This window comes from Monodelphis domestica, chromosome 1 (assembly GCF_027887165.1).
Source record: "Monodelphis domestica isolate mMonDom1 chromosome 1, mMonDom1.pri, whole genome shotgun sequence".
Taxonomy (NCBI): Eukaryota; Metazoa; Chordata; class Mammalia; order Didelphimorphia; family Didelphidae; genus Monodelphis; species Monodelphis domestica.
The window spans coordinates 75,411,727-75,695,899 of NC_077227.1; the positions used below are offsets into that span (position 1 = coordinate 75,411,727).

Below are 284,173 nucleotides of genomic sequence, written 5' to 3' on the forward strand. Positions count from 1 at the left end.
AATTTATTAGGAGATGGAATATACATACAGATAGTGATGGTACAAGGCAGAATGTGAGAAAGGCCTCCAAGATAAAATGCTTTAAAAATCTGAGAAGGGAGTCTTAAAGGAAAAGAGTGTAAGAGCCAGACATGTGGAGAGGATTGCTGTGTTCTTGTTCTTGGCATGTGAAATAGCCAGTGAGGATCCACAGAGACAGAAGAAAACAGTGAGTAGCAGAATTTGGCTAGAATATAGATTCCCAAAAGGGGAGTCCTGTGAAGTTAGGAGGGTTGGTGCTACACCAAAAAAAAGGACTTCATTGCAAGACTAAGGAGTTTATATTTTATCTTAAAAGGAGATAGAGAACTAGGGAAGTTTCTCCTAAAAAAAAAAAGTTTCTTCTGTGCTAGGAAGAAGATTTTGGTTTTGGGCAATGCAAATGGAATCCAAGGTGGACAGGAGTAAAAGTATTGACAAAACAGAATAGATAGTATTCAGACTAATTCAAGATAAAGGATAAGGGGCAGAGAAGAGTAAAAAATGATAGGTTTGAGACTAGGATACTAGAATCAGTGGTGCTATCAAAGAGAAGAGTCAGATTTTGGAGAAGGTTTAAAATTCAGTTTTAGGTATGCTGAGTTTGGCTATTCAAGGAGAGCTAGCAGGTAGTTAGAAATGGGAAATTAGGAGTTCAGGGAATAGATTAATTTGGATATATAAATTTTGGAAATGGACGAGATTGTTACAGGAAAGAGTGTAGAGAGAATAAAATCAAGGGAACACCTTTGGGGGAAGCCATACTTGGTAGACAGGAGGAGAAAAATGAATCAAAAGTAGGTGATAGAAGAAAGTGTAGTGGATAAAGCTTCTAGATGCATAGTCAGAAAAGCTTGAGTTCCAATCCTGCCTCAGATACTTGTTAGCTGTGTGTTCCTAGGGAAGTTATTTAACTTCTTTCAGACTCAGTTTCCTCATTTATAAAATGGAGATAATATCACCTACCTCTCAAGGTTGTGATGAGGATAAAAAAAAAGAGCAAACTTGAAAGTGCTACATAAATGCTAGCTACTGAGGTGTGGCAAGCTGGAAGGGGATTTTAGGAGATTGTAAAATCATGGAAGCCAAGATAAGATGAAGAATTTGTAGTGGATAAATCAGTATAATTTTCAGAACTACAAAACCACAGAATCTGAGTTGGAAGAGAATTCAAAAAGGAGGAAATCTATTAGCCCAGTTCTTTCATTTGGTCCTCATGTAACTTTAGCTGATGATCCACCATCTTGGTCATGGTCCTCAGGATACCTTCCAGCGTATTAATGTTCTTCCTCAACTGTGGTATTTCAAACTGACCACAATTGGCCAGATTTCATCTGACTGGTACAGTGTCATCATTTCCCTGATCTTAGATACCATGTCTCTCTTAATGGACACTAAAATGACTTGAGTTTTCTTGGCTGTTATATCACCCCATTAATTCATACTCAGCTCTATTTCCAACTAACTGCTATTCAGGCACACCTTCCCGATTTTGTATTTCTAAAGTTAATTTTTAAAAACATCAAATGTTGAGCTTTTATATTAATCTCCAATGGACTTTCCACACAGCTGTCAAAACAATAATACTAATGTAAGGGTCTGACCAAGTCACTATCCTGCCCATGAAAAGCTCTAGTGGCTACCTATTGCCTCTGGGATCAGATATATTGACTCTGGTTTGGTATTTTTTTTTAAACTCTTACTTTCAATCTTATTAACAACTCTAAGACAGAAGGGCAAGGACTAGGCAAACAGGGTTAAGTGATTTGCCCAGAGTCACACAGCTAGGAAGTATTGAGGCTAGACTTGAACCCAAGTTCTCCTAATTCCAGGTCTGGCACTCTATCTGCAGAGCCACGTTGATACCTCTCTGTTCTGGTAGTTAAAGCATTTCTGAGATTTGAGGCTTTTACCATCTGAGTCCAACCTTCATTTCTCAACTTATTATATACTATTCCTTTTGAGCTTTCTAGAGTTTAGAAAAACTGGCTGACTTACCACTTGTAATTCCCCCAGGCTGTCCTCATTCACATCCCTGGAATCCATTGCTTCTGTCTTAGTGGAACGTTTCTAGACCACCTAAAATGGTAGCACCCATGTAGAAGGCACTAAGGGACTACTTCTGAAGGAATGGAGGGCTGAAGCAAGAATGGGCATTATTTGCTAAGGGAGGTTATGGTTGGGAGCAGTCTTTTTCCATTGGCTGTGTAAATGAGTGCTTTAAAAACAACCTGAGTGTACCTGGAGGGTTTGGGGGGCATTTACGTGTAAGGGAGAAGGACTCTCACTCAAACTGGGTGATATCAGTTCTGGGGCCAAATTGTACTATTGGCTTCCTTCTTCCTTTGACCACCTCTCACCCCCCACTTTAGGGCACGTGGTTCGAAGAAATAAGCCTACAGATTTGGCATTTTTGTTCATTTCTTTCCATTCTAGTTTCAGGGATTAGAATGTCAGATCTGACCCAGAAGCATGAGCCCAGGGTATCCGGGAGTCCAATATTCCAGTCCAGGTGTTGCATACAGCCCGGCAGAAGCAAGCCCTGAGGAGCCAGGATCTGGGGATGCTGGCCAACCCAGCTGGGTCTGGGACTTGAATGTATTGGTGGGAAGAATACTATGTAGGAAATGATTTAAACTGTGAGCCATTATGCTCAAAATATTAGGGGAAATGTTTGTTCTTGTTAAATTTTTGATGTAAGTCTCTTTGTAAAAGCTAATCTGATATTAAAACAGTTAAAAGCTCCCAGAGTTGCTAGCCATTGCACCTCTAAAATTGAGGGGGGACAAAGCTAATGAAAGCTTGAGCCAATAGCTCAGACTCCCCAAACCCCAATGGGGTACTGGAGAAGTCTGTGGGGGGGAGGTGAGATGTAACAAGCCAACTGAGAGCAGACCCAGTCATCCATGCTACATTAGAATTCTTTTGTTGTTGTTCAGTCATGTCTGACTCTTGGTGATCCCTTTTGGGGTTTTCTGGGCAAAGATATTGGAGTGGTTTGCTATTTCCTTCTCCAGCTCATTGTTGCAGATGAGGAAACTGAGGTAAAGAAAGTTAAGTGATTTGCCCAGGGCCACACAGCTAACACGTGTCTGAGGTCACATTTGAACTCAGATCTTCCTGACTCCAGACCTGTCACTCTATCCACTGTGCCACCTAGCTGCCCTTAGAATTGTTTCCTTCAAAACTTCTCCAAGTCCATCTTTTCCAGGTCTTTCCTAATCTCAATGAATCCTCTCACTCCAGAAATTATCTGGTACAGTATTAAATGTGTGTATTTTGTAATTATTTGCTTTGTCTCACTCCCCATCTTCCCTTCCCCATGCAAATTCCTTGAAGACAAGGGCTGTTTTCCTTACCGTCTTTGTATCCCCAGATACAAAACTCAGGATCTGACATAGATAATTAAACAAATATTTATTAATTAAAATGCTCTTTGTCAACCAGAGCTCCATCCATGGGAGAAATGGAGAAAGCATTAAAGTTGGATGACCTTGGGTTGGTGAATAACAAAAAGACAAAGGGAGGAAAAGGGCATGAAGGCAGAACTGGATGATTGAAATAGGAAGAGAAGGATAAAGGCAAAGAGCAGTTTAAGAGTAGCAAGGCTGAGAAGAAGTGAGGAAACTCTGTTCACCAATTTGGATCAGCAAACTGTTCTACAACTTAGTCTTAATGATCTGAGTGAGGCATGAATATTAAGTGACATGCACAGGGGCATACAGTCTGTATATAACAGAACCTGTATATAACTGACCGAGGAGCATCTCTTTCTGCACCCCACCTCTCATTCCCTACTATAGGGAATTGCTGCTGATGTGACACATATTATTTGTACTATTACTACAAATAACTGGTATTTCTTTTTAAAAATTGAAAATTTTTTTCAATAACAGGTATTAATTCTCCCTTTCTCCCACCCAACTGAATAGGGAGAAAGCAGAAAAGGAAGGGGAAAAAATAATGAAAAGAAGAAGAAATAAAGCCTTTATTACAAATGTACAGTTGAGCCACTCAAGTTTCTGTACTGGACATGTCCAAAAATCTATGTCTCATTCTGAACCTTGAGTCCACCACCTCTCTCAGGAGGTGGGGAGCATGTTTGATCCCCGATCTCTGGAATTGTGGTTACACTAATTGGAGTTCTCAAGTCTGGAGAGAAACATTTTTTCTTTATAAAGCTATTGTTACTGTACAAATTGTTCTCCTGGTTCTGCTTGTTCACTTCACTCTGCATCAATTCATACAGGTCTATCCAGTTTTCTCTGTTCCTTTCCTCATTTCTGATGGTGCAATCCCATTATATTCCAATGCTATACTTTTTCAGAGATTCCCCAATGGATGGAGACCTTACTCTGCCATTTGCTGTAAAAACCTTTGTACACAGGAACACGTTTTTTTCCCCTCTTTCTTTGATCTCTGGAGTTTTTGTTCTGGGATGGGTCAGTTTAGTGACTTGGGGGTAGAGCTCCAAAGTGCCTTCGGGGATGGCTGGACTGATTAATTCATCACTTCACCCCACTGTGCACTAGTCCACAGCTGACATTTCTCTGGTGTTTTAAAGTTTCAAAGTGCTCTATACTGATGGCACATTTGAGACTCACAGCCTCAATAAGGCTTTACGTGTATTATTGTCCTCCCCGGTTCACAGAGGAGAAAACACCATCTGAAGGGCAGTCAAACTGCATTTAGGAAGCCCCTCCAAGTGTTCAGGCCTGTGCTGAGACTCCTGGGGATAAGAAGGCTGGACCACAGACACTAGACAGGACTGCCGCGTGGGAGGGGAGGTGACCTGCCTTCCCTGCTAGTTTCCAGGCTGGGGGAGTGCAGTGCTGCGAGGGGCGGTGTCAGGGGCTCGCCAAGGCCGCTGGGCCAGACCGGGCCTAGGCTGCAGGCTCCGCCTCGTGGGCTGGCAGCCCACGGACGCTCCAGGCCTCCCGGGTGGGGGAAGATCTCCTCCCCACAAGGCGATGCCCTCCCTGCTTCTGCTCAAACTCATGGAACGCAGCCTTGACTTTGCTCCTGAAACTGACTCAGCCTCGAGAGCGCGCCTGGGACCCACGCCCCCACGCATCGCCCTCTTGGGACGAGGGGTGCCTCGGACCCAGGCTGGGGTTTCTAGAGAGACGCCGGCTAGAGTAAGTGGGACCGGCACCAGGGGACCTCGGGGAGAGTGGGGGTCTGCCGGGGACAAGCGCGTGGAGGCATAGAGTAGGGTTATGGGGGCCGATGTGGCAGGGCGTAGGTTGGGCAGGACCCTGAAGTTTAGCTATGGAGAGGGGAGACGGGCACGCCCAGCAGCTAGGGCCGGGGAACGCGCGGGGTGTCTGACCAGGCGGGGCGGGGAGCGCGCGGGGCGTCGGATGGGACGGGGGAGGATGGGAGCGCGCGGGGTGTTAGATAGGGCCTGGGAGGGGGTCGACGTTGCTGGGGGGAAAGGGAGCGCGCGGAGCGTCTGACATGGGGCGGGTCGTTAGAACGGGGGTGGGTGGTAAGAGTGGAGCGCGCGGACTGGAGGATAGGACGGGGAAGGGGGCAAAGGGCACCTCGGCGCGCTCCCGCGGTGTCCCCCGGCTGAGGGGCGGTGGAGGGAGGGAGGCTCGGGCTTCGTGGGGCGGAAGGCCGGGCGGGAGGCGGGGCCGGCCACCGGGGTCGGGCCGGATTGACTCACTCCCAGCGTTCAGTTTCCGAGGGGGCGGAGGTGGCTGACCGAGGGGCAGGAGTCGAGCTGGTTGCCGTGGCTGAGCGCAGGTCAGGGGCCAGGGCCAGGGGCGGAGCTGTGCCCGGGAATGAAATCCGCCACAGCGTGGAGGAGGAAGGGGGAGGGACAGGGACAGGGACGGGGACAGGGACAGGGGCAGGCCTGGAAGATGTCTTTTTCTCTCGGGGGCCCCCGTGTGGACTTGCCCCTTCCCACGCCGCGGGTATCCCGTGTAGGCAGAAGGATAGACGCGGCCCCGTGGTCCCCACCCCCTAGTCAATAGTTCGCCCAAACAGCCGACATTTCTAGGGCGCTCCACCGCACCCCGCGTACGTTATTATCTCATTGGAACCAACAGCCCTGCGAAGTTGGTACCCGCGGGGACTGCGATCCCCATTTTACATATGAGGAAACTGAGGTCGAGATAGGGTAAGTGATTGGTCTTGCTGGGAAGTCCCAAACGCGCCAGCCCACACTCCCAATTTCTTTATAGGAAATTGAAAAAAGAGGGGCAGTTGGGCACTCGGTGGATGGAGAGTCAGGCCGAGGTACTGGGTTCAAATATGACTTCAGACATTTCCTAGCAATTTGACCCTGAGCAAGTCACTTAACCCCCTTTGCCTAGTCCTTACTGCTCTTTTGCCTTGGAACCAATACACAGTATTGAATCTAAGACGGAAGGTAAGGGTTAAAAAAAAAGTTTGATGGGAAAGGACCAGGAAAGGACTGCCTTGGAATTAGTGAGAGAGATGACCAGTCTGGCAGGAGGCACAGGTTTGGTCCTCTGGTGTCATCGTTTTAGGAATGCTTATAAAAGTTATAACAGGTTCTCATGTCCACAAGGCATCAACTTAGCCTCGAGAAATGGAAGGGATTTTTTTGAGATCAGACAAGTCGTTTTTATAGGTGAGAGATGAGTCAATTCACTATAGCGAAATGAGTCGTGTTACGGAGCCATTATGTTTGACAGAAATCACTCTAAGGTGGTGGTGAGGATGGGCGGCAATCCAGGAACTTTTTTGTAGGTAGGAACTTTTCTCTTGATCTCAGTTTTCCACTGGAGAAATTGAATTTTGGAGAAAGGAAGTGTTGTCCAAGATAACCAAAGTCAAGTTACAGAACCAGCCAAGAATAGATACTAGGAGACTGATTCCAAGGCCGGGAAGTATCTGTTAGATCACATCACTTAAATCTGTAAGGACAGCTTATTTAATGGTTCTCATTCCTTTTGGTCTTATTTACAGTTTCTTACACAGTTAATCTGTGATTTTGATTAGCAAAAGAAACTTCAGGGAGAAGAATGTTGATCTCATAGCCAGCCAGTCAAATTGTGGCTGAAAATACCTCACCCAATGGGGTAATAGTCACTTTAAATGGAACTAGGTTAAGTGGTAAAATTATCTTCCTTAATTTTCCTCCACTCCTACTTGTACATTGCATCCTATTTCCTGTATGTCCCAGTAGGGAAAAATATTGTTTTATGCTTGGATATTATGGTATACTGAAAAATTGACATTCTACCTTTATGTTCCATTTTATTCATTTCAATAATTTAAAATCTAGTATTACAAAAGAATAAAGTCTTCAAAGTCTGAACTAAAACAATTGTTAGAATAAGCATATAGTGGTTAAAAGTTTTTTCTTAACAATTAGTGATTTCTTTGGAACTATAACTTGATGGTAGCACTTACATTTGAGTTAAGGAGTTCTTTAATTTGCCCTCTGTATAGCTGAATTATAGAGAGCATTAATGAAGAGATTAAGTTTATTCATTATTTTACCTAAAGACTGATACTTAGAAAGGACTGGAGATAGCACATCTATCCCAACCTCCTCATTTTACAGATAAGAAAAGTCCTGGAAAAATCATATGAGACTGATGTGAACCTTAAAATGAGGTATTTTTTTTTTAATCTTCACAATCAACTAAACCAAGGAAGTAAGTTATATCATCTCTGTTCTTCAGTTTCCCTATCCGTAAAGTAAACTAGATTATTTTAAGTTCCTTCCTCTAAAATTCCATGATTCTCTCATATAAATGGAAGTATGTAGCCAATTTTTAAAAGATTATTGTAGTTACAAAAATAGAATTGAGCATTTTAATATGGTGGAATAGATAAGAAAATGGTTTTTTTTTTGTTGTTTTGATTGGTGTGTGAATACAGAAATGGTGTCAAACTAATTGAAAAGAGGATCCTCACCACAGCATATTGATTTTTGTTTATTTTCATCCCAAACTATGCATTTTAGCATACTGGATTCATTCTATTATCTAAAAGCCCCAGACAGCTGATGGATAGAAGTCTAATAATGTGGCTTTATTTGTATGATTGAGGTGGGTGGGTGTCAGGGACTCAGCCTTTCCTTGTTAATGATGTCTGATTGTCACTTTTCAGCCCATTTATAAGTTATGAAGTTTCAGTCTCATGCCACAGATTCTCCAGAGCAAGTACACTAGAATTTAAGGATTGCCATGGTCAACATGTTGACAGTCCTCAGGTTATTTAGTTGGGAGTCTGAAACCCCAGGTTTAGACCTTGTCACAGGAGAGTTTTCTCCCTGAGGGAAGGTCCTACTTCACTGGTCTCAGGCTAACAATAGACATCCACTTCAGGTGCGAGCCCAGGTGGAAGCTAATCCCAAACCCAAGTTGAGTGACTCTTCCTCTCCAGAAGCCTTTCCCAGTATATCACACCCTCCTTCCGAGGATCGAACTTGGGCTCTTCAACTTGCAAGACTGATGTGCTGACTATAGCGCCAGAGTCACTCAATTTTGGTTTGGGATTAGCTCCCACCTGAAGTCTATTGTTAGCCTGAGAACAGTGAAGTGGGACCTTCCCTCAGGGAGAAAACTCTCCTGTGACAAGGTCTAAACCTGGGGTTTCAGACTCCCAACTAAACCTGGGGACTTTTACATTCCCCATTGACACCACCAACTCAAGTTGATGAGTTTTGCAATAAGCATAATTTAGAGCAAACTCAGAACAGGTGGAGGGGTTCACTCCCCTTCCCAGCGTGTTATAGTGGAAAAAGTTATAGTGGAAAAAGCCTTGAGTCTGAATGAAGTCAGAGGAACTTGGTTCAAAGACGCACAGCATATTGATTTAGAAAACCAGAAGTTAACGTGTGTTCTAGTGTATTATTTATTTTGTTAAATATTTTCTATTTATATTTTAATCTGGTTTGGGCCTTAGGAAATGTTTGACCCCTCTGATGTACATAATGGATAGTATCTGACTTGGAAGGATATGCCCTACAGTGCAACAAAAGATGCCTTCTGTGAGGTATTTGAGGAACTTTGCCTCCCAGGAGAAATGGTAAAGGTATCTAAATGAGTATTAGTGAGTATTTTGTAGTGTATGCAAATCTATCTGCTATAGAAATGCAGTTTTATAAACTCTGTTACCCACTTGCCATATGTGTACCATTCTCTTTTTTCCATTTCTTTTTATAGAAACATAACTACAGTCCAGTTCTCATACAGAGGCAATGGCAGTTCCCTCATTTGCTTTTTTATAGATCTGAATCTTGAGGAACAAGGTATTAAGCCTCTAATCCTTATAGGTGACTCATGTTCTATGTTGTATGTTTTCTGTCATTTCCTATCAGATTTAACTTTTGCCATGATATGGAAAGTTTTTAGAATGGAATCATAAAGCTTCTCCTTTATCCCAATAGATTCCACTCTTTAAAAAATATGACCATTTATCAGAATTTTGAAGGATAAACAGAATTGAACTCTTTCATCTTTAGTATCCGTATAGTTCCACAATAGCAAGTAAGTAGTTCATTCATTCAACAGTATTTATTAGGAGCCTAATACAATATGCCAGGCTCTGTGGGAAACAGAGTTGAACTATAGAGGATTCCTACCTTAAAGGAATTTATGTTCAAAGTAGATAAAAAATGTTTAACTTAAATGCTGACATTTTACTGACATTGAAATATAACATCTAAATTAGTGCCCTCCAGAGATTTTTAAATTTTCTCACTAGTTCTGAAATGATTACTTTGATATTTCATTGATTTATGATTTCCTTCTCCCACTATAGATCCCATCTCTAGCTCTTAGTATAGATAGCTTCATTAGTTGCTATGAGAGGGAATTATATCTGCTGATGAGTCTATCCAAAGTAAGCTCTATTTGTCCAGGCTGACAGTGCTGGGAAGCCTGTTGAGAATGGGAGTGAGAAGAAGAGGGGAAGATGACCATCTGCCAACACCGTAAGAGAATGGCGTCTCAGAAGGAGGCTGCATGAGGCCATTGTCATTCCTTGATGCTTTGTGCGCAGTCATCAAGCATTTATTAAGCACCTCCTGTGTGCCAGACACTGAGGTATTGGGAATATAAATGGACAAGTAAGAACTCTAGCCCTTGCTCTCCCAAGTCCCAGCAGGTTCAGGTGACGTAGGAGAGCATTCCAGGGGTAGGGAACAGCAGCCTATGTAAAGGCCTTTATGTCTGGGAAAGAGCAGACCTATTTGGCTGTGGTGTAGAATAAATGAAAGGGAATAATGGGGTAGCATCATCCTGGAAAGACAGGATGGAACCAAGTTGTAGAGGGCTTTCGGTGCCAAACAGGAGTTTGTGTTGCCTCCAAAGTACCATTTTCCTGATCTCTTCCAACCTTTGGAATGCCATTCTGGCCTTTGTTTCACAATTCCCGATTAGTGTTTGGGATTAGTTGCCCAGGTGAACTATTTGAATTGACCTACACACAGCATTCTATTTATGCTTTTAAATCATGGCTTAGATCCATGATGGTGAATTTATGGCACATGCGCCAAAGATGGCAAGCAGAGGCCTCACTGTGGGTATGCACACCGTTACCCACCAGAGTTAGTTACTAGAAAGGCATAGGGACTCAAGCACTACTCCCTGCCCCTCTGCCCAGCAGCCCAATGGAAGTTCTTCTTCCCTCCCCTGAGCACAGAGCTCAGGTCACTCACTCCCCTCTCTTTCTTCTTCCCCTGACTGGGATAAGGAGGCGAGGTCAATTAGACTATGCCCTTCCCACCTACCCAGGGGAGTTCTTTTCCTCTCTGTTCCTTAATTGCTCCCAATCTTAGTTTCCTGTTTGGTACATTTACTTAGAGAATCTAAGAATTTTACTTCTTGTGCAAACATTCCACTCCCCAATGGAAGCTCAAAATGGAACTTAGTTCCATAGGTCCAGACTACTGTTTGGCATTGACTGGATCAAATTCAAGTAGCATACTTAACAAAACCTAGTGGTTGCCTTGTTTTTTTTGTTGTTTTTTTTTTGCTTTTTTAAAAGATCTCTCTTGTTTTTATGCCACCTTTATTTCCAGAGAGCCTCCTTCCCATCTTTCTCCAGGAAGCCATCCTATGGAATAAAGAATTAAATAAAGATAAAATGGGGAAAACAGTTTTGCCAAATCAACCAGCATATCACTTGAGTATGGCAACATATGCAGTATCCTGTACCTATAAACCCATCCTCTGCAGAGAGGGAAAGATGCATATTTTTCTCATAGTTTCTTTAAGGCCAAATTTTTTGATCATTGAAAGTAGTGTTCAGGTTCGGATTTTTGTTCTTTCTAACATCTTACTTAACCCTAGATGGTAGTGCTATCATTATCTTTGAGGAAATTGAGACAGAGGTTAAGTGACTTGTTCAGGGTCATACAACTAATAAGTTTTTTTAAAAAGATTTTTGGAAAAATTTATTTAATTAATTTATAATATTTTCCCATCTCAATGCAATGCCCCTGAACAACCTGCAGGGACCAAGGAGAAAAAAAACACTACCCACAAACAGGACAAATGGTGGAAGTAAAAACACGGAGGAAGGACAACAGCTTGACTACAGGGGTAGAGGGGATATGAATGAGGAGAGACTCTGAATGAACACCCTACTATGGAAACCAATAGCATGGAAATGGGCTCTGGTTGAGGAAGCATGTGATACCCAGAGGAATCGCGCATCACCAATGGGAGGGGTGGAGGAGTGGAGGAGAGGAAAAAAAAAAAGGTGATCTTTGTTTCTAATGAATAACGTTGGAAAATGACCAAATAAAATTTAAAAAGAAAAGAAAAGAAAAAAACAAAAAAAGAAAAAAAATAAAGTTCAATGAAGGATCAAAAAAAAATAATATTTTCCCACGTTTACAAGATTTGTGTTCTTTCCCTCCTCTTCTGCCACTCCCCTCCCGTAGCTGATGCGCGATTCCACTGGGTTTTACTTGTATCCTAGATCAGAACCTATTTCCATGTTATTCATGTTTGTACTAGCTTGATCATTTAGAGTCTATATCCCCAATCATATCCCCATCAACCCTTGTGATCAAACAGTTGTTTTTATTCTGTGTTTCTATTCCCACAGTTCTTCCTCTGAATGTGGATAGTGTTCTTTCTCCTAAGTCTTTCAGAATTGTCCTGGATCATTGCACAGCTAATAAGTTTCTGAGGCTGAATTGGAATTCACATTTTCCTGATTCCGGGCTTAACTCCTGATTCATTGTGGTACCTCACCGTCTCAGCTTTTTATATTGTATGCTGGCTTCCTGATTTTGCTTATTTGACTGTATTAGTTGAAATGAGATAGCATGCATAAAATGTTTTGCCAAACTTAAAGCATTGTAAATACTGGCTGTTATATAGGTCTTCCATATTTCTCCATATTCATTTTTTCTTATATCACAATAATAGTTACCTTCATGCATAGTGTAAAGGAAAATTTTAGCGTTGTGACCTAAACTATATTAATTATTGGTTGCCATGGGATATCCCAAATAAAATACCCAAGACAGCTGGAAATTTATGGTGATTTTAATTAATATAGAGGAAAGAAATTAAGGAGAAGGGAGAGGGAAAAGGTGTAGGATTTCTCCTGCCTGGCCTGTGCCAGGAGGAAGATTAGAGGCTTATAGGAAGATAAAGTTTAGAGAGTAAAGGAGAAGGGAATCAGCCTGAACTCCAAGAGGGCTCAGCTAAGATGCCTGAACCTGAATTAGCTCAAGGGCAAACTCACCACCAAAACCTACACAAATAGCTGCCACCATGCCAAGATGTTCGAACGCTTAGCATGCTGCCAGCCAGAGCCACCTCTCCTGGGAAAGAAGCCAAAGAGAGGAAATGACGCAAAATATATGGACAGTTGTACATCACTTTCCTGCATCTCAGTTGTACCAATGGTAGCTTAGCTTGACTTAGGACAGTCCAGGGGTCTGTCAGCTGTTTCTGCATATGTCTGTTAAAGGCCATCCTCCTGAATACTTAATCCTTAAGTATGGGTATAGACATTTCTGATTTTGTTAGAGAAAGTATCTTCGTTGTTACAATCAGGAGATAGCGAAATCCAATCTTCACAATAGTTTATTTAGTTGTTTTTTAAAAACCCTTACCTTACATCTTAGAACCAATACTATGTATTAGTTCCAAGGCAGAAGAGTGGTAAAGGCTAAGCAATGGGGGTTAAGTGACTAGCCCAGGGGCACACAGTGAGGAAGTGTCTGAAGCCAGATTTGAACCTAGGATCTCCCTTCTCTAGTCCTGTCTCTCAATCCACTGAGCCACCCAGCTGATCCCCATCACAGTTTATTTAGCCTCATGCCAGTTAGCATCTATACTGTTTCCAGGTCTTTTATACTACAAAAAAGTGTGTCTATGAAGATTTGGGTGTATATAGGTAGGACCTTTCTATTTTTGACCTTGTGATGTATATATATATATATATATATATATATATATATATATATATAAGCCATGGGATCTCTGGGTAGATGTAATCCTAATTAAAAAAAACAACAAAATGCAAGGAATTTTTTTAAACTATGTCAGTCTGAGAGTACTTCCATTGGACTAAATAGTGAAGAGTGAAAATTGTTTCTATAAGGAAATGATTTTGAATGTTCATACACAAAATGGGGAACAGGAGTAGTCCACTGAGAAGAAATCAATAAAGAAAGAAGCAGCAGCAGGCTTTGGGCTTTTACCATTATTCTTTTAATCTTTCTTTTCTGTCTAGTTATTTGTCTTCTTTCTGAACTTCTTGTAACACCAGAAGTTGCTAAACAACCATTTTTCTTCTTGCTAGATGCTATCATTTCCTTCTGCCATCTCTTTTCTTTTCTTCTCACATTAATATCTGATTCAGAGTATCTTTATTCCCTGAGAAATCTGAATTCCTTTAAGGTATGTTACAAACTATTTTTTGAGTTTTATAATACTTTTCCTTATATTAAAAGAGACTATAAATCTCGCTGTTACACCAGTTTAATTGCTAATTTAAATTAGTCTGAAGATTTCTCAGAGTCTGATGTAAAACTATGAGGCTCTAGCTCTGGACAAGGAATGAAATGGATTAGAGTTTTTAGGCTCTTTTTCTTTTCTTTTTGCATTCATACAATATATTCTTATATTTTTGTTGTGCTTGAGATGTGGGGGGGAAAGGGACACGAAGAGCTCTCATGTGGAAGAGGGACTAGATTTATGCTTATTACCATCCTTCCTTCCCCCAGACCCCTAGCCTAGGAGGCATCCTGGACTCTTCACTAACTCTCACCCCTTATATGCAAGCTGTTATCAAGGCCTTTCTCACCTTTGTCCCCTTCTCTCCTCCAACCCTGCCTCCACTCTAGTAGAGGCCCTCATCACTTCCTGACCTAGTTATTGAGATAGCCTGCTTATAGAGCTGAATGCCTCAAGCCTGCCCCCGCTGGAGCCCTTCCTCCACTCAGTCACCAAAGTGATTTTCCTAAAGTTTGGCTCTGACCAAATCACCCCTTACTCAGTAAATTCCAGTGGTTCCCTGTCACTTCTAAGATGAAACAGAAATACTGTTTGGCATACAAAGCCCTTTATAATACACCTCCCCATTTCCAGTCTTCTGCCCCCTACATCTCACCCTTCCATCCACCCCCATGTCCTCTTCAGTCCAGTGACACTGGCTTCCTTGCTGGTCCTTGAACAGGTTACTGCATCTCCTCTTCTGGGAATTTTCACTGGCTGACTCCAGTGCCTGGCATGCTCCCATTTCCCCCCCTCTGTTTCATGATGTCTTCCCCATTAGATGGTGAGCTCCTTTGTATCTCTCACTTGGCACATGTCTAGCACAGAGCGGGCACTTAAATGCTTATTGACACTATTTCTGCTGTGAAATCCAGTTTCAGGAAACACAGGAAAGCAGAGTAGCAGAAAAAGCATGATTATTCTTGGGAATAGGTGCTTCTGGCTACCAAGTGCTGAGGGCTGGGCGACTTGAAGCACATTATTGAGCCGTGCTGATCCTTAGTTTCCTCTTCTGTAAAAGAAGGTCCCTGGATTCATTTCTCTCAGAGGTTCTGTACTTGAGAGCATAAATGGAGGACTGTGTTTTAAGAGACTCAGAGTAAGAAGTTATAACTCAAAATGTGGAAAGATGCCAGTTCATATCATATATCACTAAATCTGTACATGCTGTGAACCCAACTTCTGGGTCATTCTGAGGTGTGAAGAATGATGACAGCCAAAGGCAATTCTGGTTTAAGATAAAAACTCATTTGCAAAACCTTAGGGAGAAAGATGATAGAAGATGGAGAAGTATAAAGAAGAAACAGTGGAGGGTAAAACCATAAAAAAAGGTTTGGCAAGAGGCTTAGCTAAGTAAAGATGTCTCCAAGGGCACTGAAGGGTGAAAAAGCAAGAGAACAAATGGAAGAAAATTATCTGCAGAGATTGTTTAAACAAACGTCTTCACAAAACAGTAAAGTATTTGTACTCTAATCACAGAAGAAGACAGGTTAGGCCAAATGTAACTAGAGGAAATCTATGTGGAAGATGAAGAAATATGAAGGCATTACAGCATCAATTTATGTATCTGGTAGGGGGAAGAGAACATTTTATGGGTTTGGGAAAAAATAAAACTTTATTAATATTTCCAAAAGGCAACATCATTAATTTTTGGCCTATATATTCATTTTCCCCATTTATATAAAGATTGATTTGTGGAAATAATCTACATGTGCATTGAAGATGTCTTTGATTAGGGTATTAGTTGATAATAGGCAGGACTTTTAAAGTGATTTACCACTGTAGACAACTTTTTTTTAACCTTTATCTTCTGTCTTAGGATCAGTCTGGTGTAATGGTTCCAAGACAGAAGAGTGATAAGAGCTAGGTAATTGGGGGTTAAGTGACTTGCCCAGGGTCACACAGCTGGGAAGTATATGAGGTCAGATTTGAATTTAAGGCCTCCCATCTCTAAGCCTGCCTCTCAATCCACTGAGAGCCACCTAGCTGCCCCCAGTAGAGCCCTAAGAAAGCATTCAGAAATGTGTTTAATTGCCAGATTCAGCCTTATAATAATATCATTACAAACATGCTGGTGGTACATCATAGTCCTCCAAATGAGTAGTAGCATTACAGTTCATATGCCATATATAAAATATCTGCGAACTTCAATTTCATTATATTTTAAAAGTCAATCCTGAGTTACAAGTTAGTTTAAACCAGATATTTTAACAACTTAACAGAATACCCTTATCTCTATCTAAACTCTTCTTTGCACTAGAGTAGTGGAGGTTGCTTGAGTAAACATGGAAAGATCACCTACGCTACAAAATGTGATGATTCTCTTTACTCTAGATTATTATACAAGAAAGCACAATGAATGGCCTTTCAGTTATTGAAAAGCAGTATTTCAACCAAATCATTGTAATTAGATTGTTTACCACTTGGAAAATTAGGGAATTTAAACCAGAAATGTCTACTTTTGTTTTAATCAGAGGACCTGCTTCAGCCTTTGCCTTTGGACAAGCTCAAGCATATTGGTTAACATATGGGATTTTGCAAATGAAAGATAAGTTTTTTCCCCCTAAAACATATCATGGGTTAAAGTCATATGAGACTATTAAGTAGATGGTCCTCATTATTTAATAAATTAAAGATGCTAATAAATTTTAAAAGCATTTATATTGAGATGGAGAAGACTTCCTTTGATAAAAATAGTTGAACTCAATTAACTCAACCAAATGCTAAACTAATCAAAATTTTTAAAAGAAACAAAAAAGTGTGAGAACGTGGTTGTTGCTGAAATTGTAGCAAAATAGGGGAAAAAAATCATTAATTTAAACACAATCTTCCCTCATCTACCTAATTCCTAAAATTTTTAAAGCGATTCATAATTAAGTTTTCTAATTGATGTAACCAACATGAAGATAGAGTATACAATAAAAAGAATCTCAAACTTTTTCTTGGTAACATAAGGCAAAAGACAACTATTCATTGGTAACTTTCTTGGAGATAATTTGATAGTCTATGCTATTTGCCTATTTTAAAAATCTTCACCTTCTGTCTTAGAATCATTACTATGTATCAATTCCAAGTTAGAAGAGTACTAAAGACTAGGCAATTGGGTATAAGTGACTTGCCCAGGGTCACACAGAAGGAAGTGTCTAAGGCCAAATTTGAATCTAAGACCTCCTAGTTCTTGGCCTGGCTCTCTATTGAGACAGCTAGCTGCCCCTTTTTGCTGCCTTCTTTAAAAAAACATTTTTTTCCCAGTTACATTTAGAAACTGTTTTTGACAATTTAAAAAAATATTTTGGGATTCAGAATTTTTATAAAGTTGCGATTCAGTTTAATAATAGTCATTGTAGCTTTCCCTACAGAACATGGCAGGAATGAGTGCCACTGTCTTTTATTGTCATGAAAAACATACATCCATATTGGTCATTGTTGTAAGAGCAAACTCATATATAACCAAAACCTATAATAAAACCATAAATACACTGATGTGAAAGACATCTCCAACAGTTTTTTCTCTGGAGGTGGATAGCATTCTCCATCAAAAGTCTTTCAGGATTGTCCCAGATCATTGCATTGCTGAGATTAGCCAAGTTTTCATAGATAATCATTGTCCAATATTGCTGTTATTGTGTACAATGTTCTCCCAGTTCTGCATATTTCCCTCTGCAACAGTTTCTGCAGATCTTTCTGACTTTTTCTGTAATCATCTTGCTTATCATTTCTTATAGCACAATCATATTCCATCACCAACATGTACCACAATTTGTTCAGCCATTCCTTAATTGATGTACATTCCCTCTGTTTCCAGTTTTTTGCCACTACAAAAAGAGCTGCTATAAATATTTTTGTACAAGTAGATCCTTTCCCCTTTTTAATTATCTCTTTAGGATACAGACCCAGTAATGCTATTATTGGATCAATAGATCTGCACAGTTTTATATCCCTTTGAGCATAGTTCCAAATTGCTCTCCAGAATGGTTAGATCTATTTACAACTCCACCAACAATGCATTAGTGTCCCAATTTTGCCACATCTCCTCCAACGTTTACCACTTTCCTTTACTACCATATTGGCCGATATGATAGGTGTAAAGTGTTACTCAGAGTTGTCTAATTTGCATTTCTCTCTTCAATAGTGATTTGGAGCATTTTTTCATATTAATTTCTTATTTGACTAAATGATTAATATCTTAGAACTGCCTGTTTATATCCTTTGACCATTTTTTCAACTGGAGAATGCTTTTTACCCTCATAAATTTGACTCAGTTTTCTATATATTTGAGAAATGAGTCACTTATCAGAGATACTTATTATAAAAGTTTCCCCCACATTTGCCGTTTTCCTTTTAATCTTGGTTGCATTTTGTTTGTACAAAAAACTTTTAAATGTAATTAAAATTACCCATCTCATTTTTCATAATGTTCTCTGTGTCTTAATTGATCATAAATTCTTCCCTTAACTATAAGTCTAATAGGCAAACTTTTCAGTGTTCTCCTAATTTGTTTTAGATGTCACCTTTTATTTATAGATCAAGTTTTGATGTTTTCTTGGTGTAGGAAATGAGATGTTAGTCTATGCCTAGTTTCTGCCATACTGTTTTCCAGTTTTCCCAATAGTTTATGTCAGATAGTAAGTTATTGCCTCCAAAGCTTGGATCTTTGAACTCTTTTAAGTTGCTATGGACATTAACTGCCCTGTTTTGATTACCTAATTTATTCCATTAATTCACTACTCTAGTTCTTAGCCAGTACCTGATTATTTTGATGATTTGTTGCTTTGTAGTATAGTTTGAAAACTGGTATTGCTGGACTTCTTCATATTTTTTTCAGTGATTTCCTTGATATTTTTGATCTTTGATTCTTTTAGATGAATATTGTTATTTTTTGTAGTTCTGTGACATAATTTTTGAGTAGTTTGATTGCTATGGCACTGAATAGGTGAATTAATTTAGGTAGGATGGTTATTTTTATTACATTGGCTTGACCTATCTAAGAGCAATTAGTGTTTTTCCAATTATTTAGGTCTGACACTTTGTGTGAAGAATATTTTGTAATTGTGTTCATATAGTTGCTAAGTTTATTTTGTTAGTTTTTTTAACTTATATTTTATATTTTGTATTTTATATTGTCTAAAATTATTCTGAATGGAATTTCCTTTTCTATCTCTTGCTGTTGGAGTTTGTCGATGATTTTTCCTACTTTTTAATGAAGTTAAAGCTCATTTTTGTTCCAGGGAAATACTTGGTGTTTTCCAAGTATTCTACCAATGTATCATTTTACCAGATAATGCTTTTGCTTTTGTTGGCATTTGTATAAGAGAACAAAGAGTCTGACTAGTCTTTTGTCTAAAGAACCCATTCAGATGATGTCTAGGCTTGTGTTTGCCTCCCAGCTTAGTGAAGCAGCGGATAGAGTGCTGGGCATCAGGAAGACCTGAATTCAAATCTTGCTTCAGTTACTAGCTATGTGTCTCTAGACAAGTCACTTTACCTCTGTCTGCTTCTGTTTCCTGAACTGTAAAGTAGTAATAGCACCTACCTCAGGGTTGTTGTGAAGAGTAAATAAAGTAACATTGTTAAAATGGTTAGCATAGGAGGCAGCTGGGTGGCCCAGTGGATTGAGAGCCAGACCTAGAAATGGGAAGTCCTGGGTTCAAAGGTGGCCCCAGACACTTCCCAGCTGTGTGATCCTGGGCAAGTCACTTAGCCCCCCATGGCCTAGCCCTTACCACTCTTCTGCTTGGAACCAATACACAGCATTGATGCTAAGGCAAAAGATAAGGATTTGTTGTGTTTTTTAATTTACAAAGAATAAAGATACAGTGGTAGCTTATTCTCCAGTTTCTGTGTTGCTGTAATTAGCCAAACTAAACATATTTAGCATTTTTATTCTGACTCAAATGTATGGGCTTTTGTTTGTTTGTTTGTTTTTTTAATGAAAGGAGTTTGACAACACAGAGAAGGGTGAAACCTATTCCCTTTTTCTAGACATCATGCTGCTTGTCAAGTAGTGGAAATAACAGTCACTGATTACTGCACAGGTCAGTTAGAGGGAGTGTAATGAGTACCACCACTGTGAAATGAGCAAAGAGAAGTCCTGAGGCAGATGAAAAAAGGGAGTATATTTAACCTAATGAAAGCAGGGTCTGTTTTTCTCTGTGACTGCCGAAGCCTTACCTTGGCTAGCCTTGGAGCTGTAGCCAGCATGTGCCCCAGCCCCTCCTTTCAAGGGTGCCTTTTCCGGAAAATAACGTACCAGTGCTGCTGATGGGCACGTGGGAGGGAGTGGGGGATTAACAGAGAATGGCCACTGCTGACACTCTGGCCAAAGGCTCTGGGCCCAGCACAAACTCTGCATTGTCCTTATGAGGTGATTCTCTTATGATAAATGATCCTGCCTTATCAGCAGAAAGAGCTGTTTGTAAAGGATATGCCTTATTGTGCGTAACTCCCTCTCCCCACAGCCCTTTTCTGTCCCTTTCATGGAGTCCAGCAATTCCACTATCCCCAGCAATAGAAAAACCTTTCTGCTTCTCTGCCCTTTCTGAACAATAAGTATTCCTGGATATGACTCATGGCTCTTGTCACATTATAGAAATGGAAATAGTCTATCAAGAAGGAAAGGCATCTCGCCGTGCAGGCAAGATAGTATAACGTCCGCCGTCAGACATTTGTTAAGTGCCTGCTGTGCTAGGCTTGTGAGGTAGAGAGGAAGTGATTTGAGTCCTCCTTACTGTCCCAGAGACCTGGGGCAAGGCCTTTGTCTTTTCTGGGCCAGATGACGTGAGCTCCAAGGTTCCTTCTAGCTCTGCTATGATGATTGGAATCGTCTTACTTGGCTCTTTTATCCATCTTCTCTGTTATTGAGAATGGGCTTCCAGTTGGACAGTGTGCCTTTCTTTGCTACTAGGAATCCCAGGATGACAGGGCTCCTTTCTCCCCAAAGTGCAGAATAGTTCCTTTCATTGCTTTCTATAGCTGAATTAGAATTCTAGCAGATAGAGTGGATGAACACCTGCATCTTTATTATAGCTTGTGCAGTGGTAACTGTCCTTCCTGAAAGAGGACCAAAATCCTATCCCTGTGGTGGGGATCAGCGTCCACTATGAGCTTGGTCAGGCACAAATGGCCCATATGAATATCTGGGGTGAAAATGTCTACATGGGGACGCCCCATGTTTGAGCTGCCGCCATCCTGCTGTGTTTATCAAGCACTGCGCCTTAACGGGTGCACACCTTCTGTGCCAGCCTCCCGTGCCTCGCCATTGATGCCAAAGTTCTTCAGAGGCCTTTAGAGTGTGCTCGTATCGCTCCTGGCCTTGGGGAGCCCTTGCCTTGTGTGAGCTCTGCATAAAGGGATCTTTTATGCAGACCCGCCTGGCCTTTGAACAACATGTCAACCATCGGAGTTGGGCTCTCTGCAGAGTACTTGCTGGTGCCGCTTGGGAAATGGCCTTGGCGTCTGCTACTTCCCTTGCCAGGTGATCTTCAGAATCGTCCCAAGACAGTGCAAATGGAAGCGATTCAGCTTCCGGGCATGGCTCTGGTGTGCCGGCTTTCCTGGGACGTACAAGAATGAGGTTAACCCCGTTCACGACCTTCAGCTTGGCAGGTCCCCTAAAAGGGCTCCTCTTGCTCTGTCTGCACACCCTTCCTTTGTTTCCTGCCCATCTGGAAAATTTCACTTTTCTCTCTCCTCTTACCTTAAGCTCATTTCTGTATTTTCACCCAGGTTTATGGATTTCGGTTGGGTTTATAGAAACTTTTATATAGCTACGTTTATTTAGTACAAAGTATGCCCTTCTATTGCCATATTCAAGTCACAACTTCCATTCTACCAAATCCTAGTGTGATCTGGGAGGCCATATTTAACGTAAAATTTTCTAGTTCACTCTGCCTTTAAATTTTTGTTTAATTTTTATTGATATTCTTTGTTTTTACATCTTTATTTAAAAAACAAATCCTTTCCTTTTTCCTTCTCCAGCAAACCTTCCCTTGTAACCAAAACGAGAAAAAGGTAATACTAATGGGAACCGTAACTGAGTGTGCCAGTATCTGTAACGTTGTTCACACCATAATGTGCTACCCAATTTCCCTCCACTTTAAAGAAAGGAGGGAAGCGCATATTGGCATCTCTGGTAGAGGTGATACAATGGACAGAGTGCTGTGCCTGGAGTCAGAAAGGCCTGAGTTCAAATGCAGCCTCGTAGGTTTAGCTCGCTGTATGACGGCACGTGTCTCGTAGGGTTGTTGTGAAGGTCGAATGAGCTGGCACACGGTAGGCACTTCAGGATGTTTGTTTCCTTCTTTCTGGGCCCCTCCTTTTTGTGGGATCCTCCTTCCCTCTGTTAAAAGAAAGGTTTCGTCTGGATGAAAGAAGTTGGGGTGTGGGGCTAGGGAAGTGTCATGTTGAGGAGGCTAGACGTAATCTGCTTATTATCAGCCCCCGGTCCCTCATGCTCCCACCTGGACTTCTCACACCATCTTCTCCCCCTCCCCCAATATCCAGTTGTGGCCAAAGTCTGTTGATTTCACCTCTGCGCCATCACGTCTGTTGTGACACTGCTGCCACCACAGTGCAGGCCCTCCTCCCCTTCGCCTTGGATTGCTGCTGCGTCCTGCTGTGGGTCTCCTGTCTCTGACCTTCCCTTAGCACAGCTCTGACCAGGTCACGTCCCAGCCCAAACTTCAGGAATACCCTGTCGCTTCTAGGATCAAATAGGGAACCCTCTTGTGGCTATTCAGAGCTCTTCATCACCTGGCCCCACTGTTATCCTTTTCAGTCTTTTTACACCTTTCTTTTCTTCATACTTTTTTTCGTGCAATGACCCTGGTCTCCATAAGATACTCTATCTCTTAGCTCTGGGCATTTTTACTGGCTGTCCCCTTTAGCTAGAATGCCCTTCCTCCTCATCTCCTCCTGGCTTCCCTCAAAATTAAATAAAACCCCACCACTACCTGTAGTGAAGCCTTTCCTAGTCTCTCAGTACACTGCCTTCCTTCTATTGATTATTTCCTATTTATCCTGGGCATAGTTTGTACAGAGTCATTTCTCGGTTCGATTGTGCACTCCTCTAGGTCAGGGACTGGCTTTACTTTTCATGTTTAGCACAGTACATAGTAGGCATTTAATAAATGCTTATTGGATTGGTACACCGGACCTTTCATGCTTCCTAGATACAGCTATTCGGACAGTTCCAGATCCACTTAGTGGTACTATCACCTAACCCTCATCTCTCTTTCTGTATTATGGATTCTATCTCAAGATAGAACTCATCATCTCTAAAAAGCCAGAATGTTAGAGAAGCTTCTCAGGCCCTTTTTACTTTTTCCCCTGGGAGACAAGTTTGTCCTTGCAAATATAATTAGTTACCTCATATATGAAAAGAAATGTGGTGCCTACTGGTCAGATCACTGCAGTAGTTCTTTGGGTATCCTTAACTCCTGGTGGGGAAAAAAACTTCCTTTGTGCACCACCATAGTAAAATTGCCCATGCCTCTTCTCCTTCATACACACAAAAGCATGTTATTTCTCATGCCATACTTCTAAATTTCATTTTAATTTGCATATACTATAAGAACTATATTCGATATATACATGACCAGTTGATCTATAGTATAATTTGTGTAGCTAATTTTATGTGCAGCTGAATTGCTTTAACTCAAACACTTCTAGTATATTCACTTATGACTCAGTGACTTAAATTATCACCTGTGATTAAGATGCATTCAAGATATATTATTAGATATAAATTTGTGTTTGCTTCTAGCCTTCTTTCCCCTTATGGAAATCTTAGTTTTATCAATTTGGAAACTTAGCTTTCTAATGAAGTTTTCTTTAAATTCTGTCAACTCTGTAACTCATTCCATTCCCGCCCTCCGCCTCTTGCAGCCCCCCCCCCTCCACAATGGGGCTTAAGTGACTTGCCCAGGGTCACACATCCAGGAAGTATCTGAGGCCACATTTGAACCCAGAACTTCCCGTTTCCAGGCCTGGCTCTGTATCCACTGAGTCACCTAGCTGCCCCTCTGAAACTTATTGTTGTTAAGAAAAGGTGTACTTGAGGAGGTCCTGTATTTGTTTTGTAGGTTAATTGAGCCAATCTCTTTAAATATGGCTAGACCTAGATGAAGTATAATCTACTAGTAGGTGATTAGGGGTAGAGGTCAAATCTCATCCAAATTATATCTTAATTTCAACCTTGTGAACTTCCCCCTCCTCTCCACCTGAATCACCTTTCTCTTTTCCAGAGAACACAAAATTCCTTATGAAAAATATGGTGAGGGGGAAAAAGTTTTAGAACTCAGTGTGAACTCTTTGAGATCATGTTAGCATAAGCAAGAGAGGATGATGTTTTCTTAAAAAAAAAAAAGGTTATCCTTGGGTTAGGGCCCATAAGTCTCACATCCTAAGATTCAGCAATATAATTTTACATATTTAAAATTCTATCTCAAGAGAAATAATGCCCTCCATGGACGGGCTTGGCAGATTTGACCTAGGCCTTTGACTTCTCCCATGATTAAAGGAAACTTCAAAGAACATAGTATCACTTTGGCCTCCCCACTTGGCATGTGTTTGATGTAAGCAAAACATATTTTCATATAAACGGCAAAAGCCGATGAATCCCAAATACTTCTTATTCAGGTCATTTTCCCTGCTCTTCCTAGTCTGTTGATAGTAGGGATATCAAAAAGAAGCTTTTCCCTATTATATACACAAAACCAAACTGTGTTTAGTGAGGTCAAAACCTAGTTCAGGAGAGAGAACTGGGGCTAGAAAGGAGATTCTGTTGGGAAACAATGTGTATATATATGACAATTAACTGAACAGGATGATCTAATGCCTGCTGGCCTTTCCTATGAGAAGTATTATTATTGAGATGAGTGAAATTTCTGCTGCTCTTCTACAGCTAATTCTCTGGCAAAGACACTGACTTTCTGTCCAAAATGAACACCAGTAACATAAACTAGAGGGGAAAATGTTACTTTCCTTGTTTCTCTTATTTCCTTCCTGAACTAGACTCTCTTTATTTTCTGATATTTCCTATTATCCTCTCACATTAGGAGGAGAGAATGCTTCCTCTAGGCTTAAACTCTAAGCACCTAGAAAAGGTGAGAGGTTTGTGTGTTTGTTTTTTGTGATGGCACATTCTCAAAACTGTAAGGAATTAAATTTTGTGGTTGGACGAAATATATGAGAATTTTAAGATAATACTGTGATTGCCGATTTAAAAATATCATAGCTCAAGTCAAATTGACTTTCAATAGTTTTAGTTACATAGAAGTGGAAAAAGTGAAAGTAGAGGAATGTAAAAGAGGGCACCCTAATGTTGCTCTGGTCCCTGGCTCAACCCAGGCAGGGCTCATTAACCCCTCAGCTAGAGGACTTGGTGGTGAATGAAACAAGGGTTCAACCCAACAAGTCTTCCAAAAAGGGGAGGCCTCTCTGGAACTAATCTCCCAGAAGCCAGGAAAGAAGAGGATCAGCTTTTCACTCACCCAAAAAGAAGCTCCAAAGCGAGAAAGTCCAGGAGCAGTCTTACCAGAAATAATCCTAGAGCCAGACTCTGAGGTCCAAGTCATAGCTACAAACCACAGTCCCAGTCCAAAATCCTCAAACCCAAAAATTCAGGAAGAAGACTCCTTGGACAGGAAGTTCATCATCTTTTATAGTCCTTTTTTATGTTACTTCCTGTCCCTTCCTTCACTTTACGGGGACCATCTGCAATCTTTTAATTTGCTTAGAATGCCCAGGGGTGGTCAGCCATTTATGAGTAGTCACCCACTTGTGGAGTGGCTTGTGGATCTCCCCTACTTAGTGTTAAGTAGGGGTGTCTATGCTTTTGGTTGATTAAATTTAAAAGTAGGCAAGGGAAGAGTCAATCCCATCTTCACAAAATAGAGGCTTAAATTGAAAGAAAAGAAATAATGAATTCTCATTATCAAAAACAGATTTCTTTTGGAAAGTTTATGCTCTTCTAAAAGGTTGGTTAGCCCTCAAGTATTCAGTCATTTCTCATCCTTTTGGCTACAGGTGCTTATGGTTGTAAGAATTTTAGAGAACACACAGAAAGATGGTATAAGATTATAAACTTGATTTATTTGATGAACTTAAATATAATTGATTTATTTGATGGGCATAAATGTGGTTAGCATCAAAAACAAAGCAGGAAGAAAGTAAATAAACTTGTACCCACAGAAGAGGTTAAGAAAATACAATTCCCTCCTTTATAAAGATGTGTGATAGATGGATGGGGATCATTGCATGTATTATCAGTCTAGTTTTGTTGAATTTGTTTTTTCCCTTTAAATTTTTTTTTTTTACGAGGCTTGTTGGGAGGAAGGTGAGAGAATTTGGAAATGAAGGTTATGTAAAAACAAAAATATATTTTTTACTCAATCTGTGATTTTATTGGCATAGGGAACTCCAGAAAATTACTTATATCAATGTAGTTTGGCAGCTGATCTCCAATATGCATATTAGAAGGTTGTTCAGGGAACTGAAAGGTGACACCCTAAACGTGTCAGAGAGAGCATGTGAAGGCTGATCTTTTTACTTCTTTTGTCTAATATATGAGGCACACCTTTATACCTTTCATGAAATATATCAATAAAAATTTAAAATAATTTAAAAAAGAAATAGTCTGTTTTGAGGCTACAAATACAAATACAAGGACCCTTTCTGAAATTTTTGTTTTGAAGGCCCAGATTACTTTCTCACCTTAGATGGTGAGAAAAGGTGTTGCTTGCTCCATCCTTCCTCCTATACTTCCTTCTTTCCTTAAATCCTTACTTTCTGTCTTTGTAGCAATTCTAAGACAGAAGAACAGCAAGCTTTGGGCAATCGGGTTAAGTGACTTGCCCAGGGTCACACAGTTAGGAAGTGTCTAAGGCCAGATTAGAACCCAGACCTCCTGTCTCTACGTCTGACACTATTGACAGTGCTTTCTAGCTACCCCCATTGCTTTCTGAAGGAATAAATGTTCATGGTGTTTGTACCTTGTAACTTATAGCAAAACTGATAGCAAAAACAGGATTGGGTAGATTTTAAAATACGATTCACATTCAGATTTCAGCAAATTTTATAAGAATAGTATAGCTAGGGGCTGAACTTTCTTTAATGAATTACTTAAATTGCTTTTGAAAGTTACACCAACCATCCCACCAAACACTTCATATTGAATTGAGTGCTTTTGAAAGGAAAAGGCTGGATGAGTTAAACATGTGCTTGGTGAACAAGGGAAAATTGAAGATTAGCAAGTAACTTACAACTGGGTTACCTTCATAAATTCTGGAGAAAGATCTCTCACAACCGGGTTATTCTTTGTTTTATGCTGAACGACCATTCTCATACTTACTTATTTTTCATACAACTACTTACTTTATTTTGTTTGTCTAAGACAACTTATCTATAGGAATTGATTCTCCAGTTCTTTGATTCAGATCTTCTGAGTCATCTTCAGGCCACTAGTGTGTTCTTCTATACCTTCTTCAGGTTTCTATCTGAGAAGCACCTTTGATAAGCCACAACATCCCTACCAGCACTTGCCTTCCCTCTCAGATGAGGTAGGAAAAAAGAAAAGTTACATATTTATTAACAACAATATGGAGGCTTCTGTTCTAGGAATTGCAGATAATACTAAGAATTACTCCCTGTCTTTTGAATTTAGCAATAACTTATCCAAGAGTTTTTCACTAGGCCTTAATTCTCAAAAGTCTCATAGAGTAGGTAGGAATTATGAGCCGCTGGGCAGTTTGAATAAAACACTTCATAGACCACCTGAGAAATTTCATTTTGTCATTTTTAAATGTCATGTATATTGCTTTCCATGCTTTATAAGATGGTTCTTAAAAATGTTAGATAATTAGTGGAAAGAAAAAATACACCTACATATAAAATCTTTGTTTGACAACTGTTTCTTTTCCTGGCTCTGCAGAAAAGTAAGCAATACAGTATTCTGTTACTTGCCCATGAAGAGAAGGTTTTGACATCAAACTAGATCAATTAACAAATATTTATTTAGTACTTATTCTGTGCCTCAGGCAGTCTGTACTTGGGTACTAGGGATAGAAGTTTAAAAAATGAAATAATCTAATCTCTGCTTTCAAAGAATTTATATTCTAAAGGGGGAGAAAACAAGTATGTGGTAAATATGTAATGTCTAAATATAAAATTAATAGATACTACTAGTTACTTAGAGGAGAAAGAACATTAAACATGGAAGACTATGAAAGACCTTGTGCAGAAGATGGTGCCTGTATCTTAAGAGAATAAAGGGACTCTACAGCTAAGGTAAGGAGGGAGAACATTTCATACTTGAGAGAAAACCCTCAGACATAAACTCAGAATCAGAAAAAGGCTACTTTGGATGGCTAGCAGCCAAAGGGAGGAAGAAGAGGAGTAATATCCAGTGAGAGGTAAGTGGCAGATTGTGTGAGACTTTAAAAAACTAAACGAAGATATTTGTATCTTCTCCGAGGGGCATCCAGAAGCCATGGGAAATAGATTAGGTAAGTGGTTTCATGGCCAGATAAGCCCTTAAGGAAAATTACTTGGGTAGTAGAATATAGCAGTAGTATTAAACTCTCAGTAGAAACGACTACGAAACTGTACATCAGAATTCCTTCTGGCTGCACATTGTCTTGGAAATCTATATATTAACATTACCGATCTTCCATTGTATTTTAACTTAATATTCCCCATTCGTAGTGTTGTGGTTCTGGGCAGTGTGTTTGACCCCTCTGATGTATAGAATGGACTGGAATGTTGAAAGACTTGAGGCAGGGAGCAAGATTTGGCAATTGATTGGATTTGTGAGATGGAGACTATAGGAGGCCAGGATCATGCTGAGATTATAGACCTGAGACACTGGAAGGATTACCATGCCTTCAGCAGAAATAGGGAAGCTTGGAAGAGGGGAAAATTTGGGGAAAAGAGAGTTCAGTTTTGAAGAAGTTAAATGTGGGCTATTTGATCTAATAATACCAATTTGATTGATAGTTAGAGGATATAGAACATTGCCTGGAACATATCTGTTGCTTGATTAAAGGCTTGTTGAATCCTGATGGGTAGCTGGGCTGATGTAGACCATTAGGACTAGGAATGGTTCTTCCAGAGAACCGAAAGCCCTGAAGAACAACAGAATATATGAAAACTGTTAGTAAAAATTTTTTTTCTTCTTCAAGTTTTCTTAACCCCTTTCCTCATGAACACAATTGCAAACAACAAAAAAGGCGTTAAAAATAAAATGAATGTTCATCATATATCATTGCATAACATGACATCTTCCTGCAACATATTGGTAAGAGTTTTGTATATAACACATCTGTGATTTCACATTTCTTGTATTAGATTCCTCCATGTTCTGAAACATGTGAAAGGAATTGGTCTATGTTTTGAAGAAAACATGGAAGAAGTAGAATAAAGGGAGTATGTGAAAGAGTTGTATTTCCATCCATCCAAGCCAACCTGTTGGTTTTAGAAATGTATGTGGATAAAAACAATTCACCTAAGAAACAAACAATTCCTAAAAATGATGCAGGAGATAAGACTGATTAAAGGCCCATATGAAAAAAAAAGTGTATTCAGTATTTTTTTATTGATGTTTATCTGTGCCTGTGTGTGTTGATGGAAAGTGGGGGTTGACCTTTTTTTTAGTTCCTTTTCTGAAAATAAGCAATTTAACATTGTGAACCTTGGCCCAGATTTTTGTACATTTTTGTTTTTCTGTCTTGTAATGTAGTAGACATATCATAACAATTTATATTATTAGATCAGATAGCTCAAATTTAACTTCTCCAAAACTGCACTCTATTTTTTCCCCAAATCCAATTATTTCTAGGCAGATAAATGATTTATAATTATTATTAGAATAAGCTATGCTTTTTAATTTAATATACCAAATGTTAATTTTATGAACAAGTCAAGTTATATATGAGGCTTTTTTGTTTTGTTTTAAAAGAGCTCCAGAAAATATGTAAGTACATGTATTTCAGTATTTCTAATAAAATTTATAAAAACTTCCTCTTCCCAGGGGCTCAATTTCTAAAAAATTTACCTTTCTCTTTCTCTCTGACCTATGACTTGGTATTTATATCATAAGAGTAGGAAATATAGTTTTATGCACCTGATATCCCTGTTACTGCCTTTGTTCATTTTTTCTAAAGCAGTCTTTTATTGACAATTTCAGACATTTGTTCAGAAGGCAGGGCCTGGAACCATTTATTAAGCTATTTGGTTTCAATCAAGTCAAAAGTTGAGTATATGTACTCAGTAGACTTTAGCAGGAATGGAATGTGTGTGGCTACAGTATTTGGTGTGATATACCTATACTGAATAAAAGAATTATTTAAAAAAGTCTCCGAAGCGTTCTACCATGGTTTTTTTTTTTTACTCTTCTAGAAGAAAGGCTGGCATTTACATTTAAAAATTATTTCTCTGGAAATTTTAGGGGTTGGTTATTTTTAAAAGACTTGCTCATTTTAAACCAGCAGCAAGATCCATTGAGAATTTTAAGGGTGGGCTTAAAAATGACTAGAAGTAAATGAGTATGTCTTCAGAAAGAGGTAAGAGGAAGACTTGTTTTATCTAAGTTTGTGGAGTAAAAGAAGTCCAGAATTAGAAACACCAGGATGGAAGATGGAAAGAACAAAGATAGATATTGTCTATCCAATGACACTGGCAGATGGCAAACAGGAACTCTCCTTTAAGTGGGGGGAAACTTTTGGAAGGGAATCTTCAGCTTTTGGAAAAGATTGTAAATGATGAAGGTGACTAAGGCCCTACTTTCGTTTAGAAAGAAGTGTGTGCTCTAAGGAATATAAGGAGGCCTTGTCCTAATTAAAAAAAGTTATCCCAAAGAGAGTTTTCCATGATGAGGTCTAGATAAGAAAGGGTATTCTGTGATGAAGAATTTATTCAAATTAGATTGAGACAGGCCTTAAGTAGAGATTCTGCTGACCAGGGAGCTCATCTTGTACTCACTCTTCAGAAGGCGCCATGCTCCTTTTGGAGCTAGCTGGCAGTGAGCCCCGGGGGGGGAGGGGGGGGGGGACAGCATTGCTTCTATGACAAGAAGCTTGCCTGCTTCTAGGTGTCTGGGAAGTGGAGTGAGTCCCTGGGAGAGGCAGGTGGCAGGCAGTGAAATTGTAGATGGCTCGCAGGGGCCTTGAAGAGAACAAAGTGCTCCAGGTACTGTTTGTCTTAAAGGTGACAGATAGTGTGTCTGGTGAAGGCTCATCCCCGGCGTCTCGGGAGCCGAGCCCAAGCCCCTTCCCTCAGTGGTGTCCTTTAGCAGCCCTGTCGGTTCCTGCAGGATTCCGTCTCTCTCCCTCTTTTCAAAGCCTGATGTCGGGGAAAGTGTGGCAGTTATTCCTACTAAGGTACAAGTGGCTGTGCGGGTGAAGTAGTTATCCCTCCTGGGGAGTTGGCTCTGGCTGTGGTTGCAGGACTGCCCGCGGCGGAGGCTTGTTCAGGACAGGCACGTACAGCTTTGGCGCGTCGGGAGAATGCTGCCTCAGCCCTTCCACCTTTCTGCTTTGCTTTGCCCCTCCCAAAGGGAGGTGGCTGAGAAGCTTCTAGCCGACACTCTGGTGGGGGCTTCCTAACATGTTGTTGGAGGGTTCACGTGTCCCAAACATCCCTGATGGCAGGTACCGTTAAGTCTGCCTGCAGGGTCCGGGGATTGCCATGAATCTTGGGGTCCTCTCTGAGGTTCAGCTTCCTGGCCTTGCGTGTGAACGACTTCATTTATAGAAGTCTTGAGCTAGTTTGTAACTGTAGCAGCCTCCTAGGGTGTGCACTCCTTTGGGATTGCACTCATTCCAGGAGGGCTGGAAATCATCGGCAATGAGTATTGATTGAGCCAATTCTCCCTTACGCTTGGACCATTTCCCAGGATGGAAATAAGGTTCTTAGGAGAAGTGATTTAACCCTTTTAGACGACAGCAGTACTGGCTGAAGCACTGATCAGTATTTGTAAGAGTAGATGGTGCCTGCCATTTATTCCAAACAGCTGACTTAAGTGCAATAAACTCTTTTTAGAAGAACTAACAATACTAGACCCATACTAGATGATCAATTTAATGTGATGCTTCCTGAGGGATGCCTTTGACTAAAGTCTGCAGGCTTTGTCAGGAGGAAAATAAAGTCCAGCCTTAGCTCAGCATTTAAAGGATGTTGAAGTGGTTTGGGAGAAGGTAAATTCTATATAAAAATAGTTACTGCAATAACATCTCAGTTAACTGGTGGTGACTTGGGACAATTTCAACCCTTTGGAACCCCATCAAAAAGGAAACAGAAAAAACCCTCTGCACAGCTGAAATAACTGTCCAGGGAAAGTTATTGCATGCTTAAATGCTTAAGACTTACTCCTCCTAGAAGAGACTTTTAGGCTTACCCTTTAAGTCTGATTTACTTTTATTTACAAAAAATATTTTGAAAACTTTGTTTTCTAATAAGTTGATAGGTTTATAGTGGTAAGCCAGAAGAAAGCTTGGGAGGCTTTTTGAAGTAGACATGTTACAACTAGAGAATTTTAATAAGAAACAGCAAGAATAAGGAGAAATAGAACCAAAAAAGGAATCAGTCTTTGTAATGCAGTACTCTAGCAGGTCTTCATATAATACTGAGTCTTAAAGAAAAGAATACATTGAGGGACGCTGGGTGGCTCAGTGGATCAAGAGCCATTTCTAGAGACAGGAGGTCCTGGGTTCAAATCTGGCCTTGGAACATTTCCTAACTGTGTGACTCTGGGTAAGTCACAACCCCCATTGCCTACCCCTTACCACTCTTTGACCTTAGAACCAATACCCTGTCTTGATTCTAAGATGGAAGGTAAGGGTTAAAAAAAATTAAATTTACAAAAACAAGAATATGAATAAAACATTTTAGAGAGATTTCTATCAAATTTACTAAAATAAATCTTGTTTTGACACTCAAGTTTCAAAAGATTTCAGATATCTGGAAAATTCACTTATGCCAGACAAATGAGATTTTGCTATAATAATATATCTAGGTGAGGGGGCAACTGGGTGGCTCAGTGGATTGAGAATCAGGCCTAGAGACGGGAGGTCCTGGGTTCAAATTTGCCCTCAGACACTTCCCAGCTGTGTGACCCTGGGCAAGTCACTTAACCCTCATTGCCTAGCCCTTACCACTCTTCTGCCTTGGAGCCAATATACAGTATTGACTCCAAGATGGAAGGTAAGGGTTTAAAATATCGGTTAAGGGTTAAAATATTAAATATATATATGTGTATATATATATATATGCCTGCAAAATGGCAGTTTCTATATCTAATTGTAGTTTATGTGATTAATAAAATTGTAGGAAATATTTTGGTGGAAGGGTGGGGGTTGGGGTAGAGAGAGAAGGGAGATATAGGAAATGCTTCATAATTTCTTTCCTATTCTGCCTGAGATAAGAAGTCAAAGATAATAAAATGTTTCATTTTTTTTTTCCATTTTGGAACTTGACAGATGACTTTTTTCCAGAAGCATTCACATCAAGTTTTGAGTTTTCACTTTACAAATAAAAGCTATCTTACCCTAATTCCTCACTAAATGTAAATGAGGTAATGTCCAAGATTTAATTCTGTGGTTTTCAATTCAGACTGTTAGATATTCCAAATAGACACTGGCTTGTATATGCTTAACATTTCCCCCTCAGGTTATAAACTACATAGTAAGATGTGGGTGATAACTATCTTACCATCATTAGCTCTCGTTGAAAAGTTTCTGAAGAACTTAAGCCTTAATTTTATCTGATTATATAATGTAGATATTGTCCTGGGCTACATCAGGGCTTCTTAACTTGGAGTCGGTGAACTTATTTTTTAAATATTCTGGTAACTGTGTTTCAATGTAGTTGGTTTCCATTATGCATTTAAGAACATTCTGAAAAGGGGGCCAAAGGGTTCTGTTATACAGAAGAACTCCCTACACCAAGTCATTTCTAAGGCCTCCTGCCACCCTAAATCCCTCCATTTCTCCTTTTTTCTCTATCGAAAGGGGCGCACACATCAGGATATTAAATGTGATAATCCCCTTAACAAGCAGAGTACTGAGGCAGAGGAGGAGGGAGAGTTTCACACAACTTCCACTCACAGTTATGCACACTAGGATTCCTGTAATATCTGTAATGCATTTTCTGTCTGCATAGCATTTTCTTGACTATTTTATAGATTTACCTCTTGACATTTCTTTTTTTAAATCTCAGTTAAGTGGAGTGGAATCTAGGTCACCGTGAATGTAGGTCACTTGTCAGTCAACAAACATTTTTTAAGTGCTTACCATGCGCCAAACCATGCTAAGTGGCGAGGATACAAAGAAAGTAAAAAAAAACCAAAAACCATGATCCTTACCCTCAGAGTGCTCACAGTCTAATGGAGAAGATAGCATTCAAACAACAACAACAATAATAAAACGACAAACATTTATGTAGCGCGTTCTGTGTACCAGGAATTTTGCTAACCTCTTTACAACCATGATCTCATTTGATTTTTATGACAATCCTGAGAAGTGGATGTTAATTATTATCCCCATTTTCCAGAGGAGGAAACTGAGGCAAACGGAGGTTGGGTGAGAGCATTCCAGGCAAAGGGGGCATTCAGTAAACAGACACAAAGTCTAGAGATGGATTATCAAATGTGAGGGATAGCATGAAGCTAATGTAGCTGAGTCATAGAGTACATGGAAGGTAATGCAGAAGAAGAGAGGAAAGGGAGGAAGAAATCAAGTTATGAAGCCAGAAAGAAGGTTTTATATGTGATCATAGAAGTAATGGGGAGACATTGCAGTTTGTGGAGTAGAATAGTGACATGATCAGGCTTTTCACTTCAGGAAGATCATTGTTGTATCTGAGTGTGGGGGAAAGACATCTCTGCAGACAGAAGGGGTCCTTCGTCTGCCTTTCTAGATGGAGTTATTCTATGAACTGCTTCTGGCACAATGCAAACCTACATTGCCCTGTGGGTATTTCTTGAAACTCTTCTGTATAGATCTTACTTTACCCACCCACTTTACAAGAGCAGTCACTGAATCAGATGTGGAAAAGACTCCCTGTAAATGGATGTTACACGTTAATCTATTAAGAATCCATCTTGTGATGGCATCCCCACCTCTCCTTAACTAATTCTTGGACTGACTGCTTTAACTAAAGGCTATTTTGTTTCTGTGACCTTTCCCGTGTAACTGTTTTTCTGTCCTTACAGGTTTCTAAGCCATGGAACCTGGCTCTGTGGTTCGTGCTATCTTTGACTTCTGCCCAAGCGTATCAGAGGAACTGCCTCTCTTTGTAGGGGATGTCATTGAAGTGCTGGCAGTGGTTGATGAATTCTGGCTCTTGGGAAAGAAAGAGGATGTTACAGGTAAGAGGTTAGTCACCATACACAAAATAGGTGTAACTCTTTTCCAGATTATAGTCTAAAGGGGAACTCAGAAATGAACGGTGGCACCCTGATTCTTTCTTGCAGCACTTTTGTTTGTACACAGGACTCTACAAGAGGCAGCATTATATATGGAAAAGAGTGCTGGCTCTCAAGACAGATTAGTTGGATCCAAATCCTTCTAATATTTGCTATCTCTGTGACTTTAGACAAGTCACTTAATCCCTCTGGGTTGGACTAGGTGCTCTCAACATGCGATCTGCTCTATCAGTGAGGATAAAATGCTTGCATATCCCATAGCCATCTTCTGTTATTCATAATGACTTGGGTTTTTTTTCCCCTTAAGGTGGGTTTGAGACCATTTGATGCCAATTACCCTGCTAACCTCAACCCCATTCACTTTTACCTCCTCTTTCCTTCTTTTTTGTAATTAGTCCTGACTGCTTCTTTTCTCACAATCTGAATCACTTTTCTCTTCAAAACCTACAACACTCTGATCTCATATTTGGAAGGAACCTCAGAGGCTTTCAAAAAAGCGAAAGTTGAATCCATTCCTGAACCAGAACCCCTCTCTATAGCAAAAGCAACAGATGGTCATATAGCCTTTGCTTAAAGGCTTCTAATAAGAGAGAACCAGTACGTATTCATTTTTTCTTTGTTTTATTTTAATAACAAATTTCCACACAAGTTTTCCAAAGTTATATGATTCATGTTGTCTCCTTCCCTGCTTCTGGAGTTGATAGGCAGTTCAGTCTGGATTTACACATATATTATCAATTAAAGCACATTTCCATATTACTCATTTTTGTAGGTGAATAATTTTATAAAACCAAAACCACAAGTCATATACCCAAATAGTCAAGTGAAAAATCATATGTTATAATCTGCATTTATATTTCAACAATTCTTCCTCTGGATGTGGATAGCATTCTTTTTCATTAATGCCTCAGAATTGTCCTGGATCATTGTATTGCTTTTCTTCTTCTTCTTTTTTTTAATATTGTATTTTCCCCAGTTACATGTAAAAGCAATTTTTAACATTCATTGTTTGGTTTTTAAAATTTTGAATTCCAGTTCTCTCTACCTCCTTCCCTCTCTTCTCTCTCCCTGAGATGTCAAGCATTCTGATGTAGATTTTACCTATGCAATCATGTAAAACATTTTTCCATATTAGTCATTTTGTTGAAGAAAACTCAAACAAAAAATGAAGTGAATTATAGTATGCTTTGATCTGTATTTAGATTCCATCAGTTCTTTTTTTTGGGGGGGGAGGCATATGTCATTTTTTTATGATGGGTCCTTGGGATTGTCTTGGATCACTATTGCTGAAGTCATTCATTGTTCATCATACAGTGTTGCTGTTACTGTGTATACTGTTCTGGTTCTGTTCACTTCACTTTGCATCAGTTCATGTAAGTCTGTCCAGGTTTTTCTGAAACCATCCTGCTCATCATTTCTTATAGCATAATAGTATTCCATTACAATCATATATCTTAATGTATTCAACCATTCTCCAACCGATGTACATCCTCTCACTTCCCAATTCTTTGCCACCACAAAAAGAACTGATAAATATTTTTGTGCAAATATACCCCTTTTCCTTTAAAAAAACTCCAAGAACCCACTAATTACTTATTTTGTATGGAACAAATTTTCATGTCATTCTTGCATTAAGGGACCATATTTACCTTCTCTGTATCATTCCAATTTTCATATGTGTGTTGCTGAGGAAAGAACAAAACCCAATACTTCTGAAGGCAAGCTGATTCCACATTGGATAGATCTGATGGAGGAAGTTTGTTTTTCTACCAAGCCTGAATTTGTATCTTTATCAGGTTCACTGGTTATTCCTTGTTCTTTGCTTTTTGGCAATGAGAACACATCACATCCTTCTTTCATTGTGCTAGCTCTTCAGATACTTGAATACATTTAACATATTCTCCCTAAGCCTTCTCTTTTCTGCTGTAAACAATCTCAATTTCTTCTCTAGTCTTCTTGTGGCATGAATGTTAGGCCCTTACTTCTTCTGAGTGCCCTCCTCTGGATGCTCTCTAGTTAAGTGTTTTTCCTAAAATGTTACAACCACAATTGAACATAGTATTATAGAACTGAACATAGTCTAACCATATCTAGGTGCAGAATGTAGTAGTACTTTATGGTCTTGGGCACCGTGCCTCCCTTAATGCTGTCCAAATGCACTCTCTTCCTTCAAATGCTTTGTGACTTTCTCTTGCCCTTTGTATCTGACAACATCTCCTGACTAGGATTATTCTTTGTTTATTTTTCCTCATATTCTCATGTCCTAAAATTATCCACTGTCTTCTTTTATTCCAGGCAGGCTGACTTGTTTTTTTTTTTTTTATTCATGCTGGTCATTCTTTATGACCTATCTTTGCTCAAGTTATCTTCCATTCTAGAAGTAGTTTCTTAGTTGTCAATCACCAGGTTGCATTATTTCTATAAAAATCAGATTGGGTATTTCAGAAAGTCCTCATTAATTAGTCTGTACCTTAATGATTGTATATTTTCATTTCAACAATTAACCTTACATTTTTTTCTTTTTCATAAGTCTTATTTAGAGTAGATTTTGAAGTCCTTGAAGACAGACCCTTTGTCTTTTGTGTTACATGCTAACTTCGTCCCTTTAAATACCAACAGTGTCACATAAAACCCCAATAATTATTTTATGTTATAGTTTGCATATAGCCTCAGGGGAAAAGCTTCATGTCTTTTTGTATGTCTTTCAGAAAAGAATGATGCATTTGAAGTTTTTGTTTCTATTTCTAGGACAATTCCCCAGCAGTTTTGTGGAGATCGTGACCATTCCTAGTATGAAACATGGAGAGAAACTCTTTGTCTGCATCTCTGAATTTTTGTCCCAGGATACAGATACTCTCTCTCTTCATCGAGGTAAACTGGTACTACTTTAACTAAGGTGAAATCTGCTTAGTTTGGTACTCTTCAGCCAGACCTTCTCTGCTGAAGTTGCCAGTCTTGAGCTAGAAACACCTTCTTTCATGGTAGAAATGAACTTTAGGAATTAGGCAATGAATAACAAAATGGTCTTATTCTACTCTTCTGGTTCCTAAATGTGGTTGGAGTTTTCCTCTCAGATTTAGCTTGCCTCACAATAGCTAGGGGCTGGTGTGAAATTCGTCTTTTTTTTTCTTTATTCCAGTGATAAATTTACACAAAAGTTTTCCAAGGTTACATGATTTATGTTGTCTCTCTCTCCTCTTTTCTCCTCCCTCCCAGAGTTGACAAGCAATTCTACTGGGTTATACATGTATTATTACTCAAAATCCATTTCCATATAAGTCCCTCAGAATTGTCCTGGATCATTGTATTGCTGTTAGTAGCAAAGTCTATTACATTTGATCGTCCCACAATGTTTCCATTATTGTGTATAATGTTCTCCTGGTTCTGCTGTTTCACTCTGCATCAGTTGATGTAGGTCTTTCCAGTTCTTAAAGAAATCATCTGGTTCATCATTCCTTATAACTCAATAGTATTCCATCACCATCATATATGACAATTTGTTCAGCCATTCCCCAATCAAGGGACATCCCCTCAGTTTTCAAGTTTTTGCTACCACAAAAAGCACAACTATAAATATTTTTGTACAAACAGGTCTTTTCCCATTTAAAAAAAATCTTTTTGGGATACAGACCTAGTAGTGATATTCCTGGATCAAGAGGTATGCATTCTTTTAAAGCTTTTTGGGTATAAGAATTAGTTGTTTTTATATCTACAGATTCTTAAAAACTAAACTGTTATGATTTCTTTGCATTTCTAAACATGGGATTTAAAAAAGGTTCAAATGAGTATATTTAAACTCAATATATTCTACCACTAAACATTCTAGGGAACATTTTAGCCAATAAGGTGATAGTAATATCGGAAATGTACTTTAATGTTCAGTTTATTCAAAACCATAATAACAATTATAAATAAGAACTGACTTAGGTGCCTTAAGATTTATAAAATACTTTTCCAGGTTATCTCTTGATTCTCACAACAATGCTATGAAGTAGATACTATGTGTATGATTGTCTATTTTTTATGAAAAAGGAAGCCAAAGGTCACACAGCCTAAGTGTCAAAGATGGAATTTGCACCCAGGTCTTATCCATCAGTCTTTTTATTGTACCACTTCATGATAAAGGCAAAGAAGAGGTTCCTTTAGTTGGTGAATCAGGGAAGATTTCATAGAAAAGTTGACATTTGAACAGAGATGAAGGAAGCAAATGATTTTAGTGGCTAAGTATGAGATCTAAGCGGGCCACCCTAAGGCATGAAGGGTGACCTTTGTGAAGGCATCAAGGTGGGAGATGACAATGTGAACAGAATGCAGAGCCACTGATGGGCTCCTAGGTCACGGACAATAGGGAGAACCATATTTGCTAGGCTAAGGAGCTGGTAGTTTATGGCATCGACAATAGGGAACCACCAGTTCACCTCTGAATTGGTCTCCCAAGTCTGTTTGGGAGATAGTCTTAAGACTGAAACTGCTTGCTACAAAGAACTTGGAAAACATGTGAACATGATTCATTTCACAATATCATCAGTTTTTCTTTACAAACACAAATTTGAGTCAAACTGATTTCCTTTAAACATATTTGTTGACTTTTTGTGAAACTCACTGAATTAACATTTTAAAAACACTTGCCATTTTTGTTTTATAATCTTCTGAGGACCCATCATGGTTTTTGTTTGTTTGTTTGTTTTAAACCCTTACTTCCATCTTGGAATCAATACTATGTATTGGTTCCAAAGCTGAAGAATGGTAAAGGCTAGGCAATGGGGGTCAAGTGACTTGCCCAGGGTCACACAGCTGGGAAGTGTCCGAGACCAGATTTGAACCTAGGACCTCCCATCTCTAAGCCTAGCTCTCAATCCACTGAGCCACCCAGCTGCCCCCCATCATGGTTTTTAAATATTTCCACATAAAGAAATATTTCCTTGAAATAAAAATGAGAGGGTTGGACTCCATAATCTAAAGTCTCTTCCATTTCCAACATTCTGTAATTCTATGATCCCTGGACATCACCCTTGTGAATAATAGTAGTGAACAAAGAGAGTTGGAAGGGTCAAATCAATATTGTTTAAATGCCCACTCTCTTCAAAGTACTAGCCTAAAGTGCTATGAAAAAAATACATTGTAAGAATCCTAGAAAGCATGCATTATGGGTAAAGGGTTTAGGATAAGTGTAGTTTAGGAAACTGATATTGTGGTTTTACACATGAGTATTTTATTTAGGATGTATATTTAGGTTTTTAGGGTTAAGAGAAATTCATATATAAAAATTTTCCTTCTTATAAGAAAAAAAGAGGCTAGAAGACTGATGCTATAATTACCATCTGTGAATGTCTCATAAATATAATAATAATTGGAACCCCTATTACTTTTTTGGGGGAGTGTCAAGTTTTGTGGATAATAGCTACAAACCAATTTCTTTCCTCAGAATCTGAAACTAATTACTCCTCTTTTAACATAACTGCTTTAAGTCACTAATATACATTTTTCTCTCACACTGTTGCCACTCATCACCCACTGATCTCCCTTTTATCTCAGTACTGCCCATTAGCACTACTTTGTTAGTTCATCTCTTCTTCTTTGAGTTAAAGAAGTCTTTGGTGGAGGGATGCTGTGGGCCAGTAAGAATTGTGAAAGTCCTAGAAACTTATGGGATGTAAAATTCTGATGCCTCTGCTCTAACTCACTGTGCCACTTTTTAAACTTTTCCTTCTGTTCCTTCCTCCCAAAGAGGTTAGTAAGATGAATGGAAATCACTAGAAAATTGTAAAATCTCCTTTTGAAGAATTAAGTGCTCCATCCTCAGACCTCCAGCAGGTGTCACCTGTCCCTCATTTTTCTCTTCGATAAGCCTCCCAATGGCTGTACAAAATTCTGCCTTTACATACACAAACTAACCTCTCTTTCTGTTTGAATACCAAGAGCTAGATTAAGTTCTTGCTTTGGGTGCCATTCATTGATCACTGAAAATGAGGAGGAAGAACAGGAATGAAAAAAAAGGAAAAGGGGAAAAAGGACAAACATAGAAAGAAATATCAACAGTGCTGCCCATAATCATTTCAAAGGCCCTATATTGCTTATTTCTAGGCTAGGGCCTGTTTTGGAAGTCTGGTGACATCTTAACGAACTAGCCTTCTAGTGACAGTTATCAGTGAAGAAAATATGCTTCCTTCATTGATGAAGATCAAAGCTGCTTTTTTTTGTTCTACTTTATAATACTATGTATTATTGATGTTTGTTAAGTTCATAATTTGAAAAATGAAAATGAGACTAAAGAAATAAAACGTAAAGGTCTAATTTTAGAGGGCTCACTATGAGGCAAAAAAAAGTGATAAGGCAGTCAGAAAAGCTAATTTGATCTTAGTCTACAATGAGTAGAGATATGACTCCAGATTGAGGGTAACAAGCCTTGCTCAGATTATATTGGGAATATTGTGTTTAGCTCTGTAGTATTTTAGGAAGAATACTGTTTAGTTGAAGAATGTTCAGAGAAGAAAGATAAAGATGATGCGGGAACTTGAAATCCTGCCATAGGAACATCACTTGATGAAGCTAGAGATGTTAAACCTTGAGATAGATAATAAATACATGAGTGCAATTTTCAAGAATATGGTGATCCTTCTCGTCTGATTTTCTTTGGATGTCAACTTTCATCTTCTTTGCCTCCTCTTTCATCTCCTTTGCCTCATTTCCATGCTGATTAATTTTGGCTTTCAAGACACTGTTTTCTGTTTCCAGATGACTTATCTTGCTTTTAAAGTTGTCTTCAGCATCTCTTAATTGTGTTTTGAATTGTATTTTGAGTTCTTCCAAAGTCTGTATCCAATTTGCTGGGGTTTCTGTTTTTTTTTCTTGATGTTCCCTCATCCTTCTCTGTTCTGTTTGCTCTTTGTTCATTGCTTGTATAGAAGCTGTTGATTGTAATTTCTTTTTTCTTTTTCTGTTGTTTGCTCATATTTGCCCCCTTTTTACTCCCTGCACTTGCTTGCACTCTTGCTCCTCTCATTTTTTTGTTGGATCTGTGGACTTTAATGTCAGTCTTCACCCTTGGAGCTTAGTTAGCAAATCTCTCAGTGTAGTCTGTGGGGGAGGGGTGTTGGATTGAGCTTCCCTGCCTTCTGAAGGCTTTGAAGGGATTAGGTCCAGCTGGGTTGAACTAGATGTGCCCTGAGGCAAAAATCTGGGGGGGGGGGTTCGTGCAATATGGAGTGTCTGTGCTGCTGCAACTAGGGCTGCCCTCTCTGTACTCTGTGTTTCTTCTCCAACTGCTTCCCCACCACCTGTGTTTGACACTCTAACCCTGGCATAGCTTTGCCCTCAAGGTACTCCCTCCAGACCAGCACCCTTGCCCTCCCAGAGGTTCTAGCTGCCCTGGAGGCTTAATGCTCTAGGTGGTGGTGGGGGGAGCCTGGGACCTTCCTTCTTCCTTCCCCTTAAACCCGAGTGTTTTCAAATTCCAGCTTGGGGGGGGGGGCATACCTTTTAAGTTGAGTCCTACAGGAGGGCTCCTTGGCTCTGTCTTGTTAAGTCTGATTTTCAGCCTCCTAGGAGCATTTAGTTTTTAATCAGTAAGGAAGGGCTTTCAGAGGTCTGAACTTTCTCTGCCTCTACGCTGCCATCTTGACTCTGCCTCATTTTCAAGAATTGAAGGGATGTAGAAGAGGGATTAAATTCTCCTTTTTTGGCTCTGAAAGAAAGAACAGGAACAAAGGATGGAAGTAGCTGAGAGACAGAGATGAGGCTACAATTAGAGCTGCCAGGAAGTAGAATACAGTACCTAAGGAGGAGATGAATTCTTCCTCATTTTGGAGGCCTTCATGAAGATGCTAAGTGGCTGCTCATGATGGTGATTGCTAATTTAGGAGGAAGTTAAACTAAGTGAGAAATAAGGGTTTTTCCTACACTACAATTCTTTGAATCGTTGAAATACTTTTCTAGTTTCTAAATAAACGCTAATACTTGTCACTACTGTTATATAGTTATTAAATACATAGACATCCAACTAGAGGACTATGGCCAAGATGACTCTCTGCATGGAGATAGCTTTCCTTTCTCTCATACCTATGTCTGTGAAATCCTGAAATTCTCAATGAACTAAATGATGATCAATCAAGATATCCAGTGAGAAGCTATAGTAATTGATTTCTCCCATACTAGAATTGCACAAAAAGTCAGAAGCTTATAGGCAGTAGAAAAGGGGCTTCCAGCAAAGCCAGTACTAGTGAATGCAGGCAAATAAGCCAGTAGCTTCTCCATGTAAATGGAGCTAGATCAATAACATGCTTAACCTGGAAATGTTTCTAGAGGCAGCAGTATCCCCTGTGTTCCCCTGCTTTGGGCCATCTAGAAAACCTCAGGGATTTGATAACCCAAGGTGTAGGAACCTTGGGAACCTGATAAAATAGTGGTGTAAAATCCAAATAGAAATAGAAAACCATATATTAACATTATCTATTTTGTGTCTTATTTTTTATTTAGTTAAACATTTTCTAATTACATTTAAAATTTTTTAGGGAGGGAGGGTGGTTGGGATCCTACTCAAGTTTTGCTACACTACCACAGGAGACTGACACTTCCTCAGTAGAGCATCAGCAACTAAGGTGGTACCATAGGGCTCCTACCCAGACAACCCCTGTTGTATCCTGAGATATTCTAAGATACTCTGAAGGCCAATGCTCTGAACTTCCTACATCCAGGGAAACTTGACTCTGGAAGATAGGAGTCTGTGCAGGAATTCAGAGGACCTTGGAAGAGACCAAGCAGAACAAATCACTCCTAAAACACACAGCAGATGAAGGCAATAGACCCTTGCCCTGGCCCAAAGTCCTAAAGAAGGAGTGAAGGCAGGAAAAATGAACCAACTAAGACACTGATTGCTATAAAAAAAAATTATTCCAGATTGAGAGAGGCCTGAAAAGGAGAGTGACTCCCTAGGACTGTGGTAGCAAACCTATGGCATAAGTGTTAGAGGAGTCATGCAAAGTCTCTTTGTGGGCACGCATGTCGTCACCCCAGCATAGAGTTCACCAGAGTTCATTAATAGAAAGCCAGAGGGACTCGGCTGGGCTACTTTCCTCCCACTTTCCACATCCACACCACCTGCCTCTCTAAAAGGTTCACCATCACTGTCCTAGGCACTTGTAAGCAGATACTCAAGGAGAAAAAGGATGTTCCACAAAGACTACACGAACACTTAGAAGAAATGAAACAAAAATATTTTAAAATGAGACAAAAGTTTTGGAAGAAAGAATTGGGAAGAAAACAAATAGCTTGGAAGAGAATGTGGTAAACCTTACCTAAGAAGTGGAATCATTTAAAACTGAAATGCAGGGTGAGGAACCAGAAAGACCTGAATCCAAATCTGACCTCAGATACTTAATACCTAGGAGACCCAGGGCAAATCACTTAACCTCTTATTTGCCTCAATTTCTCCAACTATAAAGTGAGAATAAAGCTACCTATCTGTTGTCAGGAAATATTTGTAAAGCACTTAGTATGTACACTGTATGGGACATATATAGGCATTAAATAAATGCTTTTTTTTTGTTTTGTTTTGTTTTGGAAATTTTTAGAACCACTGATTTAAAATAAAAATCTTGGATACTGTATTTCAAGAATCAGTGAAAACAGTAATAAATCAAACCAGAAGGTTAAGTAAAGAAAGAACTGACCAATCATCTCCTAAAAGGAAACCCTGAAAGAGAAGTCCTAAAACGGTCATAGCCAAAATCTCAAGTTCTATCAAAGAAAAACTACTGCCCAGATCCAGAAAGAAGTGATTCAAGTATAAAGGAGGAACAGCTATGATTACCCAAGGCCTGGCTGTCCTTAGTATTGTAAGGATAATTTTGGCGTTGTGACCTAAACTATATTTAATTATTGGTCACCATGGGATATCCCAAATAGTAAAATACCCAAGTCAGCTGGAAATTACGGTGATTTTAATTAATATAAAGAGATGGAATTAAGGAGAAGAGAGAGAGAGGGAGGAAAGAGTTAATTTAAACTGCTCTGGATTTGGCTGAGTCAGGCAAGAGTTAAAGGCCTTGGCCAAGGGGCCTCCCCTGAGCACCAAGGGAAAAGGGAGTCAGTCTTATCACTCATCATGAGACTGTCTCAAGGAAGCTGTCTGAGGGAACTCCTCCAGGATCGAACTGGCGCCCAGACCTGCTCTCAGGAAGTCACCAGCCACATCCACCTCTCTGGGGAAAGAGCCCAAAGAGAGGAAGTGACACGCCCCATATAGACGATTTTACATCACTTTCCTGCATCTCATCTGTACCAATGATAGCTTAGCTTGACTTAGGACAGCCCAGGGGTCTGTCGGCTGTTTCTGCACATGTCTATCAAAGGCCATCCTCCTAGATACTTAATCCTTAAGTATGGGTGCAGACATTCCTAACCTTGTTAGACTAAGTAGAGTGGAACAATGTAAAATTCACAAGACATTCCTGATTCTGTTAGACCAAGTATCTCCATTGTTACAATCAGGAGATTACAACTTTTATCTTCCCCTAAAGTACTGTCTGAGTAGGGTGGAGTAGTTTTAAAATTCACAGTATGAATGAGAATAGCAGTAGCAGATGATGGAAGAGAATATTACCAAATATAATCCAGAAGAGATTATGGATATTTATTAGAATAGAGGACTTACTGGCATTTCTGTTGTGGGAAAAAAACAAACCAAACCAGAGCTGAGTGGGAACTCTGAAATCAAAATACAAAAATCCAGAGAAATTTGGAAAGGCAAACTTATTTGAGCAATCTGTCTGTAGCAAATGTGCTACCATTCTAATGGAGAAGAAACAAGTGTCTCTTCAGAACCTAAATGTCTTTAAAGTATTGAGAGAATTAAATCAGAAAAAGCAGAGGAACTGCTGAAGGTGTAATTATACTAGTTAGTAGAAGGGGAAAACTTGCTATATATTTCTAATAATTAGGAGTGATGAGAAGAGCAGTATCACAAGGTAAAAAGGAATAAGGGGAATGCGTATCAGATGAACCTCACTTCTGTCTGAAATGGACAGAAGTATTAAACACTCTTATGAGAATGTTTAACATTAACAATTTGGTTCAGAAATACATCAAATTCAAAAGAAAAAAACAGGAATGAGGGTAGGGTATTAAAGAAGGAGAATAATCCTGAAGAGGTAATAATCCTTGAAGGGGAGATTAAAAGGGAAAAGAAAATAACTGAAACTACAAGAGTATCCCCTTAATTGGGAAATGGATGAACAAATCACAATAAATCCATGGAATAGAATATTATTGCATTAAGAAATGATGAAAGAGAGGACTTCACTCTAAGGTAAAGCAAGGCAGCAAACATTACTATGTGACAGACACTGGGCTAAGCTCTGGAAATCCAGGTACAAACAAAAAGAAAACCCCTGCCCCCAAAAAGCTTAAATTCTAATGGGAGAAGACATGCATAATAGGGAGCTGAAAGGTGAAGAGGAAAGCAGGTACATGGAGAAGGGCATGGCGGCAAAGTCTAGACAGCCAGGAGGGGAATGAAACATGGCTAGCCTCTGGACCTGTTCTCAAAATGGTAGCCTCAGAAAGAGCTCAAAAATAGAAGAGAGATGGCATGATGAAGGAATGTTCCAGGTTGAGAATGTTGTAGAAGAGGGAAGATCCAGAAGAAGGCAGCTGGCATGAGAGCAAAGTCCTGAAAGGTAATACCTCAGCCAGAAAGTACTATGAACTGATGAAGCATGAAGTGAGTAGAACCAAGAGGACAACAACATTGTAAAGAAAATCAGCTTTGAAAGAATGAAGAACATTGATCAATGCTCTGGTCAACACCCTCCAGAGGATCAGGAGTGAAGCATGTTCATCTTCCTTCTTACAAAGAAGTGGTATACTCAAGGTTGTATAAATATTATTATTATTTTTAATTGAAAAGTTTAAATTCCTTTTGAGAGTAATTTTAGGTTAAGAAACATGCTACCTCTCCAAATCCAGAAAGTGAACTGTTTGGAGAAGACACCATGAAGATGCCTCCCTCCACAGACAACATGCTGCACCAGAAGATCCAGAGTGAACTTTGGGATGTGGTGATTTGAACTGTGTGGGTTTGAATGCATTTGTTTTGTATGTATACTCTTATGCTGAAGGGGACTGCCGCCTAATTGGCTTTTTGTCAATGCACTTAGTAATTATTGGTTTTGTTCTCTTTTCCTCTTATTCTCAAATTATTGTAATTTCCTAGCTGGTCTAGTCTTCCTCAGGCGGGAATGTAAAAATGGAGATTTTGAACCCTAGACTTCAATCCCCAGAAGTCCTTAGTATTTCCCAGAATTCCCAATAATCTCACCTGAGTCTCCACATAGGCGAGATCATAGTTGGTATTTAACTGGCAATATCACGCTCTCCTCTCTTCCATTGCAATGATGTAGCAAGTATAGTGGTAAGCTAACCCTGGGGATTTTGAATGGGCTAATCAGCCATGGGCACATGGTTTTTATTTTGTATCCTTGATTTCTAATAATCCTTAATAAACCTCAAAAATATAATATTTTTATTATTAGAGATATAATTTAATTTTTACAGGTACAGTTATATATTTTTGGAAATAGCCATTCTGCAGATTTGTTTTGCTTTACTATGCTTGTTTGTTATAGGAAGGTTTTTTCTTTTGTTCTTTGGTGTTTTTTTTTTAACTTGGGTAAAAGGAGAGGAGGAATTAACAATAGTAATGCCAAAGAATGAAGACAAACATTTTTTAAAAGATGCGCAATAGAAAATAGGACATTCAGAAGGAAGCACCAATAAGCATAATGGTTTGAGAAGTAATACATGGACTCTTTTTGTTGTTGTTTAAAAAGCAAGACATAAAATAAGGATTGACAGTTTTATACATAACTATATTTTACTGTGTATGTAGAAATGACCTTTTTTGGTTTTTAAGTTCAGAATAAAATTATTTAAATATCAGAGGTATGACTAATATAAGTTTTGATTTGTAGGGATACAAAAGACTTTGGCTCTAAAAGGGGCCATATTAACTATTTTTCTTTTTTGAATATTAATTATTCTAATCTCAGAACCTTCCATGTTGGTACTGTGGGACACCAAGAAGGATGACCAATTCTCTTCATGCTTAGAGTCATATAGGAGCCACTAGGAATGACCTCAGAGAATTTCTTTTTATTGTGAAGAACTACATTAGTCATGTTGGCCTGACTACCCTAACATTACTCCATTTAGAAACTGGGACCTTCCATCAATAAAAAGGACAGAGATCCTGGTTTAATTTTATAGTCATAGCCATACAATCATCAATAAACTAGCATCTTCTCATTGTAGCCCTGGAACTGGCCTGAGAATGCCTTCTGGATTGTCACATGCGATACGGGTGCTCAGTTCATCTTAAAGGAATTGGCTGATCATCACTTCTTCTGGACCTTAGTGATAGGATTAGTGTATATCATATACTCTGTGCTAAGCACTGTGCTAAATATTTTACCATTATTATCTTATTAGATCTTCACTACAACCCTTGGAGGTAGGTGCTATTATTATCTATGGACTAATTCATGGCCATATAGTTAGTGTCTGAGCTGGATTCGAACTCACATCTTCCTGACTCCAGGCCTGGCCCTGTATCTACCACTCCACTAAGGCTGCCCAATCTGAAAGACTTGTATGATGCCAGTCTTCTTTACTTGGTGAATATAATTATAGATGGAGAACAGTCAGGAAGGACCTTAGAAATCACATAGTTCAGCTTTCTCATTTTATATGTGATTAATAAATATAAATGTTTATAAATGAAGTAACTTGCCTAAAGCCACCTAAAACCAGATAGGAAAGAAAGGAACTGGGATTCCAAGCCAGGTCTCCTGACTCCAAGGCCAGGGCTCTATACACTACTGTATAAGCTACCTCTTTTTAAAATGCTTCTTTCAATCTCTGACATACTTGACTGGTTTTGTGATCTAATCATGTGCATATTCTCTCCAGTAGAGTAATCACAACCCATTTATCTCTCTTATGCATTTCTTGTCCATGCACTTCAGTAAGGCTTCTGAAGGGAATCTACTTGTGTTAGAAATAAAAAATCTCTGTGACATAATTCTGAGCTGAAGAGCCAAATTATGGCTCTTCAAGTTATGGAAAATTAAAGCTGGAGATCTTCCCACCCCCATGTAGATGTCCAACAGTATGTTTTATAGGGTTTTAATAGCATTAACACAGCAGAATGTATAGAAGATGTTGAGAAAAATGCAAAATTCAGCATAAGGTTAACTATCCTGCTTAGGTCAGAGTCACCTTTCTCGGCCACAGTTCTCTGGGAGCCTAGAGTGGCATCACTCTTTAAAGGATCGACCACCTGAAGAAAACAAGGTCGCTTTATCTTATCAGGCTGGCTGTTCACTCTACATTCTCAATGAACCCAGCTCCTTCTGCTTAGGTTTTAGCTTCTCTAGAGAACTACACAAGCCTAAGATTTTTATTCCTGAATATTATTAATGGCCATAATATTTGAATACATCAAGCTATATCCTTTTTAATACTACCGTTAATCTATTATTATAATGGACATCTTATACACTGTTTACTAACTAGGTCTAACTCTTTCTAAAACTTAGAGTTACTTATCTAAAGGATTCTATGTGATCACTGTTCATAATCCATAACATAAAAGCTATAGAACAGTTTTCCTTTTCCTTGGTATATTGGACATCTTTAAATAACTAACGAATGCAAGTGTAGCTTGGATCACCTTGGGTACCTAGAACAGGACTTTCTGTAGAATAGGTGTTCAGTAATTGATTTTATTGTATGTCCTTCTGGGGAAAACAGTACCATATTGGTAATGACTATATGGGTAATAATATATTTTAGCATTTCTCATATCACACAAAAGAAGTTTAATGGATAGAGAGTTGACCTTGAAAATGGTAAGACCTTGTTGCCACTTTTCCCTCTGTTACATACTGGCTCTGTGACTTTGCACTAGTCACTTAACTTGTAGAGAAAGGAATAGGAAATAACCATTTCTACAGCCTACTGTGTGCCAGCACTGTGCTAAGGGCTTTTGAAAATATTATTTAATCCTCACAATAATTTGAGGTAGGGACTATTATCCCTATTTTATAGATAAGAAAACCTAGCCAAACAAAGGTTAACTGATTTGCTCAGGGTTAAACAGATAATCAGTGTCTGCAGCTAGATTTGAATTCTGGCCTTTCTGATTTCAGGCCCAGCATTAGAACCACCATATCACCTAAGGGCCAACTATGTACATAAGATATTTATCTATAGTGTTTGTCCTTGTGACTTTATGGCATTAGGGAACTTTCTTTGTGGAAACTAACTTCACTGATACTGACCAGCAAATTATTTGTATTTTATGGCCTTAGAGAACAGTTTACCTCTTCACCTTGTTCTCTCTTCATTCTTTCTTCTTTAACTTTCATCTTTTAAAAAATCAGAATCCACGTATTTCTTTGCTTTTAATAAAATACCAGTTTTTTAAAAAATCCATTCATAATACTTACCTCATCTCTTTCAACTATAAAATGGGAATAATGCCCATTCTGTTTTTTCCTTGTTATGAGAACAAAATTAAATACTATATATCAGAAAATTTTTTAAGGGTAGAGGTGCTTGTATATATTAGCATTTTATCACAGTACATCATTATGAATTTGATTTGAGATTGGGAAGTTTGATAGGATCTTTGAGAAGCCAAGGTTTGAGAAGCCATTATCTTCTTGCCAAAGATTTTAATTTGGTATAAGAGACCCAATTGTGGGACACTTCCCAAGGTATTTAGTTATTGAGCCATATAAAAACTTTGCTTACATATACATTTACATTATAATGCATTTTGCCTATAAAATAATTAAAAACAAAAACTTCCAAGGACATTGTTATAAGGGAGAAGCCAGGATATTTGATTGTTTAAGGTTCCTAAAAATAAATGTGTCTTTTCTTCTAATATTTAGTGAATGTGTACTGAAGCTATTATCTGTTTTCTACCTTCTGCTTTAGGTGACCTGGTGATTCTGGATGGTCTTCCTACCTCCAGCTGGCAACAAGGTCGGAATTGCTGGGGTGCCAAGGGCTTTTTCCCATCTTCATGTATACAAGAACTTTGCCTCTCATCCAGAAGCCACCAGTGGGACTCTCAGAGTACCCTGCTTAAGATTCCTGAATATTCAATGGGCCAAGCCCGGGCACTGATGGGACTTTCTGCTCAGCTGGATGAGGAGCTGAATTTCAGAGAAGGGGATATAATCACCATTATTGGCATACCTGAACCAGGCTGGTTTGAAGGGGAACTAGAGGGCCAAAGAGGTATTTTCCCAGAAGGTTTTGTGGAACTTTTAGGACCCTTGAGGACTGTGAATGATCCAGTGGGATCAGAGGACTCAGCGTACTTTATTAATGGTGTTTTAGATGTGTCTCAGGAAGAGAGAAATAGAGAACTGGAAGAGGATGAAAATGAACTGGGGGCTTATGGTATTGCCCTCTATAAATTCCAAGCCCTGGAGCCAAAAGAACTGGACTTTGAGGTAGGAGACAGGATTCAAATTCTGAGGACTTTGGAAGATGGCTGGCTAGAAGGGAAACTGAGGGGCAAGATAGGCATCTTTCCTTACAGATTTGTGAAATTGTTTCCTAGCCCAATGATGGGGGAAACTGAAGATACATCCCAGGAGAACAATCAGAATAATAATCTTATATCTTCATTGAGTAACCTAGAGACCTCCTTTGTAAAGCATGAGGAAAGGAACAAGCTTCATGAATGTAATGCCAAGGAGTCCACTTGTACAATCTCTGAACCATCCAGTTTATCCCCGAACCATCCAACTTTGGGTTGTGAAGAAGACAAAATTCTTCAGGACAAGGAGAGTGAGCTTCTGAGGAGGCCAGAAAGGGGCCATGAAGAGTCTCTTAATAAAAGCTTTCTTGATACTGATTCCACAAAACCAATCAATGGCTTTTTCTCCCAAACTCCCAAACTTCTTCAGCCCCAGATGCAGAATAACCTACATTTCCACACTATAGAAGAGACTCGAGTGACTACAGATGCAGCAGAGAGCCACCAAAGGTCAAAAGGGTGCTTTGACACTCTTCCTTCAGAAGCGAAGGACAGGCATTACCCATCTATATCAATCAGAGAAACGTGTTCTCTGCCCAGAACCCTTGAGGGTCTAGTAAGCCCTCTTCACAGCAGCTCTGCAAATTCAGCATCTGGAATATTAAAGGCTAGTCAACCAAGCCCTAAACTCAAGCATGGGACTGACTGGACTAAAGACCAGCAACACAGACCCAGAGAGCATTGTTCCAACTTTAGCAATATGGCAAAAGGGATGGAGACAGAAGCTGATCTTCAAGCTAAGAGATGTGTCACTGCAGCACTAGTCCTTCCACAGGGAGAAAGCAATACGGATCTGGATTCTAAATTGACAGAACAGTTGGCACAATTTGAGAGGAGCCTATCTAGACCTAAGACAGAGATGGACCAGAAAATATCCCGGCATTTTTCTATCATGGACTTTAGCTCTGAGAAAGATATTGTCCGTGGTGCTCCCATGCTGCCCACTCAGCAAGAGACATCTGAAAGGCGAAAGGCTCTGAGGCCACCACCTCCCCGCCCTTGTGCTCCAGCATCTACCCTTCCTCATTTATTGATGAATCAGAAACTAAAACCTGAATCGCCATCTTTCTCAATGAGACCCTCCCGTCCAGCTCCTCTCCCTCCTTTGCCTCCACAGAGGATGAATTTAACTTCAGTCAAATCCCATCCTAGTCATCATCACTGTGATTCATTAGAAAAAGAGAACTCCAGTTATGTGGACAAGACCCTGGACTCGGCCTCCCAGTGTTCCTTTCTTGATAGAATTCAGGAAATGGAACAGGAGTTGGAGGAATTTAACAAGACTCGCGAGGAACTAAACCTATTACTTGAAGAAAAGCAGAATGAAGCACTAAGGGCAGGGACACTGGAGAACCTGGAGCTCTGTAACGATCACATCGAAAGGCTGACTATGGAGCTTCAACACCTTAGAGGTGAGTAACACTGAATGGAATTGTCCTACTTGTCTCTCCTGGCACATTCTTGTAAAAAGCTTAGCAGAGCTAACCAGGGCCATCTTATCATTTCTCACTCACACTTCTGGATCTTTTACAACTTGAACTCTTCTCTTCACGTCATCCTTATTGGGGGACCTGGGAAAGTCATTTAACCTCTCTCAGCCTCAGTTTCCTCATATAAAACTGAGGAAACATTTAAAGAAATTGTTTTTATGAACTTTAAAGGGTTATAAACCATTATGCAAGAATCATTGCCTCCCCACAGCTGTTGTGAGGAACTCTCTTTGCAAACCTCCGAGCACTATATGAATGAGTTCTTTTATTAATTGTGACCTTGTAGTTGGCTGACTTCATTTAGTTCTTCATAGAATCTAAGCTCCTCCTTTCATTAACGTAGTTCCACAAAAGTAGAAGTATCTCTGGTGCCTAGGGATAGAATGTCCCTGATTATATCTTCCCTCAGTCAGGCTGTAAAACCAGGAAAGAAGTGAATGGCAGGACACCATAGTCCAAAAATCTAAATCTCAGTTTTCCAGATTCAGAAAGTTAGTTTAAAAGATTTCCCATCTGCCCTAATCTTATTATTATTAACCACCATTTACTCTAATGTTTTTCTTATAGTTGAGTAGAACTCATCTTGAAACAGTGATCACAGCCTTCTGAGACCTAGGCTCACTCTCAATAGCAGCTCTGGGCTTTTGGCATCTCAGACATTAAATTTTGATGTTCTCTTTTTGGCTACAAAAAGCTTTTCATTAGCATTTATCCCATCATTTAAGGCTCGGAACTTAGTGGCTTCTTCATCTTCTGATCCCATACCATTGGGTGCCTGGGGGTGACAATGCATGACTTCAGGAGGATGGGCACCCACCAGAGGTGTTCTCTTGAGAGTTAACCATTCACTCTTTCTTCCCAACACATCCTTTTTTCTTTTTATATATATATATATATATATATATATATTTTTTTTTTTTAAACCCCTACCTTCTGTCTTGGAGTCAATACTGTGTATTGGCTCCAAGGCAGAAGAATGGTAAGGGCTAGGCAATGGGGGTTAAGTGACTTGCCTAGGGTCACACAGTTGGGAAATGTCTGAGGCCAGATTTGAACCTAGGACCTCCCGTCTCTAGGCCCGACTCTCAATCCACTGAGCCACCCAACTGCTCCCCACATCCTTTTTTCTACTCACTCTTCAGCAATATCTGTAGAGAATTGCATCAATTCTGGGAAATTTATAACTTGACTAGCTACTAAAGCTCTCTGGAAGTTTTTTAAAGGCTCAGAAAGTTCTTCCTACTGAATATTTTTAACAATTTGAACAGAATAGAATTTAAAGTACAGTTAAAATTATGGTTTTCCTTACAGTGGCATATCTATTTTTTATCCTCATTGTGCCTGCTGATCCCTCCAATACCTTTGCTCTCTTTGTGTCCCTTTATACTTTAGGACATTTCTTCTGCTTTGGCATCACTCCCTACTCCCTCTCCCCCCAATTTCAACCCTCTTGTTAATAATCAGTGTTACTCTACCCTTTAGCTGCTCTCAAAAATCCCTTGCCCACCAATTCAACAGTAAAATGTCTTTTCTCACTATCTAAGCAATTCCCTTATTTTATAGGTAAGGAAAACAAGGGCTGGAGAAGTTAAGTGATTTACCCCAAGCGACCCAGGGAGTGCACATTGGAGATGTTTGGCTTCAAGCTGTTCCCTGGAAGGTTTCATAAATTGCTGTGGCTGAAAAAAGAGGCATCGTATAGGATCAGATAAGATAATATTTGTAAAGCACTGAGAATACTGCCTACACATAGTAGGTGCTTAATAAGTGTTTCTTTTCTCTTCAGACCTCCCTTCCCACTGTTACAAGGGAATCACTTTAAAAGACTGATATATATTAATTTAAGGTCGCCAAGGAATCAGCTATGTAATTCCTAAATGAAAAACTCAAGTCAGCCGTCAGCCTTTTTTGGAGTTTAATTACAATAGGAGCAAGAAAGGAATTAGAGATATATATATAGAGAGAAAGGGGAGAGAAGGGAATAGGGCTTAAATACCCCTTCTGTTTAGGCTGGGCCAAAGGCCCAAGCCCTTAGATAGCTGGGGCAAAGAAAAGAGATCAGTCCCTTTCACTCACGTGTCCAAAATGGAGAAACAGTCTCAGAGGCCCCCACCTTCAGCTTCCTTCCGAGCCAGCTTCCTCAGAGCCCAGGAACCACACCGACCCAAAACTCAATCCTCTCCCCTCAGTCTCCAGACCCTCCTATCTTTAAGGATACCATCCAAGTTGCCTCCCCTCAGTCCTCACATCTACCAATCACTCTTCATCAATTTCCCTGTCAATGGAGGCTCTCACTTAACCCAGGACCGCCCAGAGGTTTCTGGTTTTTGCACATGTCTGTTGAAGGTCATATTTTCAAATGATTAAATCTATACTCCTTTGCTACAGCCCTTTCTAAATCCTGTTAACTTGAGTATGGTAGAGATTGGAATAATTAAATTTTGATCTAGGCTGCAGCCCTTACTCAATCCTATTAGGACTGAATAGGGTGGAGTATCTCCATTGTATCAATTCTAAAATCAATCAAGACTCAAAGAAATTCCTGTTCTATGCTTAAGCATAGGTCAAAGTCCTTTCCATTGTTCAGCAAAGGGTTTCTGTCCTAAAGTAATCTTAAGAAGGGAAGAGAAGGAACCTCCCATGCCAATGGAGTTCCCATTCCAATAGACTATCAGTAAGAAATTTTCCAAGTATGAAATATCCCAATGGTGAAATTTTCAACAATTATAAGTCTAAGGAAATTTGAGGTTTACAATCCCCCCTGATGATCATTGGGAGACTAGTCTCCCCATTGATCATTTAACATAATCATTTTGTAGTTCTAAATTCACTTCTAACTAAAGATATACACAATATTCAATTTTCTAGGAGAAATTAGAATAGTGAGAGAGGAAATAGAAAAGAAAAGAAAGCAAAACCAATGTTTGCTAGGCGCATTGACAGAAAGCCAAATTAGGGGCAGTCCCTTTTGGCATAAATGTTACAATAAACGTTCAATCAAAAGTTCAGTCCAATCAATCACATCCAAAGTTCATTCTTGATCTTCTTGATGAAGTGTAGGTTTTCGGCATCTTTCTGCAACAGTTCATTCTCTGGATATAAAAGTTTCAAGCTTCTTTCTTGAAGATCTTTTCTCAAACAAAATCAAAGTCTTTGAATTTTTTATAACAGTAAAATCTTAAACAAAAGTCTTGGATTTTTATAAAAATACAATCTCAAACAAAAAAAATTCAAAAATTCTTAGATTTTAAATTAAAATACAATCCCCCCTGAAGTAAGTATTTAAAAAAAATATCAAGTTTAGCTCAGAATGCAATGTTCAGTTATGGGGGTGTATGTGTCAATTATCAAAAGAATAGAAAAATAATCAAAAACATAAGAAAAATTCAAAATAGACCTTGTATAGGTCCAGTTTAAAGTAATTTCTATCCCACAAGTATGTAGGACAGAATGCAGTAATATTTCACTTAGCCATTTGTAGCCAAGACTACAGGAAGTTGCCATAATATAAGAAAGAAAGAATTAGAATTCTATTTTGATGGGGAAATGTCATTCCCTTGTCTGATTTTTTCCTCAGGGATATAGGGAGCCAGCATGATAGTCAAGCTTTGTACTTGTTTGAGTACTTCGAAAGGAGTGTAGATACAAGGAAGTCCTACGACTTAAACATAAGTTAAGCGTCGCAACCTTGAGTCTCACTTTAATATTTCATGTGTGCTCTATTGGCACTATTCAGGTTTAGTCTGTGCTCCTTGTTTTTATCCCTTTTCCTGGAATCAGACACAAACATTAATCACAGTCCTATAATATTTTATCAATAAATGGCAGGTTCCCATAGTTTAAAGCTTTTAGGCATATATTGATATTATAGCAAGAGTATATATATTAACTTGTATTACTGCAGGGAAAAAAATATTAATATTAATTATGTGTACCTTCAGTACAAAAATGAGAAAAAAATCAAATATTCTGATAAAAAAATAAAAGAAAAGAAATAAGAAAAAATAAGAAAAAAATCAGTAATTCAATATATTCTTGAAAAAAAACCAGCATCCATTTGTCTATGGATTATTATCTCCAATTCATATGATAAGATAGAGTCACAATTCATATGATAGGATAGAGTCAATCAGTCTCAGCAGAAGATGCTTTCTTCACATGTGAGCAGTGAATCCAAGAGTCTCTTTCTCCAATCTTTATAGATGTTGGAGTAGTTAATAATATTTGGAATGGTCCTTCCCATGAAGGTTCAGTTGCTCCAGTTCGCTTGAAATTCTTGATATAAACTTTATCTCCTGGGTTCAGGTCATGCAGAGAAAAGTCTAATGGTCCGGCTTGTACTGCAGCTCCGGATTCATGAAGTTCTCGTAGTTTGTACTGTAACTCCTGTATATAGGAAGCAATAGTAATATCTCCCCCTAATAGCGATGTATAAGCCGGGGAGAAAGGCTTAGCCTGTATAGGCGGATGTCCAAAAAGCATCTCAAATGGTGAAATATGTAAGTCTCCTCTAGGCCTGCTTCTAAGATAAAATAGGGCCAGAGGGAGAATTTCAGGCCATTTTAAATGGGTCTCAGTGCATAATTTGCCAATCATAGTCTTAAGTTCTTTATTCATCTTTCCTACTATTTGGAGAGGAGAAAAAAAAACTGAAAAAGGTTAATTAATATCAACAAAATCAATACAATCTAAGAAGAATCATCTTTATTATACTGGGAAATTCCCTGGGCACCCTCCTGAAGGGCACCTCTCTGAGGATCATTAGCACCTCGAGTAATTTTTGGACGAGCGCCATTTCTCATATATTGTTGAGTATTATCATTAAAATTTTCTTCAATTTGAGCATTGTCATTAAATTCCCAATTCCTATTTCTATAATTCTGGTTTCTAAAGTTCTTATTTCTATATTCATTATAGTTATTTCCATAGTCATTATTATAATTTCTAGAATTCTGGTTTCTATAACCATTATCATAATTTCTATAGTTATTATTTCTAAAACCATTATTAAAGTGTGTATTCCTTCCAAACATCTTAAGAAAGGTTCTACATTCCATCATTTTGTGGCCCTTCTTCTCACAGAAGTGGCAAGTAATGGATTGATAATTGGATTTCTGGAGAGGGGCAATTGTCGTTGGTTCATTATCATGCCCACTTTCTAATTTAGTTATCCTATCTATTACACATCTCATTTTTTTCTTCATTTCCTCCATGTCATCATTATTCTCTTTCTCCTTTTCTTCGTTTCCCTTAAAAACATATATAGCTGTTTTTCGCAATTCTTCAAGGTCCATATCTGACCATCTTGGGCATTGTGTTTTAAAATAATTTTTAATTACTTTGCAAGAATTATTTACAAAGATTCTTCTAACTTGTCTTAAACTATTCTCTTTATTTAAGTCCCAATCTAAGTATCTGTCCCCAAACTCGATAATTCTGTCCATAAATCTGGAGGGTGTTTCGTTTTCCTTTTGCTTAATTTTTTCCAGTTCCATCCACTTATCTGTACTGTCCGCACATTCCTTCATGGCCGTGAGGATGGCCTCTCTACAACGGTATAGTTGTAGATAGTCCTCAGGATTATTATAGTCCCATTCGGGATCCTGAGATGGCCAATGTGCTGCATTACGCCCCCGGGTTTTGTTAACATGAGCAATTATTTTATTTTTTTCACGTTCACTTAAAAAAGCCTGTAGTAAGCTCTCAACGTCCTTGTAAGATGGATTATATTGAAAAAATATGTCTCCCATCTTTTTTGTTACTAGAAAAGGATCTTGTTCATATGTGGGGATATTTCGTGTAAATTCATTTATTTCTTGGGGAGTAAACGGTATCCTATGTCTAAAAGTCACCACATCCCCATTTCGTCCTATTTCAGGTACTTCTCTTAGAGGAAACAGGCCTCTAGTTGAATTTTGCACCTGTGGGTCAGTTTGACAAGGACAGGTTTCTCTAGGAGGACAAGATCTCCCTTGCATTGGAATTTGGTTTTCTGTAGGAGAAGGAACATGAGAAGCTGGGATTGCAGGGGAAGGGTTTTGGGGATTAAATTCAGACAAGATTTGCACTGCACGAGAGAAGCAGTCTGTTAACTGGGCTATAGGGAAGGTGTTTTCCATCTCTATTTCAGGGAAGGAAATTTCCTCATTCAAAGGTTCAGAAACAGGTCTGTTTCTGGTAGAGTGGGTGTTTGCCCATTGATCCTGTAAGAAACATTTTAGATCTTCTAATTGGGCTTGCATTTTTTCCTCAATTTTTCCTATTTTATCTTCCATATCTCCCATTTTATCCTCAATATTTCCTATTTTATTCTCAATATTTCCTATTTTATCCTCAAGTTTTTCTATTTTATTCTCAATATTTCCTATTTTATCCTCAATTTTTTCTATTGTATCCTCAATTTTTTCTATTGTATCCTCAATTTTTTCTATTTTATCCTCAATATTTTCTATTTTATCCTCATTTTTTTCTATTTTATCCTCATTTTTTTCTATTTTATCCTCAACATTTTCTATTTTATCCTCAATATTTTCTATTTTATCCTCATTTTGTTTTATTTTATCCTCATTTTGTTTTATTTTATCCTCAATATTTTTTATTTTTTCATCTCTAAATATAGTATTGAGGAGTACAAAAATGACAGTACCTATTAATATAAAAATTTGGAGGTATCCTTCATTCCTCAATGCCCCTACTTCTTCAGCTGCCATATAATTGTCAAAGAATGTAGTACTCATTTTTATATGTATATTTTGTAATTTCACAAAACACGTGGGGAGCAGGGCAAAGCAACAAACTTTCCACAGGGTTTTTTTTTTTTTTTAATCCAGGAAGTTGTTCCTTAAGGGAAAGGATATTTAGAAACAGTTCTTCCAGCCAGGACTTTAGAGTCCTGTTGCTGAGATTTAAAAACAGCTGTTTTCTGTCTATCAGAGTCACACAGCTGGGAAGTATCTGAGGTCCGATTTGAACCCAGGACCTTCTGCCTCTAGGGCTGGCTCTCAATCCGCTGAGCTACCCAGCTGTCCCTTAAGATTAAAGGGAAGAAAAAGAAAAAACTGCTGATTCCAATTTAACTTAAGGAGAAAAGAGAAAAAGTTTTTTATACTCACGTGTTCTAGCAGCTGTGTCTTTAAGCCAAGTTTTTTTTTTTTTTTAAAAAAAAAAGGACTAAGTGGTGAAACAGTATAGTAAAAAGGCAAAGAAAAAGTTTTATTGAGAGGATTCTTTAGACTCCCGTGTGGTCAGCCACAATGTTACAAGGGAATCACTTTAAAAGACTGATATATATTAATTTAAGGTCGCCAAGGAATCAGCTATGTAATTCCTAAATGAAAAACTCAAGTCAGCCGTCAGCCTTTTTTGGAGTTTAATTACAATAGGAGCAAGAAAGGAATTAGAGATATATATATAGAGAGAAAGGGGAGAGAAGGGAATAGGTCTTAAATACCCCTTCTGTTTAGACTGGGCCAAAAGGCCCAAGCCCTTAGATAGCTGGGGCAAAGAAAAGAGATCAGTCCCTTTCACTCACGTGTCCAAAATGGAGAAACAGTCTCAGAGGCCCCCACCTTCAGCTTCCTTCCGAGCCAGCTTCCTCAGAGCCCAGGAACCACACCGACCCAAAACTCAATCCTCTCCCCTCAGTCTCCAGACCCTCCTATCTTTAAGGATACCATCCAAGTTGCCTCCCCTCAGTCCTCACATCTACCAATCACTCTTCATCAATTTCCCTGTCAATGGAGGCTCTAGCTTAACCCAGGACCGCCCAGAGGTTTCTGGTTTTTGCACATGTCTGTTGAAGGTCATATTTTCAAATGATTAAATCTATACTCCTTTGCTACAGCCCTTTCTAAATCCTGTTAACTTGAGTATGGTAGAGATTGGAATAATTAAATTTTGATCTAGGCTGCAGCCCTTACTCAATCCTATTAGGACTGAATAGGGTGGAGTATCTCCATTGTATCAATTCTAAAATCAATCAAGACTCAAAGAAATTCCTGTTCTATGCTTAAGCATAGGTCAAAGTCCTTTCCATTGTTCAGCAAAGGGTTTCTGTCCTAAAGTAATCTTAAGAAGGGAAGAGAAGGAACCTCCCATGCCAATGGAGTTCCCATTCCAATAGACTATCAGTAAGAAATTTTCCAAGTATGAAATATCCCAATGGTGAAATTTTCAACAATTATAAGTCTAAGGAAATTTGAGGTTTACACCACCAATCAGAAAGTATTTATAAAGCTCCTTCTAGGAGCTTCAATTAAAATTGCTCTTTCTAAAGTTAGCAAAAATATTTTAATTATCAAATCTGCTTTTTTCAGTCCTCACATTTCTTGACCTCTCCTCCCTGAGTTTTTGCGACACTGGTTCTCCACTTGGTTCTCATATTATTTATTTGACCTCTCACCAGCTCATCTGCTAGGCCATTATCTTTATCATGATCTCTAATTGTGGGTGTTCTCCAGGATCTGTCCTTGGTCCTTTTCTCTCTTCAGTCTTTTTTAACTTGGGGATCTCATCAGCTTCTACTTGCTTATATCTATCCTTATAATTTCTAAATCTTTCTGCTCAGCCCCATGCTCTCCACTGAGCTCTAATCCTGCCTATTGAGCATTTCAGACTCAATGTCTTGGAGACATCAAACTCGGCTAATCCAGAATTATTATGTTTGCCTTTCTCCTCCCCAAACTCCCCCCCTCCCCCTCATCACACTTCTCTCTGGTGAGGACACTGGAATTATTTCAGTCTCAAGTTCGCAACCTTGGCGTTACCCTTGACTTCTCACTCCTTCACCCCATACAGTCACCAGTCAATAGCCAAATCTTGTCATGTCTACCTTCACCATATCTTGCCAGTACAATAGTCCCTTCTCTTGGCTAATATGACTATTTCCTACCTTTCACCTGGCCTCATAATTGGTCTCCCTGCTTTAAGTCTCTCCACTCCAGTCCATCCTCCACAGCTGCCAAAGTGATCTTGAAGCTCAGATCTGACCATTTCATTATCATCCTCAATCAGCCTCTAGGACCAAATATAAACTCATTTCGTTTGCTTTTAAGGACTTTCCAACTTGGCCTCACTGATATTGTTCCCCTTCCTGAACACAACTGCCCAGCTAGTTCCTCATATTCCATCTTCCATCTCTGCCTTTGTGTTTAATATCTGCCATGACTAGGGGGCAGCTGGGTTGCTCAGTGGATTGAGAGCCAGGCCTACAGATGGGAGGTCCTAGGTTCAAATCTGGCCTCAGACATTTCCCAGCTGTGTGACCCTGGGCAAGTCACTTGACCCCCATTGCCTAGCCCTTACCACTCTTCTGCCTTGGAGCAGTATTGACTCCAAGACGGAAGGTAAGGGTTTTTAAAAAAAAAAATCTGCCATGACTGAAATATCCTCCCTCTCCATTTTTTTACCTCATAGAATTCCACTTTTCAAGATGCTCCCTGGCACTACCTTCTTTGCAATTTTCCCCCAAGTTCTTGCAACAAGTAATACTCTCCCTTCCTTAATACCTTTCATTCAATTATTTTTTTTTAATGTTAAAATACATTTAATTTGGACTTGGGGGACCTGGGTTCAAATCATACTCTCATTTGGTACCTGTGTGACCTTGAGCAAGTCAATTGACTCCTGTGGGTCTCAGTTTCTTCAATGATATAATAAAAGAGCTGGACTTCATGAACTTTAAGATCCCTTCTAATGTTAGGGATCTTTGGCGAATCCTAGAGAATGGGAAAATTGCCACAGGACTGAAAAGGGGTAAATCCTTTTCTAGTGTTCAAAAAAGGGAAGAGGGTACACGCTACAAACCATACCCCAGAGAGCTTGATGTACTATCTAGATTATATTCTAGAACCCATACCAGAGCATTGTTCTAGAAAAATTCTCAGGCACGTAGGAAAGAAAGTAATTATTTCTCAGTAGCATGGTGGTACAAATGTCATTCAATTATTTTTAAACCCTTACCTTCCATCTTTAAATCAATGCTTTGTATTGGTTCCAAGGCAAAAGAGCAGTAAAGGCAGGACAATAGTACTTAAGTGACTTGCCCCAGGGTCACATTAGCTAGGAAATATCTGAGGTCAGATTTGAACTCAGGACCCTCCTCTGTGTAGGCCTGGCTCTCTATTCACTGAGCCACCTAGCATCTCCCCCTTGTATTTATATTATATTAATTCTCTCTGTATTTGTTTTGCGTCTACATATATATGTGTATATATATATTGTGTCCTCATATAAAGCATAAGTTCCATCGGAGCAGGACTTCATATTTTTTTCTTGCCTTTGTGTCTCTAGTGCCTATTGCAGTGCCTGGTACATATTTGTTATTAATTGAGTGAATGATTTTTAAGGAGATTTTTATTGCACTATGGTAGTTTGTAGGGATATTTTTATCCATGGAACTAGGACCAGCATTTAGATTCAAACTGCTTTTTCCCCAGACCATAATTGAAAGACTGATAAATTCTTACTCTCTACTTCTTATATTTTTAGGCTTTTGCACAGACTACTACTTTTTCAGTTTACATTTGTCCTTTATTAGTTACAATTTCCAAGTTTATAGACATTGATTCTGTCTCAGGTTGGCTGCTTTCTAATAACATTTAACTTGGATCGGCAATTCATCACACACTTTAGCACTCGGGTCAGTTTCTATTACCAAATTATTCACCTCTCCCTGCTCATGAATTCTTATGTAACTTTTACTTACTTCCCATTTCCCACCCTAGCAAGAAATATTTGCTCAGTCTTTTTTATCCTTACTCCCTAAATTCCCCAAAAGGAAAACAATTGACATTTTAATTTATTTCTTCATTTATTTTAGAATATTTTTCCATGGTTACATGTTTCATGATTTTTTCCCACCCTTCTTCCCTTCCCCATCCCAGAGCTGACGAGCAATTCCACTGGATTATACATGTATCATTGTTCAAAACTTACTTCCATGTTTTATTTATTTTTATAGCAGTTGACATTTTAACATTCAGATGCAGAGAGAGGCAGGTACCTTAATCATCTTGCTAAACTTCCCCAGGTCACAGAGTAAGATGGGTTACTTTTGATAATGATTTCTCTAAGTAATCTTACCTGCGAGGCACCATTTCTTGTTAGTTTCCCTCATCAGGTCATACTTGATACTTAATTTAGGGATAGTTCTCCCTTTAAAGACTGTAGTATACTATGGTATTTCTTAGCCTGTCTGAGCTAGTGTGACTCTCACACTCAGGACTGCCCACGCCATCAAGACCTAACCAGCTAGGTTTCTACTACCATGATCTTTCTTGGTCTCTCTAGCTCAGGGGTCCCCAAACTACAGCCTGCGGGCCACATGCAGCCCCCTGAGGCCATTTATCTGCCCCCCCCTGCACTTCCAGAAGGGGCACCTCTTTCATTGGTGGTCAGTGAGAGGAGCATCGCTCACGTACAGTATTACTTCCCGTGACATAATCATTTGTGTGGCACCTTGTTTTGAGAGTAACTGAATGAGAACGAGGCGCCACGCAAAGGATTATGTGGCTGCACAATGGAAGATGTCAGCATGGCGATCTGGGGGAGGGGATTCCGCACTGCGTATGCTGCTGCCGGGTATAGTGGTGGTGGTGATGGGTCTGTGCAAGGTGTGACAGGCCCATCACAGCCAGCGCTGCAGTCTCCGCTATCCCAGACCGTGGTATACAGATTTGTTCATAGGATTTTTTATAGTCCGGTGCTCCAGTGGTCTGAGGGACGTGAACTGGCCCCCTGTGTAAAACGTTTGGGGACCCCTACAAATTTACAGTATAAGCTAGAGTCTATCTTATACTGTCAATTTGGCCAGCCATACTACTATACCTCAGCATTCTAGAATTCTGCTCTCACAGAAAGACCGACATAAAATTGTGGGGAAAAGTGGAATCCGTGAGCTCTCTGTTTATACAGGTGAATCTCTACAACTAAGATTTAAGGGAATTCTTCTAACTCCTAAACAGCAAAAATCTCTCTTTCACATTTAGTACAAATATCATGCCATGTAAAAAAAGTTTTATTGACTGTCCCTCCTCCTAGAAAATGTTGAGTCATTGAATGAATACTCTGAAAGTAAATGAAGTCAGCATTCATTTCTACCCATGAGACTAGGATTTTTTGCACTAAATGAAAAAAGAGAATTTTTTTTTCTTCTGAGACTGGCTTAATCTAGCCAGTGTTCATCTTTCATATTGTTTTTAGTTGCTAAGTGAAGATCTAGAGTGAAGGTAGTTTCATGTAGGTAAACTTTACTTTTGATTTGCATCCTTATCAGTCAGTACCCTAAGTGTTTAATTCTGTTGAAGAGTGTCAGGCTTATAGAAGGCACTGAGTAAATACTGGTTGATGAAGTACCATCTTTAGGTTTTCTGTCTGTCACCACATCCAGTCTGACAACATTTGTTTTTGCACTTTAGTTCACAGACATTCTATTTATACCATTGTCTCATCTGATCCTATTGAGCTCCTCTATGTACCTATGACACAGGTAGCTGCCAGATGGGGTAGGAGTTGACCATCTAGAGAGCCAGAGCCTCTGAGTGGTAGCCCCATCAGCCTCTGACCTTTATAGTTCTGTATTCTGTGACTTAGGCTCAGGCAGCAGCTTCACTACTGTACCCAAACCTGCAGAGTCCTCATTCCGTAGGTGCTTCCCAGCTTTCTTTCCCCAGGCTGTTGATGTAACAAAGCCAACTGCCTTTGTCATCTCTAAGCAGTGAATAGCAAGGTGGCCTCATGCTCACCTTTCTTGGACAAGTGATTGCCTGCCCTTTTCAGGCTTTTGGAGCCTAGCAGGGATGGCCAAATCACTGTTACTTTTTGGGATCTTAAAGGAGAGACAGCATGACTAGGCTTAGGGAGACACCTCTTTTTTACCTAATAGAAGAAAATTTGGGTTCAGATCTCTCTTTGCAGATCTATTTGCTGTAGGATGCTAGGTGAGTCACTCAACCTTTCTGTGCCTTACTTATCTCATTTCTTCAAGTAGGGGATTGGACTCAGATCTCTCCTAGCTCCAAATCTGCAATACTGTAAGTTCTGGAGTCATAGAAATGCTGTAGTAAGGGGGCAGCTGGGTAGCTCAGTGGATTGAGAGCTAGCCCTAGAGATGGGAGGTCCTAGGTTAAAATCTGGCCTCAGCCACTTCCTAGCTATGTGACCCTGGGCAAGTCACTTGACCCCCATTGCCTAGCCCTTACCACTCTTCTGCCTTGGAGCCAATACATAGTATTGACTCCAAGAAGGAAGGTAAGGGTTTATTAAAAAAAAAAAAGAGAAATGCTGTAGTACCTGCATATGCTGGATTCCCCATCTAATTCTCCTACCTAGGGCCCTCTCTTCTTTCTGAAAAATTTGTTATTTTTTTTAATATGTCATATAGGGAGAGTTAGGGATTGCTTTGAAGTATATGTTAGCATAGCATAATATAATAGGTTAGCATAATTCTGTATGATTCAGAAGAATGATGAGGTTTTAATAGCCAATCATGAGATCCAATGAGATCCATAACCATAATCATATGCTACTATTTCTAAATATGATCTGTATTTTGTTGAACTAGAAAGAGCATTGGCTTTTGAGAGGTCTTACATTCAAATTCTGGCTCTGCTACTTATAGGAAGATCTTGAGCAAATGACTTTACCTCTCAAGGTGACAGTTTCCTTATCTATAAAAATGCTATTGGACCTGGATGGTCTCTAGTATCATAGTCTGTAGTCCTAGATCTAAATATATATTCAGTTTATAAACATGTATTCTATTGCTCTAAATATGGTGATCCTATGAACTGATTTCCAACTCAGTAGATTGCTTCAGTGGTTAGCCTATAGAGATTTGTAGTCCCCGTATAGAATGCCTCTGGAAACAATTATGTTTTGCCTGGGGAAGATGATGTATTGGTACTTTTATTATACAACTTTATAAGCCTAGAAGAGGTTTCCTTGACCATATTTGTGGCATCAGTAGAATTACATTATCTTTGATGCCTTTTTAATCTTGATGCTTAGATTAGTGTCCGTATTGACATTATGCTGACTTCCCTGGCTTATGGAAGTACCTAACTTGTGAGTCTAGGGCTAGATCAGGGCCAGGATCTACTCTCACTGTTTTCTTTCTTTTTTTAAAATCTTTTCTTTATTTGTTTTTAGCATTTATTTTTTTTTAAACTTTGAATTTCAGATTTTCTCCTCCCAACCTCTCACACATTGAGAAGGCAAGCAATATGATATTAGTCATTCATTTGAAAGTACCCAAAACATATTTCCATATTAGTCTTAAAGGCAGGAAAAACAAAATGAAAAAAGAATGCTTCCATTTGTACTCAGAGGTCATCAATTTTCTCTCTTTGGAGATAGATGGCATTTTCCTTTGTATTTTGAAATTGTATTGGATCATTATTCTGATCAGAGTTGCTCAATCTTTCACAGATTATTACAATTACAATATTGTTGTTTATATGTTCAATGTTCTTCTGGTTCTGCTCACTTCACTTTGCATCAATTTTGCAAATTTTGTGTCAATTCACATAATATTCCCAGGTTTTGCTGAAACCATTCTTCTTCTCATTTCTGATAACATGGATGATACAGTAGTATTCCATCACAATAATATACTACAACTTTTCCAACCCTTTCCCAAATAAGGCAACTGTTCAATTTCTAATTCTTAATCACCACAAAAAGAGTTGCTATAAATGTTTTGGTATATATAGGTCCTTTTCTTTTTTCTTTTATCTCTTTGGGATACAGACCTAATAGTAGGTCAAAGCTCCAAATTGTTCTCCAGAATGGTTGGACCAATTCACAACTCTACCAACAGTGCATTCATTAGTGTCTCTATTTTCCTACATTCCTTCCAGCATTTGTCTTTTTCCTTTTCTGTCATGTTAGCCAATTTGATAGGTGTGAGGTGGTATCTCAAAGTTGTTTTAATTTGCATTTCTCTAATCAGTAGTGATTTAGAGCATTTTTTCCCATATGACTATTAATAACTTTTATATCTTCTTCTGAAAATTGCCAGTTCATATTCTGTAACCATTTACCAATTGGGGTAATCATTTTTATAAGTTTAATTCAGTTCCCTATATATTTGAGAAATGAGACTTATCAGTAAAAACCTGCTATAAATTTTTTTTTTGGTCCAGTTACCTGCTTTCCTTCCAGTTTTGACTGCATTGTTTTTTGGTTTTTGTGCAAAAACCTTTTAAACTTCATATAATCAAAATTATCCATTATGCTTTCCTTTTTTTTCTCTTCCTCTTGCTTAGCAGGAAAACTTCCCCTTATCCATAGATGACAGGTAAAATTTTCCATGTTTATCCAATTTGTTTATGTTAGTCTATACCTTGTTTCTGCTATACTATTTTCTAATTTTCCCAGCCATTTTTGTCAGATAGCGAGTTCTTGTCCCAAAAGCTTGGATCTTTGTTTATCAAACACTAGATTACTATGTTCATTTACTATTGTGTATTGTCCATTCAGTCTATTCCACTGATCCACCACTCATTCTCTTAGCCAGTACCAGATTGTTTTGATGTTTATCTAATTGTTTTCAAAGAATTTCAGAGATATCATGAGCAAAATACAATTTTGAAGTCTTTAAGCTTTATCACATAAAATCTAAATGTAGCAATAATGATTATGTAGTAAACACTGTAGTTTTTCTTGTTCTTTTTATGCTATGAAGTACTTCATGGATTGATGATTTTCTGTTGGACTGTTTCCAACAGTTTGTATAAGATATGGAAAGCCTAATGCAAATCAAGAAGAGTTGCAAAAATATATTTCAGATTTCTGAAAACCAGTTTTCTTTAATTGACTATTCAAGCTTGAAAATGAATATCACCTATAAGGAAATTAAAATATACAATGGGGGGCATGATAACATAATTAGTGAAGAAAATCAAATATATTCAGCCCGTCTTCTTTAAAAAACAAAATAAAACAACTTTTTCTCAGTTATATTAAAAACTTTTTAACATTTTAAAATTCAGATTTCCTCCTACCCTCCCTCCCTGAAAACATATAGTCTGACATAGGTTATGCCAATACTTTTCCTCCAATATTTATCATTTTCCTTATTGGTCATGTTAGCCAATCTGGTAGGTGTGAGGTAGTACCTCAGAGTTGTTTTCATTTGCATTTCTCTAATCAATAGTGATTTGGAACATTTTTTTATATGATTATAGATAGTGTATATTTTAATCTTTACAATAGTTTTAATTTCTTTCTCTGAGAACTGCCTGTTCATATCCTCTGACCATTTTTCAATTGGAAAATGCTTTGAATTCTTATAATTGACTCAGTTCTCTATGTATTTGAGAAATGAGGTTTTTGTCATAGACTTCAAGTGTGTTTCTTATAAACAGCATATTGTTGAATGCTGCTTTCTAATCCTTTTTGCTGTCATTTCCCATTTTATAAGAGGGAATGGAGTGCTCAGGGAAGACTAGCACCTCTGGTGAGAAAGCTTACTGAGCCCTTTCCAGGGCTGCTTATCTGTCTTCCTTTGGTGTCTACCTTTCACCCAACTCTCACTTGTGGCTCCAGGAAGCTGGATTATGCACAGTGGCCACACACCTGTAAAACTGCCTCAAGAGATGGGCTAAACTATGTTAAGGGTAACCAACAGGAGTCAGACCCATTGGTGAATTAGCAGAATATCTACCCTAAGCATGTGAAGATTTTCCCTGCCAGAACGGATAATGAGAAAAATTTATTCTAATGACAAGAAAAGTGGCTGTGGAAAATTTAGAGCTTGTTCAAATGTAAAAGATGCTGAGGTCATCCACTGCATCTCAGGCAATTAATTGCCAGTTATCCTGACTTTTGTCTTGCCACTTGTGATAATTAAAATGTTTGGGAGCAAGGGAAATATATATATCAGTTATGACCGCAGAAATATGTTTTCTACTGTGTCTTGGTTTTATATAAATATAAGATGGTCGCCAGGGAATATATTCCCAATTTATGAATATGCCCAAGCCAACTGGGTTTTATAGAGAAATTTAATTTATAATACACTGATTAATCAATAGAAAAAGAGAGAAAGGAAGAAAGGAATAAGAATGAATAAATCAGTCAGTTGGTTTTATCACTCACCCAAGATCTCTCTAGGTAAGGCTTCTCATGCCAACCTCAAGCTCCACCTCCAACAGAGCAACCTCCTCAGTTCCTCCTTCAGAGCCACCTTGCTCAGAGCAAAACCTCCCAGAGCAAAAAACTCTCTTCCATCTGTCCTCAGACCCCGCTATCTTTAAGGAAACCATCTAAGTTCCCTCCCCTCAGTTCTCACATCTACCAATCACTGTCAATGTCTCCCCTGTGCCAATGGTGGCTCTAGTTTAACCCAGGACTGCCCAGAGGTCTGTGGCCTTGCACATGTCTGTTGAAGGTCATATTCTCAAATAATTAAATCTTGATCTTTGCTGCAGCCCTTCCTAAATCCTGTTACTCTAAGTAGGGTGGAGATTGTATTTTCCAAGACCTGGTTCTGTCATTCCAAGTATCTCTATTATATCAATTCTAAAATCAATCATGACTCAAAGAACTTCCTGTTCTATGCTTAAGCATAGGTCAAAACCCTTTCCATTGTTTAGCAAAAGGTTTCTGTCCTAAAGTAGTCTTAAGTAGGGAGGAAGAGGATCCTCCCATGCCGAGGGGTTTCACATTCCAATAGAGTTCCTACTATCAGTAGGAAATTTTTTCCTTCCAACATTCATAAGTCTAAGAAATTTTAAGGTTTACACACTGGACTGTAATGGAAGAACAAATAAATCTGACAACTTTGTGCAAATCTGCATCTCTTAAATCCAATTCATCTACAAGTCAAGACATCATCTTGTAATGTCATTGATCTCTGAAATGAACAAAAATGGTTGAGCTCATCCCATTCTCATTCACAGTTATGATTCCTAACCATGTGTATTTCTCTCTATCTTAGTTTCCTATGTTTATCCTTTTCTCTTTTTATCCTTTGCTTTCTCAAAAGCCTGTTTTGCTTCTGACCATTACTTCCCTTAATCTGCCCTTCCTTTTGTCACCCCCTACTCCCAAAGTCTTTCATCTCCTTCCCTTCCTATTTCCCTATTAGATCAGATGGATTTCTAAATACTACTGAGAGTGTGTATTTTTCCCTCTTTGAACTAATTCTCATGAGAATGAGGTTGAAGCATTGCCTGCCACTCCCTCCCCCTATTTTTCCCTTCACTGTAAAAATTGTTCCTTATATACCTCTTTTACGTGGTAAATATTTCCTCTTCTACTTCTCCCTTTCTCCTTTTCCAAGTGCATACTTCTTTCACACACTTTCATTTTTTTTAGAGATTAATCCCAACTTAATTGACTTACACTAATGTCCTTTGTCTAGGTGTAGAATCTTTCTAACTTCCCTAGTAATGATAAAATTCTTCTCTGTATCAACTCTCCAAATAGAAATGTAAACAATTAAAACATATTAGATGCCTTATGATTTCTCTTTCATGTTTATCTTTTTTATACTTCTTTTGAATCTTGTGTTTGAATGTCAAATTTTCTATTCAGCTCTGGGCTTTTCATTAGGAATACTTAAAAGACCTCTGTTTCATTTACTATCCATTTCCCCCCCTAAAGGATTATATTTAATTTTGCTAGGTATATTCTTAGTTGTAATCTTGGCTTCTTTGTCTTCAGGAATATTATATTCTAAGTTGTCTGCTCTTTTAGTGTGGAAACTGCTTAATCTTGTTTGATCTTAACTATAGCTTCACAGTATTTGAACACTTTCTTTTTGGCTGCTTAGAGTAATTTCTCCTTAAACTGGTAGCTCTGGAATTTGGCTATAATATCCTTAAGCGTTTTTATCTTGGGATCTATTTTAGAAGGTGATTTGATAGATTCTTAAAATTTTGGATTTTGGATAGTGAGGCAATTTTCCTGTATGACTTATTAAAATATGATGACTCTTTTTTGGATAATGGCTTTCAGATAGTCCAGTGTTTTCTTAAATTCTCTCTCCCTGATCTAATTTCCAGGTCATTTGTTTTCCCAATGGGATGTTTCACAATTTTTTCCATTTTTTCATTCTTTTGATTTTGTTTTATTGAGTTTTTAAATGTCTTTTAGACATTTTGGAGTCATTAGCTTCCAGTTGCCTGATTCGAATTTTTGCAGAATTATTTTCTTCTGTGATGTTTTGTGCCTGTTTCTCTCTCTTTTTTTTAAGTCATTACCTTCCATCTTAGAATCAGTATTGTGTATTGGTTCTAAGGCAGAAGAACAGTAAGGGCTAGGCAATGGAACCAGGGACATGCAGCTAGAAAGTATGTGAGGTCAGATTTGAACCCAGGACATCCCATCTTTGGGCCTGACTTTCAATCTAGTTAGCCACCCAGTTGCCTCCTGTTAATTCTCTTTTTCACAATCTTGCATCACTCTCATTTCTTTTCCCAATATTTCCTTTATCATTCATTCTTATCTATTTCTTTTCCAAATTCTTCTCAGTCCTGGACCCAACAAACACTTTTCTTTGAGACTTTTCTTGTACCTATTTTCACATTGTTGTTTTTGTTTGAGTTTGTTTCTTGGTCTTTCCTGTCACCCTAGTAACTTTTTATGGTCAGTTCTTTCTGTTGTTGTTTGTTCATTTTCCTAGCCCATTTCTTGGTTTTGCACTTTATGTTAAAGTTAGACTCTGCCCACCTGGGGTTGAGTAGGCACTGAGCCAGGCTTTAGGCTTTGTGCTGCTGTTTTCAGAGCTAGTTTTAGGGTCTGCAAGTTTTGGTGCTTCTCTGGTGGTGTTATCTGGGGATAGGGGTGGTCACTGCTTTCTGGTCCTTATCCAGAAGGGCTCCTGATTCCCTGAAGCCAAACGTGTTAACATTCCTTGCTGCCTTAGAACTGTGATCCTCTAGAGCCTCTGCTCCTTGGTACCAACCCTCAGTGTTCTTATTTTTTTCTAGAGTTGTGACCCAGAATTGTATATGGGCAATAAAATGATCAATTATCACCAGTTCATTCTCCCAGTGCCATCAAAGGGTTCCCTGTGATCTCTTTTTGGCTATTTTTCTCACCCCTTTACAGTCTCTGAGCTGAGAGTTCTTGAAACTGCTGCTGCCATAGCCATCTTTAAGACCCACCACTGATGGCGATGCCATGTGGGCTCCAGCCTGATCCTTACCCTGTGGTCATAGACCTTTCCAGCAAACTTCTGAGTTTTCTTAGGCTGGAAAAATGTGTCACCCTGACCTTTTACTGGTGCTACCACTGCAGAATTTGATTTGAGGGATTTTTTAAAAGTTGTGTTAGAAGAATTAAGATGGGTCAGCCTCCGTGTTTTTTAATATCAGAATTTGTTCTATTGATTTCATATATGTAATTTTCTAAGTTTCAATTTGTGTGTATGTGAATAACAGTTTTAATTTTTAATGTGTTAGAAGAGGTATGTATTCCAGAAACTTAGAATTCAGAAGATTTAAATTTATTTTGAAATGGATTTAATCAGTTGCCTTTTTTACTGTTAAAGGGCTTTTGCTTACTGTTGCCAAACAACCCAGGTGGTGCTAAGGAAACCCCACTCCAATTTTTTTACCATAGTCAACATTTTTAAATTTCTTTCTTGATTTTTTGTGGACAGATCCAACGTAACTTCTGGGTTTCCCAGATCTATACACTTGTGTTCATTATTATACTTCTATCAGTTCTCAGCTATATGTAAAGTAGAAATTTTTTTTGTAATGAAGCTGAAAAATAGTTTTTTTAATATGACATATCTGTTTACCAAGTAGGTTCATTAGCACCTTCATACATCTCTGTGTTTTTCTAGACTTTCTCTTGTGCCAAAAGATAGGAACACACCTGGGCAAATAGATTGTGCCTCTGCTTTTTTTCCTCTCTTAAAAATTTAATTGGGGGCAGCTGGGTAGCTCAGTAGTTTGAGAACCAGGCCTAGAGATGGGAGGTCCTAGGTTCAAATTTGGCCTCAGCCACTTCCTAGCTGTGTGACCCTGGGCAAGTCACTTGACCCCCATTGCCTAGTCCTTAACCACTCTTCTGCCTTGGAGCCAATACACAGTATTGACTCCAAGACAGAAGGTAAGGGTTTAAAAATAAATAAATAAATGAAATTTTAATTATTTTGCAAGTTACAAAAATCTGTTTTTTATTCCACCCACTTTCATCCTCCATTAAAAAAAGAATATAAAAACAATAACTTTGTAACAGGGGGCAGCTGGGGTGGTTCAGTTGATGGAGAGTCAGGCCTAGGGATAGGAGGTCCTAGGTTCAAATCTCATCTCAGATACTTCTAGCTTTGTGACCCTGGACAAGTCACTTGACCCCCATTGCCTAGGCTTTACTGCTCTTCTGCCTTAGAATTAATAAACAATATTGATTCTAAGATAGAAGGGAAGGGTTTAAAAACAAACAAACAAACCCAACTTTGTAACAAATATGCAATCAAACAAAATAAATTTCTACTTTGGCTATGTCCAAAAAATGTAGTTTGTCCCTAAAGTCTTAGTACAGATTATAATGCAACAAAGTTACCAAAAAAACTATTTTGAAAGTTAATTATTTAGTTTTGTAAATTCTGTATTATTTGAAATTTTAATAAGATAGGGCACCCTATCATTATATACGCTGTGTTTGACAATTTGTGGATGATACTCTCTCAGACCAATGGTAGGTAGTAAAGGGCCTCTTGCTAGATCGCATCAGTGATCTGATTATCTCCTTTATACTTTTTCTCTTGCAGTTGAGTCAAAAATTTCTAGTGGGGTCTTGTTTCCTGGATGATAAGGCTAGGATTAAAAATGCAATTCTTGCAGTCACAGAGCTATAGGTCATGAAAGTTTTTACAAAATTTGAACATCTATTATAGTTATATATAGCCCAAAATGGTAGTTATGTGGAATTTTAATCTTATATCGTTATTTTAGAAAACCTAAGCAATGTTTCGAATGCCATTTTTATGTAATTTTGTAGCATTTATACTTCTGAAGTTAATAAAGCTTAACATCTCACTAATACATTTGGGACAGCCTCATATATTTCTTACTCTGATCTTTGAGGTCATCATCGCTCTTTCAGGAAGTAGGAAGCCTGTTTCTTTTTCTTTTTTCTTTTCCCCCTGTTGGAGAAGGTCAGGGGAGGAAAGCACGTTTGTTGTAATGGTGCCAAAAAAAAAAAGATGGCATTGAAACTTTTTCAGATGTACAAAAGAGAAAAGAGCTTCAGAAGGAAACAAAGACAAGGGCCATTTTGAAAATAACCTTTGGACTGTATTTTTAAAAGCAAGTGTTGAAAGATGGAATTTCAGTTCCATATAGAGTCCTTTTTTTCTGTTCTGTTGTATATATGGAAATGTGTGTGTGTGCATGCACATGTATGTACATATGGGAGCCTATGTTTTAAGTTCTGAATAAATACTTTTTTTTAAGTTTCCTACAGACTTAGAAGTTAAGTTATTTGCCCAGGATCATATAATGATTATGTATCAGAGCTGGAACTTTGAACTAGGTCGTTCAACATTTTATCTACTACAGACCTTTTTTTAAAAGTTGTTTTTAATGTTGCTAGGTAAATCCAAGTTTATTATCCTCATTGCCAAAGAAGCCATTTTTTTTTTTTGCAAAAAGACTATATCAATGCACATAAAAGCATATATGCTTAACTAAAATGATTCATGATGTTCAGTATGACGTATTCCTGAAAAGCCCAACAACACCTATGAGCATCACTGTGAGAGGGCGCATGCTTGAGGTAGACAGGCCCACTTTGAATGTCTCACTCTGGATCACGTAACTGAGATGGGCCCATGATTCCAAGACAGCCGCAGTGAGATTAGAAACCTGATGCTCTAAGCCTGTGTCCCTTTCCTGGGATGGAGAAGGCAACGCCCAGAAATATGTATTGATAGCTGCTTTAGAAAGTGTGATTGGCATGTAAGTTTCAACCAAACACATTTAAGGCTTTCCAACACAACTGAAACAGCTTTTCTTAAAAGGAGATACTGGTTTTTTCTCTAAGGCTCTGAATGACTTCATGAAAATTACTGCTGCATGCCAAGATGTGTGAAACTAGAAGAAAGTCTGCTACTTTTTTTGCAGGGCCAACACCCTGAACCAGATGTTATGCAAGTTGAGCATATTTATTTTTCTCCATCTACTCACAGGTTAGAAGGGCTGCCTCCCGTTCAGGCAGCCAGCTTGGCAAGGAATTAGAGACAACTTTCTAAGAGTAGAATCTCAAATACTTAGTGTGTCGGCTCCCTGAAGCTCTCTCCCAGGCTTTCTGCCCTGTCTTCAGAAGCACATCAGCCTAACATCACCACTAGGCACGTGACTTGGAGATCTTTTGTATTAACCAACCCCAGGCTCTCCCTTGACCTTTTGGCCTACATCATCAGTTGCCCAAAGATGTCTCAGTCTCAGCATGTCCCAAACAGAACTTGTTATCTTTCCTCGTAGACCTTCTTTTCTTCCTATTTCCCAGTTTTTATTGATGCCACCATCACTCTTCCAGATTTCCCGTAATGTAACCTCAGCACTCAGTGTTATCCTGGCCTCTTCATTCTCTGTTGTCCTGCACAGCCAGTCAACGTCTGACCACATGCTCACCCCTCTCTCCACTCATATAGAGCTGCTACCACAGCTCACGGCCCAGAGGGTGAGCCTCCTGATTGGTCTCTCTGCCTTAGCTCTCTCCCCAACACCATTACATACATCTGCCAAATTGCTCATCCTGACCAGCTCCAGTAGCTTTTCATTGCCCATCCCCATTTTTCTAGACTTGTTGACCATTATAGTTCTATGTTTTAAGATCCAACCACATTATCCTCTTTACTTCTTACAGTCCTACAGATCCCATTTCTAGGCCTTTGCACTAGCGATCCCACGCGATTGGCATGTAATTTCAAGATCCTTCCCTCTACCTCTTCGACTCACTCTCCTTTTTTTAGACTCTATTCCACTCTCTCCTTCTACAGAAAGTCTCCTGATGATTCCAACTGCTAGTACCTTCCCTCACTAACTAGTGAACTTCAGTACTTTGTCTATATTTGTAATGATTAATTTTATTCTTGTATGTCTTAAAACATATACTTCTTGTCTTTCCCAATAGAATGTAAACTCCATATTACCAGAGATTGTTTCATTCTTTGTACCCTATCTCCAGCATCAACAATGTGTTTGGTTCAGAGTAGGCATTTAATAAATTCTCATCAATTGATGTATTTCAGTGGATTTCAAAGAAGGTGCCATCTCACATTGGTAGAGGACATGTCCTCATTCAGAAGTTACCTATATTGATTAAAACACAGATCCGATCCCTATCCCTTAAAAACATTTATAAAACACATTCCTCAGAGAGGTTAAATGATTGTCTCTTGAGTTCAGATTTGAGCCCAAGTTTCCTTACTTCAAGTTTATAAATGATTTTGCTACACTAAGGTGCCTCCTAACCATCAAGGCATTTATCTGAATGCCTTCAGGGGTAGTGCCATCTACATTATAGTACCCTACTAGGTTAGGTCTGGTGGCAAAATTCTGTTTAGGAACCTCCAATACTAAATACTAGACCAAATCTAGGGGCCTTTTCTGTCTTCATTCTTCTTGGCCTCTTTACAGCCTTTGACTCTATCATTTACTCTCTTTTCCTTAATAGAGTCTTCTCTCTAGGTTTTCATAACATTACTTTTTCCTGGTTCTCCTCCTATCTGTCTGACCGTTCTTCAGTCACTTTTACTGGATCTTCATCCTAGTCATGCCTGCTACCTGTGGGTGCCCCACAGGGCTCTGTACTGGGCCCTCTTCTCTATACTATTTCATTTGGCTATCTCATCACTTCCATGGATTCAATTATAATCTTTATGCTGATGGTTCTCCGATTTATTTATCTACCACTAACATATCTGTTATTCTCCAGTTTTGCATCTCTGCTTATTGGATATCTTGAACTGAACGTCCTGTAGACATTTTATACTCAACATGTCCAAAATGATACTCTGTGTCTTTCCCCCAACCCTCTCCCCTTCTAAATTTCCCTGTCCTTTCAGTCATCAAAGTTTACAACCTAGATATCATTCTTGACTCCTCACTTATCCCTCCCATTCCCCCATATTCAGTTACCAAGGCCTATTAATTTTATTTTTATGGCATCTCTTGCCTGCCTGACCCATTTAAACTTCCAGATTAAAACTAATCTAACCTCTTTGGTGTCCTGCAGATTCAGGATAATCCAAGACAGAATTTATTCTCTTCCTTCTACTCTTCCAAAAAACCTGCTTTTCATGTAAGATTGCTAAATTTTCCTTAGGATCTGATGGATCCTTTCTTAAGGGTTTAAGACACAGAATGAAAGTTGACATTGCATTTATCCCAGGGTATTTTGTTTTTATTTATTTATTTAGTTACAACTAGAAATAATTTTTGACAATTGTTTTCTGACATTTTAGAATTCAAATTCTCTCCCTTCTTCCCCCTTCCAGCAGTAAAGAGTCTGATATAGGTTAATACCAGTGCTTTGATGTAATATGTATTTCCATATTGCTTATCTTGTGATAGAAGACACATATCACACATACAGTTAAAAACTCAAAAAGGAAATAAAGTGAAAGGTGGCATGCTTTGATATGCATCCCATCCCATTTAAAACTCTTATTGATCCAGGACTTGGCAATGTTCAAGAATATGAAGGTAAATGAAGAGCTGAGACAATAGCTTCTTGGTCTATAAAGGAGATAAACCCAGAAGGTAGGCAAGGATTCTAATGAATATTTATACTGTGAGTACAAGTGGATCCTAGAACAGGAAAAAGAAACTCTGAAATAATTTCTGAATCCCAGAATATGTAGATGCAGCTCTTGTAATTTCTTACTAATGAATGAGAAGTCCTTAATTTCATTTTTATTCCTATCTGCTATCTTGTTTGCATACCTATTGTGCCTTTGACCCATAATTTATTCTTCCCTTTTATCTCCTTTCAGTTGATTTAGTAGGTGTGTTTTCTATCATACTAGTTATATCAAGGCTTTTCATTTGCTCTAGAAGGAACAAAGTTCCCTCCATTGTCATACTTGGAAGGTCTCTTGAGTGGAAGATTAGATTAGTTATAAACAAGATCATAGCCTTATGGATTGTGAGAACTGGAAGAAAACAGATTATCTAGACTGACTACTTTATTTTTACAAGGCAGGAAACTGGGACCTAGAAATGTTAAATGACTCACTGGAGATCACTCAACTAGTTAATAATAGCAGAAATAGAATTAGGATCCATTTCCCTAACTCCTAGCCATTATCCTAAATTATATCTCAAAATGATTTATGGATCACTGATATCCTGTCAAATTGTTTTGCCTGCCCATTGGTTTGGTGGCAGAATCACAGTTTGACCAGTGGCAAAGCAACAGCTTTCAGGTTAGGAAGCAGGTCAGTACATTGTTAGTAATTTATTGATATTAGCCTGCCCTTCTCTTTGTCAGTGTGGCGAAGAAGTGACCAGTGAATTGGAGATAGTATCATTAGTACCCACTCAGCTGAACTGCCAACATAGGAATTTCATTTGTGAGGGAAGTAAGTAATATGTTTGAGTTGTCTTTATAGCCTTCTGAATGTAGAAGGTATAGGGAGCTACAGCAAACAATTAACTATCATAACCACGAAGTTTGGTAAATCTAACAGGAGCTCTGCAGCCACTCTTCTACTCCTCACTTGCTTAGACAATTCAGGTCCCAGGAAGGCAGTCACTATGTTTCCCATCAGGATTGCAGGGGTAATCTTGCATACCTTCAGTGAATTCCTCCAAATAGCAATCAGATCAGTTACTAGAGAGCATCTAATCACTGATGGCTACCTCAAAATCATCTTGACCATTTGGTCTCTTCTCAGTATCAATTAGTCAATAAATCATTAGTTTTTCCAGAGGGATATATACTGAGAAGGTATAGCAAGAATGAAAGTACAAAAACCTTTGAAACTAGGAGCTCATTCTCTTCCACTTCCATCCCTGGGAACAGGAAACTCCCAGAGTGGTGACTATCAACTCTACTCCCCTCCCAAGTTCGCTTTCTTTTAGGGTATGGTGTCTTGATTGCTGGGTCATTTCCTGTTGGGCTCGCTTCATCAGACTGCTGGTCAGGTTAACTCTTCTTTGAGCCTGCTGCTTTAGCCGCTGGCAAACTCCGCTCTGGGCTACAGTCTCTGAAACTGTATTTTCACAGCTTTCCACGACTCACAAAGGTATAATTTGAGCCATTCTTTTTCTGATACATAAAAATCAGAAAAGAACAAATATAACAGAAAAAGGTGCAGCACCAAATACTGATGGCCATGTGGTGACTGGACGAGGAGATAATGATGTTTACAGCAGGCTGGTGGCTTTTCACTAATGCTGCATCTCTTGTCCCTCTGGAGTTACAAAAGTCCTTGCCTGTCTTAATGTAATTTGAATGGAGTTTGGGATTGCAGGGTGCAGACAAGGAGATGAATGCCACAGTACCAATACAGCATGAAATGGGAATTGGCAAAGAAAAGTAAAGCAAGTGTGGGTTTTAAAATTAGTCATCAATACCTACAGGTTATATTTTAAAAGTTTTATTAATAATAACTAAAACAAAAGAACTGCCTGACTTCAGCCTGGTCACAGGTCCAAGAGCGGAAGAGGGAGGAGTTACAGCCACTTAAATACAATCATGCAAAATGCAGGGACACAGGAAAAGGGGATTTTGGGATCGTGGGAAATGTAGTCTCTAGGGTTCAAGAGTCTAAAGCAATACACAAGCAAATTTTATTGAAGGTAAAGATATATGTGGGGATCAGTCAGGGAGGATGGAAATCGGGTCCTCTGGGATACCTGGCTGAAAGGGGCACCAGACTGCTAAGACTAGTGATTTTAGACTTCTTATCTGGGCCATATAGGACTTGGCTTTGGGGGTTGGGGAAGAGTACCGTAGGGAACCTGGACCTGCTGTGGAGTTAACGATGAGGGAACTGGTGCTAATTCATGCTAGAGGGAATGTCTGAGTAATTGGGCACTGGCTTCCTGATATTCAGATTCCCCACTGCCCAGAAAAGGGTCTTTTGGCTATTACTACCTGCCTTACTTTGGCTAGGTGACTGGGAATTTGGACTTCCCCAGCTTCTTTGTTCAGCAAACTATGGAGGTCTTTTTGTTGTCTCTAAGGAACATGAGGAAAGCTCCAATCCTCCCTTAAGCATAAAGCCTTTCCGGGTCCCCTCTCTGCAACTCTCCCCCTACCTACCCCAGCACTAATACCTTCCCACCTTCCCTTTTCAGATTACTTTCACCTGTTCTGCCTATGGCTTTTATGTACCTAGTTATTTACTTGTTGTCACTCATTAGAATATGCACAACAGGGTAAAGACTAGTTTTTACCTTTCTTTGCATTCCCAGTGCAATGCCTGGTATGTTGTAAATGCTTAATAAATGCTTATTGACTAATAGATTACCATTCAGTTCTGGCTCATCAGCCATCTTTGTCTACATGGGGAGCTAAGGATAGATGGACACAGATTGATCATGTTTAAATATATACATATACATGCACACACAGGTCTATGTGTGTGTGTGTATATATATATATATACACACACAGAGAGAGAGATAGATATATTTATGCTAGTAGAGAATTTACAGAATGTATATTAGGAGCTTGAGAGAAGGAATGTAGAATTTTAATGTGGGCTTCAGAGCAATTCCAGTGTTCAATGAGTTTATTAACCTCTTCAATTTATAGATGGAGACTAAGACCTAATTTCTTCATTTTACAGATTAAGTTCCCAGAGGGTCTTGGTCACCATTAATCAACCAGTTAATAGCAAATCTTGAGAGCAGAAGCCAGGTCTCTAAACTCTCTTGATGTAGTCCTTTCTTACTTTGCCATGATCAGGGACTGGACAGAAGTTTAAGAATTCTCAGAAATCAATGAGGAAAAGATCCTTAATGCTAAATATAAGGAAGAAGATTAATATTTCTCAGGCTTCTTGAGCAGGAAGTTTGAAATAGTTTTCTGGGAAAGTCTAATATTCCATATATGTTCTATAATATTGAAATTGTCTCTTCATCTGAGTGGAGTAGAGGGAAATAATTCTTCTCTTTCATTTCTTCAATACATCCAGGAGTTTTAATGGTAGTAACTTGTAATTTGATTATTCTCTTTCTGGTAACCTGATATTTTCTGTAGTAAAGCCCTAGAGAAAGAAAGAAGCTGACCTAGGGGGAAGGGGGGAGCAGTGCTTGAATTTTGGAGGGCAAGCATAAGAGAAGACTGGATTCAGAAATAAGGAGAAGGAAAAAGAATTGGGAGGCTGCTTGGATTTCCTATGAAATAATTTTATTTGACCACTTAACCAAAGTGTTTTTGAAGGTAGTTTCCCCTTTTACCTAGCTTTTCTTGACACCCCTCCCCAGCCTTCCTAGCAGTTCCAAAGGCTCCAGCCTTTACCATGACAAAGCAGCCCAGCCAGTTTGACTAGCTTGAGGGAAACACCAAACTATGCTGCCAACGAAAGTCACATGATACTAGTTACTAATTACCTTCCAGCCCAGATGGGGAAAGATAATACAACTCACTTAGTGATTGGATACTTAGGTTTAAATAACTACATACTCTACTGGGTCCGGGCTGAGGCATCATGAGAAGGGAGTGTCTTAATCAAGAAAAATCTGAGGAGGAACACAGCCCTGGGCTAAGCTGCACCTGCCTGAATTTTAGCACAGCATGAATCCATAGAAGAAAGAGTTGTGGAGTGAAGAATGTGCCCACTTTCCAGGTTCATTACACTTTAAATATGGGTGAACCCCAAAGGATTAGAGAAGAAGCAAAGCCAGTGAAGAAGGGGTCTAGAGTCTCTAGCTGGGAGTATGAGGACTGTAGCAATATACAAAAAAGAAACCTTACTGAAGTGGATCGTTGTTACAGAGAACATGTTTTAGATTTGAAATATTGGACTGAGGGGCAAAACAGGAACTACAGAAAACGGGATTGTGGTTATTGGGAATTTGGAAAGGATGAACCAAGCTGTGTTGACTCTCAGAATGTGGACTGTTTCTGTGAAAATTTTAAGAAGACCACAGAAAGTGTGAATCGAGATGGTGGTGATGATGTGAAGTTGGAAAATGTGGACTATGGGAAACTGAGTTACAGAAATAAGGGTGACTGGCATACAGAAAGAACTGGAGACTGGAAGAAGTCTAATGACCACTTTGAAGATTATAGGAATTTGGATTGTGATCCTGAGGTTTATAAAAAAACTGGGGAGCAGTGGACAGACGGAAGGATTTTAGATGATTGTTTGAGGAATTTTGATGATCTTCAACGGTGGTATATGTTTCCAATGAATTTTAATGACAAATCTGAGGAATTTAGGAAAGCTAATTGCTGTGATGGTGATCTTAGATATTTGAATTACGAGTCTAGAGATTATAGAGAAATTAATGCTGAGTATGTGAGCTGCAGTGATTTTAACTTTGACAATGAGAGCAAATCTCGGGATTACAGAGACATGGATTTTCAAGAAGTGGAATATAATTGCAATGACAAGCCAGAAACAGTGTCACTCAAAGACAGAAAGTTCATCTTGGATAGTTTAGGGAATCCCAGGAAAGGCACAAAAGACTCTCACCCTGGGACTCCTCCAAGCTCCTCTGAACTGAGAAGAGTCTCAGCTTTAGAGGAGGAAGACAAATTGAGGAGCTCAGACTTATGGGGAAGGAATAGCTGTTACCGACGCACAGCACCCAGCACCCTGAGGTGCTCAGAATTTGTGCAGAAGAGGAAGAAAAAAGGTACTAAATTAGTTGTTTAAAAATAGACTGGGAAAGTGATTCCCATGATGGGGGGGCCCTGTGTGTTGTGGTGGCCATATCACTGCTAGTTCTTTCTTAGACTGACTTTGAAGAACACTGGCCTTATTCTGAGGCTCTTTTGAAGTATTTCCTGAGAGCCAGAGAATGCATAATAGGTGAAAAAGTGTAACATGACAATTGAAATAAGACTAGTTTCTTTCAGAGGACTTCCAGAGGGGCCCCGTTGTTTGCTCCAGTGTCTTTAGGATAATCTTTTCATTCACTCTGGTGCTTTTGATTTATCTTGAATGGATGATTAGAACGTAGCCTATAATAATGAAATAATTTTATTATCCCAGTTTGTTTCTGGGGTCTATCACACTAAAAAAAATCTAAAATCATTAACCATTACTACTTCAGTGTGACTAAAATATTATCTAATCTACTGGCGTAATCTAACTGGCAATAGACTTGCTGTTTTTTCTTATTTCTCTTTTCTTCCTGCTCTCTAGTGACCTTTGCTTGGGTTTGTTTAAATACTCTTTTTATGAGCTCTCTGTTAATCCTTCATTTTACTTTCTTATTCTACTTGCTGGAATAGTTGAAATAGAATTTATCCATGCATAGGATCAGACATAGGGCACATTATGTTGCCCTTAATCCCAAAGGTTAATTTGGTTTTAGTTCATTGTAGTGTAGATCCAGACTACTATGTAGCGAGAAGAAAGGAAGAATTAAGGAAATGAAAGATTCTAGACTGATTGCTTGACCAAAGCTGTTGCTTAAAGATTAGGTCTCTCTATGACAGATTATCATAATGCAGTAGAAAAAGAGATTTAAAATCAGATGAGACTTGCCTTTTTTAATCCAATTTATGAGTTGTATGGTCTTGGATAAGTAATTTAATCTTTGATTCTGTTTCCACATCTGTAAAATGGAGTCAATAATAACTGAAGTACATGCCTCACAAGATTGCCATGCGAATTCGATGAATGAATATTTGTATAGCATGTTTTGAACTTTAAAATGCTATGTATATTTTTTAAAAATTAGATTTGAAACATAAATCACCATAAATGGCCCTTAGAATGACTTTGAATGCCTATATTGACTTCCAATATTCTGATTCCCTGAGTGATCTTCTGAATTTGAATCTTCATTGATGTTAATCTGAACCAAAACCGAACTCTAGACAATGACCTATAAGTAAAGATGGACTAGAATCAAATCAAACTCTTAACTGTGAAGTCAAGGAAGTATGAAGCAATGCTCCCTCCACGTTGTTGTTCTACCTTGCCTTGATGGACTCTCTTTTCTTTGGCTACTTACTGTATTAAGCTGCTAGACTTCCTTAGAGTGTGCTGTGTTCCTTGTGTTTGACTTGTTAAAGTCACATTCCTTCTGGTGTGTTAGATTATGCCCAATGATGGATCTCTGAAGATTTAACAGTGTCTGTAGTTCAGATAACTTGACTTCATTTCCATTGATGCCTCTCTCTCTCTCTCTCTCTCTCTCTCTCTCTCTCTCTCTCTCTCTCACTCTCTCTCTGTCTCTCTTTCTCTCTCAATCCTTACTTTCTGATTTTGAATCAATATTTAGTATTGGTTCCAAGGTAGAAGAACAGTAAGAGTGAGGCAATGGGGGTTAAGTCCAGGGTCACACAGCCAGGAAGTGTCTAAAGCCAGATTTGACCTCAAGGACCTCCTGTCTCTAGGTGCATGCCTCTCTTATGTTTGTTTTCTCCAACTCAGTTAACATCCTTTTCTCTACTATTCTTTTTCCTCTTAAAACTCTTACTTCTCACTTGGTACCAATTCCAAGACAGAAGAGCAGCAGGAGCTAGGCAATTGGAGTTAAGTAATTTGCCTAGAATCATACAGCTGGGAAAAGTCTGAGATCAGATTTGATCTTGGGTCCTGTGACACCAGGGTTAGCTATCTGCTATTCCTAGCCATCCCTTTTTTCTTCTATTTTGCAGAAGTAAAATTGGCCCAGGGTTGATTTCTCAGAACTACATTTTAAATTTTGCTGTATAGTATGTAGCAGTAAACCCTACAAAAAAAGTGCTAACTACCAAAAAGAATTTTAGATGTTGGAGATAATCTAGTACAAACTGCTTATTTTTCACATGTGGAAACTGAAATGCAAAGAGGCTAAAATGATAATTTGGACACTCAAATTGAATTATTGGTATAGCAGAGTCCATTTTATCATTACCTTTATGTCCCTTTGGCATGTACCAGGTTGTGAGGTCCTGTTGTCCTATAACATTGAACATCAGATCAGCCCTAAGTTAGCTTATTTTTCTCCAATGAAGGATACAAATTAAGTCTAAAGTACCCATAGGGATGGTTTGGTACAGCCCAGAGTATATCCAAGAAGGTAAGTTTGAGGGTGAGACCTAATTTCTTAGTGTTTGGGAGATGGTAAGAATCTTTTATAGCACCGACACTCTGGGTTATCACTTTGTGTCAAGCTCAGCCTAAGGTGAATAGGGTGATTAGGCTTCATTCACCCCCCCCCCCCCCCACACACACACACATTTTCAAGATCTACTTTGTAGCAAAACACTAAGTACCACTTAACATGGAAATAAGACCTCATACATGTTATGCGTTGTTTCTCTTTTTATTCAGTGATAACTGCAAAGACATAAAGACCATTAAGGGCAAGATATAATTGATTCACAGCAAGAGAAGTGTAAAATATTCAACTTATAATATTCAACTTATTCACATTTAAAATTAAACAGGGATCAGAAAACTTTGTTTAAGAAAAATAATAATGAATACAACCAACCAGTGGAAGGAAAAAGAGAATGATAACTTAGATTTATATGAAGCTTTAGATGTACAAGGCACTTTTCACACACTTGTGTGAAGTAGTGTAAAAATGTAAATTAATGTATAATAATTAAAATATTATATTTTAAAAGATTTATTAATGATTATTAGAAATAAAGGAATAAAAAAGTAACAAAATAAAACCACATGCCCATGGCTAATCTACCTGCTCAAAAACCTCACTTACCACCACAGTCGGAACCCAGGAAGCAAATAGAGCAAGACCAGGAACCCCACTCAATATATTCCCCCTGTCTACAATAAGTCTGTAACTACAGGAAGTCAGTGGGCTCCTGGGAAATGCAGTTTTTAGGGTAACAGATTTCCAATTATACAAGTCAGTGCAAGTGTTTTCCGTATTTTACAGATGAGGTAATTGAGGATCAGAGAGGTTAAGTAATTTGTCACATAGCTACTCTGTCTCCTAATTTGGGTTCAGCAATGAGGCAAAGATAAAGAGGCCAGCATTTCCTACCTGCTCAATCTCAGGATCTCCATAATTAGATGAAGAGAAAAGAGAAGGAAGCCTAGGTTTTAATTCCATATAATTACTTATACTTATCTCTCTATAATATTAGACAACCTTAAGACCAAAATATAATAGATTCATGAATTTAGAATGTAAGAGACCTATGACATCATCTAGTCCAATTGTCTAATTTCACATAAGACCCAGAGACGTTGTGATTTTTCTGAGATGAACCTATGACCCCATATTCCAAAACCAGTTTTTTCTTTTTCTAATATTTTTTAAAATTCTATTTTATTTTTAGTTCCAAATTCCCTCTCTTTGTTCCTATCCTCACTCATTGAGAGGGCAAGAACTCATCATAAATACTATGTCATGCAAAACATAATTTCTTCATTATCCATGTTGTGAAAAAAATTTTTTTTCACTCTGCACTCTGGGCATCAGTTCAGTATCTTAAAGTGGCTAGCTTTTTCATTGTGAGTCTTTTGGAAATGGCACATCACTGTATTGATCAGTTACTAAGACTTTCACAAATGATTAATTTTACAGTATTGCTGTTACTATGTAAATTATTCTGTTTCTGCTCACTTTACTTTGCATTCAGTTAATTTGTTTTCCCAAGTTTTTCTGAAACCATCTCCATCATTTCTTATAACACAGTATTCCATCACATTAATATACTATAACTTGTTCAGCTATTTCCCAATTGATAGGTAGTCCCTCTGTTTCCATTTCTTTGTCACAAAAAAGGGCTACATATTTTGTATGTTTCTCTTTTTATTTATTCTCTTTGGGGTGTAGACCTACTAGTGATGTTCCCCTCTCCCCCAAATCATTTCCAAATCAATAATGATAATTTACAACAAAAAACCCAACATATATTTAACCTAAGTAGTGATCAGTGAAGTATATTAATTATACACATGTAAGTACTTTCATGTATTTAACAAGTTTTCCCCCTTTCCATATTCTTCACCCTCAAATATTTTCTGAATTGAATGTGACTTATTGGCAGTTGATTAGGAAGCTTTTGTTTAAGCCTTATCTTCTTGAAAGCAACATTCTAAATATTTGGAGGCCACAGGACAAAGAGTATGCATTGTTTTATGGCTTTTGGGATATTGTTCCAGATTTCTCTGAAGAATGGTTGGACCAATTTATAAGTCTACCAGTAGAATTTATAAGTCTACCAGTAGTTCATTAGTGTCCTTATTTTCCTACTTCCCTTCCAATATTTGTTATTTCCTTTGTTGACTTAGAAATAACACAGAACTACCAAAGTAGTCAGAAAAACCACTCTTTATTCAGGAATAGGGATAGATTCATGCTCCTGAGGCCACACAGAGCCCAGCATCACATACCACACAGGGCCTGCACCCTGGGGACTCTGGGAACCGTATCCCTGGGAGAAGGCACCACACTAAATGCCAGCTCTGGTGCTAACTCCACTCTGGGAGAAAAGAGAAATGGAATTTGAGGGGTCTCTTATACCCTCTGGAGAATTTGCTACAGTAAGCCTGCAGAGACAAACCACAAACAGGTTGCAAACTCTTTGCAGCCAGCATCAGGGGTATCAACTAGGGGTCAGCTATATCACATCAAAGGCAAGGGTCAAACTCAGGAGCTGGGGTTCTGAGAGGAGACAACACAATAAGGGAAGCCTTCAAAGCAAATAAAAGGTACTTAACATTAGCTATGTCCACAAATCCCACCTGTGCTAAAGTTCCCGAACAACTCTTAAAGTCCATAGTTCAACCCCAAAACAGGTGATTGGCACTGAGGTTTCTCAAAGGGTAGAGGTAAACTGAGTCATCCAAATTTCTTTTTGACACCTTTTTCTGGCATCTTAGCCAATTTTATTTTTTCTTAATTACATGTAAACAAAAACTAAAAAAATTTTTTTTTTAATTTGAGTTTCAGGTTTTCTCCCTTCTTAACCCCCTTTTGAGAATGCAAACAATTTGATATAGATTATACACATGTAGTCATACAAAACATTACCAGAGTATCTGTGTTGTGAAAGAACACACATCACAAAAAAACAAGAAAAATAAAGTGAAAATAGTATGCTTTGATTTGTATTGAAACTGTTCTTTCTTTGAAGGCAAATCACATTTTTCAATATAAGTTCTTCGGAATTGCCTTAAATTACCATATTGCTGAGAATAGCAAAGTCATTCACAGTTAATCATCATACAATACTGCCGTTACTGTCCTCATTCTGTTAATTTTACTTTTTATCAGTTCATGTAAGTCTTCCCAGGTTTCTCTGAAAGCAGTCTGCTCATCATTTCTTATAGAACAAGTTTTCCATCACAATCACATACCTTAACAACCTGTTTTATATATATATAGGTATTTTTCTTTGACTTTTTTTTGGGGGGTGGGGGACAGATCTATTAGACTGATGAATGAAAGGGTATGCACATTTTTATAGTCTTTTGGACATAGTTCCAAATTCTTCTCCAGAATTGTTAGATCAGTTCACAACTTGACCAACAGTACGCTGATATCCCTATTTCTCCACACCCCTCTCAATATCGATCATTTTCCATTTTTTGTCATATTAACAAATCTGCTAGGTATCAGGTGGTATCAGAATTATTTTAGTTTGTATTTCTCTAATCAATAGTAAATTAGATAATTTTTTTCATATGATTACAGATAGCTTTGATTTCTTCTTCTGAAAATTGCCAGATAGCTTTGATTTCTTCTTCTGAAAATTGCCTGTGGTCCTTTGACCATTTGCCAATTGGGTAATGGCTCTTATTCTTATAAATTTGACTCATTTGTCTATAGTTGACAAATAAGACCTTTATCTAGTGATTTAAAAAAATAACCCTTACTTTCCATTTTAGAATCACTACTGTTCCAAGGCAGAAGAGTAGTAAGAGTTAAGCAATAGGAATTAAGTGACTTGTCCAGGGGCACACAGTTAGGAAGTGTCTAAGGCCAAACTTGAATGCAAGACCTCCCAACTCCAGACCTGGCTCTCAATTCACTGATCTCCCAAAATTAATTAATTAATTAATTGAAAATATTTCCCCATGGTTACATGACTCATATTCTTCCCCTCTCCCTGAGCTGACAAGCAATTCCATTGGGTTATACATGTATCATTGTTTAAAACCTATTTTCATATTATTAATATTTGCAATCAAATGATCATTTAAAGTCAAAATCCCCAATCATATACCCATCAAACCACAAGATTGATCATTTGTTTTTCTTTGTTCCTACTCCCACAGTTCTTTCTCTTATCCTGTGATTTTTTAATGGCTCTATTAGTAGGGTATTCTCAGGCCCCAAATATTAACCCAATCTCATCCCCAAATGGTGTCTTTATTTATTTTTAAACCCTTTGCTTCCGTCTTAGTATCAATTCTAAGACAGAAAAATGCTGAGGACTAGACAATTAGGGTTAAGTGACATGCCCAGGGTCACAGAGCTAGGAAGTATCTGAGAGCACATTTGAACCCAGGTCCTCCAGACTCTAAGCCTGTCTGGTACTCTATCCACTGAGCCATCTAGCTGCCCCAGTAATAAAGCTTAATTAATGCCATATCATCTTTGGCTTTCCCTCTCTCATAAGTATTTATGCATAAGCTTATATCTTCAATCAACTAACATTTATTAAGCACTTACTATGTGAGCCAGGCACTCTGCCAAGTGTTGGGGATACAAAAAGAGGCAAAAGGCAGCCTCTGGCCTCAAGGAGCTCATAGTCTAATGGGGAGAGGTGACACCCTGCCAACAAATACATGCAAAGCCAGCTGTATGTACACACCAGATAAAGAGAAAATAATGAACAGAGGGAAGGCACTGGAATGAAGAGAGCGGGAAGGCTTCTTGTAGAGGAGGCCTAAAGGCAGCAGAAAGGTCAGTAATCAGAGGAGAGAGGGGGAGAGTGTTCTAGGTCCAGGGGAAATACCTGGAGCTGACAGAGAGCAATTTGTTTTCAGAACAGCCAGAAGTCCAGGCTCACTAGTCTGAAGGGGGTGTGTCAAGGGTATGGTGTAAGAACCTGGAAAGGTCAGAGAGGGCTGGGCGATGAAGGGCTTTGAATGCCAAACAACATTTTGTATTTGATCCTGGAGGCATGAGGGCCACTGCAGTTTGAGTCGGGAGGTGACATGATTGGGCCTGGTCTTTAGGAAAATCACTTTGGTGGCTGAATGGAGGATGGATTAGAGCAGGGGAGTGAAGCAGACAGATCCTCCAGCAGTGCCAGAGAAGAGAAGGGAATGGATGGGAGAGATGCTGCAAAGATGGCCTTGTCGACAGCAAGGATGAGGGAATGAGAGAGAGGTGACTTCCTGGATTATAAACCCAAGGGACTTGGAGGGAGGGGTTAGGGAAAAAGATAATGAGCTGTTTTGGACACACCGAGTTTAAGATATCAATTGGACATCTATTTTGAGGTGTTTGAAAGGCAGTTGGAGATGCAAAGATTTGAAGTCAGTAGAGAAAATGGGGTAGAATGAGAAGACTTGAGAATCATCAACATAGAGATAGATAGGAATTATCTATTACTAAAAATCCATGGGAGCTGAGGGTCCAGGAAAGAACCTTAAGGGATACCTACAATTAGAGGTTGTGATCTGGAAGATCAATAAATGAGCCTGAGGAGGGAGGGGTCAGTAGGGAAGAGGAAAACCAGAAATGAGTGGAAGCCTGAAAACCTAGAGAGAAGAGAGTATCAAAGTAGAAATCATCAGTAATGTTAAAGGCTGCAAGGAGGTCAAGGAGAATGAAGATTAAGGAAAGGCCATTGGATTTGGCAACTAAAGGATCATTATGAATTTTGGTGGAAGGTCTGAAGCTAGATTGTAAAATGGGATTAAGACTGAGAGGAGAGAACGTGGAGGCACCTTTATAGGCAGCCTTTTTGAAGAGTTTATAAGGTCTGAAGAGATTTAAGATGTTAGCAAGGATGAAAGGATCAAAGTGAGAGGTTTTTTTCAGGATGAGGGAATCATAGGCATACTTGCAGGCACTAGAAAATAATACACTAGAAAGAGAGATTGAAAATAGGTAATAGAGAGGGAATGATAGAGGAAGCATTTTGTTGTAGAAGTCAAGTTGGAATTGGATCACTTGGATAAGTAGGAGGATTAGCTTTGTTAAGGAGGAAGGCCATATTTCATCATGTGAAATGGGAGTAAAGGAAGACAGGAAGACAGAATGTATCTGAATGTTAGGAGATGAAGAAGAGGGAGTTTATGGCAAATGGCTTCAATTTTTCCTATAAAATGAGAGTAGGTGTCCCAACTGAGAGAGTTGGGGGAGTCAGAGCCATAGGATATTTGAGTTTGGAAGAGCCACCGTGGAGAGTGGTATAGTTAGTTGTTAAGGGAGATAGATTGGAATTGACTAGCCTGAGCAGAAATCTAGTTGAGCTTGTGTGTAAAGTTGAGGTGGACCCAGTCAGAACAGTTGTATAATTTCTCTGTCCTCTTTCAGGAGCATGTGTTGGAGCCAAGGTGATGAATGAAAGGAGTGATCCACAGCTGAGGCCAGACTGGGCTAAATCTCTGATAAGATAAAGAGGAGTAGGAATTGAAATGGGGACTCTGTAGAGTTGAATTGGTTCAGCTGTAGGTCTAGAGAAAGAAGACAAAAGAATGAGTAAGTGCCAAGGAGATATGGCCCAAGAGAGAATTAAAGGTTCAAGGGATTGGAGGTCCTAGTCCAAACAGAGTGTAGGGTTTTGTAAGGAAATCCTAGGGGAAAGGTGATGATGGGAAAAAAGCAAACAAAACAAACTCTATACAGAATAAAAAGAAAATAATTAACAAAGTAAAGACTAATGAGTTTGGGAAAATCTTCCTGTAGGAGATGGGATTTTATTTGGGACTTAAAGGAAGCTAGGAAGTCAATAGGAATAGTTAAGGGGGGAGAGTATTACCAGAAGTTAGGCTCTGTACATTCCAAATTCAGGGAAATGTGAGAGATCCAAGCCAGAAAGAAATGTGTTCCTCGTTAGTGTGAAGGTGGTAGTTGAACTTTGTTTAATGTAGTAGTACATAAAGAAGGTCTGAGGGCTAAGTCTTGACAAATTCTCAAAGACTGTAAGAACAAACCTGATTTTTGGTCTTTGAGTCCTTCACCGCCAGGAGCCCTAAATCTGTCTGTGAACTTGTTTTAAAAATATTTTAACATTTTGTAAACTATTTCAGGCCAATTGGTTTCTTTGTAATTCTACGTATTTTAGCTTGCCATAATGATATAGGATAAAGGAGAATTAGGATACCTGTCAGAGATGGAGGTAATGTTTTTATGCTTTCCTTGGAGCTCAAGATTTATAGGGATCCAATCAGCTGCAGTGGCAAAGCAAAAGGAAGTCTGAGAGAGGGCATGCTCATACATCCATGCACATATCCATGTGTATACACAAATGTGGAATCAACATAGACCTAGTCCAGGAACACAGACATTATGGTTCTGAGTTTGACATCTTTTAGGAAACCAGACATTGCGTGTCATCATTAGGATGTCACAGTACTAATACTAAATACTCTCTGCCTGAGTGAGCCACTTGTACTTCCCCAGTCTAAGATCAAATAAGGCATTTTAGGAGGCCAAGATTAGCCTTTCCCCACTGAGGGGAAATGAGAAGACCAAATTATTTGACTTCCCTGGGCCTTAATGTCTTTATCTATAAAACAAGGAAGTTGGGAAGGAATAAGCATTTATATAGCACCTACTACTTGCCAAGTACTGTGTTAAGTAACCATACCACCTATCTGACTAGGCTCCTCACTCTAGTTTTATGGGCCTGTAAACCTTTGAATGTAGGTTTCTGTGTGCTTCTGGCTTAAAGCAGTATTCTGACAAGAAAAGTAGTTTTCTTGTTAATCACATATTGGGGAATCTGGCAAGATTTTGCAAGCACTTTATTATACAATAGCTAAGATTGGAAATTAAAAGTAATTGAAAGGGCACCAAAGACAAAAATATTGTTTGACCATCATTTTTTTTACATTATTTTCTATCATAGGCATACTTAAAACCAGCAGACACTGTAGCCCAATGAAATCTGTGCTAGAAGAATCATAGAGTAACACAATTTCATATTTGAAAGGGGCCTTTAGAGGCCAACTGGTTCAAGTTCTGTCTGATCAAGAATATGCTGCACAATACACAAGTGATCCTTCTTCATTGCTTGAAGACCTCCACTGAGGGGAACTCACTACTTCCTATGGCAATTGCTAGAAGGGTTTTTCCTTAAATTTCTTTTACAAATTTTACCCATTACTTCTTTTATTAATGCCTTTTTTTACATTGCTAAAGCTTCTTGCATTATCCCTTCTGCTCCCCTGTCAGAGTGCCATCCCATATAGCAAATATTTAAAGACAAAAGAAAGAAAAACCATCAATACATCAAGAAAATAATGTGCACAAAATATCTTGACCTTCTAAATGGGTAGGAGTAGGATGCCTTCTGATAGCCATGATTGTTTTGTAATTTTATAGCCTTTTCTTTTGATTGTGGTTCTTTACTTTTACAGGTTTTTTTTTTTTTAATTATTGTGGATATTGTTTGCTTGGCTCTGCTCATTTCATTTTGGATCAGTTCTTGTAGATCTTTTTATGCTTCTCTGTATTCAATATATTCATCATTTCTTATAGTATAGTCATACTCCATTACCATCATCTACCACAATTTGTTGAGCCATTCTTTAACAGTTACTTTGTTTCTAAGTTTTTGCTGCCACAAAAGTGCAGCTATAAATATTCATGGGGGGTATGTGTGTGTGTGTGTACATACATATATATGTATGTATATGCTTTCTTTTTATTAATGGCCTCCTTGAGGTGCAGGTCTAGTAATAGAATTTCTGGGACAAAGGATATGGTTATTTCACTTTATTTGCATGATTTCGAATTGCTTTCCGAAGTAATTGTACTGATTCATACTTCTACCAACAATGTACCATTGACAATTCTCTCTTTTTTTATCAACTTTGCCAGTTTACAAAGTGAAACCTTGGGATTAATTTTATTTATATTTCTTATTATGAGTGATTTGGGACATTCTTTTGGATGGTTGTTAATAGTTTGCCCTTCTTTTGAGAACCACATATTCAGATCTTTTGATCACTTACTAACAGCAATTCTAATCCCTCTTCTATTTGATACTTTGAAATACTATATATTTTTTTAAGCCTTTTTCTTCTGTCTTTGACTCCTTTTGTTTTGAGGTATTTTTAAAAGATTGGTCTGGAAGGATTGTCAGAGATTTCAGCTTTCACTGCTACTAAACTGCCATCTCGGCTCCACCTCGATCTTCCATCTTTGAATCAATATTGTGTTCCAAGGCAGAAGTAAGGGCTAGGCAATGTCAGATAAGTGACTTGCCCAAATCACACAGCGAGGAAGTGGCTGAGGCCAAAGCTGAATCCAGGATCTCCCATCTCTAGGCCTGACTCTATCCACGGAGCCACCAAGCTGCCACCTCATCAAATACCCTCTGCATTTCTGTATCTGGAATAGAAGGACCAAAACATGGAAGAAACTAGAAAACATAGTCGATAGAATGCTGGCGTTGGAGTCTAGAACCTGAGATGCAATCCAGCTTCAGATACCTACCAGCTTCAGTGTCCTTATCTACCAAATATGGGCATTGTATTCATCACTTTATAAGTCCCTTCCATTTCTGCATCTGTAATTTTATGAAATAATTTCTCCACTCAAGGAACTTACTTTCTAACAGAGAAAACAACAAATATGAGTAAATGCAATACTACCACGCTAGTGTAGGCCTTTATCGCCTTATACCTAGACTATTGCAGTAGCCTGCTGGTGGCAACCTGGCTTTCCCTCTCCAAACTTTTCTCTATTCAGCTACCAAAGTGATTTTCCTAAAATTTAGCTATGACCATGACGTTCCTCTAGGCAATAAATTCCTTTAACTCCCCATTGTCTCCCAGAACAAATACAAAATGCTCCGTCTAGTATTTAAAGCCCTTCATAACCTAGCTCCCTCCAACCTTCAAGCTTATTCTTTATTATTCTGTGAATGAACTCTTCAATCCAGCGACAGTGGCCTCCAGGCTCTTAATGAATGAGACACTTCATCTCTTGGCTTTGGGCTTTCTCTATGACTGGAATTTTCTTCCTCTGACCACTGACCTCCCTGGCTTCCGTTAAGTCACAGCTAAAATCTCAACTTCTCCTGGACACCTCCAACTCCTCTTCAATTCCATTGTCTGTCCGTTATTTCCTGTTTATCTTGGATATAACTCTATATATTTGTTTGCTTGATGTCTCCTCCATTAGATTGGAAACTTCTTGAGGACAGGGACTGTCTTTTGCCTCTTTTTATATCCCTAGCATTTAGCACAGTGATTGGTTATTTTTGAGTAAGCTTTATCTGCTAGAGGCTAGGTGATCAGGAAACACTTCCTTTAGGAGATGACCCTTTAGCTGAACTTTGAAGGAACTTAAGGATCCACAAAAGGAGAGGTAAGGAGGAAGAACTTGTTAGGCTTTGGGGTAACCTACACCTGTACAAATGTGCGAATGCCTGGAGATGGAATATGTTGTAGTACAACTAGTAAACTAGTTTTGGCCACAATGTAGAGTACCTAAAGAGAAGGGGTCTGAAAAAGGAGGTTGGGGAATCTGCATTTTATTCTAGAGACCACAGAGAGTCACTGAAACTTTTTGAGTAAGAGAAATGACACGGTCAGACCTGTGTTTTAGGAATATCACTTTTGTAAGTTTGTAAAGGATTAATAAGAGTGTAGGACATTTGAGAGCACCAAGAACTGATGCAATGGATAGAGAATTCTGAGTCTGGAGTTAAGAATACTCATCTACCTGAGTTCAAATATGGCCTCTTACACTTACTAGCTGTATGACCTTGGGCAAGTCACTTAACCCTCTTTGCCACAGTTTCCCATCTGTAAAATGAACTGGAGAAGGAAATGGCCAGCTATTCTAGTATCTTTGCCAAGAAAATTCCAAATGGGAATACAAAGAGTCAGTCACAACTGGAACAACTGAATAACAACAGGGAGATTTGAAGTAGGAAGATCAAGCTGGAGGTTATTTTAATATTCTTGATCAATGCCCTTCCTTCATTGTGGTGCCCAGACTGAACACCAAAGTCCAGATGTGATCTGACCCAGAGAGAATACAGGTAATAGTCACCTCCTTAAGGTTTTAGAGTTTAAGGCCTGGATCACCTTGGTTTTGGTTTTTGGCTGACAATGTTATATGTTTTACTTAGATGGAGTCTGAAAACTCCAGGAACTTTTTCTAGACAAATTGCTGCCTAAGTACATCTTCTCTATTTTGTACTTGGAAGCTGATTTTTTGAACAAGAGTGTTAAGACTTTCCACACATCCTCATTAAGTTTCTTAGGCATTTGGTTGCCTTCCAGCTTAGTTGGCCAGAATCTTTTTGAGAACTATCCCTGTTATCCAGTGCTTACTTAGTGCTTTCTTCCAGCTCTGTCCTCTGCAAATTTCATAAGCATGTCTATTATGCCTTTATCTAAGTCATGAATAAAAATGTTAAATAGCACTGAGCCAAACATAGATTCCTGAGTCACTGCACTGAAACCTCCTTCCAAGTTTAAACTACTCTCAGTGCAGCTACATACTTAGTTCCTCATTTAATTGACCATGGTATAGACTGCTCAGAGCTAAGCTTTTTTTTCTGGTCACCATTCCCTAACTCAGCAATGCAAGAGTGCCAATGGACATCCGCCCACCTCCACCCCCCTTGTTCCTAGAAAGGCAGAGGGGCTCAGGTGGAGCTACTCCCCTCCCCTTCTCCAGGCTGGCCTCAGAACATGCCCAGCAGCCCAGTGGGAGTGTTTCCTCCCTCCCCTTTGTGGGGTAAAGGGGGGGGAAGGGCCCAGCATTCCATCTATAAAAGGTTCACCATCACTGCCTTAACCTCTCATAGCCATCTATGTCAACCCTATATGCCCCTTCCATTGTGCCCAATTGAGCCCTTATTCTGTTTTTAACAAACTAGCTCATACTTCCCTCCTTAGAAGAACATGAGAAAAACTATATTGAATGTTTTGCCGAAATACAAATAAATATAGCTATAACTCCCCTTATACTACTTTTGTTACTCTGTCCAAAAAATACAAGGAAATAAAATGAGTCTATCTGGTACTAACTGAAGCCACACTTCCTTTTCTAGATGTTCACTAGTACATTTAAATACATTCTAGAATTTTGACAGAAATTGAATTTACATTCTACTTTTGGTTTGCAAGATCTATTTTCTTCCCTTTCTGAAAAATTGGGACATAGCTTACCCTTCTCTAGGCCTGTGGCACTTCTATTCTTTGCAGTGTTCAAGATATCACATCAGCTATTTTTTCTGTGGTAGAGTAGATGGAATACTGGATTTTGAGTCAGGAATAGCTGAATTCAAATTCTGCTTCAGATACTTATGAGCTGGGCAAGTCACTCAAACTCTCCATCTTGGTTTCCTCATCAGTAAAATTGGTATTGTTAATAGTAAATAACATTTATTAAACCCCTACTATATGTGTAAGACTCAAAACTAAGAGCTTAGATAATAGCACCTCTCTCCTGGGATTGTTGACTCCACTCACTTTGCAAATCTTTAAGCATTATATAAATATTAACTTATTATTTTTACCTGAGGTAGTAATTCATTTGGACTGAGTTGAGCTCCTCTAAGGTGTTTAGGGGCTCTCTTAACTATATTTTTACTCAGTTTGTCAGTTGATTGATTGAAGACAACAAGCTTTTTGAAACTTAAAGCTCTGTAGTAGTGATGAGAATGGCAAAATTTAAGCTTAGAAATTTGGATTTTATGGGGCAATTCAAGTGCAAAGGAAAATTAAGTCCCTGTTATAATGAAGATTAAGAGAGGCAACAAGCCCAGACTATTGAGTTTTGGGAAAGTATACCATTGGAATTAAGTTACTTTTTATATAACTGGTTAGAAGCTTTTGTTGAAATTCTCAAACAAATCATAAGACTCTTAGAGCTGAAAGAGACCTTAGAGGGCATGTTATACAAGTCCCTTATTTCAAAGAGGAGAAAACCAAACCTAAGGAAGCCCCTTGGTCTCCCTGTACAGTTAATTTTGTGGTGAGTTCTGTCAAAGGGGAAATGGATAAGGATGAGTCTATATAGGACTAGATAGGACCAGAAGATAGAGAGTATCTTTTGGGTACTGGGAATTTCTAAAGTCCCGCTGATGGTATAGTAGGAGTAAGTGAGATTGTGACAATGCAATATATATGTCCTTATTTTGAAGATATTTTTTTAAATTGGTTAACATGAGGTTCTTGGGTATATAATAAATGGTATAGTGGGGCAGCTAGTAGTAGACAGAGGCCTGGAGTCAGGAGGGCTTGGGTTCAAATATGACCTCAGAAACTTCCTGGCTTTGTGACTCTGAGCAAGTCACCTAACCCCAATTATCTACCCCATACAATTTAGTATTGATTTTAAGAGGGTAAGAGTTTTTAAAAGTATGGTAAATTACTTTCCCTTATCATTGGACCCATTTTAAGAGCTTAATCCATTGTTTTGCCGTTAAATTACTGAATCCCACCCAAAAGTAATCCTTACTCCTACTTAGGAAGATTGGTTTCTGTTTGAATGCTGGAAAAGAGGTATGTTCTCATTTGACAGTTTGTTTAACATAGAATTTTCAGGCTTAAAAAGTATCTTACATTATTATCTCAGTTAAGCCTCTCACTAACCCTATTAGGTAAGTAGGTGAGTAGGGACTGTAAGGGGTAAATTTAGGATTGAGACTGAATATAAATTTAGTTGGTTGCCAGGGATTTAATTTCTAAATCCCAATAAAATACTCAAGCCAGTTTGGGAATTTTATTCCCAAAAGAGAGAGGGAAAAGGGTATAAGATTTTTCCAACCTAGTCTGAGCCAAGGGGAGTTCAGAGACCTTCCAGCCACAAGGCCTTCTCCGAAATGAGGGACCTCCTAGGAGGATGGCATTTTAGGGAAGGTAAAGGAAAAAAAAGGAATCAGCCTAAACTCTGAGAGAGCTCAGGGAAGATGCTTCACCTGACCCAGCCAAGATGCCCAGACACCAAAACACTGTCACGAGCCAAACTGCTAGTTGAACCCAACATCTCCGAGAGAGAAAGAGCGAGACAGAGACAGAGGCACCTCTCTGTGAAAAGACACTCAGAGAGAGGAAGTGACACGAAATATATAGACTGTTTTTTAGGACAGCCTAGGGGGGGTCTGTCAGTTGTTTCTGATTTGTTACTTGCTAGCACATCTGTCATAGGCCATCCTTCTCAACACTTTTTCCTTAAGTAGGGGTGTATACATTCCTGATTGCTAGACTAAGCAGGGTGGAGTAAATCTAAAATTCACAGTATAGGAATTATATATTCATTTTACAGATGAAAAAATTGAGGCTTAGAGATTTTAAAACGATTTGTCCATAGCTACACAGCTTGTGTCAGTCAAGATCCTACTTAACCTTTCCTGATACCCATTTTAATAAGTAAAGTAAGTTATTACTTGATTATATTTAAATTGTGTCACCTTTGTGTTTGATATGTACATGTAAATTCTTAGAATATATTTTCTATTTTTTTTGTATTTCACGCCAAATTCAATGCTGGGAATACAGTAAATTTGTAATATTCGTTGATTGAATGACTTAACATTTTGAAAAATGAACTTATTGTCTGACAAATGCAAGAGTTATATGAAATTTGAAGACACAGAGCTAGAGGTTAGTGGCCGGGGGCAGAACTGAGTGTTATATACATTGTCAAGACTGGTCTCTCACTCTTTGCTGCTTTGGTTATTTTTCCTTAACTTTTTCTTTGTTAAGAGAGAGGTTTAATTTAGAATGGGACTTGGAGAGGAAGGGAAAGAGAAGGTTATGCATTAGATCCAGAAATGACTATTGTAAAAACAAAGTGCAGGCATAAAGATTTTTAAATAAAAATTTGAGTAGGAAAAGAGTATATGATAAGATTCTGAAAAGAAGGTAAGCTGGATTCAGATTGGGAAGGACTTTGTATTTTCTTCTAGTGTCTGTTGGGAACCCCTGAAGATTTTTGAGCTAGAGTATACTATGGTTGAATCTGTGCTTTAGGAGAATTATATAAGGAGCCATGTTGAAGGATGCATTAAAGAAGAAAGAGACTAAAGTTGGGGGTAGCATGTCCAGTTAGGAAGCTCATGTAATAGAGGAAATGTGATATAGGCCTTAACTTCTGTGAGTGCAGAGAAAAGGACATTTTGTAAGCCAGATTGCGGAAAAAATTGACCAGACTTGGCAACTGTATTGGACATGGCTGATGAGGGAGCCTGTAGAGTGGGTAGGACTCCAAATTTGTGAAACTAGTTAACCAGAAGAATAGAAGGCAGATTGGGAAGTTGGAAGGGCAGATTTAGGGGGAAACATAAGTTCCATTTTGGACACTTAAATTTGCTGAGTCCTATGAGACATGGATGATGAGGAACTTGGAGCTCAGGGAAGAGACAAAGTCTGGATATGTAGAAATGGAAATCATGTGTATAGAAGTGGTCATTAAACCCTTGGGAATTGATGATATATCATATAAAATAATAGTGATAATAATAGCTGACATTCATGTAACACATTAAAATTTTTAAAAATACATACACTATTGCATTTGATTTTCATAATTGTGAGATTTAAAATGGTTGAGGTCTTAAACTGTAGTGATTAAAATGGTGGAAGATATAAATTGTGATAGATATAAGAGAGGGTGAGTAAATTTGACCGCAGAAATATGTTTCACTACAGTGTCTTGGGTTTTAAAATCAAATATAAGGTGGTCACCAGGGAAATATTCCCAATTATTCAAATACCCAAGTCAATTGGGTTTTATAGAGATTTTAATTAACAATACAATTAATAATCAAAGAAAGAGAGAGAGAATAAGACAGGAATAAGTATGAAGGGCCTCAAGCCAATATGGCCTAGACCTGAGTCTTAAAAGAGAAATCAGTCAGTTTTTTAACACTCACCACAAGGTCTGACTAAACAAGGATACTAGTGACACCAGGCCAACGTCCTTCCTCAAAGAGTCTTCCAGCCAGAGATTGTTTCAAAGGGCCTCTCTCAAGAGCCTCCAGAGCTCCTACCCCGAGGGACAGAGCCCCTCAGAGGAGCTCTTCAAGGAGCTCTCCTTCAGAATGAGAGTCAGAAATTGAGATGGAGCTCCTGAATGAGATCCAAGCTCTTATTTTTAAGGGCAAAAATTTGCTCTGTCACCTCCCCCAAGTCCTTACATCTACCAATCACTGTAGATGTTTCTAAAGGACCACCCATTTTGAATTCACAGATGAGTAGTTTTAATCGCTTTAGTAAGTAAAAAAAAAATGCTGCTGTGTCGACAAATTTCATTAGAAAAAACCTCTGAATAAGTTATCACCCTTTTAGGTTTAAGTAGTTTACAAGTTGCCCCACCTTTATAGGTACTTAGTATCGTATCCCATTGTATCAATTCTAAAACAGTCATGACTCAAAGAACTTCCTGTCCCTTCCATAAGCATGGATCAAAGTACTTTCATTGTTTTCAAGGAGCTCTCTGTCCTAAAGCAGTCCTAAGTAGGGTGGAGTAGGGATATTCCCAAGGCAAGGAGCCCTCACATTCAAGTAGAATTCTCACTATCTGCTAGGGAATTTTTTTTTAAGTAGAAGATTCCCCAACTGGGAATCTTCCAACATTCATAAGTCTGAGAAATTTTGAGGTTTACATAATAACTTTGTGAGATAGATATGTTATTATCCACATTTTCAGATACAGAAAAGATTGCTGCTGGCCTAGGTAAATGTCTCAGGTAGGAATTTGATCCCCACCCCACCTTCCAGCCTCAGAGGCTGCCTTTAAGTGTCTTCCCCCACCTTCCTTACACCCAGGCTTGGGGCAGGGCTTAATTTGTGATTGACCCTGCAGAAGAAATCCACCATTCCACCAGAATTGCCTTGCTTGTGCCCTGTTGCTGTGTGACTGGAGTCGTATTAGATACTGGTAGTCTAATGTCACCAAGATGTGCTTGTTTCTACTCTGTTATCTTGTATGCCTATTTGTGTGCCTTCTCCCCCTTTAGAAAGTAAGCGCCCTATGACCCCCATTGCTTTCACTTTTTTTAATGGAGGGGGGAGGTGTAAGAAGACTGGAAAGGAGGAAGGGGCTGAGTTATGAAGGGCTTTGAATGCCCAAAAGATAATTTTGTATTTACTCCTGGAGGTAATGCGGAGCTAATGGAATTTATGGGGCATGGGAGGAGGGAACATGATTGGACCTAGTCTTTAGGAAAGTCACTTTGATGACTAAATAGAAGATTAATTGAAAGTGAGAGACTTTTGAGGCAGGTAAACTTACCATATTGCAGTACTCCAGGCATGAGGTCATATTTGCAGTGTCAGAGAAGAGATGTTGTGGAAGTAAAATCTCTTGGCAATAGATTGGATATGTTGTACGTGTGGTTGTGGGTGTATGGAGAAATAATGAGGAATTCAGGATGACTCCTAGGTTGTGAGCCAAATAATGAGCAGATTATGATAGAGTGAGTGAGTTTTGTTTTGGACATACTGAGTTTAAGATGTCTACTGGACATCCAGTTCCAAGATGTCTGAAAGGCATTTGGAAATGTGAGATCAGCAGAGAAGTTGGGATAATAGTCGATTGGAGAAGCATCGACATAGAAATGATAAATGATTCCCAGGGCAACCTCTCTTCTTCCAGGGAGAAGAAAACCAAAAAAACCCTACTCTGTCCCTCTAGGAGTTAACATTCTTTTGAATGAAAAACAAACTAACTAACATTAAGCTAAATTTGATTAGCATTATCTTATTGTTAAATTGGCAAGTAATAATAATTTTAGGAATCATCAAGGCTACCCAAACCACCCCATTGTGTGTGTGTATGTGAGTGGTTTGGAGATTAAGCCTAATTGTAACCTTGATTCTTCCCTGCTGCAGAGAAGGAAGGGCAAAGGAAATAACTTTTTACCTTCCAGAAAATTCCTATCGTGTGCCAGGTACAGATGGTACCTAACTCCTGAAAAACCTAAACCAGAGACAATGCAGCATTATTTCTAGAATTGCCCCAGAGGAAGTTCATTGGAGAAAGCTCTGTGTAGGAAGTGAAAGGAATGGCCTGGAGTCTAGATTTAGGTTTGAGCCATACTCAGAAGGAAATTGAAACCACTAGGATCTGGATATAGGAAAGGAAGGAAGCAGATGCCTGAGGGTTGAACCTCTAGAGAATGGAAGAGAATTAGAATGGCCTGAAAGAAGAGACCCAACAGTTCTACCGTAGAAACCAAGAGAAGACAAAATTTAAAGATGGAGCTGGTCAATAGTGTCCCAAGCAACTGAGAAGTCCAAGAAAGATAAGAACTGAGAACAGTCTACAGTAGTGTGTTGGGCCAAGAGAAGGTGAAGGGATCTTGATCTGGAAGGGGGATTTTAGATATCCTAATTTGACCCCATGATTTTACTAATATCCAAGAGACCTAGTGATTTACCAAAGGTCATAGAGGTGTAAAGAGAAATGTTATGATTTTCATAAGGAAGAGTGGGGTTAATAATAAGGAAGCCAGAGAATTCCAGAGAGAACAATGGGAAAGGATTATAATGGGGGTAAGAAGAATCTCCCACCTATTGGGAAGTAATAGGCTAATAACTATTTACCTCCAATTTAGGGATCACATTTCCTAGCAATTATCTAGTCAGGGTCCCTATTTTGCCCACCTTCCACCAAAGAACTGTAAACCTGGAAAGATAGGAAAAACTTGGAAGTCAGGAAACCTAATTCAAACTCAAAATCTGGCTCTTTGATTTGGGCATATCAGTACCCCAGTTTCCAAAACTGTAAAGCAAGGATACTTGTCCCACCTCACTAAGACGCAATGGAAATAAAGTCCAATATAGTTAAGTTTCATTCAAAAACAAACTTGTATTATTACAATGACTAGTTAGAACCATCTGAACTTGAATATGATGTGAACAAAATTCATTAAAATTTATTTGAAAATTACCTTCACCCTATTATATGTCAGTATTAACACCTGCTGAATCCAAGAGATCCTGCTATTTTTAAGGACCTGAAGGAAAAAAAAAACAAATACAAAAACCGAACTTGATAAATAAAACTGCCTGGTGTCATGGAGGGCTGGACTAATTAATGATTTTATGACAAAGTAAACCAAAACTATTAGTATATCTGAAACCTGGGACTTTTTCCAGTTATTTCTGGTTGTCCACAAAGTGCTATCCAGGGAGGACACACAGAAAAAAGAAATGAAAACTCTGAGCCAAGTTACCAGAAGTGAGAACCCTTTCTTTAGGGATTTTACTGTTGACTTTTTGGCCAGTTTTAGGGGGAGGTGCAGTTACTGGGGAAAACTAGTCAGAAGCTTCCCCTTTCTTCCACCCCTTCCTCCCTAATCCCAAGATTTGGAGTTTTGATTTATGGATTTGATTTTGCTGTTTGAAAATCTTTTTTAAAGAAAAGATGCATTGTGAATTACAGTGTTAAAATAAGGCCACTAAGAGAAACTTTTTCCAAAGGAAAGAAATACTTTCTGGAGTTCCAAAGGAAAGGAGAATGGGGGCTGGGCTGAGCTGGTCGAAGAGGTGTGGTGAAACCGAAAACCGGGATTTTGAATTGAGCTGCAAGTCTGGCAGATGAGGAAAAATGCACCAAACCTTGATCAGAATTAGTTCCCATCTCTCTGTCTAATAAGGATGCTGTGAGATAATTGCTAAGTATATGTTATGTAGGGGATTTTCTAGCTATTAAACCAATTTTTGTTTTTTTTTTTAAATCAGCAGTTTAAAAGGGGAAGGAGCAGAAAATACCTTATATTTAATTAAACCTAATATTAAACAGGAAGTTGAAACAAGGTTGGGGTAGGTAGGTAGGAGGGATTGTGGGGAAATGGTCTTTATATGTTTATGGCATTTATATCCTGGAGCATAATCCAGAGCTGTCTGTTCAGATTGCCATGTTGTTGTTTCGTAGCACTTCTCCAGAAAGCCTGACCTTTGTGTTCATTTTAGGAGTATTCGTTCAATTCGGTTAAACTTTAATATGTCTTTATTGGGCAGTAGGTAGGCTCTAAGGATTTTAAAAACCCAAAACAGCCTAGGCCTTGCCCTCAATGTCCTTACTTTGCACTGTGTTCTTTAAAAAAACAAACACTTTTGTCTTTGTGTTCCTATCCCCTAGAGCAAAGCTTTAGTAATACTATCTCACCATATAAATGGATTTGGAACTAGGCAGAATTTTAGAGATCTTCCTTCACCTTTGCTCCCCTTCTTCATTTGATCAATGGAAAAATTGAACAATAAGGGAAGTTAAACGATTTACTTAATGGCTGTATTTTCCAGAACTCAAATCAGGACACTTGGTTTGGTAATGTTTTTGCAAGATTTCGTTACAAGAACTTTGTCCTATTAAAACCGGGAGTGGCCAGAAAAATTCTAAACATTTGGCCGTCATACCCTTTGTGGGTAAGGGGCTAAGGAAAGAGAAAACTACTTTCCCAGACACTCTTTAGCAGTTGGTGGGGAGCCCTCCTTGGTGTGGGCAGACTTTCCCCCCCTGGGTTGCTTCCACTTCCGTCTAATTCCTCCTAGCCAAAATTCTCTTTTTTATTTCCTGAAACAGCTGAGCTGAATACATTTAAAAAAAAAGAGGGCTCTGTAGGCCACTGAGATTTCTTCAGACTCTGGAAAGGCATACTTTAGCACTATTTGGTAATCTTGATTTAAAAACTCGTCCTTCTTTTAAAATAAAAATCTTTCTTACAGGGTGAAAGAACCAGGAAGTGCCCCCTGGAATGAATGGGAAAGGCTTGGTGTGTTAACAGTTGTTCTTCCTCCTCCACTAACGTAGCATTCCAGCTCCACCCTTTGGAAGTAGCCACGCTGAGATAGCCTCTGGGACTCTGACCTATTCATATGGAAATGCTGGAGCTGGAGAATGAAGACCCTATTCCCTGCTTGAGGGGGGACTTGGAGGGGAATGAGAGGGATTCTGGAGCTGTGGGGAAGACTCCCACAGACTCCACACTTCTTATTTCTGAAGCTGCGGGTACCATTGGGGGTTGCAGAGTCAGGCCTGGAATAGATAGGTAGGAAAAATACCTTCCTAGCTCTCTGTTCCTTGGCACCCTGCCCTCCTTAAGAATCATGTCGAAGTGATAAGATTTCCACAGCCAAAGAAAGGAGGAGGAGGACCCAAGGCCCAGTTAAAGCAAAACTCTGAGGTGAGGGATGGTTGTGGAAATATCTGAAACTTAAACCTTGCAATGGTAGAAATGCTCCCGAATCACCACCAGTGATCAGTAACCTGCCAATAATCATTTCTCTGAACTCTTCCTTACTATTTATTTTTAGGAGTTAGGGGTGGTGGAGTGGGGAGGGGTATCTGAATCCACCCTTATAATGCAGAATGCAAGAAACACTGGTAATGGCGATGAAAGGAAAACCTGCCAGAAAAGTGGAGACTGTACTGCTTTGGGGGAAGCCTCAGGATTGCTACAGATGTTATAAAAATGTGTAGTGTGTTTCTAGTGACCCAGAGAAATAAATTGGACTTCAGTTTTGCCCGTGCGCTTCTCTCTTTCTCTGTGAGCTTTTTATTCATTTAGCTAGAGAAATAATATTTTGATTTTTATATATTTTATTTAGTCAGACTACTTCAGTCTTGCAGAACTTGCTGTTTAGGGTTTTGAACTGCCAAAATTTGGAAAGAAGTCTTTTTGCCTGCCCACTTTTTTTTCCCTCCCAGGTGCTTAAGAACAAAAAGTCTGCTGTATCTGAGGACAAACTGGTCATTTAATTAAATTCGTATTTTGTAGCATGGAATAGTTCTATTTAGAGAATGCTTGGCCTGCTGAAAGGAATTTTAGCCTGGAAGTTTTGTTAGAGGGGCCTAGTCTTTACTTTGAGTTGTTAGATAAATCAGCTGTTTTTTTCTATTTGTAATTCGTTACCTCCCTTTAAAATGAGGATAGTGATTACTCTAACTACAACTTGATGCAGCATTCTTTAGTATTAATTTAATCGGTTTGGATTTTTGAGTTGATCTGACAAAACGACTGTGTAAACTCAGACGTTGTTACTTTTTTAGTTTCTTGTTTTCTTGTGAGAAACCCTACTAGATCTTTTGTCTCTATGTTGCTGGTTTCTGATTGCTGAGTAAGTGTGCTGGAACTTTGTAGCTTTAACTGTAATCTAATAAGGTTTTGTTCAGGGGAGTGGATAGTTCTTCAGGGAGTTTAAAAGGCATAAAATGAGTCAGATAAACTTCTAATTTTTCCCATTAGACACTTAAGTAACTCAAAAGATAACAAAAGTTTAATGTGTTTTTAAGAACAGTGAAGTTTCTTTATTGATAAAACAAAAACTCCCAGGTCCAATATCCTGTTGGATTTAGGACCCAAAAGAAATTTAAAAGTAAAGGTTAAAAAAAAAAACTTTAAAATGTATAGATCTAGAGAATGCCATATATGGGAATTGTTCTTTAAATAGACATTCATAGAATCATGGAATTTTTTAGCTAAAAGATTAAAGATTATCCAGTCTAATCTTCATTTTATAGATTTTGAAACCATGGATCAGATCTCAATATTTTCCCAAATCAGAACCAGGATTTTAGGCCTTAGGTTTCTATAATTATTCTTAACTAACTCCCTCCTTTCCCCATCCCCCTTTTAAGAAAGGTAAATTGTGTAATCAGTGTTGATCTGGTACTCAGCTGGATTGAGTAACTGATTAGATATAGTGAGAGATCCTCAGTTAAACAACATTTATTAAACACCTATTATATACAGAGACCCAAAGAAACATTGGAAATTTCTGGTCTCTAGGAGCTCAAAGTCTGAGGAGGGAATAAAGAGGAGAGACAACATGCAAACGACCTCTAGATAAGATTAGTTAATTAAAGTGGACTAGGAAATGCTTCTTAATAATAATTGTAATAGTTAACATCTATATAGCACTATGTGCCAGGCACTGTGCTAAGTTCTTTTTATAATTAGTATCCCATTTGATCCTCACAACAACACTGGGAGATAGGTGCTGTTATTATCCCTACTTCACAAAATGAAGAAACTGAGGCAAACACACACAGGTTAGGGTTAAAGTACTTATCTGTTGACAGCTAGTCAGTGTTTTGAGGCCAGGTTTCCTATCTCAACGCTGGGTGTTGTATCCACTGTATCATCTAGCTTAGGGGTCCCCAAACTTTTTACACAGGGGGCCAGTTCACTGTCCCTCAGACCATTGGAGGGCTGGACTATAAAAAAAACTATGAACAAATCTGTATAATGCTGTCTGGGATAGCAGAGTCTGCAGCACTGGCTGTGATGGGCCTGTCACACCTTGCACGGACCCATCACAGGCCACCACTATACCCAGCAGCAGCATGCGCAGTGTTGGACTAGTTCACCAGACTTTCCCCAACCCCTCTTCGTTCCAGGGCCTTCTCTCTGTTCATCATGCCCTCTTTATCCTGTATATGGCTGACTTTGTTTATCTTTATTATTTGTATATCTTTGTATATCTTGTCTCTCCCATTAGCTTGTGAACTCCTGAGATTAAGAACAGTCTTCTGCCTTTCTTTATATCCCCAGGCCTCAGTCCAGTGCTTGGCATGTAGTGGGGGCTTCATAAATACTTATTGATTAGCTAGAAAAAGGGGTCATGGTTGGAAAAGGAAGAGAAACTAGGCAGTGCATGGGAGTGATAGCCTGGAAAGGAACTAAGAGAGAGGAAGATAAAGCAGTGAGTGAACAGATCTGCTGTAATTTCTAGAATAAACTAACTAGCCTTTTATGATTTTCTTTTAGCAAGATGTTTTATAAACCCTAGGTAATAGAGTTTTGTGGCCAGGGCATGTGAGTGTAAAGAATGTGTTTATCCAAAATGCTTTCTAAAGAAATAAGGAGTTTCAGGAATGGCAAATAGAATTAAAAACTTGTAGCAAACTATTCCATGATTTAGGGTGATGTCTATTTTTATATTTTATTTTGCTAAGTTCCTTTCTCATTTCCCTATTTGGGTATTTAATAGTTATCTTAAATGAACAAACATTGCTCAATTTTAGTATTTGTTAAAGGAACAGATATATATTTTTTTAAACCCTTACCTTCTGTGTTGGAGTCAATTCTGTGTATTGGCTCCAAGGCAGAAGAGTGGTAAGGGCTAAGCAATGGGGGTCAAGTGACTTGCCCAGAGTCACACAGCTGGGAAGTGTCCGAGGCCAGATTTGAACCTAGGACCTCCCATCTATAGGCCTGGTTCTCAATCCACTGAGCTACCCAGCTGCCCCCAGGAACAGATATTTTGTATGAATATAGTTATGAAGAATCTGGAATTCCTTTTTGAAATCCTTCTCATTAGATGTGTAAATAAAATAGCAATGTTTTGTCAATAACTTGGTTTTTCAGATAAGTAAAAATGTTAAGTAATAAAACAAATATTTTCACTTTCAAAATCATCTAATTTGATCTCTATAAGTAAATCCTTTTAGCACTTTTCTCCATAAATATTTGAAACAAGTCATTTAAATTAAGGACCCAGGTATTAAGAATCACATCTCACTGTCAGTTGGGCATGTTTCAGTAAACCAATCAGCCAATAAATATTTATATCATTACAGTAGCTATGATAATGGAAAGAATTGTGAAAGGTTTCTTGGTGCATTGATGAAATCTTGGTTCTTAGATCCTTAGCAAAGTATGCTCAAGATAGCCCATAGTGCCAGGCTTGTTCTCCACAATTGAACATTATTCATGAAGCTTCAGGGGGACCAATTGTCACCTTGAATATTATCTCCAATTGAGCCACTAAGTCTTCTCTGGACCCTCATTCACTGTTAACTCTTTCCAGGCTTATTTTGATCCTTCCTGGAGCTGTAGTTCTTCAATATCTCTCCCTGATGTGGAACCTGTACCATTCATCTACTCTCCCTTACCAAGAACTCCTCTAGACTGGCTTAGGGAAGGATAAAAAGTACATGAGAAGTCTGACTGTACAGTTAATTGAGTGTATAGTGTTGTTGGCAAGATGAGAAAGATCTGTGTGTCTAAGAACAGCTCAAACTACCAGAGAAGGGGGCCTGTGGATTCAAGAGTGGACGCAGTAGCCATGTTCAAGGCAGGAGAATGCTCTGAACTGTGTTTCTTCTAACATGAGTGGTAATATATCCTAAATTGTCACCAATGGAGAAAGCTAGGTATCGGGAAAAGCAATGTCATATCTAGAATCGTACAGAAACTTAAAGGGATCATACTATGCGACTTGCCCTTGAACTTATCTTGTATGAACATATATTCAATGCTATATAAACATGTATATCCCAGGTGAGCAATTTGTCTTCCTTTGGGGCTCTCAAAAATCACGTCTTTTGATAAAAATGTTATGCCTCATTTAATGCTTTAGATTCCTAGCATGCTGCATCTTCTTTGGGGATGTAGGGACATCTAGATCTGTGATTTTTCTAGTGTAAACTCGAGGAACTCAAGGTGAGGCAACTGTTCTGTCTTTCTTTCTAGAAATGACTCTACTTTCATCTCATTCTGCATCCCTGGAGTCACCCTCTGTGTCTGTGGCCACAGATAATCCTGAACAGAGAATGCTGGAAAAGCGAGCCAAAGTGGTAGAAGAACTCCTCCAAACTGAAAAGGACTATGTACGGGATCTTGAGATGTGCATTGAGCAGATCATGGTGCCCCTGCAGCAGGCCCAGGTGAGACCTGAATGGAAAGGGAAACTAGCTAGCCTTGGAGGAGAATGCATGTGTCCTGAAGTCTTAGAATAGAATAAAAGCTTTTACCAACACAAGAACTTACTTAGTAAAGAACAACCGAGTGATTTCTACTGATTGAATTCTAGAAACCCCTGCTGATATTATCACCAAACTCCCCCCTCCCCCACTTGAGTCAACTACCATCTATCTTAACAAATTTGCTGCTATTCCTCCAAAGTTCCCTGTTGTTCTTACTGCTTAGGACCCTAAAAATGTCTGGAGACTGAATGTATTCTGAAAAGTGCCCACAAGTGACGGGGGGTGGGTGCAGCTACCCTATTGACTTTAGAGTTCTTCCAGTCATGTGGAGACCTGAGATAAGTGGTACCTGACTTCCCAGTCTCAGGTGTGCAGCACTATAATGCGTATTCCTAAGTGCTTCCTTCAGAAACTAGTCTGTCCCCAAGCTTCTAAGTGCTAGATGAAAATCTGTGCCCTAGGTGTCCATAATATGGCATTATCACAGGTTAGGCAGAGTATATCCATTGTGATATTTACAATGAATTAAAGAATTGATTTGGAGGAACATTTCAGGAGTAATGATGGTCTGTGATGGTGGCCTTAAGGAAGTCATGCTATATTATTAGACTTTTGATTCTGGCAACTGTGATTGCTGAAGAAAGATCTTTGTTCATGATGGGAAGTTCTGCGTGTGGAGGAAGGTGTTTTCAATGGCTGCACTGGTAAACCCATCTTTGTGAATCATTTTGTGTATTTGTCCCCTTTGTCTTTCAGGTGCAGAACATGGATTTTGAGGCACTTTTTGGAAACATCCAGATGGTGGTTAATTTCTCAAAGCAGTTGCTGGCTGCTTTAGAAACCACTGATACTGTAGGTATGGACTCCCAACTATTCCCTTTCCCTAAATCAACTTTTTCTAGACCCTGACCTGGAAAGGCCATAGAGGAAGAGTTGTACTTCTGTTTTGATTTTGTGTATAATTATGCAAGAAATATTAGGTTTGGGTTATTAATTTCATGATTTATTCACTTTTTTGGTTTGTTTATGCCACCTACTTTGGAGTCCCAAGAATCATACAGTCTTAGAGGAGGAAGAAATCCTAATGAGCATTTAGGTCAATCTCATTATTTTACAAATGAGGAAACAAGCCTTGAGCAGTTAAATAATTTGTATAAAGTCATATTTCTTAATTGGTGAAGAGTTAGAATCAGAATCTAGGTCTTTTGACTCTTATTAGTCCAACACTCTTTTCATTATATGAATCTTTCCCAAATCATCTCATATCACTTTAATTACTTCCCAGAGAATAAACAGAGGAAATAGAAGGAAATGCCACTCTGACTTAGCAATTTTAGTAAAATAGTAGCTGATTAAAGTATCCCCAATTTAATTGGTAACTTGAGAATTTTGGAAGAACCAAAATGCCTAAAGATTTGCCTGGAATGATGTCCAACTCCTTAAAGTTACCTGTTTCAATTTTGTCCATTTTTCCTCAGTTACAAGTCATGTTCTTCCCCTCCCCTCCCCTCCCCCCTCCTATAGCCAACACACCATTCCACTGTGTTTTACATGTGTCTTTGATCAAAACTTATTTCCATGTTGTTGATGTCTGCATTAGGGTGATCATTTAGAGTCTACGTCCCCAATCATATCCCCATCGACCCATGTGATCAAGCAATTGTTTTTCTTCTGTGTTTCTCCTCCCACAGTTCTTCCTTTGGATGTGGAGAGTGTTCTTTCTCATAAGTCCCTCAGAATTGTTTTGGATCATTGCATTGCTGCTAGTAGAGAAGTCTATTACATTCGATTGTACCACAGTGTATCAGTCTCTGTGTACAATGTTCTCCTGGTTCTGCTCCTCTCACTCTGCATCAATTCCTGGAGGTCGTTCCAGTTCACATGGAATTCCTCCAGTTCATTATTCCTTTGAGCACAATAACATTCCATCACCAACATATACCACCATTTGTTCAGCCATTCCCCAATCGAAGGGCATCCTCTCATTTTCCAATTCTTTGCCACCACAAAGAATATGGCTATGAATATTCTTTTTTTTTTCAATTTGAATTAATTTATTTAGTCAATTTAGGACATTATTCCTTGGTTTCAATAATCACAATATTTCCCTCCCTCCCTTCCACCCATCCTTCCCGCAGCCGACACACAATTCCACTGGGTATTACATGTGTCCTTGATCAGAACCCATTTCCATGTTGTTGGTGTTTGCACTAGGATGTTCATTTAGAGTCTACATCCCCAACCATATCCCCCTCGACCCATGTAGCCAAGCAGTTGTTTTTCTTTGGTGTTACTACTCTCACATTTTTCCTCTGAATGAGGTTAGTGGTTTTTCTCGTAGATTCCTCCAGGTTGTTCAGGATCACTGCATTGCCACTAATGGAGAAGTCCATTACATCTGATTGTACCACAGTGTATTAGTCTCTGTGTACAATGTTCTCCTGGTTCTGCTCCTCTCACTCTGCATCACTTCCTGGAGGTTGTTCCAGTCCCCATGAAATTCCTCCTCTTTATTATTCCTTTGAGCACAATAGTATTCCATCACCAACATATACCACAATGTGTTCAGCCATTCCCCAATTGAAGGGCATCCCCTCATTTTCCAATTTTTTGCCACCACAAAGAATGCAGCTATGAATATTTTTGTACATGTCTTTTTCCTTCTTATCTCTTTGGGGTACAAACCCAGCAGTGCTATGGCTGGATCAAAGGGCAGACAATCTTTTATCGCCCTTTGGGCATAGTTCCAAATTGCCCTCCAGAATGGCTGGATCAATCCACAACTCCACCAGCAATGCATTAATGTCCCAATTTTGCCATTCCCTCCAACATTCATTACTTTCCTTTGCTATCATGTTAGCTAATCTGCTAAGTGTAAGGTTGTTTTGTTCAGAGTTGTTTTGATTTGCATTTCTCTGATTATACAAGATTTAGAACACTTTTTCATGTGCTTATTAATAGTTTTGATTTTTTTATCTGAATATTGCCTATTCATGTCCCTTGCCCATTTATCAATTGGGGAATGCCTTTTTTTTTTGTACAATTGATTTAGCTATTTATAAATTTGAGTAATTAGACCTTGTCGGAGGTTTTTGTTATGAAGATTTTTTCCCCAATTTGTTGTTTCCCTTATTTTGGTTGCATTGGTTTTGTTTTATAAAAACTTTTTAATTTAATGTAATCAAAATGACATCAAAAAACAATTTTTAGCATTTATTTTCTAAAATTTCGAGTTCCAAATTTCTCCTTCCCTTGTACCCTCCTTGAGATAATAAGCAATTTAATCTAAATTATACTTGTGCAATCATGCAAAAACATCCTTCCATATTGGTCATGTTGTGGAAGAAGACTCATATTCTCATAAAACTGAGAAGACTCACAGTTTTATGGCTCTTTGGGCAAAGTTCCAAATCACTTTCTAGAATGATGGAATCAATTTCCAACTCAGGAACTTATTTTTAGAGTAACACCATGATACCTTCATGTAGTAGGCAGTCATTAAATACTTTATCTGAACTAATTATTTTCTTTCTATCCCACTAAAAAAAATTTAGCTTCTCTACTATATCTGTTAGTGGCATCACAATTTTTCCAATATTTTGGGCTAGAAGCCTTGGAATGACCTTTGACTCTTCGTCCCCTATGTCCAATATACACCATATTTTGTCATTTAAAAATATTTTTTAAGAATATTTTTCTATTGTTACATGATTTCCCCCTTTCCCTACTCTTTCTTCTCCTTTCCTGGAGCTGACAAGCCATTCCACTGGGTTATACATGTATTATTGTTCAAAACCTATTTCCATGTTATTCATATTTGCAGTGGAGTGATATTTTTAACATCAAAACCCCAATCATATCCCCATCGAACCACGTGATTGATCATGTTTTTCTTGTGCATTTCTGTTTCCACAGTTCTTCCTCTGGATGTGGATAGCATTCTTTCTCATAAGTTCCTCTGTATTGTCTTGTTATTTCTTTAGTAGCAGTATTTCCCTAGTTTATCACTGCCACCACCCTGTTCTCAGCTATTCTTATTAGCTCATGCCTAAATTATAGCAACTGCTTACCTGGTATTCTTGCCTTTTATTATTTACCCATCTTACTACAATAATTTCATCCAGAAGGTTAATCAGTGCAAGAGGAAAACCAGAAAACCCCCCAAAATGCCTTAATTGGCATATAACTTGAATTGCTTACCATACACAGAATTGGCTATCAAAGGCCAATACTATGTTAGAATATGAATTCATCTGTAAATTCTTGTGAAGAAGCTGAATATTATTCAGAGAGCACCAGGGAAGGCATATAATGGGTGTAATAATCATCCAAGGAATCATTCTGAAGAACAGGAGTAATGGGCATCATTAAATAATTATATGGTAAGAAGAAAAGATGGGCTAGTCATGACAATATTAAAAATTATAAGTAATATACTGTAATACTCTCATTGGCACCCTTGTAATATCAGAGAGAAAAAATGAAAAAGACTTCTAAAATGTTAGGTGTAACCCTGTTCCTTCTTTTGGGAGTCTGTGGATAAGAGTTGTATAGCAGAGGTAAGCATGAATTGGTTATCATCTCCATTACTAGAGAGGATTCCTGAATCAGTGAGATCACAGAACCATTTTTCTTTCTTCATTTTCATACATAAAGTTGTTTTTATTATATAAAGTAATTTAGATTAATCGTGACATCCTCCCCAAAAGTTGATATAGCAACCCAACACTTTTTTAATGGCCCTTTAAAAAAACAAAGCCAGTGCCAGGGATAGAATAGAGGCCTTGGAATTTCAGGCTTCTGTTCTTGTATGTCAGAGATCTCTGTGGAGGGCTTATATAAAGTTCCTTAAAAGTCTTATAATGATAGTTGAGGGATAGGAGCTGACACTAAATTTTCTGATTAGGGCAATGGATTGGGAGATTATTTTCATCATTGATACTTCGGGGGTGGAAGAGTCTTAAATATTTAATTACATAGCTTGTGAGCAGGTACTTGAGAAAAAAATGTGCAGAATAAAACCAAATAAATACATAGAAAATCACTCTTTGCTTTAACAAAATTAACAGAATATTTAAGGGACTATTGAAACTTTATTAGATATAGTAAATACAAAAAAATTCCACCTATTTACATATAAGTTTAGAGAAAAGACATAGAAGTCTGGTATATGAAGACCACGTGGAAGTAAGGGGAGTTGGGCTTTAAAGAACAGAAAGGATATTTTTGCATTTAGAGAAAATGAGAAAAACTACCTAGTTGAAGCAGAGAATCAACATAAGAAGAGTGGAAAATAAGAACAGGATAAATGAGAGAATCAAGATTTTAGATGGACTTAAAAAAGCCAAGTAAAGGAATTTGGATTTGATTTATGTAACTTTTTCAATTCAGTCAGTAAGCATTTATATACCAAATCAGTACTAGGTGCTAGGAACAGAAAGTCAAAAACAAAACAGTCTCTGCCCTCCAGGAGCTTACATTCTATAGGGAGGGACAACAAGTATATACTTACTAATATATGCAAAATGCACATAAGGTTATTTGTAGGGAAAGATCTCGTGGGAACTGGGATAGGTCTCTTGCAGGAGAGGGTTATTTGAGTTGAGCTTTGAAGGAAATGAGATTCTAAGAGGGAAAAGTGAGGAAGGAGTCCATTCCAGGACTTAAAGCTAATCTTTAAAGGCAGCGACAAAAAATGGTATATTGTGTTTGAGGAACAAGATGACCAGTTTGGCTGGGCAAAAGATTGCATGAAGGGAAATAATCTATAATAAGGTTAGGAAGCTAGCTTGGAGATAGTTTGTGAAATGATTTGATGCCCTTTTTGAAAAGAATGACATGAAGTACCGTGTTTTAGGGAGATTACTCTGGTAGTAGTATCCAAGTTAGATTGGAAAGATCACCGTCAGTGAGACACCAATTAGACTTCTACAGTCATGAAGAATGAGGTGTTAGGAACTGAATAGAATTGTAGCAATGAGATGTGGAGGATAAAGTAGAAGGAGAAACATAGCTGACTCCTAAGATTACTTGTGTCATGATAATGCTGTTTATAGAAATCAGTGAATTAGGGGGCAGCTAGGTAGCTCAGTGGATTGAGAGTCAGGCCTAGAGATGGGAGGTTTTAGGTTCAAATCTGGCCTCAGACACTTCCCAGCTGTGGGACCCTGGGCAAGTCACTTGACCCCCATTGCCTAGCCCTTACCACTCTTCTGCCTTGGAAGCAATACACAGTATTAATTCCAAGATGGAAGGTAAGAGTTAAAAAAAAAAATCAGTGAATTAGATGCTCTCTCCTTTAATAGAGCATGATGGATGTAGAAAGGAGTTACTATTACTGTGTCTTTACTTAAATGTTTTCCTTTATTACAAGGAAGGATATAATGGGTAGGAGTTATTTAAGAGGAAATGACTAGTGTCCAAAATAAGGTAACAAATGAATCTTTAAAATAAGAAATAATAAGTGAATTGGCAGGAAATCAAAGTAGAAATGTCCTCAAGATAGTTGAAATTACAGGACCAAGGTCATGTGAAAATGGAAGACCAAAGATATATATATATATATTTGGGAGACATTATAAAAAAGAGTTGTACCTTTGGGAGAAGATGAGCTTTTTAAGGGAGAGAATATAGAGGAAAGAACAGAGGGCCAAGGATTTCAGGAAATGATAGTTCTTTTGAGCCAGACAGAATGTCAATGAAGAGACAGAAAAGGAATAGGTAGAATATATCTTGTAGGATTTGAGAAACCTATATTAGCCAGTTTTAAGAAGTTGGGCAAGGGATTTATGAGAAAGAATGCTATCCACATCAAAAGAAAGTAGAAACACAGAAGAAAGACAAATTACTTTTATCATTTTTCTTGTTTATATGGATATATGATTGAGGGTTTTGGTTTTAAAAGATTGCTCTGTTGCAAAAATGAATATATAATGGGTATAAGTGATAACATTTGTATAACCCAGTGGAAGTGCATATTGGATCTGAAGAAAATGAAATATGTAAACATGGAAAAATATTTTTAAAATTAAAAAAAGTAGGGCTTGATCCAGTGGTTTCAAATGCAAAAGAGTCAAGAAAAAATGAGAACTGAGTAGGTGGCACTGAATTTATCTAAAAGGGAAGTTATTAGCACTACCTTTAGAAACAGCAATTTATCATAGTTGTGGATGGAGAGAATGGTGAAATATTGGCTAATGAGTAATTTATTCAAGAAATTTTACTATGCAAAGATTAATAAATTGTATGGTAGGATGTTCAAGTGGTGATTTTTTTTTTCAAACTAAGGGAGACATGCATGTTTGAAGACAGAAGTGAATGATTGTGTGAAGAATGCACCGTAGGCAGGAAGTGATATCAATCTGGAGGTTAGAGAAGGTTGTTAGTCTTATAAAAGAAAGCACCTCTACTGAGACTAGATGGTAAACATACTATGTGTTGTTGTCTGGAGACACAAAACAAAAATGAAAAACAATCCTTAAATTCTACTGGGACATACAACAAACATTTAAACTATACAAGATGATTTAAGGACAAATAAAACACAAACTCAGGGATCAGAAAAGTAGCATATGACCTGAATCTTAAGGGAAACTTTAAGATTCTAAGAGGTAGAGATGAGGAAGAAATATTTTACTAGCAAGTAGGAGACAGGAAGACCTCTATAGAGACACAAGAAGCAGGAAATGGAATGCTGATGACTGGTTTCAAATTGTGAAGGGCTTTAAGACAAAATGGAGCCAATGGAGTTTGAGTAGGGAATAGTCAGAACTGAGCTTAAGAAAAATTAGTTTGGCAGCTTTGAGGAGGATGAGTTGGAATAGAGAGAGATGAGGAGAGGAAACCAATAAAGAGGCTATTTCTGTTCTTCATTAGGGTATGGGGGCTTGAACTAGACTGATGACTTAGATGAAAGTAGTTGTATACAAGAAATATTGTGGAGATAATGACAATATTTGGCAACTATTTGAATGGGATGAGGGAGATTGAGAAGTCAAGAATACACCAAGATTATGAACCTGGAGACTGGAAAGATAGTAACATTCTTGACAAAAATAGAATTTGATAAAGGAGAGATTTTGGGGGGAAATATAATGAATTTTGTTTTGGACATGTTGAATTTATTGAGATGTCTAGGAAAGTACAAATGGGTTCCACTACCACCATGATGATTAATTAATTGGGGGAAAATTAGAGCAGGTCAGCTCTCTACATAAATCGATACTGAATATCACTTAGGGTTCAAAGGAGGAGTGAATAACAATGAAAGTGTAGATTCTTTCTAGAATTTCTATAATTGAGAGGAAAAAGAAGATATTAGCATGAGGTCTTGGAAGAGTCAAGGAAAGATTTTTAGGATAAAGAAGATCTGAGAATATAGGTCAAGAAAGAAGCTGGTGGGGATAGGGTGGGGATATATGGATAGTTGCATAAGAGAGGGGAAGAGATGTTTTATAGGCCAAGATCCTAGAAGATGTTGGAAGGGATGGGATTGAGGTATTAGAAGAATAGTTAACCTTGGCAAGGAAGAGACCATCTCTTCTTTTTTTAAGACTTGAGGGAAAAGGAGAAAAGAGGCAGGGACATTGAGAATTTTAGCAGACTGGCAAAATTCTAAATCTGAGAATTCTAAAGACCCTGATTTTCTCAGTTCTCTGGATAGTCTTTTAGAATCTATTTAAAATTTCTGAAATTTGGGTAAATGTGGATAATATCCTATCATATCTGTATTTCAAATTCACATACTATCTGGCCATTGAGGAAATTGTTATACTTTAAAGGTTTATTTAATACTTAAAGGAAAATAAAAACAAATGGAAGCTGAAATTTTCTAATATAGTTCTTGGTGTTTTTATTTTAAAAGGGCCATATCTCACTTCTTGAATTTCTTTCAGTATTCTTACTCTTTTAGTTGGGAGTAGTAGACTAATGAATTTGGTAATAAATGATAGATACCAATGTAATTTTTTTTTAACTCTTACCTTCTGTCTTGGAATCAATGCTGTATATGGGTTCCAAGACAGAAGAATGATGTGGTAAGTAACTTGCTCAGGGTCACACGGGTAGGAAGTATCTGAGCCAGATTTGATCCTGGGACCATTTCTAGACCTGACTCTATCCATTTAGCCCCCTCGCTATCCCCTAGATATTACTTTCTAACCACAATTCCAACTCTGTATTACCTTTGTGTTAACATACTGTGCTTGAAATAACTTAGAAGATGAATTCGGTCAAGTGCAAGGAAGTTATTTACACTTGAAATACTTAATATCCCTCTCTGTTTTTAAGGGCCTGTTTTCCTAGAGCATCGGGATGAGCTTGAGGGGGTATACAAAGTTTACTGCCAGAATCATGACGAGGCCATTGCCCTGTTGGAGATCTATGAGAAAGAGGAGAAGATCCAGAAGCATCTGTTAGAATACTTGGAAAACCTTAAGTAAGAACTTGGGCCTTTTGGACCCTCCCTCAGTCCCTCACATCTTTCTACCTTCTCTTTGCTTTTTTTACTCTCTTACCACTCTTCCTTCCTCTTAACTATTTCCTGTTTTATAACTCAGCCTGCATGTCAAGGAGATGTTTATAAATCATAGAATCCTTAAAGTGAGAAGGAGTCTTAAATAGTTCAGCCCTAAAATCCCAGAATGTCCATGGAACCAACCCAAATTCCTAGCTACCCAAAAAATGACTTTGGAATTAATTCAAAGACCTAGGATATCATTTAAAGTTTGGAGGAGGTAACTCAGGGCAGGGAGGAGGGAAAGATAGAAGGATGACTTTTTGTTTTTAGTTAAACTTTTCACTAGAAGTAACATTAAACATCACTACAAACATTTCTTGGTATATTAATGCATATTGTAATGTAATATTCATACAGAATGTATAATAGAATACATATACATACAATATAGAACACCCTATGTTTATGTATACTACATGATTACATATAGGATATAACTATATCGATATATACCATGTAATTATATATTCATATATGCTATATTATATATTAACACTCTTATTGTATTATGATGTATTACACATAAACCAAATATAATTCTATTAATAATGATTAACATGAATTAATTTCAGTATATAAAATGATTTACATGAATTAATTTCAGTATATAAACTATCAGTCCCACCCTCATAAGTCATTATCAGAATTCTTTGCCAATTCTTGCCTTAGTTTATCTTATTTTACTTTATTATGTAGTTCTTCCCTACCCCACAGTATGAAAGTGACTGTTCTTGAAGATTGTATCAAAACAGCTCCAGCTTTGACAGGTCATCTTGAGTTGCAATGGTCCTGCACAAAGTTGGGTGCCAGTTCTATGACTGGCTGTCTGTTACCTGAGGACCAGCCTCACAAAGTTCAGAGCGTTTAATGGTCAGAGGGTAATGTTTTCTGTTGTCCACAAAATTTCATGAATTTTGTCTACTATGTTTTGGAGGGATTTTAGTTTATATCTGTACCTACACCAGAGAAATTATAGGTCCTCAAGTATTTAAGAGTTGTGTGCCTGGTATTATACTAGATTCTATAAAAAGCCTTAAAATTTTTTTATGTTCTTTTTTGTCACGAATTTAATTAACATCAACAAACATAACAAAAGTACATATTAATTTAACACAGTAATAACAAAACTGCCCTGCTCATCTGTGTCTCCTTCTGAGCTTCTTTCTCTTGGACATTTTAAAATGTTTCTTTGATGTTCTTTTCATTTTCCTTTGGTTGTATCAGTATTACTCCCTACCAACTCTGCCTCCAACTCTACTTTCAACCCCCTCCTCCAATAAAAACTGTCTCTTAACAAAATATAAATATAATTAGTCTAAACAAACCTACGCATTGGTCATTTCTGAAAATATATGTCTTGTTCTGTCTTTAATTCAACTGTTCTCAAAAATGGTCCCTAGGGCCATCTTCAGGGAGTCTGCAAGGTCAGAACTGTTTCCATAATAATAGAAAGTCATTTTAATTTCTGATACAATAAATATCAGTGAATATAATCCATGTAAACATGAGCCATTTGGAGCATTCTTTTTTTAAGTATTACTTTCTGTCTTAGAATTGATACTAAGTATTGGTTCCAAGGCAGAATTGGGTGTTAAGTGATTCACCCAGGGTCACACAGCTAGGTAGTGTCTGATGCCAAATTTGAATCCAAATACTCCAAACTCCAGGCCTAGCACTCTATCCAGGTTGCTACCTAGCTGCCCCCCCCCCCTTTTTTTTTTACTGTAAAGGGGTCGTTGAGGCAGCTAGGTGGTATATTGTTTAGAGTACTATGGTTGGAGTCAGGAAAACCTGAGTTCAAATTCAGGTTCAGCCACTTACTAGCTTTGACCTACACTTAACGAGGGAGGGGGAGGGAGAGAGAATGAGAATGGGAGAGAGAATGGGAGAGAGAATGTCAAGGGATTCTGAGACCAAAAAGGCTGAGAAGAGCTACTTGACTCGGCTGCCTGGCTGCCCTTTTCCCTAGAGGTAGAAAGCATGCTTCATCATGAGGAGAGAAGCTCTCTCAGCAGTCAAATCCTGGATTCTCAGTTTATTTTGAGTCTTTTCTGATGACTCTGCCTCCCATAACTTTTCCTTGAACTGCTTTTTTATTCCCATAACATCCTCATCAATTCAAGGGTTATTTCTCTGCTCTTCTATGTCGTACTTGTGCATGCACATCACCATCATTCCCAGACAAAATCAGTGCTTTCCTTTTCGTGCCACAGCCCTAAATGAGGTTTTATCAGCTTAATCTTTAAAAGGGAATAAAAATAGGTATCTCGGTTTTAAAAATCATGGAGAAATTGTGGGGGGAGGATGGGGGATACCTGGGGAGCTTTCCCTGCTGTCTTTCCAGCCTTGGCCAGTTACACCAGAGTGAATGTGCTAATCCTGAGGCAGGCATGAGTGTGGGTGTGAAGAGGAAAGTCTTACTGATTTTAATATCTCTTCTATACACTCCTTTTCTCTCCTTAGGCCCTGCCACCACCCTGTTGCAAAGCTTCATCTCATTCTGGGCTATTTCAGTAGCTGGTTGGTCTCTTGGCTACAGATCTCTCTCTCTGCTTTGGGCCATTCTCTACTTGGTCATCAAAATGTTCTTTCTAAAGAACAAGTCATTGGGGCAGCTAGGTGGCCCAGTGGATTGAGAGCCAGACTTAGAGACAGAGATGATTCAAATGTTGCCTCAGACACCCCCTAACTGTGTGACCCTGGTCAAGTCACTTAACCCCATTGCCTAATTCTTTCTAATCTTCTGTCCTAGAACCCATATTCAGTCTAAGATGGAAGAAAAGGGCTTAAAAAAAAAAAAACAAGGCTGACCATGTCACCCCCCAACTCAATAGAATCTGATGGCTCTTGGCTTAGGACAAAATACAAAATTCTTTATTTGGCCTTTAAAGTCTTTCCCTGGTCCCTTCCTATCTTTCTAGTTTTCCTGTACTTCAACCCCTTCAACCTACTGTGCCGATCAGTGACTTTGGCTTCCTCCATCCTCACTGCACATGACACGTCCTCTTCCAGTTCTGACCATTTTTCCTGGCTGTCCTTCATGCCCTTCTCATCTTCACCTGACTTCCCAGGCTTCCCTCCAGTGCCAGCTAAAGAAGCCTTCCCAGGCCCTCTCTGGATCGTCTCCATTTATCCTAGTTGTCCTGTCCATGATCTTGTTATTAAATAGCTATTTGTATTACATTCTAAACTCCTTAAGGTCTTTTTTGGTATCCTCTGTGCTAAGCCTAGTACCTGACACATAGTAGATGCTTAATAAAAAAATGTCTTGAGGCAAACAAGGTTAAGTAAGTGACTTGCTTAGGGTCACCCAGCTAGTAAATATCTGAGGCCAGAGTTAACCAGGAGTCTTCCTCACTTTGGGCCCAGTGCTTTTTCCACTGTCTTATTGACTGACGTTGTTAGCTTAGAGAAACTCCTTCCCTCCAACTGGTAGTTGTCAGGGATCATTGAATTAGAGTCAGGAATCTACCGGGGACAGGAAAGGTGAGTTAGATGAGCATCCTCAACATTTTGAGAGTTCACCCACGCTTTATTGCTAAGAGAAAAAAGAGGAAGAGTGAAGGCTTTAACCACTCTCCTGCTACCCTTGCCAGCGTCACCTCACCAAAGTAACCCGTGTATTTCTGTAATTTTATTTGATGCTGAGTCTCAGCGGCCACTTCGTTATCAGGAAAAGGAGGCCTCGCTCCAGTATCAGGAAGTCCCTGTTGTGGGGTCTAAGCACTGACATCATGGGGCAGTTTTTCTTCCATAGGCTTAAAAATTGAGGGTTAATTGGATAGCCCTCAGTGACACCGAAATTAGAATGGGCAAAAGGGGGGGGGGTGCCTTCTGAATGCTCTTCAGCAACATTTCAACCTCGTTGGCAGTACTTGCTTGTGCCTTGAGATCGATGTGGAAATCCTCTAACAAGTTGTCTCTTTTCTTTTTCATATTCTCTGCTGCCCTCTAGGAGCCTGTACAGTGAATGGTAAGTTCCCTTGTTACTTGCTCTGTAAATTCATTCATTTCTTCATTGATTTTTCCCATGTAATTTTTTTAAGTTCACATATTATGTGTTGGATTTAATTGACACAAAAATTGTGATGAATGATGAAAACATCTTTCTTCTCTTACAGGGGCTGTGCAAACTACATCAACTTGGGCTCCTTCCTCATCAAACCAGTACAGAGAGTTATGCGGTACCCACTGCTGCTAATGGAACTCCTGAATTCCACCCCTGAGTCTCACCCTGATAAAGTTCCCTTAACCGCCGCTGTCCTCGCTGTTAAAGAGATCAATGCCAACATCAATGAATATAAACGTCGGAAGGACCTAGGTAAGATTGGCATGACAGAATTCCTAGAAAAGGAGGAGGGTACGATAATAAAATCCCTTTTTCAAAAACGTTGGCAGAACAGATACTAAAGTAGAGAATGGTGGAATTGGGTGTGTGTGTGGGGGGGGTATGATTGTTATAAATGGTCATTCTAAATTAAGTAACCACAAACAAAAGTCAACATTTAGATACATAGTTAAATAAATGAAGTCATACTACAACTGTAAACTTTTATTTAGCTCTGTAACTCTAACAAGATAGTAACAAAAATACTATTTGTTTTCATGTTCCCTTCTGAGCTCTTTTTTATGTTGCATATTTTTAGGGATTTTATTGTTATAATTTTTACATATTTATAGTCCAAGTGTCATTCTGATTCTTCATTGAAATGGAGATTGGATATTATTTTGGTACTAACGCCCAATATTATAGCCCAATACTATATTCCCTATCAGTTTTTTAGAGTACTTATTTGGTCACAACTTGAATTCTGCTTTTTAGTCCTCAAGTACCGTAAAGGAGATGAAGACAGCCTTATGGAGAAAATATCCAAACTTAACATCCACTCCATCATCAAGAAATCCAACCGAGTGAGCAGTCACCTGAAGCATCTCACTGGCTTTGCGCCTCAGGTAAGATCCTAGTATGTTTGTTCATAATTAGCTGGTGTAGCTATTCATACGTGAATTCTAGGTTTGAGATTGAGTTGAAGGAGAAAAAACCATTTTCTCAGGAATAGAGCCTCCTATGTCTCTTGGAATATATACCAGAATTTAGAGAATGACTTCTAACACATTGCTTCATTAATCCCCAGGAATATACGACCTTCCTTCTCCTCCCACCATAATTTCATTCCAGAAATTTTATCCTTTCCTTAGGTCACCACTATAGTGTTTGCCAGCAGTTAAGTTTAGGAACTTAAAGTCACTGAAGCTGCAGATTCATTTGTTCCTTCAATATATAATTGAGAATATTGATATATGAAACTTAATTCTTGACCAAAAAGAGTTATAATGCAGAGATAAGACTTAACATACATTAAAAAAGAAAAACAAAATATAGATTAATTGTGTGATTATATAATGTGTCCCACAAGTTCCTTATAGTTCACAAGAAGGAACAGTGAAGTCTGAGGTATTTAGTAGAAACTTCATGGAAGAAGTGATATTTTAGGTGAGCCTTAAATGCCATAAAAGAGTTAAGTCCATGGAGAAAAGAGAAAAGCTTTACCAGAGTAAGGGAACAAGGAGAGCATGAAGGCTAGAATTAGTACAGCCTATGCCAGGGACAATAATAAGAGCTACCTGATCAGACCAGGACAACATTTTTTGTGAAAGAATGGCAAGAAATGAGGTTGGATAGATTAAAAAGAGACTCAAATTGTATTTGGCGTGGAGTGGCTAGCATAGCAATTTAGGTTTGGTTCTTTCAGAAATTGGGAGCCAGACAGAATATTATAAATATAAATATGTAAATACTTAAGTATGTGGCTTGATTATGGCCTGTAAGACCATGTGCATTGATTTGTTTATTTTGAACAGATAAAAGATGAAGCATTTGAAGAAACTGAGAAGAACTTCAGAATGCAGGAAAGACTCATTAAGTCTTTTATCCGAGACCTTTCCCTCTACCTTCAGCATATTCGTGTGAGTAAATAATCAACCAGTTAAGTTCAGATATTGTTTACTTACTTAAATTTGTCAAAACATTTTGTTTTAATGTGAGTCTCCTAAAAATATTTTTCTCCAACCCAATAGGATTTGTTAAAAGGTTATTAACAGAAAAGAGAGATATCCTTAAATTTTGAGAGTGTGGTTGATAGACCTCAAAAAGGGACAACTTCCTCATTTGATAGACTGAAAGCTGAAACTTAGAGGGGTTAAGTAACAAAGTTATACAGAAGGTTTTAAGGAAATTTGAACCCCGTTTTTCTGACTTTAAATCTAATTGTCTTTTAAATGCAGTAGGTTGCTTTATTTATAGGCATTTATTATGATTTCTGCTCCAGGAGTCAGCATGTATGAAAGTTTTGGCTGCTATCAGCATGTGGGATGTATGCATGGAGAAGGGAAATGGAGACTTAGAGCAATTTGAGAAAGTGCACCGTTATATCAGTGACCAGCTCTTCACAGATTTTGTAAGTGACCGTCTCTGATACTACTTCTTACACACTGGCCTCCTTTCTACTCATCGCTCTCTTTGACATCCAGGTCCTGACAAAAATTCTAGAAATGTAAATATACAGGAATTACTTATAGACTCTTGAGGTGCACTCAGGATTCAGGTTTTTTGGAAAATAGTGTCCATTTAAGTTATATTCAAGCCATACAAATTGAAAATAATCAAATCTTGGTTGCAGTTTGAATAATCGTAATTTTTTAGGTGTATCATTTGACATTGTCAGTCTACGTTAATTGGTGAAACCTCAGATAGAAATCTAATTTAACGTCATTATTAAACCTATTTCTTTGCCTCTTTCTGACTGTTGGGCAAATTGGAGAGGTGAGTAAGAGACATTTAAAATGGAGAAGTAATACTCTCAGTTCATCGTGGTGTGCCATGGATGAGCGTCATTCTGCCATGAATCCTTACAGGTATCTATATCACAGCATGTGAACAAAAACCAAAAGTGGGCGAACGGTACAGCTTGTGACAAAGTGAGGCTGAGTGTCAGGGCTCGCAGAGCAAGTCATTCGCCCCAGCAACATCCCTTCCTCTTCCCCACAGAAAGAGAGGACTGAGCGGCTCGTCATCTCCCCCCTGAACCAGCTTCTGAGCATGTTCACGGGACCCCACAAGCTGGTCCAGAAGCGCTTCGATAAGTTATTGGACTTCTACAATTGCACAGAGCGGGCCGAGAAACTGAAGGACAAAAAAACTCTGGAAGAGCTGCAGTCTGCCCGGAACAACTACGAGGCCCTGAATGCCCAGTTGCTGGACGAACTCCCCAAGTTCAGACATTACGCGCAAGGCCTCTTCTCCAACTGCATCCACGGCTACGCGGAGGCACACTGCGATTTTGTGCAGCGGGCCCTCAAGGAGTTGCAGCCGCTCCTCGCAGTGAGTGCCTGGTTGCCTTGAGGGTGGGGAGGGAAGAGCGTGAGCTGGTGAGCCGTGTCAATCCCAGCAAGTAGATCTGAGCCCGGCTTGCTATGCTTTGCATTCTTTATCTTGTTATGGTTGTGAGCCTTCCTCATTCCATCAGAACTGAGCCGTCTGCGCTCATCTAGTTCGCCCTTCCTTCAGCCAATTTTCCCAACAGTGGTCAGCCAGCAGCACACCGTTACTGGACCCCTCAGTCCCTGGCATGGTATCTCTTCTATTGAGACAAAGTAGATCCCCCTGAAACGCCCGCCTGTTAGCAAACAAGCCCTCTGATCTCCCTCCCGCCCCCTTTGAGATACGTGCAGCCCGCCGCCCCGCGCCCTCCGAGGCTGACATGAAAATCCTCCCGTCCTGGCTGATACTCAGACTCGGGTGGAGGGGCCTGGAGCGGAGCCTTCATTTGCAGATTGATTGTGCTGGAATCATGCCTTCCCGCAGCTCTGATCTCGGATTCTTTTCTTGCCTCATTGTGGCTCTCCTCCGTGGGGGCTCTAGCTGCTTAAAGTCGCTGACAGAGAGGGAAACCTTATTGCCATCTTCCATGAGGAGCACAGCCGAGTCCTTCAGCAGCTCCAGGTTTTCACCTTCTTCCCAGAGTCTCTCCCAGCCACGAAGAGGCCCTTTGAGAGAAAAACTACGGAACGCCAGTCTTCCCGGAAGCCTCTTCAGGGTCTGGTGAGTCCAAGACTGCCTCTGTGCATCCAGTTTGTGTGCCCAAGCCAGAAGCTCTCCTCCCAAAGTGATAGGAGCTTAAATCTCAGTCTCAGTTCTCTCAGGGATACCTGGATTAGTGAGTGCGTTTTCACGCCATTTCTTTTTCCCCCCATTCATTTCCCTGAAAAGCTTACTGTGGATCTAATCCTGATAATCAGAAGGGATCCCTTATTAAAATCACAGTCTATCGGGTCATTCTTTATTGTATGATAAAAGAGGTATCTTTAAAAAAATTCCAACTTTTCCCACTTTGATTTTTTAAAAATTAACTCTTTGTTAATGCTTTTTGTTTTTATATCAACCTGATCTCTACACAAACTAATGAACTTTTCCTCCTCACATAATAAAAACAAGTAAGGCAAACCAACTCATGTGGAGATTGTTTGTAACCGCAGAGGTTCATAGTCTCCCCATCACCCCCCACTTCTCCATAGAAGGAGGGAAGAGAGGTGTGTCCCCAGAACGGTCATTGCAGGGACATAGTATTTGGCTTTGTTTGACTCATTTTATTTATATAACTGGACATTGTGTATATTTTCCTGATTCAACTCATTTCATTCAACCGTTCACCCATTTTTCTTCTGAATTCTTCCTATTTGGTTTCTTATAGCACAAGAATATTCTCATTCCCCAATTTACTTACCTGCTTCAGGCACCTACTTTTTTCTTCCACAAAACGATAGAAATAAAGATAAAATAAGGTTAAGTTTTCTTAACTCCGTCAGATAGCAAACCATTAAATAAAGGAACTGGGCCGATCCCCTGTAATGAGACCCAGTAGTCACTAATACTACTAGCCAATATTTCCGCAGCGCTTCCTATGTCCCAGGCACTGTATAATGATTAGTTGGTTTGATCCTCAAACACCCCTGGGAGGTAGCGGCTATTCGTAGCTTCATTTGACGTCTGAAGAGACCGGGGCAAACAATTGAGGTGACTTCCTCAGGGTCACGTTAGCCCGAAGGGGCCTGAGGCCGGATCTGACCCCGGGTCCTCCGGACTCCAGGCCCCGTGCTCTACCCACATAGTCTGTTTCCAGTGAGCGATTTTTGCCCGTCGCCTCTGAGCCGGCCGCGAGATAAAGCGCCTGAACCGTGCTGTTGCCTTTCAGCCGAGCTACCTGCTGCAGTCGGATGAACTCCGCGCCGCCCTCCTGGCGAGGTACCCCCCGGAGAAGCTCTACCAGGCGGAGCGCAACTTCAACGCTGCCCAGGACCTGGACGTGTCCCTGCTCGAGGGAGACGTGGTGGGCGTGATCAAGAAGAAGGACCCCATGGGCAGCCCCAACCGCTGGCTCATCGACAACGGCGGTGAGGGGGGCCAGGCTGGGGCGGGCGGGGCGGACTCCAGAGGGCCCTCCAGCGAAATCCCGCCTCCTGCCTAGCTTGGCTCTTTGTGGGCATCATGCAAGCCCTTTGAACAGCAGCCCATGCTGGCAGGAAGCGGGCTGAGCTGGGAGCAAAGTCGTGTTGGGCTCCAGGCCCAGCCTCTGCTCGTCTATAAAATGGAGATGATAGCCGCTCCAGCTTCCTAGGATTATGGTGAGGAGGGAATGAAGTGATGTTTGTAAAGCACATGTGAATGTAGCCATTACTGCTTTAGAAGTTTACAGATCACTTTACAGAAAAGGATACACGTGTATTATTTCACTGGAACAAAACAATAATCCTGCAAAGCAGGGACTACAGGTGGACCACCAATGATCCCCATCCCTCCTATGAGGAAACTGAGACTTGGAGGCTTTGGGCCACTTGCCATTGGTCACGTGGGCGGCACTAGTTTGAATCCGCTGTCAGCTTGAAGCCAGCTCCCCGACTCCCGAGGGCAGTACTGGGCCCACCGTTTCATGCTCCCTTGATTGCGAGGAGCCCTAACATTCCTTTGGATCCTGCGTTGGAGATTGAAAGACCTTTTTCTTCTCATCTCTAGAAAGTTGGGGCTTTGGGGATGGTATTAGCAACTCTTTTCCTCTGTTGATTTTGGGGCTGCTTTTCTGCCTTGAAGACTGCTAATCCTCTGTCCTTGTTTGCTCTAGTCACCAAAGGCTTTGTGTATAGCTCCTTCCTGAAGCCCTACAACCCGCGCCGGAGCCACTCGGACGCTTCTGTCGGCAGCCATTCCTCCACTGAATCGGAGCCCAGCAGTTCTTCCCCCAAATTCCCCAGACAGAATAGCAGCAACGCCTCATCCGTAAACCCCCATCATGTAGCGACAGACCTGCCCTCGGGGCCAGGCCAGAAGCTCGCTCAGAACCCCTCCCTGTGGCAGGAGTCTGGCCAAGAGAGCGTCTCTGCTTCCTCGAACGCGGTCGTTCCCGAGGAAAGTCCTTCCAGGTGTCGGCGAGACAAAGACTCTCCTTCCCGGACCAGGTCGTGGAACGCTGTGGACCTGGTGGACTTTCCCAGAGATTCCGACCAACAGACGCCTGCTGTGAGGGCTTCCCGACACTCCGTTCACCCTGAAACAGTGAGCCAAGGAATGCCCCGACGCCATGGGCAGCCTCGGCAAGGGGGAGACCTCCTAAAGGGATGCTCGAGGGGGGTGCCCCCCGTGGAAGAGCAGAGTGAAGACCAGGAAAGCCTCGAGGCCGCGGGCAGCCAGGTGACTATTCCTGAAGGGCCTCCCGTTTAGGGAGAGGTAGGACAGGCTGTGGAGAAGGGCTCCTTTTTCCCTTGGGGTGGGCATAGGAGGGCCTAAAGGGAAAACCTGGTCACGGAGCTGCCCCTGCGATTGGCCCTTCAAGAGCGACAATTGGGAGCCTTGGGTCGAAGCTCTGGGCCACCACTAACTGCTTTGGTTGTACTGCTTCGAGCTTGAAGGCCGTGAGGTTAGGTCCCTGAAGGATGAAGTTCTCCATTTGCTAAATCACTCTCTTATCTCACACAGGTTTATTTTGCTGTCTACACTTTCAAGGCCCGGAGCCCAAATGAATTGAGTGTGTCAGCCAATCAGAGACTGAGGATCCTTGAGTTCAAAGATGTCACGGGAAACGAGGAGTGGTGGCTGGCTGAACTGAATGGCAAGAAAGGCTACGTTCCATCCAATTACATCCGAAAAACGGAGTACACCTGAGTCGGCGCTGCTTCCTAGTCAGTCCTGGTGCTTTCTAGCTGTCAGCAGGCGTTCTGGGAGCCCACCGGAGAAAGGGAAGAGAAAAAAGGGTCTAAGCCACCAGTCTCTGAGACAAAAGGTTGTCTGCGCCGTTTAACCATGCCATGGCAGAGGGCGAGAGGTCTGCGGGGAATTACGAATGCTGCTGCTCCCTAGACATAGTAGAACTTAAAAATGGGCCCTGGGATGTGGAGGTGGTTCAGGCATCAACAAGGGGAAAGACAAGGGCGGAGATCCACACGGGGGAAGAAGATTTGCTCTCAGAACGCCGGTGCTCCTGCACGTGCCTCCAGTGAGTGCCTTCGCTGCCTGATGAGAGGCGACTGCCCAATGTGCTGTGCCATCGCTGCGTTGTCCACAGCCTCAGGATCCCGTGAGGAGGTGCTGACTTGGATCAAGCGACCCATTTCGGACGGCTTCGGGTGGGTTTTACAGGCAGCACTGACTTCGATGGACCTAACAGACCTCATGATTGTAAGGCCCCTCAGTACTAACACTGCTCTCCTCTCATTTTCTTTCCTCCTTCTGAGGTGCGAGGAGCATTTCTTTCATTTCCTACCTGCCCTTCGCCTCAGTGAATGCTTTGTCCTGTGTCGAAGGCTCTTCCTCCCCTCAGAGTTCCCCTCCAGCCCGGTGAAATGTCCTCCCTCGAATGGCTCCACAGCCTGACTCGGTAGGGCAGGGGTTGCCGCCATTCCATAAAGAGCGTTTGGGATTTCCAGGGATACTTGGCTTTCCTTAGTCCGGTGAGTCCTCTCTTCTCCGTCTATCCCTGGATGCCTGAAAGGTGGCCTCTTTATCTTGTTAGACTAGGATTTCCACCCACTCTCTGCTCACCTCAGAACAGGCTCCCCAACCTGGACTCGTGTCAGTAACTTCCCGCCCCCACGTCATGATTAAGGGCTTTCCCGTCCTGGAACCACTCATAGTTGGGTATCAAAAGAGCGGCCTCTCTGCTCCTCAAAATGGAACTCTCCTTGAATACATTAGGAAGAAAACAAGATGCTCTTTCCCTCCCACACTGGGAGACATCTGCTGCGCTTACTCCGAGGAGAAGGAAGAGAGGTTCTCTCTTCGCTCTTGGACTGGGAGTCATTTTAGAGTTGTGAATACTGAACTAGTTCTTTTCATAAATAAATTTTTTTAAGCAAATGGCCCTTGGCATAGTTTATGTTTTATTCAATATGTTTTTGGTCTTCAGCTATTTTACCAGTAGAGGCCATAGAAAGAGCAGCTTTTTGAATAAAGGGTGCTTTCTCTAGGATCCCGTGGCTTATCAAGCTTAACAGAACACGAGATCACATCCCAGAAAGAGCGGGTCAGAACTCAGATTCATTGCAGCGGAAACTGAGCTATGGGTTAGTCCAAAGACATACAAGCGTTCTTTCGAGGAAATAAAATGCTACAAGATTTGAGAGCTGCTTGTAGGGGTTGAAGAAGGTGGTTAAACAAGAGGGAGTCTGTGCAGGAAGGGTGGCTCTCTGGAGGCGGCACGACAGGGTCGAGGGGAGGGCTGGCTGGGCTTGAGGTCGAGCCCTTCCACTTCCTGTTTGTGACCTCAGCCAAGCCCCTAACTCCTGCGGGGCCTCCTCGGTGTCCTCATCTGAAAAATGAACTCTACCTGAGCCCCGGCTTCAGCTAGAAAGGGATCACTCCCCAGACACGCTGTCTACCTTCGAAGAGCCTCTGCCCTCCCCTCCCTTAGGAACAGAGGCCTCGCTCAGGTTCGTCAGCTCGGGACCCCTGGGGGTGGGGGGTGTGCAGGAAGGAGGGAGTTTTGAGCAAGAGTAAGAAGAGGGGCTTGAAGTAGAATCGCCTCAACATCTTATGCCCCCAAATCCCACCGCGCCAGTCAGCAGGCTCTCATCCTCGCTCTTAGGAAGCCCAGAGGCCACGGCAGTGCCTTCAGGGGCGATATCTGACTGGTCGCGCTTTGCTTTTAGCCCTTACTTTCTGTCCTAGCAGCAGCTCTTAACAAGAGCGACAAGGGCCAGGCCATCAGGACCAAGTGACCTGCCCAGGGTCTTCCATTTCTAGGCCTGGTATTCTCTGCACTGTGTTCACCAGCTGCCCCAAGAGTTAGGGCTTTACCCAGCGGCATCCCGACATCCAAAGTGGGGTGAGGGTGGCCGATCTGTGTGCGCCTCCCGGCTTTGCTTCCTCCCCCCCTTGCTGGGGATCGGGCAGCCTACGCAGGAGCACAGCGTCACATCCTGCTGGGGCTGCCCACAGGGCTGGGGACAGAGACCCAAGACGTGTCCCTGATGGCTGAAGCTTCCGCAGCTTTGCGATGGGCACGGTTGATGCACCAATTCACCAGACTGGGCACCCGTTTTTCCCTTCTTCTTGGTCTTGGCTCTTGAACTTGCCCCAAACCTGGACATAGGGAGGTAGGATCATCTGCCTTTTTTAAAAAATATGTTTTTATTTCATTAAATATTTCCCAATTACGTGTAAAATTCTTTAACATTTAAAAAAAAATTTGGAGTTCCAAATTTTCCCCCTCCTCACCCCTCCGTGTGAAGTCATTTGCCGTTTTTAAAAGCACTAAATCAGGACAGAGGAGGCTCCTGCACTAATAGGCAGAAAGTGGGTTCTCAACATTGTTAACATTTGTAAAAACACGGAGGCCGACACCTCCACAAATCAAGAGGCACCCACAGCTTGCCAGGCACCATGGTCCAAAAAGAAACAAACATTGTCCTTGAGGTATTACTCAGCGTCCTCCTACAGCAGGTATCGCCAAAGGTTTCCATCATCCTTCACTTCTGATCCCTTCAGTATGTTCTAGAAGTTCTAAGGTGGTCTTAAAACCAACACCAGAGGCCAAATAGGTGTGTTCCACTGCTTCAGCCCCTGGGATGGCCCACAGACAGACTCGGCGAAGATCCAGATGGTCCAGCTTAGATGCCAGCGTCCCTTGTACAAGCTTTGTGCCGCTGGCATGAGGCTAAAGCGCTGTGTTCAAACTTTCAATGCCAGCATCCTTGGCCATGAAGTAAAAGGGACCAGTCCTCTGGAGGAGTTTTTCAGGGCTGTCGAACTCTATGATCTTCCCTCTATCCAATACCATAACCCTGTAATCAAGACCGAAAGGAAGGGTTGGATCTCAGGGATGAGAAAAGAAAACTTGGATTCTTAAAGTCTCTAAAAACATCACCATCCCTCCCACCCAGGATGATGAACCCGTCTTCTCAGAACCACCCTCCCCCCTCCCCCCCCATTTCTAGATGGTTCCGTCCTAGCAGTGTCCTTAGGGTGATGGCTTCTCCCATTTGCGACCGCTAAGGGATCGCTGGTGTCCATCTTTGTACTTTTCTAACGGGCGCCCCTCTAGTTCCGGTTCCCTCCTAAACCCATTGCCCCATCTCCTCTCTGTCTAGCACCAGAACTCGCCTGTCACTGTCCATGATTGTGTGGAGGCGATGGGCAATGGTGATGACCGTGCAGTCAGAGAACTCCTTGCGGATGGTAACCTGAATGAGGTGGTCTGTTTCCAGATCCACAGCGGCGGTGGCCTCGTCCATGATGAGAATCTTGGATTTCTGAAGCAGAGCACGAGCCAGGCACAGAAGCTGTCTCTGCCCTATGCTGTCACCGGGAAAAGAAACCGAGCGAACCCTCAGGCCGGGGATGCTTGGGGGAGCCCAGCCTTCTTGGCCCAACCCACACTCCCAAATGGACAGACCCCAAGTCCCAGCTAGGTTCTAACTCGTGCCGAGACTCGACCACACGGATCCGCCTTCACAGTGTTCAGAATGATCATCCTGTAAAATGGGGTCCCTGGTTCCAGCCCACTGGAAGCAAGTGTGAATTTGGATAATGGCCCTTAGGAAGCACAAGAATAATGGGATCGCTTGAATTCCTACCAAAGCCAGAACAAGATTCTCTGAACTGTCTGCAAAGACAGGGAGACAGAACCCAAGCCTCAAAGGACCCATGAAGTAGCTATGAAGTTGATCTTTGGGTTTAAATTGAAAAACGAAATTAAAACCCTCCTGAATTAGGGAAAGAGGCCACAGGACTCCACAGGGAGAAATTGGCCATCTCTGATCCTCGACAGTCGGTCCTGACGTGCTGCAGAGAGAGCTCCGGGCCCCGGGGTTGGCACGATGCCATCCCACAGCCAGAGACTTCAGCCGTCCGCCCAAGGGAGCTCTACTGCTCCCGGACTGCCTCGATGGAAAGGTTGACCAAGACAGGGAATGTGGTTAAAAACCAGGACTGGCTGAACTGGGTCCCAGTCCTGTCTCTCGTGAGCAGAGTAAGGGTGAGGCACTGAAACTCCAGCCATGGCTGCCTCCTCCATGGGGACGACCATCGCTCATTCTTACTCATACTCCAAAGAGCTCTTTTACCTCACCATCCCCACAACCCTGCAAGGCTGCTGCTCTGATCATTCCCCTTCAGATCCCTTCTGTGACTTGCCCGGATTCACAAACTGGGCAGCGTCCAAACTGGGCATTTTGACACACCCGGCAACCTCTAATCATCCTTCCTTAAAGAGCTCTAGAAACGTTAGCGTCATCTAGAAAAGACCCTTCCATTTACCCTTCCTGAGAAAAGTAGTGGACAGATAATTCCCCAGCGGGGCAGGCAGAGAGGCTGGGACGTGGCAATGTGTATCAAAAACCTTGTTCTGAAGCCTGATTCTCCTCGGTCAGGTCAAAGTCTGAGGGTGGGCAAGGGGAAGGAGGGGGTCACCAAAGTCATCTAAATCCCCGCAGCCCCCCCTCCAGTGGGAAGCCAAGCCTAGATTCCCATGGGGAGAGCCCGAGGAACGTGAAGGAAAATCAGATGTCTTAGGAGAACGCGGGGCTGCAAGAAAACAGAATCCTCCGGGAAGAGAATGACTCCAAATCATGAAGCACGTATCTGTTTAAAAGGCAACCGGGTGTGGGAAAACAAAGCTGCCCTCATCTCTGAAGGTATAAAGATGATGCCAGACAAGAGCAGACTTTTCTCCAGTGTTTGAGGCCAAGCCTAAGGATTTTGAGGGCATTTTCTCTGTCTCTGGGGTAGGAAGGACACTTGAATATACCACATTGGAAATGATCTTTGGCAGACTTACCCCCTCCCTGTAATTCTTTTATACATGTGCTTGGAAGAATCAGGCTCAGTGTTATTTTTTTTAAAAATAATAATAAATAAAAACTATTTAAAAATATTTTTTAAATTATTACAAAAAAAAAGGTAAGGAGGAACGAAACACTGCTGATACAAAGAAACATCAAGAGTTGCAATTTGAACCAGGCAGCTGAAATGTCAACAAGTCTACCTTCCTGGCTGCCATTTTGTCTTTGGTCTTGAGGAAAACATTCCAGGGCCTTCTGGGGTGACTTCCCACCAGGTGACCCATGGAAAGTGACAGCTGCTGAGAGAAGGGTGCAAGCCATTGTGGAGCAATGCTCCTTCTCCTCTTTCTCCTCCTCCTCCTCCTCACTTAGGCTGGCCCCATCTAAAACTACACCAACCTCAATCACGGCATCCTATGGCCCCACCGAGGGATCCTGCCAGAATCAAGGGCAAATGAGTGAAATTCTGCTCTCCTACCACTGAGCGGACAATGTGATGGCAGAAATGGATCTCAGATATCTACCCTGTTCACTGATCATTTGAATCCAGAAGTCCCAGAGAACTCAGATACTTTCTAGGGATAAACTGAGGGAGACACAAGAATTAAAAAAAAAAAAGGTCCTTCTCTTCCTGCATGCTTAGTCATTTTCAGTCCTGCAATAAGCATGCAGGAACAGAAGGACCTTTTTTTTTTTTTAACATCTCTCTTTTTAAAACTCTTACCTTCCATCTTGGAATTAATACTAAGTAACTATTCCAAGGCAGAAGAGCAATAAGGGCTAGACAATTGAGGATTAAGTGACTTGTCCAGAGTCACACAGCTTAAGAAATGTCTAGGGCTAAATTTGAATCCAGGATCTTCCATCTCTAGGCCTGGCTCTCAATCCACTGAGCCATCTAACTGCCCCTATCTCTTGTTTCTTTATAACCTGAAATACCATCTAAAAAAAAAAAATCTCAACATGACAAAATGATTTCTGAGCCCCAGACACTTAGGGGAATGATATTTGACAACAAAACAGTGCAATTAAAAAAAAAAAAGGTAGTCACCTAGAGTTTATTGTTCTGACCTATTTCAATCTAAACTATACCACTGTTCTAATTCCTGCCCAAAGCCCTACAGAAACAACACTGGAAATAGTTGTTGTTAATGCTGCCATTTCTATGGCCATCCGTGTCTTTTCTATTATTCTCCACAACAGAGTGATAACAATAACTACCACATGGCACTCTAGATATATTATCTCACTCAATCCTCACAACAGCCCTGTGAGCTAAGGGTTGGTATTATTTCTTTTTTACAGATGAGAAAACTAAACCCAGCTTAGTACGAGTCTGGGGCAAGATTTGAACTTGAGTTTCCCTGACTCCTAGTCCAATGATCTATCCCCTGCGCCATCCAGCTGCCTTAATAAATGTGGAAACTGAAAGCACATATAAGGGCTGTTCAGAGGTATCAGTCTGGTTAGAATACAGCCAGGACTAGTTCTCTACAGTCCTCTGTAGCATCATGTTCTTTCCATAAATGATGATTAAAAAAAAAAGACCTGAGCAAAATCAGCTTTTCTCAGACGGTTAGAGCTAGACAGGACCACATGAGTCATCTAGGGAAAGTCTTCATTTTAAAGATGAGTAAATTAAGGGTCTGAGATGCTGACTTCAAGCTCGGCTTCCTTTCCTCTCCACCGAGCTCGTCTAGGACGGTCCTCGAGCCGATGACTTTAGCCTACTTTATCGATGCGTTACCATGACAGTTCGTGCCCATCAGGCTCACAGGAAGCACAGCGAAGAGGAAAAATGTTGCTTCCATCCTTGGATCGAACAGTTGCCTTAAGAGGAAGCTGGTCTGTGTTTGGGGACTTACCTAAAGTTGTCACCAGCCTCGCTCACTTCATAGGACAGACCCTGTGGCAGGCCAGCCACGTAGGGCTTCAGGTGAGCCAATTCCAGCGCCATCCAGACCTCTTCATCGGAGTATTTGTTGAAAGGATCCAAATTCATCCTCAGAGTGCCAGTGAACAGGATGGGATCCTGCATAAACCAAGGGGCAAGAAGAGAGATGTGAAGAGAGATGGCAGGACAGGGACCCCCTCTCACACCCCCAGCCCAGGGAGGGTGATTTTTAGAAATCTCTGAGGACACTTTAGAGAGGTGGGGAACCACGTGGGTCCAGTTGCTCAGTGGCACCAGTACAAAAACAATAAGTCTGGTGGCCTCTTAGGAAAAAAAAATTCTGTTTTGTTTTGAAAGCTGAGGTATAGACAGTTAAAACTTTCTTTTTCTTTTTAGTTTTTTTTTCCCGTTTGTTTTGACTGTGGGGCTTAGCCTTGACAAACATAATCTTTCAGGGTGAGCACCAATTTGTTGGCCAAAAGATATCATGGAGGATTAGCAGCATTCAGAGCAAAGTTTATTTAGAGGCAAATGATGGAAACTAGGGAAAAGGAGAGGAATATGTATTTATTAAACACCAACTATGTGTCAGACACTGTACCAAGTGTTTTAAACAAATATTCTCTTATTTGACCCTCACAAAAACTCTAGAAGATTGATGTTATTATCCCCATTTTACAGATGAGGAAATTGACGGAAGTTTCGTGACTTGCCCAGGGTCACCTAGCTAATAATGTCTGAGGCCAGGCTCCACTTTCTGTCCTCTTACCAACATCCCAAGCCCTGGCCTTCTGGCTTCCAACTCCATCTCTCCAAAGTGATCCGTGAGTGTGTGTGCTAAATCCAGCCTTCTCCACCACCCTTTCCACCAGATCCTCTTTGGGTTTCTGCAATACTGGATTCATGGTTCTCCTCTTACCTGTCAGCCTGCTCCTTCTCAGTCTCCTTTGTTGGTCTACCATAATCCCTCACTAGCAGTGTCTCTTGCCCAGTTCCTCTTCTATCTCTATCCTCTTTTACCTGATGAACTCATCAACTCCCATAACTTTAATTACCATCTCTATACTGAGGACTCCCAAATCTATCTGTCACTATTATCTCTCGGTCTGTCTATCTCTGTTCTCTCTCTCTCTGCCTCTCACACTTTCTCTCCCCTCCTCTCTCTTTCCATCTCTCCCTCCTTCTCTCTCTGTCTCTTGTCTCTGTCTGTCTCTGTGTCTCTCTTGTGAAGATGGAATTAACTCCCCTCTGCCCATTTTTAGATTCAATCACCAAAAGCATATACACCCCATTTATCCTTAAGTGGCGGAGGTCTGTGACCCACGTGTGTGAAAGTGGGTGATGAATCAGAACTCACTAACTACCCTCTGGGCAATTCTAAGCAAAACTATAGCTATAATTAGTCCACATAAAAGAGGAAGGAAGGCACAGGAAGTGATAAAAGAAAAGGTCTTTAAAAGTGGCAAGAACTTCCTGTGATGGGGTTTTGCACCTTCAACTTGATGCTGAAGGAGAGCAGGCTGCTTTTTCTATATCCTATTAGAACTACCACATGGGTGAGTGAAAAAGGCTGACTCCTTTCCCTGGCTTGTTCTAGAGGTACTAGCTTCTGGAGAGGCCCCTCATCTTGGAAGAGGCCTTATGGCTAAAATCCTTGTTTAATTTACCTCTGGGCCCCCTTTGCTGGGGCCTCTGAAGCCTTGCCTGGGTCAGACCAGGCCAAAGAAAATATCTACTCTTCCTCATTTCCTTACTTTCACTCTTTCCCCTTTTGTAAACAAATTACCATAAAAATTCATTTGGAATTGAGTAATAATTCCTGGCAACCACACTCTTATAAATTTAGTCCAACCCTTTTAATTTTACCCCTTACATTCTGGCCCTTTGTCTGTCTGTCTGTCTGTCTGTCTCTTTTTCTCTCTCTGTCTCTCTATCTGTCTCTTTCTCTGTCTCTCTCTTTGTTTCTGTCTCTGTCTCTCTGTCTCTGTCTCTGTCTCTGTTTCTCTCTCTCTCTCTCTCTCTCTCTCTCTCTCTCTCTCTCTCTTACACACTCCTGATTATCTCCCAGGTGATCCTAGAATGTTCTTCCCACCTCACCTCCGCCTTTTAGGATTCCTCCTTTCCTATAAAACTCTGCTCAAGTGACATCTTCTACAAGAAGTCTGTCCTGATGTCCCAGTTGCCAGCACCTCCTCCCCCTCCAAGAAAATTATTTTGAATTCCTTTTTATATATGTTTTATGCATCTTTTGTCTTCCCTGATACAACATAAACTCCTTGACAGCAAAAACTTTCTGTTTTATCTTTTATCTTCAAAGCCTAACACATAGCAGATGCTTAATAAATGCGTATTTCTTGTTTGATTGGCTGGTGGTTGGGATATTTGGTCTGGAGAAGACAGACTTGGTGGAGACATGATGCCCGATGGTAGAGTATCGGACTTAGAGTCAGGGAGCCTTGAGTTAGAATTCTGCCTCAGGATTGGACCCATACAGGGTTCACCGTCTAGGTATGGAGTTACAGCAAATCAGCAATTCTCCAAGTGTGGTCTGCAGATCCCAGGAATCCCCCCCCAAGCCTCAGTACTCTTCACAAAAATCCCAAGCCTTTTGGAATCCAGATCCCTTTCCAGTTCCATATCTGAAGCCAATTTTTCTTCAGATACTTCCAAGTAAAAAAACGTCATACAACAGATCAAATGTTTAGTCCTCTAGGAAGACAGATGTTAAAAAGATATTTGCAAATATCTGTCAAGCAATGCCACTCCTATCCTAGAATTAGATTTGTATGAATGTGTAAAACAATGCCACCATCACTAAAGTGGAAAACATTATTTTCCACAAAGTATTATATAATAGCAATAGAATTATATTACATAGAACTATTTTATAATAGAATTATAGCATTCATAATGTTACATTTCATAATAGATCTATATTACATTATTCAGAATATAATTATATTTATAATAATTCTATTGCGTGATAGAATTTTAAGATATTGAATTCTATTCAATTGAGTTCTTTTAATTTATATTACATTCCTTTGAGATTAACAATAAATGGTGTTTAATGAACAAATCGTATTTACACTTTTGTCGCTTTTAATTTTGAATCTGATAGATATTGATGGCTATAACCACGCAGTCTAAAGCTCTTTGGAGGCTTCAGTAGTGTTTGGCGTTAAGGGGTCCTGAGACCAGTAAGCTTGAGAAAGTCTGGACTAGCTAACCCCCAGAGTCCCTCCAATTATAAACTGACGTGGTTCGCTGATCAGGAAATGCCTCTTTAACTAGTCAGGAAAACAGTCCTAGGCTGGGTCACAGAGAAGGAAGGGTACACGGAGGCCACGAATTGCTAAGAAAGATTGCGAAATCTTTTGCAAAAGCCCCAGAGGAGCCCAAGTCTAAATAAGGACGGTATTAACGTGTTGCATTGCTACCACCTAGTGGTGATTTGCTAAATAACAGCTCTGCTTTTTTTCTTTTTTTAGCTACCCTCAATCAAAATACAAAGCATGAGCGGGGTAAACTATTAATGATTTGCTAAGCTCTTTGCATTCCAAAAGAAATAAGGAACTGATTAAAAATCAAAGAATAAGGGCCTTTCCCCAAATGGCAAAACTCTGGAAGGACAGGAAAAGGCAGTTCTCAAGGAAAGAAATACAAACAATCATATTTTTTAAATGCTCCAAATCTCTAATGATTAGGAGAATGAAAATGAAAGAAATCCTGGGTTTCTGCCTCAAGTCCCTCAGACTGCCAAAGCGTTTTGTTTTGTTTTTTAAAGAGGAAAAATGAAAAATGTTAGCAGAACAATAGGAAAACAGGCACGTGAACACACCTTCGGTAGAGCTGTGAAATTGGTCCAGCCATCCTGAAAAGCCCTCTGGAGAAGCCCTAAAAGTTACTAGCCTGCATCTTCTTTTGCCTGGCAATGTTACTAGGCCTGTACCCCAAAGAGATGGAGGAAAGAGGGAAAGGATTCCCACGTACGAAAATATTGATAATAACTCTTCTTGTGGTAGCAAGGAACTGAAAACGAATGGAGTAGCCATCAATTGGGGAAAGGCAGAACAGATTTTGTTATGTGGATATAATGGAATGCTGTTGTGCCTTTAAAATGGTGTAATGGACAGTTTCACATAAACTTGGGAAAACTTACAGAAACTGATGCAAAGAAGTGAGCAGAACCAAGAGAACAATATAACAACCACACTGTAAGAACAAGCAACTTTGCAGGACCTAAGAGTTCTGAACAACACAATGACCAGTCATGATTCCAGAGAACCAATGATAAAGAATGCTACCTACCTCTTGACAAAGAGAAAGTAAACTAAATAGGAAGGAAGGAAGGAAGGAAAGGTGGGAGAAAGGAAGGAAGGGAAGGAGGGGGGAGAGAGAAAGGAAGAAAGAAAGGAAGGAAGGAACCAAGGAACAAACAAACAAAGGAATGAAGGAACAAAGGAAAGAAGGAAGGGAAGGAGGGGGGAGGGAGAAAGGAAGAAAGGAAGGAAGGAACCAAGGAACAAACAAAGGAATGAAGGAACAAAGGAAGGAAGGAAGGGAAGGAGAAAGGAAGGAAGGAACCAAGGAACAAACAAAGGAATGAAGGAACAAAGGAAGGAAGGAAGGAAGGGAAGGAGGGGGGAGGGAGATAGGAAGAAAGGAAGGAAGAAACCAAGGAACAAACAAACAAAGGAATGAAGGAACAAAGGAAGGAAGAAAGGGAAGGAGAGAAGGAAGGGGGAGAAAGAAACAAAGGAAGGAAAGAAGGAAGGAGGGAGAGGAAGGAAAAATTTCTATGTATACACACATACATGCATAATGCAATGTCTACATATGTCTATATGCATATGTATGTGTACACACATATAGGATTAAGCTCAGGTTCGTGTGTATTTGTATGTATATGGGTATAAATAACTGCAGAAAAATATGAATGGCATATTAAATTACCCCAGAGGCTCACAATGTTTTTTTCTTATTGAAAAACATTTGAGGAACAAAAATTGTTGAGAACCATAGCTGTAGACTACTGAGGCATATTCAAAATACTTCCAGGAAGGAGAAGAGGCAGACAGTGATTTCCCCGGAATTTCTCCAAAATTAATCTGATTTTTTTTTTTTTAAGAATCTTCCAACAGCATGCCTATGGCAAGAATCACCAGGGCTGACAACTCCTTGGAGGTATACTAGCTGCTGACATGGAACTCAGTTTATCTTTTCTTCTTCCTATGTAAAAATGTTTCACTTATTTCTTTAGCTTAGTAATTCTCAACTTTGGGTGTGTGTCCTGGATCCCTTTGGTTGTCTGGACTCCTTCCCAGAAGAGTTTTTTTAATAATTTTGAAGGAGTGCTAAATTTCAGTTAGATGTTAGTGAAAAAAATTTTTTTTCTCATCCAAGTTTGTGTATCCTCTGAAATCTATTCTCAGACCCTCGGGGGGCCTGTGGATTCCAGGTTCAGAACTCCTTCTCTGGAATATTTATGTCAGCCCTCAAATTGAGGCATTTGTGGCCATTGCTCTATTGGGGACATCCGGGACCTCACTGGAAGGTTCTTGCCATCTTTACTTAAAGGGAAATCTTAAGTAAAGGATGAACGGGTTCATATCATCTGGTATTTCTAGAGTTATCAACCCACACTTCGCATATTCAGCTGCTGCCTGGCCCCTCTTTCTAGTGATGAATTAGGGATGGGGAGAAGAAATCTCTGACAAGGTCCCCCAACGTTCATGACTCTCTTCCAGTTGTTGAGCTGAACCATCAGTCAGAACGAGGCCAGCCCTCAGAGTATTACAGCGAACTCAAGCTACTGCTGGCTGGAGTGATGATAGTTGACTGCCCAGTTGGGCAGTGAAGAGGGCAGTGAACATCCTCACGCTTGGCCCTGAAGACAAGCTGGAGAGATTAAGATAGCTAAAGTACAGATAAGTGGATTCAGAGCCTTTTGAATGATAGAATCCAAGGAGTAGATTAATGTCGAATTTGTAGAAGGTCTCCAATGGAATGCCCCAAGCATCTGTCCTTGGACCTCTACTGTTCAATAATTCTATCACTGACTTGGATGAAGACGCAGAGAGTATGTTTATAAAATATCTAAATGGCACAAAGCTGAGGGGGATGCCTGAAGCACGGAATGACAGAACCAACAATCTGGAATTATTGGCTGGAATGAAGAAGATGAAGTTTAATGAAGATAAATGTAAAGGTCTACACTTGGATTCAGAATATCACTTGGAGGAGTACAAGATAGGTGAGATGATGGTTTAGTGGATGACTGAAAATTCAATATGAGTCAATATTATGAGGTATCCAAAAAAGTTGGTTGCTTTAGAGTTCATTAAGGTAAACTTAGGATCTAGAGAAGTGCCGTATTACTTTCCGGAAACTATTTTGTAGTTAGGAAGGACATAGATAAGATAGAGTATATTCAGAAGAAGACTTCCTAGAGGACCTGCCAAGCCAGGATTGTCTTGTGAAACTGGACATGGTCAGCCCAGAGGGGTCAAAACTCAGGGAGGGGGACAGGATGGCTGTTCAAGGATTTTCTCTGTCCTGTAAAAGAAGGATTAGATGAGTTTGTTCTGCTTGGCCCCCATGAGCAGAACTAGGAGCCCTGAGAAAAAGCTGTAATGGCAGATTTCAAAGATATTTATAAATCTCTATCTATTACACTTATAGGAAAATTTCACAAGGAGGCAGTTAAGTGGACAGGGCACTAGCCCTAGAATCGAGAAGAGCTGAGTTCAAATCCAACTGGGGAAGGAAATGGCAAATTTCTCCATTATCCTTACCAGGAAAAGAATGGGGTCATAAAGAGTCAGACATGAATGAATGACTGAGCAACAAGAAAAACTTCCCAACAACCAGAGCTATCCCCAAAATGAGATAGACTGCTTCAAAGGGGATTGAATTCTCCTTCACTGGACATCTTCAAGCAGAAGCAAAAAAATGCTCATTGAAGACGTATTGGGGATTTGTAGATGGACTAAATGGTCTTTAGGGTCCCTTCTAATTCTGAGCTTCCATGATTTTGACATTGAAAGGACTGGGGAAAGGACATCATTTCCTCCCCTTCCATTTTCATGTACCTACAGGATCTCAGTTGTGTGAAATCCCTGCAAGGGGATCTCAGAAGAGAAGGGATTTTTAAAGAGAAAAGATGAAAATGTAAATGGGAAAATATCAGTGCAATCCCTCAAACATAAGAGATGCTCAGTGAATATTTGTTGAAGGAAGGAATTAATTAACTTACTACCCACCACCCATCTGCCCCCCACCCCACCCCAGGAGAGCCTGCCAACTTCATTCAAAGCTCCAGCAATGTATTTTTTTGTTGTTGTCTCGGATACTTGAATACAACTGTTGCAAGAAGAAAAATTCCTGGTATATTGTTCCATTTGTTTGCTCCTAGACAGTCAGTCAGTCAACAAGTATTTAAGTGCGCTAAGCACTAAAGGCACAAAGAAAAGCAAACATAACAAAGCAAAAAAAAAAATCAGTCTCTGCCCTCCAGGAGTATATGTTGAACCAGCCACACAATTGGGATTTGTCTATTGGCTTAGGAAGCTGAGAACTGCTTATAACAGCCAAGCTTTCCAGATTCTCCACCACACAAAGAACAAGAGTTTCAAGCATATAACTCAGAAGCTCAGGGGGACTGCTTGTCCTGCCCAAGGACAGGGCTGCATCTTTTACTAACAACCTGTGCCTGGGATGAGTACCTGGAAGATTGGAGGAAAATGGTCAGATCATCTCCATTAAAGATAATGTCAGGGCAGCTGGGTGGCTCAGTGGATAGAGAACCAGACCTAGAGATGGGAGGACCTAGGTTCAAATCTGGCCTCAGATACTTCCTAGCTGTGTGACCCTGAACAAGTCACTTAACCCCCATTGCCTAACCCTTACTATTTTTCTGCCTTGGAACCAGTACTTAGTATTGATTCCAAGACAGAAGGTATGGATTAAAAAAAAAAAAAAGATAGTGTTCCTTCATCTGCATTAGGGATGAAGCCAAGAAACGAGGATTTAACAAGAGTCCTAATTTATGGGAGGAAAGCTTCCAAAACTCACCTGAGGGATGATTGTCAGTTTGTTTCGGAGATCGTGGAGCCCAATGGAGGCAATGTCTAGTCCATCAATTGTAATCTGACCTTCTGCAGCTTCTAAGATTCTGAAGAGGCAGTTGGTAAGAGATGATTTCCCAGCCCCTGTCCTGCCCACCACGCCAATCTGTAAGAGAGTATTTTTTGAGTTCATTAACATTTCTTGCCCTTAAGAGGAAATTCATTCACCTATGGCCTCCATGCTGTCATGGAAGAAGCAGTTCCTAGCCCACCTTTGTACCTTCCTTTGACCATGACGAAGCCACGCTCTATTCAATCTGCCCTCAGAGAAGCCACAAAAGTTAGACTGTTCTTTTCTCTCCATAGGATAGAGGACCCCACCTCCTTACTTCTTGATCTAAATGATTGTCTTCTTAAAACTATCTTCAAGACCCCACTGATGGTGCTGTTCCCAGAGAAAAATTTTAATCTGGGACAGCAGGTAGGGATAAGAGTGAGATGCCCAGCTGGGGGGCAGTGGGGAGGGCAGCATGACTTGGGATACCTCAAAAGTTCTACCCTGCTAGAAATGTAGCCACTTAGGAGAAGCACACTTCAGAAAAGGGGCAGGTCTAGTCAGGGGAACAATAGCACCAGCAGAGAAGAAGGGCAGCAGCAGGGTGGGTAGTAAGGAATCACCCCCAGGAAGGGGCTATCTTGTGGGTGTTCAGTCATGTCTAACTCTTCATGACCCTTGGCCAAGATAATGAATGGGTTTGCCATTTCCTTCTCCAGCTCATTTTACAGAGGAGGAAACTGAGGCAAGCAGGGTTAAGAGATTTGCCTAGGGTCCCACAGCTAGTAGGTGTCTGGGACTGGTTTTGAACTCAGGAAGATGAGTCTCCCTGACTCCAGCTCAGCACTTTATCCACTGCATCATCACCCAGCTGCTCGGTTGGGGACTGTCAGCATTCTCTAAATGTTAGTAACCCTGAAACAAAGTTCCAACAGCCCCATGCTAGTTATTGCTCCCAGTACTCTCCTCCTCATGACTTTCTCTCCAAAGCGTCATGAACCAAGAAGAGAGGATGCAAGAGTAGGGAACAGGATTAATTCCTAATGCTGTATCATTTTATTTTTAAATCATGCTCTATTATTTGATTTCTAATAGGGCTCTAAAACATTCTATTGTTCAAGCCTTTTTTCCTCCTTCCTTTGTCCTGACAATCCAGAGATTGCCATAACACAGCCTGCCCCAGAGCAGCTGCTAAAATTGGGATGATTTAAGCCATTCCCCAATTGATAAATGGGCAAGGGACATGAACAGGCAGTTCTCAGCCAAAGAAATCAAAACTATTAATAAGCACATGAAAAAGTGCTCTACATCTCTCATAATCAGAGAAATGCAAATCAAAACAACTCTGAGGTATCACCTCACACCTAGCAGATTGGCTAACATGACAGCAAAAAAAAAGAGGGCATATGGCAAAGTAGGGACACTAATTCATTGCTGGTGGAGTTGTGAATTGATCCAACCATTCTGAATGGGAATTTGAAACTATGCCCAAAGGGCGATAAAAGACTGTCTGCCCCTTGATCCAGCCATAGCACTGCTGGGTTTGTACCCCAAAGAGATAATAAGGAAAAAGACCTGTACAAGAATATTCATAGCTGCGCTCTTTGTGGTAGCAAAAAATTGGAAAATGAGGGGATGCCCTTCAATTGGGGAATGGCTGAACAAATTGTGGTATATGTTGGTGATGGAATACTATTGTGCTCAAAGGAATAATGAACTGGAGGAATTCCATGGGAACTGGAATGACCTCCAGGAATTGATGCAGAGTGAAAGGAGCAGAACCAGGAGAAATTTATACACAAAGACGGATACACTGTGGCACAATCGAATGTAATGAACTTCTCCACTAGCAGCAATACAATGATCCAGGACAATTCTGAGGGATTTATGAGAAAGATGCTCTCCACATCCAGAGAAAGAACTGTGAGAGTAGAAATGCAGAAGAAAAACAAGTGCTAGATCACATAGATTGATGGGGATATGATTGGGGATGTAGACTCTAAACAATCACTCTAGTGCAAATATCAATAATATGGAAATAGGTCTTGATCAATGACACATGTAAAACCAAGTGGAATTGCATGTTGGTTATGGGAGGGGGTTGTGAGGAGGAGAGGGCAAGAACATGAATTATGTAATCATGGAAAATATTCTAAATTAATTAAATAAAAATTTCCAAATTTAAAATAATAATAAAAAATAAAAATAAATAAAATTGAGATGATTTAAGATTGAGAATATAAACCCCAACCTGCCATTTTGACCAAGTATGTCTAAAGGCATTTTGGCCATTGAGTTGAATAGATGAAAGTCAACCTTGGCCAGGCCCAACCTAATTTCTCCATCTAGATTGCCAAGGCTATTGGGAACCTGTAATTGGGCAGGTGACTTTCCCCAACATCATGAGGGATCAGGGAGGGTCTGAAAATATTAGTCCACCTCTCAAGAGGGGTCTATCAATTTGATTTCTTAGACTGCCTAGGAGAAGGCTCAATAATGAGCTTCCAAAATGATATTTTGTAACTTATGACTGAATGAAATGTCTATGATTACTGAGAGAATTGTTGACCAAATTAATTGATATTGACCTGTCTAGTAATAAATTAATTTTAATGCCCAGAATTAGAAGGCCACCTCTTAGAATTTTTAATCACAGAGGAAGTAGGAGAACAAATCAAGAAATAATGAGAAGAGCTCAGAGAGGCAGTAAAAATAAGCATTAAAATGCTTCCATCTTTTTACAATCCATCATCTGTGAATGTTCTACAGTCTGGCTATCAGAGCATCTTCCCAGTCTCCATTCGAACAGGAAGTGCAGCAGTTTTCCAGAGGTTTCCAGAAGTCTCACCATGCCTTGGTTTCTGGTTACTGACAAACTGATCTTTTTTCTAGATAGCCTCCTCCTCAGCTCCTGCCGCACTTACCTTCTCAGTACCCTCAATGTTACAGGTAATCCCATGCAATATCAGGTCCAGCTCAGGGCGATAGCGTACTTTGTAATCAGTGAACCGGATCTCTCCTTTGCTGGGCCAGTTATCTGGAGGCCTCTTCTCCAATAACCAGGGGGCCTGTGCAAGTAGCCAGAGATAGAGACCTCAGCACCAACTCTTTAAAAAAATGCTTTCTTAAAATTGATATCTTTTATTTTTTATATCATCTTTACTTCTTAAAATATCCCTCTCCTTTCCCTCTTCCCCTTTCCAGTGAACCATCCTTTGTGATAAAGGTTTAAAAGGGAAGAGAAAAATAAGTCAACACAACTCATCCGTACCCCACCTGATGCTGACAATATATGTAACATTCCACACCTATAAGCTCCCATCTCCCACCTCCTAAAGGACAGGGGGAGAATACCTCCTCTTCTCAAAGGAGGAGCATGATGAATGGAAAGATCTTGGATGGGAGGGCTCAGATTCCAATACCAGCTTTGCCAGGTGCTATACCTGAGTGACTCTTGGGATCATTATTTCTGGGTTTCAGTTTCCTCATCTCTAAGTCAGAAATGATCCCTAAATTCTTTTATAACACAAAATCCTTTATTTTATGTCTCCCCTGAATTGAACTTAGAAGATGACATTTTGGGGTCAGGGGACTAGAATCACCACAGGGAAATGGCCCTCCTCACTTCCTCCATGGTTTTCTCACTTTTTAAAATGACTTCTTTTTAACTCTTAAGTCTAAAAATCTAACGTAATGCCATTCACCACCCGGGGGAGTCAACTCTTCTAACAAGGAGAAAAAAGGAAGGGAGGGGAGGCAGATCAGCAAAACTAGCCAATCCATTAACTGATTCTAACAATGTATGCTATGCCCCATCTCCATGGTCCCCAACTTGTACGAAGAAGGGAGGGAAGTTAGGGTTGAGCAGATTCATTCTCTAGCATTCGGCTTCTTTTTTTATTGTTGTCCCCACTATTGTTTTAATTAATAACCCTCACATTCAAAGATTTTGACCTGTTGACATAGCAGGCAAGGGACCAGAGTACTATCAGAGAAGAGAGATGAAGAAGGAAGAAGGAACAAAAAAAAGAGAAGGAAGGGAGATTTAAAGGGAAGAGAAATGCCAAAATCTAAACGGACAAAGTCCACATAAGCCCAAACCATTTATATCTCCTTTCTTTTCTTCTCACCTCATTTTTTACTTTGATGTACTCATTTATGCGCTCAACAGACACAATGTTGGTCTCCAGTTCAGAAGTCATCCTCACCAACCAGTTCAGAGTTTGTGTGATCTGCATCAAGACCAGAAAATAATGAGATGGCTGCTGCCCAGAAACTTGCTCCATTGTACTATCAACAAGCTTTTATTTGTTGTTTTCTGTGCCTAGCTTTGTGCTAAGTACTGTAATGGAGGAGATAAAAGTGATACACAATTATACATAGATGAAACAGTTCCTCCTTTCAAGGAGAGAAAAGACCCATACATATCAAAAGCAAGGACCAAGAAATGTTATTGCAAGGGCTGAAGGAATTTGGAAAATGGAGATATCATGGTCTATGAGAAGTGTATAGATAATATTCAGGAAAGGAATCATAGGACTAGGATAGACTAGGATAGGATAGAATAGCATGGAACAGGTCTATTGATTATTTAGTTGGTTGATTAATAATAATAATAATAACTAGCACATACATAGCACTATAAAGTTTACAAAGCGCTTTACATGTTATCTTGTTTGATTCTCACAACATTGGGAGGTAGGGGTTCTTACTATCCCCAATTTATAGATGAGAAAACTAAGGCTGAGAGCAGTTAAGGTAGCATAGATTGGAAGCATCAGGGTTCAAACTCAAGCCTTCCAGGCTCCTATCCCTCTAGCCACTGTCCAGGAAGAATGTGATAGCAACCAGGATATGGACCGTAGACCAGGGATTCTGGATAATTCAGGAGAGAGAGAGAACAGAGTATATATGGTGCTGTTATCTAGATCTGCCTCTAGCTCTCTGCATTGAGTTACCAAACTGGGAACTGGAACTTGAAATACCTTTAAGGGCAAAGCAATGAGTGACTCTTAAATGAGTGTCTGGATTTTGGCACAGAACTTTTGGACTCACATTGAGAGCATTGGAAAGCACCAAGCCCACCATGTCTCCTTTCAGGTTGTCTCTGTAAATGACTATCAGCAAGGCAGAAAAGAATACCACCAGGTTCCCAACCAGTTCCAATCGAACCGCCAGCCACCTATGGAAAAACAGAACCAAGAGAAAAGGATGCAGTGGGGGCATCCAAAGCAGCTCAGGACCCAAAAGGATAGTGTCTGGTGGGGGGACTTCTTAGGACAGAGGTACAGATCAAATCTGGCCTCAGACATGTCCCAGCTGTGTGACCCTGGGCAAGTCACTTAACCCCCATTGCCTAGCCTTTACCACTTGAACTGATAGATTCTAAGACACGATGCAGGAGTTTAAAACAAAACAAAACAAAACAAAAGGAAGGAGGCACAGGCTTGCTTACTGGAGATGCCTCCCTCAGAGTAACAGAGGTCTAAAAAAACTGTATAAACTCATTTTTTGTAAAGTTAATCTGATTTTAAAGGCATGAAAGACTGGAGAAGAAAGAGGTCATGTAGTGAGAGCAGGAGGTCATAAATGAAAAGGCATTTATTATGCATTTACTACATGCCAGGCACTGAGCTAAGGACTAGGGATCCAGGGTGGCCCCCCAAGAAGCGTAGGATTGAAAGAAATAAAGTGAATCTGATCTGAAAGAAGGGGAAGAGAGAGCTAGTTAAAGGAATCCCACACTGAATGCTTTAACACAATAGACAATCACTTCCGAATCTGTTTTGCAGACTTGGGCTTGGACAAATTATATTTACTTAAATCAAAGTGTGCCTGTATTGCTAGGGGTTTGTTTTCATTTCGCATTTGGTTGTGTCTTTTACACTGGGACTGCCTTGTTGGCCTGGCTTAGAAGATTGCTGGGGAGTTAGGATCCAATCCCAGTTGCACAGAATTGTCTTCTTTGTCCTATTTCCTTGCTGTTCCCCTTTACAAGAAAGTTCCTGGCTTCTTAGGGTTCCCCTTCATCCAAAACAAAACAAAATCAAGGAGCCCCAACCTGCCTCCTTAAGGGTCTTCAGTTGCCCACTGAGGGGCTTTCTCCCACCTTAAAAAGGTCTTCCTGATTTCTGGGACCCCTCAAGCCTTTCTTACCAGGTCTTCAAGTTCAGTGGGTACCTTCCCTGGGGGCAAGAGTGCCCTCATTCCTTTTACCTCAAAAGATGGGAGCCTCTTGGCTTTTACAGGAACATTCCATCTCAGCTACTGTCCCTCCCCTCCACTTAATACAAATTCTAAAAACAAAACAATTATCCTAACATTAAACAGATGGTTCTACTTCTACTGGAGGGGGAAGCATCCTGATCCCCCCCAAAATAGGGGGCACCTTTGTTCCTTAACAGCATGTCAGGAGTATATCGATGGTACTGTGAGGTGAGTTTTTATAAATCTTATTTTTATTGCTAGCTTTATTTTTACATCACTTTTATTTCAAAATCGAACCCTTTCTCTCCCCTCCCCAACAGCCATCCTTTGTAACAAAGACTAAGAAAGGAAAACTATAGCAAAGCCAGTGAACACATCCAATGTGTCTGGAAATATAAGCAGTACTCTTGACCCACAGACCCCAACGGTGTCAAGAGAGGAAGAAGATGCATTTCCTCATCTCTTATTAAAAAAAGAAGAAGAGTTGCTGAGTTTACCACACCCATCTGTAGCCATTTCTAAGCTTATGGAATTGAAAGGCGTTATTCCAGACTGGGAAGGTCCCTTACCTATTGGAAATAATCCAGGAAAAGACACATTTCTGGTTGGTATCAATGATGCCTTCGCTGTGCTTTAGAAAACGTTGTTGATGCTCAAAGGCTCTGATTATTGACAAACCCGACACTGTCTCACTGAAGTGGGAGTATATTGGAGACTTGGTAACAGAATCTAGACGTCTCAGCTGGCGGGAGGTGGCCATGTAGAACCTCTGGAACCATAAAGTGGGTTGCAGAATGAAAAGGGGTGTGAATAGCAGAAAGTCAAGTCATGTCCATCTCCCAGGACCTGGGAGTAAGGTGGTCATTGCATGTACAAGGTTAGAGCCACCGAATTATAACCAGAACAGTGGGAGAGAGAATACGGGGTGTGTGAGAGAGACAGCCTGAACTCTAGGTAGATACCTTCAAAGGAGCCATTAGAGAAAACAAGATGGTGGCTTGACAGGGTGGGTAGGATGCTCAACTTGGAATCTGGAGGACCTAGGTTCAAATTCTGGCTTAGACCTTCCATAGTTGGTTGATTCTAGGAAAATCACTTAAGCTTTTTATGACTCAGTTTCCTCATCTGCAAAATAGGATGAGGAGGGGTGTTGAACCCTATGACCTTTAAGGCTCCTCACTGTTTTAAACCTGCAGTCCTATAGCTGACTAAAAGTCTCCTAAGTTCAATTCTATTCCAAACCTATGCTCGTTGTGCAATCTTGCTGGTCTCGGAAAGAATGAGGTCTGGGACAGACGATGAATTGGTAGAACTAGTCATCCCTACCCTGGGCACAGAAGCTTCTGGACATAGCTCCTGCAAGATGCAGAGATTTCAATGAAGAGGGGAAGGAATTGAAGAAGTGAGTGACAAGCAGAAGATGAGATAGTTATTATGATACCTGAGCCTTGAGAAAGCCAACAGAAAAAGGGGAGCCTATTTCTGAATCTAGGTTGTGAGTGGAGGGGTCTCTACCTGTACAAATATATAAATGATGGCCAGAGGAATGATGACAACGATGAAAACTGGAGTAGCCACACAGATCATGACAGCGGTACTGATGATGCTTAAGAAGCACATGGTCCAACTTCGGAAGGACATAGGTATGGTATCATCCACTGTAGAAATATCCTGAGAATGAAGAAATAGGTTAAAAGAAAGAAAATGTGGAGCATCTGGGTGGCTCAGTCGATTGAGAGCCAAATCTAGAGATGGGAGGTCCTGTGACCTCAGATATTTCCTAGTTATGTGACCTTAGGCAAGTCATTTAACCCCCATTGCCTAGCCCTTATTGCTCTTTGACTTGGAACCAATACACAGTATATACAGCTAGGAAATATATGAGGCCAGATTTGAGTGCAGGACCTCCTGCCTCTAGGCCTTGTTTTCAGTCCACTGAGCTACCCAGCTGCCCCTTTGGAGTCTTAAAAAAAAACCCAGCTTTTTCCCTTGTCCCTCAGCCCCTACATCCAACCAACTAACCTGAACACCCTCTCTATATCCATCCCCCTTTCTTCACTCATGTACTATCTCAGGCTCTCCCTAGCACTGATCTGGACTATTTTTATAATCTTCTCTTTGGTTTCCCAGCCTTCAATCCTTCCCTTCTCCAATCCATTTCCCACAGAGCTTCCAAAATGATCTTTTGGAGGCATAGCTATGACCATGTTGCTTTTTTGCTAAAAATCCTTCACTGGTGCCCAGCTTTTCAAATGGGCTTTTTAAAGACCCTCTATCATCTGATTCCAACCAACCTTTCCAGCCTTATTTCATACTATTCTCTTCTACACACTCAATGTTTCAGTCAAATTGGACCTGTTCCCCAAACTCAACACTCCATGTCTCACTTCTGGTGTTGGCAGAAGCTTTCCCTTGTGCCAGGAATATCTTTCTTCCTCATCCTGCCTTTTAAAAATAATTTCTTCAAATTCTAGCCTTTCTAAATGTCAGTTCTATGGGATAAAGTCCTAGTCTCCCCACCCTAGTTAAAGCTTGGGTTCCATTTTTTGGTTCTATTGCTTAATATTTATTTCTTATATTTATATATTATTTATATATTTATCATATTTATATTTTTTAAATATGTCTGTTGTCATCCCAACAGAATGTAAATTCTTTGACAACACAGACTCTTTCATTTTTGCTTTTGTACCTCCAGTGCTTAGCACAGTCTATCACATAGGAGTCACTGGTCAACTGATATTGAGATGAATTGGATCTTGATCCAGTTCCCTGCTGTCTTTACAGTATCTGGGATCTGGACCTTCCCACTTTGCCTGCAAGGAAAAACTCAAAATCTACTTGCTCTGATAACTTTCCCTTCTCTCCTCTCAAGCAGATGAATAAAGAAAACTGGCTGAGTTGAGACTGTGCCAAGAAAAGACACCTCTTGCCCCAACAGAAAAAAAACTAAAAAGGGGGCAGCTGCATAGCTCAGTAGATTGAAAGCCAGGCCTAGAGACGGGAGGTCCTAGGTTCAAATCTGGCCTCAGACACCTCCCAGCTGTGTGACCCTGGGCAAGTCACTTGACCCCCATTGCCTAGCCCTACTGCTGCTCTTCTGCCTTGGAACCAATATACAGTATTGATTCCAAGACAGAACGTTAAAGGTTTAAAAAAAAGAAAAGAAAAAGAAACTAAAGATTCTTATTCTTGTTGCACTGATGTGGCAAGGCTTCCCTTCATGGAATTACCCTCCAGCTCCCACCCAATCCCTGCTGTTATTAGAGATTGAGGTACATGTACAACGTTTGAAAGTCACTTCAACCCCAATCAGAAATAGAGGGATTTGCAGGTCTCAAAAAAATTGCTTTCTGAGTACTCACATTAGCAAACCTGTTCACAATCCTGCCTGTGGGTGTCGTGTCAAAAAAGCTCATGGGTGCCCGGAGGATGTTGTTTAGTAGTTGCATGTGCAGGATTTGTGAAGCATGTGTGGCACTATAGGCAGCAATAAGAGTTCCCAAAAGCACAAAGAAACCTAAACATGTTAATCACATGTCAGTATTTTGCGCTGGATGGCCAACATTTAGCCCCGATCTTCTTCTCCAGCCCCCACCAGCCCACAGACAAGAAATGTTTCCTTTTCTGTTCTCGAGGGGGTCATCGGACTTACCTTGAGCAAACCCTAGAACTCCATAGATGGAAACTCTCAAGTCCCTTTGAGAGTCGGGATAGGTTTGATTTGCATAGGTGTAGGAATCATTGGTCCATTCAGTGAGCCAGAAGCTGGATCCCATGTAAGCCACAGAACTTAACGTGTAAGCAAGGAAGATTAAGACGATAGAAAACCATCCTGCTGCACTCAGATACTTCAGGTATATGGAGAACTTCACCTGGAAATCACCAGATCATCATCATCCTCATCCTCATCGATAGGAGCCCCACATCCTCCCCACACATGTCTGGGGTCAGAAGCTGCCTCTAGAATTAATTGGGAGTAAACACAACCCAATAACCTTGATAAGAAGAGAGGCTGGCAGCAAAGTCTAGCAGCCTTTTTCCCATGGTACCTGAGCCTGGGTCCGGCAGATGTCCAAATACTCATCCAGGTAAATTACCACCAGGTCCCTTGGAGGTAGTGCGTGTGTGTGTGTGTGTGTGTGTGTGTGTGAGAGAGAGAGAGTGTGTGTGTGTGTGAGTGTGTGTGTGAGTGTGTGTGTGAGTGTGTGTGAGTGTGAGTGTGTGTGAGTGTGGGTGTGTGTGAGAGAGTGTGTGTGTGAGAGAGTGTGTGTGTGAGTGTGTGTGAGTGTGAGAGTGTGTGTGTGTGTGTGTGAGTGTGAGAGTGTGTGTGTGTGTGTGTGTGTGTGTGTGTAGGGGCAGGGAAAGGCAAAGGGAAGATTCTTAACCAATATTGTTTTCTAGTAACATCATTAATATATCACAATCAAACCCAATTTGGATGGTATTAGAATTCCAGGACCATTAACTCTCTGTGTGCATAAACATTGCTTCTATGGAACTAACTGCCCCCTGAATTGTTCTTTCACTTGGCTTGAAGTAGCAATTAAGCTATTAAATAGTATATGCTTGTAAACCCTCTAGATCGCACCTGTGCGTGTGGTTCTGAAGTTCTGAGATGAAAAATAATAATCCCAATGATGATGGGTTGTTGGTTTGGTTTGGTTTTTTACCTTTCCAGTTTCCATCACTTCTTTCTCAATTAGCTTCTGACCTTTCACCATGTCTTTATTTTCTTTTTGCTTTGGCTTCATATCATTAACTTTTAGGGAACTTCGGAGGGACTTCTGATGTTTGTTGCTGTCAGACCTGGATCTGAAGGGGAGCAGGAAAACATCATTCTTAGGCATGGTGAAGGCAGCTTCACAAATCCTCTTCCTGTAAACTGATGCTGCTATCCCTTTATTTGGAGAGACTGCTTCCTTTTGGGATACATTCCAAGCCATACGGTTATTCCAGGAGGACTGATAGTTCATTCCTTACTGAAGTATACACATACACACCCCTATTTCCAACCTCAAGCCTTCGCCTTCCTCTACCTCTCCATCCACAGAGAAAGATGGTACAGTGGAAGCAGCCCTGAACTTGAGGTCAGAGGACCTCAATTGGCATCCTATATCGCTTACTATCCAGGTGAGCCTGGCCACGTTGCTTATCTTCTTTGCATCTCAGTTCCCTCATTTGTAAAATGAGAGAATTCTACTAGATGACCTCTGGGGTCCCTTTTACCTCCAGAAATGGAATACTTTGACACTAAGATCCTCAACAGCTCCTTTGGGGTAAATATAGAGTAAAAATAAAAAAATAAATAAAAGTAGGGCAAATACCCAGAGGGAATGTCATGGGTAAAATCAAAACATGGAAGCAACTGGGACTGCTGCTAAAGGAGATTCCCCACCTTCGACTGAGCGATCGTTGAAAGCTACTCTCTCTTTTTAAGGTCAAGGAGACCGCCTCACTCGGAATTTCTTCTATATTTGGCATTAGTTCAAGATCATCTTCATCTTCACTTTCACCTTCATCACCAGCTAGAGATAAACATAAGGATTACAGAAATAAATGCAAAAGGACAAAACAGAATTCATAGCCACAGAAATGTTGCCTCTCCCTAGATCTCTGCATGGAGAATCTTTATCTATCCACATGCCAATAATCTCACAAAGAGACCTCAGATCTGAACCCAGCAATGTCTCAGGAGCTTGCTGTACCCTTTACCTAGAGTAGACCTCGAGATGGTGGAAGATTTCCTTTTCCAACCATTTACTGCTCCAGACATTCTTTGCCTTCACATAAAAGCTCTGTTCTCGGGATGCTGTTCCGGTGGCAGCATGAAGAATTTGTTGGAAACAAGATGAGAGCCTGGATAGTACCCCTCTTCCCACCAATAATTGAGGTCACTGGGCTAAAGTAGTTCAGGAATTCCCCTGCTCCTTCCCTTCTTGTGTCTTCACTGGACCCTGCCCAGATGCTTCTTCTCGGGGGAAATGCCTTGGATGGTGTGCCTCATGTGCATTCTCCCAGCTAAGGCTCAACTGTCGACTTCTGGGGTGGATGACCAACTCAAGATCTCGAACACAGTCAAGAGAACACTTAGAGGGAATTTTCAGTGAGAATGTCAGGATAACTAAAGCGGGGTTCCAGGGCATTGCTTTTCTTGTCAGGTCATTGGCAGGGGCTAATAATAAGCCATTATTTGCTTTCCTTGCTAACTGTGTGGATCCTGGCTCAGACTGACCTCTACTCAGGAGTAGTGTGATAATGTGGCTAGAACATGACTCCCAATTGGAGGATCTGGGATAAAATCCTGGCTCTGCCCCTCTCGGAGCTCAACCACATCAGGTCTCAGTTTTTTGCTCTATAAAATGGGACCACATAGCTGGAAGGTCCTTTCCTGTCTTTTTAAATATACTACTGTAGAATATGTTGCTGATACAACATTTTGTCTGACTCCGACTTTTTTTTACCCTTCCCTTCCCTCTTAGAATCAATATTAAGTATCAGTTCCAAGGCAGAAGAGTGGTAAAGGCTAGGCAATTGGGGTTAAGTGACTTGCCCAGGGTCACACAGCTAATGAGTATCTGGGGCCAGATTTAAACTCAGGTCTTTCTATCTCTAGACTCAGTATGCTCTGCCCTGGGCTACCTTGCTGACCTGTATAATAGCTGTTGTTCAAGTAGTGTCTTATGGTTTGCAAAACACTGTACATATATTATCTCATGTCATCTTCCTAACAATCCCGTGAGGTAAGTACTATTATTCTCCTCATTTTACAGATGAGGAAACTGAGGCTAGGAGGAATGTCACATCCCTAACCAGTGCACTCACGTACCCATGATGCCTCTGAGGTGAAAGCCAGGTGGGGCGTGGAGATGTCATCCCTGAGGTTGACTTCATAAGGGATAAACCTTTTTAAAAAGTTTTTTTTGACATATTTTATCAATAAACTACCTCCATTGTACTTCATTCCTTCACTGTATCCCAGAGTCTCATGGGCTGAGTCTGGCGTGTTGGATAAATGATCTTCAAGTAATTTAATTAAAGGTACTGGTGACCCCAGACTCGTTTTAATAGGAACTCCCGCTCATGAGCTCAGCGTACTGAAGAGCAAACTCCATGGCCTGATACAAACTCCCAGGCAAGTTGTCTTATGTGATAGACCCTCCCATACCTGTGTCCTCTCTTTCCGAGCTGTCCTGTTTGGCATAGAGCTTCAGATTCTTGGCAAACGTTCCTTTGTTAGCCAACAGAGCATTGTAGGATCCTTTCTCCATTAGGACGCCATTCGCCATGACCGCAATCTCATCCACTTGGGGCAGGAAGTGAATCCCATGTGTCACCAAGAGTCGAGTCTGCAAAATGGAATCATTGAGTATCCCAAGTCCATCACATGAAATATCACCTCCCCTTTGCTCCCAGAAAAGTGATTGAGGAAGGAGATTCCTTTGGAATTCACTCAGTGCCCAAATTAGGGCTCCACTCTGCCTCTTTTCTAACTTTTCTCCAGACCATTACAATAATAATTCTCCCCTCCATTCCCCCCCACCCAAGAAGACAACACCTCCAATCTATCTTTAAGTGGGAGTAAAAATTGGAGTTGTTTTGGCCAGGCAAAGCAACAATCCTACTTAGTTTCCTTTGTATTCAAGAAGGCTCATCTGATTGATGGGGAGAGAGAGGGTTTCATCTATGACCATGGGATATATAAGGTGTCCCAAAGGTCTTAGTGAAGTTTTTTTTTAAAACACTTACCTTCCATCTTAGAATCAATACTGTGAATTGGTTCTAAGGCAAAAGAATGAAAAGGGATGCAAATGGGGGTTAAGTGACTTGCCCAGGGTTACACAGTTAGGAAGTATCTGAAACCAAATTTGAACCCAGGATCTTCCATTTCTAGGCTTGGCTCTCAATCCATGGAGCCATTTTGCTGCTTCCTTCATGAAGTTTTAAACTATTAAATCTTAAAACTATACTAGGACCTTTGGGACCCTCTCAATAATGAGGTTAATAGGTCCACAGAATGACTAGACCATTGGTGCCCTAGCTAATGAAGTCAACCAACACAAGTTGCCTGATTTGAACACAGGAAATTTTATACTGAGGACCCCAAAAATAGTTCTGCAACACACAAAATGGCTTCACAGTGCAGTGAAAAAGACCTTGGGCTCTAGTGGTAGAGGACTTTGGCTCTGCCCCTTACTATTGTAAACCTTGAAATTTAGAAATTTCAAGGTTTACAATATTAATGAACCAACAAGCATTTATTAAGCACCTACTGTGTGCAGGGCATTCTGCTCAACCATGGGCAAAGACAAAAAAAGAAAAGTGTTCCTGCCCCCAAGGAGTTTACATTTTTCTAGGGGGTCATGGATTGCACATATATAAGAAAATATGCATTTATGTATATTTGCAAAATAAATAGGAGCTAATTTGGTGAGTGGCAAGACAGTCAGAAGGAAGGATCAACAAGTTGGGTCAAAAAATGCTTCGTGTAGAAAGTGGCATTCTAGTTGAGGTTTGAGAGAAACAAGGGATTCTAGGAGTGGGGAGTGAGGGATGGCCAATACAAAGATGGGGACATAGGAAGAGAGAAAAGAGCCATAACAATAGTAGTGGCCATTTATAAGGCACTTTGGAATTTGTAAAGCACATTTTTCATATCATCCTATGGAGTTGGTAGTAAACAATCCCTTTTAAAGATGGGAGAAGGTAAGTGATTTGCCCTGGAACACACAGATGCTGAATGGTGTGATAGAGGAATAATCCAGGGACTTTGAATGACAGAGACTGGAAGAAATGCAAAGGTTTCCATCCACAGCCAGGGGATGGGTGAGAAGGCTTAGAATCCTGAGGGAAGAAAGATTCCAGGGGAGAGGCAGTTGCTCTCTCTCTCTCTGAATTGAGACAGCAAAGGAGAAAGTCCTTCTGGAGACTTGGATCCTGAGCAAAAGTTCTCATCCTTCCCTGAACCTGTTCATCATCCTCCCCAAACCCCAATAAATAGTGGCAGAAACCTGAAGAAAAGAAGAAGCAGTCCTAAAGAAGATCCCTTCACAACCTCTTTATACCCTGGATTTGAACATCGCTCTGCTGTGACAAAAGCCAGGGTCCATCAATCTGAACTTCTTAGAGGCTTAGGCTAGCAACCCTAAGACTCTCCACCTTTGGGGGGAGGGGGAGATCTAGATAGATAGGGATCTCCCTCACCCTCTTTCCTCTAGACCCCAACCTTTCAATTTTGCTCCTTGTCCTTAATACCTTAGAATGAACGTTGTTATCTACCTTTCAACCGACTCCAGTGTGAGTGAAGGAAATAGTTACTGCTGAAGGGTGGGGAGAACTGATTGCTCTCTCTTCCCCAAGGGAAGAAGTTCATCTTCAAGAATAGTTAATAGATGAGACTCTAAATGAACACTCTAATGCAAATACTATCAACAAAGCAATGGGTTCAAATCAAGAAAACATCTAATGCCCAGTGGACTTATGTGTCGGCTATGGGGGGTGGGGGGGAGGAAAAGAAAATGATCTATGTCTTTAACGAATAATGCTTGGAAATGATCAAATAAAATATATTTTAAAAAAAAGAATAGTTAATAGAGGGGAGTAAAAGGTAGCTTTAGTGAGGAGACATAACTGGAGAGAACTGAAGGGGGAATAACTGATCTCACCCTCCTTCTACCTCCTGGGGCTCATACCATCAACTCCTCCTATCCCTTGTCTTTACCTTGAGGGAGGGAAGACTCCATTCTCTCTCCCCTCAAAACCACCAAACAACCCTCTATTACAAGGGCCACACAAATAGGAGACTCCAAGTTCCGTGTAGAATATAGCTTGAGCTCAACCCAATGCAGCCTGCTCCTAAGGAAGGAAGAGACCTCTCTCTCCAAAGAGAAAGCAGTGTTTGAGAAAGAAGCCATGTCAGATCATCAAGGGCACCGACACATGGATTTCTATAATTATATCCTTGGTGCCTGTTATAGGGATTTAGCAAGAGCAATGCTAAAAAAGCAGGAACAGAAATCTTGCAGGCAGAAGAGGAAGATTCCGGAACCTTGAAGAACACAGTTTCTTCTCAGGGAGTTTTTGAGCAGCTAGGAGCTAAGAAAAAGTCTAGTCTTTCTAGGATGGACCAAGATAACTAGCCAATTCTCTATCCTGCATTTTTCCTCGTGATCCAGTCTATCCCTGGGAACCCTGCTGATGCTGAGAGGTTTACTAACAGATCTGCTCAAGACTACAAGAGGACACCTGTCAGGAAGACTTCCTTTGGCTCTTGTTCCTGTAACCTTCAAGGCTTTCCCAAATTGATATACTAACTAAGGGGAGTAAAATTAAATAGTTGTAGTTAGCTAGATTTGTAGGTAGTGAAATTATTAGATAGTGGGTTAGCAATTTGGTTTGGGGTTTAAGATAGATCATCCCAATTCCCTTCCCCTCCTTCCCTTATCCTAAAATAAACCGTTACCTAGTTATATTTATAGCTGATACCCATTATTTAACATACCTATTTCATGCCTAGCATAGTACCTGGCACACAGTGGGTGTTTATAAATGCTTGCTGATGGACTCATCAGTGGGCTACCATGGCTACTTCTCTTTATATTCTTACCTTGTCCTTCAGTAGCCCATTTGGGCCAATGACCTTGTTGAAAATATGCTTCCCTACATGAGAATCTACAGCCGAGAGGGGATCATCCAAAATATAAATGTCTGAATTGTTGTAGACAGCTCTGGCTAGGCTGACACGCTGCTTCTGCCCTCCACTGAGGTTTGTGCCCTAAAAAAGAAAAAAAAAAGCATTTTCATTTGCCCCACTTCTTAGGCACAAAGGAAGTAAGAATAATGGTAACTATGAGGCAGCTAGGTGGCACAGTGGATAGAATGCCAGGCCAGGAGTTGAGAGGACCTGGGTTCAAATCTGACCTCAGATACTTCCTAGCTGTGTGACTCTGGGCAAATCACTTAACCCTATTTTCCTAGCCCTTGCCCTTTTGTCTTAGAATTGTTCCTAAAGTAAAAAATAACAATAGTCCACGATTAGGTACCTGACTTAAGATTTATGTGTCAAGGAAGCTGATCCTCTCCCCCTCCTGAGTAACTTTAGCTGTCTCTCAAGCATTCCTGACATACCACAGTTGGTGTATGTTCTGTATGTCAATAAAAGTTAAGGTTTGGGGCAGAATGGGGGAGATCGGCAAGAGGAATCGGGAGAACCATGAGGAGAAGAGACAGAGCAGGCAGGTGAGGGGGAATGAGGAAGAGACTGGCAGGCTGGGCACCACGTGGTCAGGTTACTTCTAGGAACATGGTCTACCCTTCCTAATAAACTTTATAAAAATATCTATCTGGGTAGAAATATCATTATTTTAATTATTACATTTACAAATTGTTTTGCATGCACAATCTCATTTGCTCCGCACCACATACCCTGGGAAGCAAGTGTTTTTATTATCATCATTTCATATCTATGAAATGATGAAACCAAGGAGGAGAGACTGAGTGACCTGCCCAGGGTCATGTAGCTAGCTACATTGGAGAAACGATTTGAACATCGGTCCATACGACTATCTCTCACTTTGGGAAGCTGACCTCATATCTTCCTTTATAGAAAAGAGTCCCAGGGTGCAGAGCCCTTCTAAGCCTTACTTTGCCTTAGTGGTTTATTTACTGTCTTTTTTTTTTTAACCCTTACCTTCCATCTTGGAGTCAAGACTGAGTATTGGCTCCAAGGCAGAAGAGTGGTAAGGGCTAGGCAATGGGGGTCAAGTGACTTGCCCAGGGTCACCCAGCTGGGAAGTGGCTGAGGCCAGATTTGAACCTAGGACCTCCCATCTCTAGGTCTGGCTCTCAATCCACTGAGCTACCCAGCTGCCCCCTATTTACTGTCTTTTAAAGCCACCACAAACAATGATTTAGATGCTCTCTTCTGTTGAATGTTTACTAGCTGGTTTCTAGCCTTCATTTATCCTCAGAACTTCTTCACTGTGGGCCTCATTCAATAATTTTGTGCTCATGGAACTCCTGCAAATAAATTACTGTGGACCACAAAATACTTGAATCACTTGGATGGGATGATGGGGAAGACTTCTAGCTAGGACCCTTTCAGTTCCCTGATTCTGTGACTCCAAATTACTTTGAGCTCCAGATACCTTCTCTCCGATTTCAGCAAGATCTCCTCCAGGCAGGATTTTCAAGTCTGGGAGCAGAGCACAGGCCTCTAGAATCTGCCAGTACCTCTTTTCGTCCCATTGTGATCCAAACAGAACGTTGTCTCTTAAAGTGCCATTTTGGATCCATGACTGCTGAGGGACGTAAGCTATAGAGCCCTAGATGGAGAAAGAGTAGATCACGTTGACATTTATAGCTCTGAAAACATTGAGAAGAGGGGCGCAAAGACAGGGAGGGGAAAAAAGAATGACGTTTCTAGAACTTCAATTTTGAGAAACAAAAATAGGATGAGGCCACTTGGGAACCCAATATCTGTGAATATGGTCAGCGCACACTAGACTAAGCATAAAGAAGTGGTCAACCCATTCCATACAACATTTGATATTCTTTTTTTTTTTGTGGAGAGGGGAGATTTTTTTTCTTTTCTATATGAATTCTAAGGATATAGAACAAGAAGATTTCAGGCTCAGGAGTTGAGGGCATGTTTATAGACACTCAGGTTCTAGTCAAGTCCAAATGAGGTATATATGCCATTGATGGGGGACATAAAAAGAACAACTGTGAATGTTCACCTCCAGAAAAAGAACTGATAAATAGGAACATATAATAGAAATAAATATATAGACAAATGATGCCTTATCTAGTACAGGGAGGGAAGGAAGGGAGGGAAATACATGGGAATTTAATGTAATAACCAAATAAATTAATTTAAACTGGAAAAATTAGGATTTTTATTAAGAAATTTAATTTCTTAATTTCATTAGACATCCATTCCTGTCTCTGTGACTAAATATCAGGGGTGCATTGTCCAACTGTTGACTCTCACCTTGATAGTGATTTGCCCATGGATGGGCTGCATTTCTCCCAACATGGCTGCTATCAAGGAGGATTTTCCGGAGCCAACAGCCCCCACCAAAGCTACCAGTTGGCCTGTCTTAATGTCCAGAGTTACACTGAAAAAGAGAAGAGGTTATCTAGGGAAAATAGGGAGGGAGAGAAATAGAGGCAAAGGGACAGGGGCACAGAGGGACAAAGACATAGGGAGAAAGAATCAGGTAGAGACCTTAAAGACTCTAGACTCTTTAAGGGAAGTCTGGTATTGGGCCACCCTCATCCTTCAAAATTGGAAACATTTCTCTCCCAAATTCATGACTTCATTTCTCCTTCCCTCATTTCCACCAGCACTATGCCCAAGGATTCAATTTAGCAAACTTTTATTAAGTACTCATGGGTTATGTTCAAGGGAAGAGGCAGCATATTGTAGAGGACAGAGTCAGCCTTAGAATTAGGAAGATTCAGGATCAAGTCTTGTCTCTAACACCTACAGGTTGTGTGACACTGAACAAGTCACTTAATTTCTCAATCCTCCAGGGCGATACTAAAACAATAAATTGTGTGGAAACTTGCCGATCTGTGATGGTAATGAGTTTTAGCATAGGTCCAATCCAAAAGATAAAGGAAAAAACGCTCAGGGTAGTATTTTGCCAGGGGGAATCAGAATTGAAAATTAAACAATCCTTGTCTTCAGATGGCTTATGTTCTATTCAAGGAAGGGGCCCAATATGTTTTCATAAATTCTTGTATTCTAGTCAATACAAATTTCTTAATTCTTCTGCCTTTAACCATTACATTTGGAACCATAGACAATGCCTCCCAACCTTTCCCAATCTACAGCACACTTACTGGTCAGGAACAACTGGGAGCAGAAGAGTCCTAATCCCCATTTTCATTAAGCCATTCCCTAGTCAATCTCTTTTCCCATACACACCTCATAGCTCCACCCACATTTCAGTTACACTTATATTAAGCCTATAAACCAATTTTACCCTTTCTTTCTCTGCCACAGTCATCAAAGCATCTGCCTTATATCTTCTCTCATCAAAAATTGGCAAAGTGGAAACAAAGATCAAGGATCATTGTTAGAAATTGTCTAGTCCTATCTCATTTTACAAAAGAGAAAGTGGAGACCTACAGAGATTAAATGACTTGTAAATGGTAAAGATGGGAGCTGAACCCAATTCCTCTTATTTTGAATTCAGTGCTCTTTTCAACATATTCAAGAAACCCAAGATAAGGTCATCAATCAACAGCTCTCTTTGTTCAGAAAAAAATCCAGAACAAATAATCCCAAGTGAAAAATATCAAGATTTAGATGGTGGAATAAGTGTGTCAAGAGGCAGAATGGAATAGTAAATAGAGATCCTAAAAGACCTGGGTTCAAGTTCTTCTGGCATATATATATATATATACACACACACACACACACACACACACACACACACACACACACACACACACATGGCTCTAGGCAAGTCATTTAACCTCTGGGTGCCCCAGGAAACTTTCTAAGACTATCTGTTTCAGAAGAATTGCTCATCTGTCTTAGTAGAGGAAGTGCCTTCATCAGAGAGATCCCTAGGTCAATAAGGATCTGGGATCTAGTATAAAAAAATACTTTTAAACTTTAAATAAACTTGATTTTTAAATTTAAAGCCAATACCCTGTTCTGAAAACCTTTGTGTTCCATTGGTATTGGCTTTGAGAAAACAGAATTCCTCTAAATCATGAAGACATCTCAGAGAGGGACCTTAGCAGAGAATACTCTGTAAGGGCAGAATAAAGGACTATGGTTGGACCCATGTTGGGTCAATATTGTGTAATATCAATGATATAGTCATAGAGAAAAGAGATTCCAGTTGCTTGGTGCTATCAAATTCCTCCAAACTTTGATCTTGAGGAATTCATCTGTTTATGACTCTTATCTTAGAAAAATTCTGTCACATGGACTTTTCTATCAGTTTCATTTGGAAAACTTATACTTGGAAATGCTTCTTTTTAAGGCTCTGAGATACCTAGAACCAGCAATGGAACCCTCCAGAAAATGGGAGAGCATTGACTACTCACTTTTTAATAATTGGGTCTGTCCCTGTTCCCCAGGTAAAGGAAGCCTCAGAGAACTTAATAGCTCTGTCTGTTGAGAGAAATGTAAAATATTTCAGTTGGAGATAAAGCAGAAAATGTGTCCAGGACTATTATTTGAACTATCCCTCCGTTTTTATTCCAACAAGATGATCTCTCTTGCCCCATACTATCCATTCTTAGAGACTAGCTCCTGTCATACTAAAAATATATAAAACCTAAAAGAATGAGTCAGGGATTGACTCAGGTCTTTCTGGCTGCTGGTGTGACAGACCTTGTCCAGCTTCCTTGCCTAGAGACCTGTTGCCCAGACTGTCTCCCCCATACCAACCATGACTTGTTTTGTGGTTGCCATTCATCCTTCATTTTCAAAGAGGACCATTGATCATTTAAGTTCTTCCTGAGCAGATTGTCTTGAAAAGTCACTGCCTATCATACCTTCATTTCTTAAAGACCTTTCTTTTTTCAAGATTGAGCTTGTTTGCCTCAGACACTTCCTAGCTGTGTGACCCTGGGCAAGTCAATTAACCCCCATTGCCTAGCCATTACCACTCTTCTGCCTTGGAACTAATACATAGTATTGAGTTAAGGATTTTTAAAAAAATCTTTTGAGTTTAATATAATAAAAATTATCCATTTCATTTTCTGTTATGTTTTCTGCAAAAAATAAAAAATAAAAAAAAAAGATTGAGCTTCTGCTCCTTCAATCTGCTAGTACAAACTCTCCAAACTATCTCAGATTTATTCACTTTATATTTATGCTATTTATTCTTAAACACTATTTGAATGTAAGTTCAATGACAGCAAAAATGGTCTCTTCATTTATTCTCATATCTCCAGCACCTAGGACAGTGCCTGATTCATAGAATGCCCTAAATAAATGCCTGGTGATTGATCAGTGGCTGGTCTTCACTACTTTTACTTCCAGTCTCTAGGCCCTTACCCCTCCTTGATCCACATTGCTATCAGTTTACCTGCACCCCACCTCACTCTGTGCTCATGATCTACTACTATCCCCACCTCAGTACGACAATGGCAGGAAACCTTGACATATGTGGCTCAGGTTACATGATAAATTTATGGATGAGTTATGGCTACAACAACATGTCTCTTGAAGCCTACTCCAAATGATTTATTCTTTAGGTCTATAATGCCCAATGGTTTTTAGTTTGAATGTTTTTGTTTTTCAACCTCATTGCTCAATATACTATATGGTATGTACACCTTTAAAATTTAAATGTAAAATCATTTTGTTTTGAGAATTTGGTGACCACCCTACTCACTTCTCCCTGTTCCCTTCAATAGGAAAATTATAAGAACTAAGAGCTTGCAGAAACAGGTTTAAGAATCACTGACCTATAAGCTACTGTGGGGAAACTTGACCCAGGCTTGTGGAGGAAATTTACTCTTCTAGGGTCTCACAATCGACCTCATCTCCTGCCACCCCTTTGACCTGGAAGCCAGGACTGTGTGAGGGAAATCATTGGGTAAATTAGGTCACTTGAGTCTACGTGAGTCTGCATGAGTCTGTGTTACCTACGTAAAGGTCACAGGAATGTGACCATCGAGCTTGATCCAGACGTGACTCTGAATTTGACCCAGAAGAGAGGATAAAAGGGATGATCGAGGAAGTGTTCACTCTGCATCACTGATGACCCACCAAGAAGAGCTGCTGCTTGAGCTGCTAAAGGGCACTCACATGGGCACTAGATTAGGCTAGTTTACTCGTCTTTCTACCTATTTCTCATCTTTTGCCTATCCAAGTGATTCTAATAAACTTTATTAAATTATAAGGAGCAGAGTCCTAATTTGATTATTCCAGTTTCCAAAGGTCATCACTTACCAGAATGAACATCCCATCGAATGCTGGATGTATCCAAGTCATCTCCAGTCAAGTACTTTTCCAGACGCTCAGTGGAAACACTAACCTACAAAAAAGTACAAAGTATACTTAAGAATTAAAAGTCACCCAACCAACCTGGGCTTCTCAGCTCAGTATATCTAGCACCCAACAAGGGAGGGGCAGCAGATGCTCCCTAGTTATGCCTCAATTTCTTCCCCTTGTAATATCACATAAGGGAGTTTTCCTTTCTCTGTGTGTCACTCACAGATTCCTACAAGTGGGTTGGGGCCTCAGAGAACAAGAGGAGTAAAAGAGATGAAATGCTGAAGAAGTCACAGAAAGCAGGCATGGCTGTCGAGGCTGGAGACTTAAATAAAAGAGGTCACAAATGTTGAGAGAGAGAAATGCTTTAACTCACTGGGAATAGCCCAGGACTGTGCCAAACTCCAGTATTCCAAGACCACTGACTACTTTGAGCAAGGAACTTTAGCTCTCCGCCTTGATTTCTTCATTCGTAAATTGGGGGATTAGGAAAGGATAATCTCTAAAGTCCCTTGGAATTTGTTGAGGGGGGGTTGTCTTATGTTCTGTTCTACTATTATAGGGCATTCTCATTCTCCTTGAAATGTTGGACTTTTACTGGAAACCTTATCCTAGTGAATACTCTTGGCAGTTAGATAGAATAGTGGAGAAAACACCAAACAAGGAGTCAGGATGACCTAGCTCAATTCTGTCTAAGACACTTGTTAGCTACACAATGCTGGGGAAATCACCTAATCTCTCTCTATCTGTTTCTTAATCTAGAAAACTGAGATAATAATAGCACCTAACTTACACGGATCTAGTGAAGATCAAATGAGATCATGCATGCAAAATGCTCTTTAAGGTATGAAGAGTTGAGTGGTAACTATCATCATTGTTGTTATCATCATTATCATTATCTACCATTGCTACCACTATGGTAAGGGATTTTGCAAGCTAACAGCAAGAGATCCTGTAAACCAATATTCCACACAGAACTCTCAAGAGTTGGGGAAATGAATACACAGGCAGTTACTGGACACAGTTGGTGGACCTCTGGAAGAGGGAAAGACTGCTTTTCTCTAGCAGTCAGGAAAGCCCAGAGGGTGTCTGTCTGGTATTTCTGGGGTGGACCCAGAGAGCCAGTGATTCCCTCTCCTTTGGCTTTCTTATTATTCTGCTGGTCCTTGTTGCTGCTGCTGCTGCTGCTAAAAAGAAGTGGATTTCAACAGGGCTGGTGACTTACTGTTGGATTACTGCTTGAACCAAAGAGGACTCCTGTATTGTGAGATTCTTTGACCCTTGTCCCTGTTTCTATCAAAACCCCTAACCTTAATTACTACTTTAGAATAATTATAGAAGGTATAAGGGTTTTAATCTCTGTTTGGGTTAGAAGTTAGAAGTTAAATTATCCCCTAATTCCCTTTCCCCCTCCTCCCTTTAGTTAATAAACCTGTTGTTTTATATATACATATATATAGTTAGTTAGTTTTGAACCCTTCTTTTAACCCATCTATTATACCATCACTGTCACTTCTACTACTACTAGTACTATTACCACTCTCACTACTACTATCTTCCACTACCACTACTACCACTGCTACTACCAATATTAACACTATTGACACCACTACTATCATTATTATTACTACCAATACTATTACCATTCCCACTACTACTACTACCAGTTCCACTATCACCACTAACACTACTACTACCATTATTACCATTACTAATACTACCACTATCATTATGACTACTACCAACACCACTACTAACATTACCACCACTACTGTCATTGCTACTACTACCATTATCACTATCACTACTAGTACCATCACTACTACCACTCCCACTCCCATCACCACTACTACTACCACTACTACTAATATCATTGCTACTACTATTATCACCACTATTAGCATTTCTACTACTACCACCACTACTACAACCATTACTAGTACTAGTACTACTTATACTACCACTATAACCATTTCTACTATTACTAATACCACCACTACTACTACTAGTACTTACCTGGAGTATGGAAGAAATCAACATTGGGAGCATGGCCAGGGGGAAGCGCAATATGTTGAAGAGAGTGATAGAAGTGAAGGCCTTTTGTGCATCCAAAATATTATTCTCATCCACCAGAACATAGACAGCAAAAGTTATTACTGACACCTAACAATCAAAAGATCATAGAGAAAATTGAGTGGTCTTATAGGGGAATAACCAACCGAATTCTAAGCCACATATATACTTATAAAACATATGCCTGGGGGATTAATCAATCAACAAGCATTTATTGAGCACCCACCCCAGCCCTCTCAGCTAAGAACTTTGCCTCATATTTTAAAGAAAAAAAAACAAACTAAAGCCATTTGCCACGAGTTCCCTCTTCCTACTTCCTAGTCTCATATCTTTTAGATGTCTTCTGATGCTATTTCCTTCATACCTCTCATCTCCCAAGATGAAGAGGCTTTACCTCTTACTAAGGCAAAATCCTTTACCAGTACAAGCAATCCCATTCCATCCCAATTCCTCCAAAAGATTGCCTCTTCTGACATCCTTATTCTCAGTTATCTCTAATTTCTGACTCCTTCCTTACAGCCTACAAATATGTCCACTTAATCCTTCCATCACTACTAATTGATGATGTCTTCTCTAGGATCAAATATAACATGCTCTATTTGGCATTCAAAGCCCTCTATAATCTAGCCCCTTGTTTTCTTATATCTTAGTCTTCTTCCTGTACTCTTTGGTACAGTGACACTGGTTTCCTGGATGTTCCACAAATAACAGATCTGAGCTTTAGCTCTGAGCATTTTCTCTGACTGCTCTCCCATGCTTGGAATGGTCTCCTTTCTCTTCTCTGCCTACTGGTTTCCTTTAAGTCCCAACTAAAACCCCAGGGGTAGTAAGGTGACTCAGTGTTAGAATGGTAGACCTGGAGTCAGGAAGACCTAATTCATTCAGATCTGTTTGCCTTAATCCACTGGAGAAGGAAATGGTTAAACACTCAGTATCTTTGCAAAGAAAATCCCACAGATAGTATGACCCATGGAGTCATGAAGAGGTAGCCATGACTAAACAACAAAAACCCTGTCTTCTTCAGGAAGCATCCCTAATTTATCTTAATTTTAGTGCCTTCCCTCTCTTAATCATTTCCTATTTACCCTGTATATCTTGTTTGCACACTTTTGTTTATTTGTTGTATCCATTAGATTGTAAATTCCTTGAGGGCAGGGACTAGTTTTTGCCTTTTAGTTCAGTGCAGGGCATAAAGAAGATGATTAATAAATGTTTATTGCCTGACTATGCCAGACATCCTGCTAGGCACTGGGATTCAAAGACAAAAATGAAACATGTCTGCCCTCAAGTAGCTTATACTCTTCTAGGAAATATGAGAAGCTCTGTTTTGCCAGTACTTTATATTTTCTTCCAGAGGAAAGTTCTTTCCATCCCCACCCTGACCTCCCATCCTCACCCCACCCCACCCCCACCCTTAGCCCCACCCCTGGCCCCAGCATTTCCATTCCAAGCAATCCAGGCAAAGCCTTTGAAGGCTGAAGTATGGTTTTTAAAAGTCTGTTAATTTAATGGGGGAAATCTAGGTATTTGTGACTTTCTAAGTAAAAGATGAGTCACTGAGAGTTGAGAGGCTCTGGTTTAAATCATGAAACACCAGGACGAGAGCTGCAGGTACACCAGCAGTAGCAGCAGCAGCTGGTGAGCAAGAAGAACCAAGAGAAAGAACAAAGAAGTGATGGGGTGGGGGCTGGGGTATGGGGGGGGGGTGCTGAAAAAAGCTTCTCACCAAGCTGGGACAGAAAGGGGGCAAAGTGCTCACTGAAGGCTTCAGCTGAGTGATTCCTGATTGGTCAAAGAAAGAACTAACTTTCTTGGCCAAGAGCTCCAGTGATCTCTATTGCCTCTCAGCGCTGCCCAGAGTTGGAGAAAGGTGAACTTTTCTTAAGGGGTTGTTGCTCTTTGCTGCTGCCTCTGGCTTAAGGAAGAAAAGGAGATGGGTCTTTGCATCTGCTTTGGTACATCTGGTGAGGGTGTGTTGCTGTGGGCTCTGTTCTCACTGTACACCAAGGGAGTGAATAATGGTTGAACTGGGCTGCTCACACCAAAAACAGAACCCTGGGCTTTCCCAGTTGTACAGTTCAGTCAGCATGTGCTGGACCCAGCCCATAAGAATAGATTATTAAATTTTCAGTGTGAGCATTTACACTTCAGGAATTTGCAAATTCTATACATCAGGGCTGACTTTTTTGTTGATTGTCTAGACTCTTTGAGAGAGTGATGGAGAAAATGTTAATAATGATGATTAGATTTATAAGTGTGCCTGGTGTTCATTCTCCTAACCCATTCAGAAGGCTGGTTGTTAAACATTTTTATCAGGATATCCTGAGGCTATCCTACTGAGGATATCCTACTCTGTCTGAATCTCATTATGCCCCACTGCATCCCATTTGCTGCATTACATTGAGAGGAATCATCAGAGTAAGCATAAAACTCATCAGAGGAAACCATATTCATAACGTCATAGGCTGTTTTTGCTTTTTCTTTGTATCTATTGCACTTAGCACAATGCCTGACAAATAATAAACATTTAATAAATGACTATTGTTTGACTGATTGATGTCAAAACACTGACCAAATCCAGAATTTCTAAGGCTGGTGCAGGTAGGGGGATTCTGCTCTCTCCAGGAAATTGCCCCAAAGTACCAAAAACATTTGTTTCCCAGACTCCATGTGTTCTCTCACACTTACCAGAACAGGAGCCATGTTGAAGATGAATACAGTAGCAGACTGCAGTTGAGCAAATGACAGCAAGTTCTTCAGCTCCTTCTTTCGAATCCCTTGGATATAATCTATGAATGAAGGCTCCCAGGCAAAGTATTTTAGGATCTACCAAAAGTAGAGAGGCATTGAATTTTAAAACGGGAAGGAATCTTAAGATCCACTAGTCCAAATGTCTTAGTTTACAGATTAGGTTGGGTTAGATGAAGTGACTTGTTCAAAGCTATGCAGCAAGTTAGGACCAGATTTCCTGATTTCTAATTCTTTGCCTTTTCCAGAGAGTTCCTGCAACTAACACATATGATTGGCAAAGTATCATTCACCAGAATCTCAAAAACCAGAATAAAACTTCTACGGGGAATGCAAAGCATAAAAGAGAAGCATTTGAGCTGTTCATCTCTGTCAATGAAAGAACCCTCAAGATCAAGATGAAGAACCCAAGTCTTGGAGTAGTTTCAAAAGCTAACAGGGGCAATAGTACTTAAACTGTTCAATGCCTGTGATTTCACTGGTATGAATTGTTTCTCCAACAATGTAGATTACAACTTCTCTATAACTTATTAGATGGTTTTCAGGAGTTCCAATGACTGCGGAATTCATCACTCTGGTGACAAGTGAGTGATGGAATTCCCTTAACTAAACTGGTCCTCAGACATCTCCAAATACCCACTCAAAGCCTTTCTGGCTCAGTAGTGACTGCCAGAACTCATTTCACCAACACAGCCTTGGGGAACCCTAGGTCACCATTATATCCCAAAGGGGCACTGGAAGATAGATAACTTTTGTGGAGGAATAAGGGGCAGTAAGATATGGAAAAAGAGATTCTATAGGGTGTCAGTAGGACCATAATGCTCATAAGGACAAAGGGGTCAGAATCTCAGATCTCTGAAGTGCAAATGGAAGTCTGGAAGCTAATGGGGGAAAGGGAAGGGAAGGGAAGGATCCCCAGGCTCTGCTTCTCACCTTTACTCCACTGAGAATCTCATTCATGATCTTCAGGCGACTATCTTTGTTCTTCATGTTCTTTACCTGCCAGGGGAGAGGGACATAATTATATACATAAATATGTATATATACACTTATATTCGAGGAAGTTAGATGGCTCAGTGGACAAAGCATCGGACCTGGAGTCAGGAAGACCTAAATTAAAATCTGGCCTCAGACACTAGCTATGTGATTCTGGATGAATCATTTAACCTCTGTTTGCCTTAATGCACTAGAGAAGAAAATGGCAACCCTTGGCTAATAGAAGAAAGGGAGAGAATCCAGTATGTTTGCCAAGAAAAGCCCATGGACAGCATTGATGTGATATGGTCCCCAGAGTCACAAAGAATCAGTAAGAGCTAAACAACAACAAATTCTTATAAACATATGTGTATGTATATGCATATGGGTAGCTAAGTGGCACAGTGGGTATAGCACTGGGCTTGGAATCAGGAAGATTCATCTTCATGAGTTCAAATCCAACCTCAGACACTTTATTTAGTTGTGTGATGCTAGGTAAATCATTTAACCCTGCTTGCCTCAGTTCCTTATCTATAAAATGAGCCAGAAATGGGAAATGACTCCAGTATCTTTGCCAAGAAAAACACAAATGAGGTTATGGAGAGTTGGACACAACTGAAAATGACTGAATGATGCTATATATAAATATATATATATACATGTATATATTAAAAATACAGCATATTATTTGCATACAAAATATCCCATGCATATGTTTTTTTTTATGTGTGTCCCACTTCAAGATACCCTGTTGAACTAACTCAGAGATGCTCCAGGCTATGGACCAAACCATATTCTTTTTTTAATTGAAATTTTTTATTTAATTAATCAATTTAGAGAATTTTTCCATGCTTACATGATTCATGTTCTTTCCTCCTCTCCTCCCCCCCACCTATAGCCAACAAGCAATTCCATTGGGCCAAACCATATTCTGATGCTTAGTAGAAAAATTGTTTATATCTCGCTCCCTAAACCTGGCTCAACTCCTTGAATGGCCCCAACTGGGAATGAGAGATAATTTTTAGGCAATAGTATCCTGTCATCTCTGAGGCATCCTCTGGAGGTATTGAAGTCTTTTACTAGAAATTACTCCAAGAAGTAAGGAGAAGAGATAGAGAGTAAGAAGACAAATTGAAGACAAGGCCATCCTATCTCCTTTCATTTTCCCTCAAGCTTCCTTTCTTGAGTAGAAAGAGTTCCCCACACAGGAAATGGAATATAGTACTGGATAGCTCAAATTCTCATATCAATCTGTGCATTTACCAATTTGGAAGTTCCCTCTGATAACAGAAATCCCAACCCAGTAAATCAGTCAACAAGGATTTATTAAACACCTGCTATATGCTAAGCTCTGTACTAGCAAGCATTGGAATTCAGAGAGAGAGAGAGAGAGAGAGAGAGAAATGGGCCTTGCCATCTCTAGCTCTAATGAAAAATGTGTCTATCCTAAACATACAAACTAATGGGCAAGGATAAATGGAATTTGGCAAGTGGAGATAAATTAAATCAAATAAGATATTTGTAAAGTGCTTAGCATAGGGCCTGGCATTTAGGTGCTTAATAAATGCCTATTTTTCCATCTTCCCCTTTATTAAAACATATTGAAGAAGGATCTTAGCAGAATTGACTTAAGGAACTGGGGATGTTTATCCTGGGGGGGAAAAAAAGAAGTTTGTGCAGGTTACAACAGGAATGTGCCCATTTTTGAAACTCTGCAATGTAGATGAAGTTAGTTCTGCTTGACCCCAAAGGGTAGAACAAAATGTAGCAGACAGAAATTATAGAGGGGGCAAATTTAGGCTTGATATAAAAGGAAAAGCTTTCTAATAATTATGCTATCCCAAAGCAGATGGTGCTTTCCTTTTCATTATTCCGTTTTCTTTATTGTTTGTTAACTTTTTAACATTAATTTTTTAATTTAGAGTTGCAAATTCTCTCCTTCCCACCCATTGAGAAGCAAATAATATGATACCTATTATACATGTAAAATCATGCAAAACAAATTTCTATATTAGCTATGTTGCAAAAATAAAGAAAGTGAAAGAACATGCTTCAGTCTGCACATAGAGTCCATCAGTTCTCTCTGGAGATGAATAACATTTTTCATCAAGAATCTTTTGGAACTATCTTGGATCATTGTATTGATAAGAGTAATCTTTCAGGGGGCAGCTGGGTGGCTTAGTGGATTGAGAGCCAGGCCCAGACAGGAGGTCCTGGGTTCAAAACTGAACTCAGACACTTCCCAGCTGTGTGACCCTGGGCAAGTCACTTAACCCCCATTGTCTAGCTCTTACTGCTCTTCTGCCTTAGAATGGTTCAAAGGCAGAAGGTAAGAGTTTAAAAATAAAAGAACAGTCTTTCACAGTTGATCATTGTTACAGTGTTGCTGTTACTGTGTACTGTGATCTCCTAGTTCTGCTCACTTCACTTTGCATCAGTTCATATAAGTCTTCTCCAGGTTTTTCCAAAACCATCCTATTCCTCATTCACCTATAGCACAATAGCACTTCTACAAGGTGCTTTCTTAAGAGATGGTTAGGTTCCTCCTTGTTGAAGGTCTTCAAGCAGAGGCTAACAGCTACCTCTCAGAGTGTCCCAAAGGTATTTCTTGTTCAGATACAGATACATTTTGGAGCAGATAGACACATTCCACCTTTTAAATTCTGTGATTCTAAATAAGGGAAGCAGCCACAAACTTGGATTTCTGAATTTGGGTTGATCTGCATGAAGAGTCTTAGAGTCAAACTATTTGAGTGAATGTCAAATAAGGATCCCCTTTACCTGGGGACCCATAAGCTATACTCTCAATGTCAACATTAGTGATATTCTCTTTGGGATTTTCCAGAGGAAATTAAGGGGTGGACTTTTCCAAGCTCTCAGTTCTCAGAACTCCTCTGTCTAGAATTCAATGTTAGAAGAGGAATTTTTCCAAACTATACAATGTATATCACAGAAAGAAGGAAATGACCTATACCTGCAAATATATATGTATAAAAAACTTCTTTTTGAGGAAGCCCAAAAAATGAAACTAAGCAAGTGTCCTCCTACTTGAAAATGACTAAATAAGTATAATAGAATATTATTGTACCAAAAGAAATAATGAAATGGATCATTTTAGAGGAAACTTGAGAATAGCCCTATAAAGTAATGCTGAACAAAGTGAGTAGAACTAGGAGAGCTACACAAATTATACAATGGCAACAACATCATAGAGAAAAGAAAAACCTTGAAAGACTAGAATTTTGATCAATACAATGATAAACCAGGAGTCCAAAAGAATGAAGATGGAAATATGCTCCTCACCTCCTAACAGAGAAGTGGTGAAATGTTAAAGAGGTGTTAAAATGCAGAAATAGACATATGTTCAGACATGATATGAGAAATGGTTTTGCAAGGCAAAACTATACAATGTAGCTGAATACTGAGGGTTTTATTTTGTGGATTTTCTTTTCATTTGTTTAATGGTTGAGAATTAATGGAAGGTACAGATTAACTTTTATTTTTTTTTTTAATTTTTTTTTTAAACCCGTACCTTCCGTCTTGGAGTCAATACTGTGTATTGGCTCCAAGGCAGAAGAGTGGTAAGGGCTAGGCAATGGGGGTCAAGTGACTTGCCCAGGGTCACACAGCTAGGAAGTGGCTGAGGTCAGATTTACAGATTAACTTTTAAACTCTTTAAGTGAAAAAATAAAAAGAGGAAAAAGTCATTTAATTTAAGAGATCTGTGAATCCATGGGAAAATCCATAAATAAGCAAACATCTCTTTGTGAATTCATTCTTGTGTGTGTGTGTATATATATATATATATATATATATATATATATGTGTGTGTGTGTGTGTGTGTGTGTGTGTGTGTGATTATTTTTAAAATTTGATAAGTAATTAAAATTTTATTTTTAAAAAATGAACTTTATAGTGTGGGCAGCGGTGGTGGTGGTATTTAGGTGAAAAGGTTCTCAGCTGAGAAGGTAAGTATAAGAACTCCAAAAGTACTCCTTATTTGATTGACCCCTGAAGGATAGGTTTCTATGCTTGAGGGTTAGCAGGCTGCTCAGTCCTCCTAACTAAGGGGACTAAGGAAAAGGTTCCCTGAACCTTTAAACATGACTTAGAAGATAAGGGATAGTATGTCTGGGACATGTGTCAAGGGAAGAAAAATAGGGAATTGTGAGAGCCTTGGCTAACTGGGCATTATTCTACTTTCATGTTATTCAAAAACTCCTTAATTTAACCATTCTCTTTTCTCACTCTATATTTCTCTGTGCTTTATTATCCCTAAAGCTATTCCTCATCCTCAATGTGACCTCTGGTCCTTCTACCTCTTAATACTTTCCCAAACCTCCATCCCTGATTTGGTTATGCCCCTTCCCTTCCCAATCTTGGCCCATTGGTAAACCAGTTCAACTCTATACAATTGTCCATTCTAGAATCCCAGTCCTTGTCCTTTTTCTAGTCAAACCTTGCCAAATTCTAACCCTTGGTTATTCTTACTTCTTTTGCTACTACTGACAAAACTCTCCTGATTGGGACCACCACAAATTTGTTGTTTAATTTCAGCCAGGCCCTACCTGCAGCAAGATCATTTTGAACACCCCCTTTATCATTACTCTGTCCATTCACCAATATGTGGCTATTCCAAATCTTCTTTTCTCATTCTCCATTAATATCCCCTTTCCAATCAACTCAGGTAAGTACTAGGCTCCTGCTTCACTGGAGGAAAAACGGTCATTTGCAAATATTTCCTCACGTCATGTCCCCCCAACGTCATCTCCCCAACCTCCTACTTCATTTAGATCTCTGATGAAGAGACTGTATTTTTCTTACTAAGACTAATTTCTCTATATTTGGCTTTCGTCCTATCTTCTTCCATCTCCTCTAGAAAATTGCCCCCTGCAATCACCCCCCTTCCATCTCTAATCTTCAGTTGATTCTATTCATAAGCATGCTACATCTCCCCTTATCCATAAAGAAAAAAATTTCTGTCAGATCTTATATTCAGAGTAGGTCTCTACCACCATCTCTTTTTAGTTAAATTTCTTGGGGGGGGGGGGGGTGTACACTCATTGGCTCTATTTTCTTTCCTCTCTTTTAAACTCTCTCCAATCTGCCTTTAACCCTCATTGTTCAACTCAGACTGCTCTTTCCAAATTAGTCAACATCAAATTGCCAAAAAGAATGGTCTTTTTTCATTCTCACCCTTCTTGATCTCTGCAGCATTTAAAACTATTAACCACCATCTCCTCCTGGATATTCTCTCTTCTCTGAAATTTCCTGACTATAATCTCTCTTTGTTTTTCTCTGTGGGTCTGGTCAATTATTCTCAATCCCTTTTCCTGATTTTCATCCATGTCATGCCCACTCACTGTGAATGTCCCAAAAGCTTTGTGCTGATGCCCTCCTGTCTTTTCTCATTATTCTTGCTCTTTTGCGTGACCTCAGCAGTGAGAATGGGTTCAATTATCATTTCAATATTAAATGATCCCCAGATCTATATATCCAGCCCTAAGTCACTTTCCCGAGGTCCAGTCTGAATCAGCAACAGTGTAGTAAACATTTCTAACTGGGTATTTTTTAGGCTCAACATGTCAATCAAACCCAACATGTCGAAAATAGAATTTATATATCTGAGCTTCCCAAAATCTATTCCTTTTCTGAAAATTTCTATCACTCTCTTTTCAGTCATTTTTCAGTCATGTTCAACTCTACGATTTGAATTGGAGTTTTCTTGGCAAAGATAGTGGAGTGGTTTGTTATTCCTTCTGCAGCTCCTTTTACAAATGAGGAAACTCAAAGTACAGACCATATCACTCCCCTCCTTAGTAAACTCTGGTGGCACCTAATCCCTTCTCAGATCAAATAGAAACTCCACTGTTTGGCATTTAAAACTTGGCATGAGGGGGCAGCTGGGTGGCTCAGTGGATTGAGAGACAGGCCCAGAAATGGGAGGCCCTGGGTTCAAATCTGACCTGAGACACTTTCTAGTTGTGTGATCCTAGGCAAGTCACTTAACCCCCATTGCCTAGCCCTTACCACTCTTCTGCCTTGGAACCAATTCACAGTATTGATTCCAAGATGGAAAGATTAAAAAAAAAAAAAGAATATCAATTGGAGGGGGCAGTTGGGTGGCTCAGTCGATTGAGAGCCAGGCCTAGAGATGGGAGATCCCATATTCAGATGTGGTCTTAGACACTTCCCAGCTGTGTGACCCTGGGCAAGTCACTTAACCCCCATTGCCAAGCCCTTACCACTCTTCTGCCTTGGAGCCAAAACACAGTATTGATTCTAAGATGGAAGGTAAGGGTTTATAAAAAAACAAAACAAAAAATAACTTGGCATGACCTGGACCTTTCCTCTTTCTAAGCTTCTTATAATCTCTTCTTTTCCATGTTCTATAACTTCCAGCCATATTGGCCTACTTGTTGTTCTGTATTCTGGACATTTCCTCTTCTCTGTACCTTCCACTAGATGTCCCCCATGCCTAGAATGTTCTTCTTCATGCTTGCTTTTGGAATCTGGCTTCCATTAAGATTCAGCCCATATGCTACTTTCTTTAAGAGGTTTTTCTCATTACTGCACCTGCTCCCAGCTCCCCCATCTTGCCCTTTAAGATCACATTCCATCTACTCTATTTATGCACATATTGTTTCCACTGCTAAAGTGTAAGTTGTTTTGTTTTGTTTTGTTTTGTTTTGTTAGGGCAGGGTCTGTTTTTGTCTTTGTTTCCCTAGCTTCAGCACAGTGTAAATTCATTAAGCACAAGTGCTTAATGGATAGAATGACTTATTGGTGTATAGTATACTATTTTCCTGGTTTTACTTCATTTTGTGTCATTTCATGTATTCGCATGCCTTACCTTCACCTAAGCTTCCATCTGCAGAAATTACAAGAAAGAGACAAAGAAAGAAAGAAAGAGAGAGAGAGAAAGAAAGAGAGAAAGAAAGAGAGAAAGAAAGAAAGAAAGAAAGAAAGAAAGAAAGAAAGAAAGAAAGAAAGAAAGAAAGAAAGAAAGAAAGAAAGAAAGAAAGAAAGAAAGAAAGAAAGAAAGAAAGAAAGAAAGAAAGAAAGAAAGAAAGAAAGAAAGAAAGAGAGAAAGAGAGAAGAAAGAAAGAGAGAGAGAGAGAGAGAGAAAGAAAGAAAGAAAGAAAGAAAGAAAGAAAGAAAGAAAGAAAGAAAGAAAGAAAGAAAGAAAGAAAGAAAGAAAGAAAGAAAGAAAGAAAGAAAGAAAGAAAGAAAGAAAGAAAGAGAGAAAGAGAGAAGAAAGAAAGAGAGAGAGACAAAGAAAGAAAGAAAGAGAGAGAGAGAAAGAAAGAGAGAAAGAAAGAGAGAAAGAAAGAAGAAAGAAAGAAAGAAAGAAAGAAAGAAAGAAAGAAAGAAAGAAAGAAAGAAAGAAAGAAAGAAAGAAAGAAAGAAAGAAAGAAAGAAAGAAAGAAAGAAAGAAAGAAAGAAAGAAAGAAGAGAAGGGGGGAGGAAGGAAGGAAGGAAGGAAGGAAGGAAGGAAGGAAGGAAGGAAGGAAGGAAGGAAGGAAGGAAGGAAGGAAGGAAGGAAGGAAGGGAGGGAGGGAGGGAGGGAGGGAGGGAGGGAGGGAGGAAGGAAGGAAGGTCACAGATTAAATTTCCGTGTATTAAAGGAATGAAATTATTCCTTTGTATTCTTACCTGAATTTTTCTGCTTTTGGTGGCCAGCAGTGCATTAATAGGGATTAGCAATATCATTATCCCAACCCCTGCAAGGACAGAGGGTCCCAGCTCCATCCACAAGAAGACAATGGATAATATAATTTGAAAAGGGCATGACCATAACAGATGAAGAAAGCTGGTCACATCCATAAATCGCTGGGAATCCACAGACATCAGGTTTACTGTTTCCCCAATGGTGTACTGCTTCCTGGCATTGTTGGAGATGGTCAGTGTCTAAAGACAAAACATTAGATTAGTACTATAGATTACCACCACTTTGGAGTAGGAGGAGAAGGCTAAAGGAAGCCCTTTGTTCAGAAAAATGAGAGAGGAAGGAGAAAATAATTAGTTAACAAATATTTATGAAGTGATTGGTTCTGGCCTTGGACACAAATGGATGGAGGAATGTCATTCTAAGTCATCTTCCCATGGAGAGATGTGGTTACTTTTAGCAAGTGAAGAACTTCTGGAGTAAAGAGAAGCATGGAATCCACACTTGAGATCCAGTAACTTGCCTTTCCTTAGACAAAATTCATGATTTTAAGGTCTGAGCCATTAGTATAATTGGACACAATGGATGATGGAGAAATATGGTTCTCAGACACATTCCTCCTGGAAGTGGTGGCCATTTACAGCAAGTGAAGAACTTTTAGAATGGAGAGAACTATAGAGTACACACCTAAGGTTGAGTGAATTGCCTTTTATCAAATATCTTTTATTATTCCTAGGGTCTGGACTTTGTTAGTATAAACACTTATTCTCGTGTATGTGGGATCAGATTATGTCAACTTCAATTGCTACTTCTCTTCCACAATCTCTTTGTCTCCTGATCTTTTTTAGTCTATCAATTCATTGTTTGGAGGGATTGAAGGGACCCACCGGATTGCTTGGTCATGATAAGGAATCAGCAAGTGCCCCACAACTAAGAGGTTAGGGCCAGGTCTGGAGCTGGGAGGATCTGGGTTCAAATCTATATTCAGACACTTCCTAGCTGTGTGACTATGAGTAAGTCACGTTAACCCTATTGTCTAGCCCTCACTACTCTGCAGCTTTAAAATCAATACATGGTTTTGATTCTAAGACAGAAGATAAGGATTTTTCAGTGGAATTGTTTGTTGTCTATGGGAGGGGGTAGCAGTAGGGGAGGGAGAGAACATGAAGTATGTAACCATGGAAAAATATTCTAAATTAAATAAAGTTTTACATTAAAAAAAAAGAAGATAAGGGTTTTTTAAAAAGAAAGAAAGAAAAGGAAATGTCCCAAAGTCCAGGAGCATAAAGCTACTAATGTTCCTTTCCCTGGGTTTAGGGAAGAAGGTAGATTACCTCATTTTTGCCAGGGGGCAAAAGCCCACTTACTTTCTGCAATTTTCCAATAATAAATGATGATGTAAAAGTGTAGCTCCAGGATATTCTCCTTTCACTCTATGTGGGAGCAGGCGTTGTTTTCTGAAGGAGACCTATGATTCTGCTTACCTTCCTATAGATGGAAGCCATGAGGGTTGTTCGCACAGTCATGCCCAGGACGAAGCAACACTGAAAATACCACTGAAGGCAGAAGGATTGGATGAGGGCCACCACAAAGAAGAGGACGGAACAGATGTATCCTTGCCACACATATGATGAAGGGTCACTGGCAAATGAGATCATCAGCCTACCAGAGCAAAATCAAGTAAGTGACAGCACCCAGACCTCCAGGACCCAGGAGTCCTCCTCTTTTACAGAAAGACGGGACCCCATTAAATTGTTGGGGACTAAAATGACCAATGATTCTAAGAGAATGAGGTGAGGAGGGAGTGAATTCCAGGCATGGAGGCCAGAGATAGAACACTTAATCTGGGGAGCAGCCAATAGGCTCCTATGGTGACCACATCAGATTTGAGAGTTGGGAAGTTGGGTTCATCAAATTGGCCAGAATTCAGAGTGCATGAAGGAAAATAATATGAAACAAGATTGGAAAAGAAGACTGGAGCCAAATTGTAAAAGGCTTTAAATACTAAGCTGAGGAACTTGTATATTGTCAGGGAAGCAATAAGGATCACTGAAGGCTCTTGATTAAGGGTTAGATGTGCTTTAGGACAATTCATTTAGCAACTGCTCAGAGGATGAATTGGAGAGGAGAGGGACTGGAAGAAGGGAGAATAACCACAAGACTACTGCATTAAACCAGGTAAGAGGCAACGAGGGCAAGAGCTAGGATTTTAGCCATGTAAATGGAGACAAGGGAATTAGAGTAAGATGCAAGAAAAACTTGGAGGTGGTGGAAGGTAGTTGAAAAAGGACCCACTCCCATTTTCTCCCATCACTTTAGGTTTTAAGAATTACTCTTTGTTTTTGATCAAGTAAATATAGGTTGCAGTGAAAAATGCAGTGGGCTGATAAAGTCTAGCATTCTACCTAGCTAGAAGAGTTCTGTTTGCCCCGCAAGAGCAGCACAATGCTACACAACTCACTTTAAGAGCTGAGGACTGAGAAATGTCAGGATGTCTTGAATCAGCTTGTATACGAAGGACTTAAAGAAAATACCACGGAACGTTTTAAACAGAGCTTTGACCAACCAGGACTTGGCAAAGTCTTGCTTGGTTTCAGATGTTGACTCATTCTTCTTTTTTTTCTGTTTCACATCTTCCTATGGGCAAAAACCAATCATTGAGAAAGGATAGAAGAGCTATGAGTTAGTGCCTACTGGTCTTACAAAATGGATATCCAAATCACATGTCTTTTTCAATAAAGAATCAGAATCACGTGTGAAATGATAGATTTGAAAGTCCAAGAACAAGGACAGAGAACTTAATTTCCTCATTTTTGAAATGATTGGTAGGCATTCTTGTCTTTGGCCCCACTTTTCCAGCCTTCTAATCTTGTATATTCAACTCAGCCTATACCTCCCACCTTCCTTGGGTAGTGACTCTGCTCTGTATAGTTTCTTGGTTTGATTCTTCATCAACCACTACACTGATTCTTACTACTTTGGGTTCTGAACTCCAGCACCTCCAACCCTCATAAAGTCTGTTGTTCCTTTCTCAATACTTTCACATTAATGGTTAATCCTGGCTCAGTCTGTCTCTTTCTGCTCTATACAGGTCATTCTTCTCACCATCTTTGGAATTCAGTCTGCTAATTCTTATCTCCTGCCCCTTTGATTTTTCTGATTCCTCTCCTAGGATTGCTCTCGCCATTCCTTTATACCTTCTCAAATTCTGAATATCCTTCAATTTAATAAATAACAATTGTGCCATTGTCTCTGGGGCAAAACTCCAAGACCTGAAATTGGTGGTCACTCATGTTATAATTAAAATTTATCTTGGCATGTGATGGTGACATGCAACAGTTCCCTAGGGGTACTGGGTGACAGCAAAGGAAGTGTAGAAATTTCTGGGTTATTGATATTTGGAAGGTTAACTTGATGGTCATCATTAAGAAGATCATTCTGGTAATGGGATATATGAGAGATTTGGGGAGGGGGGAGGTGTAGAGAAACTGGCAACCAGGAGACCAGTCAGGGGACTACTGGAGTAGTTCAAACAAGTGGTAATGAGGGCTTGGACTAGTAAGTTGGAAATAGAAATAATCATAACTAATATTTGTACAGTGCCTTAAGTATTTCAGTATACCTTCCATTTTTGTTGTTTAGTTGTTTCAGTTATGTCTGACTCTTCATGATCTCATTTGGTATTTTTTTGTTCAAGATATTGGAGTGGTTTGCCATTTATCTCTCCAGCTCATTTTACAGATGAAGAATATGAAGCACACAGAGTTAAATGACTTTCCTGGGGTAACACAGGGAATACTTGTGTGAGGAAGTCAGATTTGAACTCAGGAAGATGAATCTTCCTGACTTGGAACTATAACTTAATATCATTTTTAAGACAGAAGGTAAGGGGGTTTTGTTGTTGTTGTTTTAATGAAAGTTAAGGGGAAGAAATTATTTTGGGAGGGACATTACTTCAGTTTTGGATGGGTTAAGCTTGAGAAGCCAGTAGAACATCCAAGCAAAGATACCAAGTAGAGGGTTAGAAATGTGGAACTGGAGTCTAGCAGAGTTTTACTTTTAGATATTGGAACTAAAACTCCAAGAGTAAATTAGATAGTCATTGGAGAGGGTGAAGAGAATGGGTTAAGGGCAGAATCACGGGGAACAACTCTATCTAGACATTCAAGACCTTCTGAAATTCCAACCTTCTTTCCAAAGCTACCTCCTGAGGACTCACCTTTCTCTTTACTTTGATCTAATCTATCTAGAATTTATTTATTAAGCATTTACTAAATGCACTATACTAGTGTATATAACATAGTATAAGCACTACATTACTGAGAATACAAAAACAAAATGAAAAATAGTCCCTGCCTTCAAGGAACCTCCATTCTATAATAATTATAGCCTAAAACACATAATTAAATGCTTAACTTTGTACTTTCTTATATGTCTCAGTTAAAGAGTTTTAGGTCAGGGACTGAGATATTTGATTTTTTGGTTCTACTACATATTTTGTCACCTGGAGAGAGTCACTTTAGTCTCTCTGAGTCTTGGCATCCTCATCTGCCAATGAGGATAATAATACCTTTTCCATATACCATTGGCAAAAATCATGGTGAGGATCCAATGAAATCATCTATATGAAGGCACTTTGAAAATTATAGTGTTTTCCAAATATGGAGCATCACCCCCCATTCTATTACCATAACATGCACTAGATATGGAAGTATATGTATGAGCACACACACGTGGTCACCGGTGCTCTGAGAAAGTTACCAACACAAGGTTGTCTTGACTCTGACTAGTGCTTGGACCATTCATCCTGGCTTCAGGCTTCTCCCGGGACTTCCTCTTCTGACACCGTTTCTGCAACTCCTTCCTGGCCTTCTTGATCTCTACTGCCATGTGCTTTGCAAATGTCTTCGAGATGACCTGGGTTTTTTGTTGTTCATTCAAATCCCAGACATCTTCCAATGTCAAGGGCTTTTTATAGCCTTTCACAATGATACTGTAAAAGATGGTTCACAAGATCATTGATTTAAATCCAGAAGGGACCTCCTAATCTCACCTTCTCCACTTGCCCTCTGATTTCAAACATGGATATTTCTCCCACCTTTTGAAAAAAACAAACATGCCACCTTCACTTGACTCTGATGCCTCCTCCATCCTCTTATTTCCAGAATTTCTTTCCTGACTCATCTTCCTGAATGACTCGTATTACTGCTCCCACTTCCTTACCACCCACTCATCATCTTGATGTTATCCATCTCCCACCCCAACATTCTCCTAGAAACAACTCACGAGCCACCAGTTGCCATTAAATCAACAAAAACCAAGCCCTCACTCTCCTTGATTTCATAGCTGGAAAGAGGTTAAAGTCAAGTTGTGGTAGGCATTAAAGCCCAAATAAAGGATTTTATATTTAATCCTAGTGGCAATAGGGAACCAATGGAGTTAACTGAGTAGAGGAGTGACCTGATCAGATCTACACTTTGAGGCATTAATTTCAAGGATGGGTTGGAGAGATGTTAGGCAGGGAGGCTATTTTAGGAGGCCATTTCAATGTTTGAGGTGAGAGGGGGATGATGCCTTGAACTAAGGCATCATCCTTAGGAAATAACCATCTTATCAGCTTTCATTGAACTAATTTTCATGACACTTAAGAGGTGATACCTTCTGGTGGCATTTTATGAGGAATTGAGGGAGAGTGAAAAAAGATTTCTAAAAACAACAAAACGAATGGATTATAGTGGAGTTAAAGATGGATGGGTAGGCAATGAGATAGCAATGAAAAGATGGTTGGACTTAACTTTACATCTAGAGCAGAAGGTAACCAAAGAATGGCTTCATATCCACTATTATGTAACTTCCCACGTCCTCTAAAAAGAGTGAGGGGGACAGAGAAGAGATTGCTGAAGGACTAACCCATCGCCAAAGGTGCGTCCTACCTGTCAAACCAACTGAAGGTGATGGTACTAAGAAATGAAGCCGTAGTAGATGGATTCTGCAAGACACACAGAAGAAGAAAAAATCAGATATCAACATAATGAGAAATTCGGAGACTAAGAACAGTTTGTTCTTCCGTAGGACAGACACTGGTCCAGGTTTAATCTGTTGCTCTGGAATCTATCAGTAAAAAGTGTTTGTTGAACATGTTTGAAGTTCTCAATAGGCAAATACCTGGTATATGATTTAAGAGGACTTTCCTGTAAAATAACTGACTGTTGTAAAAGTGCCCCTGGCTAAAGACCAAGTCCATTTGACAACCACCTCCTGTTTCTAATGCCCTTGGAAGGCTCTACCTGGACTTTCTGGAGTCCTAGGTGGGGATGCTGAGGCTGGAAGCTCTTAAAAGACTCAAAAAAAAAAAAAAAGCTTTTAAGATTGGGAACTGCTTCACTTTTGCTTTCATTTCCCCAGACCCTAGCACATTGCCTTGCCTATTAATCAATGAATAAATGTATGTTAACTGAATGACTGATTGACTATCCAATGAAGTAGTAAGTAGAGAGTAAAGTTTCAAAATCTCACGTTTAAGGATGCTTTGGTCTCTGGAGTAATCTCTGAAATGGTTGAAATGATCACAGTAAGGACCTGAATACCGTAGGAGATGAAGTACAGGCAGGATCCAACAAGATTGTGATTGTTTCCCTAAGGAGAAAAAAAAATGTAAAAAAACTGGGTACCAAAACTTGTATCTCCAAGATGATTCTGTGGTTCTTAATCTGATGTTCATGAGCTTGTTTTTAAAAAAATATATTTTGATAACTACATTTCAATATGACTCATTTCCTGTAATTCCATATATTTTATTTTATTTTAGGGACTAACAAGCATTATTCTGAGAAGTCCACAGGCTTCAAGAGATATTGCCAAAAGGGACCATGACACACAAAAAGGATAGGAATCCCTGTTTTAGACCGAGCAGATCTTTTCCCAGAACTAGAACCAATAAATAATCAAGTCCTCCTATTGCAAATCCAGTTGGAATCCAATTTTCTTAAACTTAAAGGATTCTTGTCCCCTTTTTCCTTACTCCCCCTTCTCCCTTCTCCTATCTCAAACCTTTAAGAGCATCCGGAGAAGAGTCTGGAACTGGAAAGCCCCACAGACCAGAGAGAGAATCCAGAACATAAATAGCAACCAGGAGTCCTTCTTCACACACCATCTTCTACAGTGGTGGATCACCAAAACCAGGATCTGGGCAGAAAGTCATGCTTGGTAAGAACCAACAGAATGAGGAAATCAACAGTGGAGAGGGAAAAAGACTGACTCAAGGAAAAATTGTAGCCAGGGATGTTTGCCTCACTTTCCCTTGTCAATGTTCTTCTTCCCCATCTCCAGACCAGAAGAAACAAGTCTCTGGGTACCAGCAGCTGGCAGTGAACTAATCTCATGACACCTAAGGAGGTGATACCCTCTGTTTGTATTTTAAATGGGGGAACTGGAAGAGTTAAAAGGACTACTAGAAGCAACAAAATGAATCTATAACAGTGGAACGAAAGTCAGATTTGTAGAGGGGCAGCTAGGTGGCTTAGGAGATTGAGAGCCAGACTTGGAGATGGAGGATCCTGGGTTCAAATCATACCTCAAACACATTCTAGCTGTGTCACTCTCTTACAAGTCACTTAACCCCAGTTGCCTTGTCCTTACCTCTCTTCTTCTGCCTCAGAAACAATACAAAATATTAATTCTAAGATGGAAGGTAAGTTTTTTTTTTTTAAAAGACAGATTGGCAGGCAATGATATATCAATGAAAAGATGCAAGATCTCATTAGTCAAAGGAACTCGAAGAATAAGAGAAGCTAGCTGCCTCTTTTCACCTGCCTCTCTTCACAGATACTCCAGGGGGGAAATGAATCTAATTATGATGGTTCCTCCATGATCCCTTTTGGGAAGGTTTATATAAATAATTAGACATCTTTCTACCTGAATATTGTCTTTGGCTGCCCAAGATCAGTTAGTTCATGGTGATTATTTTTACATTTATATTGATTGAATCTTCTCTCTCTGCTCAGAAACTCAAATTTTGCCATCACTTCTTAGACAGGATGATATGAGAAATTCCATTTCATATCCCAGAAAGCAGTGTGTTGTAGCAGAAAAAAATATGGAGAACTGGGTTCCAGTCCTGGCTCTGCTACTAATTATAATCAGGAGCATTTAACTACTCTGAGGATCAGTTTTCCCATCCATCCCATTGGTGAGGGCATTCTGCCCCAAATAAATCATAAATGATTGTATGTTCTAATTATTTGTGCTTAGATCTTCCTCCCCTACCAGCAGTAAACTCCTCAAGAACAGGGGCATTTCTTCTCTAAACTTTGTGTTGGTCCTGAAAACTAGAAGAGTTCTCTATTTAATAATTCTTTGCTGAACTATATAAAATAAGGAGGGGTATATTTGCTGACCCCTCAGGTCCCTTACAAGATGTTTGTTGTTGTTCACTCTCTCTGTCATGTCTGACTCTTTGCGATCACATAGATCATACTTATCCATGGGGTTTTCTTGGCAAGGATACTGGAGTGGTTTGCCATTTCTTTCTCCAGCAGATCCAGTGGATCCTTTTCTTTTAAACAGAATTTACATTGTAGAATTCTATTATAAAACATGTTCTACATAAAGCTCTCGTTTCACAGGAGATAAGTCCACAAATCAATGCCTACCAAAAAGCTAAAAATAAATCCCAAATTATCTGTCCTCTACTTTTATCCTTTTATAATCTAGTTCCTTTTATTGTAGCAGCAGCTCCTCTAGAAGCAATCTTTGAGTCAGAGGGTATCAGGAGGCCCAAGTTCTAATCCCTGTTGTGCCACTAACTTGCTCTGTGACCTTGGGCAAGTCACAAACTCTCTGTTCACCTTAGTTTTCTCATTTGAAAAATGGAGAGAGTGGACTAAAGTATCTCTAAAGTTCCTTCTTGATCTAAGTTACTTGGATGAAATGACTTGAAAAATGTTGGAAACTGTTGTTATGTGTAATTGGGGAAAACAAAATTTTAAAAAAATGCCTCTTTGATCTATATTGTTCTCATTTCATTCCTAGAGAATGAATTTTTGGGCTTAGAGGCTTGTGGTGTTTCTTACCCAGGTGGCTATGTAGAGACATGGATTAGTATACTGAATAGCAGGATGAGTTGTCTCTTCTGCGGTCTCAGCAAGGATGAAGGCTAGTTCGATGATTGATGTAATTAGGAGCAACCCAACAAGCACCTGGCAAGAGAAAAGCTTTTGTTAGTAAGAGGTCTTGCTCTAGACTTGACAGAAATATAAAGCCGGGGGCCTGGACTAGATCAGGGATTTTTAGCCTAGAGTCTAGGAACTTAAAAAAAATTAGTAGCAACAGTATTGCAATATAATCCATTTTCTTTGTCTAGTAATTTTCATTTATGCATGGTTCAGTTTACATTGTACGTATATTTTTATTTTACTTAAGGTTTCACCATATTGGCAAAGGGACCCATGATACCAAAAAGGTTAAGAATTCTTGGTCTAGACTAAAATTTTCTAAGTTCCTTTTTCCAAAAAATCCCCATCTTCTATCTTAGAATCAATACTAAGTATCAGCTCCAAGGCAGAAGACTTAAGGGCTAAGCAATTAGAATTAATACTAAGTATCAGCGCCAAGGCAGAAGAGGTGAGAGCTAGGCAATTTGGGTTACGTGACTTGCCCAGGGTCACACGTCTAGGAAGTATCTGATACCAGATTTGAGCCCTTCTGACTCCAGGCCTGGCTCTCTATCCACTGAGAGCCCTAGCTGCCCCTTCCTTTCATCATGTGGGCTCTCTTCCTCTTCAAACTATCTTGCATTGACTGATCTGTGTACTTGTTGTGCCTCCAATAGCATCAAAGAATCAAGAAATTACAGATTTAGAGCTAGAGGCAATCCCAGAAATAATTTCTCTTTCATTTCCTTTATTTTACAGAGGCCATAATTGAGGACCAGAAATTTATTTGCCCAGGGTCACACAAATAGTAAGCAGCAGAACTAGGGATTCAGTTCCAACTTTTCTGAAAACTCTTAGCCATGCTGCTTCTCCTTAAGGTCAGATGCTTTTTTTAGAGGGTTTTGTCTTCATATTCCTAGTCCTTGGCACCATGCTTTGAGCTAATGATGCCAAGTCCTAGAGGAAGTAAGAGATGCAGATCCAAAATATTTGGACAAAACAGGAATGTGTTAACAGAGTTTGATAAGACTAAGTATTAATAAGACTAAATTCCTACTCTTCAGTTCTAAAAATCCACTGTTCCTGTTACTCCAGATTCTGTAAGAAAATATTCTCTTTCCTGACTATCAATATTTAACAAGGGAAAGGAACATTGGGACCCATGTTTACTCATGTCCTCAGTAGGGAAATTTGTTTTGATCGTTGCCTGCTCCTGAGATAAGAGTGATCAGGTTCCAGTTCTATTATTTGTCAACAGATTAACATTGACCTGAAAACATTGTGCTGTGATGCCAGAAATTTGTCTAATCCTCAATAAAATAACTGAGGCAGTACTCTGATTTATTAGAGGGACTGGCCCACTCCAACAAACAGGATCTCAGACCTTCCTAAGAGTCTGAGATCCCTACTTTCTCCACAGTACAGCTTTTATTCCCATCAGTGCCCAGTGCCATCTTTATGTGTCTGGTCAGTTCACGCAGGACAGCATCTTCTGAGATCTACCCTAGATTCCGGGGCAATACAAGAAATGTGTGTGGAAGGATCAAAGGCAAAGACTGAGAGGGTTATAAAAAAGTTCCCAAAGTTCTGGATGACTTTAGTGTACGAAACACATAGATGTCACAGATAGCTCCGTGCCATCACAGGTAGAGACGTTATGTAGGACCCGGTGGAAAAAGTGATGGATTTGGAGTCAGAGGACCAAGAATGGGCTTAATCATAGTCTTGGGGGATTCTGCCTAGATTTTGTTGAGTAGAACATATCTATGTTTTGTGGTTCATAGCACACTCCATGTAGAATCCCTAGTCACACATGTTTTCTTTGTGGGTACTCTTCTACTAGTGGAATGGAACCCTGTAGGAGAGTATTTTGTGTGGCTCGTGGCATGGGAAGGTTTTTTTTTAGTCATTTTATTTGCTAGGCTATTTGATTAGATATCTTTTGTTTTGAAATAATCTATCCTCTGGATAGCTGAAAAAATCCTATAAAGTAAAGGTTCTTGAGCAATGGTTTTAAGTGAATATTTACTTAAACCTGAGATAGTCCCAGGGGCAAAATTCAAGTTGGAGAAATCATTTGCAAAAGTTAAATTGATTGGAAGCTTTGGTTGCTTAGAGATGTCTTAGATCTTTGTTAATCATTGCATTTTGTAGGAATATCTCCCTTACTCATACATAGCATTCTGACTAATCTTTAATATAGCAGACAACCCTTGGAATGACTAGACTTGGCTCTCTACACTTTGTATCTCTCTACTATCTGTACTTTTGGCCCTTAAACCTCAACCATAGGTTCAGTCCTGCCCCACACCTTGAAACCAGTTCTTTCTTGATCTGTCTCAATATTATGTGCATTTAGTAAATGTTTGATGGATTGATTAGACTGAGTAAGGAACCCCAATAAGCTTCCCATTATCCTATTACATAATAGGACTTCCATGTAGATTGATTGACCTGAGTAAAGGAAATATTCCCACATAATTCCCTCACTAAATAGCCCTATTTCGAAGTGCCCAAAAATCTATCTATCAATTTAACCCTCTCATTTGACAAATGAGGAAATTGATGTACATGGAAATTAACTTCCTGCCCTAGCCATCATTCCTCTTGTTCTCTATCACATTAGGATGAAAACTCCCTTAGGGGAAACCATCTCACGTTTATATTTGCGTCCTTAGCCCCTCGCAAATTGCTTGGAAATAAATGCTTTTCATTCATTCATTCATTGGTTGGTCACTTGAGTTACCAGCATCAGAGACAGGATTTGATCCCAGTTCCTAAGACTTTGAGGCCAATTGTTTTTCCAATTAAAAATTTAGTCAGTTTGTCTAGGGGCATTTCTCTTTGAATTCTATCCTTCTAAAATTTTTAATAGTATTTGTGAGATTTGTAGTATGTCAACTAAGAAAGCACCTATATATTGAAATGCAGTTTGAATCCCTGTTCTGCCATTTACTAGTTAAAAGACCATGAACAAGTACCTTCATTTCCACAAGTCTCAGATTTCTCATCTATAAAAAAGCAACAATGATCTTTACCCAAGTTATTTGCTGTAATAAAAGAGATTTCTAAATATAAAATGCTAGGAGATATTATTTCTACTAGGAGCGATAGTACCCGCATGCATGTTTGGTATACAAGAAAGAGCACAAATCTGTGTTTTTGTTGTCAGTCTACAAACCAAGTAACATCTCTCTACTTCAACTTCCTCTTATGTCACATCAGGGCAGTGAACTAGAAGTTTCCTTCTAGTAAAGATTAAAATCAACACCAAGTTACCAAGCCAAGAATGAGAAAAGGATTTTGTGCAATTGCAACAGCTTCAATCTGTCCTACTTTTAAAAGCAGTTGACTCTGAAAGGCAATGACAATGGTTCTTTTTTTTTTTAAACCCTTACCTTCCGTCTTGGCTCCAAGGCAGAAGAGTGGTAAGGGCTAGGCAATGGGGTCAAGTGACTTGTCCAGGGTCACACAGCTGGGAAGTATCTGAGGTCAGATTTGAACCTAGAACCTCCCATCTCTAGGCCTGGCTCTCAATTCACTGAGCCACCCAGCTGCCCCCTAATAACAATGGTTCTAATGATCACTGTTTGTTTGTTTTTTTTGTTTGTTTTTTTACTTAAAACGCTTACCTTCCTTCTTGGAGTCAATACTGTGTATTGGCTCCAAGGCAGAAGAGTGGTAAGGACTAGGCAATGGGGGTCAAGTGACTTGCCCAGGGTCACACAGCTGAAGTGTCTGAGGCCAGATTTGAACCCAGGACCTCCTGTCTCTACGACTGGCTCTCAATCCACTGAGCTACCCAGCTGCCCCCTAATGATCACTGTTTTTAAAAAAATAGTTTAAATGAGATAAAGTCATTGCCAAAGTAAAAAAGCCAAAAGAACATAAAGACAAACCAAGCATTAAACACTTACTTTTCCCCACTAAACAGAAAGACATGGTAACCAAAGAAAATGCCAATTCAGTCTACAAATGCTTTTGCAAAGTCATACCAAGAATGGTGGCTAAAAATGACTAGCAGTGCCACTTCACAAAACGATGAAAAATAACAAAGAGGAAAAGCTTGCCATGAGACTCAGATCATGCCAAGAACTCCTCCAGATAAAATCAAAGGACAAATAGATCCCCTCCCCCAAAAACTTAATTAAAAACAGGTTTATTAGTCTTTCCATAATTATTTTCATTATCTATTTCATCATCAACGACATGGAACTATCATCTCTAAACTTTAACACTTCAGTAAACAATATATTTGAGGAAGTAAAAGTGACATTTAAGAAGCTGGCACTGGGAAAATCTAACCACATGTATACAGAAATACATGTATGGAGCAACAGGGTGTTAAAGGCAGTTAGAGATATCTGGTGGAAAGCAATTTTAAGTAATTCCAAAGCAGGGATGATTTCCAAAGAATGAACAGTACCCCCCCCCTTCCTTGCTCCCTAAAACAATAACGACGGGGGTTAAAGAGTTCTGAATTTGGAGGCAGAACATCAGGTTTCAAGTTTTGACTCTGCTGCTTACTCCCAACGTCACCTTGGGCAAGTCACTTAACTTTGCTGGGTCTCAAAATGAAGGGGGAGGACTAAACAATCCTCTGAGGTTGTTTTTCTAGCTCTTAATCTATGATAATCAGGGATCACAGATTCACGTTTACTTTTCATCTCTATACAATTTTCATGATTTATGTATCACCTCAATAGTCCCCTTGATGAAAATCCAGGAAGGAAATAGGCAATCTTTTGTAGCGATTTATTCAACAAAGAGCCTTAAATTCTCTCTGCCAAGGTGTCTCTCACACACACGTAGATCAAACTCATCACGTAGGTTAAACAGACATCAAATTTGTTTACAGATGCAAACACAGAGAGAACTTGGATCATTTTCTTCCTTCTGATTATCTTTATCGAGAGAAGCTTAAAACAGGGAGAGACCCATGTACCTAGTGTTTACTATTGTGAAGAATGCACCGCCAAGAGGACAAGGAAGCCAAGGTAAGGACCCAACATTACATGTCTTGAGTGATGATTGTTCAGAGAGAACGAGATGCCTATGGGGCTAAGATCAACATTCGGCTTAAGCCACCAGGATATGTTGGCAGAAACCAGGGATTGAGCAAGAGGGGAGGACCTGGCCCCAGTCTTCTTCACCCAGCCATCCCGTCCAGAACAGAAGCAGGGCAGTGTCAGCAACATCTAGTCTGCAGAGGGGCAAGACCACCCAATTCAGGAGAGAGCAGAACCTGACCCAAATATATTATCGCAGTATGGATACATAACAAAACAGAAGAAATCTTCTTATACAGTGAAGAAATACTATGGGGTTAAGAGAATTCCACAGTGGGCTAAATCTGGAAAGAGAATAACTCCATATGAGGCAGTAGATCTGGAATCAAGAAGACCTAAGTTCAAATCCAGCCAAATATATTTACTAGCTGTATGACCCTGGGCAAGTCACTTAATCTCTGACTGTCTCAGTTTCTTCATCCGCAAAATGGAGAATATTATAATAACACCTACTTCCCAGGATTCTTGTGAGGATAAAATGAGATGATATTTGTATAGTGAATTATAAACCTTAAAGCACCATGTAAATGTTAGCTATTACTATGATTCACAACAAATACAAGCAGTTTATTACAAACTCAGGGACACCCAAAATGGATGAAAAAGTGAAGCAAGAGATTTTTTTTTAATGAAATTAGAGTTCTTAAGGAAAATGAATAGCTTAGAATAAAAGGTGGGAAATATGACCCAAGTGGTAGACTCCCTGAGGAATAAATAGATCAAACAACTGAATGATTCAATAAGGCAATGATGAATATTGAAACAAAACCAGTGATCTGGAAAATGGGTCAAAACAGGAGTGATTTAAGAATTTTCAGACTCCCTCAAAACTAAGACTCCTCCTGTCAAAAAAAAACCTGACTCGGGTATAATGTTCCAAGCAAAAGAAAACTGCCAAGAACAAGAAGGCAAAATGAAAATAGAAAGAATTCACTGGTCAGCTCCTGAAAATATATCCTTCCCACAAATCAATATCATGATTGCCCCAAAGATCAGTAGAGAGATGGCTATAAGTAATTGCAATATATTACCAGTGATCATTTTCATGGGAAAATTGGCAAAAAGATGAAATCAAGAAAATGTATAGGGGGCAGCTGGGTATCTCAGTGGATGGAGAGCCAGCCCTAGAGATGGGAGGTCCTAGGTTCAAATCTGACCTCAGACACTTCCCAGCTGTGTGACCCTGGGCAAGTCACTTGACCCCCATTGCCTAGCCCTTACCACTCTTCTGCCTTAGAGCCAATACACAGTATTGACTCCAAGATGGAAGGTACGGGTTTAAAAAAAAAAAGAAAATGTATAATTGGAAACAGAGGCAGATCCATCATAGAGTGAGAGCAAGGGATAATACATGAATAGATCAAGAACCGAAATGGAATCTAGAAAATGTAAAAAAAAAAAAGCATAAGGAAAGCATTCATTGATTAGGGTAGATTCTTTTTTTTTTTAAACCCTTACCTTCCATCTTGGTGTCAGTACTTCGTATTGGCTCCAAGGCAGAAGACTGGTAAGGGCTAGGCAATGAGGATTAAGTGACTTATCCAGGGTCACACAGCTGGGAAGTGTCTGAGGCCAGATTTGAACCCAGGACCTCCCGTCTCTAGGCCTGGCTCTCAATACATTGAGCCACCCAGCTTCCCCCAGGGTAGATTCTTTATGGAAGATTTATTGAGAGACACAGACAAGAGTCAAAGAAGATGAGAAAATGTGGATGGACTGTCCTCTTAAATGGTGGAATGGGCATTCACCTTGAAGAGACTGGGAAGTCATTAAAATATCAAAGTGAGTAGCAATAGTTATTCTAACAAGAAGAACATTAGAATATTCCCAAAGTTCATCTCTATACTATTCCCCTGGTCCTATCTGGAAAAAAGGAATAGAGCCTATAGACAAAAGCTTTCCATACAGGAGGCTGCAATTTCTATAGAATAATTGGGCTAAGCAAAGCAGAATGTAATAGTACTGTTTCTGGTAGTGAAGAGATGGGACTAGCCAATGGTCATCTCTCTGAAGCAAAAGGGATAAGTCACTCCAGGCAATGTGCAAACAGGAGACAGAGGCAAGTGACCAGTCTGTCATCTGCACCTCAATAACATTTACTTCTGCAAATCGAAGGGGTTAGACTAAGTAATACTGAAGGTCGCCCTCAGCTCTGAATCAATGATCCAAATAGAGAAGTCGACAGTTTGGAAATGTCATAATCCAAAAGGCAAAACAGGGAATCGGTTCCTTCTGGATCGCCATAAGGCAGGAGTTCAAGAAAACAATGATATAAACAACACTGACCTCATGAAACAAAAAAGAGATTTCCGATTTAACTTAGTGCCAAGACAGTCAATGCCCTTCTGAACTCTAATATTTGAAGTTAATCGTACAATTCCTTTTCTGTAGCACAGTGTAGTCGACTGAGTCGTCCAACCAGGTTACAAATGCCAGTCTGTGAGATCTTGGACAAGTCACAACTTATTGGATCTCTGTTCCCTCGGGTCTAAATCAGGGTGGATTTTCAAGATGATCTCTACGGTCCCTTCCATCTCTAAGTCAATGCTCATATGCATGAGTTTCATGTATGTTTCTCCATGGTAAGAGTATGGGAAATACGTTACCATCTCAGTGGATGCCATCAGAAAGGGCAAGGATCTAGGGCTAGAAAGAGTCTCAGAGGCCATCGAAGTCAAACTTCTGGGTCCAGAGAATTGGGTGATTATTTCCAGGTCACACTGTTTGTGACTGTCATAACTGTCAGGGTCCTCTTATTCCAGGACTCCTGCTTTTCCATTGTAAGTCTAGATCTATCTTTGCTCAGCACAAAAGGGACTGATAGAAGTCCAGATGTGTCAACATTGTGATTGAGATTCCAGGCTACAGGCAAGCCACCATACTTACTCCCTGGACAATGGAGAAAAAGTCCATGGATCTGCCCATGAGTTTCTATGTTCTAGACTTTCTGAGTTCTAGATTTTCAGCCATACTTGCCACTGTACATGAAAAGGTTCCTCCAGGGTTCTATGGCTTTTCACCTTTTGATTAAAAAATTTATAAATGCTTCAGACCATTTCCATTCTCCTAGAGAGCAATCTATCTCGAGCAACAGATCATGCATGATGACAGGAAAAAGGAAGAGGTTGACATGCATGGTTCACAAAGTTAGAAGGGGAAATGGGTAGAGACCTGGAGTCAGTAGACCTGAGTTTGACCCTACCTAAGATACATCTTGGTTATGTAAGCATAGGCAAAATGCTTAAATTCTTAGAATTTCCATCTCTTCATCTGTAACAATAATACTTAATTACTTATCTCATGGGACTTTTATAAAAGAGTTGCTTTATAAAATATCAGAGGAATATAGATTTAATAACTAAATAAGTATCCAATATTAAATATTATTCAATAGAACAAAATATTTGTGTCTAATTAATATTTTGTTTGTTTAGTATTAAATATCTAATTATTTTATGGATGATTTTTTAAGTTTTGGAAATTTTTATTTAATTAATTAATTTAGAATATTTTCCCATGGTTACAAGATTCTTGTTCTTTCCCTCCCCTACCCCCGCCTTCCTCCCATAGCCGACGCACAATTCCACTGGGTTTTACATGTGCCATTGATCAAGACCTATTTCCATATTATCGATATTTGCACCAGGATGGTCATTTAGAATCTATATTTATGGATAATTTTTGATGACTTCAGCTGTAGCTAAGAGTGAGACTAAAGTTAAAGCAAAGTGGTTTCTAGTTATATAGGAAAGACAATATATTCTACTCAGTTTTTGTCTTCTTTTTTCCTTTGTCTTTGGTGTTTTAACAACTGTTCTTCCCCTTTCCATCTTAGAATTGATACTAAGTATTGGTTCTAAGGCAGATAACTGAAGTTAAGTGACTTGTCCGGTTCACATCTAGGAAGTGACTGAGACCAGCTTTGAACCCAGGATCTCCCGACTCCAGACCTGACTGTCTACTGAGCCAAATAGCTACCCCTTGAACAATTTAAAAAGTCAATCAATTTGGGGGTAGGTTTGACCTACCCCATGGTATAGGAAACTGTCATCTGAAGAGCAGTCAGCCAGTCTAAGTGCAGAAGGGTCTATACCACCAGAATGTTGGTCATTAGATACCGGACTTTTTTTTGTCAGAGAAATTTAGGAAGACAATCTATATAAGTTATGGAATTATTGCCATTTGGATCAATGGAGAAAGAAGCCAAACTGAGGACCTGTTGGTGGTGCCATCCCAACAGCACCCATAACCACTAATGGTAATGAAATGGAAAAAGTAATACCCAGAGGAGGGCTTGACAAGTCCCTTGAGGACTTGCCTCAGCACACAAAAAAGCGATGATTACAGAATCATATAGCTGGATGGAAACAGGCGCCATCTCCTCTAAAGATAAAGATAATACCTGAAAAAGGATCCCCTCTGTAACAAACCCAATCAGATATCATTCTTCCTTCGTCTGAAGGGCTTGGGTGAGGTCCTGAAGCTGAGCTTCATTCCTCTTCTATTGTTAGGAAGCTTAATCTGCCTTACTACTACAACCTCTTATCACTGATCCCAATTCTGCCCTCTGGGGCCAAGAAGTCTTCCTTTTTTATGACAGCTTTTCAGATTTTTGACAGCATTTATCATGTTTCCAAAATCTTCCTTTCTCCAGGATAAATACACCCCAATTCTTTCTACTGATCCTCCTTCACTTGTTGGTTTTTCATATTTACATGTTTTCCTTGGATTTGAAAAAACAAAACAACTATTACCTTCTGTCTTAGAATAGATAGTAAGTAGTGGTTCCAAGGAGGAAGAGTGGTAAGGGTTAGGCAATGGTGGTTAAGTGCCCAGTGTCATACAGCTAGGAAGTATCTGAGGTCAAATTTGAACCCAGGACCTCCCATCTCCAGGCCTGGCTCTCTATCCACTGAACCAATTAGCTATTTGATTTTCCTTGGCTTTTGAGGGATTTTATTGTTGTTTCTTATGGCATTAACTCAAGACCCTTCACCATCCTGGTTGCCCCTTTTTGGATATCTGTCTACTTATCAATATGCTTTTCCTATAATTCACAGTCTTACTTGATAGATCTTCAAAATAGTCTCACTCCCTTCTAACAAGACTGGAAGAATGAAGTGCCTCTTTTTACAAATCCTGGAAACCCATATTCTAGACCAGTGATGGTGAACCTTTTAGAAGGTCAGGTAATGTGAGAAATGTTCTCAGGTGAGGGGGAGGGGAGCATCCTGGCCCCATGGTCCTCTGAATTTCTAGTAACAAACTCTGCACTAGGGTGATGTCATGCATTTCCAGAGAGAGGGCTCCGAGTGCCCCCCCCACACCACATGTGCCATAAGTTTGCCACCATGGTTCTAGACCAATATTATCAAAGATATAGACAGATAAGAACTAGACACCTTCACCTCATATATTTAATTCAATTTTTCAAATTTCAAATTTCACCTCATATATATATAATAACTGTATGACTCTGGGCAAGTTACTTAAGCCACTTGAGTTTTTGTTTCCTCATCTGTATAATAGGTATTATAATGGCGCTTCAATATAAGTCTTGGATCCTAACAAGGCTATTCTGAGAATCAGGTAAAATAACATATTTAAAGCATTTTGTAAACTTCTAAGCCTACTAGAAATGTCAGTTGTTTTTATTAGGGAATAGGAAATGTTGGGATTTAATATAGTACTTTATTTTTTTTTTAAACCCTTACCTTCCATCTTAGTGTCCATACTTTGTATTGGCTCCAAGGCAGAAGAATGGTAAGGGCTAGGCAATGGGAATTAAGTGACTTGCCCAGGGTCACACAGCTGGGAAGTGTCTGAGACCAGATTTGAACCTAGGACCTCCCATCTCTAGGCCTGGCTCTTAATCCACTGAGCTACCCAGCTGCCCCCTAATATAGTACTTTAGAGAACACAAATGGCTTTGAAATGTGGATCCATCTCTCCATCATCTTCCATGCCCATAGAAATATATAATTCCCATTCATTAGAAGCACTTGCTAGAAATAAACCTACTTCTCTCTCTTAAAAAAAAAAGCCGTATTTACCAGATTCACTGATCAGCCATTTCTAATTATGATTAATGGAGTCTGGTTGCACCAAAATCCAACAGCATAAAAATCTCTCCCTCTTATTCATTGGGCAAATTAAATGAGGTTCAGGACAAATGGAGTATGAAGGAGGTGAATCAGTTCAGCTTTTGACTTAGATGTAAAATGGGGAACTTAAAGTCCTTTCCAGAGTAACGAAGCCAGAGAGGGCAGTTTGGTTGCTTCTTTATTTCTTTTCTTGAACTTCTTTGCTATGGACCTAGGATAGAGGGTGTGAAAGTGAAAAGGGCACCATACCTGCTTCGTGAGGTAGAGCGTGGTTAAAGATGACTTCTTGGTTCTGGATTTATATATATGGAACAAATGCCAAGGAGCCAAAAGCCAAAGGAAGCCCAGAGGTATCCAGACCAAAACAGTTTGCTCAAAGCACAGAGGAATATCAGCATCTGGACGGTCCAGGAATGAATCATTCTATGAAAAAGGAGAAAGAATCAAGATTAGGCACATCTGTTTCACGAAAGTCTTTTTTTTTTTAATTTTCACTAGACAGTTCTTTAAAACAACAGCCCTTTCCTCCCTCCACTTGAAGGTTAACTCACTCCCAAGTAAACAGTACATTTTCTCCAGCCTTTTGTCCCAATCATCCTAGCAAGACAAAATTCTTCTCATTCACTCCAGGCAGTTCTATGAACAGAGGCCCTACCCTTTCTAATCACAGTTTAAATGATACCCTAGAGCTCTACCTTGTGGGTCAGTCTCAAAGTAGAAGAGATGTAGGATAAAATAGAGTTCTGTTTTTTAGGTTTGTCATTATTTTCTTCTTGTATAGCTTAAGGAGCTAGGCATAATTCAGGTTCCTAAAAGTGGCGTGTTATGGTGCTCATTTTTGTTTTGCATAGACTTTATTCATCAAATAAGAAAAAAAATAATTGAATTATGTACTGAAGACTAGAACCTCAAAGCAGAGATGAGTAAGTTACTCTAGAAAGTGAGAAAGATGACAAGGTAGAAAAGAATAGAGATTTCCTCCTTGGTATCTAAGGCAAAATTTAACTTTAATACTTGCCTCTTTTTTCTATTCTAATTCTTAGACACCAATCACTGTGTATCCATATAAGAGGAAGAGAAGGAATTTTAGTACTAAAGTGTTGTAGGCTCTTTCAATTATGTTCATCTCCTTTCTTGTTAGATTAAAAGGAATTTTCCTGTTTTGGGTAATGATAATTATGAAAATGTGGCTTGGGTCCCCTTTCTAATCTCTATCTCTTCATAGACTTTGCAGAAACCACAAACAAAATAAGAAAGTATTTAATCAAGACAGGATAAGGCAACTCACAGGAAAATAAGTAGGCAATAATCATTTACCATCTTTTTTCTTTTCCTGCCACACAAAATCATAGCTACCTCCCAAAGGCACCAATGGGAAAGTAACAACTCCTAGGGAAACCTGCAATTAGAATACTACCCCTCCTCTTAGCTTGGTCTTGATAGCAGCATGAAGATCTGTGGATGCCTCTCCAGTGCAGGTACTCTTAAGATTCCTGAGTTTGGGTGAGTTATTATAGAACTCCACAAAAAGCTAATCAAAAGAAGAGAAGGAGTCCCTCGAGTAAAGTGAAAGTCATAAATGGAACATATATATCCTGATAACTTCTGTGTCCCAAGGCAACAAGAGCAGAATGGCTCCACAGAGAAATTAGAGTGTCCAGAAACCCCAAGGGTGAGTACTTTGGAAGCACCTGTGCATGGTAGCAATCAGTAACCATTAGGGCGCTTGACCAGCTCAATACTATAGTGCTCAGACCAGGACATCTGAAGCTCAGGGGCTCTGAGATTCCTAGCATTCTTTCCATGGGCATCAGAGAGAGCCTTGAAGAGCAAGTTTTCTGAACCTCAAAGATTACTAGCCCAGGAGGGAGAAGTCAACACAAGAATCCAAGGAACCCAGCAGGGCTGATGACCACATCTAGAAGTGCAGGTAGGGGCAGAGCCTGGACCTGGTAGAAAGACCCAATTCAAGAACAAAACCTATAGAGATAAGTAAATCAAAGAAAACAAAAACCAATGTGAAAATTATTATCAATATGTCTTCATGACAACTGTAAGCAGAGAATAAAAGGAGGAGGTAGCACAATGGATAAAATCCTGGACCTGGATTCAAGAAAACCTAGGTTAAAATCTCATCTCAGATACTTATCAGATGTGTGACACTGGACAGTCAATTAATCTCTGATTGTCTCACTTCCCTCATCTATGAAAATGGAAAAATATTTATTTCCAAGGGCTGTTGTGAGGATCAGATGAGATAATGTTTATAAAGTACTTTGCTATTATTATTATCCTAACTACGAGAGATTAAGTAAGAGATTAAAAAATGAAATAAAATCAGGGGGATGGAGAATGGAAAGAGAATAGATAGTTTATAAAACAATATGTACCTTTATCCAAAAAAAAAACAAACTACTAGAAAACTAGAATAGACAAAATATAAATCAATAACTCTATAAGATAGCAAGAAATATTAGAACAAAATAAAAACAACTGGCAAATAGAAGAAAATATAAACTATCTCATATCAAAAACAACTGACCTAGAGAAAGCTCAAAGAAGAAGTAATTTAAGAATCAACAGAGTCCCTGAAAACCAGAGTAAAGAAAAAAAAACAGGTCTGGACAACATATTTCAAGAAATCATAAATGAAAACTGCCCACACCTACCAGAATTAGAGGAGAAAGACAGAAAGAATCCAACAATTATCTATTGAAAAGAATGCCCAAAGGAAAAGGTCCAGAAAGATCTCAGCCAAAATCTAAAGTTCCCAAGTCAGAGAAAATACCTCTGGGGCAGCTGGGTGACTCAGTGGATTGAGAGCCAGATCTAAAGATAGAAGGTCTTAAGTTCAAAACTGGCCTCAGACACTTAATAGTTGGGTGGCCCTGAGCAAGTTACTTAACCTATTAAGTATTTATTGCCTAAGCCTTACTGCTCTTCTGCCTTGGAATAGTATTGATTCTAAAATGGAAGGTAGGGATTAAAAAAGAAAGAAAGAAAGAAAGAAAGAAAGAAAGAAAGAAAGAAAGAAAGAAAGAAAGAAAGAAAGAAAGAAAGAAAGAAAGAAAGAAAATACTGCAAATATCCAGAAAGAGGCAATTCAAATACCAAGGATTGCCCAAGGCATGGAAACTTCTGGAAGAGAAAAATCTTGGAATACAATATTCCAAAAGACAACAGATATAATCTTACAGTCAAGAATAATTTACTTTAAAAATCTGAGTATGATCCTTCACAGGAAAAAATATGGATCGTTAATAGAATAGAGAACTTTCAGACATTTCTGATGAAAAGACTAGAACTGAGTAGGAACTTTGACAGAAAAAAAAAAAAACCAAGAAGACAGATAAATTTACCTTAGAAAGGTAAGCTTCTTTGGGCATGTATGATGCTGTATGATGATATAATGTTAATATTCTAATAAAAGGAAAAGGAAACAAATATCCCTTCAAAACCTTTGTGTCTTCAAAGGGTATAGAAGAAATTGTAAAAGAAAAATAGAGATCTTGGGGGTGAATTGATTTTGTTCTGAGGCTTTGAAGGAGGGAAGGTAAAAGATAAAAGGAAGAACATACTAGTGTAGAAAGGAGAAAGAAGGAGTTTAATGTGTTATTTCTCCTAAGCAGGGTCCCTGAGAAGAGGACAAACATGGAGTTGTAGTGGGCACCAGATAAATCTTAAACCTCCCTGAAATGGATAAAAGAGCATCAAACAGACACAAACACAGTTTGGTGTAGAAATATATCAAATGCAAGAAGAAGAAAAAAATTGGGACGAGTTCAGTTTAATAAAGAGCAAGAGAGAGGATAATACCAGAGAAGAAACACTTTCAAGGAAAATACACTTCTGAATTCTGGAAGGGAAGGTTATAACAGGAAAGTGGAAAGAAAAGAACTAGAATACAAGAGAGTGCTTTAAGTTGCTTCTTAGACAGCTGAGAAATTGGCTGAACCAATTATGGCATATGAATGTAATGGAATATTATAAGAAATTATGAAAGAGATAATTTCAGGGAATTCTGGGTAGTATGAGAGAATACAGAGTGAAATGAATAGGAGGAGGAAAGGAATTTATACAAGGACAAAAACATTGTAAAGAAAAACTTCAAAGGACTTAAGTTTTTAATGCCTTAGTGGACTTATTTTTAGTGGCATTGCTATTGTTCATCTTATCTTTCCCTAATTTCCACCTTCCCTCAAATAAGTAAAGGGGGTTGGGGGGGAGAGATAGAAGGAAAACCTTGTAACAAACACAGTCAGAGAAATTGAATCCCCACAGTGACCACGGCCAAAAATGTATGCCTCTATACTTAGTACTGATAAAATAGAAGTTAATGTTTAAAAAAAAATTTATCACTATCTTTCCCTCTTATGCCTGAATTAGGATTATTTACTTATTCTGGGTCTTCTTTTCAAGTAAATATCAAATCCAGAATTTTTAAATGGCTAGTTGGGACCTAAACGGAATATCACAGTAAAAACTAAAAAGAAAATCCTTTAGGAATAAATGAACTATAGTTAGGCCATTATCAGCTACTAGGCCAGTGCTTACCAAAAGTTTTGAGAAGAAAAAGGAAGACAGATAAGCAAGTGTTTTTTAATTCTTTTATTCATATCTTATTGATTCCCTAGCACACTCGTCATGACAGCTATTTCAAAATTACTTTTCTGACAGTAAAATTTTAATTCAATCACCTTTCCCCCTCAACATAGATATGACCAATATAACCAAATAACACCAATAACCAATCTATGAATACCTATCTCTATTTCAAAAGTTAATCTCTCCATTTGTGCCTTTTGGCCCCATTGTCCTTTGGCCTCCTTTGTCAATTATCAAATATCCCCTATCTCTAATATTAGATTTCCATATCATCCAGTCTACTGGCTCCCTCCTCTCAGTCTTTAAACATGCAGATTACCTCATTCTGAAAAATGATTTAATTTGACTGCTAGCCCAACAAAGTACCCTTCTATTTCTCTTCTTCTTTTCACTGACTTCTAAACAAATAATCAGGCTATCTGCTTATTTGAATAAAAAATAAAACAAACAAGAAAAGTTGTAGTCTCCTTTCCTATTATGTTTAACTAACCCCCTACAATTTCTTTTCTTCCAGATCAACCACCTCCATTCTACTGAAATTACTCTAGAAAACCATCAATTACAGCTTAATCATCCAATCTAATGAGTTTCTTTCGGTCATCATTCCAGAATTGCCTACAGCTTTTGATACTATACAAACCACCTCTCCTTAAAAATTCCCCACTTCTTTATTATTCTGGTTTATTTCCTAATTCTTTGACCACTCTACACACTCTTCCTCCTTATGCCCTTTAAAAATCCAAGATTTTGTCCTCACCTTCTCTTCTCTCTTCTCTTTCTTTCCAGGAGAACTCACTGTCTTTCATAGCTCAATGATCATCATCTTTATATAGTTTTTCCAAAATCTAGCTCTTCACTCTTGTCTTTTCTCTGGTGTCCTGGTCCCACTCCTTCACCTAATAACTGAATCTTCTACTTGGACAGTCTCATTTACCCTTCCATCTGAACATATCTAAAATAAAATTCCCTCTCTTTACTTCCCAAAAAGCCAGTTTCTTTTCTTATCAAAATCTCCATAAGGGGATTAAACTCAATGACCTCAAAAGGTCGCTACCAAGAATCTATAATTCCAATCTGATAACGTAATCCATGCTAAAATAAATGGGTGTTAGAGGATGAATGTGTTGCCCCTTTCCAAATAACTATCTCCATTCCATCTAGAACATTTTGGAGAGTCAATGCTTTGACTCCAAGGAACAACCTCCATACCAAACAAAAGGCTACCTTCTCTAGTTCTTCTAAGGATTGGCCCTCTTGGGCCAATTAACCACCTGTCCTGAGCATTAAAGAAGGGTCTTCAATAACGATAAAAAATATAAAGTGCTTACCCAGAAGGTAGAATTGCAGAATTCTTCCAACATGATTCCCTGTTTGTACACCAGCTTCTGTAATAAATCACAACCCCTCTTCTTTCCTCCTTTTCTTCAAGCCTATAGCAGATGAACAACACAGCCTGCTCCCTACAAGAAACTAATGGGTTGGGGTAGAGTCTCTTGATCTAAGGCCACAAGCTATTTAATCTTTAACCTGGGAGGATGTTTGTTGATCCCAAGAGATAGCCATGTGACCAGACTTGGGAATGTGGAGCTGCTTGGGAAAGGATCAACAGCTCTCAAAGTGGTAGGTAGAGCATTTCTTTCATCTTAAATCCTGGATGACAGTGATAAAAGAACCACATTGAGAGATAAGCTTAGGTAACACTCAAAATATGGGATAAGAAATATTTTCCCTCTACTGAGAGCCACCAGACTACATGAGGAAAACAAAAAAAATGGGGGTTACACACAACTAAAAAACAATGCTAATTTGGGTTTTTTTTTTAAAGAAAGGCCCCAAAATATCCCACTCTCTTGCTTAGATGGTTCAAATAACTCTCTATAGGTAAAAGAAATCACAGAAGCATTGGCTGCTGGAATTTCAGCACAGTGAATTATTTCATAAAGTAAGAAAATTCAGGACAAAAACAGATTCATTCTCTTCTGTACATTCATTCCTACTCTCAAGTTTATGGTCTCTAGGCTATGCAGCAAAACTTTCTAACTCTGGCTCACTCAGGATGGAAATCTGGATTGAGAGATACAACCTTCCCTGAAGCTTAGGGGTTTTTGTTTTGTTGTCTGTTTATTTTATAGAGGAATAAGCAACATACATATTGGAGGAAGAGAGTGAGAACATCTGGTACATTTTGCTCCATAAAAAATCACACATAAAAATTGTTCTAATCAGAAACTGCTTTGAGAATTAAAATTCATCCACAGGAGTGTTCTGAATAAAATATGTGTACAATCAATCAAAAAAAATCAATTAGCTGTACAAACAAAACCAATGTAACTAAAATCAGAAGGGAAACAACAAATTGGGAAAAAATCTTCATAGAAACCTCTGACAAAGGTTTAATTACTCAAATTTATAAAGAGCTAAATCAATTGTACAAAAAATCAAGCCATTCTCCAATTGATAAATGGGCAAGGGACATGGATAGGCAGTTCTCAGATAAAGAAATCAAAACTCTTAATAAGCACATGAAGAAGTGTTCTAAATCTCTTATAATCAGAGAGATGCAAATCAAAACAACTCTGAGGTATCATCTCACACCTAGCAGATTGGCTAACATGATAGCAAAGGAAAGTAATGAATGCTGGAGGGGATGTGGCAAAGTAGGGACATTAATTCATTGCTGGTGGAGTTGTCAACTGATCCAATCATTCTGGAGGGCAATTTGGAACTATGCCCAAAGGGCGACAAAAGAATATCTACCCTTTGATCCAGCCATAGCACTGCTGGGTCTGTACCACAAAGAGATAATGGACACAAAGACTTGTACAAAAATATTCATAGCTGCGCTCTTTGTGGTGGCCAAAAACTGGAAAGCGAGGGGATGCCCATCAATTGGGGAATGGCTGAGCAAATTCTGGTATATGTTGGTGATGGAATATTATTGTGCTAAAAGGAATAATAAAGTGGAGGAATTCCATGGAGACTGGAACAACCTCCAGGAAGTGATGCAGAGCGAGAGGAGCAGAACCAGGAGAACATTGTACACAGAGACTAATACACTGTGGTATAATCGAATGTAATGGACTTCTCCATTAGTGGTGGTGTAATGTCCCTGAACAATCTGCAGGGATCTAGGAGAAAAAAACACTATTCATAAGCAAAGGATAAACTATGGGAGTGGAAACACCAAGGAAAAGCAACTGCCTGACTACAGCGGTTGAGGGGACATGACAGAGGAGAGACTCTAAACAAAACTCTAATGCAAATATTGACAACATGGAAATGGGTTCGAATCAAGAACACATGTGACACCCAGTGGAATCACGTGTCGGTTATGGGGGGTGGGGGGGAGGAAAAGAAAATGATCTTTGTCTTTAATGAATAATGCTTGGAAATGATCAAATAAAATATTATTTAAAAAATCAATTAGCAATATTGATTAAGTACTTACTATGTGCCAGGCACTGAAATAAGTGCTGGAGATACAAAGATGAAAACTCTTCAAAGAACTCTCATTCTAATAGGGAAGACAACAGACAAGTCTAGTTGTATATATGATAGTGAAACTTTCAGAGACATGTGTTGTGCCCTGCCCTGCTTACCCCACACAGAGGAGGAAGAAAGTGCTCCCATTGGGTGGCTGGTTGGAGGGGTGGGTTAAGAGGAATGTTCTCAGCAAGTGTAGAGAGGGGGAGCAGAGTGGCCCAAGTGCTCCATTCCCCTCCAGTCTTGCCACCTTATGAGTTACCCACCTTACCCCCTGTATGCCCCCCATTGGAATGCTAGGCAGAGGGTCAGGGGATGTGAAAAAATGTCATCAGACACAGTGGAGAAGGGGAGGGGAACAGTTCCACCCAAATCCCTCTGCCTTTCTAGTAATGAATTCTGAGGATGGATTGGAGGGAGGGCAGTATACATGCCCACAGAGAACACTCTGCCTGCCCTCTTTGGCACATGTGCCATGGGTTCACCATTACTGCCTTAGTTGGGTAGTGGAAAGACTCTTGCAGCTGAAGGGATCAGAAAAGTTCTCACAAAGTAGATGGTGTTTGTTAGACTTGAAGAATCTCAGGGCTTCCAAGAGGCAAAAGTGAATAGGAAGACATTCCAAATATAGAGGAAAGCCAGTTACTCACTCCCAGAGAGAGGAGATAGAACATCATATGTAAAGAACAGCAAAGAAGCCATTTTTTCTAAACTATAGAGAGAAAGGAAGGGAGTAACATGAAAGGAAAGGGTCAAGATAAGAAAAGACTAGATTTTTTTGAAAAGCTTGAATGACCAAACTCAGGAATTTATATTTGATCTTAAAGGCAATAGAGAACAATTCTTCCAACTGAAGAGAGGACCAGAAGATCCTATTGCCCTCATTACAAGATTAGTGAGTTGTGGTGGGAGAGATCCATATTCAAGTCTGTCTCCAAATTCAAGCATTGGATTTCCACACATGTCCCTTCCATCCCATTCTAGTCCAACTAAAACATGCTTTCCTGCTTAATTCAGGTGTCCTATATATGAGTATATCATTTCATGGGAATTATGTCACAAAAGGGACACATTCCCAGTGATTACACTATCTTTTAACTCTTTTAGGAGGTAGATTCCTACATAAAAATACCTAATCATGTCATCTATAGAAGACCTTGAATCAAGACAAGCTGACATTCTTTCCTGATATAGGGACTAAAGGGACATAGATTAGAAAGGGATCTTGGGTGTAACCTAGTTTTACAGATACGGACACTCTGTTACTAGTTTTGTTTAACTGTCTAATGTTGTTATGAGATCCCTCACAAAGGGGTAATAATCTATAAACATATATAGTAAAAACAAATCGAAAGTGACTAGCAGACTTTGACTCTGAAGCATGGGGAAAAGGGGAACAAGATCTGGGAATTCATCTTCCTTAGGGTGAGGAATGACCAGTTAATAGAGGCAGCCACCCTCTGGAATCCTGTGAAGACTGAGCATACCCAGGAAATTAACCACCAGTGTAAGCATTCAGCTCCCCATCTCTGAGTCCCCTGAAGAAAAGGTCCCCATTGTACCTTAGATTCATGGTGGCTTGAGTTCTGGGATGGCCAAGTCCCCTCTGGAGCAGGTGCTCTACTGCCCCAGACACTTGCAAAGGATTGGAGAAAGAAGAGTTAAAGTTTCCAGAAGTGAAAGAGCAACCATGTCAGGGAATTCTAGTATGTAATTGAACTAAATACTGGTGCCAAAAGCTGAAAGATGCTCTGAAGCTCTGGGACTTTTTTTTTAATCAGGAAAATATAGAAAGTTGAACTCCTAGGAAATTCATAGAGATATTCGATCTCTAGATTAGATAGTGGTTTATTTCTAAACCTCTGAAGAGGAATGAACTATTGGTGGACTATTGAACTGGCCCAGTCATTCTGAAAAAGTTTGGAACTATGCCCCCAAGACATCTCCTTTGACTCAGCAATACCATGGTGAACCCATGGCATGTTCAAAATTAGGGGTCGGCCAAATAAGTTATAGCATATCATTGTGATGGAATACTCCTGTCCTGAAAGAAATGATGAAGGGGCAGCTGGGTAGCCCAATGGATAGAGATCCAGGCCCAGAGATGGGAATCCTAGGTTCAAATCTGGTCTCAGACTCTTTCCACCTGTGTGACCCTGGGCAAGTCACTTAACCCCCATTGCCTAGCCCTTATCGCTCTTCTGCCTCAGAACCAATACACAGAATTATTGGTTGTAAGTTGGAAGATAAGGGTTTTAAAAAATGACAAGGGGGTAATTTCAGAAAACAATCACCAAAGTGATTTTCCTGAAATGAGTGTCCAAATATGTCACTTGACTACTCAATAAATTCTAACAGCTACCTGTTTCCTCCAGGTTCGAACACAAAATCCTGTTTGTCCTCCATAACCAGGTTTCCTACCTTTCCAGTCTTACTCCCTTTCATGTAATCTTGGATCCAATGACACTGGCCTCCTGGCTATTCCAAAAATAAAACAGTCCTATCTTTTGAATCTAGGAATTTTTTCTGGCTGTCCCCTGTGCCTGGAATGCTCTTCCGCCTTCATTCTGCCTATTAACCTTTCTGGCTTCTTCTACTTCCCATCTAAAACCCCGTCTTTTACAGGAAGCCTTCCCTACCTCCCCCCCTTAAAAAAAAAACAACAAACCCTTACCTTCTCTCTTAGACTCAATACTACCTATTGGTTCCAATGTAGAAGTGAAGTAAGTGTAATTGGGTTAAGTGACTTGCTCAAGGTCACAAAGCTTGGAAATTTTTAGACCCACACTTTAGGAAAATCACTTTGGCGATTTTGAACCTAAGATCTCTGATCTCCAGAACTGGTACTCTATCCACTGAGCCACCTAGCTGCTTCCCTAACCCTGTCTGATTCTAGAGCCTTCCCTGTGTCAATTAGTTCCCATTTATCTTATACATAGCTGGATTTGTATGTATTTGTTTGCTTGTATTCTCCCCCAATAGGCTGTCAGCCCAAGGCAAGTAGCTGTCTTTTTCTCTTTTTGTATCCCCAACACTTAGCACAAAGGCTGTCATAGTAGCCATTTAATAAATGTTTATTGATTGATTGCTGGAGATACAAAGAAAAGAATGAATAGCCATTTAATAAATGTTTATTGATTGATTGCTGGAGATACAAAGAAAAGAATGAAACAATTTCTACTCTAAAGGAGTTTCCATTCTAATGGATACAAGTACAGGTATGTGTACAAACACACTAACAAGTGCATGTTAAGCTTTAATAGTTGCAATCTTTTTTATTTAATTAATTAATATTTAATATTTAAAAAATAATATTTAATAATAGTTGCTGCTACTATCAAATAGTAAGCATTATTTAATAGCTGAAAGCTTTAAAATGCATTCTTTGGGGATACTCCATATATCAAGTATAGAGACTAGAAGTCCAGCAAAAAATAGGGTTCACTCAGACTAGCCTTACAACGAAACCTGGCAGCCCCTTATGTAAACCTTGAAATTTCTCAGACTTGTGAATGTTAAAAATTTCCCCATTGGACTGGGAACATTCCCCATTTTGATGAGAAAACTCCTTGCTATGGGAGGACCTCCACTCCACCTGTACTTAAGACTGCTTTAGGGGAGAAAAATCCTTGCTATGGGAGGACCTCTACTCCACCCGTACTTAAGACTGCTTAGGGGAGAAAACTCCTTGCTAAACAAAGAAAGTACTTGGACCCATGCTTATAATAAGGCAAGGAGTTCTTTGAGCCATGCCTGTTTTTTAGAATTGATACAATGGGATGCTAGGTACCTAAAAGGGGCAGGCAAGTTTTCTCTTAATGAGATTAGTTGACTCAGCTGTGTTTTCACTGGTTCAGACTTACTGAGGAGATTTGTCGACTTAGCAAGAATTCAGATGGTCAGTCCTTTGGAAAACGTCTACAGTGATTGGCAGATGTAAGGACTTAGGGGAGGTGACATAGGAGAAAAACCTCCTATATAAGAAGCAGAATCTCTTGAGGAGAAAGATCCTTTTGGAGGATCTCTGATGAGGATCGCTTGGGAAGAATCTCTTGAGAGAGGCTCTGGAGAAGGGAAGCTCTTGGAGGACAATCTCTAAGGAGGTCTCGCTGGAGCTCCTCTGAGGGGACTCTGTCCCTCTGGAGGCTCTGGAGAGAGGCCCTTTGGAACAGTCTCTGGCTGGAAGGCTCTTTAAGGAGGACTCTGGCTGGAACTCTCTCTGGTGAAGTCAGCTAAGATGGAGCTGGCCTGGTGTCACTAGAATCCTTGCTTAGACAGACCTTGTGGTGAAGGTTAAAAGACTGACTGACTGATCTCTCTCTCTTAAGACTCAGGTCTAGGTCATGTTGGCTTAAGGCCCTTCATACTTATTTCCTTTTTCTCTCTTTCTCGCTTTTCTTTAATTCCACATTTGTATTAATTAAAATCTCTATAAAACCCAGTTGACTTGGGTATTTGAATAATTGGGAATATTTCCCTGGCGACCACCTTATATTTGATTTAAAAACCAAGACATTGTAGTGAAACATATTTCTGCAGTCAAATTTACTCACCCTCTCTTATATCTATCACAATTTATATCTTCCACCATTTTAACTCACTACAGTTTAAGACCTCAACCATTTTAAATCTAACACTTACTGCAGTTTGTCTCATGTCCACAGTGATGGCTCTTTGTGGCTTCTATTTTCCCATCTTCCAGCTCCGCCTCATCAGAATTTTTCCCATCATGCCCCCTCCACTGAGCAGGGTCTCTCAGTCTTCTTGCCAGGTTTCTGCCCTATTTTTCCTTTGGTGTGGAAGGGTCAGAATTTGTCAGTGTCCGTCCAGGAATAAACCAATTTCCCCAGAGAATCAGAATTTCTCCCTGAACCAGGTGGCCTTCCTTTCCAGAATCTCAAGCTCTTTAACAACATCATGTATAAAATGAACAGTTTGGACTGGACAGTTCTAACATTTGATTCTCCTACAGAATCATACAGAGAAATCCGTTCTATCCCCCCCCCCCAATTATTTATTATAGTATTTTTAATAGCAAAAACAAAACAAAACAAAACAAAAACTGGAAGCAAAGTAGATGGCCTGACTGGGGAATGACTAATCAGAATGGAATAATATGACACTGAAAGACATATTTACTATGAAGAATTATAGAGGTACATTGGACGGATTCTGTAAATGGATGCAAAAGGAAGTAAGCAGATCTGGGGAAAGAACTTACACTATTACTAAAATAATATATGTAGCAAGAAGAACAATAAATCAACTGAAATTGTATGCTACAAAATTATAACCCAGCTTGACCCAAAGGAGGAAAAAATGTTTCCTTCCATCTTTCTGTGCAGAAGTAAAGGACTATGGGAATGGAGCACTTACAGATAATGCCAGACTTTTGTTTTTTCACATGTTCTTCTGAACTGTTTCTTCTTTTTGTTTTGATATTTAGGATGGTTTTCAGAGAGGGAGAAGAGAGTGATACTGGGAAATGTAAATGTTGTAAAATTCATTTAAAAAAAATATGGCAGGAGCAGGTAGGTGGCTCAGTGGACAGAGATTCAGGTCCAGAGACAGGGGTCCTGGGTTCAAATATGGCTTTGGGCACTTACTAGCTGGGTGACTCTGGACAAGTCACTTAACTACCATTGCCTAGACCATACTGCTCTTTTGCTTCAGTATCAATACATAGAATTGATTTTAAGATGGAAAGAAGGAATTAAAAAAAAGAAACACATGGCAGACAGACAGTTTTAAATATCAGGCTGTAATTAATATCCAAAATTCTCTCCCAGTTTTATGTCAGTTTTATGACACAACATTCTTTCTCAATGACAGCAGAATGACACAATAAAAAATTTTGCTGTCTCATTTCCGTCTTTAATACTAAGCCAGTTTAATGACCATTCTTAAATAGCTCCCCTCCCCCAAAACCATCACTTTAATAAGCTATCCAGAGTTCAATGTTCATAGATAACTTTGAAGTTCTAGATTACTTGAATAGGTTAATTATTAGTAATGATTTTATCAACTTGGGATCTTTTTGGTTTAGGAGCCATTTGTGTTTTGAAACAGGTTAGCACAATTCAAACACTTATTTTTAACTATCTTCAAATATTCTTTTTCCCCCACTATTGCTACATTTGGTTTTGACAGAGCAGAAGCATTCCAACCAGTATGCCCTGAACCCCTCACAAAGGACATTCTCAGAAAACCATTAAATAGCACTATCTAAAGAATGGTTGTGATTTCAGAGGGCCTGTTTTGTCTTTTGCAATAAATAGGCTCTACCCAAAGCTTCTTCCCAGTTATTTCAGTTTTCATAGCTGTAGCAGTTTTAACCTTGTATTTTGGCTTTTTATATTCATATCTTTTATCCATCTGGACTTGTTATGGTACGAAGTATAAAATGCTTGTCCCAACCCCTTTTCCACTCAATTATTCTTTCCCCAGAAGTTTCTGTTGAATTAAAAAGGTAAATTAAAACCACTTCTTCTATGGTTTGTGTCCTCAGGCTTTCCAAAAACACTAAGCCTCTAAATGTTTTTATTTATTAGTCGTGTTTATTTCATCTGGTCAATTGACTGAGGGGCTTACTTTTTTTTTTTTAATCAATATGGTGGCACAGTGGATGGAGCACTAGACCTAGAATCAGGAAGACCTGGATTCAAACATGGCCTTAGATTCTTACTTACTGGGTGACTTTGGGCAAGTCACTTAATCTTGTTTGCCTCAGTTTCCTCATCTATAAAATAAATTGGAGGAGATGACAAATCACTCCAGTAACTTTGCCAAGAAAACCCCAAATGGGGTGACAAAGAGTTGGACGCGATGGAAATAAGTAAACAACAACAGTATGATTAATTTAAAAAACTATTGCCTTATAACATGTGAGATCCTAAACAGGGTGACTTATTTACAGGCGAGTTATCTTCATAGCAATATATATAGCAAATATAATTCCCATTTGTGCAATTCAGGTTTCAAAGGGCATTTTGTAGAATATGGTTGAACTTGGCTGAACTGCAGCTTAACTCTAAAGCAAGTGATGGTCCTCTCTGTTAGAAGTCCAGGGAACTGTTTTTTTTTAAATTTAATTTATTTTTAAATATTTTTCCATGGTTACATGATTCACGTTCTCTCCCTTCCCACTCCTGGAGCCGACAAGCAATTCCACTGGGTTATACATGTGTTATCACTCGATACCTATTTCCACAATATTCATTTTTAATAGAGTAATCATATACCCATATAAACAAGTGACAAATCACATATTCAAGGAGCTATGTTTAAAAGGGAAGAGATAAGACCAGAAGGGAAGAACTATTTTTGCCTCATACACACAAGAAGAGAATAGACTAGAGTAGGAAGAATCTTGAGGCAGAGATCATTTAGGAGGCTGCAATAACCCAGGCAACAGGTTGTGAAGCCTGAGCTAAGGTGATAGTAGTAGTCTCTCAGAAGCCGAGAATGACGATTGTCTTTGTGCATTATCATCTATTGATGTACCCTCATGTGGCTTTGGAGTCCAAAGGCTGAGGCACACAGTTTGTGGCACATGGGGCCTGGGACGCCAGTTGTTACGGGAGGTGCGGTTGTGGCCTGGTGTCGGCATTCACGCACAGCGGCAAGACGTCGACGTCGCTCATCTTCAAAGGTGGTGGTGGCATGGTGAATGTGGGTTCGCCAGCTGCTTCTGTCAGAGGCAGCGAGTTCTAGTTGCTTTGGTGTCGTGCCAGCCCACTTCAAGTTGGACTTTAGCTGATCCTTGAATCTTTTCTTTGGTCAGCCTTGTTTCCTGAGTCCAGCTGACAGTTCACCATAGAATACCTGTCTTGGTGTTCGCTGTGGGTCCATGCGGATGACGTGTCCAGACCATCGTAGCTGGGTTCTGAGGACCAGGACTTCGATGCTGGTGGAGTTGGCTCTGTCGAGGACTTCCTGATTGGTGATTCGGTCCTGCCATCGGATCCTCATGATTGACCGGAGGGAGCGTTGGTGGAATTGCTCCAGCTGTTTCATGTGCTCCGGTACAGTGTCCATGTCTCACAACCGTACAGGAGCAAGCTGAGGACCACTGCGTTGTACACTTTGAGCTTCGTCGCAGTGCTTACACCGCTGTGTGGGAGGACTTTGCAGCGCAGCTGCCCAAGTGTCTGGCTGGCCTTTTGGATCCTGGCATTGATCTCATGGTCTAGGGACCCGTCGTTGGCGTTGGTGCTGCCCAGGTACTTGAAAGTGTTGACGTTAGAAAGCTGCGTGCCGTCGATTGTAATGTACGGCTGGTTAGTTGGCCTCCCTGATGCAGGTTGGAACAGCACCTCTGTTTTGCTGAGGCTGATAGTCAGGCCAAACAGTTTTGTTGTGGTGGAGAACCTGTCCACAATGGTTTGGAGATGATTTTCTTGGTGGGCCATGAGAGCACAGTCATCTGCAAAGAGAGCTTCCAGGATGAGTCTCTCTGTGGTCTTTGTTTTTGCAGTCAGGCGGTGAAGGTCAAATAGTGAGCCATCCAGTTGGTATTTGATGTAGACGCCCAGGTCTAGATCCATCACAGCATGTCGTAATACTTGGGTGAAAAATAGGTTGAATAGTACTGGAGCGAGGACACAGCCTTGTTTCACGCCATTGGAGATGTTGAGGCGGTCGGAATCTCTCCACCAGATAGGACTCCCCCTGTCATGTTGACATGAAAGAGCTGGATCAGTTGGACAAATTTTGCTGGGCAACCGAGCTTGCTGAGGATCACCCACAATGCGTCCCTGTTCACTGTGTCGAACAGCTTTGTCAGGTCTATGAAGACAATGTAGAGACTCAGGTTCTGCTCAAGGCATTTTTCCTGCATTTGCCTCACCATGAAGACCATGTCGATGGTGCTGCGATTTGGTCGGAAGCCACATTGTGATTCAGGCAGGTTCTTCTCTGAAACAGATGACAGGAGTCTATTGAGTATAACACGGGCAAGGATCTTTCCAGCAGTAGAAAGTAGTGAGATGCCTCTGTAGTTGTCACAGGCTGCTCGTGAGCCTTTGTTCTTGTATAGGGCTATGATGGAGACATCTCTGAGTTCTGGGGGCATGTCTTCCTCTTCCCATATGCTGGTCAGTACTATGTGAAATGCCTGGAGCACCTTTCCATTTAAGGCCTTGTACACCTCGGTTGGGATCCCGTCTTTACCGGGTGCCTTGCCTGCACTCATTTGTTTAATGGCTTTTTGGACTTCCTCTATTGAAGGAGGGACGTCAAGTTGTTCAATGGAGCGGTTTTGGGGATCTGGTCAAGGGCAGTTTGGTCTACTGAAGAGGGTCGGTTGAGAAGCTGACTGAAGTGTTCTTTCCACCTGTTGCTGATGCCTTTTTTAATCTTTTATGAGAGTGTCACCATCAGAGGATAGCAAGGGAGTGGTGGTGGGTTTTAATGGCCCATAGACAGTCTTGAGGGCACTGAATAATTGTTTGTAGTTTTTCATATCAGCAAAGTGCTGGATTTCTTCTGCCTTTTTTTCCCACCATCGGTCTTGCATTTTCCTGATCTCACACTGAGCCGTGGCTTGGAGAGACTTGAATCTGTTCTTTTTAGGAGCAGAGTTTGGGTTAACTCTGACTCTAGTCCTAAGTTTAATTCTATACCCCAAACTGGGATAGATGATAAGTGACTTGCTTAGAGTTACACAACTAGTAAATGCCTAAGGTAGGATTTGAATTCAGGTCTTCCACATTCCAATCCCAGTTTAACCATTACAACCATCTAGCCACTTCAACCTTTCAATCAAGATCAGGTCTACTGCTAGACTATTACCTAATTTGTAAACCCAGTGAAATGTCTTTAGATGATTTTTTGTTGAATGTAAATGAAAGCATCCTTTTTCACTTCATTTTTCTTGTGTTTTTTTTTTAATGTGTATACCTTTTGCAAAGTGACTAATAGGGAAATGGTTTGCGTGACATCACATTTATGATCAATACCATATCACTTGCTTTCTCAAGGGGTGAGGGAGAGGCAAGAGGGAGGGAGAGAATTTGGAGTTCAAAAATCTTTTAAGCTAATGTTAATTTTTAAAATTGTCATTGGGAAGTATTTAACAAAACAATTTTTTGAGGTCTGAATAATTTTAATAACCACTCTTGGTCCCAGAAAACAAAATAACAAAATATATCACCCTACCTTTTTTTTTTTGTCAAAGAGATGGAAAATACGGGGATGGGATGTTGCAAACATCATCAGACTTGGTCCTTGTGCTGATTGTTTTTGTTCAACTGTTTTTCTTGGTTACAAAGGAAGGCTCCATTCCAGAAAATGGGGAGTCAGAGCAAGGATGGGATAGTAATAATATTTACATGTATCACTGATCAAGACCTATTTCTATATTATTAATACTTGCAACAGAGTGATCATTTAGAGTCTACATCCCCAATCCTATCCCCATCGAACCATGTGATCAAGGAAATGTTTTTCTTCTGTGTTTCTGCTCCCACAGTTCTTTCTCTGGATGTGGATAGCATCTTTCTCATAAGTCTCTCAGAATTGTCCTGGATCATTGCATTGCTGCTAGTAGAGAAGTCCCTTATATTGATTGTGCCACAGTGTATCCGTCTCTGTGTACATTGTTTTCCTGGTTCTGCTCCTCTCACTCCGCATCAATTCCCGGAGGTTGTTCCAGTCTCCATGGAATTCCTCCACTTTATTATTTCTTTTAGCACAATAGTATTCCATCACCAACATATACCACAATTTGTTCAGCCATTCCCCAATTGAAGGGCATCCCCTCATTTTCCAATTTTTGGCCACCACAAAGAGTGCAGCTATGAATATTCTTGTACAAGTCTTTTTCCTTATTATCTCTTTGGGATATAAACCCAGCAGTGCTATGGCTGGATCAAAGGGCAGACACTCATTTAAAGCCCTTTGGGCATAATTCCAAATTGCCATCCAGAATGGTTGGATCAATTCACAACTTTACCAGCAGTGTAAAAGATATTTTTTTAAAATGCTTATTTGCAAGATGTTCCTTTTCATGTGGATATATGTAGCTGCATATGTTCAACTTATTTTTATCTCATTTCTCCTCCTTTACCATCCTCTGAAACCCCAAAAGTTAGCTTCAGGGTAGGCTGCTGTGTAGAGCAGCACCGTATTTATCATCAGAACGTGTGGATTTGAGTCTTTGTCTACACTGTGAACCTCAGTTTTACTATCTGAAAATTTGAGCTGATGGGAATCCTCAAAGTGACCTGTTAACTACTGCTTCTGCACAGATATGTTATGAGAATAGATGGGACACTCTATGTATTTTGCAGCCATAAAAGTCTTATAAAATTTTCAATATAACATTTATCATAATAACATTTCTACAATTTATAGTCTTAGTTGCTTAGAATTCTCCCAAGGGAAAGGTCAGGTGAATTGTCCAGGGTCACAAAGCCAAAATTCATCAGAGGCAAGATCTGAACCCAGATCGTCCTGGCTTCAATAACAACTAGATATCTACTATGCCATGTTGTCTCTTGTGCCAATTATAATTTTACTTATACAAGAGAAAAACATCTACCAAGTGGGAAGTCACAAATGGATTTCTAGGAGGGGAAACCAAAATTATAATTAAAATTTTTATTTTAATAAAATTAATAATTTTAATAACTTCAACCATGCATGTAATTAAAATCCTATCTTATCTGTGAGAGACAGGATCTTTGACCTTTGAAGAGAACAGGGCCCTCTCTTCAACAATCTTATGAATAGAAGGAAAGGGTGATTATTTACATTTGGGTTATCTCTATAGCAAATTTAATCTCCTTTTGTTCAGTTAAAGGTTTAAAGTGTGTTGTATGATACGGACTTGAACTTGGATAAACTGTGGCTTCAGCAATCAGAAGAAGATGATTGCTCTCTTTGTGAAAAGTCCTTTGTCTAAAGGGGAAAGAAAGGGTCAGACCATGGCAGAGCTATCTTTGACTTGTACTGACTACAAGCAAATATGATAGAGGAGATAAAAAGGACTTATACTAGAGCTGAACATGTGCATCTTCACCTAAGTATTTCACCTGTGAAATATATATGCCATAACTAATCAAGGATGAGCTAACAGAATGGACCTGTTTGGTTTGATGGATGATCTGGGGGAAGAGGAGACATAAATTTTCCATATCTCTGGAGATATGGAAGGGAGATATTTTGGGTAAATAAGTGCCTACATTATTATGATAAATAGATTTCTAGGATATGATAGAAGAAGAACCTTTTTCAGATTTCTGAGAATCTTTTAAAGCTGTCCACTTCTTGATGCCTGGTTCTTTGCTTACCAGAAAAAGATGGATTGAGTTTTCTAATTAGAACTAGCTATCATGCAGAAAGCTCCTCATGTAGACCACCGAAGCTGTGCATGATGGGTCATGTATGAAAAAAGAGCTTTGTTACAAGCCTTGACCAAATGATGTATTGCTACCATGATGGCTAAAAGTTGATATTTATGTAGCTTTATTGTTACATGAAATTAAAGTTGGATGGGATTTCAGAGACCATCTTGTCCAACGTGTGCCTACAACAGGCCTGACTTGTAGTCCTCACCTTTTAGTGACAGGGAACGTATTGGCCATAGTAGTCTCTTAACTGTTAGAAAGTTTTTCCTCTCTAAAACCTCTCTCTGAAACTTTTTAAAAATGTTTTTTATTGCTGTCTTCTGCTTTTTACAGCTTCACAATTATCCCCAATATCCCTCTTCATCCACCTACCAGAGAGCAATTCCATTTAACAAATTTTTAAGGAAAAAATTTTCAGTGCCTTAAAAATACTTTTGAAAGTTGGTATTTTTTTAAAGTAAAAAAAAAGAAAAAGAAAAAATCAGCACAATTGATCAATATCTTGGAAAAGTCTGAAAACATGTGCAGTGTGTAACACCCGTGGACCCAATGGGTTAGGTTGAGAGTGTCTTCTCCTATCTCTATCTTTACAATTCTCTTACACCACTATTTATAATCTATTTTGTTTACAATTTGTTGATATCTCCAAAAGTACTTCTATAATATAAGAACTTTCTTTTTTATCAATGGCTTCCTTCAGACATAAGTCCAGTAATGAGACTCTGGTTGAGACAATGGACTCTTATCTGCATGATGACAAATTGCTTTCCAAAATGGTTATACTATTTATAGTTTCACCACCAATGCAACTTTCTTTTAAAAATTAACTTAATGATATATGCATTTATTTTATTGATCAATTTTTACATTATTTATATTCCCCATTGCATTTTCCACTCCCATTTCTCCTTTCAATCCCTTCTCACAGAGCTCTTTGTAATAACAACTAATTTTTAAAAGAGGGAGAAAAAATAGTTCAGTAAGACTAATCAAAATGTTGAAAAAATCAGGATGCTCTATGTAATGTTCCAACCCATGATCCATACTTCTTTTTTTTTTTAATTTTATTTAATTAGATGATTTAGAATAATTTTCCATGGTTACAAGACTTAATGTTCCTTCCCTCCCCTCCCTTAGCCCCCTCCTGTATCTGATGTACAATTCCAATGGGTTTTACATGTGTCCTTGATCAAGACCCATTTCCTTATTACTAATATTTGCACTAGGGCAATCTTTTAGAGTCTACTTTCCCAGTCATAGCCCCACCAACCCATGTGATCAAGCAGTTTTTTTCTTCTCTGTTTCTTTTCCCACAGTTCTTCCTTTGGATGTGGATAGCGTTTTTCTTATATGTCCCTCTGAATAGTTCTGGATCATTGCATTGCTGCTAGTAGAGAAATCCATTACATTAGATTTTACCACAGTGTATCAGTCTCTGTGTACAATGTTCTGGTTCTGCTCCTTTCATTCTCCATCAATTCCTGTACCTCATTCCAGTTCCCATGGAATTCCTCTAGTTCTTTGTTCCTTTGAGCACAATAGTATTCCATCACCAACATATACCACAATTTGTTCAGCCATTTCCCAATTGAAGGGCATCCCCTCATTTTCCAATTTTTGGCCACCACAAACTGCACGGCTATGAATATTCTTGTACAAGTCTTTTTCTTAATGATCTTTTTGGGGTACAAATCCAGCAGTGCTATGGCTAGATCAAAGGGCAGACAGTCTTTTAGTGCCCTTTGAGCATAGTTCCAAATTGCCCTCCAGAAAGGTTGGATCAATTCACAACTCCACCAGCAATGAATTAATGTCCCCACTTTGCCACATCCCCTCCAGCATTCATTACTTTCCTTTGCTGTCATGTTAGCCAATCTGCTAGGTGTGAGGTGATACCTCAAGAGTTGTTTTGATTTGCATTTCTCTGATTATAAGAGATTTAGAACACTTTTTCATGTGCTTATTAATAGTTTTGATTTCTTTAACTGAAAATTGCCTATTCATGTCCCTTGCCCATTTATCAATTGGAGAACGGCTTGATTCTTTTGTACAACTGGTTTAGCTCTTTATAAATTTGAGTAATTAGACCTTTGTCAGAGGTTTTTGTAATGAAGATTGTTTCCCAATTTGTTGCTTCCCTTCTAATTTTGATTGCATTGGCTTTGTTTGTATAAAACCTTTTTAATTTAATGTAATCTAAATTATTTATTTTGCATTTTGTAATTTTTTCTAACTCTTGTTTGGTCTTAAAATCTTTCCCTTCCCAAAGGTCTGACATGTATACTATTCTGTGTTCACATAATTTACTTATTGTTTCCTTCTTTATGTTCAAGTCATTTACCCATTCTGAGTTTATCTTGGTATAGGGTGTGAGATGTTGATCCAAACCTAATCTCTCCCACACTGTCTTCCAATTTTCCCAGCAGTTTTTCCCAAAAGCTGGGATATTATCATAGACTGTCTTACTGAGGTCACTTACCCCAAGTCTATTCCACTGATCCTCCCTTCTGTCTCTTAGCCAGTATCATATGGTTTTGATGATCACTGCTTTATAGTACAGTTTAAGATCTGGTACTGCTAGGTCACCTTCCTTCGCATTTTTTTTTTCATTTTTCCCCTTGATAGTCTTGATCTTTTGTTCTTCCAAATAAACTTTGTTATTGTTTTTTTCTAATTCAGTAAAAAAGATTTTTGGTAGTTTGATGGGTATGGCACCAAATAAGTGAATTAGTTTAGGTAGGATTGTCATTTTTATTATGTTAGCTCATCCTACCCATGAGCAATTAATGTTTTTCCAATTATTTAGACCTAGTTTTAATTGTGTGGAGAGTGTTTTGTAGTGGTGTTCATATTGTTCCTGTGTTTTTCTTGGCAGATAGATTCCTAAGTATCTTATATTGTCTAGGGTGATTTTAAAGGGAATTTCTCTTTCTAACTCTTGCTGCTGGGATGAGTTGTAAGTATATAGAAATGCTGATGATTTATGTGGGTTTATTTTGTATGCTACAACTTTGCTAAAGTTGTTGATTATTTCCACTAAATTTTTTGTTGATTCTCTAGGATTAAGTAGACCATCATATCATCTGCAAAAAGTGATAGCTTGGTTTCCTCATTGCCTATTTTAATACCTTCAATTTCTTTTTCTTCCCTAATTGCTACCGCTAGTACAATGTTAAATAATACAGGTGATAATGGGCATCCTTGTTTAACTTCTGATCTTATTGGAAATGCTTCTAATTTATCCCCATTGCAGATGATGCTTGCTGATGGTTTTAAATATATACTGTTTATTATTTTTCGAAAAGGTCCTTTTTTCCTATGCTTTCTAGTGTTTTCAATAGGAATGGGTGTTGTATTTTGTCATGAGCTTTTTCTGCATCTATTAAGATAATCATGTGATCTTTGTTGGTTTGCTTGTTGATATGGTCAATTATTTGAATGATTTTCCTAATATTGAACCATCCTTGCATTCCTGTTATAAATCCTACCTGATCATAATGAATAACTGTCTTGATCATTTGCTGGAGTCTTTTTGCTAGTATTCTATTTAAAATTTTTGCATCTATGTTCATTAAGGAGATTGGTCTATAGTTTTCTTTCTCTGTTTTTTATCTACCTGGCTTTGGATTCAGTACCATATGTGTCATAAAAGGAAGCTGGTAGAACTCCTTTGCTTATTATGTCAAATAGTTTGTATAATATTGGGATTAGTTGTTCTTTGAATGTTTGATTGAATTCACTAGTGAATCCATCTGGACCTGGGGATTTTTTCTTAGGGAGGTCTTTGATGGTTTATTCAATTTCTTTTTCTGATATGGGGTTATTTAAGTATTCTATTTCTTCTGCTGCTAATCTAGGCAATTCATATTTTTGTAAATATTCATCCATATCACCTAGATTGGCATATTTATTGCCATATAATTGGGCAAAGTAGTTTTTAATAATTGCCTTAATTTCCTCTTCATTCGAGGTAAGGTCTTCCTTTTCATCTTGGATACTGTCAATTTGGTTTTATTCTTTCCTTTTTTTTATTATATTGACTAGTACTTTGTCTATTTTATTTGTTTTTTCAAAGTATCAGCTTCTAGACTTGGTTATTAATTCAATAGTTCTTTTACTTTCAATTTTATTAATTTCTCCTTTGATTTTTAGGATCTCTAATTTAGTTTTCATCTAGGGATTTTTATTTTGTTCACTTTCTAGTTTTTTTAATTTGCATGCCCTCTCTAATTTATTAATATATGAACTCAAGGATATAAATTTCCCCCTAAGTACTGCTTTAGCTGCGTCCCATAGATTTTGAAAGGATGTCTCTTCATTGTCATTTTCTTCAATTAAATTATTGTTTCTATGATTTGTTTTTAACCAATTTCGGAGAATTATATTATTTAATTTCCAATTAATTTTTTATTTGCCTCTCCATATACCCTTACTAATTATTATTTTTATTGCATTGTGATCTGAAAAGGTTGCATTTATTATTTCTGCTCCTTTGCACTTGTTTGCAATGTTTTTATGCCCTAGTACATGGTCAATCTTTGTGAATGTACCATGTGCTGCTGAGACAATGGTGTATTCCTTTCTGTCCCTAATTATTTTTCTCTGCATATCTAACTCTGATTTGTCTAAGATTTTGTTCACTTCTCTTACTTCTTTCTTATTTATTTTTTGGTTTGATTTGTCTAGGTCTGATAGAGGAAGGTTCAGGTCTCCCACTAGTATAGTTTCTCTATTTTATCCTTGAGCTCCACTAGTTTCTCCTTTAAAAATCTGGATGCTATGCCATTTGGTGCATACATGTTAAGTACTGATATTTCCTCATTGTCTATACTGCCTTTTATCAGGAATGTAATTACCTTCCCTATCTCTTTTAACTAGATCTATTTTTACTTTGGCTTTGTCAGATATCATGATTGGGACTCATGCCTTCTTTTTCTCAGTTGATTCCCAATAGATTTTGTGTCATACACTTACTTTTACCCTCTGTGTATCTACCTTCCTCATGTGTGTTTCTTGTAGACAACATATGGTAGGATTGGGGTTTCTAATCCACTCTGCTATTTGCTTCTGCTTTATGGGTAAGTTCATCCCATTCACATTTAAAGTTATGATTACTACCTTAGTATTCCCCATCATTTTGATTTTCTCTCCTTCTCCTGCCCTTTCCTCTTTTATTATTTCCTTCTACACCAGTATTCTGTTTTTAATCAGTCCCCCTAATCCCCATCCTTATTTTATTTTCCTTTCTCCCCCCTCCCTTCTTATTCCTCTCTTAATTTACTTTGGGTGTCTTTTTAAGCTACCCCACACACTCCCCCCCTTTGTATTACTTCCCTCCCTACTCTCCCTTTCCTCCCCCTCACTTTTTATTCCCCTTTTTGTTTTTTTAAAGTCTATTAAATTCCCTATCCTCTCTCTCCTTCTGTGACAAGGAAATCACTTTTAAAAGACTGATATATATTAATTTAAGGTCGCCAAGGAATTCAGCTATGTAATTCCTTAATGAAAACTCAAGTCAGCCGTCAACCTTTTATGGAGTTTTAATTACAAACAGGAGGAAGAAAGGAATTAGAGATAGAGAGATAGAGGGAGAGAGAAAGGGGAGAGAAGGGAATAGGGCTTAAATACCCCTTCTGTTTAGGCTGGGCCAAAAGGTCCAAGCCCTTAGATAGCTGGGGCAATGAAAGGAGATCAGTCCCTATTACTCACGTGACCAAAAATGGAGAAACAGTCTCCGGGGCCCCCACCTTCAGCTTCCTTCAGCGCAAGCTTCTCAGAGCACACCGCAACCACTCCGACAAACTCCTCAACCACCTCCAGTCTTCAGACCCCCCTATCCTTCAGGAAACCATCCAAGTTCCCTCCCCTCAGTCCTCACATCTACCAATCACCTCTCCATCAATTTCCCTGTGCCAATGGAGGCTCTAGCTTAACCCAGGACCGCCCAGAGGTCTCTGGCTTTGCACATGTCTGTTGAAGGTCATATTTTCAAATAATTAAATCTTTGATCCTTTGCTACAGCCCTTTCTAAATCCTGTTAACCTGAGTAGGGTAGAGATTGGAATAATTAAATTTTGATCTATGCTGCAGCCCTTACTCAATCCTGTTAGGACTGAGTAGGGTGGAGATTGATTCCAAGTATCTCCATTGTATCAATTCTAAAATCAATCATGACTCAAAGAAATTCCTGTTCTATGCTTAAGCATAGGTCAAAGTCCTTTCCATTGTTCAGCAAAAGGTTTCTGTCCTAAAGTAATCTTAAGAAGGGAGGAGAAGGAACCTCCCATGCCAATGGGGTTCACATTCCAATAGTCAAGACCCACTATCAATAGGAAATTTTTCAAGTATGAAATTTCCCAATGGTGAAATTTCCAACATTTATAAGTCTAAGAAATTTTGAGGTTTACACTTCCCCACCTTTTTTAAACTCCCCCCAGTCCCCCTCTTAGTTTTACCCTCTCAGCTTCCCTATAGGGTAAGTTAGAGTTCAATACCCAAATGGGTCTAGATGCTCTTTCCTCTTGGAATTTATTCCACTGAGAATAAGTTTTAGCACTTTCTTTCTCTCCTTCTTATAGTTGTATTCTTCCCCTCCCACACCCGTGTGCCTTTTTGTGTAGTATAGATTATCCTAATTTTCTCATTCCTTCAAGTTTCTCTTGATGCCATTTTCTCCACCACCCCCCTTTCTTTCTTCTTTTATATATATATATATATATGATTTTAAACTACTTAGTACCCCAATCTCTACCTACAGATAATTCTTCTAGCTACTATAATAGTAAATACAATTTTTGAGTTACAAATAACATTTTTCCATATTGAAATATAAACAATTTGGACTTATTTGAGACCCTTAGAGAGCAAAAAATAAGACCCCTCTCTTTCTTATTTACCTTTTCCTGTTTCTCTTGGTTTTTATATTTTTGATGTCAAATTTTCTATTTAGTTATGGACTTTTCTTTACAAATGTTTGGAAGTCTTCTATTTTGTTAAATGTCCAACCTTTCCTCTGGAAATATATAGTCAATTTTGATGGGTCTGAATGTCGTGTTCCAAGTCTTATGGTCTTTTAGTGTGGAGGCTGCCAGATCCTCTGTAATCCTGGTGCTCCTTGATATCTTAATTGTTTCTTTCTGGCTTCTTGTAATATCTTCTCCTTAGCTTGGAAGCTCTTGAATTTGGCTATTACATTCCTGGGGGTTGTCTTTTGAGGATTTAGTGTAGCAGGTGATCTGTGGACTCTTTCAATGCCTATTTTGCCCTCTTGTCACAGAACTTCAGGGCAGTAACTGTTTCTTAGATAATTTCTTGTAATATGGTGTCAAGATTTCTATTTGTTTCCAGGTTTTCAGGTAGGCCTATGATTCTCAAATTGTCTCTCCAAGATCGATTTTCAAGGTCAACCACCCTCTCAATGAGATATTTTGTGTTGCCTTCTAATCTGTCATTTTTTTTGGCTTTACTTTATTAATTCTTGCTGCCTTGTGAGATCACTGGCCTCTACTTACCCAGTTCTAGTTTTTAATGACTGGTTTTCAGGTAAGATATTTTGATCTTCCTTTTTGGTTTGATCTATCTTGCTTTTCATGGCTTCCAGCAGGTCATTTCTGGTCTTCAATTTACTTATTATTTCATTTGATTTCTGGGCTTCAATTTCCATGTGGGAGATCCTGTCTTTTAAACTGTTATTTTCTTTTTGGACTATTTCCCACTTTTCTTGCCACATCTCTTCCATTTTTCTGACACTCGGATTTAAAGTCAAGAACTTGTGACCAATTTCCATTTTTTCCAGAAGGTTCCGGTGTGTTTAGTTGTTTGTCATCTTCTGCTGTCTCTTCTTTAGTCTGGTTTTTTTCTGCATAAAAATTATCCAGGGTCAAAGTTTTCTTCTTGTTTTTTTGGTGTTTGTGGAATTTAGTTCCTGAGAGTTGATGGCCATTGCCTTGTTCCTTCCTGGTCAGATGTCTATAAGTGAAGAATGTGGGTGATCTTTGTATTGGGCTCTGAAGAGGTTTTTGCCCTGAGGATATTTTTACCAGTCCTCAGCAGTATCCAGTTGCTCTTAGTGGCAAGTTCAGTCCCTAAGAATTTAAAGATTGCATTGCAGAGGTCTGGGCGTGGATTGTAGGCAAGTCTCTGTATTGAGCACTAGAGACATTTTTGCCCAGAGATTATTTTTTGGGTCTCTGTGGTGTTTTGCTATGAGTCTCCCCTCTCTTCCCAAGCTCCATGCCCTATCTCCATGTTTCTTCAGCCTCCTGTGGTCCCTATACTTGCTGTACTTACAGGAAGGTCCAGCCCCTAAGAACTTAAAGATTGCCTTGGAAGAGGTCTGGGTGTGGGGTGTAGGGAAGTCTTTGTATTGAGCACTGGAGAGGTTTTAGCCTGAGGGCTTTTTACAGTTCTCTGTGGCATTTTGCTGTGAGCCTTCCCTCTCCCCAAGCTTATCTCCACCCTATCTCTACATTTCCTCAGCCTCCCGGTGTTCTTAGTTTCTCTTAGAGGTAAATCTGTGTTGATCTCAGCCAGTCTCCCTCCTAAAACTTAAAAGTTTGTCCCATGCTCACTTAGACTCTGAAAAGGTAGGTGAAGTGGGGGGGAGGAGTGATGAGCTCCCCCCTTAGTGGGGGAAATTTCACCCCCTTTTAGCATGGAAATGCCCTAACTTTGCCTACCTTCTGTTCTGTGTCCTACCATGGAACTCCTTCACTCGTTTGGTTTTGGTTTTGTCATTTTGAGGCACTCTGTCTCAATCAGTGGAGAGAGGTAGAGCCCTGCTTTTACTCTGGAGCCATCTTGACCCGGAAGTCTCCATAATCCTCACTTCTCGAAAGAGGCCAAAAAAAGGTGTCATTTCATATTGTTTTGGGGGGACAACCTTCATCATTTAATTTCTTAAAAAAAAAAACACCAAACAACCTTCATCTTCTATCTTGGAATTGACACAAACTACTAATTCCAAAGCAGAAGAGTGGCAGAGGCTAGACAATGGGGGGTAAGGGAGATACCCAAGGTCACAGATGATGTGACTGAGGCTAGATTTGAACCAAGGACTTCCTGTCTCTGGGTCTGGCTCTCAATCCACTGAGCTACCTAGCTTCCCCACACTATGACACTCTTGATACAGCTTAATATTGCATGGTTTCTATTGGCTACTATACCATATTCCTGACCCACATTAAGTTTGTCATCCACTAAAATTCCCAGAACCTTTTCACACAAATTGAGGAAACCACCATCTTCCTAGTCACACAACCAAGATCATTCTACATCCATTCTACAAATCAAATCTGTTGTTAAATTTCCTTATTATTAACGTGCACACCATCTCTCCCATACTGTCTTTTCTTTCCACTCAGAAGGCTACTTCTCTTATACAGGTTCTAATCACCTTTTGTCTGGACTCTTCCAATAGCCTCCTATTTGGTTTACATTAAGTCTTTCCACTCTGACCCATCTTCCCTTCAGCTGTCAAAGGGATTTTCCAAAAAGAAAGGTCTAACTATATGTCAACTACATTGACTCGGCCACTTTTCCCCAACCTCCTACCACTCAGTAAAATCTAATGGTTATTTATTTCTACTGGGAACAAATATAAAATCCTCCTTGCCATTTTAAGTCTTTTCAACCTGGCCCCTTCCTACTTTTCCAGTCTTTACTCCCCTCAAAACATTTTATCCATAAGCTACAGTGGCCTGTTTGTTATTCCTTCTACATTCTCCACCTTGTCTTGAGCAAATTCAATAAAGATAAACTAAGATTCAGAATTCTGAGCTTTATCAGTTTATTAATAGGGTCCAAAATTGCTAACAAAGTGGGTCAAATGGCTACCTCAGTTAGACCAATGATCTGAGAAGGAGGTACAGCTCATTTTTATAAGCATAGAACACAGAGCAAAACTGGATAGATGGAGGAAAATAATGCAATTGGTCATAGGGCTGACAGCATCATGAGGATGAGGACATGATTGGTTACATTAAGAAGAGTAGGCTAGTACCCACGTGGGTCTAATAGCCAGAGAGCAATGTTTGATTGATTTATGGGACCCATCTGCATCCTAAAGACATGATAGTAGATCAGGGACAGCAGACTCCCTGACCCCCAGGAGGGAGAGAAGACTCCTTAATTGGGGATTGGAAAGAATGGACAGAATAACTTGTGGAAATCTAGTAGGTCAACTTGTAGACCTTCAAAGAGAGCAAACTGAACTTAGCAAGAGAACTGAACTTCCAAACTTAACTCATTAGAGGCCAACTGAATCCAGAACTAAATTCAGAGTCAGAGTCATGATTTAGGCAGTCATAGAACAAAACCAATTAAATATAAATGAGAGTAATTTAAAAATGATACAGAATCAATCTATTTCAATTCTTTTTGATCAGTAAGATATAGATCACTTATCTAGAGACTAATTCGGTAAAAAAAATGTTTTTAACATAGTCATTGTTAACATTATGTACTGACATCAATTTTTCTGGTGCAACTTTAAAATGGGCTTTAACACGGCAACAAATGCAAAGGTCTAAAAAGGCTAGGGCAAGGAGCAATAAGTGCCCATTTACCACGGGTGGCAAACTAGTCATTTCCCTGCAGCCACATGAATCAAAATGAAGGATTCCACCAGGAGTCACCCAAGAAAGGTAATTATGTTTCTTCTATAATTTAAATGTAGGGTCTTATGTACACTTGTCACAATTTCCACTCACTGGTTGATTAATAAGTAAGAATAAGTAAGAATTAATAAGTAAGAATAAGTAAGAAAATAAGTAAGAATAAGGTTGATTAATCACAGCACAAGCCATAGTAAGACTATCTAAAACTATGGACTAATTTTAGAGGGGTGCTATTTACATATCATCAAGGCAATCAAGAAAACTCAGCCAACAGATGCATACTGTGAAACAAAAAGCCAAAGTAGTACAATAAAGAACACTAATATTAACTAATATTGTTTCCTTGTACCTTAATAATCCATTCCCAATATCCATTTAATCAACACATTTCATCTTGGATCCTAAATTCCTTGTATAATCATCTGTCCCCAGTAACATTTTCTCTTAGACATATTGGAATAGGTCCTGTTCTCAGGGGCTCCACTTCAGTAATTTGCTTCTCTGGATCTAAGTCCCTTGCAAAAACACTTTTCTTCTATCATCACTCACTAACCACTCATCCTTTGGGGTTCATTCCATCCATATTTATTATCCACTCAGGATTCTCTTTACTGACCCAGGACACTTTCTTCCCTTTATGAGCTCGGTCCCTGGCTCAATCTTTCTATCCTTTCCAAATCCTGCCCTCCTACTAGGGGGCTTTGGCATTTTGACACTCCCCTCAACCCTCTAATTTCCCAGTTCCTCAACTTTCTCATTTCCCATGACCTCCTCTACTACCACAGCTACACACAGAGGTAGTTATAGTGGAATAAATTCACTTCTACATTTATGGCTTCCCAAACTTTTATCTGTTCATAATGGGTTGTCAGTCCACCTTTCTACCTTGCAACTCTAGCTTTAATCTTCAACCTCACCATGACCTCCAATGCCTCTCTCTCTCTCTCTCTTATTTCTTCCCCAGGCCATCCCCCCATTACTGGATTTATTTTCCTCTTCTATACCCTGATCCAGTTGGTGAAGCAGTTCAACTCTACACTGTCCCAGTCTTCCTTTGCGTCCCTTGCCCTTTTATCCTATCTTGCCCTGCTGAGCCTAAGCCTTGGATGAATGCCCCTTCATGCTGCCTTTGCTCTTATTCAAGTGTTGCTGAAGTTGGAGAGAAAAAAATCAAGAAACCATGGGTCCCCACTGCTTCAAGGCAATACTTTTACACTTCCTTATTCAATTCACTACTCACCAAGGTGGCTTTCCTGAAACTTTTCATCCTTCCTCAGAGCTCTGAAGGTTCCCACATCCTCCGCCCTCTCGGTTGAGAGCCTTGATTTTATTTTAAAAATCATTGAGCTCCCTCTTCTTCCCTCCTCTCATCCTATAACTCAGATGCTCGCCCTCAGTATTTCTCAATATGCTATGACCCTTCTCCTTGCCACCTTTGCATGCACATATGATCTCATTCCACCTCATCTCCTCCAGCAGATAGTTACCTCTATCATCCCCACCCTTTCACTAATCTTCAGTCTCTCCCTTTCTACTGGCTGCTTCCCTGCTGCTTATAGACATGCTCACGTCTCCCTCATCCTCAGATTCCCTCACTAGATTACTTAATTCTGGCCGGCTGTTGCCCAATACCTGCCTTCCCTTTTGAGGCCTTAATTTTCTGTAAATCTACCTCCTCTTCTCATCATTCAACCAAGTATGTTCTTTCTAAATCTGCCAATTATCTGACAGATTTTTAGGATTATTGCGAGATTCCTGTTCAGATGTGTTGGAGGAGATAAGAGACTTGAATTCCTACTTTGGGTCAGACACTGGGGCAGAGGGGTGGTGGAACAAAAAGGAACAAGATGTGGTGCTTATTACCTAGTCTAGGAGGGGAAATAAAACAAGAACACCAAAAGCTAGAATACTGGAAGCCAAGATTACAGAATTCAGAGCTAAGAAGGAGCTGTCGAGGTTGAGACTTGAATTCTACCATCCCCACAACTGTTTTACAGATAAGGAAATGGACACCCAGAGACATCAAGTGATTTGCTAAAGATCATATAGCTGGTAAATAGCAGGATTTTAACCCAGATTGTCTGATTCCAAATCCAAGACACTTTCCATTTACCATGCTTTGGATGAATAAATGAAGTATTATGAAAGTTCACCAGAAGGAGAGATGACTTCTTACTGGTATGGAAGGCTCCATGGAGGAGGAAGCTTTTGACCTGACCCTCAAAGGCTAGAAATTGGACATACTAAAGTCACAGAAGCAGGAAAGTGTACCATAGGGCTGGAGAGGGGTCAAAAACAAATAAATAATTGGGTAAAAAATGGTCTCTGTCCTCTAGGAGCTTAATCTAATTTTTTAAAAAAGAGAAACATACGGAAAGCAAAAAAGGAAATCATATCATAATGAATCATATAGTCATTATGTGGCATAGCCCAAAATGTTTTGGAAGTACAGGAAAATATGCATGGAGACTGAGGCAAATAATAGCAAGAATATTTTTCATATTTATCTCCCTAAACATTGTGCAGGACATATAAAAGCCAGTCAAAAAATACTTGTTGATAGTTTAAAAATCCATTCCAAGAAGTCAAAAGCCAAATTAATCCTTTTATCTGGGCTAAAGACTACATGTAGAGTAAAAGTAAATAGACAAAAAGCCTAACAGAAATGAGAAATTTTATTTGGTAAAGGTAAATCAAAGACTATATCAAATTTAATTTTTTCCAGCCTTTCGAGTAATCTCATTTTCTGGGCAGAATAAGCCTCTGGCAAAGTCTCAATCCAGCTCTGTTTAGTCATGATGATGGAGAAGGCTGGCAAGAATAACCAGATGACCAACCGTGGCTCCTCTGGAAGGATTCTCCATGGTTCGTGTGGTCAATCCCTGGCCTGTCCAGAGAAGGGGAAAGCTGTGCTATCTGGGTCCAACAGCCTCGGACATCAGGCTTTCCTGAATCTTGATCCTGGCTCGGGCACTTCTCTCCCAGGGCTTCTGCGGGTCCTACAGGAAGCTCTTGGCGATGGCACACAAGGTCCTTACTTTGGCCACATCTGTTACCTTCGAGGAATATTCTGAGTTGGAAAGGGAGGCTCCCATGGCAACAGAGGTATTTCTGTCAAAGACAAGATAAAGGGCCAGATTAAGGCCTTCCCTTTGCTGGCTCTGAGCCGTTGGGCAGGCCTCACCCACGGCACCCGCTCCCTAAATCCTTTCCTGCCTCCTCCTGGGGACAGACCCGCATCACAGCAGCCCAGAGGAACTGGACTTGGGGCTCTGCAATCCTCAGCAGCACATTCCTCTTTGCAGTCCCCCGCTAGAAGATGCAGCCCAAGTTCTGCTCTTTGCAGCGGAAGACCGGCTCCACTTTGTGGAGGCTACATAACCTGGGCAGGGCCCCGGACGCTTCTTAGCTAGCCGCTCCCCCTTTGCCTCCAAACCCACCACAGCCCAGCCCCCCACAGTTGTTATGAGGAGCAATAAAACGACATGCCCCCCTCTCCCCTTCTACTAGGGCCCTGGCCCCGCCCATTTCCCAGGACACCAAGGTTGGGGGGCTACATGGGGAAGCCCATGGGAGCTGCGGCCCCGCCCTACCGGAATTTCATGCCCGAGTCCTTGGCGGAGCGAGCAGAGCAGTGGAACTCAGTGGCGCCCGAGCCCTCAAGGATCCTCTGCAGGTTTCTCTCGGTTATGCCGCCCCCTGCGGGAGAGAGCCCAATACCACGTAAGGAGTCCTGGTCACCCCAGGCCTGCTTCACTGAGTCACTCCTCGGCCTTCCCTCGGCCAGGGGGTCGCCACCCCACAGCGTCTGATTGCCACCAATCATGAGGTCCGACCCCGCCCTCGCCGCCCCACTCCGCAACCTGCCTAACCTCCACCTTTCCTGGATTGCTCTGGTGTGGTCAGAAAATGCTCTTCTCTTCCTACTTCATCTCTGAGGTCAGGCAAAGGGCACTGAAGATGACATCTGGATCAAGGCCCAGATCTGACACTTTTACAGTTATGTAAACTCCTATTATCCTTCAGGGCCTCAGTTTCCTCATCTGTAAAATGGGGTAATAATGTTTACTCTACCCATTTCACAAGTATCTATGAGGAAAGTGTTTTATAACCCCCACAAACACTATACAAGTTGTCATTCCTGCCCCTTAGTAGCCTGCCTTTATTTCCATTTGTCTTTCTTGGGTTTTGGCATGTCTCTATTTTATTATTGTTCATCTTCTAAGAAGACTAGAAAAAATACATTCACCCGTGCTCACATAAGTTTCACTTCATGAGACCATATGAATCAAGAATCTAAAAGAACTTGTCTTAACAAGCTTGGCCTAATAGTCTTAAAATACAAAACGCATCCTGAGACATCAAGCCTGATGCGATTTCTAAGACCATTCCATGCCCCCAGCACCACAGGTCGGCTGAGGAACATGAAAGGTGGATTTCCAACCACCTTTGTGCACACAGATCTCTCCCACACACACACCGCTGGCCCACTGGCATCCACAAGGTCAAACACGCCAAACAGATCTAGTTCGGTCCCTCAAAACCACTCCCACGTCCCTGCGCTCTCCATTCTCCCCGACATCTGGGCTCTGCCTCTCCCTTGGGCTCCAGCTTCCAAAGCATTCATCACCAGGATCTCTCCCTTCCCTTATGCTCCTACTGCCCAGTGCTCCCAGCAGCCCACCTCAGGGCTCCTCTTATATGCCAGAATGATACAGGGGCCTTTACAGATCATCTGGCAACCCCTCATTTTACAGCTAAGTAAACTAAGGCCCAGAGAGGTGGTAATGACGCTCAGGTCACCCAGCTAAGGGGATAGAATTCATGATAGTAAGGAAGGACAGTGAATGTGCATGCACAGAAATAGGTATATGGCTGGGTAATAGGATAAACTTTAATCAGAAATTCTGGTGAATATTACAATATAAATCAACTAATCTACATGAATATGAATCATCAAAACAAGAAATCAAGACCCTCTGGGCCCTTGAGGTGTCCTGGGTAACCATAATGGATGTCAATAACCACTTAAGAGTAGATGTGTTCACTGAGAGACTTCTGGACAAATGGTGGTCTAGTTACTATACTCATGTTTTGTGTCAGCAATGGACACTGCTATCTCTTACAACCAACTCATTTTAAAATGAATGATCAAGTTTAGAGAGATATCAGGATTCTTAACTGAGATTTTTATTAGGCCTTTTTGTAATGGGATTTCATCAATGAAATGACGATGAAAGCCAACAAGGAAATGAATATATTTCCTTTGCAAACAAGTTTGAATTATGAATCTTAAAAATAAAGGAAACAGGGGGCAGCTGGGTAGCTCAGTGGATTGAGAACCAGGCCTAGAGACTGGAGGTCCTAGGTTCAAATCTGGCCTCAGACACTTCCCAGCTGTGTGACCCTGGGCAAGTCACTTGACCCCCATTGCCTAGCCCTTACCTCTCTTCTGCCTTGGAGCCAATACACAGTATTGGCTCCAAGACGGAAGGTAAGGGTTTAAAAAAAATACAAATAAAAAAAAATAAGGGAAACAAGTTGTACTTCAGAATTTTTGCTGCCAATAATAATTTCTTGAATAGAAAAACAAGCCTTCATGACTTTCACTGACCAAGTTGTCCTACAATCATAAATGACCACTTTTACTTATAAGATTGGTAAATAGTATGTAGTTCTAGTTCTCTGTTTTCAAGAAGTTGCTGAACAACTTACAGACTTTCTTCTGGGATATATTCTATTTTCTCAAACTTAATTATTCTGTTTTACCAATCAGTTTCCAATATATAGGTTGTAATCTAGCTAGCGTTCAAAGTAGCCCCTCCATTTTGCAGTCTGGAGGCATAACATCATTGATGCTGATTATTATTTTTCCTCCTTTCTGTAATACATCAATCCTGATCAGTAACAACTTCTGGGCAACATACAGAAGACCCCCAGAAACTCAGTTAAATGTGATCTCTTCTAAATTTGTACTGAATCATTTTGTAGCAAAAGAATATATTGAAGCTGGAATTTTAAATCACTTAACCCTAATGACAACTGAAACAAAACTCATTTTCTCCACAAATTAACTGTTTCTTCAACTTTAACTACTATGTTGTTAATCTTTCTAATTATTAAGGGTTTACTGTTGAACTATGTCCCTAATTTTATTTTAATGATGTTAAATCCCTTTATAGGCATAAATTTCTCCATTTTATGCATTTATTCATACTAAACTCTATTACTATAGTATAACTAAAATTTTTAGCAATTTTTAGTAGTTTAGGAAGCTGTGTTTTAAAGCTTGTATATAATTTTAAATTATTCACTTTAAGAAAATTAACTATTCACTTAAATTATTCACTTTCTTTAAACTCAAAGCAATAAACAGACTGTCTACCCTGAAACATTAACCATTTTTTATGTATGAACCTCAACATAAAAAGTGTTTACATATTCCATTTGACCAGGCTCCTGTCTCTTGCCTTATTCTACTTCAAAGTTCTTTTCATAAACTCCTAACTTATATCTAACTTATAACCATATTCCTCCTCTCCCCTTCCCCACATACATCTTGACTCAAAGAAAATTCCTTCTTCTCATTAAAGTACTTCATTTTGATTCTGGGTCCCCTTAACTAATTTCTTCCAAAATGAGCCATCTATTTTGCTTCTAAGCCAAAATTTCCTATATATCACTGGAAGTGTCTACATTATTTTCATCATGGATTTATTGGCGAAAAAACAGAATTGGGCGATCACCGATTTTCAGAATTTAGAATGTATTCAATTTATTTGATGTCCCATTTGTATCTTCTCTATTTTCCCTAAATAATTCACTTTTCCTTTCAAATACTATTTACTAGATCATCTGTCCATGTTCTTCACCTCCACTTCTAGAAACACTGACTTAAACCTGACAAAATATAACTGTTGGATATTATCCCTGAAGACATAATTCTGCATTGTTGTCTATCCTTCTGGCACAGAATTTCTCCTAAGGGCATTACATTGCTTCTCCTCAGTTAAAAAAAATAAAACAAAACAAAAAAACCCAACTATACCAAAAGATAGTAACCAGAGGAAAACTCCCATGATTCTGTGACATACTTTCATCCTAAGATTTCCCCAATTTCAAGTCTTCTCCAGGAAATCATCTACTAGAATATTCTCTTTACTCTAAAATATCCCCTCTTAGTCAGCATAGGCCTGCCAGTCTAGAACATTTTCCCCTAAATATACTTAAAAAAATGTTTGCTATACTGCTCTTTTTCATATCCATCTGCCTCCTTTCTCATCTTACACTGAATTTCAATGTTACAACTAGCAAATGGATAAATAAATAAATACCTGGCATTATCACAATCTTGCCTTTTGCCTGAAAAAAGAAAAAAGGCAAATTTAAATATTCTTCCTTTGCATAGGATAATGAAACAGAGGACAGAAATGAGTCAAAGCACATTTAGTTTATTTTGTTTTATTTTATTTTATTTGTTTTATTTTGTTTGTTTGTTATATTTTATTTTATTTATTTTAGCTTGATGTCTGATTTCAAACAGGACCACCATATTTCTTTTGCACTTTTGAGTGGGTTGTTGTATTTTATTATCTAATGTAAGCAAATTTCTGCCTTGAGAGCGGTATGAGAGGAGATCTTTACCAGACTGAAAGGGTAATTTTAACATATTGAAGGAGAAATGTTTTAACAGAACTCAAGTGGTTTAAAAAGAGTATAGGAGCTAGGAGAATCTAAATCAACAAATGTAGTTTACTGGGGGAAAAAAGAGCCATAAGACCTAGACTCTTGCCTCAGATGGATGACTTGGGCCTTAACACCCTATCTCTGAGCCTCTGTATCCTCATCTGCAAACAAGGACAACAGCACTTCTTCACCAGGTACAGGGGACAACTAAGTGCTATAAGGTATGGGAAAGCGCTCTGAAAACACTATAAAATCTCTTCTTAATCACCACTAATGAAATCTCAAAAATTTCTGTCTCAAATGACCACTAGTTTATTAAGTAAAGGGTGTGATGACAGCTGGTTTTCCACAAATTAGCAGAAGTAACGGCTTCAAGATAATTCTTTATATGTTACTGAAAAAAGGAATGTCATAAACTTAAACCCTACACTTCCTCAAATATTCTTGTTGGATCATCACATCAATTAACCAAGAATACAGTTTAATTTATCCTTTACCTACTTTTCAGTAATGAAATACTAGTTTCTAAATACATTCTAATAATAGTAGCAGACAAAGCTTGGGATAGTCAGAGTTTTGTTTAAGCTTTCAATGTTCTACTGTGCTTTGTATTGTTTTTGTTTTTAAATAAAATCCCTCATGACATAATAACTAAAATTAGAATTCAAAACAGGGTGATTCCACTGTGATACTCAAAGGCACTGGAGCTTTTGGAAAGCAGGCATGTTAACAGTGACAGTGGAAGTGAAAGTTATCCCTAGAAAGTCACACTATGTACATGGTTAACTCAATCTCTCTCTGCCTTAGTTCCCATATCCACAAAATGGGAATTTTGGATAGGGAGCACCTACCTGTCAGAGTAGTTGTAAGAATCAAAGGTGATAATAATACTTTGCAAAATCTTAAAGCACTTTATAAGTGCTAGCTCTTGTTATTAATACATGCAAAGTAAAATGAAAGTAAATAGTCAATGTATTATTATATATATAGAATTATATATATACACATATATATAATTATCTTGACTATTCACAATAGGATGAGTTTTTAAAGCATGGACCAGTTTTCTCTTGACAGCTGGGTGGTGCAGTAGACAGAATGCTGGGCTTGGAGTCAGGAAGGTCTGAGTTAAAGTCTTGGCTTAGACACTTAGTGGCTATGTGACTCTGGGCAAGTCTCTTAACCTCTCAGCCTTGGCTATTGTGGGGAAACCAAGTGAGAGAACATATATAAAGGACTATATAATTATTAACTACTTTCTCTCATTAGCCTTTTCAACTGCTCTGATGGTATATGAACATATAATGTAACAAGGACAGATTTTTTACTATTAAGTTATACTGAACCATAAGGGAAAAAAATCTAGCTGGGAAACACACGGAGACGAGCTAACTTAACTGACTTGGTAGGGAGGGCATTTTTTCCCCTTACAGACATAGAATAAATGAGAAGTTCCCTTAATCCTAAGTACTAAAAGCATACCTAGACTCCATATCATGATCACTGAAAGTTCAAAAGAAGGAAAGGTACTTGCAAGGGTAGGAAGAGATAGGAAGAAGAAAGCAAATAAAGGGGAAGGGAAGACGTGAGAAGAGGAAGAAGGAAACAAAAGTTTGGGGGGAAGATGGGAAGGACAGAAGATAGTCAAGAGAAATGTGTTAAGAAAAAAGAAGACAAAGTGAGACAGAAATGAAAGGAGAAAAGTTAAAAATGTGGAACACAAAGGGAACATTTTAAAAGACAAACTTGGAGAGAAGAATGAAGCATGTAGTAAAGACAAGAAGCAGTGACTATAGAGGAGAAGCAACCACAGTTGAGAGATACAAAGGTGGCCACAAGCAGGGAAAGGACCAGAGAAAAATCAAGAAGACGCATTTTCTTCTGATTTGTAACAAGCTAAGCTATACTCATTTTCAACAACCTCTCTGAAGCATTGTTAATGGAAAGTTAAAACACAATTCATATTCTCTTAAGTGAAAATGGTTACACAATAGATCCAGGTATATTAAATAAGCTATAGTTATTTGGGTTTCAAATTTCCTTCAGTTAAAAGTGGGGGTGGGGGGGACTGGGAGGGGAAACATAATTGTTGAGCACCTTTTATTTTTTGAAGGATCTTTATTTAGAATTAGAGACATGCCATTAGATATTCAGGATTTCAGGCCCTTTAATTTAGGTAATCCTACCACATACCAGATAATAACCCCTCTAAAACACAGCAAATTTCTAAGAATTCCTATGGCTGAAAATTTGACCACTTGTGCAAAGCTGTGTTGCACCTCCTTTAATTTAATTAATATAGTTTATACTTGAGCTTTTGCAACTTATAAGAACTGGTTGGTCAGTGCTTTTACTCCGTTGACATGGCCTGTAACAAACAGTTCTTAGTTATTTATCTATTTCCCCATGCCATGAGCAAGCATGGACACATAATATGGCTTTGGTGGAGGCAGAAGATTCTATGCAGTGAAAGTAAACAATGAACAATGAAATTGCAAAAATGAACAAATTTTGTGTATTTCTTTTTGTGGGGCAAAAGAAATAGATCAACCTAGCCTATTTTGATAATGCTTGCCAAATTCTAGTATCTGCTAAAAAATAAATCAACTTCCCTCAAATTAAAACAAAAGCAAGCTAAATGTCTCTACATATATTCATGCTGTAGGATTCATAGTTTAAAATTATCTAAGAGTGTCTAAAGTTATCAACCACAATCTTGTCTGTTGCTTACAGAGAGCACTTTATTACAGCAATAGATAAAAATTTTTACAACTTGTCCCATCATATGTTCTTATCTTCAATGAAAGATCATTTTAGAGCCATAGCAAAGAATTTTTGAAAAAGATAATTTGAAAGAATGATGCTTTGACCTTTGGCTCAACGACAATTAACTATATGGGGAGGCACCTCATGGGGGAGACAGGTGGGAAGAGAGACAAAAGCGAGCATGTAGTTACCAAGTTATAACTATTATCAAGTCAGAAAGAAAGTTCTAGAGCATGTTCTCCAAGAAGTATATATTTAGTTCAACATCCTACAATAGTTTAATAGATTCTAAATTATATGTACAAGGAAAAAACAAGTAGATAAAAGACTGTTTATTCTCCACACTACGATCTGCAGTTTGACGAAGAGACCGGTGAGCTGGTCTATCAGGATGGATTCATTTTATAGAGAACTCATATACCACGTCTCCCTAACCTATCCCTCCTCTGAAGTTCCCTATTTCCACTAAGGACACCATCATTCTCCCAATAACCCAGGTTCATTCACAACTTCCTTTCTCACTTAAACACTCTCATCCCACGTCCAACTAATTGAGGTCTTCATTAATCTCTCAGTTAAACTATTACAATAGCTTACTCATTTCTCTCTTTTCAGCCTTTTCCCTTGCCAATTAATTTATGTTTCAAAGACTTGTCAACTGATATCCCAAACACAGATTTAACCATGTCATTCCCCAATATAAAAATTTGCAGTAGTTCCCTGTCGGTCTCGATGATAAAATACAAAAATCCTCAGACTAGCGCATTTAAAGTGCTGGACAAACTGACTGCCACCTGCTTTGCTAATTTCATGCTATTCCCTGTCAGGCACTCTCCATTCTGGTCAAATTGGCCCACACCCAAACTCTTCCCTTGAACCCAGGCACCTTAGCCCAAATGGTATCCTCTCCTTACCTTGCCTCCTAGACTGCAGTTTTCTTCCAAGTCCAACTCGGCTGCTATCTCCTCCCCAAGCCCTTTCCTGACCCTCCAGTTGACAATACTTTCTCCCTCTAAGAGTTCTTTTGTATCTACTTTGTAACTACTTTCCTAAGAACATGTTTTACTTAAGCAGCTTCGGCTGAACTGAAGCACACAGATTTCTGACAGACACTGCAGATGGCCAAAGAGTTTGGCCTAAAATTGCATAGACAAAAGTCAAAGGCTTAGACTGTATCTGGAATGTTGGACAGTGCTTTTAACAACTTCAAGTTTCTCCCCAAAATGAAAACTCATTTTTAGTTTTCACATTATCTAGTGATTAAATAGTGATGGTGGTAAAACACTGGACATCACAATTTCTAAATAATTAATGAAATGGATGGAGATATGGATGTTATTAGGCTACAGTATAGTACCAATGCTAATACATGCAGGAAGTAGCAGAAAAGATGTTACTCAAGGAGACCTAACTAGAAAAAGAGGAGCAAAACCAAGGGATAGAAAACTGACAGTGTGCTTGCTTCAGTGACATTCAAGTGGTAACTAATGGAAGGGCACTAAATTATTGGGTGGATTCCTTTTGAAGGGCCACATAGGATGAGAAAGTAGAGTTGGGTTGTAATTAATGATATAGACCCACAGAAGTGCTTAAAAAAAAAAATATATATATATACACACACATATATATACACATATAAATTCTCAAAACAAGGTGAACTTACAGCTGACCTGTTCTTCCCTACTTACTAAAGCAAAAAAACAAACAAAAAAACCTATTGCAATTTAGGAAGAATTCTTATTAAAATAAAAATGTTTTATTGTTTACAAAGAGTCAGGGGGCAGCTGGGTGGCTCAATGGATTGAGAGCCAGGACTAGAGACAGGAGCTCGGAGGTTCAAATCTGGCCACTGATACTTCCTATCTGTGTGACCCTGGGCAAGTCATTTAACCCCTATTGCTTAGCCCTTACCGGTCTTCTGTCTTAAAACCAATACATAGTAGACAGACAGAAGGTAAGGGTTTTAAAAAAACACTGCCCCCAACCAAAAAAAACCAAAGGGTCATTTATAGAGTTTTGGAGATGTGGAAAGAGTAAATACTCTTTACAACAGCTCATTTTATGGCTGAACAAGTTGTGGTATATGATTTTAACAGAATACAATTGTGCCATAAGAAATGATAAACAAGACAATTTCATAAAACCCTGGAAAGACAAATATGAATTGATGCAAAGGAGAACATTGTACATAGCAACAACAATAATGTACAATGATTAAATGTGAATGACTTTATTATCAACAATGCAAGAATCCAAGGCAACCCCCATAGACTCATGATGAAAAAGGCACTGCCACAGAAGGAACTGATGGAGTCTGAATATAGACAAAAGTATTCCATTTTTCACTTCATTTCCTTTGTGAGTTTTTTCTTGAATGTGAAATGTATGTCATCTTTCACATGACAAATAAGGAAACATGTACTGCATGATAACACATGTATTAACATATACTGATTGGTACCTTGGGGGCAGGGGAAGAATTTCAGTCACATAGGAAAAAAAATTAAAAGAAACCCACCATGCTAAAAGAAAACCCCCAAAATGGCTTATTCTACAATTGCTCTAGTCAACCAAGTTAATCCCCTGGAAGCTAAGAATCACAGCTGGTAGGGGCCTCTAAGGTTCTCTAGTTCCACCAGAGCCTGAATAAGAAGAATCTCTTCTATGACACTCTGAACCAAAAAACACCACAGCCTGAGCATAACAATGTCTCTGGAAAAATGGCATCGTACTTGTGGACAACTCTAGTTTGTTAGGAAGTTTTTCATTTTATCAGCCTAAAGCTGCTTCTCTGCAACTATCACTCATGGCTCTTTATTCTGCCATCCCGAGCAAAAGAGAGCAAGTTTAAGGCCTCACACAATAGCCCTTCAAACACCTAAAGACAGGTATCACACCCACTAAGTGTTTCCATTTCCAGCTCCTTCAACTGATCCTGATCTGGCATGATCTCAAGGCCTTTCAACTTCTGACGTGACTTCCTCTACATATCCCTAGACAATTAAAGCATAGCTAAAATGTGGGACTGGAAATCAAACCCAATTCTCTACATGTGGTCTGACCAAGATACAAGAAATCTATGATCTATCACATCCTTGCTGCCGTACCTCTAGATTTATTTTGCCTCACCCATACGATCTCTCTCCAGCCAGTAATACTCTGTAGGCAGGCAGACAACAAACACTCATTAAGCATTTTCTGTCTGCTGGGCACTGTGCTGGGAACACAAGTACAAGCAAAAAGACAGTGCCTGCCCTCAAGGAGTTTACATCATAATTAGGGAAGACAACATGTAAAAAGAGAGTAAAAAGTGGGATCAGAGAACATGGTCAAGTATGGAGAATCTTCATTCTCCTGTTCACTTTCTTATTCCCATCCCCCTCAACAGAACACAAGTCCTTCACCCAATTCCCCCAAGTCTCACTCTACAGCTGCCCTCCTCTTCTACTGTGCTAGGAAATGCCTAGTTTTTAAAAAACTTGCTTTCATCTGAAGCCATTTCCTTTCCTCTTCCCTCCATCTTCTGGTTCTGAGACTCATTCTGATGACAACAGCTTGATGACTTTTGCCACTTTCAGAGTCTCCTCTCATCATCACTCAAAGGCCTCCTCTGAGATGCATTCAATCTTAATTCATCACTAAAATAGGATTCTGGTGGTCACTATCTATCAACCCCTAGACATTCCACTTCCTTTCTCAATGAGTTCAGTCCCAACACAGAAAAACATATGATCGATCACGTAGTTCAACAGGGATATGATTTGGGTTTACTGCAAATATGAATGACATGAAAACAGGTTTTGAACAATGATACATGTATAACCCAGTGGAACTGCTTGTCAGCTCCAGGAGGGGGGAAGAGGGAGAACGGGGTCATGCAACCATGAAAAAATATTCTAAATAAATTTAAAAAGAATTTTATTCAATGAAGGTCTCACCTATTCTTTTTCTAAAAGTTTTAAAAACTTTTCTATGAAGACCTATCATATCAGACTATCTCTAGATTTCTTCCTTTTTACTGCCACGAATGCAGAATTCTACATGACTTTCCCATTATTTCCTTTCCAACAACCAGATTCTTTCTATTGTCAAATATCAGGTCCAGGATAGAATTTCCCATTTTAGGTTCTTTCACTTTTTGATGGAGGAATTTATCATTAAGGCAAATTAAAAGAGAGCGCCAACAGAATACTGTCATGCTTTTATACCAGTCTATAATGTATTTCCTGAACTTCTCAATGATTTCTTCTGTATATATGGTCTACAGTAGACTACAATCACATCCATTTCCACATCCAATGATCTCCAACATTCATCTCCATTCTAAGTCCTGATTTCGTCATGAATTTATCTTCCAAATATAAAAAGCTACTCCACTTCCTTTGATCTATCCTGGTTGTTTTTTTAAATAAGATGTGCTGTTTCAATCATGAATTTAGTCATCAAATTTTAGTAATAATTAAGAGGTCAAATTTGCCTCCCTGTATTATAACCAATAGTATGCCCTACTTGTTACCCATACTTGGGACATTTGTCTACTTGGGGCCATGGATTTTGCTTCTGGCTCCTTTTCTGAAAATTATCCCATATTTCTACAATCTATTATAACCAGAATATACAAGTGCAAGAATAGCATCTTATCTTATCTTACAAAACTATTTTAAGGCTCAAATGAGATGTTATGATGTGCTACATAAGGCAGTTATTATTACTCTGATAATATTGACACTTCCAATGAAGAAACAGGTTATGACAAAAGTGGTTTATTTCAGATTTGCACAATCAAATTAGTCTCATGAAGGAATTTTGCTATAGAAAAGTGAAAACTAGTGAAAATTGGCCCAAAGGAATACTAAATTAATATTATACTGGTCTAATTTTAGAAAAGCACAACAATTTTAAATTTCTTATCTATTTTTACCAATGGTAGTTTGGGAAGGATAAATCATACAGGGAGAAAAATGCTATACTTCCTCCTCAAAAGTGGGGTAGGGTGGAGGAGGGTGGTGAGGGATTTGAAGTAGAAAAAATAATGGAGTATTAAGAATATAATACTGGTCTTAGAATGTAGTAAGATGGGGTGTAGAATGAAGGATTTTACTGTAGAATTTACCTTCTAATATTATATTTTTCTTAGGTTAACATTGAAATCAATGTGGATTTCCTAGGCAAACAACTAGCAGAGAGGAAGAGATAGCCTAGAATTATAGTGTGGTAGAGAAGATAAATTTGCTGTGCTAATTGTAATTAAATTTAATTCCTTTGTCATGCAAAGGTAACAATATCTACCCTTCCTACTTGCCTTTTTTTCCCTAGTAGCAAGAATGACAAATAACACGTAAAACAATGATACAGGGTTTCTTCTGAAGAGCAGTGTCCAAATTAACCCAAACTGTACTTTTTCTTTCTTTATAAGTAAGTGTTTAAACCCTTATCTTCTGCCCTAGAACGAATTCTAAAACAGAAAAGCAACAAGAGCTAGGCAATCGGGTTTAAGTGACTTGCCCAAGGTCACACAGCTAGGCATGTTTGAGGCCAAATTTGAACCCAGCCCTCCAGATTCCAGGTCTGGCACTCTATATGCTGTGCTACCTAGCTGGCCCTATATATATAAAGGGTTGCATACCTGTTCTACAAGTTGTTTTATCATAGGCAATCCTTCTAGTGCTGAGCTGTCACATCCACTGGTCAACACACGGTCAAATCCCAAGGTCAAAAGGGTTTCCAAAGCCACCTCTGGGTTCTGAACCATATCAAAGGCTGAAATACATAAATCAATTTGTATTTTGATCAAAAACCCTTCAGCACCTGAGAAACAGTATTCTAATTACAGAGGTGAATAAAATTCATCATTTCCAGAAAGGAACATTATATCATTTAAACTAATATCCTGTAAAATATCCTTTACAAAAAGTTCACAGTAGAATGTCAGAATAGGGCATTTAAATATTATTTTTAAGCTTCAGATTTCATTCCACTCTGAGATTCCCTCCCTCTACCTATATCAACAGTCTGAAAGAGGCCAAAGACAAAAGGAGCCTCTTGGAGAAAAAGTTGTCTTTGCCTTTGCCTCAGTACAAATGATGCCACTGCTTTATAAGCCAAGAAGTGAGAAAGCATGCTGGCTGAGCCAGGGATCCAAGTAACAGTCAAGAGACCTCCACCAGCCTAATTCAATTTATGATAGACTAAGTTGGCTACTGGGCTTTTTTCCCTAGTGGTGTCCTACTACTTACCTTTGGCTATACCATCCTAATACTGGAATGAAAACCAAATCTGTGGAGCCCTAGAGAGGATCTCTCCAGAAATATAAAATTTTCAGAAACATGAAAGCCATAGGGAAAAGTTCCAACTGCAATATTTTCCTCAAGAGTGGCCAGAATGAAATACCTTATATATAATATATACATAAAAGAAGGCTTGACAAATCTAAAGCCCACCCCACCCTTTTTAGGAATGAAAATGTTTTTTTTACATACCTGCTATGTAACTTTCATGTTTTACATGTTAAATTTTGAAATACAGTTTATTTATACAATAAACAGTAGAAGTGCTCACCCATTCTATCACAGAACAAGAGTCTGTGGTCTATAGTGGATATATACATATTTGGAAATAAAGGTAACAGAAACACCTACACAAAATGAAGAAATTCCTAAAAAAAGGAATAAATTGGTATATATGTGTATATATATTCTATGTATGTGTAAATATTGACATGGGCTACATTCCCAGGTTTTTGAGGCCTCATCTCTACCCATCAATATACAGACTGAAAGTCAATGCAGTCCTTAAGGAAAGAAGGCTTAAGAGCTTTCTAGTGAAAATAGCAACTCTCCGGAAGCATAAATGATCAATATCTTACATTTGAAAGCTGTGCTGTACTGTTTGTGTTGAGAATTACAGTGTCTCAAAAAGACTTTTGGACCATCCTAATATAATAACATAATTGAAAATGATGAGGGCAGGAAGGTGGCTCAGTAGATAGAGCCAGGACTAATTATGAGAGTTCCTAGGTTTAAATCTGGCCTCAGACACTGCCTAGCTGTGTGACCCTGGGCAAGTCACCTAATTCTCATTGCCTAGCTCTTACCACTTTTATGCCTTGGAGCCAATACTTAGTATTGATTATTATTATTAGTAGTATTAATACTGATTCTAAGATGGAAAATAAGGGGTTTTTTTTTTCAAAGAAAGAAAAAAAATTACATTATGTTAAAATCTGATTGCATAGTTCTAAAAATAATTTTGGGCAAATAAAGGCAATACATAAGGGACAATTAGGTGACACAGTGGATAGAGACAAGCCTGGAGATAAAAGGTTCAGGGTTCAAATCTGGCTTGATACACTTCTTAACTGTGTTACCTTGAGCAAGTCACTTAATCCTTACCACTCTTCCACCTTAGAACCAATACTTAGTATTGATTCCAAGACAGAAAGCAAGAGTTAAAAAAAAAAGAATGCATGAATAAGAAATGTTTATACATAGTACTGAAAGAAATCTAATAATCCAAAATTTATCAATTTTTCAGGAAATAAAATTTCTTCCTTGGCCTGAATTATCACTTCTCTAATTAATTCTTTGACTAAGTCAATATAGGAAACTGAATAGAAAAATTAAAGACTCATAAAAAAGAAGGAAAGAAGTTTCCATTTTTTTTCCCATGAGTTTCACACTTTTAATTATGCCCAAGATGACAATTTCATGAGAAATTATATATTTCAATGCTAACCAAAAAAGCCAATGACTAGACCTAAGAGTATGAAAAATTGCCTGTAAATGTATGAATGTGTGTGTATGTATGTGTATATTGATTTCATTTTCTCCTCCCTTCAAATTCCACACAATAAAACACCTTGTTCCCATCAACATTTCTCAAAATTTTATATATTTACATCTGTGATTTTTATCAGTTTAAAGAAACCAAAAGGCAACAGTACAGTACTCTATAGTTTTAGTTTTGGTCATAGTTCTCATAAGATAGAAAAATATGTCCTACAAGACTACAGTGGGTGAAGAAGCTAGTCTGTTTCATTAGAACTTCCAAAAATACCTGACTCACCTCGGTGGAATGTGACTGGCAGGGGACGGCAAGTAGCTGTAAAAAGAAAATCATATGATAAATATATGAGGCAAACTTCACTGTTTACTACTCAGAAAATAATCTAAATTGCCACAGGTTTTAATTTCCCATTTCCAAAATCTCTCTTTGCCTTCTATGAGGCAAAGAAATGGTAAACTGAAAATCAAAAGAAAGTCACAAATTTTATTAAACTATAAGCTCACCAAGGCTGTTTTTTTTTCTTTTCCCCAAAACACAATGCCTAATATTATCTGAGTACTCAATAAATAGATGACTGAGGGAATGATAGAATGAAATACAAAAAACCTAGCACCTTTCCTTAATCTACTGTTTTCAAACAAATAACTGTTTATCAAAGCCTGGCAACTCTGTAAACTCAGTGTTGAGGCTGCTACTTTCCCTTTATGATCTATTCTATTTTCAACAAGTATACTGTATTTTGATCTGGGAATGGGGAAGTCCCTTCTGTCCTACCTCATACTCCTACCCACCTCTCCCACCCTGACTATCACACAGTTTAACATTCATTTTAATAGAACAGGAAAAAAAGTCATGAGGAATCTCTCTCAGACTCCACAGTTACTCTAGTTGTGGCAACAATACCAAAGAAATAGTGAACTAATATTTAAAACAATTTAAAACATTGCTTTGAGCTTCTCCTTTTCCCATCCCCCAAACCATTCCTTAACATTTTCCTACCATGATTCTTCTGACAATTCAGTTTAAATTCAAGTAGGGCATTGTACTAGGTACTGGGAGAGAAATGGAAATAAGCTATGGCTCACTCCCTCATGGTGCTATTCTTAATAAAGGCTATCATACATTTCAGGTCTTATCCTAACAAAAAAAAAATGCTGAAGGTTTCTAAACAATGCTATAATCGACTCATTCTTAGACATGACTTTTAACTAGAATCAGCGTTAGTCACCTAGTCAACACATATGTTCAGGCCAATATGTAGATGTGCATTAAGACTACATGGAGACCATTTCTGCAAGCTTGCCAGGCCATAAAACAGATAGGTCTGACCAAATGTAGGGAGGAAAAAAACCCTCTTTGATTCCAGATTTCCAAACACTATTAACTAATTTAAATATGATGTGAATTAAAAAAAAAAAAACCACCACCACCAACTGGATTTCAAAACAGTTAAGTGATTAAAAACAACTTTATTATTTTGGACCAGATAACTTTAAAAACTCATTTTTATTAACTTGATAAATTATTTTTGAAAATTAACTGAATTTTTAAATCATTCTTTTTCATGTCAACAAATGCTTTTAGTAACTTTGCTATCTTCAAAGTCATCAATTTTTTTCTCTCTACTTGAGGTCTTGTATAACAAATACTGCAGCTGAAACAGTCCATTTACAAATGGAGCAGTTTCTGCATATACACTTTAATGTATGTTTTAATGGTCATATATAGAAATCTGTTCAAATTTTTAAAACATTTAAGAGCATTCAAAATTATTAGGACTATTAACACTGATTGGAGACAAACCAAATGAACAAACTCGTGTTCAAATTAAAATTATTGTACTTTTCACACTTTAAAAGTCATTGAAACAAAATTATCAAAACTTGAATTCCTTATCAGTATTTCCAATGGGTTCATTGCTGTCTTTTCTTCTTATATCATGACATATGTATAGTAGCCTCTTTCAAAGGTTTTGGACATTTAAGTTGAATTTGAATGGTACTAATGGGCTGCCTGACAATGGCCTTTCATCAAATATTGTGTAGCAAGGAGTTACAAATAGAAATTAATGAAATTTTCTTCAAGTGAAATCACACTAGACAACCAAGTTTATTCTACCTTTTACATACTTCTATCTGTGGTCTTTAATGGCTCTTCCCTACTCTAAGCACCATCTTTAAGAAATGACCTGGCTACGGATACAGGCAAAGATGACTAGAAAAAATAGGTATGTAATCAAGTAGTCTTTCCACATTGAATACATATGGATATAATCACATTGTTGGTAATTAAGAGGTGTTTCCATTTCAGCTTTAAGTCCTTACATAAAAGTGCCATGCAGAGCTCGGTGTCAATATGTCCATCTTCAGTCAATGCCCCTAATACCAACCCATCAGCTCCATAAAGCTTGGCAAGACGGATGTCTGCTTTCATGACCTCTACTTCACGGTCTGAATATAAGAAATCCCCTCCACGTGGCCGGATCATCACAAAGACAGGGATCTGGACACATTGCTTAACTACTTGTAGCATACCTACAAGAATGCACAGTAAAAAGATAAAAAGCCAAGCAGGGGCAATAAACTCTTAACTCTTAGAGATAAACATAATGCAAGAATATTTCTGGCTTCTTCAATCTGCTCCTTAATATCACCACCTCCAACAGAAAAGGAAAAGCAAACTGCCAAGGTCAAAAGAAATGTAAATAGAGGGTGAGAAGGGAGAAAAAAAATGGAAAAATGCACAAGAGCTATGGCTGAGTAATAGACAACAACTGTAATTTTAGAAACCAGCAAAGAATGACACTGAAATCTTTCAAGTACTTGTCAGTCAAGGCTCCAAAAAAAACTTCTTGTAGAATCTTGCACAATATATTCTGTTCTTTTACTGGTAGGTGACACCTAATGATCTAACCACTACAAGTCTCCAAGTTCTGCCAGTGGATCACTGAGATTCAAGCTTTTCCTCCCGAGTCCCCTAAAGCACTATTTAAAACCAACTCTAATGGTCCAAGTTCTGTGTTCTCAAAATGTACAAATGCAAATTGCTTAGTTCCTCAGAATGAAAGTTCTTTCCTCTAATAAAAGAAAAAAAATTCTGTTTTGAGTAGCCATGCAAAGATCTAGACATGGAGATACATAGAGAAGAAACAGTAGGAGCTAGCTAAGGGAGGAATGGAGATTTAGAGCTGTAAAGGACCACAGAAATCATCTAGTCCAGCACCCTTACTTTACATGTGAGGAAATCAAGGCCTTGGGAAATGAAATTACTTGAGCCCAGGTAGAAAGGTACTAAGGTTACACACACAAATCCAAAACCTCTTGTTCTTTTTTGGGGGGGATTTTGGACTGGATCTGTAATTTCATTGAAGAAGGGCTCTAGCAAGGAGCTTCCTCTACCAATGCAGATCGGCACTTTCTTTACCAACCAGTATCAAGAGGTTAAAATAACCTGTCCCGTGCCAGAAAGCTGGTATGTGCCAAAGGTGGGACATAACCGAGTCTTCCAGACTGCAAGATCAGCCTTTTGTCCATTGACCCTTACTCAAGGTGTTTTTTTTTTTTACAAGTCAGGAGTTCTCAACATCTGTGATACATTTAACTCAATTATGCAATAGCAACAGTAAAATGAATTCAACAAGGGGGTAGCTGGGTGGCTCAGTGGATTGAGAGTCAGGCCCAGAGATGGGAGGTCCTGGGTTCAAATGTGGCCTCAGACACTTCCCAGCTGCGTGATCCTGGGCAAGTCACTTAACCCTCATTGCTTAGCCCAATACACAGTAATGATTCCAAGACAGAAGGTAAGGGTTTAAAAAAAAGAAATGAATTCAAAAAGCCCAAAAATATTTGTTATGTACCTGAAAGGTATAGGCCCAGGGGTTTAATAACTCCTCTAGGCTATAAGGAGCTACAGAGAAGAATGGGCACTCACCCATGCTGGGTGTAGTTCCTCCCTCCAGCAAACCAGAACACAATTCAATTCGACCAGCACCTGTGATAAAAGAGCTTAAAGGTTATTAGCTATTCCAAACAAAATCAAACTTTCTTTGTTCCATGTGTATTTACTAGAAACTCAAGTAAGTAATCATCATAACAAGAAACTATATCTTGGTCCAGCTACATTTTGCAGCTGGAGCAAATCAATCACAGTAGGATCTAAAAGTTAATATCCCACTCAAATTTCAATAGGAGTCTATAAGGAAAGACCTAGTAATAGGAGATAAGTCTCTAGATTAACCACAGTGGTACACTGAGTCTTTCTTACAGAAAAGTATAGACTATGGTTTTGAGTAATTCCAAGTTATACTAAGATCAGGACACAGGTGAGTTAACTCCTATCCAGAGTTCAAAATAAGAAAACTTAAGGTTCTGAGGATGCAGAAAATGCAAGCTGAAATTAGGATGGTGGCAAAGAACTAGAAGCCTGTTATAGAAACGTTGGGAGATATTTTTTAACTAGGCAACGCTTACAAAAGTGGCCTTGGGATAAGAGATACAATGTGTTAGCTTATATGATAGTAACAAATCTCTGAAGTCATCTTTTAGGTTTAGTTAGGCCAAGGTTCCTGCTCGGTAAAATGAAAGAAATGGAAATATCTTCTTGGCTCTCAATTTCATATTGTGGGGTTGAACTAGATGATCCTTTCACACTCCCCTTTAAGGATGCTTTTATTTTCACAGTTACTTTTCACAAATCACAAAATTGCAGAATTTAGAGTTAGATCTTAGATCATTTCACTGCTTATTTTACAAATGATATAGAGGATCAGAGAGGCACCCAGTTTTCCAGTACTTGTGATTATGAGAGATTCCCTAATGGTCAGTTTGCAAGCATGTGAGAAAAGTTCAGAATACTTCATATCCCCCACCCTGTACCTCTTTTACCTCCTCTCTCTGCATTTATGGCCGACTCCACTGAATCCACACAAATTTCCATAAGAAATCCACCTGTCATTTCTAGAAGGTACAAGGTATAAAAACAAAACTATCAGGAGAGCCCTCCAGCAACTGTATATTCTACTACCCCCAATCAGCATCATAGTAGCTTAGAACAGCAATATCATCATTCACAAATGATGACCCTCCTCTCCACCCCTCACCCTGGTAAGATTCTCCAGTTGTTAAGCAGAGATCTAACTAGGTGCAGGGTAACTGGTGTTTGTGAAAATAATTCCAATAGACTACACATCGTTTTTTAACTTATATGGAGACAGCACTTCTCCTGCTGGGCTTGTTCTCAATTCAAATCAAATGCTGTTTATTAAGCACCTATTATATCTTAGGCATGTATTAAGCACTGCGGATTTAAAAAAAGGGGGGGTATACACACCCCCTAAACCCCAGTCCCTACTCTCAAAGAGAACTCAAAGGTAGGAAACAACATGTAAACAACATATGAAGAAGAGAGAGGCATGATAAATAATCCTGGAGTTGATGGGAGGATGTATTGAATGCTGCTTGCCTCAGGTGCTTTCAAATGACTAATTACCAGTTCTGATCAACAGGTTCACAAGGCCATATATTTAGAACTGGAAGGACCCTCCAATGCTTAAGCATAGTGCCTGGTACATAGTAAGCACTTAATAAATATTGAATGGGGGAAGCTGGACAGCTCAGTGGATGGAGAGCCAGGCCTAAAGATGGGAGGTCCTGGATTCAAATTTGGACTCAAATACTTCCTACCTATGTGACCCTAGTCAAGCCATTTAACCCCCATTGCCTAGCCCTTACTGCTTTTCTGCCATGGAACCAACACACAGTATTGATTCCAAGATAGAAGGTAAAGGGTTTTTTTTTTTAATTGATTAGTTATTTTTCCTAAACTCTTTCTGTCCCAGTAACAACTCTTGCTAGGCAAACAGGGTTAAGTGATTTGCCCTAGGAAGTGTCTGAGGCCACATTTGAATCCAGGTCCTCCAGACTCCAGGTCTGGCTCTCTACTCACTAGAACACCTAGATGCTTCTTGGCTGATTACTGATAGGAGTCTAACTTTCCTCATTTTACAGATGAGGAAACTAGCAAGAGAGATGAAGTGATCTGCTCAAGGACACACACTGGGAGCATGAGAGAAGTGAGCTGTATAAACACACATGGGTAAATATGACCACAATACATCTAAAATACGTATACACACACACACACCCATCTATACACATGATTACTTGTAGAAATGTCCACATGTGCACACATAAAATATGTTCACACATGCATATACATATAAAATATACAAGTACACATCTACATATAAAACATATGTACACACGTGCATATATACACAGACTCCTCACTTATGGAAAACTTGTGTTCCTAAGTAGTAGCAGTGATGGCATATACAGCGATTGCTTTACAAATTCTTATTTTATCCTCTCAACAAGCCTGGCTGATAGCTGCTATTATTAATCCCATTCTGCAAATAAGTAAACTGAGGCAAGAGGGAAGTGCCTAGTCCCGGGTGACACAAAGATCAACTTCAGGTGTCGGAGGCCACATTCCAACTCGGGATTTATCCAGCCGCAGCAGCAGCAGCCGGCTGACATAAGCCCCCTGAGGGCAGGCACTGCTTCCCCTGTTTTCCCTTGGGTATGCCAGGCTGGGCATTTTAGCACTTTGCTGACTCCAGTCCAGCCCCAAACCTTTCCCCGCCCTCATATTTTACAGAGGGAGAAACCGAGGCCTGGAAGGCCCGGGCCTCGCCCAAGGTCAACCCAGGCACGCCCACATTCGAACCTGACGCTCTCTCTCTGCGACACACGAACCAAGCACCTCAGCATCCCTGGAGGCTACAGTCTACCTGCAATGGCTCTTACCTGGCTGCACCGGGACTAAGGTGCCTTGCCGAGATTCCCTGCAAACCGCCCGCCTTTTCATCCTCACAGTCACCAGCCAAGGCAGACGCGGTTGGGACGCGCCTGCGCGATGAAAGCTCCGCCCCGGGCCACGCGCCCCCAACGATTCCGCGCCTCCCCGACCCACCCCTTCCAGAGCGAGCGCCTCAGCGGAGCAGGCGCAGGCGCAGGCGTCAAATTCAGGCGACTTCGCCACTGCTTCCGTTATCACATGACTAGACTAGGGTCCTGCGATGGGACCTGCCCGGGCACTTGCGCGATCCGGAAGTGCTTTTCCCTTTTGGAAGGAAGAAGACGTGGGGCCGCTAAGGAAGGGTGTTGTGGGACGCTGACTTTGAGTGGCTTGTGTTTGGCTATCGGCAGTACAGTTCACGATGCTGCGGTTGTTCTTTTCTCCTCTAAAGGCGGTGCTCACGAGTCCAGGAATCCGTCTCCTGGCTACGAGGGGGGCTCCTCGGGTACGGGCGCCCCAACAAGGCTTTCAGGATCAAAGCAGGATTGCAGGATAAGGGAGAAGCATAAGTCTGGGATCAGTCAAGGCGAAGAGGGAAGGAGGACAGGAGGTGAAAAGGGCTGGGAGGAGCTAGCGTATGGAAGAGTCCTAGGTGGTCTTGGAGGGGCATCCCTGGGAGGTCATTCATTTACTGTCTTACCCCACCATTACTTTGTATTCGCTTTGAATTTATCTATGCACATGGCCCCATCTCCCAACAGAAAATAAGTTCCTTGAGAATCAAATGGGAATGATGTATTTAAAGCGCTTTGCAAACCCTAAGTTGCTATCCAAATACTAACCCTCATTGTTACTATCAAGGAACCTGTAACTAGGAGGCGAAATGGTTTGAACTGGTCTTGAAATCCGGAAGACCTGGGGGCAAATCTCAACTTCTGTCTGCTTCAGTTTCCTGAACTGTAAAATGGGAATAGTGATAGTTTTTACAGGGTTGTTGAAATGATGGCTATTATTTTTTCTTTATGTTTTTGTGTCCTAGATCCTGACACATACTAAGCTCAATAAATGCCTTCTTGAATGAATGAGTACAAGGCACTGTGCCTGCTTCTAGAGAAGACGTAAAGATAAATGTTGAGGAGATTATTAGAGTTGAAAACTTGCAGAACTTAGATTTAGGAGGTCCGGGATCTTATTTCCAATTCAGCTACTTACCAGCTCCGGCACCTTTTATTCATTCCAGTGCCTGGAACAGGAGAAACTTAGTAAATACTTGATGTCTGAATGAGTAAATACAGAGTACCCATCAGAATTCATAAGTTTTCTGAACCTCCTTTTCCTCATCTGAAAAATGAGAGTAGGAACTAAGTAAGATCTCTTCTAGAGATATATCAAGAAAATGATGAACTGTGATTCTTAGCTCTGACTTCACGGGATCGTAGATACAGAGCTCAGGATTTAGAGGGGAGCTCAGATCTAATTCTTATTTTGCAAAGGAGAACCTGCATTTTAGACAGATCATTGACACTCCAAGTTCTAAATAGCTTAAAAGTGTCTAATGTAGAGCTTCAATCCAGATTTTCCTGATTCTAAATCCAGCTGCTTCTAGTTACTGTGTACTGCCTCCCAAGTTGTGGAAAAAGCCCTTTGAAAACCATACCAGAATAATTTGTGAGTTTGATGAAATATGATCCCTATCCTCAAGGAATTAGTAATTTAGTAAGAATTGGACAAGACAATATGGTAGAGAAGCAAACTAAGTGTAAAGGTTTACCATATTAGACCTCACTTTCGTGCTAAAATAATATTTCTTCCCTTAATCCTTAGTGTGGTTCCCATTATGGGCAAAAGCTCCCTCTCTTGCAAAGGCAATACAGTACTGCCTCCGAAATAGCTTTACAGTCTGGAAGGAGGGCAGTGCCTATCCCCACGAAGGCAACCGAGCGGATTATGGGCCGTTGGCTCTTGGTCTGCAGTGGAACAGTAGCAGGAGCAGTTATTCTTGGTGGAGTGACTAGGTGAGCAGTTCACAGTAAAACAAAATAACTCAGCCTCATTTGCTATCCTTTAAAAGAAGGGACCTATAATTTTGATGTGGGGACAGCCAAGTGGTACAATGAGTAGAATGCGGGACTTAGAGTCATGAAAAATTGAGTTCAGATATTGCCTTGGAGGCTTCTTAGCTATGGGATTATGGGCAAGTCACTTAAACTACTTTGTCTGTTTCCTCATTTATAAAATGAGCGAGGGGGTAGGGGGGTAAGGAGGGGAGAATGGCAAAGCACTCAGTGTCTTTGTCAAAAAAAAGAAATCCAAATGGGGTCAAGGAGAGTCATACACAACACAAATGATCAACAACAAATAATTATGGGTATTTTTTAAGAGCACAGTAATACAAATTGAAAAGAGCACAAAACAGAAACCAGATATGAGACGCTGTCACTAACTTGGACAAATCATGTAAATTCCTTGTGCCTCAGTTTCTTTATCCATCAAATGAAGAGGTTGGACTATATGATCTCAGGCCCTTTTTTAGATCTGAAATTCTAAGCCTCTACATGTACAGAATGGTAGATTTTAATAGGAAAATTTGGTTTTAACAGATTTAGTATTGACTGAGTCAGCTATAGCTTATGAGGGAGGAAAAGAAAGGAAAAAGATGAAAGAAAAAAGTGAGATAAACTTGTGCTTGATAATGACTATATGGAAAATTATTTTTTAAAATTCATAGAGGAAGAAAAGCAGAATGTTATTCTTGGCAGGTTTAAATTCAGACGTTTATCACTTTAGTCTATTAGTTATGGATCCAATAGATTTCTTTTAAGATGTTAATAGTATCCATTTCTATTTCCATCCTGAGATTGACAGAGTCTGGACTTTCCATGGTAGACTGGCACTTGATAAAGGAGATGAAACCACCTACAAGCCAAGAAGAATGGGAAACAGAGTTCCAAAAATACCAGCAGTTTCCAGAATTTAAAATGTAAGCACAATAACTTGCAGATATAAATAAACACCAAATGTTTGGTGAGTGGAATTGAATTGAGTTTATTGAGTGGAAGTATAGAGGAAAACAAAAAAAATGCATCATACAGGAGCATTCTAATCTGTATTTACTGTTTTGTTACTTATAATGAAAGAAAATGCTATATGTATTGAAGATTTCAATGGTATTTAGGTCAAATATTTTACTTGGCTTCTTGGATTCTGGACATTAAACTTATTAGTGCAGCTTGATATTATGAAGGGAGAGAAAGAGAAAGAGGGAAAGGGACAGGTAGGGGAGGGGACAGGGAAAGGGATAAAGGGACAGAGAAGAGAAGGGAGAGAGAGATTGTGTGTGTATATATATATATATGTGTGTGTGGAATAGGAAATGGAAATTTCCTATTGACAAATAAGGCATACTCTGATATTTAATCTCTTTAGCAAGGGGTAACCTTCTAGCTTCGGAGAAAAGTGTTTCCTATTTTACAAGGTTGTGCAATTGTGGTATTGCTATTGTTCAGTCATTTTTCAGTCACATCCAACTCTTCATGACCCCATTTGGGGTTTTCTTGGTAGATACTAAAGTGGTTTGCCATTTCCTTCTTCAGCTCATTTTACAGATGAGGAAACTGAGGCCAACAGGGTTATAAGTAACTTGCCCTAAGTCACATACCTAGGAAGTGTCTGAGGCCAGATTTGAACTCAGAAAGATGAGTCTTCCTGACTCTGGACCTGGTGTTCCATCCACTACAGCGCCATCCAGTTGCTTAGTTCTAATGCATGCAATTGCACCTTTGTTTTATCATGTTAAACTTGAGGTATAGCTAAGAAAATATTCTTTTATGCTCCTTTATTGATTTCTCTCTCACCTAGCTTGAATCATGACATGACCTTGGCAGAGTTCAAATTTATCTGGTACATGGAATACTCACACCGAATGTGGGGACGGATTGTGGGCCTGGCATACATCCTTCCTGCTGCCTACTTTTGGAGAAGGGGCTGGCTTACTTCTGGCATGAAAGGTCGTGTTCTTTCTCTCTGTGGCTTAGTCTGTTTCCAGGTGAGTTATACAAGATTTAGAGGTGAAAGTTAAAACAAAATAAAGTTAAATGATTTCCCTCAAGATATGTAGTTAAGTTGAATCATGTTATATCTTGATCTCCCTCCATTTGTTGCTAGGGACTGCTGGGGTGGTATATGGTGAAGAGTGGATTAGAAGAAAAGCCAGATTCTCATGATATCCCTCGGGTGAGCCAGTACCGCCTGGCTGCTCACCTGGGCTCTGCTCTTGTCCTCTATTGTGCCAGCTTGTGGACTGCACTCTCCCTGTTGCTTCCTCGAGACAAGGTAAAAGGTAAAAGGAGGTATCTGTTACACAGATAACTCCTGTGGCATCTACTTGTGTTTTGCAGTGATCCTAGGGTCAGGGAAGGAGGAATACTACTTAACTGAAGATTTAGAAGTTAGTGAACCACAGATAGATGATGGTTGACCTAAGTAAAATTTTTCTTATACTGAAGATTACTAGTGTCTTAGAAATTCAATATAGCCTAGAATGAAAGGAGCATTGAACTCTAGGACCTGAGTAAGTCATATCTATAGAAGACTACATCATTTTTGTAAGAGATCTGAAGCAAGTTACCCTAAGGCAAAATTTAAGGGCAGGCCTTTTTATTAGCATGCCAGTGTAGAATGAAGTCCATTGAAGATGATAAGAAGAAAAAGTTTTAAATAATGAAGTTGGAAGAAATCTTATTGGAGCAGGGCTTTTTTACCTTTTTTTCTGTCCTGGATCCAACAGTGTTTTTAAATGTATCAGACAAATAATAGGATTACAAGGGAAATAAAATATATTTAGATAGAGTTAGATACAGCTTAAAAGAAACCCAAAAAAAACAAGTTCTTGCTTAAAAACTGCTTCTGAGGGATATTTGATTGGCACAGTGGATAGAGCACTAGGCCTGGAGTCAGAAGAATCTGGGTTCAAATCTGGCCTCACACACTTTGTAGATGTGTAACCTGGGCAAGCCACTTAACTCTATTTGCATGGCCCTTGCCCTTCTGACATAAAGTTGTTACTAGTACAGAAAATGAGGGTTTTAATTTTAAAAATCCTTCACTAAAAGACCAAACCCTAAACACTTGGCTTGTGAATACCCAAAGGCTGCTGAAAAAATTATCTGTGAATCTAGAGTAATGTAGAATAAGAAAAGTGTTATATATTTAGTTATGTCTTTATTACTTGTCGAGTTCAAGACAATATAATTTATGCATACTACTTTAGCAATGTGATATTATGTGTTCTATACATTAGTTAAAGGACCCTATTTATATCTTTTACAGGATTGATTTAATATATAAAAGCAAGGTATGACACCTTTATGTTGTACCTACATGATACTTTCATCATCTTTTACACTTTATAGCAGATATGAAAAGCATAATCATCAGCCTAGAATGGCAAAAAATAGCCCTGGATAAAAAGTAGAGCAAGAAAGAGAAAGAATTAAAGATTGGAAGAAGTAGGCAGAAAGGTAAGAGTAGCCCAAGTGGAGTCACTAGTTGAATAAGTTGGACAATGAAAGTATGACAGGATATGAGTGCACCAAGAGAGGATGACTTCTGGGAGATTGAGTGTAAAAGGGAAGAGAGATACAGGGTAAGATGGGAGGGTGAAATAAGGCCTTTTTAAGGGTAGAAGAGAACTAGATTTCATGTAGAGAACAGGTATATATGTGTGTGTTAATTTTTGCAATGAATTTTTATTCAGAAGTTGTATTTTTTCCTCATTCTCATACTCAAATTCATTTATATTACTAAGCATACACCACCTGACATTTGGGAAAGACTATACTTAAATGTTTTGTGTGTCAGTGAGAAACCAGCCCAGAATTAAAATTTTAATGTAGAAAATATGGATAATTTTATTCCTTTCCTACTTTTCACAGCCAGACTTGGAGAATAAGAAGTGTGCCTTTGGTGCCTTTACTTCCCTACAATCCTCTCCCCTTCCTCATCACCTATAATCTGGCTTTTACTATCTATCTTACTAAAACTGTATTCGAGGCATTTCCTAAGTGCTTGGTCTTTTTCAGTTCTCATTGCTTTTGTACACTATTAAGCATTCCTTCCTTGAAACTCTTTTCTCTTTTGGTGTCTGTGATACTTCTCTCATAACTCTTAATCATTCATTTTCTTTTTACCAATTAAATGTGAATATTTTTCAGAGTTCACTCTTAGCACTCTGCTTTTCTTTCTATATTCTCCCTCTCAGAAATCTCATTCATTAGCCTCTCAGCTATCATTTTTATGCACATTGGTCTCCATGGAGAATGATATGGGTGCACAGGGAACTAATTTATTGACCATCTTGAGTTTTAAGAAGACAAGGAAAAAAGGGCAGGAAGTAGGGATTAATTTGAAAGTGTGGCACAGTCCTACAAGAATAGTGTCAGGTATACCAAAATTCAGATTAAATTGAGGTTGAAGACAGCTAAAAATAGCAAAAAGCATTACTTTAAAAAGTCATATTTAGAGAAAAGAAAATTCAAAGAAGGTTGGAACAATGGCATGGAAGAAGACAGAATTATTGAGGTTTTAAAATGTTTCTATTTTCTCTGCCAAGTGATATAGTCTTTAGATTGCAAAGAACAAAGCAAAATTGGAAACTAAAACTCAAATTAAGTAGGGAGATAGCAAGAGATCATCTAGCTGCCTCTTGGTGAGTTCAGGCTCAAGTAATCTGAAGGAACTGACAATTATGACTGCTGACCAATGATAGTGATCTCTGAAAGATTATGGGAAAATGGAAGAGGCCCCTACTGTTTCCACAGTGTGGGAGATGGGTAAATATTGTTCCTGGTTGTTTGTTTGTTTATTTGTTTGTTTTTTAAGGCAGAGAGTCTAATGTATAAACTATAGGTCCAAGAGCTTGGTTTTAATTTCTGTGATAAGTCCAGATTGGGTTATTAAAGAGATAGATAATTAACATCCAGAAACAGAAGCAGTAATCACTTAGAACCAGTGGCTTCTATAAAAATTGGTCATGCCAAACTAGCCACACATCTCTTTTATTTTTTGGACAGGTTACTAAACTAATATACATAAATAATGCTGTAGAAAGTTTTCTTAAAGTTTAGCAAAGCATTCTGTCCTCTCACATCTCACCAAGACAAAAAGATATGGGCTAGATGATAGTTTAATGGTTGGAACCAAAAAATACTTAATAATGGCTTGATGTCTACAGAAGAATGCCTCAGAGATCTGATTGTGATAGACATATGAATACATATGCATATGTATATTTTTGTATACCTTTTTGGACTTTGGAACAACTCTGTAAGACAGAAGGGCAAGGTCTAGGCAAATGGGATTAAGTGGCTTGCCCAGGGCTGCACAACTAGAAAGTATCTGAGGTCAAATTTGAACCCAGTGCTGTATCCCCTGAGCCACTTTACTACCCCCTGACTTTAGTATTTAACATTTTTGTCAGTGACTTGAACATAACATGTTTATGAGATTTGCAGATGACAAAGCTGGGAGGAATAACTAACACAGTAAATGATAGGATCCAAAAATATTTAGACAATCTAGAATGCTGGACTTAGTCTAATAATTTTGAATTTAATAGAAAAAAATTAAAAATATTTTAAACTTTGATTTAAAAAATTAACTTTGTAACTAAGATGGGGAAAGTGTGACTAGATAGCAATTTGCCTGAAGAAGACCTAGAGGTTTGAGTAGATTACTGATTCTTTGTAAATCAGAAAAGTGATATGTCGACCAATAATGCTAATAATTGGTATTCATTAATAGAGATTGTGAGATTTAAAATGGTTGAGGTCTTAAACTGTAGTGACTAAAATAGTGGAAGATATAAATTGTGATAGATATAAGAGAGGGTGAGTAAATTTGACTGCAGAAAATATGTTTCACTACAGTGTCTTGGTTTTTAAATCAAATATAAGGTGGTCACCAGGGAAATATTCCCAATTATTCAAATACCCAAGTCAACTGGGTTTTATAGAGATTTTTAATTAATAACATAATGAGGAATTAGAGAAAGAGAGAAAGAGTAGGAAAGGAATAATTATGAAGGGCCTCAAGCCAATATGGCCTAGACCTGAGTCTTAAGAGAGAGAATCAGTCAGTCAGTCTTTTAACACTCACCACAAGGTCTGCCTAAACAAGGATTATAGTGACACCAGGCCAGCTCCATCTCAGCTGACTTCACCAGAGAGAGCTCCAGCAAGACTTCCTTAGAGATTGTCCTCCAAGAGCTTCCCTTCTCCAGAGCCTCTCTCAAGAGATTCTTCCCAAGCGATCCTCATCAGAGATCCTCCAAAAGGATTTCTCCAAAAGGATATTTTCTCAAGAGATTCTGCTTTTTCTTATATAGGGGTTTTTCTCCCATGTCACCTCCCCTAAGTCCCTACATCTACCAATCACTGTAGACGCTTTCCAAAGGACTGCCCATCTAAATTCCTGCTAAGTCGACCAATCTCCTCAGTAAGTCTGAATCAGAAAAAATGCTGCTGTGTCGACCAATCTCCTCAGTAAGTCTGAACGAGAGAAAACACAGCTGAGTCAGCTAATCTCATCAAGAGAAAACTTGCCCAATCCTTTTAGGTACCTAGCATCCCATTGTATTAATTCTAAAAACAGGCCTTGCTCAAAGAACTCCTTGCTTTATTATAAGCATGGGTCCAAGTACTTTCGTTGTTTAGCAAGGAATTTTCTCTCCTAAAGCAGTCTTAAGTACGGGTAGAGTAGGGGTCCTCCCATAGCAAGGAGTTTTCTCCCCTAAAGTAGTCTTAAGTACGGTTGGAGTAGAGGTCTTCCCATTTCTGATCCTGGCGAGTTCTCACATCAAAATGGGGAATGTTTCTCAGTAGGGAATTTGTTCCAATTAAGAATTCCCCGATGGGGAAATTTTTAACATTCACAAGTCTGAGAGATTTCAAGATTTACAAGATATACCTTCCAACAGTAAGAAGATGGTATACAATTGTTACTATGCCCTGAGCAGACCATGATTGGATTGTTATATTTCTTTGTGCCATATTTTAAGAAGGACAGTGGTGAGCTGGAAAGTATTCAGAAGAGGAAAGCTGGAATGTTTAAGGTCCTGGAGATAATTTCAGGAGGATTGGTTGAAGAAACTGGGAACAATTTGCCTAGAGGAGAGATGAAGGGAGAAATATTGGAAGGGCCATCATGTAGAATGACAAATTAGACCTTTTTGACCTTGGCCCTAAAAGGCAAAACCAATGGATAGAAATTTCAAAGAAGTAAATTTAGAATTAACATGAGAAAAAACTCCATTAAAGCTAGTGGAATGCCCTCCATTGGGAGAGACTAGGTTCTCTGTCACAACTTGATATCTTCAAAGACTGAATGACCCATTATTGGGTACATTGTAGAGGGAATTATTGTTTCACATATGGATTCAGGAACTAAACTTAGAGAAATTAATAAACTCTCGTAGATTTGAAAAGTAATTTTCCATTTATATTAGAACCAGAAGGCAAAGTAGAAGTAAAAATAATCCACTGATCCACCCCCAGAAAGAAAGTTCCAAAGGAAAAGTCCTAGAAATGTCACAGCCAAACTCCATAACCCCTATGTCAAAGAAAAAAACTGTGCAGTTATCCAGAAAGAAGCACAGTTAGGATCACTAAAGGCTTGGCAGCATTGGTAAATTTGAGATCTTGTAGTACAGTATTCCATAAAGCAAAAATAGGCTTAAAACCAGGAATAACTTAATAAAGCTGAGTAAAATACTGCAGAGGGGGAACAGGTGGGAGGGGGAATAGACCTTTAATGAAATAGAAGGCGGACCATCATTTCTGATAAAAGATCAGAGTTGAGGAACTATAAAATGCAAACACAAGAGTCCAGAGAAACCGGAAATGTAAACTTATTTGGGCAATTGGAGGGAAGAGAAGAAATGTTTCTCTTCAGATCTCAATATCTTCAAAGAGCATTAAAGAAATTTCAAAAAAAAAATTTTTTAAAGAAAAGAAGAGGACTTGGGGGCAAATTGAGTGCTGTTTTATCATTTTTAAGAGAGGACAAGAGTAAAGGAATATAGGAAGTAGAGTATAGAAAGTACTATTTCTAGTCCACTAGGGTCAAAAGTAGGAAGAAGAAAATAGAACTCTATTTCTCTTATTTAGGGTAGGTGAGAATAATATCCATACATGGTGGAGGGAAGGGGGGGGGGAGAGGACAAGCATTGGATGAACCCAACTCTAATCTGAAGTGGACAAAGGAGAGTTGACATTCATACTGTTTATTGTAGAAATACAGCACACTTAACAGGAGATATGGAGGAGCAGGTTTCATTTGTGCTTTCTCTGAATATAGTGTCCAGGCTTTCTTTTTTAATCATTGTTTTCAAATAGTCTGATGGTTCTTCTTTTCTCTCTCTTTTTTAAAACCCTTCCCTACTTGATATCAGTTCTAAGACAGAAGACCATTTAAGGCTAGGTAAACAGGATTAAGTGACTTGCCAAGAGTCACAAATAGGAAGTGGTTGAGGTCAGATTTGAACCCAGGTTCATTTCTTCCAACTCCAGAAGTGGCGCTCTGTCCACTGTACTGTCTACCTGCCCCTCATCTTTTCTTGACCTGTTTCCCAGATCATTTGTTTTTCATATTAGATATATTATAATTTCTTCAATTAAAAAAAACTTTTGATTTCATTCTAATATTTCTTGCTCTTCCATGGAACCTCAGAGTTGCTCTAATTTGCATTACTCTCAGTTTTAGTGATTTGGAGCATTTTTCATATGGTTTTAGATAGCTTGGATTTCTTCTTTACAAAATTAGCCTGGGGGCAGCTGGGTAGCTCAGTGGATTGAGAGCCAGGCCTGGAGATGGGAGGTCCTAGGTTCAAATCTGGCCTCAGACACTTCCCAGCTGTGTGACCCTGGGCAAATCACTTGTCCCCCATTGCCTAGCCCTTACCACTCTTCTGCCTTGGAGCCAATACACAGTATTGACTCCAAGACAGAAGGTAAGGGTTTAAAAAAAAAAGAAAAGAAAATTAAATTAAAAAAAAAAAGAAAATTAGCCTATTCTTCCTTTGGGCATTTTTCAGTTGGGAAATGGCTATTATTCTTATAGATTTTAATCAGTTCTTTGTACATCTTGGAAATGAGTCTCTTATCAGCAAAACTTGCTGTAAAGATTTTTTTCCCATTGCATGTTTCTTTTCTGTTTTTTAGCTGTATTTGGCAGAACAGGTTGTGGTATATGACTGTGACAAAATATGATTGAGCCATAAGAAATGATGAAAGGAGATCTGAGAGACTCTTGGGTCATATGAACTGATTCAGAATAAAGTAAGCAAAACCAGAATGACTTGTACGAAGACAACAGTGTTGTTAATGTTAAATTTTTATGGTTGACTGAATATTTAAATTGGTGGTCGCAGGGATTTAATTTCTAAATCCCAAAATGAATTACTAGAGTAGAATGGAATTTATAGTAGTTTATTTACAATAGAGGGAAGATATTAAGGAATGAGAGAGAGAGAGAAAAAACTCTGGCTTCCTCTGAGCCAGGTAGAAATTCTAAGGCCCTAATCAGGGAAAAGAGTCTCAAGACAATGGGCCTTTCTTTAAGGTTCACACCTTCAGAAAGGCAAGGAAACTAAATCAGCCTTTACACTCACCACAGTGACCATCTAAAAGGAAAGCAGTCTGAAGTCTCCTGCACAAGCTCCTCCAGGGATCCAGTACCACAGCCAACTGTCTTCACTCCAAGTCTGGGTATCTCTTCCAGTCTCTCCTCAAGTGTCTGTCTTCCAGTCTGACTCCAAGCGACTGACTGAAGTCTCTCCAAGTGACTCTTCTTCACTCTTCATCCAACTCCAAGTGCCTGAAGATCTCTCTCTCTCTCTGGCCTCTGTGGTCCTCTTTTTAAATATCTTTTTCTCTTGTGTCACCTCCCCTAAATTTCACATCTACCAATCACAGCAGACGCTCCTCTCCAGGACTGCCCATTCAATATATGAAATGGGTGTTCACACCTTTTTTGGTTAAATCACCTTTAGTAGTTAGTTCGCACCTTTTTGTAGTTAAAATAGGTAGATCTGCTTTAAATACTGAGTTAACACTTTGGGGAATTAAAACCTAAAAATAGACAGGGGATTACAATTTAATCTTTTCAATAAAGGAAGAGCTAAGTACCTTCATTGTTGCAATCAGGGGAGAGCTAAATCCAATCTTCACATAAAGAAGTGAAAATCAGTGTTGGAAGTCTTCCAAACTCTGATCAATGGAATCTCTGTAGAGGATTGAAGATGGAGTAGGTTTTTTAAGCTAGCCCTCAAGGCCAACATCTGGAGAAGCACCTCTTGTGGAGAAGGGGCCCACCACCCCCTCCACCAAGTGCTATCTACCAGGTAGGCAGGACCAAAGGCAGCATGCACCAGGCAAATCAAACCACTACCACTCTCTGGACTGCTATTTCTCTTCAGACTTTTGAGTCCAAAAGCCTGGGAAATAACAATGTGCTGAGCTTCTAGCTCAGTGCCCACAGTCACCATCCTGGGAAGAAATCCCTGTGGAGATGCAACCACAGCTATAAAGACCCAGAAAGGAGAGTTCTTGTCCCCAACCTTGGCCATGTCAAACGCATCAACCTTGGAGACCGATACTATTTTATCAGTGGAAATTACAAAAAAAGAAGTATTAGCATCTGTTTTTTGTTGTATCCTAAGGACCAGGGACCCTTTCTCACTTGTAGCTGAAACTTTTCATATGTATTATCTCCCCTGTTAGAATGTGAACTCTATGAGGGCAGGGATTGTCTTACTTCTCTATTCATATCCCTAACACTTGGCACAGTGCTTTGCCAAAGAAAGTGCTTAAGAAATGTCTTTTTCATTAATTCATTTCTTGACCAAGAGGTGATGGACTCAAGTGCAAAAAGAGAAATATGTTTATAGACAATATTGTGATTAATTTTGTTTGTCTCTGCTGGTTTACTACAAGGGATTTTTTTTTCTCATATTTTAATTGGAGGATTGGGGTTGGTGATAAAAGATTCTATAATAATAATGACACCACTACCTCCACACACATCATTTATTTATTTTTAAGCCCTTACTTCCTTCTGTCTTAGAATTAAGTATCCATTCTAAGGCGAAAGAGTGGCAATGGAGTAGGCAATTGGGGTTAAATGACTTTCCCAGGGTCACACAGCTAGGAAATATATGAGGCCAGATTTGAACTCAGGACCTCCAGTCTCCAGGCCTGGCTCTTGATCCACTAAGCCACTTAGTTACCCCTGAAACTTTATTTAAAATGCACAGAAGAGAACCAAAGGACATTCAAAAGAGCTTCAAACAGGAGAGCTTTGAAAATATCACTAAATTTGATGTTTATGTTCTAAAAAAACAAGAAAGATGACCTAAAAATTCATTTTTACATATAGTCCTTTGTTCTGCTGTGTATGTGCTCATCTGGTGAATACTCAATGGATTTGTTAGACATTAAATACTCTATAAAACAGCCCTGTCTCTTAGGACAGATCTCTTCAAACATTGTAAAGTATTTTAACCTCCTAAAATATCCATTTAATTGTATTTGTTCTTCACTTTTATTTGACTTTGAAAAAATGTTGCCTTTTTTTAGATGTTGCAATATTATTTGTTTATGTGATTAATCTTCCTTCTGTTGTATAGTTGCCAGAAACCCGTCAGCTCCTACAGCTGAGGCGATTTGCTCATGGGACAGCTGGCCTGGTTTTCCTTACAGCTCTTTCAGGTATGAAGTCTTGCTACCAGTTGAATGCTACCATGATTTCATTCTGTGGTCCCTTCTTGGTTCTTCATCCCTTCCTCCTGCGTCCCATCTCCCCTTGTCTTCTATTTATCACCAACCCCCTTGCCTCCTCTTCTCTCTCTTGTCCCCATAACCCTTTTTTCCTGTCCTTGATTCCTAAATATGAGTCTGCATTTCTCCATTTTTAATTTACAAGTCTTTTGTCACATGAGGGATGTTTTCCTGAGAAAGCATTGCCTTTATCCCAGATATGAGAGAGATACCACAGTTGAATTTTGAATTTGAAGAGTCCATTTTGAATCTTTAATTCATAATTTTGTCTAAACCTTCCCTAATGTGCTTTTCAAATGGAGTACTGGCAAGGATAAGGCTTATTTCATGATCCTTTAGCACAACCAAAGGGATTTGCCTAAACTATAAATATGGCCATGTCACTCCTAATCATTAAACTCCTGGTGTCTTCTATTGCCATTGGCTCATTTCATTTGTTACTACCCAACCCCAACCTGCCTTTCTGGGTTTCTTAGACATCCATTATTCCTCAGCAGTTGTTTTTTTATGCGATACATCACATCAGTATGCATCTATGATCTCCACATGAGCAGGTTTACTTTTGTCTTTCTGTCCACCGAGTCTAGTACAGTTCCTAGCACTAGGCTTAACAAATGCCTGTGGATTGATTACCGGTATACCTCTATCACTTTTCTTGTTTCCACCATATGGCACCAAGATAAGAAATTATATGATATTGTTTTGTATTTTTTACATGTAGAAAGTATTCTATTTACTGGCTTCCCTTATTTTGAGTTTTTAAATGTATCTTGAACTACAGGAGCTTTTGTAGCAGGCTTGGATGCTGGACTTGTATACAACTCCTTCCCCAAAATGGGAGAGCGATGGATCCCAGAGGACCTCTTTACCTTCTCTCCAGTCCTTAAGAATGTCTTTGAAAATCCAACCATGGTGCAGTTTGATCACCGAATCCTGGTATGTTTGTCTTATAAGGAAGCTGGAAGTACAGGGGCTACTCACAGGCCCAGTCCCACTCAGATCAGCACAGAACCTTTGACCTACTCCATTTCTAGCCTTGGATGGTTCGTCCCTCCTTAGCCTAGTGCCTCTCCTCTCCCAAGGGCCCACCAAATTAATGCTGAACTTAGTGTAGACATGCACTCTGCTCACTAGTCATGAGCTAGTGTAAGCTGATCAGTTTAGCCCACTGCAGCTCAGAACTCCCAAACTCAAGATATCTACCAATCTCAACCTCCCAGTCAGAAGAGATTATAGTCTCTACCACACATGGTGATTGAGTTAATTCCAACAAATATTTTTTAAGGGCTTACCAAGATCAAGACCCTTTTTAAGGTACTAGGAATACAAATTTAGAAACAAAACTCCCTCACCCCAAGGAACATTCATTCAGACATTTATTAAGCAACCGGTAAGTGTCAAGTACCATTAAAATATCAAAGTGAAAAGCAATACAGTCTTTGCCTTTAAGGCACTTATTATCTAATGGGATATAATATAAATACAGTGGAATATAAGCTTCTTTGAAAAGATGGTGGTATCCCCAAAGCCTAACTTAAAAGTCTGGCACACAGGTCCTTAAAATATGTTGGATTGAATATGATAGAATATGAAAAGGGTAAGACAAGAAATAAGAATTAAAATCATAAACACTAGCAAAGAGCTTTGTAGTCTTTTATATTTGTAGTTATATAATTCTTATATGTGTCATAGTAGGTTAACACCGAAATATTTTGTGCGTGCTGTTATATTGATGAAATTTTTCTTTGTACCTCTTCTTGGATTTGTACAGATAGGCTGATAATTTCCAGAGTTTTAATATTTGACTAAAGCTATTAATTATTTTGTAGTGCACTATGTCTCATGGTCAAAAACAAAAGTGATAGAATCCTAAAACTAAAGAAAGGTGGGGAGGCTTTGCTTCTGGCAGAAGTGTGGTCATCAAAGGAGCTTTGCAGTTTCCAGAAGCAATCCCATTTGCCTGTCCTCACATTAAATTTTGGACTTAAACTTATATCCATTTGTACTGTCTATACCAGGCACAGATGCGTGTGTGTGTGTGTGTGTGTGTGTGTGTGTGTGTGTGTGTGTGTGTTATACACATTTATACACACTGGTATTATAAGTACATATAAATCTGCATATAATTATTCATGTGCATACATACATCATGTGGGTAGCTATGTGTGTATGGACTCAGATGTATGTATGTGTATGTGTGTGTGTATATATATATATATATATATATATATATATATATATATATATATATATATATAAAACATACACAGATGGATAATCCCTATCGGTTTTATGACTTTAAGACATAGATGACTGCCCAATCTCAGAAAACTAAAAGAAAGCTTTGCAGAGAGACATGGTGAGGTATGGGGTAGATATGAGCAAGCTGCAACATATAGCAAATAAGGACCTTCAAAGAATAACTGGATTAAGGATGTCATCCTAGATTTTCCTGACTGAGAGAGAAATTGGCTAGTTATGTAGAGGAAGGAAGAATAACAGGTAGCAGCTTAAGGTCACCATGGGTGTCCTCACAATGTCAAGAGAAAATGAAGGCTCTCAGCTCGTTGTTGGACCCTGTTTGGCAAACTTATGGGAAGCCACAGACAAAAGTCCCATAGGATGGGCAGACATGAATGAGTCATTGAGGCAACAGTCAAATCAGTAAAGTCACAGTTCCATTGGAGTACTGTTTTTCTTGGGTTTTTCATTGAATTTCTAGGATTCTCTAAGCAAAGCATCATAATCTGTAAATAAAGATAATTTTGCCTCTTTTTTCACCTGTTCTCTCAATTTCTTTTTCTTGTTTTTTGCTATGTAGTTGGCATTTCTAACACTGTATTAGATAATAGTGGAGATGATAACCATCCTAGTTTTACCCCAATCTTTTTGCATCTCCATTGCAAATGATATTTCTTGGTCTCTAAATCTTTATTTATGAGCATTAATAATGTTGCTAGAAAACATAAATTTAGAGTTTATGGGGTAGGAGGTAGAAATTGGGTAAAAGTCATTATGACTAGCTTCTTCCTTTCTTTTAGGGAATCACTACAGTCACAGCCATTACTGGGCTTTACTTCCTCTCCCGGAGAATCCCCCTTCCTCGAAGGGCCAAAATGGCAGTGGCAACATTGCTGACTGTGGCCTATGCACAGGTATTTACCACTTCTTTAATTAGCTTGGCATAATGGGAAAAGTACTGGATTGAAGGTTGAAAGACTTGGTTCAAATCTTGGCTCTGTTCATACTGCCTTTGTAATCTTGGACAAATCCTCTCAGCTTTCTGTGCCATAGCTCCTCCTCTATAAGATAAGGGTGTCTCTGGCAATGAAGACTGAGGACCCTTCCAGCTCATGATCCTGTAATCTTATCATGATGATGGTGATAATAATAACTGACATTTAATACAGTTTTGATGCAGATTGTCTTTATTATCTCATTTAAAGTAGAACATGGCCTAATATCTCATTTATAGATAAGGAAACTGAGACTAGGGGCTCACCTATCATCTTACAGCTGGTAAATGGGAAGCCAGGGCCCAGATGTTAAGTTCAGTGGTTTTTTCCCCTCATATCACAGTATTTAGGCTGAGCATGTTCTTGATGGCAATTCAGAACTTTCCTACCCTATAACCAGGAGCAGTAGAGATCTTGCAAAGATAAATGTGTGATAAATGATTTCATAGTCCAAGCCTTATGAATATTTGCTTCTGTTAAGTCATTATTTCTGTTTAAGTCCTACCCCAATTCTTTATCGTGACCTAAGGGTGATCCTGGATTGTTTGAGTGTGGGCTGTACCAGCATTGATAGGCTTTGGGTGTGGGCCAGTGACAGACTGTATGAGGAGTAGGATCAGCCTACCTGTGCCTGGGTACTCTACAGGGGAAATAATATTTCTGTCTATAGAAATTCTCAAAGATTATTCGTTATAGAGGGAGTGTTTATACTGACAAAATCATGGATTCTTGTAGGACTGATGGAAGTTTAAAAGAGGGGAAAGCCTAATTGGATTTAGCGCTGTTAAGACCTTAAGAGTCATAAAGTACAATCCCACTCATCTTGTAGATGAAGAAACAGGGACCCAGAGAGTTCACTGACTGGTGAGGGCCAAGGTAGTTAGAAGCAGAGCTTGAAAGTGAATCCAAGTTTTGACTCCCAAGTCTTGGACCTTTTCCACCATACCATGCTGCATCCCTTTTGTCTGTATTCTCTCCAGGACCAGGGATAGCACCTTGAGCATAGTAGGGGCTTAATAAACATTGACTGAATACATGAACCAGTGCCTGGGACTGTCTTCTAAGACCACCTCATCTTTCTTCATTATGTTTCCCTATTCTTTACCATCCCTTTTTTCATCCCATTTCTACCATGGATTCTCTTACCTTGTCACTTCCTCCCCAACCTTTCTCCTTCTGCTATTCATCAGGGATCTGCAGCCCTTCTAGCCCTACTGTGGTTCTCATAACTGGGGTACTGCTTAAGGATCAGGAGCTGGAAACCCAAATTCCTTAGTAATATCATGTAGTGGAAAGGACTTTGGAATCATAGAGAAACTGAGTAGGGGTGGCCCTATTCCCTATACATTCCATCTTGGGCAAATTACAAACCCAGCTGGACCCTAGTTAACTCAATAAAATGAATAAGTTAGCCTAGTAGGTGGCCTCTGAAGTCCCTGCCAGCCTTCAGTCTATAATTCGATGACTCTACAATCTTTAGAGATACAAAAACTCCACATTCGTGCCACAAATGTGACTACTAACAGACAGCGTTTTCACAATGCTGAGCCACTCCATGCTTTTGCCCAAAATGCATTTGGGTCTTCAGCATGACTGTATCTCTCCCTTTGAATTATCTGTACTTATCTGCCTTTTTGCCCTCTTTAGACATGCTCAATGTTATGCCATTGGTTATTATGGGATGTTCCCACTTTCTTTTACATTTACTACTAATGGGAAAGATGGAAATGCAGCTTATCTTGGCTATTCATATTCAGTCTCTTTTTAAAATCACTACTTACAATTACTACTGTTCTCATCCATTATTTTTCTTGGTTTGTTTTTCAACAGGTGGGCTTGGGCATTAGTACTCTGCTAATGTATGTTCCAACTCCTTTGGCTGCAGTTCACCAATCAGGTTCCCTGGCTTTGCTCAGCGTTGCCCTTTGGCTTATGAATGAACTTCGACGAATCCCAAAGTGATCTTCAGGGCAGCCACTTTCTGTGGCCATGCCTGGGCTTTTGAGAGCTCCCTGGGAGTATAGGGACTTGGACTTTCCCTCCCACTGGATTCAGAAAATGATGTGGTAGAACAAATGATCAAGAATGAAGGGACAAGGGCAACTGAATGGCTCAGTGGATTGAGAACCAGGCCTAGAGACAGGAGGTGCTGGGTTCAAATCTGGCCTCAGATACTTCCTATTACCCTGGGCAAGTCACTTGACCCCCACTGCCTAGCCCTTATGGCTCTTCTACCTTGAACCAATACACAGTATTGATTCTGAGATGGAATGTAAAGGTTTAAAAAAAATGGAGACCGATTCTTTTTCAAACGAAACTACCCTTCACACCTAAAACCAGTCACTTTTAGAAAGGAATTATTTGTCACTTGCTTTTTAACATGCTGTCCAAGATCCCTTCCAACTTTTAAGATACTTTGATTCTGATTCAGTCTTAGGGTTTTGGGGAAACAAAGTGTGAACTAGTTGTGCTTACTGTTTAAGGAACTTCTCTAGTTGCCCCTTTTCCCTCAGTGTTCCCCCTGTTTTTGACCCCTTTGAATTTTCATTGGGATGCTGTACTCTAATAGAAGTGAGGTTTCACAGGAATGTTTCCTTTCTTCTGGCACATAATCTTTTGGGGCTCTCCTGCTGCTGATAAGAGTCAGAAGCAAAGTGACTACAAGTCAGGAAATGGGTTCTAGTCCCAGCGGTGCCACCAGCGTGGCTTTGGGTAAGTCAGGCAGCCCCACCAAGCTCCAGTTTTTAAACTGAGATTTTACTGACTGTTATCTAAAGTTCCTTCCAACTTTAAAATTCTGTGTCTGCATAGCTCCCAGTAAAGGCACTACTAACACACTGGAGAGCTAACGTACACCTAAATGATTCTTTAACACAATTAAAGTGACGGGATGTTTTGTCCTATTAGTAAGTGTTTGGGGTAGAGGCTCCTTAAGAAGTAAAAGATTTTGCTTCCATCACACTTCTCTCAAGAGCCAGCCTTGCAGGTACCCTCACAAACATACTGCACGACTGAACCAGACTCGTGGGGCTACAGCCTGGCCCTGGGATCTCATTGATGCTTCTCCCTGTGTAGGTCAGCCCCTTCCCTACACCTCACAGCCTTAGATAGGCCACAGAATTTGCCCAGGGTCATATAGCCAGTAGGGGTTAGAGGCAGGACTCTCATTCAGACCTTCCCGGCTTCAAAGCTCTTTCCACGATGCCACTTAGTTATTAAATCTTAAAAGTGTGAACTTTTGACCTGTCCAGTCCTTACACCCAAGGGCTGAAGAGGACAGGACTGGAGAGAGCCTTATGGATGCTGTCGGAGAAGCACTGGGTCAGTGGAGGAGCAGTGACCCTGAGGAGTTCCGCCTCTCGGCTCCTGGCAGTTTTGAAGGTGGTTGGGGTTTTTTGAACAGTCATCCTGTGTCGTTTACCCGATCTCTTCATTTGTACATAAGGAACTAGGACCCAGAGAAGGGATGGGGCGTACAAGTACAAGCCCAATGGTTTATGGCAAAACCAGGCCTAGAACCCAAGGGTCCTGACGTGACTACCATCTTGGTGTTCTTGCACTTGTTTGGTTCTTGAGTGGGCTTTAGCACTTCACTTCTGCTTCTGACTTCTTCCCCTTTTCCCTTCTGCAGTGGTCAGGCTTTCCTGCCTCTCCCCAATAGATTGTCTTATTTCAGGCATGTGTGTACTGCGTGATAGAGGGAAGGGCATGCATGGCTTCCACTTGGGCAGCCACTGATACTGCCGTAGCAAAACTACTTTTTTCTGTCCTGGGCCTCAAGGGATTGAACAAGAGAACCTGAACCCCTTTAGGCATTCACTGATTGTTTGCCCCCTCTGTTTGAGTGTGATATTTGATATGAAATGCCACTGATTCTGCTAGATTCTTTTCCGGTTTACTTAGAGCCTGCCTTTCCTCTAGATTTGTTTGCTTATTCAGATAACATTTTTTTTATTTGGATCAATTTGATTCTGTATTATTTTAAATTAAATGTTTTCTTTTTCACCTGGATTTTATAGTTGTTACTGAGTACCTGATTTTTCTCTCTGATATTTAAGATGCCTCCCGTAGCCCAAACACTTTGGGTCCCTTCTTCATCTAGATTTTGTACGAAAATAGCAGCTAATCTCCAAAGGGTTATTAACAAATCCTAATTTACCTGTGACTTTATATAAAGAGTGCAGTAGGACAAGGGTCTGTGATTACACAGAGTAGCCCAGAAAGAAGGAACTAGCCCAAAGGGGACATAAAAGTTTGACACTCGAGACGGTTTTGAGGCCTAAACTCCATACCTCTGACCCTCATCTGTAAAATGGGTATATTTTTATAAAGAAATCACTTTAAAAGGATAACTATCGATTATAAACATGAACTTTGCTATAGAGGAAAACTATGAGCTGGAGAAGCAGAGAAAAAGTAGGAGCTATTTATCTAAGAGGGACAGATTTGCTTTCCAACTCCAAGGAGAGCCTGAGCTCAAAGAGGTTAAATCCAGACTAGACTTGAGAATTCATAATCCAGAAAACAAAAGTATAGAATGAATGCCAGAACCGGAAGGGTTGTAAGAGATCAGTGCAGCCCTGGAATTATTTAGAGATGGGAAATCCAGAGTAGGGGCAGGGAGTGACAATGAGTTAATAATAGCAAAATGGACTAAGCCTGTGATTTTTGGAGCAACATATCAGTCTTAACGTCACTGCCTCTGATCTGTTTGTCATTGTTTTTCAAGGCATAATTACTTTTTGTGAATTGCATGGCTAATCTAAGTACAAATTGAACCACAACTTTTGGCTTTCCAGAACTGATTCTGGCAGTATTTTTGAGAACACGGGCCCAAATATCTGGCTACCAATGGCAATAAAATGAGAATGCAGTAAAGAAACTTCTACACAGTAAACCAACTCGGTAGAATTCTAAACATCAACCGCTCCCACCAGACTTTTTAATCCAAATTGAAATGAAGTTAGGTGACATAACAGACATGCTTGCACAAGTAGAGGGGAATCAGACCATTTTAAACCTGTTTGCCAAGATTCTAAAGGCAGCAAAAAAGAAACATGTTCCTGGAAGGAAGTTTAGAAATCTTTCCCAATAATTATAATCCAATCACTTAATGAGGTAGAGCTTATTAGTCATTTAATCCTTCAATAATCTGGAATGTGATGAAACACTTTAGATGATGCTGTTGGCTGAATGAATTACAGATGATAAAGTAGGGCAAATTTTACAAATATAAGCCTAAGGGGGTAGCTGGGTGGCTCAGTAGATTGATAGCCAGGTCTAGAGATGGGAGGTCCTAGGTTCAAATCTAGCCTCAGATACTTCCTAGCTATGTGACCCTGGGCAAATCACTTAACCCCCATTGCTTAGCCCTTACCACTCTTCTGCCTTGGAACCAATACACAGTATTGATTCTAAGATGGAAAGAGTTAAAAAAAATAGATGTTTAATACTGGCTCAATTAGAGAATCCTGAAAGTTTGGAAGAACAGAAGCCAGTATGTGTATTTTAGTAAAACATTGCCAACAATCTACAATTTTCACTCAGATGTGAGCAAAGCAATAAAATATAGAGCAACGGCAAAAGTGTTGAGGTCTTCATGAAAGCTGGCTAATGTACACCAGGATATACTATGCAAATGAGGCTATTGGAATCACCTCCAGGAATAAAAGCATATCTATTTTGATTTTATTCTACTGGATGTAATGATTACTGCTAGAAGTATCTAAGGAACTAATACCTAAAAAGCAGCAAAACTCTTCTTCCCCCAGCCCTCACCTCAATTTCTCAGACTTTTTGGTCCATGGACTAAAGACCTA

At 39.5% G+C, this 284,173-nt stretch overlaps 4 protein-coding genes across 8 annotated transcripts; 2 read left to right on the forward strand and 2 right to left on the reverse strand.

Annotated features, from left to right (window-relative positions):
• The first annotated feature begins 4,670 nt into the window (after nucleotides 1-4,670).
• Nucleotides 4,671-134,294, forward strand: DNMBP (dynamin binding protein). 5 transcript variants are annotated; one of them, XM_007478645.3, is made up of 17 exons: nucleotides 4,671-5,156; nucleotides 35,179-35,334; nucleotides 38,140-38,262; nucleotides 51,394-53,418; nucleotides 112,138-112,331; nucleotides 113,127-113,226; nucleotides 121,659-121,806; nucleotides 125,843-125,860; nucleotides 126,009-126,208; nucleotides 126,710-126,840; nucleotides 127,750-127,854; nucleotides 128,217-128,345; nucleotides 128,936-129,268; nucleotides 129,809-129,988; nucleotides 131,139-131,337; nucleotides 132,063-132,628; nucleotides 132,914-134,294. In XM_007478645.3, exons 2-17 carry the CDS (start codon nucleotides 35,190-35,192, stop codon nucleotides 133,097-133,099), a joined length of 4,782 nt encoding a protein of 1,593 aa, XP_007478707.1. In that variant the 5' UTR covers nucleotides 4,671-5,156; nucleotides 35,179-35,189; the 3' UTR covers nucleotides 133,100-134,294. The 5 variants fall into 5 exon arrangements, with proteins under 5 accessions (XP_007478707.1, XP_001366251.1, XP_056656998.1 ...); XM_001366214.4 differs by lacking the exon at nucleotides 4,671-5,156 and adding an exon at nucleotides 5,655-5,769; XM_056801020.1 differs by lacking the exon at nucleotides 4,671-5,156 and adding an exon at nucleotides 5,847-6,148.
• A 1,245-nt stretch (nucleotides 134,295-135,539) lies between these two features.
• Nucleotides 135,540-211,288, reverse strand: ABCC2 (ATP binding cassette subfamily C member 2). The gene is made up of 32 exons (XM_001372953.4): nucleotides 211,131-211,288; nucleotides 205,447-205,620; nucleotides 193,944-194,069; nucleotides 191,923-192,057; nucleotides 191,389-191,508; nucleotides 190,806-190,861; nucleotides 189,634-189,865; nucleotides 187,334-187,509; nucleotides 186,357-186,534; nucleotides 184,860-185,114; nucleotides 177,162-177,227; nucleotides 176,169-176,306; nucleotides 173,424-173,570; nucleotides 171,366-171,450; nucleotides 169,508-169,574; nucleotides 167,430-167,556; nucleotides 166,585-166,761; nucleotides 165,045-165,212; nucleotides 161,607-161,787; nucleotides 159,837-159,966; nucleotides 159,112-159,253; nucleotides 158,094-158,313; nucleotides 157,804-157,958; nucleotides 155,954-156,109; nucleotides 155,008-155,207; nucleotides 153,287-153,413; nucleotides 152,362-152,463; nucleotides 151,156-151,299; nucleotides 148,184-148,342; nucleotides 140,079-140,245; nucleotides 136,535-136,729; nucleotides 135,540-136,215 (listed from the first exon to the last, which is right to left on the reverse strand). Exons 1-32 carry the CDS (start codon nucleotides 211,161-211,163, stop codon nucleotides 136,089-136,091), a joined length of 4,665 nt encoding a protein of 1,554 aa, XP_001372990.1. The 5' UTR covers nucleotides 211,164-211,288; the 3' UTR covers nucleotides 135,540-136,088.
• Nucleotides 211,289-238,908: 27,620 nt separating this feature from the next.
• On the reverse strand, nucleotides 238,909-261,516 carry CUTC (cutC copper transporter). The gene is made up of 9 exons (XM_001372976.4): nucleotides 261,295-261,516; nucleotides 259,372-259,443; nucleotides 258,419-258,478; nucleotides 256,813-257,022; nucleotides 254,768-254,803; nucleotides 252,330-252,463; nucleotides 243,586-243,613; nucleotides 239,845-239,950; nucleotides 238,909-239,362 (listed from the first exon to the last, which is right to left on the reverse strand). Exons 1-9 carry the CDS (start codon nucleotides 261,353-261,355, stop codon nucleotides 239,251-239,253), a joined length of 819 nt encoding a protein of 272 aa, XP_001373013.1. The 5' UTR covers nucleotides 261,356-261,516; the 3' UTR covers nucleotides 238,909-239,250.
• On the forward strand, nucleotides 261,514-282,365 carry LOC100020587 (cytochrome c oxidase assembly protein COX15 homolog). The gene is made up of 9 exons (XM_007478646.3): nucleotides 261,514-261,791; nucleotides 263,111-263,301; nucleotides 264,144-264,266; nucleotides 265,145-265,331; nucleotides 265,451-265,618; nucleotides 274,968-275,049; nucleotides 275,900-276,054; nucleotides 278,160-278,273; nucleotides 280,185-282,365. Exons 1-9 carry the CDS (start codon nucleotides 261,708-261,710, stop codon nucleotides 280,314-280,316), a joined length of 1,236 nt encoding a protein of 411 aa, XP_007478708.1. The 5' UTR covers nucleotides 261,514-261,707; the 3' UTR covers nucleotides 280,317-282,365.
• The last annotated feature ends 1,808 nt before the right edge of the window (nucleotides 282,366-284,173 follow it).

Bases quoted from the DNA above. Each gene is read 5' to 3' on its own strand.
- DNMBP (XM_007478645.3), top strand. From the start codon at position 35,190: ATGGAACCTGGCTCTGTGGTTCGTGCTATCTTTGACTTCTGCCCAAGC. The intron at 35,335-38,139 runs GTAAGAGGTTAG...TTCTATTTCTAG, and splicing joins AAAGAAAGAGGATGTTACAG to GACAATTCCCCAGCAGTTTT. The intron at 53,419-112,137 runs GTGAGTAACACT...CTTTCTTTCTAG, and splicing joins GGAGCTTCAACACCTTAGAG to AAATGACTCTACTTTCATCT.
- ABCC2 (XM_001372953.4), bottom strand. From the start codon at position 211,163: ATGTTGGAAGAATTCTGCAATTCTACCTTCTGG. The intron at 205,621-211,130 runs GTAAGCACTTTA...CCTTTTTCATAG, and splicing joins TCTGCAATTCTACCTTCTGG to AATGATTCATTCCTGGACCG. The intron at 161,788-165,044 runs GTAAGAATATAA...TCCATTTTGCAG, and splicing joins ATGGGCTACTGAAGGACAAG to ACTCGACTCTTGGTGACACA.
- CUTC (XM_001372976.4), bottom strand. From the start codon at position 261,355: ATGAAAAGGCGGGCGGTTTGCAGGGAATCTCGGCAAGGCACCTTAGTC. The intron at 258,479-259,371 runs GTAAAAGAGGTA...CTTTTATCACAG, and splicing joins CATAAATGCAGAGAGAGGAG to GTGCTGGTCGAATTGAATTG. The intron at 252,464-254,767 runs GTGAGTCAGGTA...TATGTATTTCAG, and splicing joins GCCAGTCACATTCCACCGAG to CCTTTGATATGGTTCAGAAC.
- LOC100020587 (XM_007478646.3), top strand. From the start codon at position 261,708: ATGCTGCGGTTGTTCTTTTCTCCTCTAAAGGCGGTGCTCACGAGTCCA. The intron at 275,050-275,899 runs GTATGAAGTCTT...CTTGAACTACAG, and splicing joins TTTCCTTACAGCTCTTTCAG to GAGCTTTTGTAGCAGGCTTG. The intron at 276,055-278,159 runs GTATGTTTGTCT...CCTTTCTTTTAG, and splicing joins AGTTTGATCACCGAATCCTG to GGAATCACTACAGTCACAGC.